Genomic DNA, 288358 nt, shown 5'->3' on the forward strand with positions numbered 1-288358 from the left:
ACTTATTTCATTAGGTGTTTAGTTCATAGCAGTAGATGACAGCTGCTCTGTTGACAGCTTACAGTGTTGCTTGCAACGTGCTCAATACTTGTGTACATTATGTCCTTTAATCCTCATAAAAGTGACATGGGGACGTTAAAAGATGTGCCCAAGTCCTCACTAAGAGTAGAGATTCAAATCAATTGAGAGTCAAATCTCACACTTTTTAATATTAATGCCAAATTATATTCTGAAAAATTTAGCATGGATGGGTGAAAATATAAATAATATATTAGATATTGAATAATACAGACATTTAATACTCCAGTAATTATGAATTAAAACACACCTGCAAATAAATGTGTTGTTGAAAAGAACTGGCTTAGCTCTTGGATTCTTACTCAAATGACTATGTATCTAATTCTCTTAATCGCAAAAACAAAAATCTCATAGTGTATTTCATGCTCAATCTCCATTTTGGGAACCAGGACACAAATCTTGTCTCTTACCAATTTGAGGAAACCATTAAGACCATGTGCCGACACTGGTATATCTGATCAATACAAATATGTGTTGTTCGGGCAGCTGTTAATGTGAGTGTGCCAAACAGTATTTTCTGTTGTTTGTTTATTTTGCTCCATCAAAGTACAGTCAGATATTAATGTGCAGGGATAATAAGGGTCATTGATTTGTACTGCGTGCTTGACACACTCTTCAGCAAGGAGCAAGTTCTGAACTATGGAAAGTCATTGTCCATCTGCTGTTGACTACGTCGAGTATTTTAAACAGCTCTAAAATATTTTAGAAGTGAAAATGACAGAATCCAGTTTTGAGGATTGTGTGATTTGAGAGTTGGGAGGAGAGTTCAAATATTTTCAGCATAATTTAATTAAGAGGTTGTGCCATGTTAAGAAGGCAATACTAGTGTGACCATTCCCCACTCCCAGCTTCGCAGGACATCAAACCTGATTGGCTGGGAGCTAGAGCAGGCTGACAGCAGGACAAACCCCTCAAGGCTGTTTGTGAAGGATAGATGATTACTTAGAAGAGCATGGGCTCCCTCATTAACCTTTCCTCTTCCCAGGCTGCTTTGTCCAGACTGTGCAATCCCAAGAAGTGAGACTGCTGACTTTATCAGGTACATCATAGAGAAGAGTCAACCCACAAAAATCTTTCTAAGCCTTGGATGGTATAGAATTATTTTTAATAGTTGCAGAGAAGATTGGCAAAAATATATAAATTTTTTTTGATCAAAATGTCAAAAACACTTTGTAAAGTAATTCCATTCCCAGATTTATTTATAATACAAAAATAAACACCACACACATTGCTAACACTTTGTAATAATTACCTGAGAATTGTTCATGCAACCTCTTCCTTGGGAGAATTCAGAATTGATTTTAAAATTAAACTTTGCTGTAAGAAATTGCTTACTGTATACAAGATTCATTAGATGTTTTTGCTGGTTCCTTTTTCCCTTCTTTTCTTTTTCTTTGCCAGAAATTTTATGCCCATGGAAATATAGGAATCTTTTTTTCTTTTTCTTTTCTTTTTCTTCTTTCTTTTTTTGCCATTTTTATTACCGAACTGATAGAAAAGTGAGTTGAGGAGAACATCAAGTACATGAATATATTACTGGGTACAAATATTTCTTGTCCCAATTTGATTCAGAGATAAAACACAGCATGCTTTACAATAGCTTACATTTTTAAAGAACCCCAAGGATAAACAAATGATTTTACTTTATTTCCAACTAGGGTGAAATTTTAATTTACTGAATTAAATTGCCTGGAGCATATAGTAAATGGACATCTTAGCTATGGAAACTACAGTTTCTTTCATATTGACCATCGTCATCAAGAGAGTTATTTATACTCTCCGTTTAAGTTACTTAAAAGCCACAGTAGTGACAACTCCATGCATTAATTTGGCACCTTCTGAATGTGTGTAATCATGTGTGGACTTTAAAATTCCAAAGTGTTTAAAATTGTTTTATTAATGTACCATAGATATTTACAAGATTTTCATAATATACATTTTTTCTTTCCTAACAAGTCAGTTTTAAGAATGTATCTTGTAACAGGGGCTGGAGAGCTTATTTACAGAATGATTTGCTATCAAAAAAACTCAAAGATTTATTGTTTTCTTCATCATATAAGAGCCTGAATAGCAAAACAGTAAAAAATCATGATGACAATTGACAGGAAATGGATGCTAGGTTCTATGACTGAAACTCCTCTGGAACTCAAACCTGCAAAATATAAAAGTGAAACAAAATGTCTTGAGAAAAAGTAAAATTACTTGTTAGATTAATTCTTCATGAACTAAAATGCATACTGTTATTTCTCTTTTAATAGCACATTTTAGTACACTTGTTTCACTTATATTGGATTTAATTTTAGGAAGTGTATTTAACCCTCTGTCCTAGGATATCTGTTTTAAATATAAAAATAAGAAAGAAAAATGCCTAAAATTGGCCAAGTCTGACTACAGGGCAGAGTAGTATTGGCTAACGTGGCGGCTGATGACTTATACTCAGTCACAGCTTCAGGTAGATACGTGAGTGATTCTTCTAAAGAAGAAATAATAAATTATTATTACATGCTAAATATGACCGATTGGTGATACCTGCTTAGGACATCATATTGAGAGGATTTGAAAGTGCTGACCCAGCTCAGTATGAATGTTGTAATCGATTAGTGATGTCCGCCATGAAAATGGGAAGAGAGGTGTTATGTACATGTGCTTCATATTTGCTATCCTTGCTCTCAGAAGCCTCCAAGTAAGTAGCCATGGAAAAACTTTCTCGTTTTTGTGCCAGTAGAATGAAACATATACCAATGACACACAGTTGTGAGGGTTTGTTTTTTTTTAGATTCAAAATGAGGAAATATAAAACTGTTTGTGATTTATAAGCATGTGTAAATCTGAGGGATTAAAGAAAGTTGACTCATCACCTCTTGCTCACAATTGAAAAGTGAAACCGTAGACCTTTTATTTTTCACCCAACATTTAAACAAGAATTGGAAAGATTCACAGAGCCCAGATTTCATGCTGGCATCTGTCTGGATTCAAAATCTACAACAGGAATGGTAATTCAACTTACTTGACATTTTTGGAATCCTAATTTCCTCACTGCTGCTTCCATCCCCACCATCACTAACTGTTCTTATTTCAATCAAGTAGTCCTCTTCAAATGGAACCAGAAGCTCAGCAGATGTGTTGTTTGTTTCCAAAATATGAGTTTTACTCTGTCTGTTTTGCCGGTACAGAATCTGAATAAAATGGTGAATCAAGTTAAATGATATCTAAGGTTCAGAAACTCTTATGGAACACTATAACACTGCGAGCATTATACATGCTGTAATCCTTGGATGGAAATATCTGGTCTGTGCCTTTTCTTTAAATTTAGTTGTTAAGAGAAAGATTTCCTTTTTGGCCAGTGCTTCTGAAATGAGAATAGATTTATCTCTATTAATTAAATAGCTTGAGGCCATTATCTTTGGAGCTTGCCGTGAAAAGTTACTGGTTAGTTTGGACCCATTTCAGTTGTCTGAATACTATATGCATTTGCCAGGAGAGGATGTTCATTACCACTGATGGAAATGGTTTGCTCTGGGTTTTTGACTATACTCTTGTTGGAGTCCTTTTATGTTGTTAAAAGATGATATCCTACTGTAGCCTAAGTTCTAGAAATTCTATTTGAATATACTTTTTGACCTCATACTCATCTCACAGTTACTATCTACATACACCATCATTTTTTGATGGCAAGGGGGGTCACTTGAAAAAAGAATGTTGCATACTATAGAGTTTTATTTCTTAATGCTCCATGACACATTCTGACCGCACAATATAAAATTTTCCATGAAGAATTTAAAAGCAGCAATGCCAAGTATTTTCAGAACATTGGAAAAAAAAGATTCCTATATTTCCATGGGCATAAAATTTGTTTCTTATTTGGTTCTGACATTTCTCGTTCCTTAGTAAGTTAATTGATATGGTTAAAAGAAAAACAGAATACTCACCTTGTAGCCCAATACTTCAGACTCATTTTCCATGGTTTTTACATGCTCCCAGTTTAGGCATAATTTAGAGTTTGTCAGCTTCCAGGCGATGTTAGCTGGTGGTTGGCTTGGAGCTTTAAAAAGATAATCAAAGATCCAAATGAATTTAAATTAGCTCATGGTTACTATATGACCCATTGACATGAAAAGGGAAAATAAATCGTGGATAATTAGCATAGAAGGAGCTAAAATGTTTTCAGTGTCTTTTGAAATATCATATTAATTCTAATCAGAGTAAGCAAATTCATTCAAATTCCGGTCATTTGGAAATATCTCTGTGACAAACTTATGAATTAATAATGGCGTGCTGGATGTCCAGTATTAATTTATTAATCACTGCTGTTGAATTTGTTTACTTTACTATATATGAATAGAGGGAGGGCTCCTTTATCTAGTGTTTAATTTGTCCATCAATCAATAAGCATCTCAGACAAACTCAGGCGGCAAACTTTTTACATATATCAACACAAAGGTATTAATTCCTAGTAGTCCTTTACTTAATAATCATGTACTAGTTAGGACTTTCACTGTAAGTAATACAACCAACTCAAGGTGTTTTAAAACAAAATATTAGGAATATACTGTAAAGGATATAGGGGACTCTCTTAGAATTCCTGGCAGAATGCAGCAGAGCCTTAGAAGGGACAAAAAATGTCCAAAAGCCAAGAAGTTCCTCTCTGTACCTCTCACAGTAGTTTTTGCTGCATGCTCATCTTGCCATAGACCATCTCTTTGTTCTTCTCAGTGAGTGTGGCAGAAATCATGACTGCTCACCTACACCTGAGGTTTGAAATTCCCTTGTTCAGAGATAGTCCAAGCTAGAATTTCCAAGTAAAAGCTGATGATTGGCTTAATTTGGCCATATTCTATCTTAGCCCAATCAATTGTGGCTAGACAGTGAGAAAGATACATGGCACTTAATATAGATAGAGCTGGTAGGAACCCTGAAGAGGAAAAATTACAAACTGGATGATCATCCCAAAAGGTGTCTACTCTAAATCCAAACTGTGCTTTTAGTTCCCTGAAATTAATGTTTTCTGGGAGAAACGTAGTGGGAAGTAAGGGAAGACATATTTAGAATCAGCCTTCTAAATGAATGGATCTTGTCCAACTGAAAAATTTTACATGCCAGCAAACTAGAGTCCAGGTTGGAAATCTACGTCTTTAAAAGCATGCAGCTAATGAGTGGCTGATCCCAGTCAGAATCCTGGTCTCTTGATTTTTAATCTAGTTTTTCTCCATGATAGCATACTGCTTCTCAAAGATTTGAGTCCACATGATTATTTTTGAGATTTAAGAAACTGGAGACATTAAAAATAATTCAGCTGGATAGCAGAGGCAAAGATAAAACTACCCAGCAAGATGTTTTTGGCATCTTATTTGAATTTGTGAGGTTGAATGAGCATAATATTTAACTCATTATAACACTGATGGAAATAGAAATGATTTCTTTTGGAGTTTTGACTCAATTGCTATTTAATGTCTTATGTGCTACTGGAAGAATCACAGGGTGTCCAACATTGCATTATGATACATCTACTTGCCTTCTCCAATCCCCTGGGATATCATTCACCCAGTCACTTACACCTCATTTGGGATGTAGTGGAGAGATAAATGTTTCCCCTATGCTCTCATGGGACTCAGTTCATATTTTATTATGAACTTATCACATTGAATTATAGCTCTTCATGCTCTGTGTTTATTTAAATTTACTGAGGACATATGCCTTGTTCAACTCTGTATTCCATCATCTAGCATGGTGCTTGGCATGTAGGAGGAGGCATATATTTCATATATGTTGAATAAATGACTGTGTAATAGATGACTAAAGAAAAACTACTTGGGGTCCTGTGTGATTTTCTTGGGTCATATTAATTATGTACTGGGCTGTGGGAAGACCCATAGGTGACACAGTGTGGCCAGTCCATTTATTATGCTGTCCTATAATCAAGGCCAATTGACATGGCCAAACCTATAACAATCCACGTGAATTTATAAGACGAACATGCCAATTGGATCAACCATGTCCTAGTACATTTCTTGGCAATGTAAACCCAATCATAATAAAAAGACTGAGAGTTTTGCGCTTGGTAAGAACTCAGTGAACGATTGTCAGTACGTTTATTTCTGAAGGACTGATGGCAATGATTATAGTTTTGTAACTGTTTTCCCTCAACTTATCCCAAAGTGCCTTTTCTAATCTTTTTCTCAGCTATAAAAGAGATAATATAAAAATTCTCACAAGATACCAGTTTTAATATCTAATATACTCCTGTGACTCATTTCTTTTACTTTGTTCTTTAAAACAAAGTGCTAACATTAACAACATCATACAATCAATACAGCAAAAATATAAATTCAGTCCTTTGATGTCACTGGCAGTGATGAATTCTGAAGGTTTCATCTATTGCTGTGCCCTTTCTGTTTGTTTGCATGTTTAGATAAAAAGTACTACTTTTAACACTATGAATCCATTGATGAAGTGCCAGACTGAGAGAGAGAAGAAGTGACTTCTACTAACTATATGGTAGTGATTGTGTCTCTGATACTGGAACATTTGCATTTATTTCCGCATCTACCAAAACAGAAGTAAGTCTTTCCATGGACATAAAATGAGAAACATTCTGTCAAGAATGAACTCACGGTATGAATGGCCAATTGTGTGGATTATTTGGAATGCTTTACCTCTCATGCTATCTGGGAGGTGTTGGGCTTTGAAGTCAGAGAGACCTGAATCTGTATCCAGTCTCTTCCAAGAGGCCTGGTTTTCCAATCTTTGGAATGAGACTAAAATATTTTAGTTATAAGAGTTTTAGCTTCCATGAAATAAAATAGGAAATATCCCTATCTTGGTTAGTGGTGCAAACTAAATAGCTCAGTAACTGTTAATTCTCTTCGTGGGAGTAGCAGTTCTTCACTGTGGCATTATGACATAATCAGTTTTTCCGTTGTGTTCAATGCAGTTTGCTACTAATAACAGAATTCTGAAGTTTGCAAAAGATTCACTTCTTAAATATAATTAGGGTATACTCAAGATTTTCCCTTAATAATTTTGCTCTTACTTGGGTTCTTTATGTGCTTTTTGAAAGGCAGATAAAGTGGTGAAGTCTCAGCTAATTATCTGGGAAGTTCTCATAGTCTATAGCTTTTCTTATTTTTGTCCATGAGTGTGACTCCAATGCCAATGCCTTGTGTCCAGTATTTTTTTTTTTAAGTTTCTAAAATGTGCTTCAAAAGGCCATCATCTTATTATGAACACCTTTAACAGCCCTGGTTTCATGAATTTGATGTATTTGCTTAAACTGGATTGCAAATATCTATGATGAAATTGAAATTTGTATTACCTAGGAAAAACAAAACACTGTCATGTGGGTAATGTAAAACAACATGCCATGGATGTTTGTACCTACTTGGTACAAGTACCAAGTACCTACTCAACAAACAAGCACTTTTCTGAAAGAATTTTGCAGGCAATTTCCAAAGACTAAATAATTTTCTATTAATCAAATGAGAGAGCAACATTAAACTAGCCCTCTGCAGCTCTAATGGCTTCCCTGTGATCAATTTTTCTGTAGATGGCATTTATATTCCACTGTAGTTCACACTGTGAATTCAATTCAAAAACAACTTCTTATGTTACACTTCTAAGTAACAGCATGGGGTTGACATTTGGGAAAGAGAGAAAGAACATAAGTGCAAGATGAAATAAAAGCTTAATGCTTCCTTTATGTCTAAATATGGATTGATTGCATTATTTACAGCAAGAAAAATCCAGTACAGAGTGCTAGTCAGTCGACATCAGGGGCCAAATTGAACCAAAATTTGCAAACACTTTCTGTTACTGGCTCTGAATACTTCTGTCTACATAAGCAGTGCTTTTTCCTCTTGTAGTTGATGTAAATATTTTTCTCCCTTTGGTTGTAAATCTAAATTCCATTTAAGCGAAGTCTGTGTGGACCACAATATACTTGTACTTGCAGTGCTTCTCAGTTTTCTTTTGGAAAGATATAATTTTTAGTAAGCTACAATACTTAATGTTAAACCACTGATACTTACTTTAAAAAAACCTGTAAGGCTATCAACATCACCAGCAACAATAATAACAAAGACTTCAGAAGCTTTGCATATGCTGTTCCTTCTGTTTGGAGGTCTCTTTGTCCACTAGCTCCTTTTTATCTTTTATGTCATATCAAAATATATAGCCTTCCCCATATAGGTGCTCCTTATGTATATCTCAGCCTCTTATTTTCTTCATATTAGTTTTCATAATTTTTGATTATTTCATTTCATTTTTTTTTCTTGTTTTAAGTTGCCTCCCCACTAAAATAGCAATAGCCTGAAGGCAGGTATTGTTCCTGTTTTAATCTCCATTAGGCACCTAACCCTGTGCATGGCTCATGGCAGGCACTGTTTTCTTGAGTGATTAACTAATTCATCATGTTTCAAAAAAAAAAAGGCTCTGTCTTCTATTTAGCGTACCCAATCAGAATAGGCAGAGATTTTGGTAAATGTGAGCTCTGCTTTCTCAGAATTTACAATGGATGATCAAATGTCAAATGGAAAATCTAGACAGTGACAGTATGAACGTGTGATGGATGCAGAATTTTTTGCTGTCACCACTATTCAGAGGTAATGTTGGTGTCATCTCAAGGACATGGAAAATCAAAGTTAGATCCAGGGATAGCACTTAGAATCAGAGCTATCTTCAATGTTTCATTAAAGCCATTTCTCATCTTTGCTTTGCCTGTCCTTCCATCACCCTTGAAGAAAATTTCTGCAACAAATTTATGAAAAGAAAGAAAGTAGAAAGTAGATGGGCTTTCCTACTTTAAGAAATGCAAAGAAAGTGAAATCACCTCTAAAGAAGAAATATAATAATATATGCTACTACACATTAAGCTCTCACTATATGGCTGCCTCTGGGTCACCTTGGTATATATTATATCCTTTAGTTCTCAGAGCAAACTCTAGAGGAAAGTACAGTCATCTCTGTTTTTCAGTTGAGAAAATGGGTTGAGTTATTAAGTAATTAGACTTACCACACAGTTCATGGCTGGGCTGGGATTCATACCCAACTTTATTTCACTCTGAAATTCTTTTCTAGCTATTTCCCATAATATTTCACAATGGTCCAAAGTTATAGAATCACCCAGTAAAATGCAAATATAGTAAAGGGGAAATTTATAGATCAGTAGCAAAGATATTTGTCTGTTTATAGGCACGGTGGGACCACTACAAACTGGGAGAATGCGTGAAATTAGATAAGTGAATGTTAAACTTTAGAAGATCAGTAAGTCTGGTGCTGCGAGGGCTAGATGAGGAATGGGATGAAAAGAAATTTGGGGACAGACTGTGAAAGATCTTGTACACCTTTCTCTACTCTTTGTTCTCTGGAATAGAGGAGACAGTGAAATTTTGGAATTAGAAGAGAGTATGATTCCATTTTAGGGATAAAAATCTCAAGCCAGTTTGAGGTCTGGACTGAAGATTTGAGAGTCTGGAGGGAGAGAGACTATTTAGATGGTTAGAGATGAAGATTGCAAACTAGTACAATGTCCATGGGATCCAGAGATTCAGAAAGTCCATGTTCATAGTATGCCAGTCCAAAAGATGCCACAGCAGAACCTTTTTAAGCATCTGTTTTCTTGTATCTAGGAATTAAAATAACATACTCCTTGATGTGTTGTAATAATTGAGATAAGTATGTAGAATATTAATGCTGGGCTTGGGACATGAGTGCTCAGTATTTTGTAACTGTCATAGGCAGAATAAGGGCCTCCCAAACATGTCCAGATTCTAATCCCCAAAACCTGTGGATATGTTACTTGTTGCACATGTGATTATGTTAAGGATCTTGACGTGGGTAAATAATCCTGGATTCTCCGGGTGGGTTCAATGTAATTACAAGGATGCTAATGAAGGAAAAAAGGAGGCAAGAGAGCCAGAGTCAGAGGATATGTGAAGATAGAAGAGGAAGTCAGAGTCAGAGGAAGACTTGAGGATACCATGAGGCTGGCATTGAAGATAGAGGCAGGGGCCACAAGCCAAGGAGAGAAGGCTCTCTAAAGGACAGAAAATGCACGGAAACAAATGCTCTTCTAGAGTTTCCAAAAGGAACACAGCCCTTACCCATATCTTGTTTTCCAGCCAGTGAAACTCATTTCTGACTTTTGACCTCTAGAAGTGTATGAAAACAAATTTATATTGTTTTCAACCACTAAGTTGGGCTAATTTGAATAGCAACAATAGGAGACTAAAGTAGTTTCTATTCTATTTTCATAATGTTAGTGATAAAAAATGTTGAAAGAATAAAATTAGAGGTTTTATTGGTATCCAAATACGAGATAGAGTCTTGTAGAACCTTATTCTCAAGTCCTTGTTGGATATTTTTATAAAAATGCTGATGCACACAGGCTGGTGAAAGCCAAATTTAAGAAATATTGAAACAAGGTTTTCATGAAAGAGATTAGGAATTACAAGGGTTTTTGTGTGTTTGATTGAGTCAAAAAAGAAGGCGGATGCTAAAGAAACACTAAACTTCACTTTATACTTTGAGTCTCATCTCGCTCTTCTCTCAGCAGATATATTCTAGCACTGTATCGTGATAAAATTACTCCCTGTTAATTAAAGTGTTTTCAAAGGATATGTCTCCTACTCTTTGATAAGGCTGATCTCACGTGAACACTCAGACAAACCACTAACAATGTTCTTGGCATTTAATCCAAATTTCAGTCAAGCCCATTTGTAGGACCAAGTGGGTCAACTGAGCAAACCTGTGTCTAAAACAAGTTTTCTGCCTAAACACATAGAGTAGGTTAGCACAAACTATCACATGGACAATTTAGGTTAATTTAATTTAGGTTGCATTTACAATCAAACAAATTCAAGTTAAAGGAAAAAAAATATTTTTAAGGTTATATGTATGTATGTATGTATGTATGTATGTTTTTACAGGTGGCCCTCTGTATCTGCGTATCTCTGGGTTCCACACTGGCAGATTCGACCAAGTTAGGATTGAAAATATTTGAAAGAAATTCCAGAAAGTTCCAAAAAGCAAAACTTGAATTTGCTAACAACTATTTACATAGTATTTACATTGTATTTGCAACTAGTTACATAACATTTATTGTTTTAGGTATAATAAGTAATCTAGAGATGATTTAAATTATACGGAGGATGTATGTAGGTTATATGCAAACCCTGTGCCATTTTACATAAGGGACTTGGGCATCTGTGGATGCTCCTGGAACCAATCCCCCTAGGCTACTGAAGGACAATTGTATATGTGTGTGTGTATATATAGATGTATAGACATGGTCTCCTATGTATATCATGTATATATCTATATCTCTATATCTTTTTGATAATTAAGTTTATTGTTCAGGTCTCAGCCCACCTTAAACTGGTTAATGGAATCGCATGTAATATGAGTCGGCTTGAGTGTTACGTCAACAACTACACTAAAATGTCTGTCAGTTTGTCACAGATCTGTCAGATCTGTGAGGTTTTTTTGATACTATCTTTACGCATTTCTAATCACCCTTGATTTTGCCTGAGATCGAAACTAAATTACACACAAGAGTTTCTGTGAGTTTGGCATCTCTCAATCAGCTAGAAGGAAATGTCTGGGCAAATTTAAAACCACTGATTGATTGGAGATTTCAATCAGATTTTCAGATTAACTGAAAGAGGCTGGACTCCAGAAGGACCGTGGAAGCAAATCGTTCATACAGGTATATGGCAATGACTTCATCAACGTGGTCAAAATGGAGTAAAACAGGAAGAGGAATAGAACCACATCTCTAGCTAGTCAGTTCTAGAAGATCACTCATAACGTCTTTATCAAACTAGGGGATTGAAGGAGAGCTGGTTTAAGAGTTGTTGATCCACACGTACTCTTCCCTTAAAATGGACTGGTACTAGAGAGTTTTTGTTTATCTGTTTGTTTCCTGCTTAGCAGTTCCACAGTACTTTGTATTTTCCAATGTGCTCCTATAATCAGAACCTCGTTTGTGCCTCATTGATAATTTGAGAAAATAGTGAGGGCAGAGAAAATTTCCATTTGACAGTTAAGAAAATTAAAGCAGAAAAATGGAATGTCTTATCCTGTGTCAGGTCATGAGTCACTGACGTACCCAGAATTAGAACACAAATCTCTGGCTACTGGCTGGTGATATGAACACAAGTGGATAATGCGGTCTGTAACCGAAGACCTATTAACTGAGATGATTCCCAAGTTCTTTTTGGACATGAAAAATATGTATATGGAAAAAAAAAACTTTGTATCACTTGATTTTGAAACTTTTTTAAACCACCTATTCTTTCCCAATACACAGGGAAAAACGAATTCAGTATTTAAAGGCAAGCTCTATTTTTTCCTGTCGGTTAGTAGCAGTGAATTCATTTCTTAGTCATTCTCAGAATTCAGCAACTATATTTGTTACTCTTTTTCATTGGGATTTAGAGACCGAAGAATGTGTTTTAAAAAGCCTGTTAACACAATTTATGTTCATCTACAATATACAAGAAATATGTAAATATTATGCAATTATAAAAAATTACAAATTGCAGCTCTTACTAAGTCACATCTGATCAGTTTGCTATTTACTACTTTGCTTCATATTATGGAATATTTATGCAATACCAGACTCACTCACAGGACAAATGCAGCAACAATCAACTCTTCATCCTTTATTTAGTAGGTCCTATCTGTGTGAAAGATATTTAGCTTATTGTTAAGGGAGATAAAAAGAAGCACAAGAGTTAATTCTTGGATTTCAGGGGCTACCAAGTAATTTGCAGTGATAAAATATCATAGAAGGAAAGATCTAGATATCTGACAGTGCAAGGATCACATCAAGGCTCAAATGGTAAACCAAACCAACAAAAACAAACAAACAAAATCATTGACTAAGCATTTACTAAAGTATGTACTGGACACTTTCTATTAATTATCTCTTTTAATCTTGAACAAAACCCAGTGAGAAAATAGGTACTATTTTTCCTTCATTTTACAGATGAGGATCTTGAGACTGAAAGATTAAGTAACCACTTAACAGTCCAAGGATGGGAGGTCAGGTTATGAACTCAAGTTGGAAGAGGGCATTGGAGCCATTATATTCTCTGTCTTTCATTTGTACTGAAAATATTTTCTCTTTTGCAATTCCAAAAAGATCAGAACAGTTCATTTTGATTTTGTTACCAGAAAGTTTCAACAGTTATCCAGATTTAAGGGACAAACCCACTTGACTAAATAAAGTGATCAGTAAAATGATGAGGTGGTAAGAATGAAATGGAAATTGAGCAAAGGAATGTTTCTAACTGTAGGTGAATCTTGGTCCCTGCAATGTGATATATACTTACGAGACTTCTTGGTGGTCCCATTGGCTGGGGGGCTTGAGGGCCCTGTCCCAGCAGTGTTGTAAGCTCTCACGGAAGCAAAGTAGACGGTGTTAGCTTTCAGCCCTGTGATGTTTTTGGTTGTGACATTTCCACTGACCCTAATTTTACCAATCACGGATTCTTTGGAGTCATCTGTCCAGTATAAGACCTGATCATTAAAAACAAAGAACAAAAAATTTTATTGTTCCCTAACAACTGTCAACCACAGTGGCATATGGGAAGAAGTCAGGCGCATAAATGAAAGAATATTTTCCAATTAAAATGGTTATACAATAATAACAAAATAATCAAGTCCAAAATTTATAGGGAAAAATAAAAAAAAAAGAATACAAATTCACAATGCAAATTAGAGAACCTAGGTTTTTTTAGATTACCACAACAAAATATTTCGTGAAATATCTAAAGGTTGACAGCTTTAACAAAGGGTATACAATAAGTCAGAAAAAAACAAGATTCATACTGTCAATCAAAGACTTACATTATGTTTTACTATTGACATTTCCTGGAGAGTTTTTTAAATCATAGATGAATTAATAATTCAACTTATCCTGAGGCCTTCCTGTGCATTAGCACTGTTTTAGGCATATTGGAAAAGACAAGAGAGATTAAAGCATAGTGCCTGCCTTTGAACCTCTTATAATCTAGTTAAGATATTAGAGTACATATGTAAAAAGAAAGCAGAGAATGCATCCCAAAAAAGTGATATGGAAATAAATGCTAAAAGAATTTGAAGAAACGTAGTATCAGGGAGTGATCAGAGAAGGGTTCAAAGAGCAGGGGAGACTAGAGATGAACTTTGAGAAATAAATAGAGTTCAGATAAGAGGTAAGGCATTCTAGGATTGGAGTGGCAGAGGCATCTATCTGTTACCGTATGAGTAGAACTTTCTGTTTGGACAAGAGGGTTCAGATAAAAAGAAAAAAATAAAAAGAACAGTACAAGGCAAAATCATAATTTTATTCTAACTCCAAAATAAAGTAAACCTTGTAACTCATTTTGTGAATCATTAGATTTACAAGTCAAAGGAACAATAAGTGATTAATAAGTCTCATCCCTTAACTTTGTGAGAATGAAGGCCCATAAATTCAAAGTGATTGGCCTCATTCTAGATAGACTATAAATGACAGATTAGGAGAATTTAGGCTTTTTCTTATCGCTTAACTGCCTTTTCCGAGATGACTAACTTTTTGCAAGTTATGCTCCAGTTCTTAGAGCAGGTTTCCCAGTGAGACTCTTCTATGGTTTAAGATCACTGAAGATTAAATGTTTACTTCTCCCCAAAAAACAAACATGACTGGGCTTCCCTGGTGGCGCAGTGGTTGAGAGTCCGCCTGCCGATGCAGGGGACAGGGGTTTGTGCCCCGGTCCGGGAGAATCCCACATGCCGCAGAGCGGCTGGGCCCATGAGCCATGGCCGCTGAGCCTGCGCGTCCGGAGTCTGTGCTCCGCAACGGGAGAGGCCACAACAGTGAGAGGCCCGCGTACCACAAAAAACAAAAAAACCATGACTGCAGTTTGGATAATTAAATAAGATAATCACCTGATTACTCTTTAAATGCTACCATTTGTTACTTTGCTTGCTTAAGATCACCCGGAAAGGTCCCCTCCATTAGTTCCTCTCTGTAGCTTTAGTCATATACTACCATATACTAAGAACTAGGTTAGTAGTACAGGACTGTTGAACAGAGCTATTGCTAGCTGGCATATTCATAGTAGAAAGTGAAATTAATGTGGATTACCTCATAGCCCAGAACTCTTCCAGTGTTTCTATTCCAGGCAATAGCATTCCATGAAACCTCCATTTCCGAAGCAGAAAAACTTTGAACAGAAGTTCCCCTTGGGGCCAATTGAGGTTCTACCATCCAGAGAAAGACACAACCATCTTCAGCAGAGTTGTTCATGAAAACAAATGCAAAATATACATACAGTCTCAAGGAGGAGCATTCCAGTGCTGACCACAACTTACCATCTTCCCCAGAGTAGACAATGGACGTGGTACTCAGAGCTCCTTCTCCTTTCTTATTATATACACCCACTTTGACTTCAAAGGGAGAGAGGGGGGTGATGCTTTCATTTCTGTAAACAAACCTTGACGATTCTACAAATGGTACTCTTTCCTTGGTCCATGTTGTTGAGCCAACTGGCCGCAGCATGATGATGTATCCAAATTCCTCTCCATTCTGTAGTTCTTCTGGAATTGACTTGGGCAGAAGTGATCAATCACTGAGTATTTAGAAAAATGTATTGTACCGCTATTGTTATGTTTATTGATTGTTTGGCATATCTTTTGTAGAGATAGCATGGATATTTACCCTGTTTAATGAAGTATTGAAAAAAAAATACTTCTATTTGGAATGCCAATTAGAAAAATGATCCCAACTTAAGATACTCAGATAAATAAATGAAAAATTTAAATGGAAATGTAAAACAGGTTTTACATGTTTATATATCCTTCCTGATTGTTCCTAAATTGTAATAATAAAATGGTTTATAAGATTGTAAGATTTTATAAGCTAAAACATAATTTTGATATAAAATTTTAAACTCAGCACAAAATTAACTTGTTAACTATTTCAAGGCTAGCCATGTTTTCCTTTCACATTTTCAACAAATTTTTATAAAATACAGGTGATATAATCAATGTGTAATAATATTTGCTTTAAAACATATAGACTATTACTCAAACACAAACATATAAGGGACCGTCTAATATATATATTTTTTTGAAACATACATCTTCATTAGTCGTAGTATCAGTGTGCACTTTTCTTAATATTAAAAAACAAACAACAAAAAGTTTGCTAAGTCCCAGAGACAAAATTCTTTGAGTCATTTAAAACTTAAATTTATTAAAATTACAAAACAAAAATAGATACAAGTTCCCCATTATAAATAATTATAACAGTATAATCACATAAAGAAGTGAAAATGAATTAGTCCTTGAATTTAGACAAATATTCCAGCTGTTTATAAGAAAGTTATATTAAAAATGATAGAAGTTATTTAGTTTTTGTAAAGGAAGATGCTTTTTATTTCTGAACATTTTCATGTAGACTAATAAAGGCATACCTGATAGGGCATAATGCTTGAGTCTCTCATGCACACAGCTTTATTCCTGAGGTTTTCCTTACCAAAGGTATCCATTTATTGTATCACATTATCCTGTGACTTAGACCACACATCTGGTTATCCAGCAGTGGGCACCAGAACAAAAGGCACCCTCTTGGTCAGAATCTTTGAGGTGTTCTGGTACAGAATCTCTGAATTCTTTTTTTTTTTTACACATATATACATTTCATTCTTTTTAAAATAATCTTTTCCATTGTGGTTTATGCCAGGAGATTGGATACAGTTCCCCATACACTAGGACCTTGTTGTTTATCCATTTTAAATGTAATAGTTTGCATCTGCCAACCCCGAATTCCCAATCCATCCTCCTCCCTACCCCCTTCCCCCAGACAACCACAAGCCTGATCTCTGTGTGTCTGTTTCTGTTTTGTAGATAGGTTCATTTGTGCCATATTTTAGATTCCACATATAAGTGATATCATGTGGTATTTGTCTTTTTCTTTCTGACTTACTTCACTTAGTATGATAATCTCATCCATGTTGCTGCAAATGGCATTATTTTATTCTTTTTTATGTTTGGGTAGTATTCCATTGTATATTTGTATCACAGCTTCTTTATCCATCAGAATCTCTGAATTCTATAGTGACTAGCAAACCCAATTAATTCCTCTCCCTTATGGAATTTGAATATGAAACATAGGTGTGTTGGGGTAATAATAGATAAACTTAGAGCAAGCAATAAGTAGAAAACATACAGTAGCAGGGACACTGAGGCAGTGGAAGCTAGGAGAAAATCTAAGCTGTAAATTATACAGAGAAGGGATAGAATTTAGCCATTAGTCAAGTAGAAAACTATAAACTATAAGTAAACTATAAGTAAAGTAAATAGGAAGAACTGAAGGAGGAGCAGGAGGGACTATTAGAACTGAGGCTGGGTTACCAGAACACATGACAGCAGGGTAGGGCTACGGTTCTCAGAACAGTGATGAATGATGTTCCGGTTCGTCTTTTGCCCTGTCTGCTTGGTTACTGAGACTCTTTCCCATCCTCATTACTTCCCATGTAGCTTTAAAATACATCCCCATTAACCAAGATGACCTGAGCTGCTCTCTGCTTCTTGCCATGTGGAACAACCTAAGGAATACGGACTGTGAAAAGCAGAAGAAAAATACATGTCCTGAAATCTTAGGAAAGAAAATGCTTCCTTGTGTTGACACTTCCCTTTCACAGGTAGATCAGAATTAAAATGGTTAACTTTGAGTGGTATGGAAGAGATTTATGAGAATTTAAGCTGCTTCCTAGAGAATTTGATTTCTTTTGGGTGCTTCTCTGATCTTAGATTTAATCAAGATGTTTATTAGTTCATCAGAGAAAGTGGAGGACTTTTGTTTTTGGTAGTGAAGTGCAATGAATGTTTCACATGGTGTTCCCTCAAGAAAGATCTGAGTCCAACATGCTCAGTTTAAAGGAGAAAAAAAGGCTTATTTAGGACCTTCCTTTCATTCTTTCATATGGGCTGAGAGCCAAATGATGGAGAAATATATATAGCTATTTAACGTGGCCAGAAAGAGAGTTTTCTCCTTTAAGCAGAGAAAGTATTCAGCAGAATACAGAAATTCAAAAATTCCTCTGGTAATGAAATCTCTTAAAGCTGATAAAGATTAACAGTATAATTCTCCGTCACCGTGTCTGTAAGAACTACATTTTTTGTATAGACCAAGAGTCAGCAAACTACGGCCTTTGAACCAAATCTGGCCTGTAGTCTGGTTTTGAAAATAAAGGTTTTTGGAAACACAGTCACACATGTTAATTTGTATAATGATATGTGGCTTTTGAATGACAATGGCAGGGATGAGAAGTTGTGAAAGAGGCCATGTAGCTTGCAAGGCTGAATAGTTTTACTGGCTGACCCTCTAGGTAAAAAGTGTATCAATGAGCAGTTTGGGTGTTTATTTCTTACTCTACAGTTTTTTATCCTATATGCCTAATTTTATAGTCATATTTTTTATGAGACATTTATCATAAGCACCTCAAACTTGCAGGTATTTTGGGTATAAACTAAAATAACATATGAGTAAAGATACCTTTAAAAAAGGTTAGCAGAAAAAAAAAAAAAAAAAAAGGTTAGCAGTTATTACATCCCTAAAGTTAGATATCATGTCTAGGTTAGTGGAAAGATAACAAACCAAAACAAATAACCATACACAAAATACACATTACTTTGGCACAGGAGAAAACACGGGTCAATTATACCACAGTGTACTTATAAACCATAATGGTGGAGTTAGACTGAGTTTAGAACAGTGGTTGGACCTGGGTTAGTGTTGAAAGCTCAATGGGTACTTCTTCATCCACAGTGCGGTGACTTTGGCCTGCAATGGTCTCTTTATGCCCGAGTTCTTTTTCACAGCATAGTTCAGATATGCTCTGATGGTACCTTTCCTGACCTCATTTCAGGCTGAGTTAAGACTGTCCTGTCAGTTTCTGAACATAAAGACTTTTTTTTTTAAGAAATTCATTTTTGTACCCCCACTGCACTACTTGTTAGTGTTCACTGAATTGAAAGTGTTACTGTGTGCCTTCTGGTGGCTCAAATTAATGTATGCATTTCCTTCTAAGTACACATAACTGATTCCTTAAAGAAGTTTGGGCACCAGAAGAATTTGGCTCAGTAACTGCATGTACATTATGGCAAATGTGAATGATAAATGGGAACTTGCATCCATTTATGTAATAGTTTCTGTTAGTATCCTCATATCTGATATCCCAAGAAGAAATACACAGCGGGAATGATTTTAACTTAATTTTTTAAAAATATAGGTCAGAAAAAGTTTTCTGTAGAGGGTCAGATGCTTAAATATTTTGAGCATTTGGGGATCTAGGGTCTCTTGCAACATCATGAAAGCAGTGATACATAACACATAAGAGAATGGGTATGGTCGTGGGTGAATTTGTTTAGGAAAACGGGGAGCAGGCCAGATTTGGCCTGTAGGTGATGGTCTCTGGAACCTGGCTTTAAAAAGAACATTATAAATCGTGGAAAGATTTTTTTTTTTTTGATAATTCACGTCATCTCTATTTAAGAATAGTATACATAGAATTTCCCATTCTCCTCACGTATAGACTGAGTAAAAGCTGTGATTTACCAACCTTTAGTAATTTCTGACCGTGGAGGAGAAAAAACAAGGGGTGAAGTTAGGCAGGTGATGAAATGCTTATATGGCCTTCAAAGAATATTGAAACCTAAATAACCTACTCACCATCCCACAAAACCAATCCTGTTTTAGACTACTTGAGAGTCAGTGTTTCTGTGGCAAACGTGTTTGGTAAACAAGAATAACTTGATTAACTTACTACTCAAGGCACATACAGGAAAACTCTTGGCCTCTCTAAACCATGACTTTGCATACGGACCATTGGAATTCTAATTTAGGACAAAGTAAAAAAGCATGGAGAGTCCTGTAGTCAGATGCTTATCTGCCCACCTATATTGCATTTCTAAGCCTATTTTCTTTTCTGAACGTGGCATTGCCACCGGCTAGCATTGTCATGAGGAGTAAATGACACAAAATGTCCAGCACAGCACTGAAAATCCTGTAAGTGCTCCACAAGTGAGCCACATCTCTCTCTGTGCACATCCATTCATCCAACAGGTACTTCAGGAGGTCGCACCACATAGCAGGCACTGTGCTAGGCCCATAATGCATATGTGAAACTAGACGTCCAGAAGAAAGGACAACTTTTATAGTAGCTGCACCTGGTTCCTGGCTCTGTTGTTTACAACCTTTAGAAAACATCTCTGTGTCTCAGTGTTCTCTCATATGAAGAGGGTTTAATAATACTACTTTTTCTCTATCTGTAATAGAATTTTGTTTGTTTCTTTTTAAAAATTTTTTATTGGAGTATAGTTGCTTTACAATGTTGTGTTAGTTTCTACTGTACAGCAAAGTGAATCAGCTGTATGTATACATACATCCCCTCTTTTTGGGATTTCCTTCCCATTTAGGTTACCACAGAGCATTGAGTAGAGTTTCCTGTGCTATACAGTAGGTTCTCATTAGTTATCTATTTCATACACAGCATCAGTAGTGTATATATGTCAATCCCAGTCTCCCAATTCATCCCGCCCCCCCTTCCCTCTTGGTATCCATACGTTTGTTGTCTACATCTGTGTCTCTATTTCTGCTTTGTAAATAAGACCGTCTATAGCAATTTTTTCAGATTCCACATATATGCGTTAACATACGATATTCATTTTTCTCTTTATGACTTACTTCACTCTGTATGATAGTCTCCAGGTCCATCCGTGTCTCTACAAATGACCCAATTTCGTTCCTTTTTATGGCTGAGTAATATTCCATTGTATGTATGTACCACATCTTCTTTATCCATTCCTCAGTTGATGGACATTTAGGTTGCTTCCATGTCCTGGCTATTGTAAATAGTGCTGCAGTGAACATTGGGGTGCATGTGTCTTTTGAATTATGGTTTTCTTTGGGTATATGCCCAGTAGTGGGATTGCTGGGTCACATGGTAGTTCTATTTTTAGTTTTATTAAGGAACCTCCATACTGTTCTCCATAGTGGCTGTATCAATTTACATTCCCACCAACAGTGCAAGAGGGTTACCTTTTTTCCACACCCTCTCTAACATTTATTGTTTGTAGATTTTGTGAGGAATAAAATGGACCATATTAGAAGGTCTTATACTACTGTAAAATCATTTACAGATGCAATGAATTCCTATTATTCTGCAACAGGGTTTCTAAACCTCAGCACTCTTTACATCTGGGGGCAGATAATTTCTTCTCATGGGGGTGGGGGTGCTGTCCTGGGCATTGTAGGATGTTTAGCTGCATCCTAGCCTCTATCCAGATGAACCTCTCGCCTTAGTTGTAACCAACCAGACATGCCCTCAGACATTGTAAATATCTCCTGAGGGATGAAACCACCCCTGCCTCCCAATGAGATCCCCTCTAACATATCAGACATCATGATTTTTAACTAAAACATCCATAGCCATCATGTTCTTAGGTGTGATATTAAAATGTCCACGGAAGTGGATATTTTGGCTATGAAAATTATCGCCACAGTGTCAGAAACATGTACACAGGCCAATGAAATAGGGCAAGGCTCTTTTATCAGTTATAGCTGGGGCTCAAAGCTGATAACAAAGGTATGAAGTGCCATGCATTCTAAAGAGAGACATCAAACCATTTATATATAAGTCTACCTGGCGAAACTTAGCCTATAACCCAAGAGAAATGTACAGAAAGGGAATGTTGGTTTGTTTAGGGAGAGATTAGTAGGAAGATATTTCTTTTGAGACGGTTGTAGAAAAAGCTGTGTATTCCTACCCCTCCACCCAGGGGAAAGCAAAGGGGCTACTTCTTACCCCTTGCCTAACCAAGTGAAGAGGCTTCAGAAAGAAACACATGATATGTATTCTCTGTAATTTAGGGGATGCAGGTTCTTTTAACTGACAAATGCCTGAGAAACTTCCAAAGGGGAGAGAGACCTGGACAGTGTATTGTGGCAGAGTGAAGAGAGGCTAAGTGGGGACACACTGCACTTCCATGGAACATAGAGCAAAGGTGCATGTTTGCTGAGGGCAAATGTGAAAACCATGTAGGGAGCTATCCATGAGCAACGTTACGGTTGCTCTGTCATCATAGGGTTGCAACCTTATGATGCTGTATCCACAAAGAGCATCTAGAGGAGAGAGAGAACCTCTATCAGAACAGTCTGGCCGTGGGCCACCAGATTCCAGGAACTGAGGAGACCTTCTGGCAGCTTGCACCAAGGAACGACGACGAAAAGTTTGGGCACTTCTTTGGACACTGCCCCCTTCGCCGCACCACCAAAAACCACCAAAAAACAAAGCAAAACAAAAAAACTGCTCTATGAAATGTCAACGTCTGGTCATTTACCATTCCTAGAGTATACCAAAGTCAAATTACAAATGTACCAGCAGTCAGGACTTTTTCTGTCCTTTTCCTCTCCTCCCAATCCCAGTTTACTACAACTCTGGAGGAACTAGTTTGGGAAAGGAGAAATCGAATAGCAGAGTGGAGAAAAGGTGGAGAACTGCCTATGCATTCCCTTTCACACTATAGCATTTCTCCGCTGAGGCAGGCCTGAGTGTCTAGAAACGAAAAACTTTAGATTGGTTGAAAGTCTAAAGTTTATGATAATAAACCAGGTTGAAAACAATTTTAAGTATAAAAATGAACCTACCTGTTGATACTTAATAATAATGACTACAAAAGCTATCCCATCTGCCTAAGCTTTCACCTAGATGCAGGGTAGAACAAAGGAAGGATTTAAGGAACAATGATAGGGAAATTATTTTCTACCTGTGCTCTGCTGAGTCTTACTCATGAATAGTTCTAGAGGTAATAAATAAATAATTTCTAGTTCATTAACTAATAACAAAAATGCTACTGACCCTCCTTCAATAGACATTGAACTTCTGTTTCTTATATTTGGAAGCAAATAGTGTTGAGTTAGTCACACTCTCTTAACTTTAGTAGAAATACAAAAAGTTTCCAATACCTCTTTTAAATAATGCATCATCAGGAGTCTCTCATACCACGTATTTTTATATACTCAATAGTGATCAAATAAATCTTCTTTTTTGTTTTTCAATATTCCTCTTTGCCAACTAAATCTTTTTCCTTCAAAGTAACTCAGTTGGATAGAAAATTACCTCCCACGTAATAACGAGTTCAGACCGACTTCCTCCACCTCCATTGATGTTTGTTGGTGCCATGACAGGGACTAAAGCAACCAAGAGAAACATAGGATGGCAATTACTAAAGTACCTCTTCATTGGGAAGAATTTTGTTTTTGGATTTCACCTTTCAAAATCTCACGCAGACACATTATGAGAGAGTCTTGCATTTTTAATGAACATAAATTATGTTTACACATATCCAAATTTCTAGGAGAGAGGACACACCAAGAGCACCCTGGTTCCAAAATTAATTAAAAATCGACTAACATCGTATATTTGACATTATTATGCATCATCTACTAATTGGCAAAATGATGTTCCATTCAGATGGTAACTGCGACATTGCTGATTTAGTGCCTAATTATACAGTTGTGCTGTAAACAAGTTACTTAGGCAGTCAATTAATTTTTTTTCCATAAATAAACTAAAATAATTTTTCTTTTTGTTAGCCATCAGGATATTTTAACATTTAAAAATGAATCCTTAAAGATATATAAATTTTTAAAATTCTTGTTTTATAACTCTTTGTTTGAATCTCAAATCTCTCAGTACAGAACAGGAGTTTTCCTCTAATTTTTCACAATCAAAGTAAAATGTTCTCTGATCAAGGATGTGATTGAGAGGATTCCCTGGGTTTAACTCTAGGACCCTAAGTCTCAGTGGTAGAATATTCCAGACACTGATCATTTTTACAAATTAGGAAAAAATATGTCCTTCAACTATACCCTTGTGAGGACTAGTGTAATGAAACATAAATAGTTCAAGGCAAATTGTAAAATCGATGCCAATTGTGAGCATGAGTAGGGTATCATAGTATATAATCAGAATGAAACTTTATACATGTTGCAGTGTTAAAAAGTATTCTTTTCCCTGCAATAATAGCAAAAGTATGCTAAATCTGTGATAATGGGTAAATCTGCAGGGTATACTTTATATATAGATAAAATTATCTATATCGATCATTTTTTAATTAAAATGTGTAATGTTTAATTACTCATTCCAAGATTTTCTCCCACCATTTATACCATTCAGATAAATCTAGACTACTTATTTTATTTATTCCCATTTCATACATATTTAACTCTATAAATGATACAGTGATATAATAATCTCATTGTTCTTTTAAGTAATAACACCAGATGTTATCTACTTTCATATTCAGATTGACCCTAACTTTGTCTGCTTTGATCTTCATAATTTATTTAAAAGATTGCCTTGAACCTATACCCTGTCTTCTAAGCCTTCCAATGCCTTTGGCCAAAAGCAGCATGAATTGGAATAGCTTCTACAGTTGCAGGGTTTCTCGTACTTGACAGCTTACAGTAACATATTTCAGGACAATTGAATAGTTTAGATACATAAGGAAATTATTTTAAATTATACTTTAACTCTTTGCAAAAGTTTCCAATATTCTGGGTAATAAAGCTCCCTCTTTTCTTCAGTTTTCAAATGAGCCATACGCATCCTAAAGCCATATTGAGAAGAACTGTCTTTGATGATAGCAGCAAACAAACAAACAAACAAAACCTCACAACCTCTCACTTCAGTATGATTTGGAGCCTCAGGGAAATCATTATGAATACCAAGTCTCATTATGCTACTGAAATGAGAGCGTCCATGGTTAACAGAAGGTGACATAAAAACTTTACTGTAAAAACTTTAGAATTAACATCAACCCTGCCCAAAACTATCATAATATAAATCAGCTGTAAACAAACAATCTGAAATTGAAGCTAATATCCAGAGTCATGGACCACGCTTCTAGATTCTTATCCAGTTGGTCTGTGGTAGGGCCTGGGAATTTCTATATTTAGACATTTCCTTATGTCAGTCTTTATCTCATTTAGGTTAAGGCCCACTGTTATGGTGAATGCTGGTGCCTAAGTCTGGATGTCTGGGTTCAAATCCTGACTTTGTCCAAAACAATCAGCTAACATCCTGGTCTTCCTTTTCTTCCTCTTATCAAAGTGAGGACCCTCCTCTCAGCTCTAAACTTTTAGAATGATTTAAGATATCACTACCAAATATGCTGTTTTCCAGCCATAATCCTATAATAAAATGATTAGCATTACCTTTAGTTTAAAAAAAAAGATTTATTGACATCTGACAGTTGCACACACTGTTGAAATAGTTTGTTCTTGTTAAACTAAGCCAGCAGCATCAGTGATCCTCCATAGGTGACTGGATAAGAATGTGAACTTTGTTGGCTACATGCATTGCTCAGATCAAATGTCACCTTGGATGTGAAAGTTTAAGAGTGGAACAAAGGATCCATTGAAAAGAGCTTAAAAAGGTGTGATTTCTGAGACAGGTTCCACTTGTATTCTGCTGTTCAGTGAACCAGTTGATGCTCAATTAGCACTTCTGTTAAATGAGTTTAAAATTTACCTCATTTGCCTGTGGAAAAATTTATACTATCACTCAATGAAGCTGCAGCTAGGTCAGAGTTGAGAAATAGATGGAAATGTGTGGCTGGCTGCACCATCAGAGTCTCAATTAATTCTTGGCTACAACATTTAATGAAACAAGCAGTAACTCATTTGCATTTACAAATCTACAGATTCTTGAATGGATTTTGGCTAGAAAATAGATGAGATGAGAGGACAGCTTTTGAAAAATTCTAATTTTTGACATGCCTGCTTAACTATAATCGTCTCTTTTTGAATTCACTTTTTGGGAGAAAATACACCTTGCTCTGTGCACATACAAATGGAAAATAAGAGCCACTGATTTACTGCCTCTGATTTTGGACCAAAAATACTACCCTTCTCACTTATTTTCTTTAGGAACTATACTTTAAAAGGTCTTCCACATCTTTAGAAGACATTGATTTCTTACCTGATGCTTTGGTTCTTAACACTTCTGATGGTTTACTTGGTTCTCCAATCCCAATGCTATTCCCGGCAACAACACGAAACTCATATTCCACCCAAGGACTCAAACCAACCACTGTTGCATTGTATGTCTTACCATTGAGAATTTCTGGAACTGAAAAGAAGGGGATGCTTCAGGCCCCTAAATTGGCACTAGTTAAAAACAATCAGTTATTCAATTAAACAAACACACCATCTGTTTTAGAAAATTATTCAAAACTACTTGTGTCACTTACCTGTAGAAACAGCCTGCCAACCCACAGAAAATGGTGTCCGAGCCTGAATACTAAATATTTGAATGGGACTGTTATTATCTGAGCCTGGTCTCCAGCTTAGTTGAGATGTAGTACTGGAAATGTGTTCCACTCTTACATCTTCTGGGGGACCTGGGGGACCTTGAAAAATATGTTTTATGATGAATATATTGGAAATTATTAAATTCATGGATTTGGGACAGGGATAGTCTAATCTGTTATGCTTAGAAAATAAAATATTGAACATAATATATTTTAGCACATTATTTGAGATAAGTCCCTATTAATTCAACTTACATGGTGAGAGATTAATTTAGAAATGCTTCCCTTGAAGATTAGAAAATGCCAGTCATGGGATGGTTGAATATCATCCGATAGGGAGTTAACCTCAAAAATTGAGAACCGTTCTTGTCCATTCTCTCTTGAAAGCTAACTCAAATAAATGCATCTGATATGGAGACCTTCAGGAACATGTGACTTTGACCCTGCTCTGACAAGAATGGTTTATTATGAATAGAAAGCATGTCTAAATTTTAGGGACCGACACTGCTTGCTAAGTCTGACCATTCCTTATAAAGAGACAAAACCCACTCATTTCAATATCCATATCTATACCCGTACCCTGGAGTCTTAGAGTTTAAAAAATAAAAAAATCTGTACTATTTATCTCACTTTTTTATCATAATGTGATTACTCAAAGATCTACCATGTATCAATACATATTAACATTTTTGATTGTGAATAAACTGTGTACTCATTCATTTTCACCATTTATGCTTACCCCTCACAATAATATCAGCTTCAGCAGATAAACTTTCGAGAGTTGTTTTTACTGTGCATAGATATTTTCCTGAATGATTTAACTGAATATTCCGTATCATCAAATCCCCAACAGATTCCTGCAGATAGATAGGGAAAAAGGTATAAAAACATAATCATACCCAGCAGGTCCCTTTTTTTTTTTTTTTTTTTTTAACAGCTGGATAAATACTAAATATAAGGCAGCTCTGAAATTAGGAGATATACTAGTATCATTATAGTTTCTCATATTTGATCCTTTTTATTATCCACTTTATTATAATTGCATCCAGAACACAAGCATTTCTATGAAAGACATAAAACAAAATAACACAAAACAAAAACAGATGCAACTTCATAAACAGACAGTGACTATCCATGCAAATCAATATGGGGAGAATAATTATGAAAGATGTTGATTCATGTAAAAGACTTGATTCATTTTATTAAGCACTTAAAAATTTCAGCAACTTACTCCTCCAATCCTCTCAAAATGAGCCACTCCTTTTTTTAAGTCTATGACATCTCCATTGAAAGACCATAGAAATACAACTTCAATGGAGGGGTCATGGGACACCTGGCAGGGTAGGACTATACTCTCGCCAACTGTAACATCCATTTTGGAAGGTGGCACGGTAATAACAGTCCTCTCTGTTGAGAAAAAATATTATTATTATAAAAGCTTATCAAATGCTAGCATATGACTATAAAATATATATTTTGAATGGTTTTGCCATTGTTTGAAATTATATAAATACAACATGAAGCTCTACTATACAATATGAAAAATTATATTCCCACTTTTCAAATATTTCTGCATTAATCAACGTAGCCTATTGTAAGAAAATTCAAGACATACTTTCATTTATACTTAATATAAAAATAAGTAGCTCATAGAAAACTGTGGACCTCAAAAGACAGCAGTCCCTACGTAGAGAATGCACCACACCATTTTTATTATTATTTTATTCTGAAATTCCAGCCACAATATTACAATCCACACAATGGTTACAGCTGTAAATATTCTATGTTAATTTCATATACTATGAGACAAATTGCATCCCTAAGATCATAACTACATTAGTTTATATTATATTGAGATTTATAATCATAAGCTTATATTTGAAAATGTGAATACAACATATTTATTCTATTTCTGACATAGCAGTGATAAAAACTTTCTATTTTAGATAAAGGTGCAGCATGAATAGGAAAGAGGTAACTTTTTTCATCGAGATTTTATTTTAGAATTACACATCCATCATAAAAAAATTTCTCTCTAGAAATATGAGTCACAATATCAGCCCCTGCTCTACAAGTCATATCATGTCATTGACCCATTTCAAAGGATAATTCCAAACAGTGTTCCAGCTGGACTTGTGAGTCCTATATTTCTGTGGTTAAAAGAGACTCATAGTGATATCATTTTTGACTACATTTTTTATAACAAAATACATAGTTTTGATTTTAGAGGACTAAGAATTGACTACGATGGCAACTCAGTAAGCACACACACAAAAAAAAACCCTGGACATACATTTGGATTTAGATATGCACTATCTTACCAAAATAAAGTATGTTTTAAGGGATTTACATTTAAGAATTAGGGATTTTGACAAATTATAGTGAAAGCAAGTATCATCCATAAAGAAGTTTCAAAACAAAATGAAATGAGGACCCTGGAAAATCTCTTTCTCTAAAGATCACTCATAAGATAAAGTTTTACCCTCTAGGACATAGGCTAAAAGCTTTACTTTCCTTCTGGCTTCTTTGTGCTGCTCAAGAAATCAAAGTAGCATTGAGGTTGAATTTATATGTTCATATGGATGAGTGTGCCACTGTATTTTATCAATAGAATGTTTAAGTATTATTCCAACATTTTAAAATTTGTGATTGTTTCCTTAATAAACAAAAAGTAGGAAGTAATAATCTTGGGCTTTAAGGTACATATTGATAAAAGAGTCATGGAAAAATAAAAGCACATATTTTATTTCTGAATATAATGAAGAAAATCTAAATCTACATCAGATTGTATCTATGTCTTCATATTTTCATATTTTAAAGATACTCTTTACCTTATTATATTAGACACGTGTACTTTTTATTCTAATTATTTCTGGGGAAAAGTTTAAAGAATGATTTTGTGGACTAAGTCCATTCTTAATTCCAAGCCGCCTTCAGACGTCTCCCACAAAGAAAGAATAAATACTAACCAGGGTTTCAATAACACATTTTAAGACTAGAGAATATTTTCCCTCTTGTAGTATCCTTGAAAAAAATATATCGCTAATATCTTATTTACACTTATGGGAGGATGAGTTGGCTAACTGGTTGTGCTGGTAGAGCAAAATTGCTGTGATTTAAAGTTTTGGATCATGCAGTTAAAATAATTTTCAGACATTAAAAATGAAAGCCTCTCCTTCCATTTATGGTACCACAAAGTGGCAACATTAGACAAATCATTCCCTATATACAGTTTATCAGTAGTATAGTAATAATGACTAAAACGTCATGAATAAGAAGCATTTATAATTCATTATAATGTTTACATGTTCTCACTAGTTCATTCATTCATTAATATTTATTGAGCAACTACCAAATTCCAGCTGTCTGCTAAGTATCGGAAATACAATGGAAGGAGAAGGAAAACAAAAAAAGCACCAAATAAAAATGATGTGGTGCTTGCCTTCACAGAGATTTAAGAATAAAATGAGAGGCTGATGTTAATCAAATCGTACTCAGAAATACATAGTTACAAATGTGATAAATGCCATGTATTAGAAGTAAATGATTCTATTAAAATAGTGAATCCTGAGGGATCAATTTATTGGGAAAGGGTTGCTATAGCTGACAGTAAAAGGCAAATAGGAGTTAGCTAAGTAAACATAATAGGCAGGGAGAAGTAACTTTATTCACTATGCAGGCAAGAGCATTTACAAAGAATCTGTGCAAAGAAGAAGAATGGTTTGTTGAGGCAAGGCAGCCATTTAGCTGGAAAGAAGTGTTGGAGAGTAAAACAGGAGTGGAACGTGGAGAATATGAAGCTTGGTGTTGGTGGTAGTCAGAATGTAAGCTTTAGATGTTTTTAGGGCCAGCTACATAGTTTTTGGGTCACAGTATGAAATAAAAATGCGGGGTGTTTTTCTTTGAAATTACTTTGCTTTAAAAATAATATATTACCGGGGCTTCCCTGGTGGCACAGTGGTTGAGAGTCTGTCTGCCGATGTAAGGGACAAAAAAAATAATAATAATATATTACCTACAAAATGTAACAGGGTAATAATGATACATGAGTAACAACATAAACATACAAATTGCAAAAATATATTTTTGATTCAATTTTATATATACATTAAATAATACTTTATTAAAGTTATATCTTGATTGATCATAAGATTTTTCTCACTTTTCTATAAATTTATTAGGTCATCAGAATTTATGTTTTAGCAATTTTATTTTTAAGTGATTGACATCGGTTGCACGTGGCAAATGTAAAATCGCAGATGCTTTTTGATATTTTTTTATTTTTGCAAAGATCTTTCTGTTGATGCAATTGTTATGGAACCATTGAGAGTATTTTATAGGCTGTGACAACATTGGAATAAATTTCTGATAAATTATTTTGAAATGTGAATCTTAGATCATCTAGAGCTGATGATTCTCAAGGAACAGTCTTTTCTAGAAAGATTTATCTCTTCATACAAATCCATTCTGTTTAAGTCTGAATTGAGATGTAAATTTAAACAATGGAACTGTTACATTCTTCGGACATATCCTGTAACTTGTGGAGGTTTCACGAGAAACTGAAAGTGGCTTAATGGTTTGTGTGTAATCCAAAACGCCTGTTTATGCATTCTACTGCTGTATCTTTTTTTTTTTTTTTTTTTTTGCGGTATGCGGGCCTCTCACTGTTGTGGCCTCTCTCGTTGCGGAGCACAGGCTCCAGTCGCGCAGGCTCAGCGGCCATGGCTCACGGGCCAAGCCGCTCAGCAGCATATGGGATCTTCCCGCACCAGGGCACGAACCCGTGTCCCCTGAATCGGCAGGCGGACTCTCAACCACTGCGCCACCAGGGAAGCCCCTGTTAATTTTCTTTAAGATAGGAAAACTGGTTTATTGTTATGTTGAAAAGATCCCCTTGTCATTTAAAAATACATTCTGAAATATTTATAGAAGAAATTATGATGTTTATGATTTGCCTCTAGATATTTGAGGTGGATGTTGGGGAAGTAGGTGAGGGTATAGATGAAACAAAGTTGGATATGAGTTGATGATTATCAACCCTGATTGATGAGTACATAGGTGTTCCTGGTACTGTTTTCTCTACTTTTCTGTGTGTTTCTAATTTTCAATAATAATAAAAGAAAGACATAAAGGAAATGATGGGGGTAGTGAATATTTATATACAGAATAGGGAGACATCTTTTCCATTCAGCTTCTAGTGTGAAGAGGACCGACCACTTTTTGAAGGTTATTCTAAGTTTGAATGACATGCGTTAATGGAGAGTTCATAAAATTACAGAATTTTAATATTTACTCTTTTCAGTCTGTTTCAGTGAGATTCAGATCATACGAAAACAGCTTGATCTAACAATCCTATCCTTAAGAAGTACAAGGAAAGGCTTAATAAAATCTATAATGCTTTTGATGAATAGCCTTACTCAGATTCACCTTGTCAGAATAGACAATGATATTTCCAGAACCCATCTTTAGTTAAGAGCACCTCAGGAGACATGAAAACTAGTAACAAAGTTTCTCTCAGAACTGTTAAGCATGATTTCTTTAAACATAAGTGTGCCTTGTTCCCTGTATCAATGGCCAAACACTCTATTACATATCATGATCCCCAGCTACATTTTTACAAGCCAGGGATGGCAATCCATCATGTAATTAGTCTTTCCTGAGCATCCAGAAAATATTACTTTTGGTCACTTTTTGTTTGTTTCTTTTGTACTTTTAACTCAGTTGAAATCTCCATCTGTGAGTGATAATCTTTCACGGTCATTGTTCAGAATAATAACTGCTCAGGTGGTTCTGAATTATCAACTCCTCTCAAAAGATTGACGAATGTTAAGAAAAATCATCAAATCTTTCTCCCTCTGTACAACATGTGATTCTGCCTTCATTTGTCTGTGACATTATTGGAAATGTTATTAAGATACTGATATAAAGGAAACTAGTGTATAAATAGCACTTAAAACAGGTGATGAAAGTCTCTGATATTTTCTCTCATTAGTTAACTTGTGGAGACTAGAAATAAAAACTTCTAAAATTTGGTCCTCTTCCTAATTCCTCAGAATCTCAAATTAGCCTCGTATCAACATATTAACTCTTCCCATTGCTTTTAATTTCTTCTTCAACCTGTGACCACATTACTTCTGTTTATAGGAGTTTCATTAGTATTTCTTTTAGTGCAGATTTGAGTGATAGGTTCTCTGAGGTTTTGTTTGGTGAAAGCATCTCTGTTTTGTCCTCATTTGAGAGGATATTTTGCTGGGAGTAGAATTTTATTGGTATTGTCTTTCAGACCATTAAAAATGTCATTCCACTGTCTTCTTGATTCCCTTAATTCTGTTGTTATGTCAACTGTCATTGTCATTGTTATTCTTTTGAAGATAATGTGTTGTTTTTTTTTAATTGGGATGATTTTTCTTTCCTTTGTTTTCACTACTATGTGCTTATTTAAACTTTCCTTTGTGTTTATCCTAATTAAGGCTCATATGATTTCCTGAATAGATGGTTGATGTCATTTTCAGTTTTTCTGAGCTCTCTGGAACATCTTTCTTCAAACTGGTCATCCCACATCCCTTCTCTGCCCCTTTGGGAACCACAATTTCATGTATGTTAGACCTATTCACCATCGACAATATATTCTTTGTGTTCTTTTTTGTCTTTCCTATTGCATTTCCTCTCCATATTGGATATCTTGTATTCACATATCTTCCTCTTTACTAATCTTCTTCTCTACCATATCTAATCTGCTGTTAAGTCAGTCTATTTTGTTCTTAATTTTAGCCTTTGTATTTTTCACTTCTAGAACTTCCAGCTGATGTTTAATACATGCCATATCTCTTCTGAAATTCTCCATCTTGTCATCTTTTAAAAAAACATACTAATCACAATTATTTTAAAACCCTTGTGTGATAGCTTCTATCAGCCGTGACTTGTTGCTGTTATCTGATATTTCCCTGGGTTTTGGTCATTTGGTCCTGGCTCCAGCTATTCTTGGTAACATTTTATGAAATGTCAGGCACTGTGGCTCAAAATGTAAATATTTTCATTTTGTTGTATTTTTCCCAAGAAGACTTAGTTTTTAAGCAGGCAATTGAAAAAGAGCAGAATCTAGTCAGGAATTGATACAAATTGAGTCTGAAGTCATTGATTTTAAGTCCTGGTCAATTTTGCTCTGCTTTTATTACTAAGGGCATAATCCCCGAGGTGTCTTGATTCCAGATTGAATTGTTTAGCTGGCCTCATTCTAATTGGTTGATTATGAGCCCCACTTTTTTCTTTCTGGCACTGTGAGAACACCAAAATTTCTGCTTGAGATTTTTATTTTTAAAATATTTTTACATTATTTGTGATTGATATTGGTACGATGTTTGTGTGATAAATTCTACTTCAACTAGTCAGGACAGAAGTTTCGCCAATATTATTAACTTTTTTAATAGATTATGTGTAGGGTTGGAAATATTTAGGCCATTTATCAGTAGCTTTTTAGATAATAGCTTGAACAGTATGATACTTAATGTCATTTGGAAAAAGAAGTGAGCACTACTTTGGACAGATGTAGAAACCCTTAACATAAAAATATACTAATTGTTTATTCAGTATTTTATTCAAAACCATTTCATTAGTATTGAACCCTTACTTTCTTCCAGGTGTACATCAGTGTGAATACTGAGCAAATAAAACAACACCAAACTGAGGAGCCTTTAGAGGATTTGCATAACAGAGGCAAAAAACTCATCTACAATTTAATAGGAACACTCAAGCTTCTAAAAGGGAGACAAAGATGGAATTGAGGCCCATACTTTTGAGGCTATGGGTGAGTCTCTTAATTTCAATATTGTTATCATTTTGGGCCGGATTATATTTTGTCGCATGTATGTGTAAGTGGATTCAGAGTGAGGTGGGGAGGCTGTTCTGTGCATTATAGGATATTTAGCAGCATCTTTGGCCTCTACCTACTAGATGTTAGTAGATCCTTCAGTTGTGACAGCGAGAAATATCCCTACACATTGCCCTATGTCCCCTAGGAGGCAAAATAAACTTAGTTGGGTATCTCTGTGCTAGAGACACACTTTGGGAAAGTGACAGTAATGGTTTAAACTAATGTTTGGTCATTGAAGTTATGGGACCTGGTTAGATTCTTTACATATCTTGATGCTGAGTCCATTTGTTGGACAATGGGATATGGGGTTTGAAAGAAGGAAAAGAGTGAAAATGACTACAAGGATTTGAGCAAGTGTCGGTGTAGGCTGTCATTAATATAGTGGGGATTTACTGTGGCAGAAGCAGGTTCTGGGAGTGAGAGTTAGGAGGTTAGTGTTATGATATAGTAAATTGGTAAGTGAAGATAAATTGGCAGTTGGATTTTGGATTAAGATAGATAATTAAGCTGGGTTATCATTTTGGGAATTAGCTTGTAGATTTTAATTCGAGGACAGTTCCCTGTGATATTCCAAATTTAGGAAATTGGTAAGATTCAGAGGAACTAGAAAAGGAAATTGAAAAGGAATGACTCAAGATGTTAAAGGAAAACCTGAAAAATACTATGTCCTGGTAGCCAAGTGAGAAATGTGTATCAAGAACTGTGTAATCAGTAGTCTGATACTTTAAGTAAGATGACTGAGAACTGACCGCTGGATAAAACAGTGTGGAGGCTACTAGTCACCTTGTTAAGAACAGTATTGATGAAATGGTAGGAAAATCGCCTGGTTGCATGGATTCAAAACAGAATTGACCAGAAAGATTGAAAAAAGCAAGCTCGTATAGACAACGTTTTAAAAGAGGTTTGATATAAAGGAGAAAAGTCAAATATGGCAGTAGCCGGAGGGGAAGTAAGGTCAGAAAATGACAGCTTTTTAATGATGGGAGTAACAGTATGCAAGTACAATGGTGGGAGTGATGCATTAGAGGGGATAATAGAGATGAAAAAGACAAGTGAGGGAGAGGGAGGGGGTAAGGAGAGAGAGAGAGAGAGAGAGAGAGAGAATGTCCCTGAATGTGAGAGGGAATCATATCTAGTGTACAAGTGGAAGATTTGAGTCCATGACCCATAATCTCGCAAACTGTGCTTTCTAGATTACTTGACAAATTTTGTTAAGCAAAAAATAGCTAAATCTTGACTTCTTCTAAATATTAGCAGAGAAAAATAGTATCACAATAAAAAATAGGATGTACAACATCCTGGCGATGATAATTGATTACATAGTATTTACTTCAAGTTCTTTATAAACATCTAAAAAATGATGCCAAAAGAATTTTTTTTTCTAAGACATTAATCCACCAAAACAGAGATGAAAAGGGGAGACAAAATTTGAGGAACTGGAATGAAGTTGAATGACTTCTAACTGACTTACTGTAAAGGTCAGTCATAGGCTGGCAGTGGGAAGGCTGAGGAGAAAACTTATTTAGCATGTCTTTATGAATTAATTCATTTTGGAATTTATGAATAGGATGCTATTTGGTCTCAAGAGTGTTTTCCCATCTCAGAAGAAGACCAGCAAATTACTTTCCTGAGAGGATATGCATCAGAGGGTCTCTGAACTTCTGGTCACCAAGCAGTTAAGGGTGGGGGGCTTCTACTGAAAATAGTGGAATCAAGGAAACATGTACAGGGTGAGGGCTGAGATCCATGTGTTGTAACCTTCTGAGGGTGCTGTCGGCTGGGCTTTTGCTCTCCAGGCAGGAAACCTGGGTGGGAGGTGAGGGACATTTTCCTAGGGATCTGATGAGCCTACAAGAAAAGATCCAAATATAGTGACCTTAGAGTTTTCCAAGGAAATATCTTGGCCAGATCATCTAAATGTGAAGTCCAGTCATTCAAAAATCCCCACACTAGATCAGAGCTTTCTGTAAGACTTTTAGTGACCCACTCTTAAATATGAGCAGACAACAGATGCACAAAGTATCTTTGTACACCTCTTAATAAAGGATAGGGATTAAAACAAAGAAAGAGAAGAAAGTAGTTCGGGACAACAGAGACCATGCATAAAAAATAAACTAGAAAAACTACAAGCAATATTTTCAGAGGAAGGGGGAGAAAAAGAGCAAGGCCAAAAAATAAAAGGACACTTAGAAATTCTTTCAAAATAGCAAAAACAAAAATACAATAGAAAGTCTGGAAGATAAAGTTGAGAAAATCTCCTAGAAGATAGAGCAACAAAGCTATAAAATGGATATGAGGAGAGAGAAACAAACAAAAGTATATATATGTGTGTGTGTGTGTGTGTGTGTGTGTGTGTGTGTATAAATCATGAGCATGTATATAAATTATATATATCTAAATATATATATAATTATATAAAATACAATATTATATACATAGATAGGTAAATAGTTACATACATACATACATACACGCATAAACTTGAATACCAGTTTAGGAAATCTTTTAAATAATAGGGATTTCAGAAAAAGAAATGGAGTAAATTATTAAATTATTTGGGAAGATATTCCAGGACCAAGAACTACGAGTTTCCAGGATGACAAAGTACACCAAATGCCCTGTAAAAAGGTTGAAAATAAATTTACACCATGGCACATCATCATGTAATTGTGGGACACTGGGAAAAACAGACTTCTAGAGAGAGAGAGAGAGAGAAAAGATGTCACAAACAATAGGTCAGAAATCAAAATGGCTTCAGCTTTTAGAGCAGAGTAAAATCTCCAAATTTATGAAGAATCCTGATTTCCAGTCCAGAATTCTGTTTCCAACTAAACCATCAATCAAATGTAATCATAGTGTAAAGACATTTTCAAACAAGAAAGATCTCAAAAACATTGCATTTTTCTTAAATTGGTTCTCAGAAATCCATAGGAAGATGCAGTTTACCCAAATGAGGAAGTATGTCAAGAGAAAGGTATGGTGCTTAGGAAACCAGGCTTCCCATAACAAAGGTAGATTGATATTAAAGGAAGAAAGTTGAGATAGAACTGAGGGATGAATTGTTGCCAAGTCCGTAGAAAACTAAGCAAACAAACAAGAAAATTACTAACTCTAGGAAAAGCAAGCACAGGAAAATCAAAGCTAGTACTCTGAAATAAACCCTGTAGAGAAAACAAACAAACAAGGAAATCAGTGTGATAGAGTCTTTAATTCCCCACCTCTGGCAAGCAAGAAATGGAGGAGTTCTTAATCTTTATTAATACATTTTTCCTCTTTGTACATATACTTGCAGTAGGCTAGGTTGTTGTATATCCACTAAAATCTACATGCAGTACTTGGTATTTATATTATATTCCACCATAGGCAGAGCATGATTTAATTCCAATTTACAAAGTAACCATGGTCAGTATATTACAGTTTCTCTGCAGTTACCATAACCCATTTATCTTCCACTTCAATATTTAAATGATTTAGAACAAATATTAAAAGACTACCCTGAGCCCCAGAGTAAAAGAAACAAATGAAGAATTGTCTGGAGAAAGTAATTGTCTAAAATTTGAGTTGTCTAAATGAGACAACAAGTCTAAGTATCAGGCAAGGTAACACTGAAAAATTCCCTAGCAAGTAATAATGTAAAATGTAAACACAGATCTTCTATATTAACAAGTAATCAAAACAGAGCCTGACATCTATTTAAAAAGCGCATGCACTGTAGATTCTGCTTAATGAATTAAATATGCCAACTACTCACTTTCAAAGCAGTAATACATAATAGGCAATGACTATTTATGGGATCATATTTATATTTCCTATAAATAGATAGCATTCGCTCAGTCCTCCAACTGTAACTTTATGCTGGGTTGTAGTAAAACATCAGGTTGAAGTGTTCTGTAGTTTTAAAAGGGATGGAATGAGGAAATTTTACTTTGCTTGCCTACAGGACCTAATAGAAAATGTTTTCTTCTGAACATTTATGTTGGGATAAGGGTAGATGAAACGAGAGAATCAAATCCAGAAGAGGAGAATCAGAGTCAATCAATTCATTTGATTATTTTTCCCCTCTACACCCCCTTGCCCCCCTCCTACCCCATTCCTTTTTTTGGGTTGAAAGAATTTGCTTATAACTGTTTCCTTGAGTGTTCAGGATCCACAGACCTAAAACAAAGCTTGCATCTGAGGGGTTTTTTTTCTTAATGTTGTAATGACACACATTTTTCCTAAAAAAATGTCACTAGAGCTTGAGTGACCACTGTGCTGGTTTAGAAATAGAATGCCTAAGTAACAGAGGAGTCTAATCACTTCTTTTAGCTTCAGACTGGAATCAAGAAAAAAATTACAGAACTTCCAATTCCTAACCCAATACTCAGGGTACAAGTGTGTACAAGTTTGAGAAGGAAACTGGAGACAAAGATATTTATAATTCAAGATTTTTTTTTTTTTTACTACACAGATTAAACCTACTGTTGGTCAAATTTTGTTTAGTTTTGTTCATTTTTAATAAAAACAGAAGGTTGACAGCTAGTGATTTAAGCTGAGTGAGAGAAACCAGATGCCAAAGAGTATATTCTGTATGATTGCATTTGTATGAAATCTACGGCAGAAAAAAATCATAACAGTACTTGCTTCTAGGACTGGGGTGGGGGTAGGGATTGATTAAGAAGGGGCATGAGGGAAATTCTATAGGATGATGGTAATGTATCTTGGTAGAGTTAGGGGTTACGCAGGTGTACGCCTTTGCCAATTTTCAGCAAATGTACACTTAAGACATGTATTTCATTATATATGTAAAGTTTACCTCAGATGATAAAGATGTAAACAAATATTGAACTCTATTTAACAAAGGAAAACTGAAGTATTTAGGGGGAAGTACTAATATCTGCAAGTTACTATAGTTTTATTTTCTTTGAACTTTAAACAATGTCATGTAGAAGTGTCTCATGTAAGTATTATTACATAAATTTACTAGAAGGGAAAAAAGAAGGGAAAAAAGAGTTCTGCCACTTAATAACAAGGGAACTTGGCAAGTACTTTCAGACTTCTATGCCTTAATTTCTAATGATCATCTGCTTCAAAGTGTTGTTCGGAGGGTTCAGTGAGATGATATACATAAAGCAGCTATAAGAGTGCCTGGAGCAGAGTATGTATATTTAATAGAGTGTAATTAATGATAATAATAAAGAATACAACATCAAACAGCAAAAACAAACTCTTTAGGATTTCATGCTAGTTAGTAATTGAACTAGTTAATCTAATTTCAAAGTTTCTGCTTTTCATCTCTTTAAGAAGTGGTATGTACTCATCTGTCTGGCCTCTTTATTTGGTATAAAGCACAAGCTATACACCCCCTATTTTTGTTAAGAATAAATAAAACAAAGCAAAATTTTAACCAATAATAGGTTCAGTGATAATTTTCTTGCATAATAAAAAAGTGCAGACTTATAATTCATTAATTATAATTAATATATAACATGCTTTACATTATATATTGTATAATATATATTTAAAAGAAAAAAGGCTGCTTATTAACATGCCTGGAAATTTCATCTGAGTGATATGTGCTACATTTTTAAAAGACTATGAATTAAATTGTTATGAAGATAAAATAATATTGATATTATTGTGTTTGCTTACATGAAAGCTTTTTGTTTGTTTTCTCCTTTATACTTGAAGAGATTATGGAATTCTGGTCTCAAGAACTCAGTGTTATTTTCAATACTGGAGGGGGGAAGAAAATTTCATTTCTAGACAGTATAAAAATTCACTATATATTTTTTCACCTTAAGAATACTTCCATTAATAATTTTTAAATCAATGCCTTCTTTCTATTAAATGTTTTAATTCATTCTTGTAGAAAATTGGAATGTAGAATTAAATATTTGAGGAAAGGTATTAGCAGTACTGGGAGACTTCAACCACTACAAAAAGATGGATGTATTCCATTGTGTCTTGTCATTTCTGTGAAATTGTATTTTTGGTTTACTCAGTGAAGCTGGGCTTCTGGATACAGCTGGGCTCAACACCTCAAATCTTTTAAACTGCAGTGTAAAGCCACAAAGCCTCCAATTATCTACCTATCTCGATATTTTTCTTAGTAAATGTAGAACCATATTAGTGAACACCCTCATTCTGCTGGAGAAAATGGATAGGCCACTCTCCATGCTGATAAAATAAAGACTTCTATCACAAAGAATAAACAACTAAATGAGCAGCAATAAACTTAATTTGCACATTAGATATGCTTTTCCAAGTTCCGACATTTCAGTTGAAAATAATGCTGAAGCAATGAGGCCTATAATTGGACATCCAAAACTTCTCCAGTGGGGAAACAAAAACAAATGTTGCCTGCAAACAAGATCATTTTTATAGCCTGCTGTTACTCTGCTTTTTAATAATTTTCCAAATGCCAGATCAAATAATTTCCCCTTTTATGTGATTTTCATACACCTCTTAGCGTATGTACACATTGTAATTTTACTAAGTCCCCACAAATGAAAACATTCAAACTCTCTTTCCTTTCCATTCTCTGTCTGTGCCTATGGAACATGTCCTCAAATTACACTGGGCATCTGCTGGGGCTCTGGTAAGGCTGGTGCTAATTGCACTCCCTGTGTTGAATAACAAATTGCTTTATCCTGTCGCATGGTGGAACAGAAATTTCCAACATACAGTGCAGATAACTTCAGAATCCTCTTGACACAGATAAGCCATATCAGCTAAAAACTAAGCTGGAAAATATCTTAGTTCTGTAACTATTATCTTTTTACATGTTATCTAACAACAACATTTTTTGCATGACTGAGGCAGATAAGTAAATTCAAAGAAAGATGATTGTTTTATCAGCTTTACTGAAATTTCTCATTTGCTCCTTACCACCCTATTACCAGAAAGGTCACTGTAAGATTTTGATTTGAGAAATAAAATTATATTTGACTGTATAATGACAATCAGATGAACATTATAGACAAGAAAATGCAAACATACACACACATACACAGGTGCACACACACATATACATACATACACAGAGAAGTATTAAATCGTCTTAACAAACAGCCAAATGGCTACACTCTTAATAGTCAAGAAAATATTTGAATCAATGCATAGTATTATGATTCCTTCTCACATTAAAGCTTCAAATTTGTAGGTTGTAAAATAATAATTTTGGCAGTGATATCTTCAACATTCCCACATGAAAGGGAATTAGAGATAGCAGTCTAGTTAAGAAGCTATGCTAATGATAGACTTATCTTAGAACTGTATTTGTGTAAAAATCCCACAGTTTGATAAAGATTATACATTACAGATCAGTAATAAAGCAAAGTTTCTAAAGATGCTTTTATCCATACTGTACACATTTTGTGTTTATATAATTTTTTTTAAATGTATGTGTTATTATGTATATGTTTATTTATATTGCATATGATGGTTACTGTCAATGGCAAAGAAGCAAGAAATCCCCAAATCCCTTTAAAATGGCACGTGGATATTTCATGAAGGTTAAAAATAACAAACACAATTTCCTTCCCATTATTAGATATAAATGAGTGAAAATAACTTGATATTCATGCATATTGACATAAGCCGTTTTTGCATATGTAAATCATCCTCTGGTATTATGCTGAAAATACCAGAACAGTGAGTTCTCTGCATGAAGTCTTTCAGATTTTCATGTATTTTCATATTTGTCTCCCCTTTCAGAGTGTGGGTTTCTCTATGTATTAGAATTATGTAACTACAAACCGTAAAATTGGGAAAGTGAAAGCATTTACAAGTTTGTTATTTGCCTTTGATGTTCTTTATTGTGAAGTATTCTAACAAGCGTAAACCCTGAAAAATTGAAAACTTTCAGATTTTAGAGCAAGGAAGTCAGGATGGAAATTATCTCTGAGAACTAAGGGGAATGAGGTGAGATCCTTTCACTCAATCAATAAATATTTATTGAACACATACAGTTCCCAGGACTGTACTAGAATTTGTGATGTTCCTGCCTTCTTTATGCTTCTTTTCTAGAGGAAGGGAAATATAGGGGAAAAAAATACATGTAAATAAGTGAATTATATCCTTTGTAAGAAGATGAAATGTACCACAGAAGAAGAAAGAGTAGGAAAGATAAAGTTGACCAGGAATGTAGATTGAGATAATTTTGTTTCAATAGCTCCAGCAAAAAAACACTAGAAATAAGCAAAAATATATCAGTTTTTTAACTGAGCATTCTTAGTTATTTTCTTACTCATAGACAGAGTGGAGTGCCTGAGGATTATGGTGTGTTTTATGGAATATCCCAAAATACATATCAACTTAATTCTATCTTAAGAATTAGGAACCTATTTAGTAAGAAACATGGCTATGTTTCACCTCTACAATATCCAAATTCCATAATTAGAGCTAAGTTAGTAGCTGCTCCTGAGTTTCTCACATTTATGTGAGTCTTCTCCTTTTACTTTTCTTCCATTAATTAGTAGTTGACAGCATTAAGACAGCATTTAGCTAAAGGCTAAAGAAACATTTGAGGAAAAGAAACTATCCATTTAGCTCAATCTATTAACTTTTTCTCTTAGTCTGTGGGGTGAAAGCATCCCCATCATTGTATTTTAGCAGGAAAATTATTGGTCCTACTCACCCATCACCAGTATTCTACCAAAACTTTCTTTGAGAAACTACGTTTCCACTACTAATGTCTTCATCCTTAAAATATCATATTTTAACTCCTCCTGGATTTCTCCATACCTGTAAGAATTAACTGCAATGCCTTTTTATCCTCTACCATATTTTAATCTTCTGCTGTAGTAAAAATGAGTGCATACCACCTGTAGTTTCTTAATTTGAAATAAGGTAATCTCCTCTGTTTTTCTTCCTTAATGGACATGTTAGTTCTTCAGACATAAAGCATTCACACTCCTCAGTACATGAGTATTGCCAAAACTTTGCTGGAGAAATTCCCTATTATTAAATATAGCTACAGTACATTCCTTGAAACATTAAGTCCATACCTGTCTTAAAAACCTGATGACAATACAATCTTAAAGAAGTGAAGTTTTTCAAATTATGCTACACTGGTTGAATTTTGATACAAGTTCTATCATTTACATTTCCCCTGAGTGTTTCAGACAATTGTTGGCATAATATAATAGGTTTGAGATAAAGTTGGAAGAAATATCTTCCAGGGATAAAGATGAGTGTTTATTTTCCTTGAGACATTTTAAAGGATAGGTGAAGTATAGCAGCTAACTACTTTTTATTGTATTTATTCATTTTTAATAGAAATGATGATAAAGTATCAATTGCTGAATTTAATCATTTGGGCTTAAGTAGCTGCTCAAACTTGTCTTTCAAGACAGTCATTTTTGTCATCCAGGAGGCAATAAAATGATAAAAGTGACCTGGCTCCCCCTAAACAGACTAGTTTTATGAGCTGAGGTTCAATAAAGTAGCAAAGATGGGGAGTAGATGGATCTAATGTTAATTATGTCCCTTGGTGATATATGTAGTTACATTCGGATTGATACTAGTTTAAAAGTCTCAAGACTAAGGTATGCACTTTTACCATCTGAAGTTGTGTGAGGGTATGTGTTTACTGTGATGGGAATCTAATAATAACTCAAATGGACACTAATGTTTTAATATTTTTTTCTTTGCAAAGAACTGCTTATTAAGGTGAATCTAAGAGAGTCTGCATTTCACTAATTATGTACTTAGAGTTATAGAAAGAAATGAACTGATTATGCACTGGGCAGCCTTACATCCAGGTAAAAATTTTACACAAAATGAGTTTCTGAAGGAAACTTCACAAAAAAAATATTACCCACTGACGTCAACAAAATGTCCATGGCTTCCCCACACTGAGGCATCTGTGGAAATCCAAAATTTTTAGTTCAAGTTTTAGTTTTGTCTAATTACCCGCTGGACAGCTTTTCAACTGCCAAGGTATTCACATCTACCATGTTATTCCACTGGCAAAGTGAGCATGCTATTAATGAATATGGGAACACAACTCTTAAATAAAATGTGAAATCAAACATTTCACATATACAATATGATAATACAGGGTTGACACTGTGATAGAGGTCATGATATGCATACATATCTCCAATGTTCATCAAGCACAAATGAAGACAGTAAAATACCTTTTACAACTAGGCTGCCAGTGTTCTTGGCAACACCAAACTGATTTGTAGCTATGCAAGTGTATGATCCGGCATCCAACCTGGTAACGTTATGTATCTTGAGGCTGCCATCCTTCAGGATAAACACTCTAAAAAGAAAATGTATAATTAGCATAAGTAAGGCTCGTTAAAACTGGTAAGTCTTAACCACCTATTTTCATTTTAAAGCATTACTGAAACCATGGGTGCATTTGTTAATATGAATGTATTCCTTTCCTATTATACTGCTTTTAATTGTGAGCAATCTGCGAATCCACATATTAGAATAAATGACATTTGCTTTTATTCTGACACAGTACTGATAATTATTTTGCTGTAACTTGAATTATCATTGCTGATTTCAATGCACATTAAAAATCAAATGAGTGCTTGGTGCTACAATGCCCATTTGCTTGATTAATAACAAACACAACTAGTTACTATGCATTTTGAAAAATCAACTCTGGTGAAAACCAAACTTGACGTTAGAGAAACGCAAGCCAATTTTCACATTGTTTACTCTGCAGCTTTATAGACCAGTTTTTACTCAGGACTTTCAGCTACCAAACAACAGGGTTTTCAACCATGACAATATTTGCTTGTGCTAGTGAGTTGAAGGAACCATCCATGGGGTTCCATAGCCAGAGGGCTCAGGCCATCTCGTTATGTGGCCTGTCCCGTTAAAAAGAGGAAGAGAGAAGTAAAAAGAATGAAGGCTTCAAGAATCAGACTGAATTTAAGAAGTTCCAATCTTTCAAAAACTGATTCGTATGAAATTTTCTCTGAAACTCAGAAATAGTCAAAAGCAAACATCAGAGCACTGTCATAAACAAGGGAACCCCTAAGATTGGTTTCTTGACAAAATCATCATCAAATGTTTTAGTAAGGAGACAAAAAATGAAAAACAAAACAAAACAAAACCATGTGCCCGATTTTACGTCTTATAAATTTAATTAACGACCTTTTAAAAACTCAGCTCTAAAAACACTAGTGGGTAGTCAGAGTTGCAGTAAAATAAGCAGTGAAAACTCATTTGTAATGACAATGGTTTTAAAGGAATGAAAGGAAAGAGAGTTGGCATGCATGTCACATCCATTAACAATAACAAAACAGTATTTCTTTCATTGCAAACATATCATTGTTTCTAATATGTGTATTACAGGAAATGTAGCTAATATAATTAATTACCCAATTTGAAACACAGAGAACATCAGCCAAGTACAATTTGTGTGAAACCAGCTTATGATGTTGGGTTTATTATCAGTGACAAGTTCCATATTCTGTTGTCAAGTGAGTGGAAGGGGCCACATCTGGGTTTAGAATGTTCCATGGCACATAATCAGATTTCTTTTAAGTCATTTTCTTGGAGTATTCCCGAACAGTGAACATTTGACATCTTATTTAATTTCTGAAATGTCTAGATTTCTTGATCCCTGTTTATACTAACAATCGAATCATACCGCTATTGACACAGTAACAAAGCTGTTCCAGTATGCAGCAAACTTCTGGCCAAAAACAATTCTTCACCTGATTCAGTTAGAAGAGGTCGATATGAGAAACATTTGGGTACATCACTTACCTCTAGAATTTAGGAATAATTAAGAATTTTAAGCAAGAGAGAAACATTAAATTTTGGCAAAAAAACATTTTAAATGTTAAAGAAATATGTATCTGCTGATAGCTAAAGGCCATCAGACAAACTTCCCAGCTAGTAATGCCAATGTTTATATGTCATAATTTTTCACTTAGCTTTCCGAAAAGGACAATTCATGTAAACTGTGGTTTAATATTACCCTAAGTCCACCACCCTTTTCAGGCTCATTGTGTATGTTCAGTAATGTTTGTTAAATTGAACTGAAATCATCATCATTGAAACTGATTATTTCTTTTGAAATCTTAGTCAATCAATTGACATTTCTCAAGCTTCAGATAATAAGAAGATAGACTAAGACTAGGAAAAGTTAAAATCTGCTCAAGATTAAGCAGCTAATAAGTATCAAAGAATGGATTGAAAATTATAACTATCTCTAGTGCTCATGCTCTTTCCAGAGCCATCACTTTGTGTCACTTGTAGTAAATAATTCTTCATGTTGACTATGACGTTCAAGAAATATCTGCTGAGTCATCATTAGAGGCCCATAAGATGGTCTTAGGTGTTTGCTTCTCAAAATGTGGTCTCATCCCAGACCTACTGAATCAAACTTTGCATTTTAACATGATTTTCAGTAATTAGTATGCACAATAAAGTTGGAGAACATTGCTCAGTTCATTATAAATCAAACTTTAGTCTATAGAGATTATGTCTAAGCAAGACTCCATTTTGTTTTCATAGATCAATATGCAAAAATGTGCAAAAGAATAAAATATCTTAGATTTAAATGTTTTATGAAAGTAACCAAACTAGTAACCAAGCCAATGTATCATTTATTAAAACTAGATGATTAAAAAAGTAATTCTCCCTAGTGCCCTAGGATATAGAAAGCCAGACATTTAACTATAATTAGAGATTTTATAACATAATAAATGGTATGAATATTTCAACTTACTATTTTTTCATTAATAAAAGATGTTAAAATATAAAAAGAAAACTTAATCTTTAACAGTGTAGATGGTCTCAGACTATCTAATCATAACACTAAATTTATGCAGAATAATTAAAAACTATTAAAGAAAAGTGAGAATTTCCAGTTCTCTCACATATCAAAACGCAGCTTAGTAGAAATTATTAAAAGAAAAAAAAGAAATAACACCCAATTAACATCAAACTGTATTAAGAAAACTGAGCAATTGACATTTTCAGATAGGGAAGGATGCACATGTAAAAACTTACTGGAACATTTTAATTGATAGTTTTGGTAACATTCATAGGGAAAGATAAAAACTGACTTTTTCTATCCTTCTTTTGAAATATTCTAAAAGATATTTTAAAATAGTACCTGGAGGGTTCGAAAGGATATATTAATAAAGTACATTAAAATGTTGTCTTTATTCATACAAGACTCTCTGGTATTTAAAAACAAATCACAGCCACAAGTATAGATATGCTCGGCTAACTGAAAAACTGAGAAAACACTCTGGTGATAAAAATGGAAATTTGCATAAATAATTAGCAAACAATATAAGTTACAGAGAAGAAAGCAAAAGACAGTGAAGTGATTGATTACATATAATACAGATATACATTTAAATTAGCACTTAATGCTGAGATTACACTGCTAATAGACAATAGATCATAAAAGCATATATGAAAATATCTGGTACCATGGAATATGGTAAGGCTTCTAAAAATTTAATAGCAATTTTAAGTCTGATTGCAAATAGAACAATGCTAAACTTTTTTTCCTTCTAAATTTATTCAGCAAATATTTATTAAATACCTATTGTGTTCCAGGGACTATGTTAGATATTACAATAGATATGTAAGAAATAGAGAATGTTAGTATCGAGGATATTCTTTTTCACGACTAAACTCATTGGTCAAAACACAAGCAGGTTGTGAACTATTATTGTAAACTGACTCTGCACAAGTCCTCTACTAAGTGTATAATAAATGTCAATTCATTGACTTATTAAGTAAACCTCTGGGCGTACTATTGTTATCATTCCCATTTTACAAGTTAGGAAAGGGAGGCATGGAAAGAAGTGGGTACCTTAAGGTACACACTCGGTAGTGTAGCACCAAGATTCCAACCATGGCTTTCTCTTTACACCAGGAAGCACTTATTTTAAGAAGGGCTCTTTCACTTCAAGTTTACAAAGTATAATTTACTAATAATATAGTTACTTAGAGCACAAATTTGGGCACATATAACATATATATATAATTGTATTTGCATAGAATGATCTTTAATATGGAGGTTTATAATCTGACCTTCAGGGAATCCAGTAACTCCCCAAAATGTTATGGAACATTTGTGTGTGTGCATATATGCACATTTCCTCAGAGTGCTAAACGTTTGTGAAATCTTAAAGGCGAGTTTGATCTACCCTACTATAGGAGAGTTTTAACCATAAACATGAGGTAATAATGATGGCAATATTAATACTAAGGATTATTTTTCTTCTTCTGTTATACTGTCCTATGCAATAATGTAGTACAGTTATTAGCAAAAGTGGAGTTTGGGGTCAACTGCTTGTGACTGAATCTGAGCCTTAATATTTAATATTTGTATTACTGGGTCCAAGTTACTCAACTGTGCAAAAGTCTTCAGCTTTCTCATCTGTAACATGGGGATATTAATATTACCTGTGTCACTGAGTCATGAGGAGTAAATGATATAAACTCTTTAAAATGCTCAGCCCTGTCTGTGCCCTACTCCTGGTTAGCCATCAATAAGTAGGTTTTTAATGAAACATTTTCTCATTCTGCCAAAGAATGTAAGCACTTCTGTAACTCCATGAGCAGTAACAACAGGGAAAGAAGGAAGTGTTTTGTCACAATTCAGTTTGAACAAAGGGACCTGAGAGGTATATGCCAGGCTTTTTGAAAGGAGCCGAATGCCAGAAGATTTTTCCCAGCGTTACGTTTCACTGCCTAAGACCCTTCGTTGAATTCATGCCACTTCGTGTCTGTACTTGTGGAGTCAATCTTTCCGATCCGCCTTGCTCTCATTTTTATTTTAGAAATGGAAATAGGGTTGTCATAAGAATTGAATTAATTAAATGCTAGCTATTAATCTTATTCTTATTCTTTGCTGATTCTGGTTTTTGGTCTTTGCTCTTCTCCATGACTTGGACCAGCATTTTCAATTCTCACTTTGATTCTTACTCCTGCCTGATGTCTTAAAAAACGCTTTCATCTGACTGGACTCAGCAGTATGTTTTGTGGCTTTAACTACAATATGGTTATCAGTCCTTGGTGTCACCAAGTTCTAACACTTGACTTACGGTGTATGTATGTTTGCACTTTAACTCTTCCTCTATAATCATTTCACAGTTCAGTGATAACACTGTTCCTCTCTGGTGTCTATTCTCAAATATCCACTTAATTAGAATATTTCACCTGTTCACACAATCAAATAGAAAAATTTCCCCCAAATTACCAAAGCTTAGTATTCTATTCAGATGATTAAATCACAAATTAAGGCATTGCATTTAAAATGTTACATAATAATTAGAATTTAAAGACATTTACATGTATAGATATATTATGACCATTCAACAATAGAAAAATTAGTAGTTAGCATTTGTAACGTATCACGCTATTCTTCTAATTGCATTTGGGCATTAAAATGGTGGAAATTCAGAACTACAAGCTGTGTCTGACAGTCAAGTGACATTGGGAGATTTTATAGTCACATTAGAAAACAGAAAATGTAGAAAACTGAGCCACCAACATATGTAAACATTTCAAGGTTAACTGATAAGTTGAAGGCAGACTGTAGTGTGATTGAACATCCAACATTTCAATCTTCCCACTGTCAGGGAACGTTAGTAGCATAAAGCAGAAACAAAAGTAATGGATGCCTTAACTAGTTGCCTTCTACTTTCATACCCTTTGCCTTCTACTTGATGAGCTATTGTGAATAAAACATCAGGAAGATAGACTACGACATCAAGTGAACTCATAGGAGTCTTTTACCTGGAACATGTGTGTCAAATTTTGTGTCATTCTAAGGAATTAGTCTCAAGACTAATGTCGAATATTTTTACCCTTGCTTTCCTAAGTTGGACATGATACCAATTCATTACAAGCTTCATAAATACAATAGATATTAGCATTCACATCTAGTTTATCACTACAACTAATCTAACGTATGTCCAAATTTTGATTTACCTACATAGAGAAAAAACAGATCTATATTACGTGGACCCCATATGAATAGCAAGTGAGGAAGACTCTGATTTTTTTTTGTTTAGTTATTAACCATAGCCTAACACAAAATTTGAGGACATAGAAGATTAGGAATAGCTAAATTTCTTAAACTCAGAGAAATTAGGACATTGGACAACTGCAATTTCATATTGCTGAAACTAGAGCAATACTTCTATTTTTATAGTTAGATTATTAACTGGAGTATTGCTTCCACTTCTGTCTAAAGATAATACTGTAGACCATGAAATTTTAATTGACAGTTTAATTTTACTGATATCTAGAAAATGTAAAATAGATTGGATTAAAATGAGTTAGATAAGAAGTAGGAAACTATGTATAAATTTTGGCTCTGCACAATTTAGGTTTTAGGTAAAATGTCCCACTGGAATCCATTTTATTTTTTATTTTATTATTTTATTTTTTATTTTTTTTAACAACTTTAGTGGAGTATAATTGCCTTACAATGGTGTGTTAGATTCTGCTTTATAACAAAGTGAATCAGTTATACATATACATATGTTCCCATATCTCTTCCCTCTTGCGTCTCCCTCCCTCCCACCCTCCCTATCCCACCCCTACAGGCGGTCACAAAGCACTGAGCTGATCTCCCTGTGCTATGTGGCTGCTTCCCACTAGCTATCTACCTCACGTTTGGTAGTGTATATATGTCCATGCCTCTCTCTCGCTTTGTCACAGCTCACCCTTCCCCCTCCCCATATCCTCTAGTCCATTCTCTAGTAGGTCTGTGTCTTTATTCCTGTCTTACCCCTCGGTTCTTCATGACCTTTTTTTTTTCTTAAATTCCATATATATGTGTTAGCATACGGTATTTGTCTTTCTCTTTCTGACTTACTTCACTTTGTATGACAGACTCTAGGTCCATCCACCTCACCACAAATAACTCAATTTCGTTTCTTTTTATGGCTGAGTAATATTCCATTGTATATATGTGCCACATCTTGTTTATCCATTCATCTTTTGATGGACACTTAGGTTGCTTCCATGTGCTAGCAATTGTAAACAGAGCTGCAATGAACATTTTGGTACATGACTCTTTTTGAATTATGGTTTTCTCAGGGTATATGCCCAGTAGTGGGATTGCTGGGTCGTATGGTAGTTCTATTTTTAGTTTTTTAAGGAACCTCCATACTGTTCTCCATAGTGGCTGTATCACTTTACCTTCCTGGAATCCATTTTAGATCAAATATTGACATTACATTTTAATAATTTTAGCACCTGATTGGCATAGTTAAGGTATAATATCTATGCTTATCTCACTGTAATTTAATAAGCTATCTTTTAAAAATTCCTTATTTTAACAAGCTACAAAAAGTGATCTACAAACAAGTAAATACGTAAGCTTCCTCATTTAAATCAAAGTAAAGGTTCTTTTTCTATCTTTTTATATCAATAATTGTAAACAGCTCTATGGCAGTTATATACAGAAAATATCTCACACCTCTGTACAGGGAACATTTAAAGGTTTAATCACTGGATTATTAAAATGTATTTTATTATTCCTTATAAAATCATCAGAGTAGTAAAAAACTCAACAGATAACCCAAAAAAAGAGATAACAAAAAAGATAAAAACATAGAGACAATAAAAATGAAGTGCTATCTCAAGACAGAGATGACTGAATGGGCACAGAAAATAAAATCTAGTCTCTCTACTAAATGGTGTAGATCATCTTCTGCAAAGAACAATACACTTTTTATCTTTAATCAGTTCTAAACAAGGGGAAACACATACCAGAAAATTCAACAAAATTTTTGGAAGGAATTCTTAAATATGTTATCTTTTATTTTGTCTGCCTGTTAGGAAAGAGCACAAATATTCTTTTCAGTAAAGAGTTGTGTAACTCCCAAAGAGAAAACAAATGTTCATAATTTGCAAATATTTGTTAGAGCACATCCTTCAGAGACTTGCCAGATGAAAGCCTAGAGTCTCTTCCCCAAGTATCTAGCAGAAGATTTACACTCCAATCCACTTGTCTGAATTCCATCCATCCTCCCAAGCCTACTTTGATTTTCACCGTTTCAGACACACCTTATGTGTCTCCTCAGCTTCTCTTTGTTCCATTGGCTGCCAAAGGTCCAGATAATACAACCCCGCTGGCAAAGGAGCAGCAAGCAGATAAATCCCATTTTCTTTCCTTCCAAAGTCTTTTTATTCCCAAGTAGTTTCTGTCTGGAGACAGTCTATATGACTAACTGATGCCAGCCTACCTGTTATGTGTCCCTTGGCTTAAAGTGAGTCAGTGGCTAGTGTAATAAGATATGATCCTGCATTGCTGCCTGTATTAACCTGCTTCACTCTTAGTTTTGTGTCCTAGGGAAACTGGAGTAAGATATGTAGCTTTCTCTATCACACCCGTCCTCTCAAACACTGCAGTTCACAGTACTCCCTCTGTCTCCCCAAATATTAAAAATTAACAGTTTTGTCCCACATCAGTAAACGTATATGGGGAATTCCTTGGTGATCCAGTGGTTAGGATTCTGCACTTCCACTGAAGGGGTCCATAGGTTCGATCCCTGGTCAGGGAACTAAGATATTTTATTTTAAAAAAATAAATAAACTCATATGCAGGGAGGTTTAATAACTTACTTAGCTACAGCAAGGATGCAGGTCTTCTGATCCTGATTTCTACTGAATCATTATCTGAATCATTATGTTGCCTTGTAGTTTGAACTTTCCTTTAAGACTTTTTTTTTACAGCAGTTTTAGGTTCACAGAAAAATTGAGAGAAAGGTAGATTTCCTATGTACCCGCACATATGCATAGCCTCCCTTGTTGCCAACATTCCCCACCTGAATGGTACATTTGTTACAACTGATGAACATACACTGACGAGTCATAGTCAAAGACCATAGTTTACCTTACAGTTCACCCTTGGTGTTGTGCATTCTTTGGGTTTGGGAACATATATAATAACATGTATCTATTATTATAATATCATACAAAATATTTCCACTGAACTAGAAATTCTCTGTGTTCCACCTGTTTATTCTTATCTCCTCCAGCCCTTGGCAACTACTGATCTTTTTACTGTCTCCAAAGTTTCGCCTTTTCCAGAATGTCATATAGTTGCAATCACCTTTCAGATTGGCTTCTTTTAGTTAGTAATATGTATTTAAGATTCTTCCATGTCTTTTCATGGCCTGTTAGCTCATTTCTTTTTAGCACCGAATAATATTCCATTGCCTGGATATACCAGTTTATCCATTTGCCTACTGAGGAATCTCTTGGTTGCTTCCAATTTGGGGCAATTATGAATAAAGATGCTATAAACTATATAGTGTGCAGGTTTTTGTGTGGACATAAGTTTTCAAGTCCATTGGGTGAACATTAAAGAGTACAATATCTGTATTGTATGATAAGAGTATGTTTAGTTTTTTTGTTTTTTTGTTTTTTTTTCGGTACGTGGGCCTCTCACTGTTGTGGCCTCTCCCATTGTGGAGCACAGGCTCCGGATGCGCAGGCTCAGCGGCCATGGCTCACAGGCCCAGCCGCTCCGCGGCATGTGGGATCTTCCCAGACCGGGGCATGAACCCGTGTCCCCTGCATGGGCAGGCGGACTGTCAACCACTGCGCCACCAGGGAAGCCCATATATTTAGTTTTGTAAGAAACTGCCAAACTGTCTTCCAAAGTGGCTGTACCATTTTGCATTCCCATCAGCAATGAATGAGAGTTCTCGTTGCTCCATATCCTTGTCAGCATTTGGTGTTAGTCTTCCAGATTTTGGCCATTCTAATAGGTGTGTAGTGGTATCTCGTTTTAATTTACATTTTCCTGATGACATATGCTGTGGAACATCTTTTCAAATGTGTATTTGCCATCTGTATATCTTACTTGGTGAGGTGTATGTTAAGGTCTTTTGCCCATTTTTTAATGGAGTTGTTGGTTTTCTTATTCTTGAGTTTAAAGAGTTCTTGGCATATTTTAGATAACAATCTTTTATCAGATGTGTATTTTGCACATATTCTTTCCCAGTCTGTGGCTTGACTTCTCGTTCTGTTGACATTGTCTTTCACAGAGCAGAAGTTTTTTGTTTTTTTTTATTTTAAGGAAGTCCAGGTTATTATGTCTTTCCTTCATGGATCGGACTTTGATATTGTATCTATAAAGTCATGGCCTTACCCAAGGTCATCTAGGAGTTATCTTATGTTATCTTCTAGGAGTTTTACAGTTTTTTGTTCTACATTTAGGTCTGTGATCCATTCTGAGTTTTGTTTTGTTTTGTTTTGGTGAAGGGTGTAAGGTCTGTGTCTAAATTCTTTTTTTTCTTTTTTTTTTGCATGTGGCTGTCCAGTTGCTTCAGCACCATTTGTTGAAAAGACTGTCTTTGCTTCGTTGTATTGCCTTTGCTCCTTTGTCATAATTTTCTTTTTAGACAAGTTTTCACTCTCTAAATAGACTGTAAAAGCTAAGGTTTTTTTGCTTAAGTGATATAGGTGTCAAGTGATATAGGGGTTTTAAGACCATGAACTCTGAAGTCAGCTTGCTTTTGCTTTGTGTTCTGGCGCTCTCTTGTTGGCTCTGTTCCTTTGGAAGCACTTGCTTGCTTTCTATAAAAATTTCTATGTAAATGGGAATAACAGTAGTAATAACATCAGTTTGTTTTGAGAATCAAATTTTTTAAATGTATTAAAAATGCTGAGATAAGCTTAGAGGATAATGAGTAATCCCAAATGGTAGCTGTTCTTCTTTATGTGTTTTGTATTTTTCACCAATACCTATAATTCATAGGTACTAAATAAATACGTGTTTTCTGTTTGTATATGCCACAAAACCTTTAGTCTTCTCTTTATAGGTGCAGATGTATATTTATTACCATTACCAATAAATTCAGTAAACTTACCGAAAATCACTCAGGCGAATAATTTCTTTGTTTAAAAGTAAAAGCTAGGGCTTCCCTGGTGGTGCAGTGGTTAAGAATCCTCCTGCCAGTGCAGGGGAAACAGGTTGTACCCCTGGTCCGGGAAGATCCCACATGCCACGGAGCAACTAAGCCCATGTGCCACAACTACTGAGCCTGCGCTCTAGAGCCCATGAGCTACAACTACTGAGCCTGTGTGCCACACCTGAAGCCCATGTGCCTAGAGCCCATGCTCTGCAACAAGAGAAGCCACCGCAATGAGAAGCCCGTGCACCGCAGAGTAGCCCCTGCTCGCTGCAACTAGAGAAAGCCCGTGCACAGCAACGAAGACCCAATGCAGCCAAAAATAAAATAAATAAAATAAATAAATTTATTTTTTAAAAAAGTAAAAGCTAGTTAAAAATATAAACATGATGCTTATTTAGCTAAGTGACTTTCAGTTCGTTTGCTGATGCCATATAAAGTAGGACAAGAATTGAGGTAAAGAAATACATTCAAATCAGTCTTAGCAAGGACAAGGCTTGCTTATCCTTGCTAAAAGGATATAGAGCAAATTTTAATCATTCTTTTATATAGTTCCAATCATGAAACTAAAGTTTTAATAAAGTACTTAATATTTTTTTTTAATTATTATGGTAATATGGACCCTGTTGGGGGGTTCCTAATTATTTAGTTAATTTACAGAAAATACAGTTATTAAATCCTTTGTATTTTCTTAGCCTCTTCCCTAGCTCCAAAGAAGTAACAGTGTTCCTTTGGTCTCTTGTATTGAGTAACATCAGGCACAGTGTGTTTAAATTTATATGTATAATGGGATGTGAGTGGAGTAGGAAAAGTAAACAAACTAAAAACCTACATGGTGTGGCATCACCAATCGGTAGCACAAATAAATTCAATTTTGCTATGTTTTGTCAGAAAATACGTTTTTCTCAGGTGCCTAGGGGAAAAACACAGCATGCATGGCTGCATGCCCTTTTTTCTTACTACTTGTAACGGACTAAAGGAATATTAATCAGATTAAATAGCTAAAGATATGTTTGTCATGAACTGATTAATCAAAAATGATTTGAGAGTCATTATACAGTTAAGTGAGAGGGTTTAACTAGCAAAGGATTGTTTAGAAGTATTACCTGGAGATTAAAAATGGACTCAAACACATTTTAATTTGCATAGAAATAAAAACATCACTGCTCCCAGTGTCTAATTTTTTAAAAATTCCTGGTTTCTATGGTTGCATTTTATGCCTAATGCATAATTACTGGTGTGAACAGCCAAATGTTTCAGAGTTAAGCCTTTGGTTCAACTGTTCTAAACTCCAAAGCAGAAATCAAGCATCAGTTATTCAGACCTTAGAATTCATCAAAATGTGACTCCTTCTTTAATATACACAAATAATTTAAGCAACGGCTTTGTAGTGGCTGACATACAATGCAAAAACAGTTTCAGGGCAACTGATTTGTGACATAAATTAGGAGATGCCAGATAAGAACCTTTGCTAAATAACATAATTATTTGGTGTCATGATGTGTCTTTATTTCGATGGCATGCCAAAGAGTGTGCTGCTAGGCTGATTCCCATAAAATGTGAAGGAAGTGTGATTTAACATTAACAAAACTGCATCAGATGGAGAGCTTAGCTAAATTAATCCAGTGAAAGATCCCTAAGAGGAATATTTAGCTGTTCAGTAGAAGAAGGGAAAGATAAAGAAAAGTATCTGCATTTGCTGCAGTATTTTAGGATGCCTGAGAAAACACAAAAGGGAATTAAAACAGATTCATATGCTAACATGCCTTACAGCCCAAGCAAATCAAAAGAAAAGATAGGAAATTATAAAGTTAGCAAATGTACAAAAAAGATGTGAAAATAGGACTTAAAAGAAATATCTTGAAAAGTATGCTCCCAAAATAACTGGAGGCAAACCGATTGAAAACACAATGGGAGAAAGAGTTGTGCAAAACAGAATGGAGAAGTTTGAACATTGCAAGGACATTTTGGCTACACTTTCATTATGTTTATGATGATGAGCCTATTGTGTGATTTTCCTCAAGGCTTTGAAATTTTGCAGATGTAAAGCTGTATCTGCAGCTTACTTTGAGATAGGTGAATGAGATTCAAACACAGCCAGGTGAACTTAAACTAGTAACTTTATCCTCGAGGTCTTTGTTTTCCCTCAGATATAAGAAGTGAGGGAATTGGGCTGGAACATTCATGATTATTACCCCTTTCACTCCAGCTTTGTAATTCAGTGATTTCAGAATATGTGTATCTCAGAAATGCCTCCCCTTGCTATCTTGAACGTGGGTAGTTTTGAAAGTGATGGATGCTAGTGGGATTTCCAATTCTAGATCCCCTTTGGCTACTGAATTATTGTACTCCTCAGAATCTTTACAAAACTAACAAACTGGCTGAGAATGGGAGGTCAACTTGGATGTGCCTCCTAGTCTGCTAATTCTTTCTTCTTAATTATAACACATAATTTCATATCAGATCAAGTCCTTTATGGAGCTTAGGGAGTTTATCCCTGTTTGTTGAATTTGCATATCTGTGTCTTATATGTCACCAAAAATTATATTGTATGTTACATTGAAAATCCAGTCATTTGAACGTTGTAGATGCAGGATGCTAAGCCACTAAGAGGACTGAATTATTTTATTTTATTGATGTGAATTGACTCCATCTTTCAGTACATTGACAACTTACGGACTTATCCTGTACCTTTTATTAATATAAAAATAGAATTTGAGTGTATATATCACAGTTTTCAGAAGAATTTTTGTCTAACTGGAAAAAATGAGGAACAAATAATGTGTACAGTATGACAGTCTGCATTTAGATCCACAGATGGACACTATACTACTTCAAAAGCTAATTAAAAACCTACAGTGTAGTGTTTAATATTACACATGGCTTTGAAATCAGAGCTTCCTGGAATTGAATGCCTTTCTATCATTTACTATCTGTGTGACTGTGGACATGATGCCTGACTTCTCTAAGCCTTAGTTTTAACCCATCTAAAAAGTATAAATAAATGATAACCTCCATAGGTATCTTGTAAAAATTAAGTGAATTGTTGTATCTAACATTTTAATATACTGCCCATTGTAGGTAGGATATTAGTGGATATTATTATTGTTATTATATATGATGAGGGTCAGGGTCAACTATGAGAAGGGTAGATTTCTGGCTATAGTGGTTAATTTGATCTGAGATAGAATGAAAACTGTATGTAATTAAGTATATCTAAGCATCCCTTGAGTACTCAAGGAGTCAACTTTTGGATTGCTCATAAAATAATTCGATTCTCTACTTAGAGAAATCATGGATGAAATATATCCTGTACTGAGGAAGGGAAGTCTAAATCTAAATCTTCGAAGTGGCATCAAGTATGAAGCTAACTATGGGTTAAAGCTGCCACACAGTAAACCTGCTCCTCCTACATTCCTCATGTAGGAAATTTTCCTACTTACCCTTCAAGCACCAGGTCAGTTACCTCCAACCTGCTGAGGCCTTTCTCTCCTCCTGTAAGCTGTCTTTGTGAGTCTCTACACCATCTTCTGTCTGTGGTGACACATGCCCCACTGCACTGGAGCTGTTGACCTGCCTGCTTCCCCCGCAAGATTCTGGGCTCATTCAAATTTATAAACCTAGAATCTTCTACACGGACTGTCAATTGGTTTGCAGTTGTGCTTATAAATAAGTGAATGGTTTGACAAGTTACACTTGAGTATCAGATTTGTCACTCGAACTCAGTAATTCTCCAGCTATGCTCTCAGGAGATCCAGGGGATTCTTAGGGCACTCCACGGGCTGCTTGTGGCTGAAAAGTGATGAGGGTTTAGAGAGGGGCTCTGATTCTCCCTCCAGGACATTAGCCAGATTAGTTCAGTTTTACTTGTTTTATGAAATGAGCTCTTGCATAAATTTCATTTGGAAATGCTTTTCAATTCTACTGTTGAAAAAAAGAAAAAAAAAGATATAGGGAAATAATAGCCAGTGGCTCTGACAGCCTCACTCTTCATTTTGAAAATGTTAACAAGACTCACTGTCACATAATTGGTCTGGCTTTTATTTCTTCAGCTGGATCATAATTTCTACCAAGACAAAAATTCTATTTCTATCTATTTCTATTTATTTACTTTCTGTATGCCCACCAGTATCTCTAAAAAAGGGTGGGTGTAACAAACACTTGTCAAGCAACCATTTTCTTTCCAAATGAGGAACATTATACTTTAAGCATATCAAGTGATCACTTTTTTCTGCCAAAGTCAAACCAAGAATGAAAGGTCATTTGTATAAATTGCACTGATAACTGACCTTTTCTGTCTATAAAATTATTGCTGTTGAATACTTACGTAAACTTTGGAAGATATAGATGTCACTCAGAAATTAGAAACAAGCACTTAAGTAAGTTGACACCATTCGAAGGCCAATTATATTCATACTTTCAAAAAGTAACTGAACTGTGGACTTACATCTCCTCAGCAATGAGATAAGATGAGGAGCTGAGCATGTTAGTACAGGAAGCAGAGTTCTTAGGGGAAAGAGGATGAAGCAAAGTTTCTATTTTTAAAATGATACATTTGCACCAAATCAGTGTTACTCTAGGTGGTATTGAACAGTCTCAGCTTTACTTGGGAGCAGAGAGAGTGAATTTGTAAAAGTGCAGATTTCTCAGCCCGTCTTACCCACTAACTCAAAATCTTGAATGCAGCTCTGGGATCTGCATTTTTCACAAGGTTCTTATGCATAATCATGCATGATCTTGAAATCTTATGCACGAAAATCTTATGCATGATAATGAAATCTACCAATGTAGCCAGTGAATTCATAGCAACTCTATGATGAAGCTTATGCATTTTCAGTGATAGCTTATAGTACAAGAATTTATAAGATGCTATTTATTTGTGGAACTTCTTTGCTTTGCCGTATTTGCCCTTGGCTTAAAACCACAGGATGTTATTGCCCATCATTAAAACATTTTAAATAGAGAACTAAAGCAATGATAGTCTAACTAAGGCAGCAGTGTAAAACAGCACACACCCAGCTGGGCAGGCTGGGTTTAAAGACAGGCTTTACATCTTTAATGAACTGGAGCTTTTTCAGACCATGTCAGGTAGGTGGCTCTGCAGGCATGTGCTAAAGGGTCAGTGCTTCAGGCCAGTGGAGGCCAATGGGGATAAAGAAAGGAAGATTGGATGGCAAGAGGAAAAAAATAGGGCAAGACTGACAGGGGCACACTTAGGATTTTAGCTTGTTACGTCTTTGCTTGACACAGGCAAGAGTTATCAGATGGCTCTTGACATCTTCAGCATGTGTTCCCTTGGAAAGGCTCACCTTAACAAGGCTTTCAGGAGTTGAGTATGAACGATTTAAAATTTTATTACAAAGAAGCAGCACAGAAGGGAGATTGTAATAAGCCTGGCATTATGCAGACTGTCATTCTTCCTTAAACATGGGAACATATGGTTCATTTGCCTATTTGATACTCATGCCACCTAATGTACTAAGCACTATTATATTAAGTAGTTGGTGATACAAAATAAAATTAGGTTTATTTGCTTGTTCCATTAGGAAGCTCTGCAAGGAGGAAGGGCTAGGAAATCCTGCTTACCAATTGTTACATTCTGGCTAAAGTTGCATTAAAAAAAAACATGTGGAGGGGATATTTTATTAAGATTGAGCGCTTGGGGGTAAAGGTTTAAAAAAAGAAGGAATAGTGGTGATTTAGAAAGCAGTTATTGAAAAATGCATAGAGAAGTGTCAAATAGGGAGGGAGCATCATATAATCAGCTTCCTTACAACCAGGCAGCCAGACTCCCATTAGCTGATGCCCCACAGGGTAAGATGGCTATGAAAAGGCTCCAAGGAGAAAGTGGAATGATAGCTAAGTGTTGGGCAACAGGCTCTGTAACTAAAGGAACTACTTTGTCCAGGTAGCTTAGCAAGGAGAAGAATGAAGACAGACTCTTTTTTTCTTATTCTGTTCCTTTTCTGTGTCACTGTGCTAAGGGCTTTCAAATAGGTTCTCCCAAGTGTTTTTTACCCATGAAGAAAAGAAAGATCAAGTGACTTGCTCAATAACGATCAATTATCTCTTGGCACAGAGAATGACATCTCATCCTTGTTTCTCCTCATCTCCTTCTCTCTCATTTCTGCTTCCTGTCTCTACTCTTCTTCCCCTGGCCTTTTCCCACAAGGTACTATTGTGTCTAAGAGGGAGGTCTTGGAAGTTGAAGTGCCATGCAGATGGAAATGGATTGGGCCCACTAAATTGGGGGATTGAAGGCAAAACTATTGAATAAGCATCACTACTAGATTCCATGCCATCTAATGGGTTCATTATGTTCCCACAGGGTACACCATTTTATGAAGTGCCCAGGGCCACGCAGGTTTTAATGGTGTCATTATTGTAGGGTAAGGCACAAAATCCAGGATTTGATAAGATCTATTTAGAAGTATATATATATATATATATATATATATATATATATATATGTATCTGGGTTGAAAGATGTAATGAAATTGGTTCCAAAAAATCCAACAGTCCTCTTATTTCAAGTCTGTGGAATATGATCACATCCTGAAACCAACTGCTCAGGGGTAGGGGTAGAATCTCTATGACTGAATGAGTTTGATTCTCTGTGAATTTCAAAGTGTAGTTTGTATTCAGCTCTTTGAGATTACCAGGGTAAAAGTGGTACAAACATAACCGTATGCTCTGTGGCAACTATGTCCTTCAGAAATGTATCTAAATATGAAAAAAGTGTGCTTTAGTTTTTTGAGATATATGAAAAGCCTGGTATACTGCCTGTCATATGGAGGTGCTTAAAATGGTTATTTTAATTATTAATGACAATTAGTCTAACATATAGCTGGATTTTATTTTACTTCATTTTATGAAATGACGGAGAAGTGTGGTGGATTTTTTTAGGGAAGTGAAGAAGCAATGTGATGGGTTACCTATTAATTCAATTATTATTCTTTCAATAATAGGAAAAAAAGTCTGTCCATCTCTTTGTTTTTGTTGTTCAGAGCTTGTGTTCCCACTCGGACAAGATCTCAGGTGATTTAGGCGTCTTACTGAATGCTGCCCTTCAGAGGACGTTTTGAGCTGTCTTCCCAGCAGGTTCACATTTCCTGCGTTTTCTATTAAATTCATGAGGTGACCCCTGAACAGGTAGCTAGCAGTCACTGGGTATAAGGAGATAAATCTAGGCCTTTGATTTCTGTCAGTTCACTTGCTAAGTGGATCCACAAGGCAAAAAAGAAGCGATTAATCAAATTTAGCAGATGTGGAATTGATTCCTTCAGTTGCCTCAGAATGCCTTGCACAGATAAGCTTAATCTGTATTCATCTTGACTTCCTGTGGTGAAGTCTGTGGTTTTTCCCTTGGCTGGTGGAGGTAAGAATGTGTAACTTGGATTTGCATAAAGGTTAGGATAACAGCAGTAAATGCACCCAATGGTAACAGAGTGTATACAGATCACCCATCATTTTCACACATGCTATGTCATTTGAGTCTCATACAACTCCAAGGGTGAGACAAGTATTATTTTCTCTATTTTTCAAACAAATCAACTGAGAACCATTGAAGTTAAAGGACTTGCCAGAAGTTATCAACTTAGTGAGAAGTAGAGTTCATACCAGAACTCAGATCTTTGACTCCAAATAACTTAAAAACAAAACACTTTCTTATGAAGGCATATTATGTATCATGTAGTTGGCTACTTAAAAATTACCTACAGAACCTAGTATAGTATTTGGGGTATAATTTTTGCTCATCAGATCTTTACAGAATGAATGAATGAACACATCATTGGTCTGTTAATTATTAAATATGTTTTTGGTTTAACTGCAAAATCTCTTAATTCAGGTAGACACAAAACAAAGTAAATTTTAACTTTCATTGATTTAGCAAAGTAGAAAATATTCATTGGACATCTGTTATGTTCCAGGTTTGTTCTGGGTGCTGGGCCCATAATGGTGAGTTAATGAGTGGTGCCTAGTACTCTCGGGATGCTTAAATCTAGATGCCAGGGCCCTCTGTAACCTCTGAATCCATGTAAACAGATCATTTTAGCTGTTTTGACAATTCACAGCAATCACCATGTTTGGCTCAATCACTTGGTCACCTGAACAAATCGCTAAAACATGTATAAAACTATGAGTATGAGTATGATAGAATCTGCAATTTCAACCTGCCAGGCTAATGTTTTGCATTGATTTCTAACATATAATCTCTGTTCTGGCAGTCATTGCATGGGTAGCATGCTTAGTATTTCTGAAAGTTGTTTTCATATTATTTCATCTTAAATAAGTCCAGGAAACAGTGACCTCAATGAAAAAAACAGTAGGCTAGTGATTTTACCCAAACTCAGGCCACTCGTCAATGACAGAACTGAGACTAGAATCCTGGTTTTCTGATTCCCAGCAAGGGACTCTATAATACATCCCAGTTTCTTCCACAGGAACATACCACCATTGCTTCTCTTCAGTTTAGGTGCTGTTTCTAAATGACTGGTAACTCCAAAAAGAAAGAGGTAGATGGAGTATGACTATAGATTCCTGGCAGGAAACCAGGCAGCCTTAGGGCTCTGTAATGCCATCTGCCTATTTTTAGTTGGAGTAAAACTTTTTCTCTTCTGACAGCCAGCCACAAATATAGACACTTGTAAAGATGTAACTCTTAAAATAGTCAAAACTTTGTGACACACAGGCCAATAAGAAACACCATATTCAGAAATGTTGCTTGATCTGAATTATCAACACATGAAATTTGGTAAAACCACGTGACAATAGCTTTCAGAAAATAAAGAGTTTGAGTATGTTCTGCATTATTTGCAGAGAGGAAAAGATCTGGAAACAGAGATGGCAGATTTGGCATCAATTCTAAGCTTTGCATTAGCTATGTGATATACGCTGTCTGATTCTTGTAAGACTGGAAGAAATTGTCAAAAAATATATATTGCCACCATTTTTATAAGTAGGGCATACAGTAAGATTACTTTGAATAGGCTTCTTTAGAGTCCTTTCAACCATCTCTAGATAGTTACACTTTATTGAAAGCAAGTGTAGCAACAATGAAATTTCAAAGTAGACAGGATGGTATAGAAGTTTTATAACAGACTAAAAACGTACATTTCCCCATGTAGATATTTCCAAGGTCAAGAACTAAAAACTGTTCCTACTTGGAATCATTTAAACTGTTTTCTGTACCTGATTCTTTTAATCTTCCTGTGTATACAGTTGTATCGTGGTTTAACAGAGTATGAAAGGATAGGAATTACATTTGTTTTGCTATTTAGATAAAATATTCAGGCTGATGTGGCATTAAAATCTGTGTACTAAGACTCAGTGTTCTGTGTTTGAGATTAGGATCTGGCTCTATAAAATTTGGACAATGGACTAGGCCTCTGTCTCCTAGGGTAATTAATTTCATTAGTTTCGGAAATTATGGCTTCCCCTATGGTACACACACACACACACACACACACACACACACACACACGTGCGTGTGTGTGCACATACAGTGTAAAAATGTATACACAAACTCTAAGTCAAATAACTTCTATTCATATATTGCAAATGTTAGAAGAACTATTTTGTGGCATTACGTACTCTTAATAATCTCCTCCCCAAAGTGTTCTTCCAGTGTGGTAGCTATTTGCAAGCTGAATGCAGTTACTTTGCTAGAATTTGGGATCTGTCCTGGCAACACTGACTTGAGAAGGAGAAAAGATCATGGAGAAAAGAGTCAGTTCCCTTCTAATCGCTCATATCAAAGCTATAGAAGAAATAATCAACCTTAGGCTTGAATGGGCTTGGAGAGACTACTTGGCTCTATGTTCTCTTTTAGGAAGATGAAATGCTTCTAATCCATCTTTGATATAGAAGCCTATCAAAGACATGGGACTTACTCTAAGTTATGGTGTAATTAGGATAGAATAGAGGCTGGGCTATGTCTTCATTGTACATACAACCTCCACAGTAAACCGTTATGCCCTTTCCCTCCTTCCCTCCTTCCCTTCCTCCCTTCCTCCATTCCTTCCTTCCTTTCTTCTTTCCTTCCTTCCTTCTTTCCTTTTTTTTTAATCACTGCTCTAATTTTTACCTTCAGCCTGTTTGTAAATCACCATGATAAGACTACAAAAAAGCCATCAAGTCAACACAAATAGAAGCATGGGTGCTGCATTTCCCAATAAGCTGCATGGAGTCAACTCTTAATGAAACCAGTTGTCTCAGAAAACAATAGAAGAGGGGGCAGGATAGGAAACATGCAGAAACACAAAGTCACAGAGCTGGCTATGTGTGACCTTTGCAAATTACTGCTTAAGGTCAGCTATACCTGGCAGAGATATACATCTGTAATTACTGTACTCTGCTGGGGCTCGACTTTTTTTCCCAACTTTTTAGGATGCATATTCAGGAGATAATTTTATTTGTTTTCTTTTGCTGAAACCTGTAATGGAATTCTAAAGCAATGAGTGAATGGAATTATGAAAGAAGAATCTGTAAATAAAAATCATGTGGGCCATTCCTTTAACCCCAGTGAGACGATGCTGAATCTGATATAACTATTAGTGACTGTTTGGAGGCTAAAAAGATCCCAAATTCATCCTATATGGAGCAAAACAAATAAAACAAAAATCTGAAAAGCTGTTTTAAAAAGCAGTTTCCCTTGTACCCTACAAAGCTTTTCTTTTCTCTCTCTCTCTCTCTCTCTCTCTCTCTCCCATTTTCTTACCTCCATCTAAATCTTTTTCCTTTTCTTTCTCTTCCCAACATGCCTTGCATTTGGGTCTTTAAAGGTTATAGAAGGTAAACAGTAGTCATTCTGGCTCTTTAGGTGAAAACTTACAGTCACTTTAGTAAATGAAGCAGAGCTAATCGATCTTTCCGAACCCTCAGTACAGAGCCTGTGTTTGAGCCTATGGGATCTCTGGAGTTTTCCTGTTCTACAGCAGTATATTTAAACCTTGATTAGGATTTAGGAATGAAAGAGAAAACATTTAAAGAAGATCCACATCCAGATCTGTTGGGAGTGCTTGCAGCAGTTTCCCAGGTAGTCTACCTGAGGAAGGAGCCCAGCTGGGGCAGGGCACCAGTTTTCCTTTCACCTTTCTTTTCACCTTAGTTTTGAATTATCTGTTCTTATGTCTTGAGGCATTTCCTCCCAGAATAGTCTTTCTCTAAAGCTGGTAATGCCTTACATATTCATCCTTTTGGACATGTTCATTCATTCTGCAGACATTTATTGAGTTTGGGTTCTGTGCCAAGGCACAGGACGTACAAGGATACATTTGACAGAATCCCTCTCCTGGGAAAAGCTTCAGTCCGGGGCTGTAGAGGCCCCTGGAGACAGAAAACAGTAAGAAAAGAAAGAGTGCCTTTGAAGGGGCTTTCTCTTATATATCTCGCCATGTCAGGAGAGGGTCTGCAAGGCAGCAGATATAACGGTGAGAACACTCTACACAATTAACACTGTTTATTTGCTTGTTTTAACTTCCTTTTCTCTCTTCCTGACCACATATGCAATCTGAGATCAGAAATGACAAAATGGTGTCCCTGCAACCCGCCTATGGACATTTTTTCTGGCTCAGAATTTTCAGTGCCAAAAATCAGATTTCTAGCTTTTCCTGAAACGTTAGAGGTTCTTCCCGTAAAACGACGTTTGACTGAATTCGGAGTTTATGACTGCCTGTTTTAGGTGTAGAACTCGCTCTCCAGTCCTTCACAGTCTTCCAAGATCGACAGATAGCCATTTTTTCATCACACTATAGTTGTCTTTTCTTTCACTTGGCCTGTTTCATTATTTATGTTACCTGCCTGGTATGTATATGAGTTTGTGACACGTATGATGCTGAAGAAGTGCCCATTGAACCATTTTCATATCTTCAGCACAACAGCTAATTCATAGTAGTAGCCCATTGTGTATTTGATCACATAGAAACACACATGGGTCACTAAATTAGAGCTACAACTGTAGTCAAGTCAACTCTGGGTATACAAGGTTCTACAGCACAGTGGACTGAAATGTATTATGAGTAGAGAAAAACACCTGTTTTGGGGCTGTCAAAACTCTCCCAGAAAACATGCCAGTGCCAATCAGGGATTTCTCAACCACATCCATAGTAGAAGGAAACCTCTCTTCTTTCTCTACAGGAACCTCTCTACATTTTTTTCATGTGGTGAATTCATTTTGTCCTGGGTTGAACACCTGTGTGACTATTTAAAAACCGCAATGCCAGGTGTGTGAGTATGAGTGCCTCCTTTGTATAATGCTCTTCTCAATGATTTCTTAGCAGGCTGGGTCAGGAAAAAGCCTTCAAACTGAATATAGAAAAAGGTGTTAAAGGATTTTTTAAAATATATCTGTTACAAGTGCATGCACTGAAAATATTGCAGTCAAATTATACAAACAGCTCGTAGCCTTGAAAGATCCTTTTGTTTTTACGATCATGTGAAAATGTTTAGTATCTCCGCATATGTAGTTGTAAGTTGGGAGGGAGTAATACGGGAGGGAATTTTGGAAGATCTAGTAAACCCTAAAAATCTGGAAGATATTATATTACAAAATATTTAAAATATTAAAACAAAAGAGATTTGTTTACCTTTTGCTTTGTCTCAGGATCTCCATTCCTCTTTTCCAGGAGATGGCGGCCCTAGGGAAAGCATTCGGTTTGCATTCGATCACAATATCCCCACCAACTTGAACAACTGAATTTTTTTTAATGGGATTTTTGGAGAAATCAGGAGCTGAGGCTAAAAACAAAATTACAAAATTGTTAAATTACTAATATCTATAAACAAAACTTTTTTCAAGCTACTTTGCTCAAGGTTTTTTTGGGCTAGTTATGGATTTGGCATTTTGGAGTCAGTTTCCATTTGTAAAATGAAGATGACAGTAGATATTACCTCAGAAAGTTAGTCTAGGTCTTGAATGAGATAACATTCAATAAAGAAGGATAAATAGTGCCTGGAACAAAGTATGGGTTCAGTAAATGTAATTTATTTTTGTTTTGATGCTGGTCATTGTAATAACAAAAGCAAGCTGGAGTGAGGGAGGAAGCAAGTTACAAAAAGTCACATTCTTAATAATATTTATAATGAAGAGGGTGAAGATGGTTCCATAAGAACAGAAGATGGAATTTTAACCCTGATTAGGGAAATTACTAAATCTGTTCTAGCCAAGATAATAATCCTAAATGTGAATATACATATATGACAATGAAATACCTTTGAAGTAAATCAGAAGTACATCATCATTATTTTAGATTTCTTCAGGCATGCCTTTAACTAGCAAAATGGAAATAAATAGTCTGCCTTCTGTTGAAGCAGGCAGGCTGAGTAGAAACTTAAAAAAAACCAAAAACTAATCTTTGTCAGTTTCAACAAATACCAGTTCATGAGGGTGATAAATAATTAGACTGTCTGGGTGCATCCAAGTCTTCCCAGCTCCATTCTTGTGGGAACCTATGTGTCCAATCCCCATTCTTAGCCTAAAGTCTACGTGAACTGAAGTTCTTTCAGATATGCCATGTTCTCTTGCTTCTGGGCGTTTTGAGTATGGCTTCTCTGTCCTTCCACTGACTTGTGCATGCTTTTTCTTCTGATCTCAGCTTAAAGAGAATGTTCTCAATTTAGGTTATGTTCAACTGATAACACCTATTCAATTCTTCACTGTAATAATCATGACATTTTAAAATTTAGCCTTTTTTCTCTGTGAAACTACAGGTTCTATGAAGGTAAAGATCACTTTAATTTTGATAATTATGTTTTAGGTGCTTAGTACACAACAAATATTCAATAAATGCTGACTGAATGAATAAGCAAATGAATCAATGTCCATCACCCATATGCTCCTGAAACTGTCTTTTTGCTTAATTCCTCCTCTCTTTCATCTCCTGTCTTTATACCACTAAGAAAGCCTTAGAATGAAAGATATCAATGAGTCATTTATCCTGACAGACACCACTGGTTGACTGTCCCAGAATATCATCTGCAAACCACTTCTATCTCAACATTTTCCACTATAAAGTCTTATTTTCCCAGCTTCTCTTGAGGTCTCAGTGGTCACGTGACCGGGTTCTAGCTAATGACATAAAAGGAGTCTGCTGTAAGGGCTCAGAAATTTTTCCTTTACTAATGAAAAAGACTGTCCACCTGTCTTCTTCTGCTTTGAGTGTGGACTTGATTTCTGTAGCTACAGCAGTCATCCTGGAACCAGGAGGCTACAAGCATGAGGAAAGAGTTTAAAGAATAACGTCATCAAGTCACAGTGCCATTGCTCAGCTACCACCCCTGAAGTTATTACTGAGATAAAATAAATTGTTGTTTAAGTCTCTATAAATTGAGGTTTCCATTTCTTATTTTCTTATTTGCAGCTGGAAACATTCCTAATAGATGCTTTTGGGGTTGTATTCAAAACCTCATGCTGGGATCAGCTTTGGAGGAGCCACTTCTGGTTTGGATGAACCCAGTAGTGGGCTCCTCCAAGCCCTAATATGTTGCCCTAGCAGAATAATAATTCTCACTTCACATTTTTTTAGAAGCTAATTTAGACATTTTTCATTATTTCAAGGAAAAGCAATTTCTAATTTACAGAAAAATTGGATTCATATTACATATAATCATAGCTTGCTAAAATGTCAGTTTGAATTTTTTGGCTATAAATGAATGACTTACCTAATACTCTCAATTCTGCATTTGCATAAATTATCTGATATTTGTTTTCTGCAGCACATTGGTAGATACCAGAATCTGACACATTCAGCATAGTTATGATAAGTGTCCCATTTTCTATTTGAATTCTTTCCTAATAAAAGAAAAGTCACATAAAGATGCTAGTGTGTTAACGTAGGTATTCTCTTATCATTTATGCATATCTATGAGCTATGATACTTTGGTGTATGAGAACTGTTGCTTATGAAAATGAGGTTAGTATACTTCAAGGTCCTGAGAAGCTTTCTGGAGTTTAAGAAAATGGAAGTGTTCTTAGTATAATTTTAGTGGTTAGTATATTTTATGTGACCTTATTTTTTTGAATATTGGCATTCTTTGCATTGAAGGTATGTTACCTTTCTGTTATACGGTATATAAAATAATTTGGAATACTCTACCATTCCAGTTTTCCAGAAAACATGGTTTGACAATAATGTTAGACATGGATAGAGTGATTAGCAAATTTCCTTGGATTTCCATCATAATGTCTCAAAAAGACTTAAAATATGATGACTTGATAATTTTCTAATTCAGTACATAAGTTGAAGGAGCTAAATTCTTCTTTTCTGCAGTTGACTGTAAAGTATGTTTAAATAGCCAAAATCTGTTACACAGTCCCATTTGGAGTATAGAAATATAATTTTGAGTGTATAGAATGAAATAGTTTAATAGTGCAAATATAACTTTAAATATTTCAGGGTACCTATTACCATCCTCTAAAGATAACAAAAGTAGGCCGGAGGAAACAGGGAATGTTACATGCAATAGGGATTCAGGAATTAAATTTCAGTAAAGCCGAAACAAAGAACAGTGTTCCATTCAGATTCTAAACAACAGATGTTCCTTTTATCTCTAACTGTGCCTATAAGTGCAAAGTAGAGTGGAGAATTAACACAATTATTTGGATAATTTGATGGGAAAAATAACCTTGTCTCATTTTCTGTATATTGTAGGATAAGGTGTGCTTTAGATTGAAAATTGTGGATAACTGCCTCAGCTCTCTACTTCCCTAAGTTTAGAGACGGCCATTAGCTTTCATAAAACCAAGATACTGGGTAATGATTAAGAGCTTGGGTTCTGGAATCAGATTATGCTTAGAATACTAATTCTAACATTTACTAGCTGTGGTGTGACCTTGGACAAATGGACTTAAGCCCTCTGACACCAATTTTTTTTCATTTATAGAAATAATAATCATATCTCTCTCATAAAATTGTCATGAGGATACGATAATATAATGCATGGAAAATACTTAACACAGGGCCTGGCTCATATGAGAGTTCAGTGGATGTTGTTGATGATGATGAGGAGGAGGAGGAGGAGGATGATGAGGATGAGGATGATGATATCATCTGAATACGGATCCATCACTGAGTAATGTGTGACCTTGTGCAAGTTGTGTTCTCTACCCTTAGTTTTCTCATTTGAAAAATGATGATAATATTAATAGCTATGTGAGGATTAAATAAATTTAAGGATTAAATAAATTAGGGTATATAAAGATTATACTGTATTTCCTGGCACCTACTAAACATTCCAGAAACATAGTTTCTGTTAGTAACAAAATTTCCCTAGCAGAGTAGGTGAATGTTTAATATCAGCACAGTTGCTTACCTCTGGATTGAGGCGTTCACCATTCTTTAACCATGTGTACCAAGGGTTTGGCTTTCCACTAGCTTTGCATTCCCAAAACAAGCTGTCATAGATGGACAGGTATGTATTTTGGATTTTTTGTTCCCATTCTGGAGGGGCTGTTTCGAAAAGAAACAACAGCAGCTATTTAGCAAGTCAGTTATCCAAGACATTATTTTACATTCCAAGGACTGTAGAAATCAGAAGGACAAGGCTAACTGGGTCTGGTAGTACTGTACACACATGATTTGAGGGAAGAGAAATGCCGGACCCCCAAAGTGGGATAAGAGAAACCCTGTTGTAAATATCAGTGGACGTTTTGCGTAAGATTTATGTTTGCCTTTTGTCATTTTGCTGCACCTGTATAACAACTTGAGAGTTGTGGGAACAAGGCTAGAGAATAATTCTATGTTAACTATTAGTATATAGGTCAAGTTAGAAAATGTATATCAAATCTGAACCCTCTGTGGGCAAAAGGCCATTGGTTACATTTGGATTAAGCTAAGTAAAATAATTGTATCTATACCCGATATAATTACAATTCAGTAGTTTGAAGTGTAAATCAAATATCAGCCTCATCACATTTTAGTACGGTTATAATCCAGTGTTTTTTTTCCCTACATAAAATTCTTGACAGGGAATGAGAACTTTTGGAGTTGTATATAGGTTAAGCATCTAACTTTGATCCTAGGCATGAATTTTCCAAACCTTATTTTCTAATCTGAGAACTAATCTACATAGTTCTGAAGCAAAAAGCAACTGGTATAATTGATGTTGAAATGTTATTTAAGTGTAAGGTAGTATTATCCTTTCTAACATTCATGGAAACAGGGGTGTATAAGTTAAATGCTTTAAAATTAATATTTCTTCTATAATGATGATAGGAAAATTTCTGGATTTGCAATTTAATCCCTCTCCTTTGTTTAGATCTATTCTAGATATGTTGGAGTGGAGGAGCCTTCCTTTGGAATCTCAATCTATTACCAGCTAGGTGTTTTACATGTGTTGTACTCAATTCTTCCTCCAAACTTTTATAGAGGATTTTGTTGTATGGGTGTTAGGTAACCTGCTCAAGAAGACATAGTTAGAAAAGAGAAACCTATCGTTTTACTCTGAGAGCAGAGCCAAAGTCAAGGGCTTGTGTTCAGTTTGTTTATTTGGAAGTGCTGGCCAAGGGTAAGGTGTCAGGAAAAGGAAGAGTCAACAGGGAAGGAAAGAGTTAATGCAAGGATGAGTTATTGAGTTGACCACCAGCACGGACTCTGTGAATGTATAAGGAATGTCTATAACTGCATACCCAGGAAAGGAGGAGGAAGCATTTATTCATTGGCTCTTTTTCACAGTTATTCAAGGGCAGTGCAGGTGTTAACTATTAGGACATCCAGGTTGTGTGTGCTTAAGTGCTGAGTAGGTTCTTGAAGGGGCCAAAGAAAACTGGAGCAGGGAACAAGATGGCCTTCTGTGGCACCTGCGGTAAGACTCTGTCAGGCTACACCTGCAAACCACGGTGCTGAGCTGGTCACTGCAGCAGTAGTTGGAGAAAGTGGAACTGAGAGTCTTTGAAATGATGCACAAGTATATCTGACTTTCAGGGTGTTTCCACTGTAACTTCCGCTTCCACAAAGATAGAACATCCTTCAGGGAGGAGAGGAAGAAATCATGATGTCCCACTGTGGTGAAAAGTAAGCCTAGATTACCTCCTGTGGAAATCAGGGCAACTTCCAGTTACACAACATGTTTTTCACAACCTTGAGGGATAAATGAAGGCAACCCTTAGAAGAACTGAGTGTATGGGTGAAATTGATTCATGTTTCTATTTATTATTTTTAAAATGTATAATCTGTAGGTAATTGTTCAGAAATTGCCCTAACATATGTTTGACCTGGAAGAAGAAATGCATGGTCATATAAAATCCACATAGCTTACAGGAGTTTGAGATATATATGGTTTGTTGCTTAGTGCAATAACTGTAACTTTAAACCATATTTATTTATTTAATGTGTACATTCTTTGGTTGCTTAGGATTCTGAAGAACAAAGTTTTAAATCTTCAACTAAGTAGGAACTACATAAAAAAACAAAGCTTAGGATTTCAAGTCTACCATATGGGCTTGGGTTTTAGATTTATTTTTTCCCCCATCAATGGTTATGTAACTCACTTAACTCCTCTAAATGTGTTCCGTTTTTTATAATGAAAATATTTTATAAACTTATTTTGGAGGTTATAAGGACACAATATAGATGGATATTTTTCCTCTGATTACTTTATTATTGATTATAAATGTGTCACATAGAAACATGTCACATAGAAGATGACTTTTGGCCATGTATAAATACAGTTTTTAAAAGTCCCCTAGTACAGATGTATTAAATTTAGCGAAGAAGTTAATAATATTTTAAAAGCAACAAACATTTTGATAATTATGAGGTATATTTTATGTTTTTTTCACATCAAAAAAAAAGAAAAAGTGAATTTCATGCAAGTGTGTATTTTGGCCTGGATGAAAGAAGACATAAAGGCAACTTTCAGAAAATATATGCTTTCACCATCTCTCTTAAGTCCATGAGAGATTCTGATAATTGAGGCAAATATATTTTTTAAATGAAGTAATGAGTTTTTTTTTCTATTACCTACATATGAGTAGACAATTATTGGAAATATAAACAAATACTGAAAACTACCATTAAGTATTATGTTTCTCCTGTCATTTTCTCCTTCTTTTGTTAAGTTCTACTTGGGATAATAATTAAGGTTTTCATAGGCTGTTGCTGAATGTTTTAAGGGAAATATATTGAATTCCATTCTACTTTGTGTTATAAACGTCTATGGCTTTTACATAACATTGCTGATATTTCCAAGGCAATTATAATAAACAATAGCATGCTATTATTTATTAGCATACTATGCTGAAATTAAAGCCATATTTTAAAAATGGTCATTCCCATCTGCTAATCATTGTATTAATAAGCATCCTTTCCTGGAAATGTGTCTTCTCTATTTCTCCTATGACACTTTTCCACAACATGCTAAAGACGTTCACTATTTACTATGAAGGATATGACCAATTATTTCATATACTTTTTGAAATTCATTAGCTCACCATAGAAAATGAGTTGACCTTTTGCAAGATTTCTTCCTCGAAGGTTACTTGCAATGCACTCATAGACGCCTTCATCTTCCTGTTGAAAATTTGGGATTTCAAGGATAGCTTGGGATTTGCTGTACTTGACTTTCCCAGGCAACGGGCTTCCATCCAACCTCCTCCAACTAATATCAGGGACTGGACTAAACAGTTATACCTCATTAGAATAGAAGATGGTTCAGTCTTTATGACAGCAGGATAAAATAAGAATTCCTTAAGGATAACTCTCAAGGAAAAAAATAAATCAATATATTATATTGTGACTAGTTTTCACATCATGCAGTCATTTGCCATTCACTCATCCAGCGATTTATAACACTTTATTAAGAGCCTGTCATGTGCAAGTCACAGTATTAGGATCAGGGAATAAACTGATGACTGAACTAAACATGTTTTCTGCCCTCATGTTGCTCACAGACCAGTGGGGAAACAGGCAATAAACAAATTATGAAAAACAAATATATTTGTAAATTGCAATAACTGAAACAAAGGAAATAAGGTGCAGAGATAATAGCAAGATTATATCACTTTAAATACGGTGGTCAGGAAATTCTTTGTGAGGATGTGACTTTTAAGAGGAGGCAAGCTCTCTCTATTTACAGATTCTAAGACAAAAATACAGATTCCTCTATAGCTAAACTGGTACTAATATGTAACTGAAGACATATGTGATGGGTGAGCTAAATTATCAAAGGGGATCAGTATTATATAACAGACCCAGATGAATTGGGAGCACAGAATCTATGATCCTCAAAAGAATGTACTTATTTACACTCAAACTTAAAATGACATAAAAGATAACTTTACATTGTACTCTGTCTCTTTTCAGAAAGAATTTGTAAAGAATTCCTGTATTTATAGGAATTTAGCTTAAGGTCTTAAATCTAATACGTTTAGTCTAATACAATTATCTTTTAAAACAGCAAAAATACCATGGTGAGGAAGGCCTCACTTGTACAGATAGAATATAAAGAAATGTAGCTTATAAAGTTATAACCAGAAAATCTTCCCTAAACCAATCATTTGTAAAATCAATCCCCAATCTATTCACACTATCATCTTTCCTTTCTTACTTTCAAGTAATTCTTCATTCCCTTATGGATTTTCAGGTGCTTTAAATATTTCTGTTCTAAACGTATTTCAAATAATAATAATAATAGTAAATCATTTTGCAAAGCTAAATTAGAAAACTTTGTAGACGATGCAGAATTTTTTTCAAGTCCATGAAACTGGTGTAGGAGAACCATTCAGTCACATACAAAGTGGTTGACAAATGAAGATCTACTGAGTCTGAGCAGTAACAACTGCAGAAAATTGGTGGTGATGACTGAGTAGAGACTTCAATTAAAGCAGGGAAACTGATGAAGGCTCAGGAATTTTTTATTGCAAACAATGATGATCCTGCTGTGCAAATCAAAGATATACATCATGCAGAAAGTCATACATGTGCTCACACATATTTCACAGGAAACATACTCCCCAATCAATGTTTGATTCATCTGTTTTTCTCAGAATTAGCATATAGTGACAGATACAACTTGAATTTTGTTAAACACAACATCATTATGTATTATGATAAGTTTTGTTTTTGTCTTTTTAAAAAGCTTTGCCACTTGCCACAACTTTAGGTTGATATTTTAGTAAAATGGCATATTCTTGCCAACAATTAACCCAGATAACTGGTTTTCTTATTCATTCATTTTATGAAATACCAAACTAAGGATAAAAATAAAGTTCTAGAAGAAAGTTTACTCACAGAGAAAGAGCTTCACCAAGTCTGGGGCAGTATTATCCAATTTTTAAAAATACATGTAACGTGTACGTGAACATGAAAAGTTAGTAGCTATAGGTGGTGAGAATATGAATGCCTTTTATTCTCCTTTTTTCTGCTTATCTCAATTTTTCCATTATCTTCCTACAATGAGCATGTATTACCCATGTAATAGAAAAATTCTAAGAAAATTAATTTACAAAGAGAAAAATATTATAAATAGAGGCTCTGATATTTATCTGAATTCATGATCCTTTGTTGTCTTTTTATGATAGTGTATCTCTGAGGTTTATGACAAATACATGCAAAATATTCAACTAAAAAACATTTTAACCTAAAACATTCAGACAAAAAAAAAATTCAGTAAAGACTATTTTCCCATTGTTATATAATTGTTCTTTATTTTAACTATGAAGACAGAAGTCCATTTTTAACCTAACTAAATATCTAAATCTCTGAACCAGAAATTTAATGGTTTGACATTTAATAATAATAACTATAATAATATCACAATGAAGAGCTACGGTTTATTAACCACAGACTGTGTGCCAAGCACTATGTGTATAATGTGTAAATATAATTTCATTTTCTCTTTCTGTAAGTGAAAGTGGCACAGCTGGGATTTATTTCCAGATTTCTTTGTCTCAGAATCTATGTGCTTACAAGACAAAACAGACATCACAGCTACTGTAAAATCATCCTCTGATAGCTTTCAATTTTTGTGGTTTTGTAAAAGTGAATCACCATCTTAAGTGGCCCAGTTAAGTGGGGGTAAAAAGAACAAGTCCCACCAATCCCAATTATTCTGACCTTTCCCTCCAAAAGAACTCAGTGAGGACATCAGTGAGGACACTGGAGTCTCTGGACAAGCATTTTTCCCTTGAAGGATAAAATGATGTATCCTATATAGACATACCTTTCCAACAGAAGTAGTGCAGCAGATAATGTCAGTGCTTCACCCGTTTTCTTTCTTATCCCTTAGCACCCCAAATCCTGATGTGCTTTCACCCTCAACAGTTAGTACATGCATCATTTTGCTGTCAACTACCCTTAAGCTGCTGTAGCTAACTTTTCCTTCACAAAAAAAGAGCTGAAAACAGTAAGGAATTTACCTACTCCCTGGGGCAACTCTCAACCAATAACTGACTAAATGAGGCGTAAATACTCCAGCTCCCCTGCCCCTGATGGTGGAATACCTCTAGGTGTGACCTGCACTCTTTCTAGAACCCCTGTACAAGACTGAGGCAAATATATCTTCTGTGGAACTTTGCATGATATTATACTCTGCCTGGCTACTCTTTTTTCCCAAGTGGGCTTGTCCATTCCCTGATGTGTTCTTCATAAAAACTCTTCTAAAAAGTCACTTTAAAAAAAATATCCTTTCAAGATCTACTTCTTGGCAAACCAGTTTATTAGAACCCCCAATATGCTCTAATCATTTTCCACTTTGATTATAATACCAACTGTAAGTACTTCTCAATATGGTACTTCTATATAGCCACTAGACATATAAAAATGATATTCTGTGGAAGTGAACATTAATGGCCTATAAGACCAAAAACTGAGCAGTAGAATCCTTGTGAAAAACCATGAGTGTGGTTTATATTTTCAGAACAATGCTCTATAGGGTCAAAATTACACTAGAAGGCAAGAAATGTGAAAGAAACATGAGGCTGAAGTGAGACATAAGTTTCTCACTTAAAGAACATCCTCTAGATCTTGTTTTTCATACCTCAATTATGTTTGGAGTGATATATCTTCTCTCATAAACCACTCAACTATTGAGAAGCTTATAAAATTCAGTGAACTGGCTTCTAACGTAACTTTCAATTTTGAAGAAAGGTATAAGAATTAGACCTCTGTATTCTCAGTCTGCAGTGGACATGTGTTGGTTTTTGTGTGTGCATTTTGATTTTCCTTAGAAAACCCAGTGCTTACTGTCTTTAGTCCATCTGATTTGAATTGGGAGGACTATACCTCTAGCTGCAGGACTGAGCACAAGATTCAGGTCTTGCCATTAGAAGCTAGTGTACCGTGGCCACCATAGTTGGTCAACTCTGGAAACTAAGACAACCCACTCAGAGACAACTAGACTCAGTTCTGGGACTGCTTTTGGAGGAGTTATTAAAGAGAGGATCTTTTGTTCCTAGGGTTTCCTCAGATAGTGGGATATAGCTTGGAGCTTCTAGGCAGCACTTTTCCACCACATGGAGAAAGTGTCTCTGAAAGTCAAAGTTGACACAAAAGAAGGAAACTTGGAATTCTTTACATGTCTAGATTAAGTCATGCTTGATGCACAAAAAAATTTTAAAAAAAATCTCCTTGAACATTTCCATTAGTCAATACAGTCTCTTTTTGTAATGCCTTTTTGAGTAATTTTCCTGCTGCTTTCGTCCAAAAAAAGACTTTACAAATAGTGTCTGAATGCCTGGGTTCAAATCCTAGCTATGTTATTTTCTATCTGTGTGATCAAATTGTATGATATGGTAGATTCCTTCAGGATATCATATTTTATACTCTAGATATTTTAGAATTCTCAGAGCAACTAAACTATCAAAAAACAGTCACTCAGACATTTAAACTTTTTAATCAAAAGTCTTATCAAGTGCATTTCGTGGCTATATTTCATGTTAACAAAATTTCTAATGGGAGAAAAATCAAGCAGTTTTATATGATTTCACAGTTACTAATTAAACGTTGAGATTTTGTTTTCAGATTTGTTATGTCAGTACAAAATATGAATGTCATGAACCTCTTGATTACCACTGGTAATGTGAGATATAGGATCATGGAGAATACATGTAAAACATGTGCATTTTAATGAAAAGTTCCCATTTAGTCTGGGCACTTTTTATGAAGACACTAAATGAATTGCTTTAGATTTCACACCGTCTCTCTTTTCTGAAGACATGCCAAATGGACAGTGGGTAGAAAGAACTAAAATCAACAAAAGATGAAATTATTTTAGTAATGAGCTTTAGTTTTAAATGCAAGTTAATTTTTCCAAGAGATAACATTCTGTATAAATGATAATACTAATACTAGTGCTAATATTAATAACAAAGCTATTATAATAGAATACTATTTATACAGTACAGAGCAGAGTGCAGTTTTTACACTTACCAGCTATATGTTATTGCACATTTATAACATAAATATTCTCATTTATAGGATAGGGCTTAACACTAGTATGTAAGTCACAGGACTAGAGTGAAGATTAAATGATATAATACATTTCATGTGTTTAACACACTGTCTAGAACACTTTAAACTATATTTTTTGTGTTAATGACAAGTTAAAAATAATTTAAGATTACTATGTTACTGTAATCATTTCAAAAGCCAGATTCCTAGCTTGTATTTATCTGTTTTCTATTCTCCTTTAAGAACTCCATATGACTAGGCATTTGACATAAATTGATTTATGAATCATACATAAACTAAAATCAAATCTCCATACTGTGAACGAAATGGGTACACAAGCATGAACATATGTCTCTAGAAGTAAATTTCCTGCTTCTTCCTGTTTAATACACTGGCTGGTAAGGAGATAATGCCTCTGATCATAGCAGTAATGTTCATTTCCTCCTCATGAGAGCAGGGATCTCTCAGGTGAGATATAACATGCTTTGCTGTAAAATACTTTTTTTTTTCAGCCTGGCTTATCATCTAGGGCCATTACGGTAGAGAGGAAAGGAATTAGACAACATTCTCCAAAGAGAAAAAAAATGCGTTGTAAGAAAGGTGAACGTTTATTTATGAATATTAATAACCATTAATTGAGTGCTTACTGTATACCAGGATTGTGACAGATGGTGTCCATATGTCCAGTTAAATACTCAGCTGGAAGTTGTTAACAATCCTAATTACCTTTTTGGAATGGTACTCATGTTTAGACAGGTAATTTCTACTAAATTATGATCTGCCAATTCTCTACCACTTAGAGTTCCAGTACAGGCTAATTTACTGTGATCCACCTTCCAGTTCTCTGAGTTGCCACCCATTCAGTTATTAGCACTAGTAGACTCCTTCTCCTTCTGTGGCTTTAGCATTCTATTTAGGATCTACCTAGTTTGTCCACGATGATGATATTAGTGATGTAATATTCTCTGGCAGTTCATTTTAATTTAAAATAAGTGATCTATTTAAAGTGCAAAGTTAATATATTAATATATGAAGAATGCCATGCAGCAAGGGAGATCTTTGAAGGGTCTTCAGAATGGAGATTATTATTAAATCCCTTGAAACTCTGTCGTTTAAAGGTTAAGTTAAAATACATGGTGCCATCATCATACTAACTACAGGTATCAGCCATTTCTGGCAACATTTCCCTTTCAGTCCCAGTTCCTCCCCACTTCTTTTTTTTTTAATCTTCACAAATATGGTGTCAAAATCCAGCTTGGATACAAATCTCAATAAAGAAAATCAATTTGAAGCAACTCTCTCATCCAGAGTTTCCTCAGACCATAGATGAGGCATTCATGAACCGTGTATTTCAAAAAACTTTGCAAAAGCCTTTTCTTATTTTGTTTCTATATTTTCCTGAAATGTGAGTCCTCACAGTTCTAAAATACTACTAGATCATAAAAGCAAAGTTTCTTTCTTCCTCCTTCCCTCCCTCCTGCTTTCTCTTTCCCTCTTTTTGTCTCTTTCTTTCTCTCCATATTTTCTCCCTTCCTTCCTTCCTCCCTCCCTCCTCCTTTCTTCCTTCCTCCCTCCCTCCCTTCCTTCCTTCCTTCCTTCCTCCTTCCCTCCCTCCCTCCCTCCCTCCTTCCCTCTTCCTTCCTTCCTTCCTTCCTTCCTTCCTTCCTTCCTTTTTCTCTCTCTCTCTCTTTCTGTCTTTCTTGCCCCTCCCTCTGGTATTGTGCTTCTTAAATAAGCATTGCCATAAATAAGGACTTTGATTCCTTACTCTCTTGTCATTATGCTTTTACAGAGTGAGCATCCCATTAATTTTATCTGGAGACAGAGAATACATTTGTTAACCCTCTGGCCTAGTTCAGCCTGAACTGGAAGTTAAATTAAAGCTATTCACACTCTTGTACGAACTCTGCTTCAGTTCTATACTTTTAGCCATAAATAGAATTTTCATTACTAGTGCTATTTGAGAAAGCTTATATTTCTTCCCTGGATTTCTTAAATCTCATTATCCACAGCTTAAATCCAGGCCATACCAAGTTTTTAACTAGAAACTGGTACAGAGAACCTGTTTCCTAAGATGCTTATATTTGGGATTATTCTTAACTTGAACCTCATTTCAGAAAATCCCATCAGTGGCCATTTTTAATCGAAGAGAGGGAAGCAGAATAACAAAACCAGCAAGGAGTGCCTTTGTTAAATTTTCAGACTTCAGCTAGCTGCTTTCATTTCCTCAACTTGAAATATTCATACAAAGAGCTTGGAATATAAGATTGTCCTATGGGGATACAATATAGATAAATTCATGAGTTCTGTAGAAAAGCAATCTTACTGTTATGGAAAAAGGAAAATCTTTTTTTTTTTTCTTTTTTTTTCTGAGTGATCTAAACATAGTCATGATCCTGTTCTACTGGTCAGTGTGTATACCAGGTTTCCCTTGGGGGAAAAATGTTATCATGTGCATGTATTTATCTGGTATTTGACACTTAACACTACAGTTGTTGCAGCCAATTGAAAAGCCACAGGCGGTTTGGATGTAAGAGCAGTGGTAGCAGAATAGTACTTACACGTAGAGTGAAAGGACATAGGTGAGTTTTGTGTAAATGAGTGCAAATTACCTAACATCTATGAGTGCAAATTACCTAACATCTCTGAGCCTCAGCTTTCTCTTTATAACTAGAGGTAACAATGGGTACGTAAAAGTCTTCTTGAAAGGATAAAATGAGGATAGACTATGAGAATACATTCTGAAATATAAAGTTTGAACCAATAATAAAGCTTACTAAGTCACCTTATTACCATGATCATCACATAGGGACAGGAAGGTTCTATCATCCAAAGAGTCCCTAAGACCTTATTGCTATTTTCTACTCCACAATGTGAGTAATAATTTGCACGTGAAACATAAAACTGGAGCCCATAATTCAAGGTGTGGTAGAGCCGAAAATGATACTGCACTTAGCAGTTAATTGACAGCTTCTCCATAATGTTTTATTAATACATAATATTAACCCTAAATAAATACTTCACCAATCATATGAGTGCTGTGTGGCACTACAGCAGAGAAAATGATAATTTGGTTGAGGTAGGTTCTCGAGGCACATGTTCCATCAGAATTATGTTCAGAATTATAACTCCTTAAGAATTATAGGGCTTGACCTTAGCTCTGCTCATAATCATAAACTTTCGTATAAAGGAGACATTGTATATGGTTTATTATATTTAATCATTCTATTATTAATAGATCTAACGTTTATTGAACACATTATATGCCAGGCACTGTGCTAAGTGCTTCATTGAAACCATATAATAATACCATGAGACACAGTACTATTGCTATTAACATTTTGTAGATGAGGAGATTGGGACTAGAATAGGTTGAGTAACATGCCCAATATCACACAGTAAGTTTTCAAAGAAAAGTTTTGAGCTAAAGTCTGTCTTTCCATAATGAGCTCTAAACCACCATGTTTTTCTGCTCCCGCATGAGCTAACCAGCTACAACATGAGAATCACCTTTTTAGTCTGTATAATGTGTGCTTAGAAATATATTCTTCACCTAATGAGTTAACATGTTTTATAATCAGTGGGTAGAGTTCCTTTTGTTCAAGGGCCAGAAGATGAAATCATAGAGTTTTTTTTTTTTAACGTATTGAGATGCCTCCAAATTCCAATAAAGGTTCTAGAGATGGGTTCCAAGGTCAGCTGGAGAAAAGGAAGTAACTTCTTTTCCTTCAGCTCAGTTCCAACTTGGATTTGAAATCTTTCTCTCCTGCAATTGCCAGTTACTTAAAAAGTAAGAATTGTAGGTCTCCTGAGAAAAGTGGTGATAGACTGGAATGGAAAGGATGAACAGTCACTTGCAGAAGTATATATATTCTTCTTGGATGATTTTTAGAACCTTTAAATTAATTTAGTTTTGGAAACAGCAGTGTAAAAATCCAATTTTGTTTTTTGAAATAGAAAAAGAATGAAAGGAATGTTTGCCATTGAATTCAGCATGTGTGTAAGATCAAAAGAGGCCCAACTTGTAACCTAGGGTCCTGGTCTTTGAAAGTGGATCCTCTGCAGTGGTTCTTCAGGAGAATTTGGCAACATGTATCAGAAACCTTAGCTTTTATATTCCTGTTATCCAAAAATTCTAATTTTTAAAAAATATACTGAGGAAGTTCACATGGAGATGGGCAAAATGTAGCCATAAGAATATGCATTACATCATTATTCATGACAATAAAAAATGAAAACAAAACGAAAGGAAACTAAATGTCCAGCAGTAGGAGACTGGTTGAAAACATACATCTGAATACCCTACTGTCATTACAATTGAGGGTACAGAAAACTGTTTAATGACCCAGAGATACATTCATATGTACATTTAAAAAAAAAAATTAAAGCATTTTACAGAAGAATATGCTGAAACAATTTGAGCAGCAAAATAAAGCAATATTGGATTATGACTGAAAGTATGAAATAAATATCTACTAATCAATACTGATATAAATAAAGGATTGGATAAATTAATAAATGAGGGAGAAGTGAAAAATCTCCAATGAGGATAAATTACATAGATTAGAGGAGGTGTAGCATGACTCCCTACTCATTAGGTGTGGACAGCACATATTAACCTCCTTCCAAAGACTCAAATGTAAAGAGAGAAAAATGAGTACGTTTATGGTGGAGAATCCTGACAAAACTGCTTCCGCCAGGTGATGAAGGGCAGCATCAGTAGCCATAGATCATTGTGACAGAGAGTAACCTTAATATGATGTGTGAAAATGGCACCTTACCTTTGTAGTCTTCTTACCCAAGACCCATAATCTCAGACTAATTATAAGAAAAATAGTAGGCAAATTCTAATAGAGGGCCATCCTACAATAAAACTGACCACCACTCCTCAAAACTGTCAGGGTCATCAAAAACAAGAAAAGTCTGAGTCACTGTTACAGCCAAGAAGAGCCTAGGGAGACAAGAAAACTCAATGTGGTATGTTGGATGGAATCTTGGAATAAAAAAAGGACATCAGGTAAAAAAAAAAAAACAACAAGGAAATTTGAGTAAATTATGGACTTCAGTTAATTAAAATGTATTCATGTTGGTTCATTAATTGTAACAAAGGTACCATCTTAGTGTAAGATGTTAATAATAGGGGAAACTGTGTGTGGCATTATATGGGATCTCACTATACCATCTGCTCAATTTTTCTGTTCTAAAACTGTTATTTCAAAAGTATTAATTTTGAAAAAAAAAGAAGTATTGATGAGATGGGAGAAAAGGAAGCAAGAATCTTCTATTTCTAAGAGATACGAAGGACCCCTTCAATAACAGTCTAACATTAGTTCTACCAAGTGAATTGAGAGTGACTGTCTCCAGTCTCAATTTAACAAGGAGTAACCTGGGGAAAAGATAATCCGGAAAGCTCCCAGAGTGACTATCCTTGAATCTTTCTTCATTGAAAGTTTGTAAGGAAAGAGCAGATCCCAGGAAAAATGTGTAATCACATATTGTTACACCAATCCTATTTTCAGTAGCCTGCAAACTCCCTGGGGCCTTTATATCATCTTTATTTCCCCAGGGCCTAGCCTAGCATCTGCTGCCAGGAGAATTCCTTTTGACTAAATGAAGGAATAAAGGAATTAATTATTGAATGAGGTATTTAATGCATATTTGCTAAGTTTATAGATACTGGAGCTTAATTTGCCAAATGAATAAATGAGGGAATGTCAATAATTCTTATAAAGATTAAACACATTATTTAGAAATGGTAAATCCATTGTTCTGAGCAAGTCCTTGAGGATTGTGTTAGCACAGAAATAGAATGCAGAAACCCCTTCTGTCCCTCCTGTGTATTCCTTTTTACCTCCTCAGCCAAAGCAGCACTGACAATGACCACAATTAATAAAATTGTTATAATTTATTGATTGCCTATTATAAGCCAGGACTCTGGTAGGAAAGTTTAATAGTATTTCCAGTCCTTACATCAATCCTATTCTCTCTGTCGTCTATCTATCTATCCATCTATCTATCTAGTTTTTACCCTTGTTTTACAGATAAGAAAACTGATCATAGCGGCCCAGCTATTGACAGGGAATCTGAGAATTTAAACCCTGATCTCTTTGAATTCAAAGTCTATACTCTTTCCAGAACACAATGTTGCCTTGAAATGTTAGTAAATCTGCTGATAAATCTTTCAGCCCCAGGGTGAGTGTGTGTGTGACTGTGTTTTTGTTGAGGGGTTACTATCTTTCAATTTTTCAAAGATTGGCTTGAACATTTGTCAGTTCTCAGATTTGCATGGACTTTACCATACTATTTTATGCCAAGCAATATAAGATCATGATAAAAAAGCAAAGCAGTTAGTGAGAACCTAATGAGTAGGCTTCAGTATACATTGTGGGGCAAACGGGACAAGCTATGTTAGGAAAATAGTCTGCCCTCTATCCATTCAACTCAATGAGGAAAATAAAAAAGCTGAACTGCTTATTAGACATTCAAATGGGACAATTTTAAGATATCTCTCTGACTTTTTTTTTAAACCAAGTGTTAAAAGTCTGAAAAATTTGAATGTACCTAGTTTGATTTTAAAATACTACTGTCATCTTGAGTGTCTTGAGCAACCTTTCTGTGGTGTGATCTGCAATGATGTCCATATGTGTAAAAAGAGAAGCGATGTTTCAAGCAAAATCAAATAGCTGCTCTGTCATCTGAAAGTTCTGGAATAGATCAAAACATCTTGGTGAGACTTCAGATTTATTGCTTGACATTAATAGTCAAGCTGAGTATCTTTTTCTTCATAAATTAGAAAAAAATAAATAAGATATACATATATAAAGGGCTTCCCTGGTGGTGCAGTGGTTGAGAGTCCGCCTGCCGATGCAGGGGACACGGGTTCGTGCCCCGGTCTGGGAAGATCCCACATGCCGCAGAGCGGCTAGGCCCTTGAGCCGTGGTCGCTGAGCCTGCGCGTCCGGAGCCTGCGCGTCTGGAGCCTGTGCTCCGCAACGGGAGAGGCCACAACAGTGAGAGGCCCGCGTATCGCAAAAAAAAAAAAAAAAAAGATATACATGTATACATAAATATAGTCCTTTGTGTGAAGGCTCCAGAACACATAGGAACATTTAGTGCAGCGACTAATTTCATTTACATTCCAGAGCATTGACAGCAAAGTCACTAAATTAAGATTCACACACAAAAAAGAAAAGAAAAGTAAATATGTTTGGTTGTTTACAAGAGTGGTAGGAGAGTTATGAGGGATATCAGTTTAACTTCTTTACTAAGAGCAAAGGCCTATATTTTCTTGAGAGGAGACACACAGATTTATAAGTCAGTCATATTACATTTGCATAGCACCTATCCAAGGAGTTTCTCGGGTGTTTCACAATACAATTAATTTGCAGCTTAGATAATTAAGAGTCTGCCATGTTAAACAAATGAGACAAAAGTGAGAGTTGAAAGCTGTGATCATGTCAGCTCTGAAACTCCAACATAGAAAGTGAGTTGCATGTCCCCAAAGTCATAGTAATTAAAGTTCAAGCAGGTATCTGAAGTTTTGTCTTAATTATTCTATACTCACATTAGCCTGTAGTGGTTTGAGATGGTTAAGGTCTATGAGTAAACACTCTAGCCAGCCTTCTATAGACCTCACTCTCTATACTCCCTGCCTGCATGATTGCAGCAGACTCCTAGGTTGATTGGCATGTTTTCTGTGCTCTCCCTAATCATGTACCCCAGATTTTTATAAATGGTAGATATTACCATCATCGCATACAAACCAGTGGGTTGTATGCTCCACAGTGGCCCTGATTGACTTTTAGAAACACTTTTTTCTTCTCATTCAAAAGCAACTTGAATTTTGAAAAGGTTATCTTTGAATCATTAAAAAAAAATTAATGTATAAAATTGAACTTACTTTTTTGCTGAATTATTAGTAATTACAGAGAATCTAAATGGGAAATATATCCATAATTTCATTCCCCAAATAACATCTTTTTACCATTTTGCTGAAATGTTTCAAGCCTTTTTTAAGGAAAACACTTACAGAACTGAGGGCTAACTACATCTGCACATGGGGAATTAATTCGTATATTAAAAGGATAATTTGATGTAAATATCAAACGGCTATGAGCATGAGTTTTGAAGTCAGAATCAGTGATATTTAGATTTGGATCCCAGATTTACAACTTATGTTTATCAAGTCATTTCATTTCTCTAAACTTCACCTTATTTACCTTCACAATTAGCCTTCAAAAATACCTGGGTTTTAGAGATGTGGGATTAACTGGAACTGTATTTACCCTGATGGGAACAATTAGAAAACTGGACAAATATAATGGGAAACAAACCTGATTCCAGAGATGTAACAATGGGTAGCACAAAACTGTGATCCCTAACGGAGGGGAAATGTATGAAGTAAACCATTGGAATCCCTGATTTTCGACCTGTAGGCACTTTCCAGAACACGGAATCAGGAAGCAAAAATAAATAGGACAAGACTGCATCCCCGAGTTGAGTAGACACAGGTGACTGAAGTGGCTGGGATTGCAAAGCAAACTATCAGAAAGGATGAGACTAGAAAAAGAAAGTGCTCCAAAAATCTACGTAAGAGTGTCACATGAGGCTGGGCAAAGAACAAATTTTAGAGCTCAAAGAGGGCTAGAAGATGTTAGAGTTCCACCAAGCCCGAGAAGAGAGACTTAGCAAACATTTAGAGCATTCAATTGGGAGATGCATCTTAGAAGTAAACAGGCCTTAGACTAACATCTACTCTATATCTACCCAAGGAAGCTTAATAATAAGCTATAGAAAGATGAGATTCATCATAACTTAACTTCTATCAATAAAATCCAATACTTGAAATAAATATACCACAATGCAGCATTCAATAACCCAACATTTATCATGTCTCTAATTCAATCTAAATTACTAGATAAACTAAAAAGCATAAAAAATAGGAATAATGATAAGAAGAAAAAACAGTCAACAGAAACACATTCGTAAATTACAGAGATTATAGAATTAGCTAACAAGGACGTTCATACCATCAATAGGGCTCCTGAGTGATAGCTGGGGGTTACAAGTAAAGAAACTGCAAATGTCAGTCTTTAATTAAGAAAGAGTCTCTAGGGAAACCCAAAGACAAGAGGAAAAACAAAAACAATGGAGGAAATTTTAGCCTCTGACACCACAACTACAGCAAACAGTAAACACAGCCTAACTCTGTGCCAAATAAACATAAAAATTTACACCAAAATCTAGTGTAAAATCACTTCTTTTTACCTGTTACATCATATCTAGGTTTCAGCAACAACAAAAAATATATAAAAGGCCCATTGACAAGTACAAATGCAGAGACAAAGCAAGCATTGGAACCAGACTCAAATATGGCAAATATTTTTTTTTTTTTTTTTTGGGTACGCGGGCCTCTCACGGTTGTGGCCTCTCCCGTTGCGGAGCACAGGCTCCGGACGCGCAGGCTCAGCGGCCATGGCTCACGGGCCCTGCCGCTCAGCGGCACGTGGGATCTTCCCGGACCGGGGCAGGAACCCGCGTCCCCTGCATCGGCAGGCGGACTCTCAACCACTGCGCCACCAGGGAAGACCTTGGCAAATATTTTTAAAGTATCAGACTGGGAATTTGAAATTTCTAAGATTAATATGTTAAGGGCTCTAATGGAAAAAGCAGACAACATGCAAGAACAGATGATTAATGTAGCAGAAAAAAAGGAGATTCTAAGAAAGGGTCTGGGGGATGGTGGTGTGATTAATTGGGAGATTGGGATTGACATATATACACTAATATGTATAAAATGGATAACTAATAAGAACCTGCTGTATAAAAAAATAAATAAAATTCTAAAATTCAAAAAAAAATTATAGACATAAAAACACTAATACAAATGAGAATGTCTTTGATAGGCTCACCAGTGGGCTGAATGCGATGAAGGAAAGAGTAAGTAAACTAGAAGAAATATCAATAGAAACTTCCCAAACTAAAATATGAAGAGAAAAACAAACAAACAAACAAACAACAGCAGCAAAAGAATGGAATATCCAAGAACTGGGGGCAATTACAAACGGTGCAACAGATGTCTAATGGAAATACCAGAAGGAGAACAAAGAGGGAAATGAACAGAATAAATATTTGAAATAACAATGACTGGAAATCTTCCAAAATTAATGACAGCCACCAAACGGTAGACCCAGGAAGCTCAGAGAACAACAAGCAAGATAAATTCCAAAATAATCTACCCATTCAAGAGAAAGAATGTTCCCAGGGATAAAGGGAATTATTTCCTAATTACTTAGAATGTATTTCCACAAATATTTAATGAAAACTAGTCAGTATTTCAGGAACTGTCGTAGGTCCTAAAAATAAAAAACTAAATAAGATGTGGCATTGACCTGTGTTATTTTTTCTTTTTTTGTTCCTCTTTCCTATTCACCTATCCACCTACTGATTTCCTTACTCCCTCCCTTCCTACTTTCCCTCCTTTCTCTTATTAACTAAAATATTTAAACCTTAGTTTCATGAATGTGTAGTTTATAGCATAAATAGTAGTCAGTAGTTAGCAAAAGTGTTTAGAAACATTGTTAATAAGAAAAATAACTTTGATTCTATTCTTCACTGAACCAATTAGCTTGTTTCAGTTTGGGGTTTATCGAACTTATTACAGAGAAGTGCAGTACCTCAGAAAGTGAACAAGTAGATTTAAAAGGATTTATACAAAGCAGTCCCAACATTTGGAAAAAAACAAAAACAAAATCAAGTGCTGAACAGCAATATTTTTATAAAGAGCTGTCAGAGAACATGATTATAATTATCATTCAATAGTTTGTAAAATGCTTGGCAATAAATCTGCAAATAGAGATTTATAATTTAAAAAGTGGTTTGATTTTGTTCTTTTCAGATTGTTATTAATTAATTGTTATGTAATTAATTGTCTAGGGAGTGCATTGTTTTTATGTTTGTTAATGTTGCAAATTTTAAAAAGTCAGTAAAGTATTTGGTAAATGTCAAATTTTTTAATGGACTAGAAAGCTTCTTCAGTATGTTTGCAATGTTTCAACTATAGTGCAACTTGTATTCTGAAAACTATTGGCGAGCATATATAAAAAGTCTTTTTGTAAGTAGCTAAAATTTGTATAATATTTTCCAAAGTATACAAAGCATTTTCATACACATTCTGTTCATTTGAAGAAATGAGAACTAGATCTGCACTTCAGTTACACAGAATATATGTTTCTTATACATGACATTTTAACACTATCTCTTTGACCCTGTGGATGCTTTGGACTTTCCATTTTAACCCCTAGGCATTTCAATTCCATATTAATAATTTAATAAATATAATTTCAACATTAATTTTGGTAGGTAAAGTGTTTTTAAGCATACTCCATTAAATCAATTATTTCCTTGACAATTTTCTATGAGGTGCAATTAAGTAATTCTCATCATTTTCCCATTCTTCCTTAATTTTATTTCATGTGCAGTAGTTCCTTTAGGTATAAACTTAACAATGAATGTATACTTTACCATTCAGGGGTTTTTTTGGTACATACACATCGGACTTGCCATGTTTTTACATGTATTATCCACTCTCATCTTCAAAACAAACACAGGAGACAGGTATCATTATAACATTTTTTGGGTGAGAATCTGGGAATTCATAAAGCTTAAGCAGCATGTTTGCTGATGGTCAGACAACTCTTGAGAAAATTGGGAATTCAATCTGCCTCCTCTGACTTGGAGAGCAGTTATCTTAACCATTTACTCCAAAGTTTTTAAGTTCAGAACTTCAAATCAGGTGGGACTAAATCTGAATCGCCCTCTCTTTCTTATCAGAAGCATAAAATTGAACAGGTTACTTGTACAATCTGAGCCTCATTTTACTCATATATAATAAAAATATTATGTACCCTGCATAATTATGAGGATTATGTATGTCATATAAATTCTTAGTTATAAATGATTAACAAATGAAATTTATTTACATGAGATTCTTGAGAACCAGCCTCAATCCTTTTCAGTTATTTATTATATGAGTATTTTTTAAGTTACAGGAATCCATATTTCCTGATGCCAAACATGATAGAATAAACTATTAATATTATTTTCAGATACTGTCTTTCATTGGTTTTCTTTTTAAATTAATCAACTAATTGTCAAAGTATTTTGCTGACATTTTGTGTTTTTTGTATACTTTATTTTCTGAGAAAGCTTGAAAATGGTGAAAGTTCATCATGTCTTAAAAGGCAGGCAAACAAAAATGGACAAAGCCTCAATTTGTCACTTTTTAAAGAATCATTTAATCAGTCAATTATTTATTGGACAATACTGTGGGACCAGTATTGTATAAAAATTAAATATGGTCTCTTAAATATATGAAAAATGGATAACCTGAGAAATTTAAAGAGCTACAAGATTTCATATATAGAAAGGAACCTAAAAGATGTAGTAACCAGCATTATTTGGATTACTCAGTATATTTACTTAATAACAAGATGAAGACTTTTAAGGATGTTTTCCATAGTTTGGAATGTAAGTCACTATTTCTGAATGTGAGGCCCACATTACAAATAGACTCTGGATTTATAAGTAAGCCCTGAAATGTGGTAGTGAGAGTCAAGTCCTTTACTCTTCAAAGTATGTTCTGTAGACAAGAAGAATCACTATTACCTCGGAGCCTGTTAGATATGGAGCAATCAGACATCACCCCAGATCTACAGAATTTCAACTTAACTGTGCCCCCAGATAATTCATATGTACATCAGTGTTTTAAAATGGCAAATCTGATCTGTCTATCACTTTGTTACTTCATTCTGGTGTTTATGGGCATAAAAATAAAATTTGAATATTGCCAAAAAGCAAAGAAATGTTCTCAATATTCCATGCACAAAAGCAGATATTTGGCTGGCTTCAAAGCTTTCCAAACCTACTGCTGATAAACACTTATCTGAGTAAAATAAAATGCCTCCACTGCCAGGACAGGTTTGGCTCAATTCTAATTATCCACTATGAACAATGGTTTTTAATTAGTCTTATTTTGGACACTAGCAGTGCAGGTTTTTCATTTACAAGAGTCGCTGATTAATTAAGCAAGGAGACACTCCAGGCAATATATTTCTGGATGTAGGATGAGATGGAGTGAAGGATACGTCGAAAGTTTAGTGACCTGCTCACCGTCTTATACAAGCTCACTTATTCCTTTGCAGTGTGCTGCCTAAACGGGTTTCATTGTGCTCAAACTCAAGTAAATATCGGCTTATTTGGGGAAATTGCCGCCCCAATCACTTTCAGAGTATTAGGCATGCTTATTTAAAGTCCAATCAGAGAGTTCCACTTTTGCCCAGCATTTAAAGTCTATTTGCTAATTTACCTTAGAGCAGCATTTGAATACCAAAATACTCATTTGTTTTAATTAAAACAACCAGGAAACAAAACAAAACAAAACAAAACCTTACTTTCCAAGGGCAAAGCATTCCAGTTTTATAGATGAATCCTTTGCAGCTTGAATAGTTTCAGGAAAATGCACTTCAATCTTTGGTTCATATTCCCCCATCACACCTGTTAAATACCAAAAGAGCTAGCAGCATTTCTAGAGAATAGAAGTTTCCTATGAAGCAAATGCTTTATTTACCAAAATCTGATTATTCTGTTGTTCAATTAACAATATTTTTCTATACTATAATGAGTGACAGAGGGCAAGGAAACCTCATGATGCTATTTAAGGAATTAGTTTGTTCCTCTCTCCCCTAAAAAATAAATATTTAAGGTATATCAAAGTATCAGAATAGAGGCATTCCAAATTTCCCTATATTCCACAACAGCATCTTAAAAAGAATTAGTATTTCCAATTAAGAACTGAATATGCCCAGCTTTAAAATGCTTCTGAGTTATCGAGCAAGTTTCTTCTCTAGAGATTTCTTGGATCTTTCACCCATTCACAGAACTCATGGGTCAGATCTGCTTAGGAATAAAGAAGTTTTTAGCTAACACTGTGTAATAGATCTGATACAGCACCTCAATCCAAAATATCAGTACTTTTGCAGCAAAACCTTTGAAGTAAGTAGTTGGGATAAATAAAGACATAAATATTCTTATGTCAGTTTATTAAGGTTTTGCCACTAAATGAGTTTACTGTACCCTTATAAAAATTTATTTTAATAATTTAAAAATTTTCAAAAGGAATTATGGATACGGGCTAAGATAAGACTAAGACAATAGTCTAAGGTATTGTAAATATGCTAGCTACCAGAAGAGTTGGAAAAAGTAGAAATGTATCTCCAGGCTATCCTCATTAACTTGATTAATTTAATCAACAACAAACTGTTGTTTAAAATGTTTAAATTTCTTTAAAACATCTTTAAAAATGTTGAATTTCTTTTATTTTTACTTATATACCAAACACCAGAATAATACATTCCTAACATAAATGATGTATTGGTGGCCAGTACAAGTACACAAAAAAGTGAAATTTACAAAATACATATAAAATGAAAATACCTCATTTTTAAGACCTTAATCATTCCAAACATTCAAAGAGGCTCTGGTTGAGGAGGTCAAGAGTATTACTTCATTCAACTAAACTGGTAAACTTTATGTTTTCTATTTCTTTGACATCTGATATTTCTTGAGTGACTACTTTTAGAAGAGTTTTTTTTTTTTTTATTATGTATGATGCTTCTGGTCATTTTTTACCATAAATGTGTTGAAAAGAATAGAGGAGATGGAAGAATGAAGAAATTAAGAAGAGATAAAGAGGAAACTAAGGGTAGATGGGGGAAGAAAGGAAAATATAGTGTTTCTATGCATATTAGTGGCTCATGAGCTCTTGCAATCATGAAGAGAGTACTCACTGAAGGGGAGAAATTGGACTTATGAATAAATCTAGTCGTTGCTGAATTCTGAATTAAGACCGTGAAAATATATTTGAATGGTTAGTGATTATAAAAGCTCTGTCATAAGTACTCCCTCTAAGGAGCTAGTTCCATGATTCTTTAGCCATCATTAACATTGTATTCCTGCTTTTCTTAAGCTCCTTAGAGAGGAGAAAAACTCTATGCAGTGTTACACTTCAAGTCCAGAATCTGATCACAAAATGCATCAACAGATTTTCCATCTTTACATTTCCCACTGTGAATATGTAATTAAAGAATCAACTAGAGGATTTTTCTACTTCAGTGACTTCCTTAGGTTTTCTAACTCTCTAAATCTTGTACCAGCTTGACTAAACTACAAAACTCATCAAAGACCAATCTGAATTATGTTCCTTGGAGGAATATAATTAGTATGAATCTTGTGTTTCATTTTTCTTTGGAATGCTCATAATTAATGTTGACTTGTTTTACTTTCCTTGGATCTGAATCGTTTACCTGCCTTGCCAACCAGGAAAATAAGGGGTGAACAAAAGATACAAATACGGAAAAGAAGGAGACATTAAAGAGAAGCTGTGTCATATGTCCATTGAAAATATATTAATTCAGTCAATAAGTTTGGCAGCACCCACACATGTCTACACACCTGCCTACTCTCCCAAACAAACATTGTTTTTTTAAACAAAATACTTCTTAAGCAAAGAAAAGATGATCTGTTCCAGTGCCAGAGAAGAAATGGCACAGTATACCCAGAATCATCTATACTGTGCTATGTGGATAAATTATATAGTTTTCTATTATTTTTTGTGATTTTCATCATATTGTGAATTAAACCTCACCTCATAGATGATATGGCTCCACTAAACCAGAGGGAAGCAGAAAGCTCTACAGATCTCCCCAGGCTTCAAGATCCACAGATAAAGTATATCCCTAAGATAACTCATCATCTTACCATCAGTACGCTGCACTAATGGAGTGGGTGGTCCTTGAACACTTCGCTGGGCTTCTTTGTTTGTTATGTAGCAAGTGTAGTTGCCAACATCTGATGGCTCCACTTTGGCAATGTACAGGTTTCCTGTCTCTTGTGAGACAAACCGCCTGTTGTCCTCTTGGACATATAAGGGGTTATCATTGAAAGTCCACGCATAAGATAAACCTAGAAAACAGAAAAAATAAGTATTATCCTTACTGTATTCATTCTTACCTGAAAGTTCTGTGCCCTACTTCTCCATAAGTAGAATACAATTTTACCCGTTTGTCCAGTTTATGCCTGTTGTCCTGCTGTAATTGTCATATTCCCTTATAGTTAAATATATCCCAATTTGGATGATATAGTCTCCCTATCCATCACTAGCTTTCTGTAATTAAGGATGTGGTGATAAGATGTCAAGGGAATAAGTGAATGAACTTATTCAAAATACTCAAAATACACACTGAATTTCTCCAGCAATGCTTGTGTTGAAGCAGTGTTTCTCAATTTGCAGTCAGAAGGATGCCCGCATTAATCATGTTTAGGTGTACTTGCTAAAAATTTAACTTCAGGGTGTAAGTTCAAGGACTCTACCACTGATCTTGGAATTCATTCATTCCATCATTCAATCATCACATAATTTCTGAACACCTATTTTGTGACCATTTTCGGACTTAGAATACAGCAAAGTAAAACCTATGCCGTATAAAGCTTAACCAGTTAAACTAGTTACAACTAGTGTGGATAATGTCAATGTGGGATGATATGTGCTTTGACAGAAGCATTGTAGGGAGCCCATAGAAGGACGCTAGAATGATCTGTGGTCAGAAAATTCTTCTGAAAAGAATTCCATGTTAGGGACTTCCCTGGCGGTCCAGTGGTTAGGACATTGCCTTCCAATGCAGAGGGTGCGGGTTCGATCCCTGGTCAGGAAGCTAAGATCCCACATGCCTTGCGGTCAAAGGACCAAAACATAAAAGCAGAAGCAATGTTGTAACAGGTTCAATATAGACTTTAAAAATGGTCCATTCATCTGTCGATGAATGGCACAAGGAGATCAGCTCAGTGTCCACCTAGAGGGGTGGGATAGGGAGGGCGGGAGGGAGACGCAAGAGGGAGGGGATATGGGGATAAATGTATATGTATAGCTGATTCACTTTGTTATACAGCAGAAACTAACACACCATTGTACAGCAATTATACTCCAATAAAGATGTTAAAAAAAATGGTGCACGTTAAAAATATCTTTTAAAAAAAAATTTCCGTGTTCAAACCAGAAGGATGATTGGGAGCTATCCAAGCAGCAGATGAGCAGCCAGACATTGCTCAGAGAATAAAAGCTTGAAGATGAAAAAGAACATATCAGTTTTGCTGAACATCAATCAATCTATCTCTGGAAATCTTATATATAAATATGAATATAAATATATAGAGACATATATAATTGATATAATGAACATACTATAAAATCCACAGATACTAAGTGTTCAGTCCAATTAGTTTTAACAATCTAAACCCTAGGAAACCACCAACCCCAAATAAAATATGGAACATTTCCATCTCTTCAGAAATTTTCTTATGTCCCTTCTGGTCAATCTCTACCATTGTAACAACTACCTGATTTCTATCATCATAGATTATTTCTGCCAGTATTGGAATTTCATAAAAATGTAATCAAAGAGAATGTACTTTTTTTTTTCAATTTTTATTTTATATTGGAGTATAGTTGATTAACAATGTCGTGTTAGTTTCAGGTGTGCAGCAAAGTGATTCAGTTATGCATATACATGTAGCTATTCTTTTCAAATTCTTTTCTCATTTAGGTTATTACAGAGTATTGAGCAGAGCTCCCTGTGCTATACAGTAGGTCCTTGTTGGTTATCAATTTTAAATATAGCAGTGTGTACATGTCAATCCCAAACTCCCAATATACTGTTTTGTGTCTGGTTTCTTGAACATATTTTAAGGTTCCCCTATGTAGTTGTGACTACCAATACTTCTTTCCTTTTTATTGCTGAGTGGGATTCCATTCTATGAATATACCAAAATGTGTTTGGCTGCTTTCTTCTTGAAAAACATATGAATTATTTCCATCTCGGGACCATTGTATATTAGGTTGAAATAAACGTTCTTTTCTAAAACTATCTGTGGACTTTTCATTTTTCTTCGTTAAGTTCTTAGGAGTGAGCCATAGGATAGATGCATGTTTTACTTTATAAAAAACTACAGAAGAACTTTCCAAAGTTGTATCGGTTGATATCTCCATCAGCAATATATGAAAGTTAGAGATGTTCTAAATTTTTGCAAAAAATACATGTTGTCATTTTTTATTTTAGCCAGATATCTTTGAGCAAAGGAAAATATTCTCATGGATTAAGGTTTTATAAGTGTGGTACTATATGAAGGTTAAAAAGTATACGTATTGTGGAAACTAGGTAGAACTGAACTTATGTCTAGGAAAGTGGAAGAATATAAATGGTTCAAAAATGACCCCTCCCCCCAATAAGTGGAAGGTATAGGTGCTGGGGGTGAAAAGGGGGATAGACTAGTTATGGTTAAAATATCTTCACCTGTAGATGAATTTGGACATCACACGCTTAGAAATCACAGCTCATAGGAGAGCACCTGAAGCAACTAGGGGCCTCTTGTCCAGACAGAAGTTGCAGGTCACATCTGTTATCTGCACTTATATTAAAACTGGTGCAGAAGCAAGACATGGTAGAGACCAAAAAAAAAGGCTAATTATTTCTGGTGTGATCTAGCAGTCTTTTCCAGATAGAAGCAGACCACCTGAAACATTCTTCACTAGTCGTACTGATTTAAAATTGTCTAAAGGATGAGGAAACAATACAGATTGACAGCTATTCTGACCTTAAATGTGATCCATATAGAAAAACTTTTGAGAAATTGGGAATATGGGAATTTTGCCATCTTTATCATCCCTTTCACCAAGAAAAAAAGACATAAAGCGTTAACAATACACTTAGGGAACCAGATTATTAAAAGAATATAAGAAAGGAGGATAGGAAGGAGAAAGAAGAAAAGAGTGGGTGTAACAAGAAAACAGACTAATAGTGAGGAGGAACTAAATCAAATCAAATCATCTATTATATGTTAAATTATATATATTCTATATAATAGTATATTAAATTCTGACAACAATTCATAAATGATTTCAACAAAAATAAATTCATCTATACAGCCAGAACTCTGATATCATTCTCAGGAGTGAAGAAGATATAAGGGAAATATATGACACAGGGGAAGAACAGCAACAAAAATGTCACTAAAGTATGAAATGTGCAAATGCACAAAGTGGCATTAAACCTATAAAAGTGGTGTGCAGGAAGAAAAAAATTCAAGACACATCATTATATGAAAAGCATGTTGTAAATCAAGATGTTTAGTATGATCCCATTAAGAGTTATGTATCTGTGTGTGAGAACTTGTGTGTATATGTATGTATGTGTGTGTTCACATAAATTATTAAATTAAGAAACCTAAGAATGTATATAGTGGTTTTCTCAGGGTAAGGAGAAGGAATACCATAGGTTTTCACTCTCTGCATAATGTGTTTTGCCATATTAGAGTTTTTAATTACTATGTAATATTTGTGTAAATGGGAAAAAGAAGCAACGGGATGAAAATAGTATCAGGAAAGCTAAACACTAGAATGAAGCAGTGTTTTTACAACTTATAAGTTTTTATGACTTATAAAAAATATGATGGATAATATTTTTTATTCTTACTCTGAACCGTTAAGACTGGAGTATTATGTTTTATTCAGAGCACATTAGGAAGCTTGTTAACATACAGATAGCTAATCCTCCTCCTAGCGATTTGATTTATTAATATCTGAGTAAAATACCATGGAATCTGTTTTCAACACCCTACAAATGTCTCGTGGTTGAACTGTAATATTATGTTCAGAGCACCCGCTATTGAGAGGGAATTAAAAATCTCAAGTATATCAAGAGAGAGAGAAGCAAAACATAGCAAAGGCCAGAAGTTAGGACACCAAAGAAAGTGATAATTGACCCTTGAGGGGGAAAATGGGAAGAATAATTGAACTGCCTTCATTGGTCGAATTGCTGTCGTGTTCATAAAGGGCGAAATGAAGCCCTCTCCATTGATATCCAGAAGGCAAAAGTAGAACTTGTGGCTGTTGAAGGTTACAGAATGCTGTTTGACTGTATTAAGATACAGTGAAGACCAGTCCAAACTTTAGAGCTATACCAGCAGAAGATACATGAGATAACAAGTTTTCTATCATGAGAGGTGACCAAGCAGAGAATGGATGAGCATTGCTTGAGGTATTGCAAAAAAGATTAATTTTTGCAGTGGATGGGAGGTTAAACCTGTGTTTCTATGAATGGTCTACTCCACCCTCAACATTGCTTCGACTTTTCTAATACTCTATGCTTTTAGAAAAACTATGCATAAATACAAGTCGCTTTTTATTTTTTAAAATATACTTTGACGTTCTTGTCCTGTTTCCGGGTATTGAATCTTTGTTTTCTTTTTCAAGTCCCTACTGGAGTCTTCTATCATTTCATATGGTCTCTTGCTTCTGAGTTTCTTTACTGATGTCATTTGCTGTCTCACTTCTGAGCCTGTTGCTTTGTCTTTACCAAAGAGATGCTCAAAGGGTTTTGTTTGAAACTGGAGAGCCATCTAGATAGCAAAATTTTCTTCGGTATAAAGAGGAGGAAAAAATGTAATTCAGATTTCCCTGTTGTCAGTGACTCCTCATCTTTCGAACCTTCTATGGAATAAAGACAAATCTTAAGCAAATTCCCAGGGCTGTGTTCAGCTTAGGGATCTTTCATCAATACCTCTGTGGGGAGAAAAATAAGCTCTAGCTCTCCGAAATCCAAGGTAACCCCTTTCACTTTGCAGAAATTACAGATTGCCGCTAGTGTCCAAGAAATCTTTGTATTCTTTACCCTGTAATCTTGGGGCCAGAGACTGTAATTTTCATCTCTCCCTTGCTGAATTCATTTTTACCTTGGCTGCTAAAACTTTTCGATCTGTTCCTACATGTGGTGTATCCTTCTTCAATTGTGGAATATTTAGAAGCTGCTCAAAGAATGTGGTTCAGAAATAAGGAGGATTACCTAAGGAATAATTTTTTTAAAAAGCTAAGAAGCACTTTTATTTCATACCTGTTTCATCATTCCCACAGTTTGTTTTGTGAGGCTAATTGGCTATTGCTAATATGCCTGTCATATATATAGGGGAGGGTACTGGAGCTAGGGGTATAAAAGTAATTTCCCAAAATCATACTGTTAACATGTAGAAAGGGGCAGAACTTGAACCTACATCCTTCTAATGTCAAACCCTTTGTTCGTTCCCTAATACCACCTTTCTTCTTTTCTGTTTATCTACAACTGATCCTCTTTTTCTATGTCAGTATGCTCTTCCTGGCTATTCTTCCTTGCCTTCAGACTTCCAAAACCCCAGCTCCCTGCATACCTGAACCTACTCACATCTAGGACAATTGTTCCTCACCACGCATTCCCTCCCATATCAGTACTGCCTGTCCTGGATTCAGTTTCCTCAGAATGTTGTAGAATAAATGATTAACCCGCTATTCTAAATTACTCCAGTGTACTTATAGCTACTATTAGCAGGGAATAGAACACATTTGCAAAACCTGTAATAAGTAATCCTTCTCTCCAAAAAGTCCTCTCTAGAGAAGAGATTTTAAAACTTCTGTGAGCATCAGAATCACCTGGAGGACTTGGTAAAATGCCAGCTGCTGGGCTCCACTCTCTGAGTTTCTCATTCAGTATGTCTGGGGTGGAGCCAGAGAATTTGCATTGCTAACAAATTCCCACGGGGTGCTGACACTGGGCAAAGTCTGCTTTGAAAATAACTGCTATTAATGGTAAATCTCAGTGTCCTCTGCGTGATCACACTAGGAAGGATTTGATAGAACAGTGGTCACCTTGTATATTTGCCTTTGGGTGGTGTGTAGGAGGATGGAGAAAAGGATGTACATCAGTTCATAGATTCATGGAATGTCTGGGATGGGAGGGACCTGAGATTTCTTCCAGCCCAACCTCCTCATTTTACAGGCGAATAAGCAGAAAGGAAGATTGCAGTAGCTCTGAGACTAGAATCCAGGTGTCTTTTGTGCCCCTCTGTGAACTGGTGAAGATGCAAGCCCTTCCTGTCACTGTTATTTTTCATCCCGCCCTGCTCCCTTCTCCCCTTAGGCTGACTCTTCCAGTTCATCCAAGCAGCCAGCCTGCAGTGGGGGCTTTTATCTATTTTGTTCCATTATCAGCCACTGCCATGCTTAATTTGTATATTTTTTTAATGGGGAAAGAAGAAAAATACCTTGCAAATTAGAAGCTTAAAATCGTTCCCATTTGGCTTTTCTTAATTAAATGTATAATTCATGAGCCACTTAAGTTGAAACCATTGAATTTTTAAATATTTTCTCCACCATCTATGGCATTTATCTGTTATTGATGATTGTGATGTAGTCTCCCTATGATGATTCAGCAGGAACACTAGAACTGAATGATAATAGGTCCTCCCTGAACCATTGTCTGTAGTTTCACATTGACACCATCCTCTACAATTATTATTAGAAATGGAAGATCTGCAGTAAGCAATTAAAGACTATCTGCTGCTCTGTCAAGCATACAACAAATCCTGTTTTCCCCAGAGCATGAATATGTTATAACATCTTTTACAGCCCTTTATCTTGTACTGTGATATGTAAAATACAAACACAAAAGTTATATGCAAGTATACCCATTATATGGGATGTAATTTTTATTAGAGGGGAAGCATCTCATGTGAAAGAGACCAGTAAAAATAAACACTGACACTGAGAACTTCTGTTGGCCCTGTAGAAAGGATCTCAAAATTGGTAGCATGTTTCTTGGGGCAGAAAATAAATGAGTAGAAAACAGAATTTGAAGCAGAGTGCTCAGATTTAGTGGCTAAATCCTTTTTTGGAATATTCCAGTATGCGTATAATTTACAGCAAACATTGTGTAGTGCTACAGGGTAAAATGTGACTGGCTCTTAGGTGGTTATGCCAGCCCAGTGGTAAAGACCTAATCCAAGAAGAATAATTCCTATTCTGGGTTGAGGTCACTGATATTGGTGCTGAGCAAGTTTATGATGCAAGCCAGAAAACTGCCCCAACACCTTTATAACCACTCCTATTTGAGCTCGCATTTGTTCCATAATTACTTGTTGACCACCTAGATTTTATTCAATACCTTTTGATCTACAGCACGTCCTGTTTGGAATCACGGAGATCGCTGCCTTTGTGGCCTACAGACAATCACTAAGTAAAGGCCCTCAGAGTTCCTATGATTCCTAGGTTCCAGTGAATTCTAGGACAGCATCTGTACTGGCAAATCCTTTCTGAAGAAGGAATTAAAACCTAGCCAGCTTCTGAATAAACTTCAGGGAATCCTCCAATTCTAAGGAAGCCTGGGCAAGTCATGGGGAATAATACACAAGGATTAGACTTCCTCTTTCCTCTTCAATTTCCATCCTCAAGGGTGAGCTTAATAGAGTGAATGTAAGAGATGGGCTAAACGAGTGCTTCTCAACCAAGGGTGATTTTGCCCACCTGGGGATATTTGTCAATGTCTAGAGCCATTTTTCATACTCACAATTGGGAGAGGGGGTGCTACTGGCATCAAGTGGGTACAGGCCAAAGGTGCTGCTAAACATGTTAACAATGCACAGGACAAACCCTATAACACAGAATTATCTCATCCTAAATTGTCAGTAGTACTGATATTGAAAAACCCTGGGCTATTCAGATGGTAACAGGCTGTAACATGAGTTCCGTTCAATGTGCTGAAAAGTAAGGAAAACATTCTTCCTGGGAATAAATGAGATTCTGAATGTGGAGAGAGGGGGTGTGCAGCAAGGGACCTAGAATAAACTGGATTTTTGGTCCTACATGCAGTGGGAGAGCCATAATCTTTCTGGTTCTCATACTCTACACTAATTTTAGGAAAATCAATCCACCTCTCTGGATGGTGTTTACATATTCTCCAATAGAGTTCAGAACACTTGCTATCTCTGTATACTTTATGCAGTAATTATTAAGTGTCTGCTGTGGCCAGGTTATGCCTGACAAAATTAAGCAGTAGAATAGATACAGTGGTATTTAGATAGGATCCCTTGAACTCCAGAGACATGATCTTGGCCAAGTTAACAGTAACCTCTTTAACACAGTTACTCAATTTGTAAATTGGAGAAATTTTTCTTGAAAGTGTTACCTGAGTCGAGGTATGCCAGATGCTGAGCTGAACGCCCAGTGTATAGTCGGCACTCATTATCTTTCCAATCATATGGTGTTAAATACTATTTACATATGATAACTTCCAAATTTGGTTCTTCAAACCTTTCTTCCTAGATACATCAATTCAGCTGTGTACTTGAAATTTTCGCTCTGAAGTTAGATATTTGAAAATTAACGTGTATTATAATAAATTCCTGATTTCCCCCATCCCAAAACCTGCTCCCCCTTTATTGGCCTCATCCCTGTACGTGGAACGGCATTCTTCCAGCTGCTCTGCCTAAAGACCTTGGAGTTATCTTTTACTCCCCTCTTTTTCTTACAATCTACATTTAATCTTTCAGGAAGTTATTTCAGCTATACCCTCTAAATATATCCTGAATATGGCAACTTATCCACCTGTCCACTGCTATCATCCTGGTTTAAGCCACCATTAACTCTAACCTGAATCACTGTAATCACCTTTTAACTGCTTATATTGTTACCCCTTGATGGTCTGTTCTCCAGAAAAAACTATTAAAACTGAAAGAGAAAGCATGTCTTTCTTCTGCTCACTATCATGCAATGCGTTCTAATCTCACTCACAGGAAACTCCAAAGGCTGTAAAATATCTTGAAAGTAGTGCTTCCACCCTCATCCACTCTCCTGTTTGCTCACCCTTCGTCATCCACACGGGCCTCACTACTGTTCTTCCAACATGCCAGACACAGTCCTACCACAGGTCCGTTGCACATGCTGCTCCTACTCCCCAAACTGCCTTTTCTCAGTGTCTCACTCACTCCTTTAGTTCTCTTCGCAAATGTCAATGAAGGCTTCTTTGACCTCTGAGTAGACAACAGCCACACCCATCATTCCATATCCCCTTTATTTTTCTCCCTAGCTTTTATCACCATCTGCCATACTTATATTTTTTATTATATTTGTTTACGGTTAAGATTCATGGAGTGAAGGACTTTGTTGCTTTGTTCTCCACCATATCCCTAAAACTCAGTAAAATGAGTGGCACTTAGTAAGTACACAATAAATATTTGCTGAGCGAATATATAATAGAAGGTCAATAATGATGGTTATCATCACTATTATTATTATTATGCTAACGAGCAGCTGTTGGGCCTATCTGCCTAAATATTTTACACATTCAAGCAACATTCAAAAGTAATATTGTCACTGCCAATTTGGCCTACCCACTAAGACAACACCAGTGTAATTTACTCCAGAAACAGGAAAAAAAAACAACAAACTAATTGGGAAGAAGGAGATATGAAAGTTTAGCACGTTTTCTCAATAGTTATCCTCTTTATTCTCTAACACAATTTTGAGTCTTGCTGGGAACGATTGTTAATTTAAGTTGAATTGTCAACATTTTTATTGACTCAAATACAAATGCTGGGCTCAAACAATAGTGCTATCTTTCTGCTACAGACATAGATTCTCCAAAGTACTGGCATAAATTCAATTGTTCTACAAACCTAAAAGTTGTATCTGAGGAGAGAATGGAACATTTCCTCTAAAATAAATTTTAAACCTACGATATTTATGAGCCCAGGATTGAGTTTTATATTCAGACAATAAAGGGAAAGAATGTGCTTTACTTTCAATATGGTGGAACTATTATTTCACAGTGAAGGTGATTTTAATTGTTTTAGACAACATGTATCATTTCTACACTGTCATTTTTAAACAAAATTTCACGTGAGGCCAGGCTCATTCACTGTACTCATGAAGATCTATTGACTGCTTATTTTCATATTCATCCAATAGCTTTGGCTTCAAGCGTTTTACGTTCATTTCAAAAATTTAGAGGAAACTCTGCTTTTAGTCCTTTTGCAGATGACTTATGCAAAATCATTGTTACAAGTGACTGAGGCTCTTAACAAAAGCTCACTCTTGAGGTGAGTGAGAACTCAAGGTGCAACGACCTCTCTGAATAACAGTTCAAAGTCCACCTCAAGGCTGTGACCCCTCCCCCACATGAATTAGTAAAATAAATATTCTGTTGGTTCTTTCCCTCACATGAACCTGTGTTTAGAGGAATGACCTTAGAACCCTCCAGAGACATAGTGGAGGAAAGAAAAGGGTTTTATTTAGCTGACTCTCCAAATTTTAGTTCTGCCAAGCACCAAGAAGCTAAGTAGGAGAATTGTATTTTTCTGAGACAGTTATACAAATTAAGGATAAGAACTATAATAGATAATGGAAGGAACTGTTAGATATTGTATCAAGATAAGGGAAGTCATGGACGACCAATAGAGGTTAGGAGAAGAAGTGAGGTCTAATGGGAAATGAAATGTTTCAGTCTGATGTGTTCTTTCCACCAAATCTTCAGTACAACTTACATTTCTCTGAAATATTTTGGAGTTATATATTTTTTAGGAGGATGGAAAGGAGGGATGAGTCTGCTTCTGCCAGCATGGATTCAGTCATATTCATGGAGCTTATCTCTAGTTAGGAAGTAGGATTAAGGAAGAAAATACACTTCTCTCCTCAGAGTATAGGGAATGGTTACTGTTTTGTTTCCAAATCTCACATTTCTAAGGGGTACAGCAGAATGTGCCAGTTTTGTGTTCTGGCATTATTGCCTAGGTTGCTTTTCTTTTCCACTGTGGGTACGTTTCTCCTAGAATAACCTTTATCTATAAATCGCCCCTTCCGAGATGAGTAGCACATCTGCAGTTGTGGTTGCCCTAAAAATTGTGTAGGAAGCATCCACAAGAATGCCTACTCTGGATTCAGATCTCCTTTGGTTTTTTGAAAGAAAGGATGTCCATATAACAGCACCTGTTCAGTTTGATTTATGCCAGTTACTTTATTTCATTGAGTTGTGACCAATCATTTCTGTGGGAAATCTGTTTACACACATTTTTTCTTTTGTTTTGTTCCTGGAGCTATTCTTTGCTGGGTAAATTTATAGGATTCAGCCTAGTTGATAATTTTTCCTAGTCTCCTGTAGGTGTTTTTTTTTTTTTTTTTTTTTAATATTATAAAACACACTGAAATGTATTTGATAGGCCTTGTTAAGAAAAGAATTTGCAAGTTTTTTGTGAATACACTAGAGAGAAAGCACAAAGAATTCAGGATGTTCTGATAATATAACGTTTAATATGATTTCTCCCTTGTTACTGAGCAACTTGAGGGATTCACTGCTGCTGACCAGGTACATAGAGAAAGGCAACATAACCAAATTGTCCAAAAAATGATGTAAAAATTTCAGCCCTAATGGTCTTCTATCGCTATGGAATCTGTAGCACTTTTCTTTATGAGAAGCTTTATTGATATCTACAGTGTATCTTTGCTTTTCACACACCGGATGTAAAAGTAATTTGGCCATGCCAACATTTGCTCTATCCTGCCCTGCTAACCTCATCTGCCCAAATTAGTATATTTCGAAGGCATGTTTTTGTGACTGCCAAGTGTGCAAGTAAATATGGAGCCTTTAGAGAGATGGAAATAAGTGAAGGCAAAATTTTTGGAACGTGTATTATGGTTGACAAAATTCTAAAATAACTGCCATTGACTCCTGCCCACCATCTGAGTATGATGGGATTAATGAATATGGTGAGATGTCACTTCCATGATTACGTTAGATTAGATGGCACAGTTGACTTGGAAAAAGTGACTTTATCTTTAGTGGAGCTGACCTGTTCAGGTGAGCCCTTACTGGGATGGGATGCTTCTTGGCTAGAGAGATTTGAAGTATTAGAGGGAACTGATGCAAAGGAGGTTCTGAAAACGGAGAGGCATGTGGCAAGCAGTGTGGGCAGCTTCTAGAAGATGAGAGTGCTCTTGACAGCTGGCTGAAAAGGAAACGGGGATCTCAGACCTACAACGTACGGAGCTGAATTCAGGCAATTGCCTGAATGAGCTTAGAAGTGGGTTCTTCCTCAGACTCTCCAGAAAAGAAGTCATCTGGTTATGACACTGATCATAGATACACACGAAATCTAAGGACAAATTACAAAGACAGACAAAGATAGACCATGTCTGTCTCTAGAGTCAGCCCACTTTAAACCAGCTGTCCATTAATCCAATTTAAAGGTTATCTGATGAATATATTTCTCTTCTTTCTTGAGGTCTTTCCTGGTACAATTCACCTTCACAAGAAGGTGAGGCAGGAAAAAGAAGAATAAAGAATTGTTTTAAGGAACCAGTTAAAGACACTCTCAGGGCTCTTAGCAGACCTGAAGGTGTAAGATTCTTGAAACTAATAAACAACTTGAGGTTTAAGAATTAACTATAGAGTCTTCTATCTGTAGGCATTTTTTGAAGTCAGAAAGTCCTGGGTTGGAATCTTGCCTTTATTTACTAACTGAAAACCGATTTACTTAGTCTGAGTCTCAATTTCCTCATTTTAAAATTATTATTATTAACGTATATGTATAGCTGATTCACTTTGGTATAAAGCAGAAACTAACACACCATTGTAAAGCAATTATACTCCAATAAAGATGTTAAATAGATAAATAAATAAAATAAAAATTAAAAAAATATTGGAATAGTGGGAATGAGAAAATAAATGGAAGGTCTTATAGTGCTTGCTGATGGTAACAACTCAACAACTGGTAGCTCTTATTACTGTTATTAATACTTTATTGAATTAATTTAATGAATTAATTACTTTATTAATACTTCAATGAATGAATGACTATTTGTATAATTGGAGCAAAAGGTATCTGTTAATATTCCCCTCAGTTTTGATCTGAGAGAGCAATAAACAACAAAAGAACAGTATTCCAGCATTCCTTCCTTTGTAGAGATGAGGAAGCCATGACTCTCAGGAAGGAAATTCTTGTAATACCTAGATGAAGTCAGTATTGACAAATACCTTTGGAATCCTGCTAAAATATTTCATATTACATAATCAAATTTGTTATCAGGCAAGTTTGTCATAATTTGCATGCAACAGGGATGCATTATTCAGTTATGACGATCTTAATTTAAGGCAGGTTTTGTATATCTGTTATTTAGTCTTATGGCATTAAGCAGAAAGACACTGTTATAATGAAGGACTTATACGCTTTAAAAGATCAACATATACTTCTTCATTGGTAGGTGGCAAGGTGACAAGGGAAAGCTTCTCCTAGTTGATGGCCTTTTTAAAATATATGACACTCATTTAGAAGTATTCTGCATGTCTGTTATTCTTATTTAGAGTAAACAAATGTAAAAATAATCTTCGATTCTGTCAAGTCTCTTTGACCAATCTCAGAGTATAAAATGACACAGACTGACAGCACAAACGAACATGATTTGCATGTCTTGTCATCTTAGATTATGGTACTGGAAAATAATTTTCCTATTATTAAAAAACAAACATCAAAAAAAAATCACATTTTTGTGTGCTTTTATTTTATCTCAGCATTGAAAGTTTTGTAACTCTTCCCTAATATTTCAGGTGAGCATAGTGACATACCAGTCTGTAATAATATTGAATAAAAGTATTGTTAACTTCCAGTTCATTTTTTTTCTTTCTTTTTATGTCAGCATTTCACAAGGTTGTATAAAAATGAAAGTAATGGTAAAAATATTTTCAACTTTTTAAAGGATCATAAAAAAGATTTGGTTTAATATTAGAAGAAAAGTTGCTTTCATTTTATTTTTAAATATTTGTCTGTGTGTTTCCAAAACTCCTCCCATTCCAAAGTGGAGATCAACTATAACAGAGGCAGTGGTGGTAAAGAGCTGCCCAGGGTCTGGGACCCAGTTTGCCTGGATTTGAAGCTTGGCTTCACTGCCTACCAGCTGCATGACATTGGACCAAGTACTTAACCTCTCTGTACCTTAGTGTTCTCATCTGTAAAATAATAATCATTATAGTATCTCCCTCGAGTAGTAGTTGTTGTACAGAGTTAAAAAGTTAATACATGTAAAGTATTTAGGTGTGTACTATGTAAGCACTTGCTATTGTTATTAAGCTAACTACAATATAGTCAGTATGGTATCGGATTATACTAAATGAAATGACTTTATGGATATTTTTACACTGAATCCTCGCAGGATCACAGTTGGTTGAGAATCTACCAAATTGTACCAAACCGTACAGAATTTGAGAAAATGCAGCCCCAAGGGCTTGCAGATCAGTGGGTGGTTTAGATCCCTGGCAACAGGTTAATTCACTGGCTAATCCAGATTCTTCCAAAGTAAAGAGTGGCATTTATTGCTTGATTTTCGCCATTGCTACGAGATATTCTGATTCAGAGCCATCCAACATTTGCTTCCAATTAGGGGGTAACTTTCCTCTTCCAATAATTAAGGTGAGGTCACCAGAATGAGTGTTGGCATTCACTTCTCCATAGAGCCCGATAATAAAAATAAAATTACAATCTTAGCTTTCTTTTTTAAATAAAACACTAGCCATTAAACTAATTGATTTACATTCATTTAACATTCACAACAGTACTATAATATAGGTATTAGTGTCTCCACTTTACAGGTGAGGAAACTAAGCCTAAAAAGGTTAAACAAATTGCCCTTTGTCATGCAGGATGACAGGCAGCAGATTAACAGCTGTGGTTGTTTCACTGCAAAGCCCCGTTTCTCACACGTGTGTACAGAGCCATCCTGAGTCTCCTTAAGGGCATACCTGTTGAGTGGCTGATTGAATAAATATCTTTAAAAGAAAAGATTTGGATTAGGACTGTTGGGATGCAGCAAGATGAGTCTGAACCTTCCTGGTCCCTTAAATTTGATGAAGGTCTACCATTGGCTCTAAGAACTGAAGTGCCTATTTTGTTCCCTGAGTGGCCGCCTGAATTGTGTGCCTCAAAATAGCCCCACCATACCTCCAAAGTGTGGCGGTGGACCACAGAGAAGCACCACACCTTGACCTTCTCGGACGGACACTGTGCTTCTTGTTTTGGTTTCAAAGTCTTCAATATCTTGAAAAACAAAGAAAAGCAAGTTTAGAACTCGTTATTTTGCCGAGAAAAATGTTTAGAAGAAAAACTTATTGTTAACAGTAATGAACACTCACACTTGTCTGACCAGAAGTTTTAGTGATGGTCAATTGCTGTGCTCTGGTTATATTTCTCAGAATTTTGTCTTTCCTTCTTTTATTTTAATTCAGTTAAACAGAGTATATGATAAAGACATTTGTTAACAAAACTCACTTTTTGTTTACTTTTATTCTCCCAGGCAACCTGTAGCCCGATAGGAAATCTTTTAAACCCAGCACGTATTTACTTTTCCTTGCCAAGGAAGGTGTGATTTAAAAAAGGTATGTGGCAAATGTTCTGCAGTCTTCTAGCATCTAAGCTTAATGGTAACCGTTTTGATGTGGGGATGAAGTCTGTGAGAAATTAGCATGGAATGTTGTGAGGGACAGAGTTTTATGTGATTGAACCAATGAGAAGAAAGGTATATTTTCTAATTTCTGTTGATTTACTCCTTCACAAAGTAGCTTCACGGTCTTTTATGAAGTGTTGTAATTTCCTACAACACCAAAGAATCATAGATATTCAGTGCTGGAAGACAGCTTACTAGCTATCTTGATAACCTATCCATCTGAGCTGGAAATCATTCAACATTCCTAGAAATGGTCACCCAGCCTTCAGGAAAGGCTAATGTCTGAACCTTAGTTTCTTCACCTGTAAAATCCCTTTTATTCATTCATTCATTCAATCAGTCATTCAGTGATTTAAAAATTTTGTATTAAACCCCTACTAAAAGATAGGAAGGGTATTTAAGGGCAGAAGATATATTGGTAAATAAAGCAGACTTGTACCTTGCCCTTATTGTGCTTACTAAAAGGAAAAGTAGAAGGCCAATTAAAAAACGTGTGTGTGTGTGTGTGTGTGTGTGTGTGTGTATAAAATATACACATTGCGATAAGTGTCATGAGGTACAGAATGCTAGTTGTCTACCAAAATCTACTCTCCCTTCTTCCATAGTAATAGATTTATAGAACAAATAACTACACTTTTCTAACCAAAAGATACATTTCCTAAACATCTTTGCAGCAAATAGAGTAAGCAGAAACTTCTCACATATTGTGAAACTTACACCTATTACGTTTGAGAGGAAATATCCAAAAAATTTAATGTTCTCCACCTACCCACCCAATATCACTACCATCTAGATGGCCAATGACATGAAAATATTGAAGGTAAAAGACCACTAGCCTGGGTGCTTGAGTGACTGCATGGAGCAGAAGCACAGCTGATCTTGACCACCTACTTTGCATTATTATATTAGATATTGGTAAATTTCTATCTTGTTTGAGGTATTTTGGGGGGCAGGAGTATTATAAGTTTAATAACTCTTATATATGCTCTACTTTTAATAATGAAAATATTTGCCCAAGATGGACTCGGCTTCTTCCCACCTAAATCTCTTCCCCTTCCTCTTCAGCAGTCATTAGCCTTACATCTGATTAGGATCTAGAGTGCCTTGTACATTACATTTCTTCTAGAGGATTTTTAAACAAATATTCCCTCTTTCTTCTTTGGCCATAGAAAGACTAAATCAGCCTACATATGTTGGTACCATTGATGTGAATTATTGCCCTGACTTGGGTTTGCATCATTTTACATGTGACTCATTAAGAATCAGGCTAACAAACTGAATTTAAAACCAAAAATCAATATATTGATTGTTTCTATTTCGAGCAGTAATAACAGGTGAGGATTTTAAGGGGGTTTTTTCCTTAATATTATCATTGAAAGTTCCCATTAAATTGTCATGACATTTTAATGGTCATGAAAACAAAAACTGTCACAAAGGAGTAGTGAGAAATTGAATGAGTGTATGAAATTAACAAGCTTTCGAATAAATTCCGTGTGTCACATTGTCAGTGTTCCACGCTCACAGTAACATCAATCATGTTTTCAGTTAATCGGAAGCCATTATAACACACTGTTGATAAGACTATGGGTACTTTAATATATTCTGTGTTCACTTCCACTTAAATAGTATCCACTTGTAACATAATTTCTCCATGCCTTATGATTACAATGGGGTTTCTATTAGCTGACATGAAAGGAAATCAACCTCTTTCAGAAGTCACCCAAGCTCTGTTAGCAATCAAAACACAGTCATTTGAAAATAATACTAGTTCACAGGTTTTAATTAATAATTCAGATTTTAAAACTGTTTAATAGCACACAGATCATAGACATGATCTAGTTTTGCTTTATCTAAATTAAGTGAATTTAAGTACCATTTCATGTGAATGTACTTTGAACAAGATCTGTTTTAAGTATCCAACCTGTATTTCAAGTACCTTTCTGCTAACCAGAAACATAATTCAGATTATTTTGAAGCAAGGTTCACTGAAGGTAGCCATACATGCATTCAGTGAAATTTTCTTTGCTCTGTAACACCTTTAAAAACTCCAGATTTATTCTTCTTTAAGGAGAGGCCAGAGAAAACCACCTTTTCCTATTTTTGTCCTATCCATTTTTTGCTTAAGAGAAAAATAGCTTAGTATGAGTCGTTCCCTGAGTCTCAAATTCTATAATATTTGGAAAAATTCCCATAAACCAGAAAGGTGACCTGCCCAGGATGTCCTTGTGCCCAAGGTACAAGTCCTGCCGTGCTGGTTGCTATTAAAGACCCCAGTTGTCGAGGTTGCTCTCATTAAGCCATTCTGATGACCAGGGCTTATTGGATCCTGTGGTTTTATTGCTGGTTTTGGAGGAAGCATTTGGCAGTAGCATAAGCAAAAATGCATTCACAAACAAGGCTCTGTTCCAAAGGCCAGCAGGAAGTGCCTGAGAATGGCTCAGAATGAGCTTTAAAGAATTACTGGGCCATTTGCTCTCTCCTGGAGCAACCAAGGTGCAGTGGAGGGAAAAGGGTCACCAAAATGTATTTAAAATTAAGTCCAAGCAATGCTAAGTATTGCAACGCCTAATTGTAAAGAGAATACATCTTTGCAGCCACCACTTGTAGGAATGAATCTCAGCCCAATTAAAGCGAGAAAACTGTGTATTTGCTGCCAAGGCCTGAGGATCACAATCAGAGGATGTGCTTGGCGGTGCCAGCCCCTGTCACAGAAGGAGGCTAGTGGTTTGCCAACAATCATAAACTCGGAGGAAGGCTGTGGGTGCCCAGAGTTTATTGATCCCGACCAAGAGAACAGCACCTGAAAAGATAGGGATAGGAAAAAATATTCACCAGGGAAAGGTCCATGCTTCAAGCAGGACATAGTGTAGTTGAGTTGGCCAAAGTAAAAATAATACTATTAATTGGATCTTTCTCTATTTGCTGTGCATGAATTATTTTGTTTTAGTGTTTTAAATCTTCTTTATTTTTCTTTCTTTCTTTCATATATCAAGAATAACTACTAAGTGCCAGACACTCAGTGAAGCAGTTTCATTGAATCTTCATGATGATCCTGGAATATAGGTACCAACGTCACATTCATTTCACAGAGGAGGATACTGAGGTTCAAATAGGATTAGTACCTTACTGAAGACCGCACGGTTTCTATTCATCAAGACAGAACTGAAAAGGAGATAGTCTGGTTCCAGGGCTCACATTCTCAAACACCAGGTTATTCTGCTTTCCAGATGTTGACTGAGGTCTCCCTGCCACTTACAGCATATAAAATGGCATAAACTGCCATTCCGTTTTCAAACAAACAAACACAAAAGCTCAATGCCTTTCCACAGGGTTCTGCAGATTGCTGGGTTGGGGTGGGGAGTGCTGTATTGCTAGGTGTTAGAAATAGCTCCCTTTCTAATATCCTTGCTCCTCTGAATCCTTGGTTTTTTTTCCCTTCAGATGTGGTTCTTGATTTACCTCCACTCTTGTGTCCCTGCAAACAAGGAACTTAGCCCCTTATCTTGACCTTCATACATAGATATACCCCCTCAACACACACACCCTCACACTTGAAGCACCACCATTATCATACTTTGTGCTGCTGTTGTCAAGCTTATTGATTTAGTAAGATGTGACCCAAACACCTTAAAATCAAATATTAGGTATTTGATTCTTAAAAGTTCTTTTGCTTACGTCTGTTCTCTCTCTCTCTTCTGCAATTTTCCCACTACAGCCCTCTCTTTGAAGAGCAAGGGAAATCAAAATCTTCCCATTTTCCTCTGCAAAAAAGTTCACCTCCCTCCAGCTCCTACTACCAACTCAGAAATTGATGCATCTGCCCTAGTTCACACTGCTTATAGGAAAAGGAAATAAAATTCAATTCCATATATCATCTCTCTAGAGGGCATTTGCTTAACCACCAGGCTTAACTGCCTCTCTAGCTAGAGCTTCACCCAAGGCTTAACTGCCTCTCTAACTAGAGTCTGACCCTAGACACAGGCCATATGATCTGCCCTCAGACCAGAGACAGTGCTCGTTTTCTCTCTTTCCACACCTCAAAAGCAACTTCCATTATGTGTTACTTTGAGGACATTAAATCTGATTTTCAGCTCTAAGATTTCTTTTACCCTGCTCCTGGCTTTCCACCAATCAAATTTTGTTTCCCCCCTTTGCAAATCCTTCTGAAGAAGTCTCAGCATTGAGATGTGGTGCTGGAGTAAACAAGACCGAGGAGCATGTGTGTGTGTTCACCTTTGTGATGCAGTTCTCACGTTGGAGGTACGTGTTTTGTTTTCACCTATGGCAAAAATATCTTGTTGGAGGAGGAGAAGCTGATACTCTTGCCCAGTGAAAGGGAAATGGTGAAAGATACCAAGAATAATTCTCTAGTTCTGCATTAGTCTTGCAGAATTCCCAGATATAGTATATGCAACTTTTGCAATCAAAGTACTCTTTTTGAATCTTAAGACAAGGTAAGGTAATTCTGATTTCATATCTCCATTAATTTTCCCCTTGGAAGAGGACCACTCATGGAGAATACCAAAATTGTTCATGTTACTATTTCCTGTTTCCTGGTGGTTTTGAATAAGCTGAAGTTCTTGGTACTGTAATTAATTTTCCCAGATCTTTATTAAGTGGCATACAAAAATATCTCTACTTAGACCAGTTTCATTTTCCACCATCATTTTCAAGATGCGATATACTCAGTTACAGAGTTTGTGATATTACTGTGTTTCCTAGCACAACTCAGTAACATAACATGACATAACCTAATAAAGCACAGTGATATTGTCAAATTCTGTAAAAGAGGCAATAGCTAAGTCTTGATACTGGACATAAATTTGGAATGGTAATATGCAAGCAGGAAGTAAAGAGATATTTTAAGAGATTCTGGTGTCAAATCCATTTACAATCCAAGTTGAAATTCCTCCTTTTGTGGTATAAAAGTATTTTTATAAAATTCATAAATAAATGGAGAGAAGTGAGTCGTTTCTTGGTTTCCTGAGAATAATGAATCCACTGAAAACCATTTTCTTATGGTGTTTAAGAAAAAATATATAGGATAATAGTCGGGGTGGGGGGATAGGTTTTTTCTATCAGCCCAGCATCAAGGTTTTCAGAGTGAAAAGCATTTAATAAACACAAGTAAACAAATATGAAATAATTGGTCTATTGTAATATACATGTAAGACTGGATTTGAAATTCTATAAATGGACTCATTTGTCTGATTAATGGTGGTAAGAACAGTGTCAGCTATGACTTAAAAAAAAGATACAAGTTTTAGGCATGACCTATCCTCTGTCTTGCTTATTAAGTTTGCATATTCCCTATAGTTAAAACTAAATGAGAGAAGCAGAAGTGAAGGATAGAGTGATGCAACTTTGATAGCATAGGATAGACTGGATGTGAGAGGACTGAAGAGTTCAGATCTTCAGTGTTTCTGGAAAGAAAAGAAGCAGTTTAAGTAGGCATGCAAAGATTAAACAACCCACTAACGAATTCCCGACGAGGTTATTAGTGATAGAACAGAATGATCAGACTGTGACCAATGATCAGAACGATTAAGAACACAGGTTTAGGATCAGACTGTGTAGATTCACATGTTAGCCTCACCGTGCTAGCTGTTGATACAGGGCAGATTAAATATTCTCTATCTCAGTTTTTGGCTCTTTAAAATTAAGCTACAGGGAATTCCCTGGTGGTCCAGTGGTTAGGACTCCACGCTTTCACTACCATAGGCTGGGTTCAATCCCTGGTCGGGGAACTAAGATCCCGCAAGCCTTGTGGCCTAATTAATTAAAATGAAGCTACCAAGAGCACCTGTCTTAGAGGAATAATCATATAATGTCTTTTAAATGTTTAGAAGATGTTAAGTACTAAATAATAATGTTGGGGACTTTGTATTATTAATGATCTACCTACATATCACCAAAAGGAGGTTGTTTAGAATTTTTTAAATAGGTTTAATTTTCTGTTTTCATCTCAGTCTGATGATGTAAAAAAACATATTTTCTTGAAGTCTGTTTATGGAACTCCCTTTTCTGCTCACCCAGTGGCCAGCCCAAATGCTCAGTGAATAAATGAAAAAAAAAAAGCCTAAAGTCAAATTTTATTCCAAGCACTGCCACATCACATTTCATTTTACTACAGAGAATGTTTCGCCAACTTGACAGGAGTTATTACATGGAGGGTCATTGAACCTCTCTGCCCAGAAAGCTACACAGCCCAGCTGGAGGCAGACATAACCTCTTGGCCTGGTGTGTGAGTAGCCAGAAAAATCCTAGGCTGCCCTGCTTCTTCTTGGTCTTGGATTGTGCCTTTTGGCACCTACTCATTTTCCCATCTCTTGTTCTACAGGGAGGATAGTGCCAGTACCTTTTTAGTCAATTATCTCTAAAGAGATTTCTTAGGGCTATTTGTGCTCCTTGAGATTAATGAATGATACAAATAGTGCTCAAGTGCAAAAAGAGGAGTATCTGGAGTAGGTCAAGTCCTCAGGTGAATAAAGGATGCACTGCAGCATGTGGGAAGATGTGGACTCAGCTGTGTGTGGGGGGGGCGGGGGGAGAGAGATCAAGGTAGTCTTTTCTCCAGAATAAACATTTGAGGATTTTGCTAAGGAGCCGTGAGTGACAGAGAAAATACATTCCATCGTGAACACCAAAGTAGTTAATCCAAAGGACACTGGGGTTTAAATAAATTTCAGTTAAACATTTGAATGCGTCAGTTAAGAGCTTGGAGGGTTGCAGTGAAAGGGGTTTCTAGTACAGGGGAAGGGAATTCTTATTTACTGACATACTTCCCAGTTACTGGAACTTTATAAACATAACATTTAATCTCCACAGTGACCCTGAGATGTAGCTACTATGACACTATTTTATAATAAATAAACATACCAAAGTTCAGAAAGGTTAAGTAACTTGCCCAAGGCTACACAACTAGAAGACGGCCAGAAAGGGACTCCTACCTAGCTCTGACTCTGGAAGCATTTTCAGCTCTTCAGGATACCACTCTGGTCATTCCATAGAGAGAGAGGGAAAAAGCAGAGGAAAGGGAGAAGGGGAAAAGAAGAAGGCAAAGCAGAATTTCTTTTTTATCCAACAGTCTTCCTGCCTTTTGGGGAAGAAAGTCCTAGCCTGGTACAAAAGTCTGCACGTTGTAGCAAAAAAGCCAAACTGACCGCTGGCCCCCCGCCCTGAGGTCTGAGGGAGTTTGTCCAGAGCCTCAGCTGTAATTACCTCCTGTCCCAGATCATCAGCAAAGGGGGCTGGAGTATTAGTTTTGGTGGAAATATGGTGAACCTGTATCCTTTCAGGAACAATCCCACTCTTAACTCCCTTTTGACCCACTTTTGTGATGCTCATTAGAGTAAAAGGGAATGATTTCCTTGAAGTAAGTCTCCAGGATCCTTGATAAGAGGGATTAATGTGAACATTTACAGCAACCAGAGTCCTTTCTGACAGAGCACATAATAAGCCCTTTTATTCATTGTGATGGTTTAATCAGAATGTTTGATTTCAAAATTTGCAACCTATGTAGAATATAAAAGGTGGAGTTTTCAAGGTAATGGAGCTGAGCCCCTGGCTAAATGTGTTACTACTCCTGTTTATACAAAGAGTGTGAAATGAGAGCACTTTTTCAAACACCTCGCACACACTTACGCTCTGAGTTTACCAGAGTTTTTATCCTACTGACTTCAATTTGCAAGAACTTGCACAACTGGAATTAAGGAGTTGACTTCATGATTGTTGCTAAATACTGTTTTTTTTTGTTGTTGTTGTTGTTTGTTTGTTTCTATCAAATTGTTTTACTCTGAGCAAGGTCTTTGGAGTCACAGCTACAATCTGCATTTTCTTTGCAGCTTTCACCAGCTCGGCCCTCAGGGAAATTGAGGGTCAGTGATAAGGACTTTTGCATGCATTGTCATTTAGAGACAGAGAGGGAGAAACAGAGAGAGAGAGAGAGAGAGAGAGAGAGAGAGAGAGAGCAGAAGCCAGAGCAAGAATGTGCACCTATTTTAAATAAAACCCCATTCTTTTCCCAAGCACTTTCACTTCTATCATCTTTGTAACTACTTATAGTAACCTTGACAGGTGAACAGGAAAGATACTACCAATGTACAGGATAGGTATACTTGGTTCTATGGGCAGTGCACTTAAGTGTTATACAAATAAATATTTTTAAATTTTAATTGCTGTGCATTGCATTTTAAATTTTCCTTCTATTTATGATGAATGACACCAATTTTCTAGATACAGTGGTGATAAGTATGTCCGTTTAAACAAATGTACTTAGTAAAAAGTCAAAGCAATTTGATTGGGAAAAATAAATAATAGTGTATGTGGTACGTGGATATTTCAGACCCCACAAAAATAATGTGTAGATGCCTGAAGTTTGGGGATGATTTAAGAAAATGGGCTGTTTGAGCTCCAAAGGATATGGTGGATCAGGAGACAGGACACTTTTGAGAGAACCAGAGTGGTCTTTGTTAGGAATGAGCAGGGATGTGGTTGGGTGGTAGGGGTGGGGGAAGAAATAGAAACAAAAGGAAAATCAACTTACAGAATGCTGAAGGACTTTCAGAAAAAAAACAATTCAACTTAAAATGGTTTGTGTTCTTGTGTCAATATACCTTTCCTCCCCCAAACCTCCACAAATGTTTTGATACAAACCAAAAACAATGTGAATATATTTAGCAGTGCTTTATGTGGGGGACAGAACTAAAAGTACCATCCACTCTTGGGTCAAAACCAGGGTGAAGAAAAGAGGGAAAACTGTAAGAGGTAGTGCAGAGACAAAGCTGGAGCTGGAAGCAATGGTCAGAATGAATATCTGTCTACTGGGATATGCAGGAATCTGGACACTGATTTTCCTACAGAACAGTGAGTAGATTTTATTTAGACTTTAAGAGGCAGAAAGTGCCAGCTGACAGGAGTTTTGTATAAATGAAATTGGTCTGAGTCATAGTACTTGTTTCTGACAAAGTTGAAATTGGTTCTTTCAGTCTCAGCCTCATTCTGCCGAATCTCTCAGGATCCCTTTAAATAGCTGCATCTCATAGACAGGTGCTCGAGAAGTATTGGTTGATTTAATACACTAAAATGATAAGTGATTTGCTTGCATTTCATTATAATTTATTGTAAGAATCTCTTAAATGTAGAGTTTGTTCATTAGTTCATGTATTCGTGAAATTATTTATTAACCCTACTCAACTGCAATTGCATGTATGACTTCCTTGTACAAAATGAGTATATAGGCTTGTTTTTGTATTCCCAGTACATAACACAGTGCTGGCACACAGTAGGTACTCAATAAATGTTTGATTAATGATTAATGAACTCAGAGAAATAAAAAACGACTTTAAATCACTTATTAAATTATTTAAGCCTCCGTATGATATGGTCCTTCTTACCACTTCTTTTCGTCTGTTGTTCAGGAAACTCCATACACAATGAACATTTTATTTTCATGTTTCTCAGAAAACAATAGGTTTCCTTCCCTTTATGGTCCTCGGCCTTTTCCTTTCTTCTGCTTGAAAAATTCCTCCCAGATCCCTGCATCGCTGGATTCTTTCTAACATTCAGATTTCCACCTACATGCTACCTTCTTAGGGAAGCCTCTCTTGGCCAAACAGTCTAAAGTAGCAGCTCCCCATCACTCTCTATTTTTCCCCCAAAGGTCTAATCACTGTCAGAAATGATGATTGGTTTAATTTATTTCAATTGTTGCGAAATAGACTATAAGCTTCAAGAGAAGAGGGACCTTGTCCTCCCTCAGTAACTAGGTCAGTGCTCACAAAAAGCAGGTATTGAACATGTTTAATGAATTAACAAATAATTGTAACTAAAGCAAATGTGTGAATGCAAAATACTACATATGGAGTCCAGCATATATTCTTCAGGAATTGAGAGGATAAGAACAATTTATCTTGGATCATAGAAGATTGCAGAGAGCAGAGGCTAGGATGTATTCTGAAAAATGATGTTGTAGCCAGACTCCAAAATGGCCCGCAGTGAACCTGCTCATGGTATCCACTTCCTCCTCTAGTCCCTTCCCACCACATTTTACTAGAATCGGTCTGTGTGACCAACAGTATGGCAGAAATCATGGCACATCACTTCTGAAGTTTGGTCATAAAAGATCATGGCCAAGGAGAGAGAGACAAACCCATGAGCAGAGGGGATGTTTATTTCTTTTATATAAAAGGAAAGAGTGTTCACATAGTTGAAAGATAATGTTTGGGCTTTGGATTTAAATAAGCCTGTGTTTGAATTCAGCTCTTGGTTTTATAAACTGTGAGACACTGAAAAGTTTACTTCTCAGCTCTTTTAAGTGTTACTTAATATACTTATTATCTGATACCTAAAGGATATTCAACAAACGTTTGCTGAAAAGAAGAATGGATGGGTGAATCTAATCTATAAATATATGTTATAATAGTTACGTTATTGGATTATTGTGAGAATCAAATGAAATGCTATAAGTAACCTGTTTAAATACTATGTCAAATAGTCCTCAATAAGTTATATGGTTACCTAATAAGTATGTACCATTATTATGCATATTTTGCACATGAAATGCTAAACTCCAAAAGCTTAAGAAAACTTGCCAAAAGGTCACTGAACTAGTAATTAATTGTTGGAGCTAAGCTTCAAATTCCAAGGAGCTACAGTTTTTACCACAATGCCATAATGCCTAAATGATGACCCAGTTGATCTAACACATTCTAATTTCTGCTACAGTCATAATCATGTTCATTGTTTGATCTGGGTCTCTTCGCATGGCAGGGACAGAAATTTACTTAAAGCATTCTAAACTAAAGGAGGGGGCAGGTATAAAGTTTTCAAGAGAAATCATGCAGACAAAGTACAGAAACGTGACTGAGAACAGGAAGGCCAAAGGACAGCTGTTCCCTCCCTCCATCTCCTTTTTATTTTTCCAGTCGTCATGGTCTTCGTCGTCTCTGCTTTTCTTTGAGCATCTGCTCCATTCTCTTCTCTGCAGATCAGTCTCCTTGTATTTACTTACAGTTCATGCACCCTTAAAATCTCAGACTGCATATTGTTTTGGCTTATCCTAACCGCTCTATACACTTCTCAGCTCTTGAACCTACCATGAAGTTTGCTTGTGTCTCTTATTTGAGATTTTTGAGATGTTTAATGCCAGACAACTGTGACTACAGAAAAGAGGTTATCCATCCAGCAACCTAGGTTTGCTCTTTTACAAGACAAGCAGAAACTGTAATTATCATCTTCAGCATAATGATTAATCAAGGAGATCACTGGCCAATTGCCTCAATTAGGTATTTCATTTATTTTAAGGGTAGAATAAGTACAGTCCAATCACTTACTCAGTAATCAGAAACAACTGAAAAATAACATATTTGCTCATAGAAATACTAGGGTCAAGTATATGGAAAACATAAAATTCCTGAACTGCTATCTTTGAACTTTTACATACCTTCTTACCTTATTAGATAAGTCTCTGTGACCTTTTTAATTAAAACTGTGTAATAGATGTAAATACCAACAGATTTCTTGAATTTTCTCACATTATGACTGTCACTTAGAAAACCAAAAGTAGTGTGATTCTTTCAAGGTATGATTGTAGCAGCCATTGTAGCTCAGCCCATCTAGGAAGTCACCTGACACTTTGGGGGACAGTTACAGTTAAGAATTTGCTACCTTCAGCACTTGGGTCTCTCTGCCTGAAACTGCTCTGTGGACTTCTTTATTCCATGAGCATAGTATGACTTACATCCCCTGTATGCCTGCTGGGGATTTCATGTCCTCAGGAGTGACCCTCAACCCAGGAGGTAAGGGAGTTGGTAGGTAACAACCCTAGCTTCCTTGCCCTGTGGTGGAGCAATCGTGTGGTGTGTTCTGTACAGCTTCTCAGCCCACTGTACTTAGCCATAGTTGCCCACTGTAATAACCTACTCCTGAGCTTCCTTTTTGTGGGTTTTCTGTCTTTCCTTTATACTTTCCTTGTCCTTCACCATGCTTCCTGAAATTACCTTCCAAATATACTACTTCATCCAAATCCTTGTCATGAAGTCTGGTTTTGAAGAAAGTCAAGCAAACAGAAAGAGTATACCACAGACATTTAAAACAAGTCTTATCTGCCAATTTATTAAGCAGCAACTCTTTGCCAAGCACTGCTCCAGAAGCTGAAAATGCAGCAATGAACTAAATAGCCAAAGAGATTCGTCTCCTGTGGGAATTCCATGTTTCTCTCATTTTTTTTTTTCTTTTTCATGGCACACATGGAGTTTTCTGAAGCTTCACATTAAGTTTGAACAGCCAGTTTCCTTATTTCTTCATAAAGCAGAGAATATGATGCCTTATAGAAACAAAATCAATTTTTGTTTTTCTTTCAGTGAATTATTGCCTAAAACACCAAATAATGGGACTGTATTGCTGTTGTTACCACTATTAAAATGTTGACGAGAGGTAGAGAAACTCATGATGGTATTCAACAGCCCAAACATGCTGCAACATCAAACATCTGCCCTGAATCCATCTTTGGTACTACATAGTTAATGGTATAAAATATTCAGACTCACCTCTGGACCGTAAGAGGTGCTGTGCTGCATAGTAAGTACAGATGGAGCCTCTGGATGCTTTGAGTCTGAACCCCCGTCTGGAAGCCACAGGCAGGCAAGGCAGTTGGCTCGCCAAAACAAAAAATGTTCTTGATATTCTGTTTTTGAAAAGTTCTCTTGCTTGTCATCACAGAGTCACTTACAATCAGGGAGTCAGTTTTGTATTCAAGAGGTTCTCTTTCTATCAGCAAAGGGTTTATAGGCACTTTCACTAAATTGCTTCTCTAAAAGAAGTAGTCAGGATCTCATATGCATTGGCTTAAGGATATCTCTGCCTAAAGACAGAGGAATGGCCTAGATGACCCGCTAACAGCTCTTTATGCCTCAGAATCTGTGAAAATTTCTTCTAAAATTTTGGTTCACATTCAAAGCATTTTTGGTTTAGATCATTGAAACTTAGACTCTCTTTACTCATCTAAAGAAGATATAACTTTTTAACATACACTTTCACATACATCATATACTTTCATGTGTGTGTATGTTTGCATATATATATTTAATTATATGCTATGTATTTTATATATTACGCTGTTCATGATTTTGTATATTAATATATCTGTACAAGCATGTCTCTATTTAGTAATTCAGTAGATCCTGAAAATAATGTAGCTATAGAGCCAGTGCTGCTCTAATTTTAAAAATGAGACAATTAGGACTCAAAATACAACTTGCCCAAACTCACACATCTTGTAAGTGATAGAGCCAGTTCATTTAACTCCAAATTTCTGACACTTTCCAACATTTCATGCTGACTTTACATATCTTGTATTTAGTCTTCTGTACTTTTCCCCTACCAGTAAATTCATAATTAATTTTCTCCAGATAAAAATGTAAACACTTAAATTTAAACAATAATAGCAAACTAGGATCCTGTGAATAATAAGCTAGAGCATTATGTCATACTTCATTTTTTTTTTTAATTAAAGGAAAAAAAACTTATTCACACACGGAAACATCTCACCGAAATGGATTTTTGTGGGATCTTCATTCCTATTGATTAATTAGAAAAGCATTATGGAATAAATGGTTAGAAAGCTTGGGTCCCAGGATGAGCCTGACCTCAAACATCCCTGTACCATGTCCTAGAAAATTACTTGATCTTTGTCAGCTTCTGCTTATTTATCTGTAAAATGGGTTTATAGTAGTTCCTGCCTCTTAGTTTTGCTAAATGATATGAGATTTTGAGTAGATGCTCAATAAATGTTAGCTATTCCCATTGGCAGAACGCATCTAAAAATATATTCTGTCTCTTCAAGGACTCAGGAAACTATGATGACCCACAAGCTAAATCCAGTCTACTGCTTGTTTTTGTAAATAAAGTTTTATTGGCACACAGCAACACACATTTGTTTATATATGGTTGCTTTCACGCTGTAACAGCAGAGAGCTTGGCCTGCAAATCAAAGGTATTTACTGTGTGGCTCTTTACACCCCTGGTCTACCCCTTCACCAACACTCCTTCAGACTAATATCTCTATTAAGCCTGTCTGATCTTTATGTGACACAGCCAGGAAGAGAATCTGAGAAAGGAAATTGAAAGTACCCCAGACAAAGGTAACTGCACCATGGAGCAGATAAAAGCCAAACCTAAGAGTGTCAATATGAACTGGAGATATAAATCCTCAGGCATCCAGCGATATTAGAAGAGTGGTACTAGGGGGAAAAGTTGAGAAAGTTGACTTTTAACAGCTATGATCCCAGGCACAAATTAAACTTCTTTTATTTGAAAAACTAAGCTGCTTCAACCCACAGTTTTTTATTAAAGGTATTTATGAGTACTCTTCCAGTCCCACACATATAAACCATGCACCACCTGAGCCAGGCCACTGCACGTTCAAGCTTTGTGACGCATATGAAGCAAGATTTACCTGCATTACAACAGTGAAAGGGAAATAAATTCGGTGATTTCATTACTCTCTGTTCAATGAAATCCTTATTTTATTGCTGAGCTTTGACACTTTTTCCAGAACCTCAACTATCTTTTCTCTCACCCACTAAGAAGTAGCAGCAGCACCAAAAAATAATCTGGACATCTGGATATTGCATTCAATAATTTATTGGAATCTCAGTTGTACTGCTACAATGAAAGTAGAGGAGATAAGAACTTTACCATACAACAAATAAAGGAATTGGAATAATAGTCTTTTTTTTTCTCTCTCTCTCTTCAAAATATTAAATTTTATCAATCAGAATCTAACAGCTCTGGGACCAAAACATGCTTTGTTGTTAACAATATCTCAATCACACGTATTGCTTTTCCAATACAACTTTCAGGGGACTGATTTGTGATAAAGCTGATATAGGAAATGCAGAGGGGGACAGACATATAGCCAAATAAATCAGGTTAAAATGAAATTGATGGAATGGACTCAAAGGCAACTCTTCACTCACTTTCTCCAGTTTCGATGCTGCGTTTGGTCTTAATGGCTGCCTTTGAAACCTTTGTATCTGACCTATTCATAGGAAGAATAAAGCACCGAAAACTACTAAGATCTAGGCAGTGCTGCCTTTTTAAAAGTTTGTCTTTAGTTGATAAACAGGCTTTCTCCAGAGGAGAAATAATGCCCTGTGGTACAGTCTTGAGCTTTGTAGAACAGTTTACTGTGTCACCTGCCAGTGTTACATTCTCTACCAGGAGGGGCAGGATGAGGGCAGAAGGGAATTATTCAGGGTAATTGGAGTCTTTACTCTTAATTACTACATTTTACTGCCTCCACAGCAAATAACTACTTGGATTTTAAGTGGAAAATGGGCTCTGTCAACACTGGACTATTTAATAAATGAAAATGAGAAAATGTCACAGGACAGAAATGAGAAAGCAAAGCTAGGTGTTTACCTCAAGCTCCTTACAAAAATAAATTCTAGATGAATCACAGATCTAGATGTAATAAGTGAAATTACAAGGATACTAAAAGGGAATAATTTTATAATCCTGGGCTTTAGAAATGTTTTTGCATGTGTCACAAAACAAAAAAATTTAAAGGAAATCAGAGATACTTTGAATTACAAAAGTATCAATTTTACATGCTAAAATTTCTATAAGATAAAAATACCACAAGCAAAATTAAAATAAAAGTTGAAATATGTTAAATAACTTGGAATAGAGAAATATTAATGCACTTAGAATAAATAATTTCTGGAAATTAATAAGAAAAATCTGAACCCCTCCATACAAAACTAGGCAAAGATCATGTGTAGGAAATTTGCAAAAGAATTTTGAATTTCTAATATGCACATGAAAAGTTCAATTTTATTAATAAACCAGGACATCCAAATTAAAGCCACAAAAATTTGTAACTTATCAGATGGTAAATGAAAAGCAATATATACACTTGAGAGGAACTGAGGAAACCACATACTCAGCGATGCTGCAAGTATAATTTGGTATAACTGTTTCTTAAGGGTTTTTAATCAAGATATATTCACATGTGAAATGTAAAACTTACATTCCCCAGCAATTCAACTTTCTAGTATCTACTCTAAGGATATAATTGGTCAAATGAGTAAAGGAATATATAATACATGGTCATTATATCACTGTCTAATGAAGTCTAACTAAGCCCGTTAACAGTGAGTTACTTAAAATAATATGGTAAAGTTCATATAATCAGATACTACGTAGCCATTTAAAAGTGTGTGTATATCTATCTATATTTCTTGATGCCTAATAATTGGAATTATTTTGGATTTATTTTGGGGACCTCTTCTTTCTTTAGAAAATTTCACTCTTGGTGACTTCAGCCACTCTTATGGCTTCAGGTAATATTTATATGCAATATAGACCTTCACATCTAACTATATGACATCCCTAAAATGGAACTCTTAATTCCTTCCTCAAAGTAGTTCTTCAGTCTTACTCATACAAAACACAACTATCCATTTGACCATCTCTGATATCATCTTCTCCCTCAAAATTGATATCCCTCCAGCAGCAAACATTATTAACATCACAAATTCCTCCACAGTATCTCCACTTTTCCTTCTCCTTTGCTACCCTCTCACCCATGGTTTCCTCATCTATTCAATAACATCTGAACAACTGTATAGCTTCCCAAACTGTTCCATCACTTGCATAATTACAGTCTTTTATATGTTATCACACATATTGGCCAAAGAAGTTTAATTAAAAATTAGATTATATAATCTATTAAATCATGAAAAGATTAAATTAGATAATAAAATCAATTAAAATGAGATCATGCAATCGATTTCTTAAAATTGTGTGGGGTCCTATTGTTCTTGGAACACAATTCAAAATCCAAAACATGGGCAGTGAGGCCAGCATGACCTGATCCCTGCCAACCACTTCAGCTTTCTCTCATACCATTCATTTTCTTCAAAAAACTCCACAATGTCCTTTTTTTTTCTAGGTTTGGAATGTCTTAGTTCCTTTCAGCCTCTAAGTCTTTAAATATGTTGTTCCCCCTACATGGAATTTTCTTCAGTGCCATCCCTTGTATCATTTATAGGAGAGTTTTTGCAAATTAGCCCCAATTCCTCACCTCTCACTATACCCACATTTTTTGCAATATGACTTTGGAGGACCTTTCATCACAAGCATAGTCTACTTTACCGCTGCTTAATCTGGCCTGGCCTTACAACCAAAATGCAGCAGAAGTGACAATCTGCCAATTCTGAGCCTCTGCTTCAAAATAGCTTTGTAATCTTTTGCTCACTCTCTTTCTCTTGGAACCCCACCCAGCCACTATGATAAAAGCTGAGACTAACCTGCTGGAGCATAAGAGACTCTGTGCAGAAGAACTGAGTCAGTCCAGTTGCCCCAGCCTGTACTGAAAGGACGCAGCAAAATCAGTAGAGCTGCTTATTCCATCCCCAATATATAAGTGAGCACAGATGAGACCAGAAAAACCACCTAGTAACCCAAAGACTTGTGACCAAAAATAAAGATTTACTGCTATATACCACAGGGGTTTTCTCCTTGTTTGTTTAACAGCATTATTATAGCATTAGGTATAAAAAACACAATGTATCACTGATATTGGATAAACTCTAGTTTTCATCCATCAGAGATTTCATCCATCTTGAGTCCTACTTTCCTGCACCACCAATAAATAACCCCTACATTTTAGTCTCTCAGAATTTCTTCAACTATTTATTAAGGTTTTTATGCTATGTATATATTTAGATGATCCCTTTCCCACTACATACACAGACTCATCATGGCCAAGGACATGTGTGTTTTGTCAAGCACTGTACCTTCAAAATATCAGAGTGCCTGACACATGATAGTAGCTCAGTAAAAACAAGTTAAATGAATTCATAAATATATGAATATATCTTTGTAATATATTGTTCCTGAAAAATAAGATTAAATTTTTATTTCCATCCTTGCATAGAAATAGAATAAACTTTATTTTATTCATGTGATGAAATACTATACAACAGTTAAAAGGAAAGAAGGAAACCAGCATGTAGAAATATGACTAAATTTTAAAACTTAGTGTAGAGGGGGGAAAAAATGTTGCAAAAGGAATTGCACTCTGATATCATTTATACCAAGATTTAAAACAAAAGGAATAAAACACAAAGCCACACTTCAAAATATAATAATTATGAGGAGAATATGAACATCAATAAGTCTATTTATATAAAGAAAAAGAGTGAAAACCTACTTCAGTATTTATTAAGATCTCAATTTTGTGCAGACCAACACTACTGAGTTAAGAGAATAAATAAAAATATAAACATTACTTTTCTTGCTTTCAAAAATATAAGAGTAAAGGGTATGGCATTACGATGCTGGGCTGGGTTAGGTGAGGTGGTGTGAGAACTGATGCTGAAGGGGTTTTGTCAGCTGACAAAAGAGAATGCTTGAAATAGATTAATTAGATTAGACCATCCACATTGTATCCATTCCTATACCTGTCTCTAAATAAAATTTAGCAGTCCAGTGGAGAAAATGCAGAAATTAAGCATCTGACTTCCCAGATTTATCCAAACAATGCCTTCTTCCAACAGGGAATCTTTGTTAAGGAGATGCCCTGGGAAGATTATTTAAGCCCTGGACTGAGCCAAACACCAATAGGATTTAGAATGGCCCAATTTGGAGGTTCTCACAGATGCATTTCACCAGTCTCTGTGAGTCTCCTCAAGTCATCTTGACAAGAAGGAGCCCTCTTTGCATGCAGTTTTACATGTAGTTTGGCATTTCCAAAATCTTATTCCCCAGAAGTAAAATGAGCATCTTAGTCAGGAAACTTGAATTTTAAAAGAAAGATCATTACTATTAAACTTTGAGAATTCTGAAATCCAGACACTTTAGAGAAAGAAAGTAGTTGGACCATTCTATTACTGATTACTACTGATGAGGGAAAAGGCACACAAAAAGAAAATCACACACCTGTATGCTTATCCTTGGAGGACAGCACACAGTCAGACTCAGGAAAAGTGAATTTCAGTACAGAAGGAGGGTGATGACATGTATTTAAAGAGAAAGGCAAGCTGGGTGATGTCTAAAAAGTGGGAATAGGTTGTGAGATTAAAAAAAAAAAAAAAGGCCAAGACTTTGAAGACTTTGTGGGGGAAGAGAAACCCAACACAGTAACATCTTTGAATTTCATGATTACTTCCCTTCCTAATCTTAATGTTAAGTGACAATAAGGTCCCACTTGATGTCAGTGTTTACGAATTAAAAATGAGACCAGTTGTCATGGTTGGACTTTTCTCTGGGTGAAAATTCTGTTTTGGATTTCACCATGGTTAGGTTTTCACCAGATGAATAAAATGAAGGAAGAAATGAGCAGTTGAGTCAGGGGTAACTGGAAAACAATGGTTTCAAAGGTAAATCAGGGAATATAGTCTGGTTAAAAACAGAATGATGACAAGGGGTGGGAGAGGGACAGAGGGTAGTTGTTAGGATTAATATATTATGGGATCCAATGAGTCGCAGTGTGGTTGGAGTCCATGGACTATAATAGGGGCAGTGAGCTAGATAGTTAAGAAGTGGTGTTCCAGAGTTGGGAAGGTTGAAAAATTAGATATGAGTGAAGCTTGGCATTTTAGATAGTGACAAGATTTTGGAGTCAACTTGACTGGGTGGCGTTTGGCTAAGGTAGAGAGATGAACAAGGTCAATGTAAGATAAAAAATCAAGGAACTGAGAAATCAGGTTATTGAATACTGAATGCTGAATACAGTGTAAGATGAAATGGCCAAGAGTATGACAAGAGTGTTTTGGTGAAATTAACAATAAGCTAGGAGGTAAAGTCTCCAAGGAATGATGGGATGATCTGGAATGAGAACATGAAGACAACATGGGTAGCATAGTCTAATGGCCATGATCCTAGTGACTGGGGCATTACATATGAGAGGAAGGTCATCTAGAAGTGGCATTGAGGAAAAAGGGGCACTCTATCCTCATTCACAGACTGGGTAGTAAGAGGACATGGTACACACTGCTATATTTAATATAGATAACCAACAAGGACCTACTATATAGCACATGGAACTCTGCTCAATACTCTGTAATAACCTAAATGGGAAAAGAATTTGAAAAAGAATAGTTACATGTATATGTATCACTGAATCACTTTGCTGTACATGTGAAACTAACACAACGTTGTTAATCAAGTATACTCCAATATAAAATAAAAATATTAAGAAAAAGAGGACCTGGGAGAAAATAGTCACAAGTTTGGCGGAATACAAGAGAAGCAGCATCCTCAGATGAAAGCCAAATTTCAGGTGATGCAACCCAGTGAGGAGGAAGTCAGCAAAGGTTAAGGGTATAAGGATTCGGCTGGTGACTGACTTCGCTTCATGAAGTCCAGGGAAGAACTTTAGCAGCTGGGGGAGGGTTGGCAAATGGGGTCAGAAGTGGGAACAAGCAGAGTTACGTGTAGATGAGGGTTTGGGCAGTAAGGGGTGACCTTGGAACTCTAGACTTATTACAGTGCCCTATGTACAGCGCAGTGGATCCCCAGCATATCAGAGATGGTAATGTCAAGGCAAATACGGAGGCAAGGATACGTGCTTGGGGATGCGTGGTGGAGGGTCTTGTCGAAACACCCTCTCCATTTCTGTTGGGAGAGCGTGGAGTTGAGGGGAAGGGACCTTATTTGGAGCATCACAGACTGACGTTTCCTTTTGTTAACTGCAGAAAGAGAGGTGGAGGGCAGAGATGAGATAACCGGGACCACAGGCCGTAAGATGCTTCTTTAGGACACCTGCCACTGGGGATGCTTGTGTTGAAAGCCTGACTTCTGCTGTCAGTCAGAGCCACGTTTAAAATCCTGGCTCTGCCGCACACTTGCTGTGGGAATTTTTTTTTTTTTTTTTTAACATCTTTATTGGGGTATAATTACTTTACAATGGTGTGTTAGTTTCTGATGCTGTGGGAATTTAAGCAAGCCCGGGAACTGCTTTTCCCAGGACTTGGCTTACTGGATACGTATTAACTTTTATAAATATTCATATTTATGTTAATAACCATAGTCAAGGCCCTAAACCTTCTAGACGTGCCAAAAAGAAATGTCATAAACTTTGATGTTTGACTCAGCCAGATTTTGTTCCTTTTTAAATGAAAACACTAGGATTACTTTCTAAATGAATCCTGAGAACAGTACAAAGACAAAAACAGAAATCTGAGAGGCAACTGGTGGGGGGAACAGCCCCGTAGCACAGTTGTTTACATTTGATTACTTTTGCTTAAAGCTGATGAAATAATTAAAATAAATCCTTTGTGCTCAAGGGATAGAACCCTAGTAAGATAAACTCTAGTAGCTCTTATGGATGGGATTTCTGGAAGAATTAAATGAGGGTTATATAATCCCCATTCATAAAATAGAATTAACTTATGCAAACAAACTCATTAATATGCATGTGAAAGTAGATCTGTCAACTTAAGTATTCTCAAATAGGTGGGGAAACACCCTGCAGTTGACTCCTTAAGTCATGCCTGCAGATCTAGACTTTCTCGTTTGCATTTTCTGATGTCATGAGTAGAAATTTCTGACAGGATTATAGTTTGAAAACCTATTGTTTTGGTTGATGCTCAAACACATTTTTTTCTTGTTCTATATTCCAAAGGCATTGATATATTTTTTTAAGTAAGCCTATAGTTATATTTGAGCAGGTGCACAAACACCGAAAATAGAGTTTACTTTGCTCACTGCTTCCACCTGTGTTTGTCACATAGTAGATGCTCAATAAATATGCATTATTTGAATGTGGAAATAAATATGTTAATGGCCGTCTTAGAGTTTGGAAATATAGATTAACATTTGCTTTTCCCCTGGATTTATGTAGACCATATCATAGCTGCCTTTTTATATCACCTTGGGTTAACCTCTATATGCTGCTATTAGATTGTCTTTAGGCACTAACATAAGTCTTATTTTGAGACTGTATTTCCTGCTCAGTATGGTATTGAGGCCAGCAACGTATGTGTCACCTGGAAGCTTGCTAGAAACTTAAACTATTGGCACCCCGCTTTGGCCTCTTGAAACAGAACTTACGTTTAATAAGGTCCCCAAGTGATTTGTATGCATATTAAATTAACATTTGACAAGCACTAGTTGAATGATTAGGAAAGTGGGTTATAACATCAAGAATCTCAGGCATTACATCTCACCTACACTATTTTCTAATGACCCTAGGCATGTTACTCCACTTCTCTGAAGTTAATTTTCCTTGTCTATAAAACTGGGTTTATAATGGTAGCTTCTGTGTTACATGGTAGTTTGAAGGATTAAAGTAAATTATCCTCTTTAGCTAGAAAGAACTGTTGAGAAGGTTGTGACCTCCTTTTAGGAACATATATGTAAGCATCCATCATAGAGGATGTACTCCGTATCTTAAAACTTGAAATGCTTATGTGCCTTATTTTTATAAATTCCCATCATTCCCTGGCTCCTACAAGAATGGAGAAGGGGGTAACATAAATGTAACACCACCAGTTCAGGAAGCAGAACAACTTTCTTCCCAAACCATCAATCTCGGAAGTATAGGAAAAGGCACAGGCTCATGGAAGCACACCAAGAAATGTCCAGGAAAAATATTCTAACCTAGTTTTCTGAAATAGGTAGGCAGGACCTCTGGACTGAGTTATGCTTTGTGAGCCTTCCACCAAGAAGAGCCACATAATATGTGAATAAAGCAAGCATTGGATTCACCTGAAGTTTGAAAAATTTAGCAACTCATTTCTATTGCCTGTGCAGAGGACCTGCTGTGGTGGTGTTACAGCTATAGCCAGAGGTTGGTGAGATTTGCAAATAGAGATAGTGACATTGGCTACAGTGATAGTAAACTAGGCACATAGTTCGGGAAGCCTCTTAACTAACGCTATGGAAGAGGCTTAAGGAGTATCTAATGAATGTGAGCTGTTATTTTTAAGATATGATATAAGAAGTCACCGTAAGAAACCCAATGTTGTAAGCATTTGAGCAGGTTTGTGAGGGGAATGTGATCCACTGAATCACCCACTTTGCTCTTGAGGATTCACAAGAGAAGCTTCTCTCAGGTTCTAGAGTCAGAGCGATTATGCTTATAGGAACAATTGGCATGTTTTTATCCCCTGGAAGATATGAACCCTTTTTTGCCTTGGCCACTGAAAAGCTCAAGTTTAGTAATTGGATATGACTTTATGATATGAATTTTTATTCCCTTTTTATTTTACTTGAGATATTTTTCCCCTTGATTTTAGCTGACAAATTGAGCCTCAGTTTTAATCCATATCATCTATTTTAATAACTCTCAGATATCAAGACTAATTATAAGACTGCTGTAATTGAGTGTGGCATTTGCACAAAGATAGACAAATATAACAATGGAAGAGAAAAGAGAGAGCCTAAATGCAGTCCCAAGCAGTGGGTGTGCATGCTTGATTACCTTCAGAGATGGCACTATAGAACTGTGAGGCAAGGGCTGCATTTTTAATATCTTGGTTGGCTCGATTGGATCCCTATGAAGATATATATATTGAACCTACCTTGCACCATGCCAATAAATAAATAAATAACTTCCAGGTGCATTGCAGTTTTAAATATGAAAGACAAGACAATAAACTGTAGAAGATAATATAGGAGAGTATCTTCATTTAATCAGGGCAGGATAACGTTTCTAAAACTTTTTATAAAAAAGCATCATTACATATAGGAAACAATCGATAAATTGGACTGTATTAAATTTGAAAATTTCTGTTTATCAGAGACATGATTAAGAGAGTATAAAAAGGCAAGCCACAAGGTAGAAAAAGCTATTTCCCTACATAAAACCAACACTGTGCTGATATTTAGAATCAGTCACTAAGAAAAAGAAAGATAGCTCAATAGAAAAATGATTTAAATTTTTTTTAAAGCGGGGGAGGCTTTGCATGTAGCCAATACACATGTAAAAGGTGCTCAAGTTCATTAGTTATCAGGAAATGCAAATTAAACCCAAATGAGATACCCTTACATATCCTCCCCAAAAGCTAAAATTTTAAAAAGACTGACAATACCAAGTGTTGTCAATAAAACATTGCTGGTAAAAAGATAAATTAATAAAACCACTGTAGACAATAGTTCGCATTATCTTTTAAAGTTGTAAATATACATACCCAAATGCCCTATAATTAATTCTACACTGTGGTATATACAACAGAGAAATGTATACACAAATGTACTGAAGATAGATACATGATTATTCGTAAAGAATTATTCATCTTTGCCTCTAGAAACAATCCACATTTCCATTAAGAGTAGAAGTCATTCATAAATTGTAGTATGTTCGTACAATAAAATATTATATATCAATGGAAATTAATGATCTACAGCTACCCACAACAACATGGATGAATCTCACAAATACTGTCAGCTACAAAGCCAGACTCAAAGGAATATATATTGTATGGTTTTATTCATATAAAATTCAAAAAGACAATATTTAATTATATATTTACAAGTCAAGATAGTGGAGAAGAGAGAGAGAGAGTAGTAACAGGAAGGGTAGACCAGGGGAGGGCCTTCTGGAGTGTTCCCAGTTTTCTGTTTCTGAATCTGGTTTAGTACTGCTTCACTGATCTATGTATGTTTTGCAATTTTCTTGTATGTGTTTTGCTTCTTGGAAAAGATTGTATATAAATTAATACGTTAAAACATGATGAACATTTCCAGAGGTTGCCACCAAATCCTCTTTATCATTTGAATTTATTTTTTAAACATTTAATTCTAGTCTGCTATTTTGGTAACACATTAATAATAAACCCCAGAAAATAGTTCATCTGATTCTTTAGTACAAATAAAAATTTTGCTGTGATTCCTGACCAAATTTATAAATCTCAAAAGCAAAATCTCTACAGGCTATGTTCAAAACTTCCTCAAAATAATTTGTCAGATAGCATAAGAGTAATAAATAAGCACTTCAGCTTTGGGTTTCTTTCTCAGTTTTACACATCAGAAAATCTCAGTTTTGATCGGATGAATACCTTACTTTCTAACGTTGTCTTCTCCCACCCCAACTCTTTGCCTGTGCACCTCGAATGTACAACTTTATTCAAATGGACCAAAGACTAGGTCCTGCTGAATATGAGTAGAGGTGAGGGATAAGAGAAGGCCTGCATTTTTAAAAAGTATCATTTCTGATAAGATACATAAATAGATGTCCAGCAGTGATGATGAAGAGAAAATGAGGCTAAAACATTGGATAATCCACTCTCCTGTTGATTGAAAAAAATAAAAATAACAGTGGCTTGCTGTAATTCAACCATGCAGCTGCTCTGAGTCCATTTGTTTAAGGCTTAGATTAGTTTTAAAAGCGAAGACAAACTCTTCTCCTTTTTATGATACCCACTGACGGTTATTACATTAAGATAAATTAAGAATATTAAATCCATTGCTACATTGTTTAGTGTTGTTTCCAAAATGATCATTAAAAATCAATACTAATTTATCAGATTTCTTTTATTTAATAAATTAAAGAAAAATATTTCTTTACCCACTTTGTTTAGATACTTTTCTGATGTACAAAAAAAAAAAAAGGTTAAAAACCATCTAGCATTTACATTTATAATTAGATACGCATTACCCACTTAACACACACTTCACAATTATCAGAGCCTTTACAGTTTCCAAATGCGTTTTTAAGTGTTATTTTTAAAACCGCTTCTCTTGAGTTTTAATTTGCTTTTCAGATATAAATGCACTTTGTCAGTATATCTTCAGGATCATGTATAACTGTTTTTATATTTCTTATATATGAAAAAATATTAAAGACATTCTGAATTCATCAGTACCCAATGAAGATTTTAAAATTTATTTCTAAGATGTGAGAGGGTTTTTGTTGTTGTTTTTCATGCTTGTACAGACCCTGGGCAAGAGACAGAAATAAAAATACACATCACCTACAAATATACAGATATCTTAGAAATCCTTCTCGAAAGAGCCAAAGGCCTTGATATCATTACTTTTACTTGGAGACCTTTTCTGTTGTTCTCTGACAATGGGTTTTGGATTCATGTGGATTCTGTTTTACTTCCTCTATCTACAAATAAATGTATATTTAAAAATTATTTTCAGATGGAGATGTGAGAAATTCTAAGTCTGTGGTAGGTTGGTGACCTTGGACGAGTAACATAATTGCCCCACTTTGAATTTCTTCATCTGTAAAACATGGTTTAGGAGAGCTTACAGGTATAGAATAAAGATGAACAGCATTGCAGATATAAAACCCTTGGCATTTCTCTGGAAAAAAAATTATGGTGATTGTAAATGCCTGCATGTTTATAACCCTTTAAAATGAAATATTATTGCATTTTAACCTTGAGCCACCTAAAATCAACCCTGTGACACGGAGCAAGAATCCCTTAACCCCGTCCTACAAGTGTTAGAAATGAGTTTTGGAACATCCCTAAATATGTGTACCGTGGTTTTAATAATATTAGTAATATCATTAATTTATCAGACTGATATTTTTAAGGGGAAAAGTATGTGGCGTTTTCAAGCAACGTTCTATAAATAACTTCAAAATTCTTAACATCAAAGTATTTCCATGGTTCATAGGATAAGTACTGAAGTCCCAAACTTGGGCTATTAATAGTTGCATGGGCAGACCTCTGCCAAGCTCTCCATCAACAACTCAACAACAATATATCAGGTGCCCTTACCCACTGCTCTACATGTAATCCTAAGTATTTGGGCCTTCAGTAAACCTACATAAAATGGGTACTACTGACACCTCCATTTTACACTTAAATTCACACCTGTGCACAATGTCACATAGAGTGGGGAATATTTTTCAAACATAGGCAGTTCATGCCTGGTACCTCTGCCTAAAAGCTTCATGATATGAGGGAGTTCTGCAGGTTTCTCTGTCATCTCCTAATATCACCCAATCATTCCATTATTTGTAGATTAAGCTTGGAAATAAAGGGTCTCCAAAATTTGGATATACCTGGCTCCAAATTATGTTTCAGCCTTGTCCTAGAAAACCAGTTATTTCTAAATCATGGCCTTTCACATTCCAGGCACCCTGGCCTTGGTTTTGCCATTGCCCTCTCATTTTCTCTAATGCTTGAGACTTGTTTGCATTTGCATTTCCTCTCACTCTCCTGTCAACCTGAAAGTTCTCCTCCACCTACTTTCTGTGTTTGGAACACAAACTAATATTCCAAGGCTCAGTTCAAGCCCAATTGCCTTTGGAAGGCTTCCTTTGCCCTTTGTCCAATCCAGACAAACTTTACTACTTCCTTCTCTGGTCTCCCTTATAGGTTACATCTCACATCATCTGATGCTTTTTTTGAGGAGGTACAGTGGGCAGTAAGAACTTGGACTCCAGGTTCTGATTGCCTGGGTTTGATTACTGACTCTGCTACTTATGTGTGTGATTTTGAGCAAGTTAGTTAATTCTTCTGTGGCCTCAATCTGCTCATCTGAAAATGGGATTATAGTAACTTCATAGGGTTGTTGTGTAAGGCTCACTGAAGTTAATTTACATAAAAAGCTCGGAACGGTGCCTGCTATATAATATGTACTATGCAAATGCTAGCAATTTCTTTCCTTTTTTTTCTTGCACTCAAGATTTCACCTGCCTGCTCTGTGAAGACAGGGAGCAGCTATTTCTTATCTATCATTTAATCTTTACTCCCTAGCACAGTGCTTGATGCATATAAATAAGGTGTTTTCTGGTTGCTTGGTGGATGAATAAATAAATAACCATTCATTTATTCAACTAGTCTAGCTTCGGTCTAGCTAGGCTAGGAGGCTCCAGCAATAATGGAACAAACTTATGTGAAATGGTATCTGTGATTAAATTTTAAATAGTGCAGGACCAAAAAAGCCCTATTCATAAGTAACGTTTATCCCAACGTTGATCTATTCATTGGTAGAGTTGTATATTATGAGTGTCTAAAAAAAATACAGCTCAGTGAAATCATGGATTTCTTTCAAAATGCCTATCTTTTTTACTCAAGGATGACATTTTAAACAGCAATGACAGATGCAATGTTCTCTGACACAAGTAAGGAGTAATTCATTAACATATGTATGAAAGGAAGGAGTCTACATTCAACCTTTACCACCAAAGTCCTTGAGAAATAAAAGAAATTCAAAGCAGCTACAAGTGTAGCTTGTAAAAAGTCAAACTGGTGTTATCATTCAAGAATACCAGGGTGATAACAGGACCTTTTGATGACTAGACACTTGCTGAATTTGATTTAGGGTTGAGGTTGGGTAGAGGAAGAAGAGAAGAGCTTAAATTAGAATCTATCTGAGAATTTGGAATGACAGAATCTTATGTGGAAGAACTGAAGGAGACTTTTGCAATTAAATAGTTCAAAACATACTTTTGATAAGTCCACAGAGATGACTGACTTGTCTGAGTAACATAGCTGGTTAAAGACAGATTTGATTTAGGAGGATTTTTCATAACAGAGTTTTTTTAATATTTGGGCTGCATTTCAAGATGGTTTCATGGTGGGATGATTCAAGGTGAGGCAGACTCTAACAGGCTGAGTCTAATATAAACTCCAAGGGTGCTTTTGAATTTCTGAACATCAGGACAGAAGTTGCAAACAAAAGTCATCAACTACCTAAATGTATTTACCTACAGAGTCTCTCCCATGGACAAGTTAGTTACTGAAAGGCTGTTCATAATTCATTTGTTCTGAAGGTCAAAGTGGCACTATACAGTTGACTGCCAACTGGTAGGAAGCAGAGTTGTTGACACAATTTTATTTTGATGTATAGCTTTGTTCTTACCTATGGAAATTTGTATTAGGGCTTCTGGACCCAATTTCTCTGTCAAGAAGAAGATCAAATATCTTATATTAAATGTTTAGTGTCTGTCTTACTTTGGGCTCCTTAGAAGCAGAGTCTGATGCAGAGATTCAGGGTGTTGATTTATTGAGGAAGCACTCCCAGGAGAAATGGAGGGATGGAAACTGGATAGAGCAAGGGAAGGGGCTAAGCAAGAAGGTGTCTCAGCTGTTGTCTAGCTCCATCCTGACCCCATGGGGAGTCTAGGGCATGCATTGAAGAACAGGGGCAGCTGTGGGCATTAACAGCTGGGCCCACTGCCCGTTAAAAGGGATCTGGACCCGGCACCAACAGCATCTACCACCAGGCTTATTGTGAAGGTTACTGTCCTACAGATATTGCTTATTATTTCAGCAATGATTATACCAATAGCAAATGAAATAAAGAAAAAAGGTCCACATAATTTGTGTGGGCAGTGTTTGAAAAGGACTGAATACCTTAACACAAAAGCCATAAGTTTTAGAATCTGAACTTTATACTCAAGTTACAACTGGTTTTCTAACAATATACTTTTAAAAAAATCCCAATCTCAGTGAGCCTCAGACTTCTAATCTGTAAAATGGGGACAACAATAGCATCTTCCTCTTATGGTTGTTCCACAGTTCAAGAAAGGTAATATATGTCAAATACCTAAAAGTCTTGAAAACAAGGGAACAGCTGGTCTGGAGAAAGTTTTAAAATGTAAACTAGATTTTTTTATGAGTAACTAGCAGTTTGAAATATGTAGATGTTTGGCCAACTTGAGAGAGGAAATGAAAATATAAAAAGAAGAATTAGAGTTACCGTTTCCTGAGTGCCTATAAGGGACCAGGGGTTTCACATTCATTACCTCAGTTAATCCATTTCACTGTCCTGTGGATGCCGTTGTAATCCTCATTGTATACATTTCATAAAAGAGGCTTAATATTGTTAAGAGGTGACCTAATATCATACCACTGGTTGTTTTACAAAGATAGAATTTGAACTCAGATCTGTTTGTATTGAAAATATTAGCACTTGACCACCATTGTTGCGATGTTCAGAAAGGTACAAAAGCCTTTCTAGCAAAATAAACAATGTTGAAAATTTATGAAAGTAGTGGTGAGAACTCAAATTAAGTTGAGGGTGCGGCTCTTGCGCTTTAGAAACTTTCCATTTGGTTGGAGACTTGCATTTGGATTCTACTTTTTCTGTGCAAAGAAACAGAACAGATACTTAATAAGGAAAACTTACTCTTTTTTTTTTTTGATAATCATGGGAGGAAAAAAAGCCAACTGAAATGATTACTTTTATTCCACTGAATTCTGATGATACCACTTTTTAAAAACTTGTGGTAAAATATGTATAACATAAACTTTACCATTCAAACCATTTTAAGTGTACAATTCTTTAGTATTAAGTACATTCGCATTGTTGTATAATCCTCATCCATCACCAGAATTTTGTAATCAATCCAAACTAAATCTCTGTACTCATTAAACAATAACTCCCCATTTTCCTTCACCTAGTCCATGGAAGCCACCATTCTACTTTCTGTCTAGGAATTTGCCTAGTTACTTACCTCATATAAATGGAATCCTACGATAAGTATCCTTTTGTGTGTGTCTTATTTCACTCAGCAAAATGTTTTCAAGGTTCATACATGGTGTAGCATGTAATAGAATTATAAAATTTCCTTTTTAAAGTGGAATAATATTCTGTTGTATGTTTATACCACATTTCGTTAATGCATTTATCTGTTGATGGGCATTTGGGTCCTTTCTACCTTTTACCTGTTATATGTAATGCCACTATTAACATGGGTATACAAACATCTGCCTGAGTCCCTTCCATCCTTTGGGGCATTTACCTAGAGGTGGAATTGCTGTGTCATGGTAATTCTATGTTCAAGTTTTTAAGGAACTGCCATGCTGGCTTCCACAGTAGCTGTACCATTTTACATTTGCACCAGTAATGCACAAGGATTCCAATGTTTTCACATCCTTGCCAATTCTTGTTATTTTCTGCGTGTGTGTGTGTGTGCGTGTGTGTGTGTGTGTGTGTGTGTGTGTGTTTAAAATAATAGCCATCCTCATGAGTGTGAAGCAGCATTTTCTGGCTCTGATTTGTATTTCTGTACTGATTAGTGATGTTCAGGATGTTTTCATAGAGAAACAAATTCCCAATTGGATATTTCTCTTCTATTATGTTCTCTCTTTTTCTTTCTGCCTCTCTTCTCTCTGTCTCTCTATTTCTCTGCCTCTCTCTTTCCCTTCCTCTCTTTTTGGAAGAGTAACCTTATTAATGAGATTATGCATATGCATAGATTTGCATGTGGATACAAATGTAATTTCTTTGAACGAAATTTCAGAAAACCTATTTTGCAAAATTAATATCCTGTATCTCTTAAAATGAGATTAGAAGAAAGAATTTGTAAGTGGAGTCTTCTGAGCTGTAAGTCATCAACACATTTTTTTTTTTAAATAGAAAGCTTTCTGCTTTTTTCCATGGTCTATGTCTTGACTTATGGTGGTTTTTTTTTTTCTTTTTTAAAGGATGTTTTTATTTATTTATTTATTTTTGGCTGCACTGGGTCTTCCTTGCTGCCTGTGGGCTTTCTCTAGTTGCAGTGAACTGGGACTACTCTTCATTGTGGTGCATGGGCTTCTCATTGCAGTGGCTTCTCTTGTTGCGGAGCATGGGCTCTAGGCATGTGGGCTTCAGTAGTTGTGGCACGTGGGCTCAGTAGTTGTGGCTCATGGGCTTAGTTGCTTCACGGCATGTGGGATCTTCCTGGATCAGGGCTCGAACCCATGTTCCCTGCATTGGCAGGCGGATTCTTAACCACTGTGCCACCAGGGAAGTCCCCATCAGCACTTTTCGATTCATCTTTAAGATCTTTGTGCTCATTTGTACAAAAAGTAAACCACTCAGAGTTGCATAATAGCAGTAGCAAAGCTAGACCTGGTATTTTCACCTTTTGAAAAGAAGTTATTTACTACTTGGAATGAACAACTTACTTAAGTAAGGTGGCGAGAGTACTTATGAAATACAGGAAATGAAGGGAGATACTTTATAGGTGATTAAAATATGTTGGTTATGTTTAGGGTTGATTCAAGAGAGAATTACACTCAACCAAATCTCTCCATGGACTTAGCAGGAAATGTTTCAGGCGTGGGACCACTACAGATACTGGACACGAAAGGCAGAATGATGTGGTTCTTTTTTTGTTTTTGTTCTTGTTTTCAAGTTTAAGACTTGGAACATAAGATCCTTTAAGTCTGCAGGAGAAAGATCAGCTAATGGATGTAGGCCATTCTTCTTTCTGCATGAATAGTAATAGAAACGATTTTAGGGATCAACAGTCACACACCTTCAACTCAGAAAAAGGAAAATTTTGTGAAGAGACAAGAAAGTCAGCAAGGACAGAAGAATTGATTTTCCCATTCATCCAAATGAAAGCATACAATTTCTTCTTAATTGAAACCTTTCCTCTTTTTTTAGCAAAGAGAAAATATGATTTAACTTTGAAAAACTTCTAGTTACACATATTTTTAAAAGCAGAAAAAAGGTGAGAAAAAATAATGTAGGGGAATAAAAATATATATTTTTTGTTTAAGAAGGGGAACAAAGAGGAGGAAATAGATGGCCATGTAAAGCATTAATTAATTTTGCATTAATTAATTTTGCATTAATTTTCATCGTAAGTATTCAGTTATTTTCAAGAATGGATAGAATCCATAGCTTTAGAGAAACTCCAGGGTATAGCAAATAAATGTGCTGTATGTGTTTTCCTTTGCCAGAAAGTCAAACTTATTCTTATGCAATCTGATCCAAATCATGTGTATCTTCTAGGGTTATCGCCTATCCAGGTAGGAGATATAATTCTTTTGGCAGGATCATTGACAGTCTATGGAGCAATTGTTTACTTCTGTAAAATAAGTTTCTTATTAGTATTTTGCTTGCTATTATTTTTCCAAGTGCTGGTCTTAGCTGAAATGCAGACATCAAGTATTGTGTTTATCTTTACCGTAAGGTTCAAGCAGCCATCAGCCTTTGTTCAGATTCCATTTAGCTCTATAAACTTTTGCATTATCCTTTGATTTCTGCAGATATAAATACATTCAGATACACTTAGTAATGTTTGTGTGTATGTATACATGTGTACGTGTGTATATATAGGACCACATACATATATGTACATATGTATAATGTGTGTATATTTATGACCGCATGCATATATATATACGTATGTGTGTGTGTACTTATTTCTGAATATGCTTATATACATATTCAGAAACAATGCCATCCCCAGAATGGTCAACATAGGGGAACTATGTGTAGAACAAGGCATATTTGGAACACAAGAACACATGTTTGGAACACAAGATTTGCAATGGGAAACAGACCCAATTGTTAATTTATATATCTAGTGATGACTAAAGTAGTTCTACAAGGTGGGCTTTGGACATATATTTTATTTTTTAAATTTCAAAATAATTACTTTTTCAAAGTAACAGAAGCATAGACCTTTTCATGAGGGCTGCAAAGAGTAGCTTCTCACGCTTTGGCCCCTGATATATCCTCTGAGGTGGACACAGGTAGGGATTGGGTCAGGGAGGGGGTACAAAAGGAGACATTTAAGGCTTCTACTTCATCATATCAACAGATGTAATTACTTTCAAACAAGGCTTTCCCTGGATCCAATATGAAACATTTCAGCCCCTGGAAACACTACAAAAAAACTATATAAGGAGCAGTATGTCTGTTGTTCATCTGCTAATGTCCCCAAATGTCACCAAGGTAATTATTTGGATGACGTTTTTGTGATGCAGCTGGACATTGTTACAGTTAATATAAAGTCTGCCTTTGGCAACTACTTTATTTCCACCTACATCAAACTGTGGATGCATGATCACTTTTCCTGGGAGAATACTTGCCTCCCCCAAAAGACATCTCTGCCCTCAGCTTTTGCTTCGTGTGCTCTGCATACTAATACCCAATGCAAAAGAAAAAGGAAAAAAGAGTAATATATATAATCTTTATCTTAATATGTATATCTGGAACTTTCAGAGATATTTCTAAATATAATTCACAAAATACAATAACACTGATATTTCCTTCCTTTTTTGAAATAGATTTCAGCTATCCTCAGGAGTCTGAATTCACAAAATGCACACTGTTAAAACTTTTTGCCTCTATAAATTCGTATTTGCTCTCAAAGAGCATGTGATTGGCAAACCTGGATTTTTTTCTACTATGATTATAATAAAAATATATTTTTAGAAACATAAAGATTATAGATTTTTCCCACAAACTCACATGCAAATTGGAGCTTCGCCTTCTGGCTCAGAATTGTTCCCAGAGGGTTGGTGGCCAGGCACTGGTACGTGCCAGTATCTTGATCTGTGTGGGGGCTACTGATTGCCAAACTGCCTCCGTCCAACCTGTAGTGATAGCTCATGGTAAAATCAATGTCTGTGCCATTTTGCTTCCACCTTCAAGGAAAAAAAAAATCAAATCATGTTTCTGATATACAGAGTTGACCACTCCTGTGTTAAACAACATGCACCTGTAATTCCTGAGACTGTTAAAATGAAACAAAACATGGTTTTATGTGGATATATCCCACCAGTTTCATCAAAGATAATTGTCTTCATGAGCTCTGTGATATCAATAACTATGTTATTTTGAAGATCTTCTACTCTTTACAGATTATGAACATTCACCCAAATGTGTACAAAGAGGCAATAGAACTCTTGAGAAATAAAAAGTAGACATTCAGTCAATAAACCTGACTGCCCTATTCCTATAGCAACTTTTCAAATAACACGTACCATACCTGAACACGCACAACTGATACTGCAAAATTGAATGTCAAAAATGATTTAGACAGGGCTTCCCTGGTGGCGCAGTGGTTGAGAGTCTGCCTGCCGATGCAGGGGACGCGGGTTCGTGCCCCGGTCCGGGGGGATCCCACATGCTGTGGAGCAGCTGGGCCCGTGAGCCATGCCCGCTGAGGCTGCGCGTCTGGAGCCTGTGCTCCGCAACGGGAGAGGCCACAACAGTGAGAGGCCCGTGTACCGCAAAAAGAAAAAAAAATGATTTAGACATAGAAATCCAAGAAAGATATATTAGAAATGGCACAAAGAAAGCCAGCAAAGATTTTACAATGCCAATTTGAGGCCGATAACAAAACAAAAATAACCAGAGTACTTTAGAACATGATTGTCTCTGTTAGTCTCTTACTAGGAAAATTAATTTCAACAGTATTTAGAAATACTGAATATTTTTCAGTATTTCTACAGTATTTAGAAATATTTCAACAGTATTTAGAAATGCCAAACTAAAATTATACCTTAACAAAAACAAATGCAGTTTGAGAAGTTTCTATTTTAGGCTGCAAAAAGTTTCTTGGCTTACCTATTAGTCAACAATCTTTTTGTACATGAATTAAGTATCAGAAAGGCCTAACAGTTATATTTATTTTCAAAGAAATATAAGATGTTTTAGAAATTGCATTTGGTCATTTTAAGATGAATGAATAGCCAGTAATTATCTTTAACTGGACTCACTTCCCCCACCTTGCAACCCCTAACTTCCATCAAAATATTCAGACATTTTGAAATAAGAATATTACATACTTAAACAGATACATTTCTAGGGCACAAGCTGTGTGTAGTCATATAAAGAATTTAAGAAAAGAGATATTTTAACCTCTTTTTTTTTTTTTTTTTGTGGTACGTGGGCCTCTCACTGTTGTGGCCTCTCCCATTGCGGAGCACAGGCTCTAGACGTGCAGACTCAGCGGCTATGGCTCACGGGCCCAGCCACTCCGTGGCATGTGGGATCCTCCCGGACCGGGGCACGAACCCGTGTCCCCTGCATCGACAGGCAGACTCTCAACCACTGCGCCACCAGGGAAGCCCGTTTTAAACTATTCAATTAAGATAATCAGTCAGAAAAACAAGTGAGAGGCCTCTTCCTATGTAATATAGCCAATTTCCAAATCATATTTTTGTAGGGTCTATGCCAGCTTTGCAGTTTCTTCCCTTATTTTGGTAGAGGTAGCTAACTGTAAGAAAGGAATGACATTTTATAGCATTATTCCAGATGTCATTGGCTTTTTTAGGAATATTCTGAAACATCCCGTGGAAAAAGTCTGGCAAATATCTACAACAGTAGAAAAGAAATACGGAGTTAGGTAATCTACCCTATTAAAGATGAGAAGTGATTGACCAGATATCAAATCATCCAGAGGTTTTGAACAAACTCTGTCACTTTTAAATTATTTAGCCAATTCTTGTGCACCTCAACGTCATTTTAATAAAGGAAGTTGAAAGACAGCAGTCAAAAATAGTATATTTCATTTGCCTGAGCTATCTGCCAAATTTTTTTCTAGAGAATTTGTTCGGCCTCTTGTTCTAATTTCAGAAGAAGAAAATGGCGAAAACTATTATTTTTTAGGCCTATCTGAAGCCTCGAATATTCTCCTTGCCAGCACTGTGATACTGTCTTACATGGTCTTTTAACCTTTGTGTTCCCTTTCATTTTCAATGCAAAGGCTATACAGCACTTAGTTGGCCAGCTCTCTTTAATTTTGGAATCAATCACTGAAATAACTGCTGTCATCATTATATGTTCCTAATTAAGCTCAGTAATTGTTTTTCAACACAAATTCAAAGTTGTTGGCTTAGCTGCAGCAAATGAATTTTTCACAGTATCCCCATAATCATTCTAATCACTATGGTACAATGATTATTAAACTGTGCATATAGATCAAGGGTTCAAGTCGTGGTGTGGGCTTTGTCCTAATTAATATGTTTAAATCAATGGAGAAATAGTATTAATGAATTCAAGTGATTGTCATACAAACGTTACGGATAGAATTGCATGCCCAGGAGAATTATCCCATGATACAAACTAGGAAATATGCTATAGATGATTATTTTAAGCATCTGCCTTAATATCATATTAATTCCATGAAACATATGGATTTGAACTAAAATCTTGAACTTTTTCTGGTGAACATCCTTCCCTATTGAGTAGTTAAGAATATAATGGCTGGGGGCTATATTTGTTTGCTGGCCTGTGATAATGCATGAGAGAGAGTGTGTGTGTGTGTGTGTGTGTGTGTGTGTGTGTGTGTGTGTGTGCACATGAGTGTTTTTCACAACTGAGCCTTGCTTTAGAATTACACGGAGCACTATTTCTGGGCCCATCCCTAGACCTTTGAAGAACTTCAAAAATGTAAATTTTTTAGTAGTCTCTCTGGGTGATCGTAATGTGCACTAAAGTTGGCTCCATTGACCCTGTGGAAAGAGTCCTAGGCCTAACTTTGACATTCCTTTGCTGTGTATGCTTGTGCAGGTAATGACTTCTCCAAAAATCATATCCATCAATTATAAAATTTGCACAATAAACATATCCTGCTTTATCACATGAGGTTGTTACGAAGATCAAGTGAGGAAATGAATAAAAAGAATAGAAGGGCAGAGTAACTACTTTTATGATTTTTACTCAGAGACCTAGAGCTTCTCCAGACTTAAGAATGTCTTTGTGACTGGAGTAGATTAAATTACAGAAAGGAACCTCCTCTTGTGACCAGGTCCAGAGAACATGTGTTAGAAATCCTCTATGACATTCAAAGATAGTGTATCTGATAGAGAGTGTATCCAACGTAAAAATGATTTATGTGTGTGTTCCTTCATTTTCCCAAATAAAAGATATATTCTGAGCTGGAACTAAGCTCATTACTATCTGATTTTCCTAAACTTTTTAAAGTCTAAGCAATCCTATCCAAGTACATTTTTGCATAACCCATTTTCCTTCCCTTAACAAAGCTTCCTGGTTAGATGTTAATTGCCATGTGTTGCCTGGTCTTTTAAAGAATAAAGAATGATCCTTTCGATGGGAAAACTTCTGTGCCGACTTGCCTGACATCTGTATCTTCTTGTTTTCTACTGAAATCCTGTCTGTGAAGGTGTTGACTCCAACTGTAAGTGACTTTAGGCAAGTTACTTTTAAACTGTTTCCAAAGTTCTGCTTTAAATATTGCTTATTTTCTCCTATGAGATTTCATTTGCTAAAGGAATTTACTAAAAGGAATAAAACACACCTTAAAGTCAACCACACCCTCACTTTGTGAATAAGGAATCCAATGCCAGGAGAAAGAAATGATTATTCCAAGGTCACATATGGAATGGATCTAAGTCAAAGGCTCTTTAATACGGCTTCACACTATATCGAAATAACCTCAAATAATGTTAGACTCTGAATCATAAAGATTGTCCCTCTATTTCATATACACACACACAATCTAAGATGAATACAGTTACGATGTTTTTTAAAAATTTAAGTTAGAAAGGATTATATTAAAACTAAATTTTGTATTTTGTTGCTAATGTGCATTGTCTGAAATACCTCTGCCCTTTGCTTTATTATCAAGAAAATTGGGTCTTAGTCTGACATTTAAGCATAAAAACTTGGTTTTGTTCTCACTCTTTTTTCAAAGCCTCTTGCCTATGAGTATTTTATACCATGATATTAGAGCCAAGCTAAACCTGGTTATGGGGATTGGAAATAAGAAGCTAAATTACCTGTCTTTAGCCTCCTAATTTTTACGTATGTTAGAAACAGAAGCCATTTCACAACACTGGAATTTGTAATCTCTTCTTTCAGTGTATTTCTTCATAGGTAATATTAGCAAATTGTTGTGAGAACCACTGTTTTATATCTTTCGGCCTGTTAATAAGCCAATAGACATTTTTTTATATAAGTACATGATTGATGATTTATCTTACTTATACTTAGCAAATGTTTCTTATTTTATAGGGATTCATACTTTTTTTTTCCTTTCTCTAACAAATTCTGTCAATCTTTAGGATCAATCAAATTGGCTTTCAAAAATAAAATTCCAACTTAAACTGCAAGGTGATCCTGAAAAATGTGTTAATCACATTTTTATATATTTAACCAAATTTTAAATTAAGTAAGATAATTCTGTATTTAAGGAAAACAAACCACCAACCATGAACTGGGTGAACCAATTTATAAGCTAAGTAATCTTCATCAACCAGATGGACTTTATTGGTTTGGGTGCCCTAAAGATAGGAAAGCTTTAATAAAGTGTAGTGAGACACAGTTTTTCAGCTCTTTTGTTGTAAAAAACAAATTCTGAAGTTCTTTTGACAAAATACAATGTAAAGGAGAGTTCTCTTTAACTTTGTGCGTTTAAGTCATTTAGCTAGTTAATCTAGACAATCTTAAGATCAAAGTAATTATACATAGAAATCTGGCATTTTTAATGGAACATAAAAATCACGCCAAGCCCGCTTATTTTGCCAAAATGGACTGAAATTGTTGCTTTCTGTGTGTGATGATTTAACTTAACTACTAAAAATTAAGACTTTAAAAAAATGCTTTTAAAATCCCAAAGCCAATAGTGATTTTAAAATCAATAGTGATTTTAATATTTATTCTACTTTTCCTATATTCACACTGCATACGCAGTTCTTACCAACAAAATATCTTTATGATTTATATAAGCATAATATATACATGCATATATTTTTTAATTTGTGAAGTCCACCCACAAGGTGGATCAGATTCTGCCTTTACTGCAATATTCTAAGAACTGAAACACTACAGAACTTTCTGCCTTATTATTTCAGAGGTAATATGTGAGGAGCAAATATATACTTTTCTACTTGCCCAGAATGAAAATTCCTTTTCTGCATTAGATGGTACATAGTTGTCTTCAACATGTTTTTCTAAAACCAGTGCTTTTTGGGTGATGGGACATGTCAGTGGAGCCACAAAAATTAGTCAGATAAAATAAAGTTTCCATCTGGATTAATTCCTTTTAGGGGAACATTTTCACAGGCGTTGTATATGGGGCAACTGAGGCAGTGGCTCCAAATTGTGGGGAAGGGAGTACAAAATGAACTTGTGCTTTATAGTCTTTCATATTGGGGAAACAAATCTTTTCCTGTCCTTTCCCTTTATTTTTTCTTCTTTTTTCCTGTATTCCTTCCCTCCTCCCTTCCTTCCTTCCTTTCTTCTTTCCTTCCGTTTTCTTTCTTTCTTTTCCTCTGTCAATTCTCTCCATAACATGGTGCTGCATGGCACCAATCTCAAGAATAACTGTTCTAAGCAGACCTAATCAATAAGTCATAATAGTGGTTGCTGCGGGTGGGGATGGGGTAGTCATCACTTGGCAAGTGGCATGAGGGAACAGTTTGCCGTACCAGAAATGTCCATATCTTCATTTGAGTGGTGGGCACGCAGCTGTATACCTATGTAAAAATTCTTTGAGCTGTATCCTTCAAATTAAGTCACTTTATTGTGTGTATATTTTACCCCGAAGACAAAGAAAAAAAACACGTGTGGTACTCAGAAGTAGAACTTTACCTATAATGGGGTGAAGGGTAACCATTAGCAGCACAATTCAGGATGATTTCAGATTTTGACAAATCCAAAGGAAAAATAACATCTTGTGGTTCCTGGGTAAAAATAGGACGGCTCAAACGACCATCACCTGGAAAAAGAAAAGAATTACACCACATGAAAAAACCTGACCCTGTTTTGAATGCAAGTCTGAATTAGACATCAAGTCAATACATAGTTTTAAAAACATTTTATCTTGAAATAATCGCAAACATATGGAAAATGTTTCAGAAATGGTACAAAAATTTTCTTTCCATGCCATTTAGAGTAATTTTGCAAATTTATGCCACATCATCCCAAATAAATTAGTTTATATTTCCTACAGAGCATACGATAAAATGATCAAAATCAAGGAATTAACATTGATTCAATAATAGCATCTAATCTTCAGATCCCATTTCTCCATTTTCCCTAATAAAATCCTTTATAGCAAAAAGATCCAGTAGAGAATCACAGATTTCATTTAGTTGTTTTCTCCTCTTAGTCTCCTTCAATGCAGAACAATTTCCCAGTCTTTCCTTGGTTTTCCTCACCTTGGTACCTTTGAAAATTACAAGGCACTGATCTGGTAAAGTTTCACTCAATTTGGGCTTATCTGAGTGTCGACAGGGTAGGGGTCCTGGTAGGAGCTGTGTGCTGAGGGTATGGGTAATAAAAAGGGTCTATAAAGATTTTAAAAAACAGTAATAAAACCAATGAGAAAACTGGCTCTTATTTTTAAAAATTATCACCATGAAAAAGACTGGTCCCCACCAGCCAGAGTATATTGATCACATTGTCTTGCCATCTTGTCCCTCCATTCCCCTCACCCACTGGGTGCACCACTTTGTCTGCTATTTCATTACAGTTAGATTCAGGAATGCTGTATGCTTCAGATTGTATCCTACCAGATAGTGCAGGACTTCTATTTGTCCCATTTCTGCTGAAGTTAACTTTGATCACTTGGTTAATGTGCTGCTGCCTGCTAGACTTCTCCACTATAAAATTGCTTTTTTCCCCCCCTGTATAATTGGTAAACATTTTGTGGTTAGGGACTTTGAGACAATGTAAATATACTGTTCCTTACTGAACATTTAAATTTTTTATTTATATATTTCTATCAGTATGATCTACTCTATCACTGTGAATCCATCGTTTCTTATTTTATTAAAGTTATAATCCATTACTATTTACTTTGTTGCCCAAATCATCACTGATTTGGCCAGCAGGAGCCATTCAAGCTGGTTTCTTCATCTTTTTGACATGTGCCTATCATTCTTTATACTATTCTTTACTTTCTGGTACAAGAAAGTTTTGCAGAATCACCTTGCATTTCTCCTGTTCCAGCCATCGAAGTAGTCTTTTTTTTCCCTAAGCAAACCTTGTTCCTTTTATTAGAGAATGGTATGTAGAAACCATGATCTGGAACTAAGTGTACTTATTGTTATTGAGGTGTTCTTGCTCTGAGGATTTTCAGTGTGTGCATGCGTGTGTGTGTGTGTGTGTGTGTGTGTGTGTGTGTGTAGGTTTTATAGATTATATGTGTGAATACATATAGATACTTATATGAATTTATAAACACATGAATATGTATAAGTATGCATATGTATAATTTTATATACAGACATATATTTATGTAAATATGTATATATGTGTGTGTGTGTATATATATTCTTATTCCATACTTCTATCTATCTATGGTGATTTATAGTGGGTTTATTATAGGTTTTTTTCTGTCTATATTTTTAATTTTATTTATTTTTGGCTGTGTTGCGTCTTCGTTGCTGCATTCCGGCTTTCTCTAGTTGTGGCGAGCGGGGGCTACTCTTCGTTGCAGTGCACGGGCTTCTCCTTGTGGTGGCTTCCCTTGTTGCAGAGCACAGGCTGTAGGCACGCTGGCTTCAGTAGTTGCAGCATGCAGGCTCAGTAGTTGTGGCTTGCGGGCTGTAGAGCACAGGCTCAGTAGTTGTGGCTCACAGACTTAGTTGCTCCACGACATGTGGGATCTTCCTGGACCAGGGATCGAACCCGTGTCCCCTGCATTGACAGGCGGATTCTTATCCACTGAGCCACCAGGGAAGTCCTCTGTCTATATTTTTAACTCCCTGTTCCAGCTGTGAGAACCCTGGTTTCCACTATTCTCAGTGTATTTATGAATTTGTTCAATCTCCTTGTATGTAACTAACCTCCAGTTACTGTCACCACCTTCTCCCCTATGTGAAGCTCCTCTTCACCCTGTACAGATTCTGATACCTGCTGCAAGTTTTACTCCCATACCTTCTTTGACACCACTTGTAAGCTGTCTCCTACCTCCTCACCTCACTCATGTTCTGACCCTGTGCAGGGTCTCCCTCCTATGAGGATGCTGTCTTTCCTCTTGACCTCTGACAATCTGTGCACGGTTATATTCCAAAGTGGATAACTTTCTCACATCCTTGAGGATCTAACACGTCACCCTGGAATGCCCTTTCCCTGTGGAGACTCTGTCCTCACTCGGTTAGCTTCCAGGTTTCTACCTTCACCACCCTCTCCTGGCAATGGAACCCTCCTCAGGCTTCTCAGACTCTGATAGCCTGTGCCAGGCCACCTCAGTAAGGGCATGCCCTTCTCACCTTCCTCGGGCTCTGCCACTCCACTGGGCCACCGCTGCCTTACCCCTTGTCCTGCATGCCTGACCTTCTCACCACTCTTAGGCTCCAACAACTCATGCTGGGCTACTGTGGTGCTCATCGTCCACATTCATGTGTATGCCTACCTTACAGAGCCCCACTTCATGGCATTTGCACTGAATAGTTAAGAAAGAAAGATTTGGAGGAAAGGAGGAGGAACAGTTCGGTACTTATGTTTTAGGTTAAATTCTGTGTTTTTAAAATGTGCAAATGAATACATAAAGCAAAAACCTCATCATGTTAGGATTTAATTTTAGGACACCCAGTCCAGAACTCTAGTAGTTGTACCTGAGGGTCATGTATGAGCATGGTCATTTCCTCTGATACCAACCACAGCTCTAGAGAATCTCAAAGTTGGTAGGTCTTTTGTAGACCATTCAGGCCAGACTTCTTGGTTTGGAAAGACAATAGAGCTAGTGGTCAATAGCATGTGCCCTTGAATCAAATGGGCTTCAGTGGATTTGTGAAATTTGCAGTCTTCATTGACAAAATAGACTCTGTATATCAGATGGTTATTTTGAGATTTAATGGCATATTACTTATAAAGTATATCACATTGTGCCTGGTACATGTAAATGTATAATCATCAAATTGTGAAAATTACCATCATTATTGTCATCACCATCATCATCCTTATTATTATTACACACAGGGAAAGGGAAACTAAAACCCAGGAAGTTGAATCATCTTTTCCAAATTCACCATCTGCGTTGAGAAATAGGAGGAAGTTGAACTTAGGCATCTTGATTCTCTCACTGTTTTCACCATCCACTCAGATCTATTTCTTTCTTACAGAATATTTGCACCCAGGTAAAATATTAATTTAGTAACTTTATCTTAAATTGTAATTTTAGTATACTCCATTATTTACCTAGAAGTGCAGACAGTTATTAGCTGTATAATGCTGGACAAGTTATAACTCTTAACTATAAAGTAGCAATACATCTTACATTTTTGTTTTTTTGTAAAGGCTGATTGAGAAAGAGTGAGTTAAACATGTAACACAGACTTTCCTTACTCTAGTACCTAATGAAATGCACAAGGAATTATAAATATAAATAAGCAACAAACAAATTAACAGTGTCTGAATAAGAAAAGGGACAAATTCCAATGCCATTGGCTTAAAAATAATCAAAATAAGCAAAGAAACAACAGAAAAAAACATTTGTGCATAAGAAGAGTTTGTCCAGGCTCAGAGGGGCAAAAGAGTTCTTGACGTCTTAATCTCATCCCTAACCTCTGTGAGATTTACTGGTGAAATGACAAAATTCTGAGAATTCTCATAACAATCTCCAGTTCTGGAGTTAAGCAGATTTGTATATACATGCATAGTGTGTTTTAATCTGTTTTCTCTTCTGGCTGAAGAGAGGAGTAGACAGGGCTCCTGGAGAAAAAAGAGTGAAGCAGAGACGCATGAATAGTAAAGCTGACTCTGTTTCACAAACTAATAGTTTCACACCTATATATTCACTTGGTAAAATCTCTAAAGCCCAACCAAAAAATGACGCATTTCCCCAATAAAGTATACCTATGACTCTTCCACCAATAATCTTGCTACAAACCACTAAAAAAAAAAAAAAGAAAAAAAAAAACCTTAAAATAGAAGTACCCAGATATTCTGCTAAAGGCTGAGCTTCCCACAATCCCAGTATTCCCTCAGGCTACAAAATGGGGGTACTCATGATATGTGGGTATTCAGCCTCCAAAATGGAGCTAAAAGGAAGAAAACAAACAGTTCCTTGATATGATGAGCAGAACATTTAAAAATATCCCTTTCTATAAAGGAATGACTGAGTTGTCTGCACACAGTGCCTCAAGTATGAGCAAATGAAAAGAAGTGGAATAGTAAGTATGGACATGTATTGCAACAATAAAAGTGAAAAACATAGCATGCCAAAGATAGACAAAATATCCAATCTAGAAGAAAATATAACTCAAGGAATCCTAGGAAATTTCTCAAAATTTTTCACACAGTAGAGTAAGAACCTGAATTCAAAAAATGTAACTCAATGGCAAGATGAAAAAGACAAACTATAGAATCAGATAAATTAGGATGTAACTTAAACATAAAAATTGCAACCAAAAGAACATCATTAAAGAATTAATAAATCAACTAAAATAAGCAAGAAACAAAACAGATACCTACTAAAAGTCAGATTACTGACATAAAGAGAAGATTAGAGATAATTGTGATGAATACAATAAAAAAAAAACACAGATAAGAGGGAAGAGAAGGTAATGGATAAGAAAGATAGATAAAAGATGATCCAACATAAAGATCCTTGATGTCACTGAGATAGACAAACAAATGTATTGAAAGATATTAGCAAGAAAACTTCCTGTGAATTGAATGAATACACCACATTCCAGAGTCATTTTAGAGAGAGGACTTAACACCAAAGCACGTGTTAGTTAAGTGACTGATGTTCAAACTTAAAGAAAGGCTTTGCAAGAAGACCAGGTTGAAACAGAAAATTACTTAAAAGAGTGAAAGATAAAATCAGATTAATTTCAGATTTTATAATAGTAGCATTAGCATTCTATACCAGAAGACAGTGAGGGAAAGTCTACAGTATTCTGAATAAAAGGGTAACATGACTGTTAGTACCCACTGATACAGCTTTCGACTCTAATGACATTCAACATTCTTTAACATCAAAAAACAAACAAAAAACCCTCAGGGAATATAACATAAATGAACACTCTTAAAGAAACGACTTAACAATGAAGTCTATCCAGGTAAAAATGAACCAATATACAGATCTCAAGAATGAAGGAGGGGGCTTCCCTGGTGGTGCAGTGGTTGAGAGTCTGCCTGCCAATGCAGGGGACGTGGGTTCGTGCCCCTGTCCGGGAAGATCCCACATGCCACAGAGCGGCTGGGCCCGTGAGCCATGGCCACTGAGCCTCGTGTCTGGAGCCTGTGCTCCGCAACGGGAGAGGCCACAACAGTGAGAGGCCCGCGTACCGCAAAAACAAAAAAAAAAGAATGAAGGAGGAATAGGATGCACAATGAATACATTTAAATATAAAACTACCACTTAAGAACCATGTTGGTTTTAGTTATAGAACAGAATATGAATGCCATAAACTTGGATAATATAACAGTATAAACAGAAAAATGAGGGATGGGTAAAAGAGTATAGTTTGAAATGTGTGAGTGCTAATATCATCTTCTTTCATAGCAAAAATTCAAGAGGAATATGAGCAGGGTTTTTTTGTTTGTTTTTTCATAGATCTTTATAATTTAAACATTTTCAACCATCTTCCTCTCCCCCTAAAAAGAAAACCTGGCTGAAATATTAAGCACCGTGCTATGCACAAAATAGGCAGACAACAAATGTTAATTTATCTTCCTTTACCTTCACTCAGAGAAAAGCTCTGTTCAATCTTCATATAATCTAAATTAAGGGTATAACTTGACTTAATAATATTTTATATTTGGGAGAGTAATTTGTAGTTTTCCAAGGAGTTTTACGTGCACCAAGTAACAAATTAAATTCCTGTGACACGTTTTTTGAGACATACATTTCCATTCCCATTTAACAGATGAAGAACTTGAGACGAATGGAATCACGCATTTTCTAACAAACTTTGGTTCATTTTGAAAGACAGAAAAGCTTGGTTTTGGTGAATTATCATCAGTCCATATCTTATTTAGTCATTTATATTTGTTGTTATCAAATTTTTAAGAGCTTGAATTCATACCAGTAAAATGTCTAGCTTTTGTCAACTAATTGTTTAGTCTCTTGTGGTAAATCTTTAGATTTTTTTCATATTGCAATGAAATGATTAAATAATAGCCGATTTTGTTGCTTTGCCTACAGTGTCAGAAAGCAAGGACAACATGAGCTTTCGGTACAAGAAAAGCTGAAACCATGTGACAATATAATATCAAAAGCAAGAAATCAAAAATGCTTTTTAAGTACCTTTTCTTTAAAAATGCACTAGACCTTAGGAAAAGTGTCGGTATTTTGATCAATAGTGATTAAATAGTTGTATTGACAACACCTGCTATAAAATCACCTACAATATAATGCTACACAATAAGAAATGTTTTACTTGGCAATAAAGGAAGAACTTTGCGATAGAGGAACATTGAAAAGTAAATAATTTTAAATGACAATTAAAAGCAAATTATACAATGTTATTGAAAATTCATGTAGGGTTCTGCCCCATTTTTCTTTCTCTTTATCTTCCATGGAGTTAAAAAAAAATTAGTCCTGTCATCTGACTCCAATACTGGATCAAACTACCAGAATCTAAAGTTCATTGTCATCCCCCTGAATGCCAAAAACTTTTGATTATATCGACGGCAGTTACATTTTGTCATTTCTGAACAGTTCATGAACAGCTTTATGGAGAATCATCTCTTAACTGATAGGAATAGGCCCTTAAATTTGTATTTTTTTAATTCACCCCATTCTTATGGCCATGAATGACTGGACAAAAGGTGAATATGTCCTGCTCGGCTGCTGTACTTCTCTCTCCTGGGAATTAGGAAATAAAATGAAGAGGTTCTTAGTTTCTGATTGTTACTTGAATAGAGAGGAGGTTCTTCAGGATTATTTGAGCCTCCGTCTTCCATAAAACTTGTTAAGAGTTAAGAGAATGCTAGTCTAGATGGACCCTCAAGATGCCAGAGGAATAAGACGTGGAGATCACTTTCCTCCCCACAGCTACTTAAAAAATACATCTACATGTGGAACAACTCCTACAGAACACCTCCTGAATGCTGGCAGAAGACCTCAGACTTCCCAAAAGGCAAGAAACTCTCCGTGTAACTGGGGAGGGCAAAAGAAAAAAGAGAGACAAAAGAGTAGGGACGGGACCTGCACCTAGGGGAGGGAACTGTGAAGGAGGAAAAGTTTCCACACACTAGGAAGCCCCTTCGCTTGCAGAGAAGGGGGGTGGGGGGGGAAGCCATGGAGGAGAGTGCAGCAACAGGGGTGCAGAGGGCAAAGCGGAGAGATTCCCACACAGAGGATCGGTGCTGACCAGCACTCACCAGCCTGAGAGGCTTGTCTGCTCACCCGCCGGTGTGGGTGGGTGCTGGGAGCTGAGTCTCTGGCTTCGGAGGTCAGATCCCAGGAAGAGGACTGGGGTTGGCTGCGTGAATACAGACTGAAGGGGGCTAGTGCACCACAGCTAGCTGGGAGGGAGTCCGGGAAAAAGTCTGGAGCTGCCTAAGAGGCAAGAGATGATTGTTTCAGGTTGCGCGAGGAGAGGGGATTCAGAGCACCACCTAATTGAGCTTCAGAGACGGGCTCGAGCCATGGCATTCAGCACAGACACAAGAGACAGGCATGAGACGCTAAGGCTGCTGCTGCAGCCACCAAGAAGCCTGAGTGCAAGCACAGGTCACTATCCACACCTCCCCTTCTGGGAGCCTGTGCAGCCCACCACTGCCAGGGTCCCGTGATCCAGGGACAACTTCCCTGGGAGGACACAGGGCACGGCTCAGGCTGTTGCAACATCATGCCGGCCTCTGCCGCTGCAGGCTCGTCCCGCATTCCGTACCCCTCCCTCTCCCCCGGCCTGAGTGAGCCAGAGCCCCCTAATCAGCCGCTCCTTTAACCCCCTCCTGTGTGGGCGAAGATCAGATGCCAGAGAGCGACCTACCTGCAGAGGCGGGGCCAAATCCAAAGCTGAACCCCAGGAGCTGTGCGAACAAAGAAGAAAAAGGGAAGTTGCTCCATGCAGCCTCAGAAGCAGCGGATTAAATTTCCACAATCAACTTGATGTACCCTGCATCTGTGGAATACCTGAATAGACAACAAATCATCCCAAAATTGAGGTGGTGGACTTTGGGAGAAACTGTACACTTGGGGTTTCCTGTACGCGACTGACGACTTTCTGATTTATATAGTTATCTTAGCTTAATTTTTAGTGCTTGTAATCATTGGTGGATTTCTTTATTGGTTTTGCTGCTCTCTTCTTTTTATTATTATTTATTTATTTATTTTTATTTTAATGATATTTAAATTTTTTTTTAATTTTAATAACTTTTATTTATTTATTTTTTTCTTTCTTTTTTTTCTCCCTTTTATTCTGAGCTGTATGGCTGACAGGGCATTGGTGCTCTGGCCTGGTGTCAGGCCTGAGCCTCTTAGGAGGGACAGCCAAGTTCAGGACATTGGACTACCAGAGAACTCCTGGCCCCACTTAATATCAATTGGCAAGAGCTCTCTCCGAGATCTCCATCTCAATGCTATGACCCAGCTCCACTCAACAACCAGCAAGCTCCACTGCAGGGCACCCCACACCAAACAACTAGCAAGAAAGGAACACAACCCCACCCGTCAGCAGAAGCTGCCTAAAATCACACTACATTCACAAGCACCCCAAAACACCACTGGACGCAGTCTTGCCCACCAGAAAACCAAGATCCAGCCTCATCCACCAGAACACAGGCACCAGTCCCCTCCACCAGGAAGCCTACACAGCCCATTGAACCAATCTTAGCCACTGGGGGCAGACATCAAAAACAACGGGAACTACGAACCTACAGCCTGTGAAAAGGAGACACCCCCAAACACAGTAGTTAAGCAAAATGAGAAGACAAAGTAATATGCAGCAGATGAAGGAGCAAGGTAAAAGCCCACCAGACCAAACAAATGAAGAGGAAATAGGCAGTCTATCTGAAGAGAATTCAGAGTAATGATAGTAAAGATGATCCAAAATCTTGGAAATAGAATAGAGAAAATACAAGAAACGTTTAACAAGGACCTTGAAGAACTAAAGAGCAAACAAACAATGATGAACAACACAATAAATGAAATGAAAATTTTTCTAGAAGGAATCAATAGCAGAATAACTGAGGCAGAAGAATGGATAAGTGACCTGGAAGATAAAATAGTGGAAAAAACTACCGCAGAGCAGAATAAAGAAAAAAAGAATGAAAAGAACTGAGGACTGTCTCAGAGACCTCTGTGACAACATTAAATGCACCAACATTTGAATTATAAGGGTTCCAGAAGAAGAACAGAAAAAGAAAGGGACTGAGAAAATATTTGAAGAGATTATAGTTGAAAACTTCCCTAATATGGGAAAGGAAATAAGTCATTGAAGTCCAGGAAGTGCAGAGAGTCCCATACAGAATAAATTCAAGGATAAACACATCAAGACACATATTATCAAACTATCAAAAATTAAATACAAAGAAAAAATATTGAAAGCAACAAGGGAAAAGCAACAAATAACATACAACGGAATCCCCATAAGGTTAACAGCTGATGTTTCAGCAGAAACTCTGCAAGCCAGAAGGGAGTGGCAGGACATATTTAAAGTGATAAAAGGGAAAAAGCCTATGACCAGGATTACTCTACCCAGCAAGGATCTCATTCAAATTCGATGGGGAAATTAAAGCCTTTACAGTCAAGCAAAAGCTAAGAGAATTCAGCACCATGAAACCAGGTTTACAACAAATGCTAAAGGAACTTCTCTAGACAGGAAATACAAGAGAAGGAAAAGACCTACAATAACAAACCCAAAGAATTAAGAAAATGGAAATAGGAACATACATATTGATAATTACCTTAAATGTAAATGGATTAAGTGCTCCAACCAAAAGACATACACTGGCCGAGTGGATACAAAAACAAGACCTGTACATATGCTGTCTACAAGAGACCCATTTCAGACCTAGGGACACATACAGACTGAAAATGAGGGGATGGAAAAAGATATTCCATGCAAATGGAAATCAGAAGAAAGCTGAAGTAGCAATGGAGATAGATGGAGTTAATTGATATTTATAGGACATTCCATTCAAAAAAACCCAGAATACACTTTCTTCTCAAGTGCTCATGGAACATCCTCCAGGATAGATCATATCTTGGGTCACAAATCAAGCCTAGGTAAATTTAAGAAAACTGAAATCGTATCAAGTGTCTTTTCTGACCATAACACTATGAGACTAGATATCAATTACAGGAAGAACACTATAAAAAATACAAACACATGGAGGCTAAACAGTATGCTACTAAATAACTAAGAGATCACTGAAGAAATCAAAGAGGAAATCAAAAAATACCTAGAAACAAATGACAATGAAAACATGATGACCCAAAACCTATGGGATGCAGCAAAAGCAGTTCTAAGAGAGAAGTTTATAGCAATACAATCCTACCTCAAGAAACAAGAAAAATCTCAAATAACCTAACCTTACACCTAAAGCAAGTAGAAAAGGAACAAAAAAAAAACCCAAAAGTTAGCAGAAGGAAAGAAATCGTAAAGTTCAGATCAGAAATAAATGAAAAAGAAATGAAGGAAACAATAGCAAAGATCAAAAAAAGTAAAAGCTGGTTCTTTGAGAAGATAAACAAAATTGATAAACCATTAGCCAGACTCATCAAGAAAAAAAGGGAGAAGACTCAAATCAACAGAATTATAAATGAAAAAGAAGTAATAGCTGACACTGCAGAAATACAAAGGATCATGAGAGATTACTTCAAGCAACTATATGCCTATCAAATGAACAACCAGGAAGAAATGGACAAATTCTTAGAAAAGCACAACCGTCTGAGACTGAACCAGGAAGAAATAGAAAATATAATCAGACCTAATCACAAGCACTGGAATGGAAACTGTGATTAAAAATCTCCCAACAAACAAAAGAACAGGACCAGATCGCTTCACAGGCAAATTCTATCAAACATTTAGAAAAGAGCTAACACCTATCCTTCTCAGACTCTTCCAAAATATAGCAGAGGGAGGAACACTCCCAAACTCATTCTGTGAGGCCACTATCACCATGATACCAAAACCAGGCAAAGATGACACAAAAAAAGAAAACTACAGGCCGATATCACTGATGAACATAGATGCAAAAATCCTCAACAAAATTCTAGCAAACAGAATCTAACAGCACCTTAAAAGGATCATACACCATGATCAAGTGGGGTTTACCCCAGGAATGCAAGGATTCTTCAATATACACAAATGAATCAATGTGATAAACCTTTTTAACAGATTGAAGGAGAAGAACCGTATGATCATCTCAATAGATGCAGAAAAAGCTTTCAACAAAATTCAACACCCATTTATGATAAAAACTCTCCTGAAAGGAGGCATAGAGGGAACTTACCTCAACATAATAAAGTCCATATATGACAAACCCACAGCCAACATCGTTCTCAGTGGTGAAAAACTGAAACCATTTCCACTAAGATCAGGAAAAAGACAAGGTTGCCCACTCTCACAACTATTATTCAACATAGTTTTGGAAGTTTTAGCCATAGCAATCAGAGAAGAATAAGAAATAAAAGGAATCCAAATCGGAAAAGAAGTAAAACTGTCACTGTTTGCAGATGATATGATACAGAGGACTTAGAGAATCCTAAAGATGCTACCAGAAAACCACTAGAGCTAATCAACGAATCTGGTAAAGTTGCAGGATACAGAATTAATGCACAGAAATCTCTTGCATTCCTATACACTAATGATAAAAAATCTGAAAGAGAAATTAAGGAAACACTCACATTTACCCTTGCAACAAAAAGAATAAAATACCTAGGAATAAACCTACATAAGGAGACAAAAGACCTGTATGTAGAAAACTATAAGACACTGATGAAAGAAATTAAAGATGATACAAACAGATGGAGAGATATACCATGTTCTTGGATTGGAAGAATCAACATTGTGAAAATGACTATACTACCCAAAGCAACCTACCGAAGCAGCCACATAGCACAGGGAGATCAGCTCGGTGCTTTGTGACCACCTAGAGGGGTGGGATAGGGAGGGAGGGAGGGAGGTGCAAGAGGGAGGGGATATGGTGATATATGTATACGTATAGGAGATTCACTTTGTTATACAGCAGCAACTAACACAACGTTGTAAAGCAATTATACTCCAATAAAGATGTTTAAAAAAGAAAAAAAGAACAGTGTTGGGTACACACAAATACAGTATATAAACCATGAAAAAAAATTCTGTACATGATGTAAATAAAATAAAATTGGGTAACTATAAAAATGAAAAAGAGAGAATGCTAGTCTATATAGAGACAAAGATTGAGACAGACAGACAGGCAGACAGTAGAATGATGGAGAGAAAGACTAAATAGTAAAGCGGGACTTCATTCCCTAAGCTTATTAATCCTTGGTTCCAGTTTCTAGTGAGACCTGCCTCTGGGTTCCATGAGCCATTGACTATACAGTTTCTTTTTTTCGCAGTGGACAGAATGTTGGGAAAGACTGATTCAAATAAACAGTATAGAATGACCAGTGTTCTTCTGCTTTTCTCCTCTCCAGAAATACCAAAGTGCAGATAACCTGGGCAGACAACAATTTGTTTTCAGGAGAAGTTATTAGGGTCAAAGTTAAGCACATGAGAAGACCTGCATCTAAAAGAGGACAGAACTGAAAGGCATATTATCCGTGGTTTTACTTGAATTTCATTGTTTGGGCTTAGGCAATTTCAGGTTTCACAGAGGGTTAAGACTTGAACTCTCCAAGGTCACACCCAGAGCGAAAATTGCTGGCATCTCTCTTTGTGCTACAGTCCTATCCCTCCCAATAAATTTCCCCACCCAGGCTCCTTGCCCCCCAAAAACATCTTCTGTTACAGAAGTTCAATTTTAAAATTATTTTCCAATTCATTAAAAACAGGGCAAAACAAAACAAGCAAAAAAAGTAAAAGAAAAGAAGATATCTGTGCTTGTTTTTACCAAAGGAGAAACTAAAACCAGGGTGTGTAACCAATGCGACCGCACAGGGCTAGGCGCTTAGAAGGGCCTAGCAATTCTAGTTTAATGCTCTGAAGTCACCATGTTAACATTCTTGATACTATTACCTGTAATTTTGTGCTTAAGTGAAGTCCAGTGAGTCTGATAAGTCCTGAGTGCTTGGAGCCTTGGCTAATGGGAGGTGCCTCCTCCAGCCACCTCCAGGCCTGCCCCCTTGGACAGGTTCTTCTCCTTTTGCTCCTCATCTCCTGATGCCTCAGGCCTCTCCTGCCTTCCCCTCATCCCCTCTGCCTAGCAACACCTCCAGCCCCAGCTCCAGGATGGGGCCCAGGTAGATCTCACACAGCGGCAGGGTCTGCTGTGAGTGTGCCGTTGTGTCTTAGAATAGGGCATGGAGGTGGTCATTCCTGCCCCCACCTGGCAGCACCATAGTACATTAGTACATAGTACATAGTGTTGGGCTGCTTGTTAAGGGTGAGGCTCTTGTCCGTTCCTGCTCTAGGTACCTGGGGTATCCTGGCACAGAGACTGCAATGCCTTGAGGGTTGTCCATTTGCTGTGAGTTGGGGGAATGGTCCAGGGCACAACATGTTGGTCAGGCAACTGGTGAGGGGCAGAATCCAGTGGCCAGCAGCAGCATCTGGGCCATGTTTGCACAAAGTAGTGGCGAGAGGCCCTCAGGGCCTCGAAGAGTCTACTTTACTCAACAAATATCCCTGTGCCCAAGGGAAAGTGACTTTAAATAACAAGTAAAAAACATCATACCAGATCAAGAGAGATAGCATGACTAAAGTTTACAGAATTTAAATGATTTGATTAAGGTCACATTGCTAGTGATATTCCAGAAGGGGTACTCAAACAGAGGTTTGACTCCAAGTCCAAGGTTGTACACCCTACAGTATATCCACCAGAGTTCTGTTTATTTCCAGGACTAAAAGAGCTCTATTCTGTCTGCTTTATTTATTTTCTCTTACTAAGCCTCTGCCTTAGTTTCCAAACCAATTTCTTTAGCCTGTCAAACCTACCCTAGACTAAGGTCAGTTGTGTCTTCCCTGAAATTAAGGTTCTATAAAGAGAAAATCTCTCTCTCTCTTTCTCTCATTCTCTCTCTCTCTCACCAATTTCCCTTGTTATTCTAAGCAAGTCACAGAATTTTAAAATAGAAAAGAATAAAAGGTGTATCAGAGAAATTCCACCTAATTTACAGGGGAGGAGAATTAACTCCAGGGAGGTCAAGTGCGTTATTTAAGAATTAGAGGCAGACATGAGTCTTAAATCTGACTATAGAGCTCTGCACTGGAATTCCCAGTATATCTTGATGCTTAGCTTGTGGTAGGTTTTATACAGGGAAGACGTGTTAGGATTATTTTTTAGTGGAGAAACGAGAGAAAAATCATCAGCTATATCAGAGAATAAAGAAGATAGATAGAGTTTAAAACATAGCTATGAGATTATTGCAATAGTCCAAGCGGAGAGATACATCCTAAAGTAATGCAGCGAGAGTAAGAATGGAAAGGAAAACTGAAAAGGTGATTTGTCAACTAATTGAATTTGGAGGATGCTTAAGTGGAAAGAAAACATTAAAAATTGCTCAGAGATTTACTGTTTTTCAAAATAGGGGAAAAATAAAAGAAATTAGTTCAGATTTGCAGATGTTGATTTTCACGGCTCCTTGGGGCTCATAGGTTTAGCTGTCCAAGGAATAGTTGTATATACTGATATGGCTTGGTAATGAGGGCTGGGATGGAGAGACTGATTTTTTGGACTCATTGGCCTTTAAATTTTAGTGAAAAGAGAATTTTATTCTACTGATGGTTTGATGGCAATACATTCTACAGGTATATTTGAAATTGTTTCAAAAAAGTAGGTGCCCCCCCCAAAAAAAAAGTAGGTCCCCATGTTTATTGCAGCATTTTTTACAATAGCCAAGACAGGAAACAACCTAAATATCCATCAGTGGATGAATAGATAAAGAAAATGTGGTATATACATATATGTGTATGTATATATGTGTGTATACATACACATATATGTGTATGTATATATGTGTGTGTGTGTGTGTGTATACACACACACATATATGGACTATTATTCAGTCATAAAGAAGAAGGAAGTACTGGTGTTTGTAACAACATGGATGAACTTTGAGGACATTATGTTGAGTGAAATAACTCATTCTCACTTATAAGTGGAATCTAGAGAACTGGAACTCATAGAAACAGAACAGATTGGTGGTTGCCAGGAGTAGGGGTGAGGAAGAATGGGGGAGGTGGGAATAGGTGAAGGTTGTCAAAGGTACAAACATCTAGTATAAGATGCGTAAGTTTGGGGTATATAAAGATGTACAGCATGGTGACTATAGTTAACAAGAGTGTATTGTATATCTGAAATTTGCTAAGAGGTAAGCTCTTAAAAGAAACACACAAAAAATTGTTACTACATGAGGTGATGAATGTATTAACTAACCTTATGGGGTAATCATTTCACAATAAATACATATAGTGCATCATTAGATTGTACACCTTAAACATACACAATGCTGTTATATCTCAATTGACTTACACAATGTCAATTATATCTCAGTAAAGTTGGGGAAAAAATATAGGGTCAAATTAGCGTTAACTTTAAGCATTAATTAGATTCAAGGTATATTTTGACTTTGGCATTTTTTTTACACCTGGATAATCAATGACTTCTTATTCAAGTAAACATCAAAAGTCTGTAGAGGAGGAGGTTAATAGTTACCTGAGAGTGGCCATGCTTGATATTTCTTTCATGCAACAGACATTTGAGAAGACAATTCTTAACTGAGAATCTACTCTGAACATGATGGAATCATTTTGGTTATTTTTTTATAAGTTACTCTAGCAGAATGAACTAATGATATACACATGGTATAACATTGGAGACCTGCAGTATTTCAGTCTACTCAGACAACTATGGTGACATACTGATTTGGAAGTTAAGCCTTAAACCTGCCTGGAAAGTATATGACATATTGGAAGTGGCACACAGATAATAAAGTAAATCATAGTAAGTGTGCCTTACCATATATTTCACATCTGTTGATCTCTTCAGTCTAAAGCCAAACCAAAATAAAATTCCCCATCGTTGCTTATTTTGATATTGCCAGCACACAGTGATAAAGGCCAACATAAGTAAATTCAACCACATTTAATTAGCTCTGATTATGTGTTAAACCTTCTTTATGCACTGACAATGCAAAGATAAATAAATGAATTGCACTCAAGATGCTTATAATCAAATAAGAGCAATTTTGGCATATGGTTAGAGCCAGGGACAAAGTTGAACTTTTATAGGAATTATTTTATCCTTATATAAACTCTGTCACATAGATTCCAATATTCCCATCATAAGAGTGAAGAAATTGATGTTTGAGGAACTTAAGTAACTTAGTCAATAACAAACAGCTAGAGAGTGTCGGAATCCAGTTTTGAATGTAGGCAGTCTGACTCCAGAATGCTCTACCTCACTCTACATCATGCTCTACATGCTCTACATCACTATGATGTATACTCCAGAAAGGGAGGCTGGCAAAAACAATTAACTAATTGCATTATTATAGGATAAGTGTTCTACCGAAAGCACAAATATGATTTTAAGGAAGTCCAGAGAAGGAAGTAATTAATTCTACTTAGAGGTTATGGACAAATGACAAAAGAGGCAATATTTGAACTAAGTGTAAAAGAATGAGAGTGAGAATGCCTTTGAAAGAAAAGGGAATAGTAAGTAAACTTTAAGAATAACGATATGAAAATACCTGTCATTCAAAAAATGTAACTGGTCTGGAACGAAGGAGAGTAATGAAATATAAGGATGGAATTATAGGTTTAGAAGAGTTTTGAAGGACTTTCAGTGATATGACACAGGTTTGAACCTGATGTGTAAAAGTTAGAAAACATGGGAGTGTTTTCAATTTTAAGCAGACATATGACAAACTTAGATCTATGACTAACTGGGGGAGGATAGGGGAAGAAAAGCCACAGATCAGGAAGATTATTTATCAAACATTTGAAAACACTGAGATAACCGGGGCATTGTCAGTAAGAATGAAAAGAATGAGGATGAAGTGAGCCATTTTGAAGTGTTTAGAGGCAATACCAACAGACTGGTATAACTGATTTGATGTGAAAGATGAAGGAACGAGAACATTTAAGATTACTCTGCGATAGCTATTGTGGATGAATGCAAGAATGCATGTATATTGAAGTCCTTAACTGTTAAAGGGAAAAGGAGAAGAAGAAAGACTAAGGGCAGTGAGGACGAAAGGAGATGAGAAAGTAGATATGTTTAATTCATTTTTCATTCATTTTTTAAACAAACATTCATTCAGACACAAACAATTTCCTTACGAGTTACTAGCCTACACACCCCATGTTTTCTGTAATCACGCAGATGTGAATGGAAGTTTGAATGATTAAATAAATGAAACATCCATTCACTGCAGAGAATCATTTTACAAGGCAAACTGGGTTTAGAGAATAAAACTATTCAAGAAATTCTGCAAGTATTTAGGTTCACGTTTTAGAATCTTACACCTTAAGCTGTTCCTCCTTGACAATTGAGTGATGCCCTTGGGGTGACAGAGGAGGGATCTAGTTCATTGTGTAGTAACTGGCCTTAGAAAGGTTCTTTCACAATAACAGGAAGGAAGGCAGAGTAGAGACAGATAGAAAACGTATTGATACAAGTGGGATTGAAAACCTGTTAAAATAATATTCAGATTTTTTTTTCCTTACTTTCTTAGGAAGGAGAAAGGAATATCATTAGCTGACACAGATGATGGGAGAGGAAGTATGGGAAGTTTGAGAAGAGATGATAATGTGTAAAATGATCATCAGGAGAATGAAAAAGTGAATAGACAAGAGATATGTGTTGTGACAGGACAAACCAGTAATATTTGTGAAAGATTTCAAAAGGGACATGAAAAGATTACTGAGTGTCCTGTTCAGTGCACTTTTTGGGGTTAATTTTGCCTTTCAGTGTCTTTTATCTATTTTACAGCAGTGAAAGGAGGTGGAAAACTATTAAGAAGGCAAATGATTCTAACCATTAAAATGCAAATGAATTGTGTCCAGTGGAATGCCATTGTTTTTTTTTTCCCTTTTTCCCTTATGGAGAAACCAGCCTTTTGTTTTGTTTTGTAACAGCTTTCTTGAAATATAATTCACATGCCATATGATTTAGCCATGATAAACCCATATTGCATCTATTTATGAATTAATTTCTTATCACCTGTATGGTTCTTTGCATTCTATTTTGAACAAGTTGCAACATTTTACTGGTTTCCACATTAATTGATTTGTTGAAGCAAAAATTTTCCCATGGGCTTATTTATATTTGTTTGAGATTCATGATTTTTGTCATTTAAAGAATATCATTAAGACATGTTAAATTTGAACATGCCAGAGGGACTCATGCCAGAGGGACTCAAGGTTGGAGGGGGCTGAGGACAGAGGCAGAGTTGGATGGCATTGCTTTGTAAAAGGTAGTAACAACATGGAATTTAAATAAAAAGGAAAACTGAAGATGGAAGACCAATGATCATCAACATCTATAGAATTGACAAAAGAGAGAAAACAGCCCAAAAATTCTGAGGAAGATCTATGTGAGAAGTTGAGACTATTTTACCAGGATCATTGTATGAGTTTTTTATGGCTACCATAACAAATTACCTGAAATTTAGTGGCAGAAACCTACACATATTTATGATCTTATAATTCTCTAGGTCGGTATTCCAAAATGGGTCTCACTGAGCTAAAATCAAGATTGGTAGAACTGTATCCCCTTCTCAAGGCTCCAGAGTAGAGTCCTTTTCTTTGCCTTTTCCAGCTTCTAGAAGCTGCCTGCATTCCTTGGTTTGTGGACACCCTTTCTCCAACTTCAAAGGCAGCAACAGCAAGCACATTGAATCTTTCTCATATCAAATTACTCTGGCTATTCTTCCATAGTCACATTTTTCCTGATTCACTTGTCTCTCTTCTAGTTTTAAGGACCCTTGTGATTACACTGGGCTCATCCAGATCATCCAAGATAATCTCCCTATTAAGATCAGCTGATTAGCAACCTTAATTTTATCTGCTACTTTAATTCCCCTTCACCATGTAATCTAACATATTCACACCATCCAGGGATTAGGGAATGGACATCTTTGGAGCCATTATTCTGCCCATCACACCCATCACATGGGAGACCAAGAAAGGAGAGCTTTTAATAAAGGACATATTTAACATTGTCACATGTTAGTAATAATGAAAAACAGAAACAACAGCAAAGCACTAGTGTTGGTCATCAGAAAGTCTCTTGTTTCTTCTTTAGGAGAAATTTCATTTTCAAAGTCAAGATGGATTGAGACATAAAGGCCAAAATTTAACTAAATTCAAGACAGACAAAACTATGGCGTTGTATATAAAGTACTCTACAAAGAAATCAGATGGCAGAGAGAAAGAGAGAGGTGAACAGAAATAACAGCAGGGCCTAGAGCTGTTGGTATATGTGAGTTTCAGTTCTGATTATTTATATTTTTAGGAAAAAAGGGACAAGCTTATTTGTAGGCTGAGGGGCTGACTGAGAGGCAAACTTAGATTCTGTCTTTTGAACTTCTGGGTCTTTGACCCTGTAACTTGCCCAATTTAGAGCATTTCAGCATTAACCTTTGAAAAATAACAGCATGATGTCAGGAACACAAAGCACCAAAAAGCACTTTGCTAAAATGTCCCAGAGTGAAGATGTTAGAAAACCATTGGAAACCTATTATTATCATTGAGATATTACAGGGTCCTCTTTGGTTGCTCTCTGAGATAAGATTGTGTCTGCCTGAAATGGCATTGATTCCATATATATACCAATAACAAACCGAAGAAAGAAAATTTGGAATAAAGAAAAATAAATAACTGAGAAAAGCACTCTAAAAATCTGTGAATGCCAGACATAGTACCCCAATGTATATTATTTGATGATGACACACTTAATTTTGGTTACACAGTGTCACAGCAAAGCATGCTGATCTGTCAGTCCTGCTTGTACTTATTGCCAGCATGAATATCTTAACGAAATCAGTGTTTTGGGGGTTAAATGTCAGCCAAGTGGCTTCCTTTGGAAAGTTAAAACAGTACCTCACTCCCATATATTTCATCTATGCCTTTCCACTTTCTCATGTACAATTCTATCACTCATTCTAGTCATGTACTTTTCCTGCCCTCTGTGCCAAGCAAAAATGCCACCAAATTTGTCAGAATAGGTTTGCCCTTTGTGCAGCTAGCCTGATTAAGTTTTATCAGCTCATCTCTCTCTGGATGTTTGGTAACCTCACTCCTTATTACCGTCTTAGAGATCTTGCCTACAGCCAAGGGCAGATCTGCTCATTTATAATTTTCTGGTTCTTTTTCAGCTCTTTTCTCACAGGCTGGGGTGAGGTATTTGTTATTTCATTTTGCCTCTATCTCCCTGTAACTTTGAAACATTTTTGTTAAGATTTCCTCATTTTAGTTAAAAAATTATTTATTTAGAAATAGATTTATATTGTTTCCAGTTTATCACAATGAAAATTTCTTATAAATGTAAAATTATTGGTTGATAAAAACCTCTCATGCATTTCCTGTACTTGTCAATGTGATCTTTCTTATCAAGAAATGCTCCTTAGAGTGGATGAACACTTATTCTGTTTATTTCTCTCTTGCTACCTCGGCTTAAACTTCATAAACACCATAATTACGCTAGACCGGACTTGAATGTGAAATAAGAAAATGAAATAGCATCCCCTGATTCATTATGCTGTATTGTCTTCTTCCCAATATAAAGATTAAATGACAGGGATAGTTTACAGAAATGAGAAGAACGAGTTCAGTTTTTTCGGACTCATAATCAACAAAAGATTTTTTCTTTTCTTTTATGAGTAGGGAAACTGGCTGATTCCCTATGTGAGAGAAGCACTTGACATTTTCTGTTTACTCTTTCAAGGTTCAGCTAGTTCTGAATTTTGCCTTTTTTTTTTTTCACTTCAGTGTTTGAACATAAACAGTTTATCCTGTGATGCTACATTGACTTTTGTAAACATTTTACAAAGATGAATATGCGTCAGGCTTTTTCTTCTTCTCTTTCCTATTGATTTTTTCCCCCTAACTCTCCCCCATTTTACACAGGGTAGAATTTTGACACTAGTATGTCTCACATCAGAAGCCATGATCTTAACAACTCATGAAGATACAGGAATTAGGACTAGAGAGATTATTTAGAAAGAAGAAAGAGTAAGTAAATGCAAATGCCCTGAGTTGAGAGAAATTAAGGAGAATTTGGAGAACTCACATAATCCTTGCTAAGGAAAGAGTTGACAAGAGATGAGGCTAGACAGATAGATATCCAAAGTAACATCAAGAAGGACATTTTAGCGACCTTAAAGAATAAGAAATTAATCCTGAGGTCTTTGGGGAGCCATAAACATGATTTAAGTTTGTGATTACATTTTTCAGTTGGAAAAACATGTCCAAATTCTCATGCAAATTTGCCAGGAAGCAGTAGCTGCCATGCTTTTATTTAAGGAGCTTAACAGAGAGCCCAGATATGAAGTGCTCTCCAGATAAGAAGGTCTACTGAAAAAAAATGCACAACCTAAAAGTTGAGAGTTATGTTTTATTCATCAGATTTTCTGAGGACTTCAAGTACAGGAGACAGATTCTCAGATCGCTCTGAGGGACTGCTCCAAAGAAGTAAGGGAAGAGCCAGGATACATAGGGGTGTTTGCAACAAAGACCAGGTAGTCAGAACATCAAAAGATTACCGTTAATGAATTAAGCACTTTTCTCTGTATGGGAACATGCAAAAGTTTGGACGCATTGAAACCATTCCTTTGATATGCACCTTAGCTACCTAGGGCCAGTATCCAGAGTCCCCTCAGGGTGCACTGCTGTGGGTGGCTGCAGTGGCTGAGGGCTTGGTGGGCAGCCCATTTGTCTCCATCCTGAGTTCCTTCAGGGCTCACCGTCAGGGTGGCTGTAGTGGCTTGATGGCTGCTGCAACATCCTTTGTTTACTGATATGGTAGGCAACATTTTTCATTTACAAGAAGGAACTAGACTTAGGGCAAATCTACTGTTTTCTTTATTTGCCTATCTGTCCACAAAGGGTCCAAATGTCTCTGGCTTCTTCTGATGCCATGGTCTTGGCTGTCTCTTTTGCTTCTTTGGAGGTATCTTTGCTGTCCGGTGACCGAGCAAGTGTCACATATACTGTTAGACTCAGTTCACATAGTAATCACTGGATGCTGCTCCAGAAAGGGCTGGATTAAAAATATGGGCTTTAGGGCTTCCCTGGTGGCGCAGTGGTTGAGAGTCCGCCTGCCGATGCAGGGGACACGGGTTCATGCCCCAGTCCAGGAAGATCCCACATGCTGCGGAGCAGCTAGGCCCGTGAGCCATGGCCACTGGGCCTGCGCGTCCAGAGCCTGTGCTCCGCAACGGGAGAGGCCCGCATACTGCAAACAAACAAACAAACAAACAAAATATGTGCTTTATTTTCTAGACAAAGAAATAAAAACAGAATTCTAGCAGAGAGAGTAACTGACATTTAGCAAACATTGCTATGGTATATTGGCTATTACCTATTTTATCCTTTCTTTTATTTGTTTCTTCTAGAGGTAGCATAGAAGAAGCTGACTGTTTTGTAAACTTTTCACAAACACCAATAATTCACAAATGCCAAGGACTTTTGTTGACAAGAGCACAAGTGATAACAGGAAAAATAATGGAGAGCTCACTTTTGAGTCATAATTTAACTCAATCACAATGTTTTGCAGTGTTTTCTCCACCCACTCTGTACAATTTGTCACCCCCCATCACCAAAAATTGGAACAAAAACAAATGGGAAGCAGAGAGAAAAAGCTTTTATTGAGCTATATTATTGCATTTTCCACATTTCAAATGGCCATTTTGTAATACCAGGTACGTGTTTCCAAGGGCCGCCATAACAAATTACCGATAACTGAGAGGCTCAAACCAACAAATGTGTTCTCTCACAGTTCCAAAAGGCTTAAAGTCTAAAATGAAACTGTCGTCAGGGTTGATTCTTTCTGGAGGGTCTGAGGCTTCTAGAAATCTTCCAATGCCTCCATCCTAGGGTCTAGTGGTTGTTGGCCATCCTTGGTTTTACTTGGCTCATAGACACATCACTTCAATCTCTGCATCCATCTTCACATCACCACCTTCTGTTTCTCTGTGTGTTTTCTTCTAAAAGGACTCCAGTCATTGGATTTAGGACCCAATCAAAATCTGTTTAGATTTTATCTTAATTAATTACATTTTCGAAGACCCTATTGCCAAATATAATCTCATTCTTAGTTTGTAGGTGGACATAAATGTTGTGGAGGACACTGTTGAACCCACAACACTTAGCTCAGCATGTTTTTGAATTATTTCTTTTATTAGAGCTGTTCCAGATTTCTCAGACACTTTCAACACTAAAATAAGAATTGTTACTCTTTAAGGTGCAAGAGGCAATCTAGGACTTCCCTGGTGACGTAGTGGTTAAGAATCCGCCTGCCAATGCAGGGGACATGGGTTCGAGCCCTGGCCCGGGAAGATTCCACGTGCCGCAGAGCAACTAAGGCTGTGTGCCACAACTACTGAGCTTGTACTCTAGAGCTCACGAGCCACAACTGCTGAAGCCCGTGCATGTAGAGCCCACACTCCTCAACAAGAGAAGCCACCGCAATGAGAAGCCCATGCACCACAACAAAGAGTAGCCCCCACTCGCCGCAACTAGAAAAGCCTGCGCGCAGCAATGAAGACCTAACGCAGCCAAAAATTAAAAATATAAATAAATAAATTTATTTTTTTTTAAAAAAATCCTCCTGCTAATGCAGGGGACATGGGTTCGAGCCCTGGTCTGGGAAGATCCCACATGCCGTGGAGCAGCTAAGCCTGTGCACCACAACTACTGAGCCTGCACTCTAGAGCCCGTGAGCCACAACTACTGAGCCTGCATGCCAGAACTGCTGAAGCCTGCGGGCCTAGAGCCGTGCTCCGCAGCAAGAGAAGCCACCGTAATGAGAAGCCAGCACATCATAACAAAGAGTAGCCCCTGCTCACTGCAACTAGAGGAAGCCCACACACAGCAACAGAGACCCAATGCAGCCAAAAATAAATAAATAAATTTATTAAAAAAAAGAGGCAATCTATATTCAATGTTTCCCAAACTTACTTGAAGGCAGATTTTTTCTTTTTAAATAGCAGCTTATGATATAAGTTTGTTTCTTTGTTTCTTTGTTTTTTATGGACAGTTTTTTGGAAATGTTGGGGAAGACGAGCTTCAAATACTTCATATAAAACTCATTTCTTTCTCTGCCTTTCAGTTTCTCTTTGTATTCTGGCCTACTCTGGGAGGATGGAATCATTTCCTAGAATAATAAAAACTAACATATAATCAGCACACATTACAGAGCAGACACTATATGAAATATTTTATAAAATAGTATTTAATGCATTTTAATCCTTATACAACCCTATAACAACCCTGTAGTTATTAATATTATGTCCATTTGACAGATAAGAAGGATGACATTCAGAGGACTGTGACTTGCCCATGTTCACACAGCTGATAATATAAGGAGCCTACACTCTTTGTCACTATGTGAGCTTCCTTTCCATGTAAGTACACATTTCTCTATTTTATCATGTTGTGCGTGTGTCCTGGGAGTGGGGGTGGGGAGGGTGCACCTGACTTGCATCACTAAGTGCTGTAGGTGCTGCTTTCTATTTATTTACTTATTTAACTTTATAAGCTCCTTAAGTTTCATTAAATGCATAATTGACTTGGAGATAAAAATGTCCACTTATGCATTACCTCTCATAACAATTTGGCTTTAACAATTCAAACAGTGGTACCACTAGCAAATCACAGATGCTGATTAGCAAGGTTTCAGGGCTGTGCTTGGAACTGCTGGCACCTCTATCACTATTACATTCAGAAAATAGATGAGGTTAGAGATAAAATGGTCTAATTAACCAGGAGCTGCTTCAGTATCCTCAGTGACCAGCCACAGATTAATCAGAAACAGACACCTTGCTTTTCAGAGGGCCCAGAGATGATGCTTAGATGTATATCAAGAACAATGGCACTAAAATAACTAATAGCCAATTATGTCTATAACCTGAAAGAACTAGTTGAGAAATTCTCTAGGGCAAACGTTGGCAGTAAAGAGGAGAGTCTCTGAATAATCTCTTGTCTCAGAGAAAATGCTTTTGTATCTCAAGAGTTTTAGAGAATCTGATGGATACAGAAATGCCAAAAGATTAATAATAAAGTTAATAATTTGAATACTCTGTTTTCATCACTGTCCTATAGGTTTCTTCTTCCTCAGGGATTGGTTATTGATAGACATATAGGAACTGCCCTGGGCTGGGCAGAATGTTTCATGGACGTGCTTTATTTTTGGCTATTTTTGTTTACCTCTGAGTCCTCAGGACCTGTAATAGTGCATATGATCATTGCTGGATACTTACTTGGTGAATAAATAAATAAATGGACAATAAAAATAGGAATCTAATATTATAATTAATTGATTTCCTATAAACCCATCACTGAACTCTTTATTAAGTATAAAGGATTTAATCTGTTTTTGTCTTAACTGTATGTTGTTTAAATGAATATCTACTGAGAGCTTACTATGTGCCAGGCCCTGGTCTAAGGGCTTTGCATACATGATAGCAGTTTACCCTCATCACAACCCTTTGTTCATTCAACAACACATATTTATTTTGTGCTTCCTCTGGGCCAGTCACTTTTAGAGGTACAGCAAACAGCAGAAAACAAAACAGATAAACCAAGAAACCCTTTTTTCTTTTGGATCTGAAAAGAAGAAAGTGATATTACTATTTGTCTGAAGTCAGAAGTAGACTTGTTCCAGGGTAAACCCAGGTACTTAACTAAAGAGCCCCTACTGCTAATAAAAGCCTCTACACCAACCACCATGCTAAAGGTTTTCTGTGCCATACTCCATGTACTATTTTTGCGGTGATCACTACACTAAAGAAAGAAAGAAGATACATGCTCTCTGGATGATTGTTCAGCCTGAGCAGATGCCAAATGCTGTTAAGCAATGCCTATCTCTAAAACAAATTCTTTCTCATTGAATCACCAAGGTTAAGGGAGATATTTCCATAAGCAGAAGCAAATTAATTTGGAGTTTTTCATTAACAATAATGAGATGGGGCAGTAAGAACCTAACCTTTCATTGTTTCTTTTTGCTTTATGGCAAAGAGAGCACCTTTTCAAGCTGCCTAAAAAGGAATTACTTGCTGCTGAGTTTTGTGTGAGCTTTTAGTGCTGCTCATGAAAAAAATCTTTGGCTGCTGAAATAGTGGGTATAGGTTCTTGTGTGGAATATAGGAAGTTAAAGTGATAAATCCCTAAGCAACATGGAAATAAGATTACACTAAAGGTGAGATTAGTAAGAGCCAATATATAATGAATGAGATCAACCATCAAAATAGCCCCATGGGTTGTCTATAAATATATACCTGAAAAGGTCTGGTAACACCCAGGTCATTCAAGTGGTAAAGTAACAAGACAAAACTAGGGTGGGTCTAACCAAAGCTATGAGTTTTAATCTGGTACATGTAACTATGAATAACTAAAAAGCCTCTTAACAACACAGAAGTGTCTGCTTAGACCCAGAAAAGAAGAACAAAAGGAGTAAGTATTTGGAAGTGTTTTTTTTTTTTTTGCAGTACACAGGCCTCTCACTGCTGCGGCCTCTTCCGTTGCGGAGCACAGGCTCCAGACGCGCAAGCTCAGCGGCCATGGCTCACGGGCTCAGCCGCTCCGCAGCATGTGGGATCTTCCCGGACCGGGGCACAAACCCGTGTCCCCTGCATCGGCAGGCGGACTCTCAACCACTGGAAGCCCCTGGAAGTGTTTTTATAGTACTCTTTCGGCAGGAGAGACTCTGGCATGGCCACTAAAACAATAAAATATTAATGGTTATGTGCATTTAATGAGTGTATCAACTTGTGTACGTTCAGTAAAGATTAGACTTGCCCAAAGGGATGTTCAGCTCTTTGCCCTAGAGGTAATCTCTAAGCCCTTGGGCTGTCAGACCTGGTAAGAATGTCTGTTTACTTAGGGCCTAGGCCATGCTGGATAGTCTAGGCTAACAATGTGATTGGTGGTGCGGAGGGTGGGAGGTAAAGCAAGACTGGGCCCTGCAGTATCAGCTTGACCTCTGGAAGGGCTTCAGCCTAAGGTAAGGCACACGGGCAGTGAACTAGTCTACATGACTGAGCCCCAGTAAAGACTCCACATCAAGACTGAGCGTGCTTCCCTGCATATGGTAATGCATCTTTCCTAGAAATAAGCACTCTGCACGGTTCCACTAGGAGAGCACACCTGAAGGCTGTGCACATGGAACTCTTCTGGACTCTGCCCTATGTGTCTCTTCCCTGGGCTAATTTGAATCAGTATGTTTTCATTGTAATAAACTGTACCAGTCAGTATAGTGGCTTTGCAGATTTCTGTGAGTCCTTTAAGGGAATTATCAAGCTTAAGAGTGATCTTGGATTGAGCTTTTACTTTTCTTTTTGGCTGCACCATGCAACTTGTGGGATGCTAGTTCCCCACCCAGGGATCGAAACTGGGCCCCTGCAGTGGAAGCATGGAGTCAGGATTCCTAACCACTGGACTGCCAGGGAATTCCCATGAGGTGATCTTGGGACCTCCTGAATTTGCAGTTAGTACCAGAAGTGAGGGTGATCTTGGCAACTCCAGAACTTTACAGACATATTATTTAATCCTCACAGCAAACTAATGAGGTTTAAGATCACATGGCTGAGAAGAGAACATAAACAAACTATTTTCTGACATAAATCATAACAGTATTTTCTTAGATCAGTTTCCAAAGGCAAAAGACATACCAGCGAAAATAAACAAATGAGACTTAATCAAACTTACGAGCTTTTGCACAGCAAAGAAAACTGTAACAAAATCAAAAGATGACCTATGGACTGGGAGAATATATTAGCAAATGATGTGACCGAGAAGGGCTTAATTTCCAAAATATACAAACAGCTCATACAACTCAATATCAAAAAAAACAATCAAAAAATTGGCAGAAGACCTAAATAGACATTTCTCCAAAGAAGACATCCAGATGGTTATCAGGCACATGAAAGATGCTCAGTGTCACTATTAGAGAAATGCAAATCGAAACTACAATGAGGTACCTCCTCACACCAGTCAGAATGGCTACCATCAAAAAGTCTACAAATAATAAATGCTGGAGAGAGTATGGAGAAAAAGGAACCCCCCTAAGCTGTTGGTGTGAATGTAAACTGGTGCAGCCACTATGAAAAACAGTATGGGGATTCTTTTAAAAAAGTAAAAATATTGTTACCATATGACCCAGCAATCCCACTCCTGAGCGTATATCTGGAAAAAATAAAAACTCTAACTCGAAAGTATAAGTGCACCCTTGGGCTTTCCTGGTGGAACAGTGGTTAAGAATCCGCCTGCCGATGCAGGGGTAACTGGTTCGATCCCTGGTCCGGGAAGATCCCACATGCCGTGGAGCAACAAAGCCCATGTGCCACAACTACTGAGCCTGTGCTCTAGACCCCACAAGCCACAGCTGCTGAGCCCATGTGCCACAACTACTGAAGCCCACATGCCTAGGGCCCATGCTCTGCAACAGGAGAAGCCACTGCAATGAGAAGCCCACACACTGCAATGAAGAGTAGCCCCTGCTCACCACAACTGGAGAAAGCTCATGTGCGTCAACGAAGACCCAACTCAGCCAAAAATAAAATAAATAAATAAATTTATATTAAAAAAAACAAAAGGATACATGCACCCTAATGTTCGTTGCAGCACTGTTTACAATAGCCAAGACATGGAAGCAACCTAAGTGTCCATCCACAGATGAATGGATAAAGAAGATGTGCTATATTTATATAAAATGGAATATAACTCAGGCATAAAAAAGAATGAAATATTGCCATTTGCAGCAATATGGATGGACCTAGAGATTATCATACTAAGTGAAGTACATCAGACAGAGAAAGACAAATATTATATAACATTATATGTGGAATTTAAAAAATAATACAAACAAAGCTATATACAAAATAGAGCCAGACTTACAGACTTAGAAAACAATATTATGGTTACCAAAGGGGAAAGGTGGGGGGAGGGATAAATCAGCAGTATGGGACTTGCAGGTATATACTACTATATATAAAATAGATAAACAATAAGGATTTACTGTATAGCATAAGGAACTATATTCAGTATCTTATAATAACCTATAATGGAAAATAATCTGAAAAAGAATGTATATACATATATATGTGTATATATGTGAAACACTTTGCTGTATACCTGAAGTTAATACAACATTGTAAATCAACTACACTTCAATTTAAAAAGAAAAAGAGAAAAAGATTGCATAGCTAAGAAGTGGCCAATTTAAGGTTTGAAACCCAAAAGCCTGACTGCTAAAGTCATACATTAATCACTTTTCAGTTCTCACACTAGTGTAGAAATCAGTAAGGATGGTACTCTGTAAGGGACAGGGAGGATTTATAAGACTTCACCATAACTCTAACACATAGTCTCAAGACTATCCATTTTTTATGCTGACCAACCAACTTCTTGATATCTAATTGTTTTAAAATGTAGGTTTTATTATTATGCAGGTATAGTAAGGACAACAGATTTAGGAGATGACTGCCATTAAAAAGATAGTTCAGTATTTGTTTTTCTCCTTCTGAATTACTTCACCCTGTATGACAGACTCTAGGTCCATCTACCGCAATACCGTACGCTAACACATATATATGGACTCTAAAAACAAAAATGGTTCTGAAGAACCTAGGGGCAGGACAGGAATAAAGACACAGATGTACAGAATGGACTTGAGGACACGGGGAGTGGGAAGGGTAAGCTGGGACGAAGTGAGAGAGTGGCATGGACATATATACACTACCAAATGTACAATAGGTAGTGGGAAGCAGCCACATAGCACAGGGAGATATGCTCAGTGCTTTGTGACCACCTAGAGGGGTGGGATAGGGAGGGTGGGAGGGAGGGAGATGCAAGAGGGAAGAGATAGGGGGACATATGTATATGTATAACTGATGCACTTTGTTATACAGCAGCAACTAACACACCATTGTAAAGCAATTATACTCCAATAAAGATGTTAAAAAAAAAAAAAAGTTCGTTACAGTTCCCCAAAGCAGGGGAGGTTCCATGCCATGCAAGGCTACACAGGGAAGCGCCAGTGTCAGTCAGGAGGCAGAGGAAGTGGAGGCGAGAGCTTGTATTGTGATTTCCATAGGAAGAAACAGGGAAGGCAGGCTAAGAAGGTTTAGGATTGACTAGTTTGAATACTTTCAGCAGCCTCTGGGGTCTAGGGTCTGTCTCTAGTTGTCTGATAACTGCCCCTGAGGTGATTAGGGCTGGGGAATAGTGGCCCAGAGTGTAAGATCCCAATAAAGGAGGTGGTTTGGGTATGGACTCTGATAGGTTGGTTTGCATATGAAAGACAGCTCAATGGTGTCTCTAGAAACTGGCTAGCCCTGGGAGGGGCAGACCCTCCAGGGTCAGCAAGGCCCCAGATGGCAAAGTAACAGAAATACAGAAAATGAGATGACATGATTATTCAATAATCCATACTGCCAGGTAGCAGGAAACAAGAACTAGGGTATACACCCACAATGAGTCAATATCACCCCCCAAGGAAGTGAAAATTAGTTCCAAGGAGTGGAGAGGATGGTGAAAAAAATGTTACTTTTTATGTATAAAGCACAGGACTACGTATGTGAATAAATATACAGAATATATATGGTATTAAAGCTTCATGGGTGGGGGACTGAGTGCACCCCTTTCTGGCAAAAGGAGAGTGAAAATAAAATAAAAGTTGAGAAAAACTGGAATAAAGTATCCTAGATAATGAATGTAAATATTCTGTTAAGTGAAAAACAATCCATTATAATAATATATTATTAATGTACTAATATTAATTAATATAAATTTTTTCCTGATTTATATATAAAATCATATAAATTTGCTCAGCAAGTGTTTGTCCATAAGACCTGATCAACTCTGTGCCAAGAAAACCTAATCTCCAACACCACAGAACTGAGAATCAGACTCTGAAGGGTGATGAGTGGAGTGAAACTCCACTATTCTCTGCTTGGGCACCACCATTTCTCTAAAAGATTTCCTATCTTCTCCCTCTAAAATATCATTAATGTTATAAAGACATCTTGTAAAACAGAGATTTGTGCTTTTAAGTGGCTGGGGGTGGAGGAGCAGCTCTATACTCACCAAGAGTTTGCTGATCTTAGATTGGCTCGAGTATTTCTGGGTTAATTGTTCTTTCTCTTTTTTATAATTTCTGCTGCATCTGAGAGAATAAGGGAGGTAATCAGAAATGCAATGGGTAGTGCCCACTTTGGCAAAATGAAGTAAAATTGGCCTGATACAAAGAAGATTAGCATAGGACTTGCATAAGGATGACACAAATGTTTTTGAGACATTCCATTTTTTCTTCTTTTTTTATTGAAAAAAAGACATGAGAAACTACCTGGGATAATGGAAATGTTTTATATCTTGTTTTGAGTGGCTACAACTATAAAAACTTATTAAACTGAACACAAGATCATTGTATTTTATTGAATATTAAACATGCTTTAATTTTTAAGATGAGTGCTGTGAGAAGACTGAAACAATGATTTAACTCTGGGGTTTGCAGGGTTGACTGCCTTATATATAACTAAGGTTGAACAAATAGAGCACTAAGCATAAGCTTATTGTACTTTATATAACAGATGAAACTGCATTGGAAAATCACATATTTATAAATTGAAGAGTTCATGAGAAAATGGAGGCCCACAGATAAAACTGACTTTACAAATATTGCAGCTGGAAGAAGAGCAGCACTAGAGGGAAAAGTATTCAGGAACATGCCCAGATTGCTTACCGCATGCTAGGTATTGTACTGGCATTTCAAATTCCTTATTTCATTGATTGTTTATACCAACCCTATGAAGAAGTCACTGCTAAAAATCCATTTTTACCTTTTGAACAATGACAGGTTAAGTGACCTACCCAAGGTTACAAAGCTAAAAATGGTAAAGCTAAATCTTGAGGCTCTATTTCTGATGTCAAAGTCTGTACTCTTGACAACCAAGGCATATTACTTCCATTCAGTCATTGAAGGTTAGCTTAGGCTAGTTTAATTATGCATGATGAGCCATTAAATGGCAACTTGAATCACATTGGCCACTCTACTTTTAAATATGTAAAAGTATAAATATGTGCTATAACAATAGCACAGCCAAACCTGATCATTTTAATCTCTTTAATTCAGTTAAATGGCAGAATTTTAATGTCTCAATATGGTCAGCAGCATTCCATTAAGTCAATACAGCAACTTCAGGCAAATTAATGTACATATAAAATACAGAGCTGCAAAAAAGACGGGAGGAGCTGATTGAGTTTACTGAGTCATTCTTGTGATCTTGACCCTAGATTTTTATGCACTTGGCTTGTCGGGTATACATAATTTGTGAGTAGTTTGCATACCTGTGCTAATTTTATTGCATTATAGGTGAGCTAAGCAGAGGAAGCAATAATGAACACATTGAAAAGAGAAGATTCCAATGAACACATTGAAAAGAGAAGGTTCCAAGCTGTCTAAGTGAGGGTAGAGAGAGGAAAAAAAAAAAAAATTATTATTTGAGGGAAGTTTTGAAGCTTCCTTTACACTGGTTGTGTGTGTGAATATTTGTGTGTGTGTGTATGTATATATATATATATATATATATATATAATCGATGTCATTGTTGTTACTGATGCACACATAAAACTCAACAGCATGTGTGGATCTGTGACAAAAAGGAATCCTTTTGGACTTAAGCCAAATCTTTCTACCTCCAGAAGAGTAAAACCTATTCTGAAACTAATATGCAGCAAACAAGGGACATTTGCCTCCAGTGTTGCAAATGACATGTATTATGATCCATATAGGCAACAGTTTCCTACAACCAGAATGCTGGACAGAGAAAAGCTTCCTGGGCAAAAAACATTTATTTTAGGTTTTGAAAGATAGTAGTAGTTTTCCAAGAAGACAAGATAAGTATAAATATTTTCGGAAGAGGCACTAGCAACTGAAACAGGTATAGAGAAATCAAAAAACACGGTGTCTTCTTAAAGCATAAATAGTTTGGTAAAAGTGGGAATTTGTAGTACCCTAGGGGAATGAATCACGGAAGGCTTTTTGGCCATGCACAGATTTTGGATATTATCCTATAAGGATCTTTTAGATGAGTTTGTCCATTATGAAAATATGAGATTAAAAAAAAAGGGTAATGGCCTAATGTGAACGTATCAAAAGGAGGTTGTAGATTGAAGAGTTATTTGGAGCGCAAATAAGACTATTCTAGACAGATAAGCAATCACACATGTACAGAAGAAAAAAAAAAGAAAAAACCCAAACCAAAAAACAACCTTGCCCTAAGTACCAGGGAATTGGGTCAGTACAGGAAAACTGAACTGGAAGATTTTTTTTTTTTTAATATAAATTTATTTATTTATTTATTTTTGGCTGTGTTGGGTCTTCGTTGCTTCACGCAGGCTTTCTATAGTTGCGGTGAGCGGGGGTTACTCTTCATTGCATTGTACGGGCTTCTCATTGCAGTGGCTTCTTTTGTTGTGAGGCACGGGCTCTAGGCACGTGGGCTTCAGTAGTTGTGGCACATGGGCTCAGTAGTTGTGGCTCGCGGTCTCTAGAGCACAGGCTCAGTAGTTGTGGCACACGGGCTTAGTTGCTCCGTGGCATGTGGGATCTTCCCACACTAGGGCTCGAACTCGTGTCCCCTGCATTGGCAGGAGGATTCTTAACCACTGTGCCACCACAGAAGTCCATTGGAAGATTTTTAATAGAAAAACAGTGGAAACAGTTTCACATAATATTTTTCAGTGGAGGCTTGGGAGGAAACCCACTGTTCTCCAGGAGGTAATTGAATGTTCCCATTTTCTATATTTCAATTGAGAATTTTTTCACTATATTTTGGGCTATTGTTTATCTTGGTCCTTGACAATATTCATTTTTGAGGTTATAGTGTATAGTCATTTCTCATTTTGTATTTTTGTTTTTTTGAAATAAAAATTTTAAAAACTTCTAATAGTTTGTTTTTTTAACCAAAATCAAGTCCTCAGAAACTATAGAAAAACTAAGTGTACAATGGGATGGCAAATTCTGTATATCTAGTACTGGCCTATGGATGTGTATGTAAACACACTATGCTTTCTATAAAAGATCAGGTGAAAACTGTGCCCATGGAGAAGGACTTTTGTGCAGCAGACCCACATTCTAATTATTTCATCCTCATTGGCTTCTATACAGCTCAAAGGAATGTAAGGAAGGGGGTGAAGGTGTAGGAAAGAAAAAAATTGGTATGTATAGATGGAACTGATGTTAGCAAAAAAGTGCTTTATTACACATCAGGCAGTTTTTTGAGCTTGCTTAGTTCCCGATGGAAGGTTTTCACTGTAGGGGGCAATTGACCATAGGAAATGATCAGTGGGAAGCCTATGAATTGTAAAAAAAAAAAAAAAAAAGGCTTTTGCAAGTCATTCTATGTGGATAAAATAGGTAAAAATCCTCACATTAGGGGCATTTATGAGGACCCACTGGCCTTACCTCTTTACCTCCTATTTCCCCTAATTGGCTTCACTCCTCAACTTCTTCTCTTTTCCTCTTAGGCAATGTGAAATAGACCTTTATACATGACAAGATTTCTTTTAAATTTCTATTTGGACAGGGAGAATGGGGAGAAATCATACTGAAAAGGGCAACTTATCATACCTCGTTTTTCCCCCTGTTTATTAAAAAAAATAAGAGTACAACTGAGGGACTTCTGCTGAGTGTGGCAGCCACTTCAGCACTGTAAAAGGGGCTCCAGCTGTAAAGGGTCTCCAGCCAACTAGATGGAGCAGCACTTCTCACCAAAGCCACGTTCAGGTTGTCTTTTCCAAACAGACAGCTAAATTAGGGGTTAAGAGATGCCCACGTAGGCTTTTATGCTGCAAATAAAAGATGAAAGAGCCCTAACTTACAGGAAATATTAAAGAAAGAAAAACACCTAGGCGGAAAGCAGAGTAGCTAAATGACTTGCATTTGGGTTTTACTTTGCTGGTCAGTCCACAGGACTCAATATTTTGTTCATTTTAAATTCATTCTAAATTAAACATATTTTTGTGAAAATTTCCCAAAATGGTTAAAATGAAACAGGTCTTTTTCTCTCCTAGGTAATTTTGGGAGACTGGTTGGAATTTGTTAACCCATGTGTGAAAATCGCGTTTACATTCGCATGAATATCTGCAGGTATGTGATGTTCTCATATATAAACATAGATCTACAAATCTCTTTTCAAAGGATAGGTAACCCTTTAGTAACATCAGCCATCTCTGTGGTTCAATGCTGATACCCTTCTGGGTACGGCTCAAAATGACGTCTTTCAAAAATTCATGGAAATAACTCTTTTATTTTGAGATTTTACTATCTTGTACTAGCTTTCATTTTCTTCAATATACTACTAACATACATGCAGAATCTTATCTTTTACATTACACAATTAACATTTCCATCACAAAAGTCACATCCTGTTTCCTTTTTTTTTTTTTTTTTTTTGCGGCACGTGGACCTCTCACTGTTGTGGCCTCTCCCGTTGTGGGGCACAGACTCCGGACGCGCAGGCCCAGTGGCCACGGCCCACGGGCCCAGCCACTCCGTGGCACGCGGGATCCTCTCGGACCGGGGCACGAACCTGTGTCCTTCGCACCGGCAGGCAGACTCTCAACCACTGTGCCACCAGGGAAGCCCCTGTTTCCTTTTTTAGTTCTCTTATTATTTGGGCAGTGCCTTGAAGTTGGTACGTGAATCAATGAATATTTATTAAATGAATGAAAGTAACAAAGCCCTAAAATTTATTGATAAGATTACATCTGTCTCTAGGAACTAAAAAATAGCAATAATTAAGAATAAACATTTCATAGTTCATAATCTGTACAAGACGCTGTTTTATTAATTTATATAATCCTCATAAAACTTCATGAGATGTCATTATTAATATCTCAGTGTTACAGATAAGAACAGTGAGATGCAGAGATGTAATGTATTCAAGTTGACAGTGGCAGAGCAAGGATTTGAACCAATGCAGCCTTCAGGCTGTGCTCTTAATTACTATGCTATATATAGCTTTCCTGACAGACTATATTTATTATGTCTGTTGCAAGTGCTTTACATGCACTAATTCATTTGTACCATGAATTCTATTTACAGAAGCTGGCTGTAAGCCATGATGGGTTATATTAGCACTTTCATTGGCCTTTAACAATACCAAACACAGGCTGAGGATTTCATACTTCTGTTGTTTTATGCTAATGCAGTGGTTATAAAAATGTGGATTGGAAAACCAGGGGTCCCCAGTATCCTTTTAGCTCATCCATTTGCATAGTCAAAGCTCTTCTAGATACCAAAGAAAGTGTTTCGTAATTTTTTTGTTCTTTTTCTCTTCACATATTTTATAAAATTTGTTAAAACACGCGGTATTCATTGTGAAAGAGATAAGAAACCCTGAGTGTAAAAACTACAGCAAATAAATGGAAAATTTTAAAAGAAACCATGGACTTGGGATTGGTTCACGTTGGCAGAGTAGAAGGACGTGTGCTCACTCCCTCTTGTGAGAGCACCGGAATCACAACTAACTGTCATTGACAGGAAGACACTGGAACTCACCAAAAAATTACCCCACATCCAAAGACAAAGGAGAAGCCACAATTAGACGGTAGAGGGGCGCAATCACAATAAACTCAAATCCGATAATGGCTGGGTGGGCGACTCACAAGCTAGAGAACAATTATAACACAGAAGTACACCCACTGGAGTAAGGGTTCTGAGCCGCACGTCAGGTTTCCCAACCTGGGGGCCCAGCATTGGGAGGAGGAATTCCCAAAGAATCAGACCTTGAAGCCTAGTGGAATTTGATTGCAGGATGTCTACAGGATTGGGGGAAACAGACTCCACTCTCGGAGGGCACACACAAAGTAGTGTGTGCAGCAGGAACCAGGAGGAAGCGGTGACCCCATAGGAGGCTGAACCAGACTTGCCTGCTAGTCTTGGAGGGTCTCCTGCAGAGGTGGGGCATGCCTGTGGCTCACTGCAGGGACAAGGACAGTGGCAGCAGAAGTTCTGGGAAGCACTCCTTGGCCTGAACCTCCCAGAGTCCACCGTAAGCCCCACCAAAGAGCCAGTAGTCTCCAGTTCTGGGTCGCCTCAGGCCAAACAACCAACAGGGAGGGAACTCTGCCCCACCCATCAGCAGACAAGCAGATTAAAGTTTTACTGAGCTCTGCCCACCAGAGCAACACCCAGCTCTACCCACCACCAATCCCTCCCATTAGGAAGTTTGCACAAGGCTCTGAGATAGCCTCATCCACGAGAGGGCAGACAGCAGAAGAAAAAAGAACTACAGTTCTGCAGCCTGTGGAATGAAAACCACATTCACAGAAAGATAGACAAAATGCAAAGTCAGAGGACTATGTACCAGATGAGGGAAAGAAGATAAAACCCCAGAAACACAACTAAATGAAGTGGAGATAGGCAACATGCCAGGAAAAGAATTCAGAATAATGATAGTGAAGATGATCCAGGACCTCAGAAAAAGAATGCATGCAAAGGTCGAGAAGATGCAAGAAATGTTTAACAAAGACCTAGAAAAATTAAAGAACAAGCACCTAGAAGAATTAAAGAACAAACCAACAGGGTGAACAATACAATAACTGAAGCGAAAAACACACGAGAAGGAATCAATAGAATAACTGAGGAAGAAGAACGGATAAGTGACCTGGAAGACAGAATGGTGGAATTCACTGCCACAGAACAGAATAAAGCAAGAAAAGAAATGAAGACAGCCTTAAAGACCTCTGGGACAACGTTAAACGCACCAACATCGTCATTATAGGGGTCCCAGAAAGAGAAGAGAGAGAGAAAGGACCTGAGAAAATATTTCAAGAGATTATATTTGAAAACTTCCCTAATATGGGAAAGGAAATGGCCACCCAAGTCCAGGAAGCACAGAGAGTCCCAGGCAGGGTAAACCCAAGGAGAAACACGCCAAGATACATAGTAATCAAATTGAGAAAAATTAAAGATAAAGAAAAATTATTGAAAGCAACAAGAGAAGAACAAATAACATACAAGGGAACTCCCATAAGGTTAACAGCTCATTTCTCAGCAGAAACTCTACAAGTCAGAAGGGAGTGGAACGATTATCATAAAGTGATGAGAGGGAAGAAACTACAACCAAGATTACTCTGCCAGCAAGGAACTCATTCAGATTCAATGGAGAAATCAAAAGCTTTACAGACAAGCAAAAGTTAAGAGAATTCAGTACCACCAAACCAGCTTTACAACAAATGCTAAAGGAACTTCTCTAAGTGGGAAACACAAGAGAAGAAAAGGACCTACAAAAACAAACCCAAAACAATTAAGAAATGGTAATAGGAGCATACATATTGATAATTACCTTAAATGTGAATGGATTAAATGCTCCAACCAAAAGACACAAGTTCGCAGAATGGATACAAAAACAAGACCCGTATATATGCTGTCTACAAGAGATCCACTTCAGACCTAGGGTAACATACAGACTGAAAGTGAGGGGATGGAAAATGATGTACCATGCAAGTGGAAATCAAAAGAAAGCTGGAGTAGCAATACTCAAATCAGATAAAATAGACTTTAAAATAAAGAATGTTACAAGAGACAAGGAAGGATACTACATAATGATCAAGGGATCAGTCCAAGAAGAAGGTATAACAATTATAAATATATATGTACCCAACGTAGGAACACCTCAATATATAAGGCAAATGTTAACACCTATAAAAGAGGAAATCGACAGTAACACAATAATAGAGGGGGACTGACACCTCACTTACACCAATGGACAGATCATCCAGACAGCAAATTAATAAGGAAACACAAGCTTTAAAGGACACAATAGACCAGATAGATTTAATTGATATTTATAGGACATTCCATCCAAAAAGAGCAGATTACACTTCCTTCTCAAATGCAAACAGAACATTCTCCAGGATACATCACATCTTGAGTCACAAATCAAGCCTCGGTAAATTGAAGAAAATTGAAATATCAAGCATCTTCTGACCACAATGCTATAACATTAGAAATCAATTACAGGGAAGAAAATATAAAAAAAACACAAACACATGGAGGCTAACAAAGAGATCACTGAAGAAATCGAAGAGGAAATAAAAAAATACCTAGAGACAAATGACAATGAAAACATGATGATCCAAAACCTATGGGATGCAGCAAAAGCAGTTCTAAGAGGGAAGTTTATAGCTATACAAGCCTACCTCAAGAAACAGGAAAAATCTCAAATAAACACTCTAACCTTAAATCTAAAGGAATTAGAGAAAGAAGAACAAGCAAAACCCAAATTTAGTAGAAGGAAAGAAATCGTAAAGATCAGGGCAGAAATAAATGAAATAGAAACAAAGAAGACAATAGCAAAGATCAATAAAACTAGAAGCTGGTTCTTTGAGAAGATAACAAAATTGATAAACCTTCAGCCAGCCACATCAAGAAAAAGAGGGCGAACACTTAAATCAATAAAATTAGAAATGAAAAACGAGAAGTTACAACAGACACTGCAGAAATAGAAAGCATGATAAGAAACTACTACAAGAAACTCTATGCCAATAAAATAGACAACCTGGAAGAAAAGACAAATTCTTAGAATGCTATAAGCTTCCAAGACTGAACCAGGAAGAAATAGAAAATATGAACAAACCAATCACAAGTAATGAAATTCAAACTGTGATTAAAAATCTTCCAACAAACAAAACTCTAGGCCCACATGGCTTCACAGGTGAATGTTATCAACATTTAGAGAAGAGGTAACAACCAGCCTTCTCTAACTCTTCCAAAAAATTGCAGAGGAAGTCATGCTCCCAAACTCATTCTACGAGACCCCCATCACCCTGATACCAAAACCAGACATAGATACTAGAAAAAAGAAAATTACATACCAATATCACTGATTAATATAGATGCAAAAATCCTCAACAAAATACTAGCAAACAGAATCCAACAACACATTAAAAGGATCATACACTATGATCAAGTGGGATTTATCCCAGGGATGTAAGGATTCTTCAATATACACAAATCAATCAGTGTGATACACTATATGAACAAATATGATCATCTCAGTAGATGCAGAAAAAGCGTTTGACAAAATTCAACACCATTTATGATAACAAAACTCTCCAGGAAATGGACATAGAGGGAAGCCACCTCAACATAAAAAAGGCCGTATACAACATACCCACAGCAAACATCATTCTCAATGGTGAAAAACTGAAAGCATTTCCTCTAAGATGAACAAGACAAGGATGTCCACTCTCGCCACAGCGATCAGAGAATAAAAAGAAATGAAAAGAAGAAGTAAAACTGCCACTGTTTGCAGATGACTTGATACTATACATAGATAATCTTAAAGATGCCACCAGAAAACTACTAGAGCTAATCAATGAATTTGGTAAAGCAGCAGGATACAAAATTAATGCATAGAAATCTCTTGCATTCCTATACACTAACAATGAAAGATCAGAAAGAGAAATTAAGGCAAGAGTCCCAATCACCATTGCAACAAAAAGAATAAAATACCTAGGAATAAACCTGCCTAAGGAGATAAAAGACCTGTACTCAGAAAACTAAAAGACACTGATGAAACAAATCAATGATGACACAAACCGATGGAGAGATATACAAGTTCTTGGATGGGAGGAATCAATATTGTGAAAATGACTCTACTACCCAAAGCAATCTACAGATTCAATGCAATCCCTATCAAATTACCAATGGCATTTTTTACAGAACTAGAACAAAAAATCTTAAAATTTGTATGGAGACACAAGAGATCCCGCATAGCCAAAGCAATCTTGAGGGAAAAGAATGGAGCTGGAGGAATCCAACTCCCTGACTTTAGACTATACTACAAAGCTACAGTAATCAAGACAATACGGTACTGGTACAAAAACAGAAATATAGATCAATGGAACAGGTTAGAAAGCCCAGAGATAAACCCATGCACCTATGGTCAAGTAATCTATGACAAAGGAGGCACGATATGGAATGGAGAAAAGACATCTCTTCAGTAAGTGGTGCTGGGCAAACTGGACAGCTACATGTTAAAGAATAAAATTAGAACACTCCCTAACACCACACAGAAAAATAAACTCAAAATGGATTAAAGACCTAAATGTAAGAACAGCCACTATAAAACTCTTAGAGGAAAACATAGGAAGAACATTCTTTGAAATAAATCACAGTAAGATCCTTTTGATCCACCTCCTAGAATAATGGAAATAAAAACAAAAATAAAGAAATGGGGCCTAATGAAACTTAAAAGCTTTTGCACAGCAAAGGAAACTGTAAACAAGATGAAAAGACAACCCTCAGAATGGGAGAAAATATTTGCAAATGAAGCAACTGACAAAGGATTAATCTCCAAAATGTCTAAACAGCTCATGCAGGTCAATATTAAAAAAAACAGTCAACCCAATCCAAAAATGGGCAGAAGACCTAAATAGACATTTCTCCAAAGAAGACATGCAGACGGCCAAGAGGCACATGAAAAGCTGCTCAACATCACTAATTATTAGAGAAATGCAAGTCAAAACTACATTGAGTTATCACCTCACACCAGTTAGAATGGGCATCATCAGAAAATCTACAAACAACAAATGCCGGAGAGGATGTGGAGAAAAGGGAACCCTCTTGCACTGTTGGTGGGAATGTAAATTGATACAGCCACTATGGAAAACAGTATGGAGGTTCCTTAAAAAACTAAAAATAGGATTATCATATGATCCAGCAATCCCACTACTGGACATATACCCAGAGAAAACCATAATTCAAAAAGACACATGCACCTCTATGTTCATTGCAGGACTATTTACAATAGCCAGGTCATGGAGGCAACCTAAATGCCCATTGATAGAGGAATGGATAAAGAAGAAGTGGTACATATATACAATGGAATATTACTCAGCCATAAAAAGGAACAAAATTGGGTCATTTGTAGAGATATGGATGGACTTAGGAACTGTCATACAGAGTGAAGTAAGTCAGAAAGAGAAAAAGAAATATCGTATACTAACACATATATGTGGAGTCTAGAAAAATGGTACAGGTAAAGTGGTTTGCAAGGCAGAAATAGAGACACAGATGTAGAGAACAAACATATGGATACCAAAGGAGGAAAGCGGTGGGTGGGGAGTGGTGGGATGAATTGGGAGATTGGGATTGACATCTATACACTAACATGTATATGTATCTATTTTACTAATATGTAAACTAGATAGCTAATTAAGAAAATAAATCATGCATCTGCTCCTTAAATCCATTAATTTTAAGGAGAAGGGGTTTTGAGGTCACCCATATCCCACCGAACTGGATCTATTAACTACTGAACCATCTTAAATTCCTTATTAAAGATGTAACAAGCAATGATTATTCCACAAATTTTAAGAATGATTCTTTACTCTCTAACTTCTGTTAATGGGATGCCAATCCTTTAGTGTATGTACATTTTATTTTTTACCATCTCCAGTAAAGCTGCTCTTTCCTCTAATCCATACCAAAGTTATGTTAAGGTAATGCTAAAATAAGCACTAGTTATTCCTAATTATATAAAGACAACCAACAAATTCTTATATATTAATTTTACATCCCCATGTGATTCCCTAATTGAACTTCTAGTGAGAAATACCAGGAATGAAAATGTTCTAATAAAAAATACATAATTCCATAAGCTTTGCCGTTCACACAAATGCTTAATTCCTAGACTATGTAAGTTTTTTTCAGTCTGCAGTTAGCTGTTTAATCGTTTCCTAGGACCAGTATAAAAGTCATTACTTATTTTAAGATATTCATACAGAGAGGCATCATTATGGTCCATTGCAATCAGTATATTAGTTATCTTATAACTAGTTCCAAATTTGGGCTCTGTTTTTTTATTTTTAACATGAATAAGTTTGTGTCCTTCAGATATGGTATTACTATTACATGTACTATATGTAACTATCCTACACATAAACATATATCCACCATTAAGTTAAAGGGTGGCATCTTTATGATATATACTAATCTCAAAGCATATTCTTCTCAATTAAACATAATTAGAATTTTTGATAACAAAGCAAATAATTAATAATAAAACTTTTTAATCTACTGTATAAGCATCACCTTCCTTGAAATTTCTGGGTTAGACCTAGATTCATTGACATATACTATCTCTTCTATTACACTTCTATAATATTCCTTAGGCAAAATTATCTGCCAATTACAGAATAGAAAAAGTGTGGTGGGAAGACTCTAAAAATGACCCCCAGTGACCCTGCCTCCTGGTTTTGGGCATCTTTGTGCAATCCCCTGCCCTTGAGTGTAGGTTTGACCTGTGACTTGCTTCTAACCAGTAGAACACAGCAGAGGGGATGAAATGTCATTTCCATGATTAGGTACATAAGATTATAACTTCCCTTTTGCTAGAAAATTGTCTCACTTGCATAGTCAATTTGCACAGTTTAACAAAGTAAGCAGCTGTGTGTAGATACCCATGTGATAATGAATTGAGGGCATCCTTTGGCCAATAGCCAGCAAGTGGCTGAAGCTCTCAGTCTAACACTATTCAATAAACTGAATTCTGTCAACAAGCATATGACTATGAAAGCAGATCCTTTCCCAGTTGTGTTTTCAGATAAAAACCCAGTCATGGCCGGCACCTTGTTTGCCACTTTCAGATGAGACCTCAAAGCAAAGAACCCAGATGAGCTGTAGCCAGACTACTGACCCACAGAAACTGTGACATAATAGATGGGTGCTGTTTTAAGCCTCTAATTTAATGGTATTATTGTACCATAATATTATTATACCAGTGTTATAATGCAGCATCAGAAAATTAATATAGTAACTCAGGTACCTGTTCTCTTTGAAGCCAGAAACAGAATTAGGGCTTTGATTCCTAGAGGTGCTCCTCTTCTTAAAAGTAAAAACAATAACTAAATTATATGAAAATATGGGAATGAACCTAGAATGCCGAGAAAATAAGTGGCACTGAGGATTACAAAAATATGAAATCCAGTTGTATACTGTACAATGAGTAGAATACTGGCCCTTGCAAAACAGTTTCATACTTAACTAATGTGGAAAAAATATTTATGATCATGACCAAGAGCCTGGTTATATCAGCCTCTTATGAACGCATTTCTTTTTTAATTTAAATCTTCACTTATATATTTTTCATACATTTAAAGTTTCCAATTGACCAATAAAAAATATTAATCCATGGTTCCTCTTTGAATAAGTGAAATTGTCTTAATAGAAGAATTTGTCACATTTTATCTTCAGATTCACAGCTACCTTTACTTTGTCTATGCTGATTTTTATTTCACTGTTGCTTTTTTTCTGATGATAATCTTGATGTTAGAATGGTTATATTTTTCTGAGAACTATAAGTTTCAGTGTGAAGTTAGCAGCATTATATGTTGCCTTTTAAATTCTATGCCTATGTATATAGAGGATTTCATCTTGGCCTTTTAAAAAATCACTACTTTAGCTCACACATGAAGGAAAAAGAGAGACCATGCCCATGAAAATTATACCAATGCTTTTCAGCACAATAAGTCAACAATAGAATTAAAATAAAATAAAATAATTATTTGAGACAATACATTTTATGCATTAAACTTGGACTTCTACAGAGCTGATCTTTAGGTGTATCTTGTGAAAAGCTATAGAATGAATTCCTCCAGGATTACTTTTAAAGGAAGAAATTAAATTTTCCATGCAACACCATTATGTATATAAGAAAAAAATATTCATAGATGCATGATAAACATTTTAATTGGATTACATTTTTATAGCTAGAACTGAAATATAATTTTATGTCACAAGCATTCAGGCACATTTTATCAATTTTATGTTCTTTTACCCATATGAAATGTGTGATATATGATATAAATATACACACACTTTGTATAGGAGTTACATTTTTGAAGGCTAAAAACAAAAAAAGCCAGAGAAAATGTCAATAGAAGATGCTTGCCTTTATCTTAATGCTGTGTTTTAAACTAAGAGAATATTCACTATAACTACATATTTGCCATCCTTGCTCAGGCTGATGATACTATTTTGAATTCGAAAAACATTATCAAGACTTGCTCAAAATGAACTACCAAGTAACTGTGGTTCTATAGTGACTTCAGAAAACAGAACACCCTGTCTTCCATGACTGACTGATCTAGGACTGTGGAAACAAACTATAGGGAAAGTCCATTAACTGAAGTACCTCTTTGAAAACTGGAGAAGGAAGATGGTCATTGTCAGACTCTAACCCTGATAGGTGAAATATAATTACTAAAATTTCATACATAGGAATGCTAAGTTAGTTTTGTCTCTCTGGGATATTGGGATAAAACAATGAGTTAATTCTTCTACCATTCCTGAACAAAGGTCTTAGAAGAGTAGCTGAAAATGGTTGATGAGATATTAGTAGAAAGGATGAATATTAAAATGTCTTGAAATAATACACTGTATACTGAGTGTGTCAAAAGTTTAAAGCTTTGAAAAGCAGAAGGGAAAGATCTTCTGGAGAGACAGCCTTGGTGATAGGAGTGTTGTTGGTAGGATTGTCAGGGTGACGGCTGATGGTGAGCAGAAAGGGTGTTTTGCTCTGGAGTGTTTGGAAGGGCACAAATGTGTGGAATACATACACATCAAATATTCTATTCAGTAGTCTTTTGTAAATGTTATTACTGTTTGGATTCTTTATACAGTACAAGCCTGACTGAGCAGAATAAAATGCTCTCAAATATCAATTTTCCACACCCATGAATAGCCTAGCTGTTTAAGTCATGAGGCATTAACATTGACACAAACAAATCACAAGGATAGAGCACCCTATGTGCAAGGCACACACCTAGCAAGAAATGTCATCTTGTAAACTCAAAACTGCATAAACATAGTACCTGGAGACACACATATACACAGATGCTTAAAACTGCATGTATAACTTTGTGTCTCAGAAAGATGTAGCCCAAAAGTTTAGATGTTTGTATTAACAGAGAACTTAAAAAAAAACACAAAACAAAAATAAACACTATATTGCTTGTCGTAAAAATTTTTTGTTTACATTGATTTTTTTCTTTTTTTGTAAAACAAGATGAAATCTCAAAAAAGCAAAGATTTGGAATGATTAATAAAGCAGCTTGCATGATTTGATGATGCACATAAAATCACAGTATTTGAGAAGTCAGTTCCTCTTAATATGACCTCCATATAGAAACAGCAACTCCAAGTTTTTCTCCCCTTTTGTAGGATATGGGTAAATGAGTGCGTGTGTTTTATTCATTGTGCATCTCTGGAGAAAATCAGGTCACCTTCAATGATCTTATCAGTCAAAGAAAATAGGACTGCTTCACAGAGCTATTAAAATGGAAGAGAATTAAAATGTATAAAAAGCTTTCAGATGCCAGGATCAAAGGGAAAAATGTCACAGACTAGTCAAGGATTGCTGCCTTTGCTGAAATTCATGATTTTGATTAACATGAAGTTGTATATGGCTATAACATTGTAAGCAGTTGTAATAAAATAAAGTAGGAAACAAAGGCCAAGGACATTACAGAAACATGGAGGAAAGCATCAAAAAAATACTTCTAACAAGTGGAAAAAATAAACAACTAGATGAGAATTATAATAATATGCTTTTTGGTAATTTATGTATGATTCACAAAATGCTTTAGCATATACCAGGGAATTTAACCCTCACAAGTGAGGAAAGAATTGTTACCAATACTTCACTGAGATGGAGATGAAGTTGAAGATAGTTATAAATTTGTGCAAGTTCAAAGAACTAGTAGGCAGCAGGCTACTGTTTTCTTCCATGTCTCTAAAAACAACCAATAGAACACTGTAAAATCTCCATAAATATTTGTTAAATGAATAAGCTTGCATTTAAGCCTATTTTTCCTAATTCCAAATCTAATGTTCTTTCCAGTCAGCTGACTTCCTTAATAAGTGATGAATTTATGCAAAACCATTTCTATTTTATTTGAAACATTGCTGAGAGAGAAGTAAATGAAATATTTATGAGGAGTCTGTTTTTAAAATAGAATAAACAGGAGTAGTATCTTAGGATGACAGTGTCAAACCAGGATGGAAAAAAATCGGTTCACCTATTTTTTTTGGTTTGTTTTTGTTTTTGTTTTGGCTGTGTTGGGTCTTCGTTGCTGTGCGCGGGCTTTCTCTAGTTGTGGCGAGCGGGGGCTACTCTTCGTGCGGTGCACAGGCTTCTTATTGCGGATTCACCTATTTTGACTGGGACTAGTAAGAATACCATAATGCTATCACTCAACAGATTATGTCTTAATTACATGTAAAAGATTTGAGCACTTCTTATGAGTTAACACAGAGAAATGGAAAGATAAGTATTATACATATCCATAGTCACTTCTCCTAGTTGTACCAACTATTAATGTTTTGCCACATTTGTGCTTTCTTGCTCTCTTTTTTGCATGTTCTCTCTGTGTCTTTCTTTCCTTTTTTTTTTTTTTTTTGCTAAACCATTTGAAATCAAGTTTGGGACCTCCAGTTTGTGCCCAGGATGTACAAAGCTGGAAAGTATGCCAACTCAATGAAAAATAACTAGACAAATTACAAATTCACAACTTTTCTTAACCAGAAAGCTGAGATTGCAGGAATACCACCTAGCCTAAAATCTAAAGAAAGATGTGCCTATAAGGAGATAGGATAAGCTAGCATTTGTTTGCTTGGTAACAGATTGGTAAGGAAGAACGTGGACCTGGCGGCTGCAGATAGAATAGAAATTCTCTCACTTTCAGGCCCTTGTTGTAGAAACTTGAGGCCAGAGGTACAAGGGAACAGCAGCCACCATAGCAAAGGCAAGAAATCTCACTCACACACTCACATTCCCTTCCCCTATCTCTCCTATAGAAGCAAAGCTTTAAACTGTAGGGAGAAGTGCCTTCAGGAAGGGATGAAAACCCATTGCAGCTGGGGATAGGAAACAAATAAAACCAAACCTCTATACCTTTCCCAGAGTTATAACTCGGAGGAGGGCAGGAAGACTGAGACAGCCACACCCCTGAAATCCAGGGACATAGTGTTTGCCTAAAACACTGATTAAGAGACTTAATCAGAACAGGAATGACCCTCCAACCACTGTATCCCAAAGCTGCAAGGAGTTCAGTGAAGTGGGATTCAACTTTGGGAGTTTCAAAAAACATGTGGGTATAGACTCTCTGAGGTACAGTGCAAAGAGAAGACCCCAAAGATGAGGATGGAACAGACATTGAGAAAAACCCACTGACAAACCAATCCTCACCCTAAACACAGTTATCCCCAAAAGGAGTTGAAGCCAGTGGTACACTGATGGTCATCACAGCAAATCTAAACCAGCACTACTCCTAACTAGATTGACTCAAATTCCCACACTAATGGCCTACCAGAAGTAAAAACATGCCGCTTCCAGATATAGATACTATATAGTTTCTGTTTTTCTACCTGAGATGTCCAGCTTTCAACAAAATAAATTATAAAGTATGTGAGAAGACACACAAAAAAACATAGGCTTCCCCCTCGATGCAGAAGAAGAGTGTTCTTATGAAACCTTTCATAAGCTAAAATGGTATAAAGTGAAGAAGCAATTACCTTAGAACACATCTTGCTAACACATGCATGAAATAAATTGATATAGAGCACAGATGTTCACCAACACAGTTCAACTCTGTGGTGGCTTGATGCTGAAATTCTGAGTATAGTCCCCAGGAGAGGAGGTTGATGGTGCCACTCTCACTGCTTGGGGTGCACCCTGCCTCTATAAAGCCGAACTCCGTTTTTGCTTTTCAGCTTTTTTTTTTTTTTTTTTTTGATAAAAGCAAAAATCCGGTTCTGATTTCTTTTAGTTAGCGAAAACAGGCACTAATGTAGGTTTTTTGTAAAATTCAGGCGGCATAAAGTGAACTTCCTAGAAGTGGGGGTTACCTGTACAACCAAGGGACAAGGCAGTCAACAGAACCAGGATCAGATATGACACAGATATTGAAACTATCACAAAGAGAACTTAAAATAACTATGATTAATATATTAAAACTCTAATGGAAAACATTATATGCAACATCAGCAGGGTGCTTTCTACAGATGGATGGAGAAAATCAATTGGATACGTTAGCCATGGAAAATACAGCAGCAGTGATGAAGAAAGCCTTCAACAGTCTCATTGGCAGACTCGACACACCTGAAGAAAGAAAGCTGAAAGAGCTGGGAACTACCATGGATGGGTTCCATCGTTCTTTTGAATACATTCAGGACTATGTCACCATTTACGGTCTGAAGATTTGGCAGGAAGAAGTATCTCGTATTATAAATTACAGTGTAGAACAAGAGTGTAAAAACTTCTTAAGAACAAAGATTCAAGACTGGCAAAGTATGTATCAGTCCATATGTACCAGTCCACTCATATTCCAATACCAAAGTTTACCCCTGTGGACGAGTCCATAACATTTATTGGTTGACTCTGCAGAGAAATCTTGCGGATCACGCACCCAAAGTAGGTGTATCTGAATTCCACTGAAGAGCTTATTTTTCTTTTTTTTTTGGATTTAAAAAATTTTAATAAACCAGAGAGTCCACAGACCCAAGTGAGTAAAATGTTAGCTGGAAAGCAAGAGAAGCATAGACTAAAATAAGAGGTGGCTGAATAGACCTTATAATTGTTTTCATCTATATGTGTTTGGACTGGGGTCTCCTCAGTCACACTGAGGAAAACATGCAACCACAGAGAAACTGAAGTTAATAAACCCATTAGAAAGGCTCCAATTGTGGCAGGAACAAGGGTGTGAGCTAAGTAGATGTGATATATGTTTAGAGACACTGTCCATGGCATTCAAAGTCCAGTGGAATTGAAGATAAGTCAATAGGAATCTTTAAACTAAAATACAAAGAGAAAAATGAGTGAACAAAGCAGAACAGAGGCTCCAGGAGCTGTCATACAATATCAAACTGTCTAACACATGTGTAATTGGAATTCCAGAAGAAGAACATGAGACCAGGGAAGAAGGAACATCAATCAAAATTAAAAATATGCAGGTAAGTTATAATCAAACAGAAAATCAAGACAAACAGAAAATCTGAAAGACAAACAAAGAGAAAGGACACAGGAAAACAAATACAAAAATTACAGAAACGTCCCTTCAGAAGTCATGCAGGTGAGAAGAAAATGCAGTGATATCTTTAAAGCACTGAAAAACAAAATCTGTCTGCCCATAATTGTATACCCAGTGAAAATATTTTTCACAAATGAAGGAGATGTTAAGATTTTCTTTAGACAAACAAAATACAGAGTATATTGTCAGCAGACCTGCAGTAAAAGATATATTAAAGAAAGCTCTTCAGGCAGAAGGAATGTGATGCTAGACAGAATCTAGACAGTAAAATTGTGTGCTAAAATAGAATAAACAAAGGTAAATGTACAATTCAATTTTTTAAAATTGCTTTGACAGTAAGTTGCAAAATATCACATTTCATCTCTAAATACCTCAGCATTTATTTCCGAAGAAAAGGATATTATCCTTCAATAATCATGATAATATTAGCACAATTGAGAAATTTAATATAGATACAACATTTCATTATAGCCTATATTAAAATTTATCCAACTGGCCAAAAACATATATCCTTTGTATCTGCTTTTGTTTCTCAGGATCAAAGCAAGACTGCGTTTTCAATATAATCTCTTTAGTTTTTTAATCTGGAACAGTTCTCCAAAGTTTACTTTTATCACACTGATGTTTTTGAAGACCCTGGGCTGTGGAGACAGTTGCCCAATCTAAACTGTATGGTGGTTTCCACAAGATTAGATTCAGGTAAAATATTGTTGGCAAGACTATCACATGTGTGATGTTCTCTACTTCCTATTGTATGAGGGAGCCTGTTATATCAGTTAGTCTTTTTATTAGTGACGCTGTTTGATCACTTGGCTAGAGTGAATTGTGCACATCTTGCCACTGTGGAAGTCTCTCCCTTTGTAATGAAGAAGTAATCTGTGTACTGATAATTTGAGATCATGCATAATACATTTTATTCCCTAATAAATTATAAACATTCTAACTCCCATCAAAGCTAAACATCTATAAATTTGCTTCTATACTCATTGCTTCTATTTCCATACTCTTCGTTCACTGAATTCAGTTTTACTCTTTATCTCATAAATAAACAGTTTAGCTCAATTAATGTATCACATGACATACTTGTCATCACATCTATAGATTTATATATTTTTTAATTATCCATTTACTTGACCACTCAATGGTCATATGTGGTTGTCTCCCCTGAAAACACTCTTTTTCTTTGCTTTTTGTGATAAAACACTCTCTAGTTTGCTTCATATCTTTGTGGTTACTACTTCTTCACCTTTGCATGGTAAATATTCTCTATCAGCCACTCTTTTGATAACCAGCTTGAATAAAGTTGTCTCTAGTTTGGTCATGGTGCCTCTGCTCTCATCTATGCTTACCATATTTTATTCATACTTATGGCATGATGATTGCCAAATTCACCCTGGCTGTAACTCATCCTTATTCTTTTTGTTCCATGGATATTTATTTTTGTACTGAACAGTTCTACAGGAATAATAAACATGCAAAGAAGAAGGAACTCATGGTCAAAACCCAGATCTGGTTATCTTCCCTCTTTACTTCAGAAATGGCATCATGATTGAACCAAATGTTCATTAGACACCTGGGAGTCCTCCTTAACATCTTCCTCTCACCTCTCTACATAACAAAATGCCAAGTCCAATTGTTAACCCTTCAATTCAGTCCTAATTCTACTTAAATAGTTCTACTGCTACACCCAGATCCTTACACCAAACCATTGTGTTTTTTAGCCTTGATTACGGTGATTGCCTTTTAACTGCCTTTTAACTCTCACTCTTTTTATTCTTTCAATATATTCACCATTGAGGAGCCAATGTAATCTTTTCAGTTTACAAATTTGATCATTTCTTTCTTGTTCCTCTTCCCTATCCTACCTCTTCCTTCCAGCTAGAAAATCTTAAATGACTACATTCTTTTGGGACAAAGGGAAAACCCTTAGTAATTTATAAAAAGACCTACAAATTCCTATTTGGTTTGGTCCTGCCTCTCCCTGTTGCCTCATCTGCTCTTCCCGTTTTTACTATCTGCTCTACCCTTCTATTGGCCTTGAACTACTTGTGTTTCCTCCCACCTAGTTTTCCTTGGAGTTTATTTTTGCTTATGTCACAACAAATGCCTCTTCTCCACTGTATATAACTAATGGTCAATTACTATTCATATTTTAGAAAGTCAGTTCCTCAAGGTAGTCTTCTTTGGAGTCAGATGTGCTACCATTACACCATGAGGTCCTGTGGGGACCCCTGAAGGTAGTCTTTTTTGAAATCCCCAAAGCAAGTGAGATTTCCTGTTACAGGCTCTTAAAGTCATTTGTCTTTTAGGGCACTAATCACAGATGTGTTTGTGTGTGTGTAGGTAAGAATAAACAATCATTGGACTACAAGCTTTATAAGGATTGGTCCATGTCAGTTTTGCTCAGTACTTTACCTACAGCACGGAGCTTGGTATCTTAACTCAATTTTATTCATTGGGTTCCTCCTATATGTTCCTCACTGATTTAGGCTTTGGGGATATAGAAGTGAAGAGTAGAAGACATGTTACTAATAGTTGTTAAATGGTTGACTGTGATTTTATGAGATTACTGTGGACTCCAAAATCAACACAGATAGTTTCTAATTATACTTCCTACCACAATTACAATCTGGAAAGAAAAAAGAGAGAAGGATTTAGTGGCTGTCATTACCATTGCTCAAACCACAGGTCACATTTATGACAGAAAACCTGACAGAAAAACGTTTGTGATGGGAAATCTGGAAAGTTCACGGGATACAGCTAAATAATTTAGTTTGGGGTAGAGTCCATTCTACTGCATATGAAAAGATTCAGTCTGAAAAATGTGTCCTCTATATCTTTGTATTTAAAGAAATAAAAAGTTGCAGGGTACAAAATTAATGCACAGAAATCTCTTGCATTCCTATACACTAAGGATGAAAGAACAGAAAGAGAAATTAAGGAAACAATCCCATTCAACATTGCAACAAAAAGAATAAAATACCTAGGAATAAACCTACCTAAAGAGGTAAAACACCTGTACTCAGAAAACTATAAGACAAAGTGAGGTTTACCCCAGGAATGCAAGGACTCTTCAATATACGCAAATCAATCAGTGTGACAAACCTTATTAAACTAAAGGAGAAAAACCATATGATCATCTCAGTAGATGCAGACAAAGCTTTTGACAAAATTCAACACCTAGTTATGATAAAAATCCTCCAGAAAGTAGGCATAGAGGGACCTTACCTCAACATAATAAAGGCCATATATGACAAAACCACAGCCAACATCATTCCTAATGGTGAAAAACTGAAACCATTTCCTCTAAGATCAGGAACAAGACAAGGTTGTCCACTCTCACCACTATTATTCAACATAGTCTCAGAATGTTTAGCCACAGCAATCAGAGAAGAAAAAGAAATAAAAGGAATCCAAATCAGAAAAGAACAAGTAAAACTCATTGTTTGCAGATGACATGATACTATACATAGAGAATCCTAAAGATGCAACCAGAAAACTACTAGAGCTAATCAATGAATTTGGTAAAGTACCAGGATACAAAATTAATGCACAGAAATCTCTTGCATACCTATATACTTATGATGAAAAATCTGAAAGAGAAATTAAGGAAACACTCCCATTTACCATTGCAACAAAAAGAATAAAATACCTAGGAATAAACCTACCTAAGGAGACAAAAGACCTGTATGCAGACAACTATAAGACATTGATGAAAGAAATTAAAGATGATACAAACAGATGGAGAGATATACCATGTTCTTGGATTGGAAGAATCAACATTGTGAAAATGTCTCTACTACCCAAAGCAACCTACAGATTCAATACAATCCCTATCAAACCACCAATGGCATTTTTCACAGAATTAAAACAAAAAATTGCACAATTTATATGGAAACACAAAAGACCCCGAATAGCAAAGGAAATCTTGAGAAAGAAAAATGGAGCTGGAGGAATCAGGCTCTCAGACTTCAGACTATACTACAAGCTACAGTAATCAAGACAATATGGTACTGGCCCAAAAACACAAATATAGATCAGTGGAACAGGATAGAAAGCCACAGATAAACCCACACACCTATGGTCAGCTAATGTATGACAAAGACTGTCTCTTCAATAAATGGTGCTGGGAAACTTGGACAGCTACTTGTAAAAGAATGAAATTAGAACACTCCATAACACCATATATAAAAATAAATTCAAAATGGATTAAAGACCTAAATGTAAGACCAGACACTATAAAACTCTTAGAGGAAAACATAGAACACTCTTTGACATAATAACAGCAAGATCTTTCTTGACCCACCTCCTAGAGTAATGGAAATAAAAACAAAAATTAACAAATGGGACCTAATGAAACTTAAAAGCTTTTTCACAGCAAAGGAAACTATAAAGGAGACGAAAAGACAACCCTCAGAATGGGAGAAAAATTTGCAAATGAATCAACGGACAAAGGATTAATATCCAAAATATATAAACAGCTCATGCAGCTTAATATAAAAAAACAAACAACCCAATCCAAAAATGGGCAGAAGACCTAAATAGACATTTCTCCAAAGAGGACATACAGATGGCCAAGAAGCACATGAACAGCTGCTCAGCATCACTAATCATTGGAGAAATGCAAATCAAAACTGCAATGAGGTGTCACCTCACACGAGTTAGAATGGGCATCATCAGAAAATCTACAAACAACAAATGCTGGAGAGGGTGTGGAGAAAAGGGAACCCTCTTGCACTGTTGGTGGGAATGTAAATTGATACAGCCACTATGGAGAACAGTATGGAGGTTCCTTAAAAAACTAAAAATAGAGCTACCATATGACCCAGCAATCCCACTGCTGGACATATACCCAGAGAAAACTATAATTCAAAAAGACACGTGCACCCCAATGTTCATTGCGGCACTATTTACAATAGCCAGGTCATGGAAGCAACCTAAATGCCCATTGACAGAGGAATGGATAAAGAAGAAGTGGTACATATATACAATGGAATATTACTCAGCCATAAAAAGGAGCAAAATTGGGTCATTTGTAGAGACGTGGATGGGCCTAGAGACTGTCATACAGAGTGAAGTAAGTCAGAAAGAGAAAAACAAATATTGTATATTAACGCATATATGTGGAATCTAGAAAAACGTTAGAGATGAACCGGTTTGCAAGGCAGAAATAGAGACCCAGATGTAGAGAACAAAAGTACGGACACCAAGGGAGGAAAGTGACAGGGGTGGTGGTGGTGGTAGTGGGATGAATTGGGAGATTGAGAATGACATATATACACTAATATGTATAAAATGGATAACTAATAAGAACCTGCTGTATAACAAATAAATAGGAAAAAAATAAAGAAATAATTCTTCTCATTGCCTCTCAGATGGTATTCTGCAGGCTCTCATGCCAATTAAGAGACATTTAGTAAATTGGGTGCTTCTGAAGAGATGTACAGATTTGTTAGTTTTACCTCTGGCTGTAGCTAAATGAACAGGAAATTCTTAGAGGAAAAAATAAAGCCTTTGCAAAAATGGATGTATTGTGTGGGTAACAGAGAAATGCCTCAAGCTGAGGTTTGCAGAGAAGACCCATTTTATACAGGACTATATTAAATTAAATAAGTATTTGGAATCTCTAGGGAGAGGCACTATGGAGATATTTGAATGAGCACAAAGTTAAGTAGCAGTGAATGTAGAATTTCCTATTACTGGTGTTTTCTCCAGTGAACTTTGTAAGCCCTTTGTGAGGCAGAAATATCCTATGCATCAGAAAATCATAGAATATCATAGACAGAAAGGAATTAATAATTCATCAGTCCAGTTCCATCAATTTATAAATAAAGAAACTGAAGTCTAGAGAAGTAACATGATTTTTCTGGTGTTGTCCATTAGTGGCATATCTGAGATTAGAATACTGATCGAATCTGTTATTCTAGGTTCCTTCTACAAGAAAAATACTAGGAAATTGGCACTTCTGGAGACTTTTTTGCTTGTAATCCAATTTCCATGTCTTTTCAGATTCTACAAATGCATTATTTTTGTCAACTACAAAGTAAAATGAAGGTGAAAATAACATTATAGGTCAAGCAATAAAAGATAATCTCAACAGAAACTCACATGAAGACAGTGTGATAAAATGAACAACCTTGGGTTTGGGGATTGGATAGATCTGTGTTCAAATCCCAACTCTGTCATATACTAGCTATGTGAAATTGGACAGTTATTTACCTTCTCTTCATTAGTTTCCTTTGTCTAAAATGGGGATAATAATACCTATTTCCCTTTAGAGTTTTCTGAGAATTAAATGAAATCATTCATGTAAAGCACTTAGCACAATATTGGGCACATGTTGGCAAGCTTAATAAAGGGAGTTATTTTTACTGGAGCATTCACACTAAAGTCTATGCAAACTGCCAGATGATTTAAGAGCATTTAGCATAAGGGATGGATTTCCAAAAGAAGAAGCCAGAAATGAGACAGTAATAAACAGAACTGGACTGATTAACTCCTACTGAAAAGAAGTAAGATGATAATATATATAACCACAGTCTGTAAGTATAGTTAGGATGTTAAACATCCTCTGTTTCCAGAATGAAAGAGAGTAATCCTTAAAAATGTCCTCTCTTTAAGGTTTGCCTGGGAGATGTCACAGCTGGCAGGAAGGCCAAAAGGAAAACAACATCTCCAGATAGGAAGACAAGTAGGTTAAATGAGCAATGGCACTGAGTCAGCTCAAGTGTGATATAAATAGTACTGAGTTCTGTCTCAGTTTTGTAAGCAGAGACCTTGGCCTGAACCCATCCGCTTCTGGAGAAAGATCTTCCAATAGGAAGACATGTACCTTATGTGAAATGGGCAGAGATTCCTGCCTCTGATGGTGAACAGCCAAGTAAGACACTAAGGGACTAGCAGACTGGAGGCCAGATGCCTCTAAATCATTTAAAAAAAGAGACAGCTTGCCTCATGAGAGCTCTGTAGATAGAAACTTGCCTTCTCTCCAACGTGTAAAGGTTGCTTTTCGAGAAATCTGACTGTTCTCTTCGATCCTCTGGGACATAGTTGATTCCGGGTTTTAGTGAGATGCTTAATATTTCAAAAATATGGGTTAAGTTGTGAGATACACATAGCACACACACACATATACACACATAAATATGAGCATCATGGGCTGTCCCTACTTTTCACAAGAATTCCTGGACACTGTTAGAAATGGTACACTAAAGTGGGCACAGGGTACTGAGTAAGGCAGAACAATCTGGAATGGCCATTTACTTACAGTACAATGTTGGAAACAACCTACCTAGGTCTCAGTTTCTTCATCTAAAACTTTTACTGTAAGGATTAAATGAGATACTAAGTAATCTAGAAGCTGACACATGGTGGCTTAATCATTGTTAGTTCCCTTCTTTCTTATCTTCTTCCTTCCTAACACATTGTTTTTATGTTAAAAGCCTCTTTTTGTTTTTAATTTTTTATAACCAGTAATATCTGCAGAAGCTAATATAGTCCTGCTGTTTTTGGAGACCCTCAGAAACTGATGGAAGAGTGAATGTGGGTTCAGAATAGTGAAAAATACTATCTTTTTAGGCACCTCTGAGAAAGTAGGTACATAGCTGGAAGAGAGAGAAGTATGAAGTTTGTGTAGTTACTCTTCACAGAGCACATGAGGGGAGTGGGTTTCATGAGAGGAACCCTGAAGCAGCTGTCAACCTCCATGGAGAGATGGTCCAGTAGGAGATGGTAAGAGTCTCCATGTCAGCAGACTCAACAGCTGTAGTAGGTTTGGTGTGAAATCAGAGGTTGACGCTTTGTTGGAAGGCAGAGTATAACTAATTGTTGCTTAACTTTAGGAGCATTCTTAAGAGTATATAGAAGTCATTCCCAATTGGGGGCACTTTTCCTCCCCAGTGGACTTTTTGAGTCTGGAGACATTTCTCGATTGTCATGACTTGGGTGGGTGTTGTTGCTGACATCTAGCGGGTAGAGGACAGGGATGCCAGTAAACATTCTGCATTGCACAGGACAGTTCTGTACAGCAAAGAATTATCTGGCCCCAAATCTGTAGGTTGAAGGTCAGTAGGTTGAAGATGAGAAACACTGGTTTGCAAAGTTCCCAAATAGGAAATTAAGTGATTTTGTAGCCAAAATTTTGAAGAAAAATTTTAGGTTATTTTATCTGTATTTTCACAGTTCCTCCCATGTCTTTCTGGCACCTATTCCTTCATTTAAATTCAGGGTTTAATCTGTGGCCATAATAACCCAGTTATTCACTTAGGGTAATTGAGATGGAGCATGACCCCCTGTTCATTTTCACTTTGAATATTTGATTCAGAGCAGTAGGAAGTAGCCATCCAAAGCACAGGGATCAAAGAAAGACAAAGTACATTTCCCAGGTGACTGAGTTTTGAAATCTGATCCTTAGAGTTACAAATACAATCTAGCAGCGAGTGGTGTTGGCTATTGATGCTACTTCAGCTGTTAGTATTAACCCAAATCTTAGCACTGTTCTTAGCATGATCCCACTAGCTATCATTTGTTGAGCACTGTGCTAGTCACTTTGCATTTCTGCATATCTATACAAATAAATAGTGAAATGTAAAACTCACTGTAAAGTGAAGAGAGAGCTGAGAAAAGTATGAAACTTGCCAGGAGTAACTCATCTACTTAAAGGGCAGAGATAGCGTTGGTACACAGGTATGTCCTTCTCCAAAGCCCATGTTGTTAGATGTTAAGAACACGGCAGTGTACCTGAGGAAGGACTAAGGTAAGGAGAAAAGCATTGGAAAAGTCCTAGGGTATGTAAGTTTTGACACTGTTTGATTCTCTGTGTTCCTTGAGCTAAGACTTGGATAACACAAGTAATACAGAAAGGAAATATTTTGAGTTTTATAAAAATGTTTTAAGTTTCACTTTGGTTATTATGATCTGTGCTAAGATCTCAATTTGTATCTTCCTGGGATATCAAATTCTTGAAATCAAAGGGCTCTAGAGACCAAGTGCTTCCACTCCCAAAGAAGTTTGCGATTTAAATAGACATTCTGGGTTTTAGAGGCAGTTTTGCTACTTTTGATATTTCTGGTGTTAAGACTGCTTTACCCTTTTTTTGTCTATATAATGGAGAGAATATCCATTCCTTTCTACCTCATAATTTTTTAATGATTAATTGTGATAGTAAAATTAAAGAACTTCGAACAGTATATGTGAATATTACAAGTACTTTTTCTACTAAAACTTACAATGACTATAACCTATGTCATATATGTAACCCAAGAGTTCTAAGAAAATACACCAAAGAGTTAAGTATTTGATTGTTTATCAAAGTCAAAATCCTTGGTGGTGTTTGGAAATTTAGAATGGTCAAGGTTTATCAAATAAAGTGGAAAGGTTGGGTCAATTGTCTGATTAGTTCAGTGGGGAAAATGCCTCAGCTTCTCAAGTCATCTATTTAACTAGCAAAACTTCTTAAATCTATTAATATTTTATTTCAAAAATAATACAAACCCACTTAAAAATTTAGAAAATTACAAACAGGAAATAAAATTCACTGAAATCCTACTACTCAGAATTACTTTTCCAATTCAGCTCTGAAACTTGACCATACAGTTTCTTTATATTATTTTTAGCCTCTTGTTAAATATGGTCAATGCTAAAGAAATATGAATAATTCTCATCATTATCTGCAGCATCCCTGAAGAGCTAAATATCCAGTCAAAATCTGGATCATCACATAAGCACTGAGGATTAATGCTGGACGTGGACAGAATACAGTGAGTTGAGAGTGTGATTTCTAAATTCAATCTATGCTAAAATATAACTTCTTTTATTTATCTGCCATGTTTCCTTGAGCAAGTCATTTAGCTTCTACAATTTTGATTTCCTCATCTCCAGAATGGGAATAATAATACATACCTTATTGTATGGGTTATAGGTAAAGAACTAATAGGATATTTGGCATCTTACAAATGCTCAATACAAATACCGTTTACAAATATTATTATTAGTGTGTCCTTGCAGAAGTGAGTGTTTGTGAGACTTGAGCTCAATTTGACCAGCACAAAGCATCCTTAAAGAAGAAAAGTAGGGAAAAAAGTTCTAAGAGGTTTACTGGGGTCTTGAAGAGGCTTCAATATGAAGTTAAGAAGAATCTACTTGGTTCTGCAGCAAAGGGACAGCACGTGAGGTCTGATCAGAGCAGATGGACTATTGGAACTCTATTTCAAAATGGAAAACATGAAACTATTGTGAAACATCTCTTATTGGCATACGAGGAGCAGGGTGTGGTTGACAGTGAAGACAGGGTGTTTGCAGAGACTCCTGCAGCAGCCAAGGTGAGAGGTAAAGAGAATGGAAAACAGAGTAATAAGAGTGGAAACGGGGGAACCAATGACCTCATCTCATTAGAGTAGCAGCATGTTTCAGTGCAACACTAGAGTATGAGTACCTGTTTGTGTTCAGTTCCTTCATGCCACAGATAATCATGGGCGAGCATGTACCTCTGCCCTTTCAATAACCTTAGGAGGAATCATGAGCAGTAAAGAAGATGATGTGTGAAAATATCCTATATTCTGCATAGCACTGTTTATGTTGCCATTAAAAAGTGACATCCCTGTAACCCAATTACAGCTTGATACCCTCCCACACTATTTTGCATTTTTCTTTCTTTGGGTGAAAGCACTAAAAATCATGGTCAAATCAACAGTAAGGCAACCCAGAGGCACAGTGATTTAAAATACTCTCAGCCCTTTGTTCCTGAGTGTGAAACAGCATGCTCTCTCATTCTAAAGCATGGAACTTGGGGAAATAGGGCCAAGGCTGGCTTCTGCGATAGGGAAAGGTTTAAAAGAGGTTAGGGCAGTTAAGTAGGGACTGCTACCTGAGAACTAAGTGGTATGGGAGCTTCTATACAAAGAAGCTGAGATAAAAATATCAGTACTCTGAGTATTATGCTTTCATACTATTTGCAAAGGATTTATTCACTATACCAGTCACACTGTACATGGAAAATTTAAGTTCCCTGAGAACCTCAACACTCATCAGACATCACAGGGGAAACCACGTTATAGTGATTTGGATATTGTTCCCCCATCAAGCATGACAAATTTGAACTGTATTAGTCCGGGGTTCAGTCAGGAAAGCAAACTCACTATGAATAATAGAGTATAGGGAATTTATTTCAGGATGAAGATCTTGTACAATTATAAGAGAAACTGGAGTACTAAGGGTCCAAAAGTGGAAGCTGAAGGATCGCAGTAATGTTATCAACAAGCCCTCTTGGGCACTGGAGCAGGTGGATAAGTCAGACCTTACAAGTGGATCTGGAAGGGTTGCAAGTCCAGCTGCCAGAGTGGACATGAGGAGACCTTGGTATAGACTGTCATCTCTGAAACTGGGAGTGGGCCTGGGGTCACTGTTGGTCATCAGTGCCAGCAGTTGGGACAAAAGCTGGTTATGAGGAAGGAGACAGGGACACACTCTTCAGCTTATCAACATCTCTCTCTCACCGCAGTAACTTACATGTGGCTTTCAGAGAAACTTGTCGTTTCCACCTTCCGAATTTCACTCAATTTCCTTTTTAATCAACTCCAACCCAGAACCATACAGGGAAAGGAAATTTGGGAAATTTAGTTTTAGCTAAGCCAAGTTTGTTGGTCCTTCTTATCTCTGGATTCAGATTTCCCCTGATCATCACTCAGTTTTCTAATGAAAATAAGCAAGAATTCAACGACTATATATTGGCAAAATGTTTACCTTCTTAACACATCAGCTGCTAAACATGTGTTTCACGCTATCTCTTTACATTAATAGTTTGTCTGGAGTGTCTGAGTGTCTCACTGAATTAACCAATTTGACCACACTGACAGACAGGCAGGCTAATCAATGAGCTTTCAAAGCTGGAACTTGGGTATAGCACAACCTTAGCCATGGAATTGTAGCATTCAACAACTTGACAACAACAGTAGAGTTTAAAAACCATTACCCATCTGTGACTAAATTCCATCAGTGATGCTCTTGAAAATAATTTTAAAATAAAAATCAGAAAATGTTTGATGAAAGAACAGCACAGAGCAATTCACTCTATAGCATAAGATGGATAAATACAATTCAGAGATGTGTTCCCAAGTGCCTTTTAGCTAAAAGAAGTGATGCTGTCGTTGTTTGATATGTCAAAAAATAGTAAAATTGTGTAATACTTTTCATCTTAAAATCATTGAATATCAGGGCTGGAAAGGTCTGCTGGTACAGAGATTATAAACTCTAATATTTTCAAGGGCCAAATCAGAAATAAGCTGAGAGGCTAGTCCCCAGGCATAGATTATTGTCCCTGGTCTCATTTTTCTTCAGCATCTCATTTCTTTTCTGTTCCTACACCCTCATTTGGAGTGATTTTGATGTAGTAAAAATATAGGCAATGGGCAGGTGCAAAGGGGCAGAATGTCCAGCCAGGAAGTAAACAGAAAAACCTGGCAGTTGAATAGAAGATGATTTTTCTGGAACCAGTTCTCTGAACAGCCCATCGGCATCATCAATCCTCACATGCTTTGGACTCTGGAAATGTGTTCTCAAACACAAAGCATGATCCAGCTTCCACAAATATTTTATCACACAACAACAAATCATTTGGCAAATTGTCAACTTCTACTTAAGAGAGACTCTGAGTCTGGGTAAGCAAGATAAGTGTATCGCCATGAATTTAGGTATACTAAATTATACCCGTGGCCTTCGATTCAGTTTAGCATTGCTACATAAAGAGTACAAAGTAAAAGGACAATTGACAGTTACTAAGAGATGCTGTGACCACCCAGTAGATTTTGATAATTTGCTCCCAGAAAACACTCTTCCTTCAATTATTGGTGATTTTGAATAAGACTTCTGTGTAGAGGATGAGCGGTTGCACCTCTCCCCTTTCCAGCTGTACTATTGTGGCTCTGTAAAGCTCTAATCACAAATGTAGCACTTCTGTGTTCTTTGATATAAGTGCTTTCTATTAATTTCCATGCATGCAAATACAGGTAAACCACACAAACTAAAATAAACAAAGCTTCCTGCTCTTTTTTGAAATAAATTGACATTGTTTCCAGGCTCAGGGTTGAAAACTGGTTATAAAGGTGGTCAGAGCATTCAGGGAGAGTTTGTTCTTTATTCAAATGTTGATTGAATTCTGTATATACCAGATTTCTTCGTTGTGAGTTTCTGGCAAAGTGAGCAGACAACACCTATTGTTAGCTGCAAGTTTTAGGAAATGCAAGTTTGATTTTTTTTAATTACAGGGAGGGAAAGAAACTCTCTTCATCTGTTTTTCTTGTAACCTAATAGGTATATTTTCAGATTGAGTTTTTTTTAACAGAGTCAAAATCTATTATCTTTGTTCCTGAAATTAGCACTAATTCTGTAGAGTAAACAAAATATCAAAATCTAAATTAATGCTAAAAGAAACAAAAACAATTATAATATCAACTCTCTCCCTCTCTGTAGAAAGTTGATATTTAATATATTGATTTATATATATATATATATATATGTTCTGGATATATTATATATATTCCTAAGGTCACCATGATCTGGGTCTCTAATAAATCTATAAACATGATATACTTCCACTAATAAAAAGGTTAAAAATTTTATAATGGTTAAATGAAGCAGCACACTAGCAGATGTTTAACAACCACCTCTCTGAAAAAAAGTTTGTGTACACATATATATGTGTTTGTATACCTATATATGTGTGCACATGTATGTATATATATGTTTATTATCAATAATATTAATACAATGAATGTTAGCAATTTAAATATAATAATAAAATGTACAATACTCTTTGTTATAAATTCCATAAAGTCAATTTATTCTCACAGAAGGCTTCTGTTAAGTTTTACTGAATGCATATACTCCTAGCTAATCACTTGTTTCAATTCAACAATGACTTGACAGTTGGAGTTGTGTTCCAATCCACTAAGTCTATTCCAGGTTATTGTCATTAAATCTGATATGTTATATAATCTTAAACAATTTCTCACCCTTTTACAAATTATTTCATTACTGAAAACTCTTTCAGCATCAGCACTCAATCAAGCCCTGATTTGTAGCATTTGCCACTTTCTATGGTATAAATACTCCTGTGGCTGATTTCAAGCTAACATGACATCACCATGAATGAGGATTTGGGAAGAGAGATACAGTAGTTCTTCATGATACAGTATTTCCACCATACAGGTACTATACATATAAACCACTTGAAGACCATAAATAATAATAAAATGTAGTAAAGCAATTAGGAAGTAGTGAGTTTTCAATATTTATTACTTTTTAATATAATTATTTTACTTTTAAGATGACATAATTTAACTTTGAATAATGGCTGTGTTTAATAACTTGCTTACAAAATTCCTGAAAGTAGCACTCAGCTCTCAAGAGCTGCCACAAGTCACTTTCTGCACATCCCTGGCTAAATAAGTTATTAATATACATATATGATATAGATGTTTTGTATTACATATAATTTACATATAAAGTGTAAACCTAATCTATGTGATTAGAAGTCAGATAGTGGTTATCCTTTTCTCAGTTGTGATTGGTGGGTCTTCTAGGATGACAGCCTAGGTCTGCATCCTGACTTGAGTACTGGTTACATTAGGTGGGTTCAATTTGTGAAAATTCATTGAGCTGATATTCATACTCAATCTCAATAACCAAACTGAGCATGATTAAATCTGAATTGCTAAGGGTGGGACTTTGGCATAGTATTCTGAAAGGTCCTTACGTGATTCCGGTGTGAAGTTTGAGAACCAGAATTTTTCCACATAGTTTAAGTGATCTGTCAACTCATAGTAGTTTAAAATATACTAATGTGTTCACTTAAAAAAAAGAAAAAGGTTATATAAAAGATAATAGAGTTGCAAAAAAATCATATAATTAGGAGGTATTTTGAACAAAATGTAGCTCCCTATCATGACTTAGGAGGCCCTGGGTAGTTTAGCCTCTCTCTCTCTCTCTCTCTCTCTCTCTCTCTCTCTGTCCAGCCTTCTAGTTTTCTCTGATTCGAATTCAGTGAAGCCACATAAGCCAAACAAAGTGAAACCAGCAGAGAAAATATCCAGACAACCTGCAGAATCACAACAAAAAAAATAGTGAATTGTTGTTTTAAAGCACTAATTTTGGGGTAGGTGTATAGACAGCTATAGGCAACTGATACATATACCTACAGTTTTAAACAATATCTGTAGGATTGCAAAGGTGTTCTTAAGGTTTGCATATATTTTAATGAAAGGAGGTACATTAAATCTATTTTTTTCCCAATTTTACCTGCTTTTGCATTAACAATGGTTTTAAAAATGTGACTGCATTTCTACTTCCAATTCCTCTTTTATTCTGGTGAGTTGAGGAGAATTTCTGTAAATACAGATAGTTTTCTCTTTCCCTGTCAACCTCTCCACTTAGGACACATCCTTTCTTATATTTAAAATACATAGTCTCCAAACTGAGGTGGTTTGCACCTACAGAGTGTACAAAATGAACCATTGATGGTGAGGGAAGAAAATGTTAGGCATTCTATACCTGTCTATTTTATCTAATACTTTCCTTAACTTTGATTTTTGTGTGTTTTATAATATAAATTTAGATTTGTTGGGTTTATGTGTTTATAACTACTACTTTATTTTCTGGTCATAGAATTTTGGTGACTATCTCTTTAAATCATATTATAGTTTGAACAGAAGCTAGCTTCTTTACACAATGAACACCAACCTGAAAAAGCCAACTGTTACATAAATTTGAATTTATGTTGAGAAGCAAAGTCTTGAATAAATACTGAACAAATTTTTCATCTGAGTATTGGATTCTTTTCATAAACTCTGCTATTTTCTAGTCCTATGGTCCTTGATGAGTCTTGTACCTCTGAATTTCAGTTTCTCCAGCTATAGAAGAAAGAATAATACTTCCTCTGCCTACTTTTAAGCATAGATGAAACACTGCATGTAAAACACTTTATAAACTATAAAACACTAGGTAAAAGATATAACTAATCAAATATCAAAGGTTAGTCTTTCTTTTCCCTTTAGAACTGGACATTCCATGATTATTAACTTATTTTTAACAAGAGCAAAATTTTATATATATATATATATATATATCTCAGAATGAGTATATATTTGAGAAAAATGACATCTTTTAAGCAAAGTGTGTGGAAATGATAAAATTCCTCTTAAGAGTTAAGGAGAAAGGGAAATTATTGGTTCCTTGGAGGATTATTCAGAGTGGAGGTCACATTTGAACTTGGCTGAGAAAGGTTGGATTTGCCTTCAGTTGGGGGGAAATCGATCTGAAGAAAGACAATGCAAGTGGAGACAATCATATGAGGAGAGACTTGGGAATAAAAAAAAAAAAACTGCAGAGATCGTACTAGTAGTACAGTCTGACTTAAATGAAGGATACATGAAGGAGAGTAAGGGAAGACATGGCTCATGACACAGGTGGAATTGAATTAACTGGAGAACTTTCAATATTTGTTGAAGGAAATTGCATTTAAATGCTTGATTAGACAGTTTGAACTTCATAGGAAATGGGATCTGTGAAGGTCTTGACACAGAGTAATGACAAAATCAGCTGGGCTTTGTGATTTGTCTGCACAAGAGTCTGTGTCAATAAGCTATGTCTTGGAAAGGATGTAGAGGATGTCTTGAAATAGGGAGAAGTCTTAGGAGACCACTATAAAAGTCTTGGGCAGAGTAATGGGGGGTTTGCTTGACTGATGACCCTCAAACTGGAAAAGGAATGAACAAATGTATCCTGAGGTAAAATACAGCACAAAGGTTTTAAACGTTTATATTATTTATGATACAATATCAATGGGCATCTGCTACACAATAATATTAAAATAGCATTGGCTGTGTGTTCAATATGCTACTTCCTGAACAAACAACACTAACATTATGCCTGAGTAGGTCAAGTGCGTCTGAGCAAACTGTATTAGCTTTACAAATTAGGGGTAGCTTTATGTGTTCATTGTATATCATGATTTGTTTTAAAAGCAAAAAAGTACCTATCTGAGACCAAATTATGTGTTGTGATTAAAACACTTATGCCTAAGAGTGGATTCTAATAATATCCAATAAAATTCTAAAAGTGTTTGGGAATATTGGATTCCACCTAAGTAGTCATAGGGGCTTACTTTGAGACGTCAGTCATTTATTCACTTATTTCAAAATATTTATTGATTGCTTACTCTGCGTCAGGCAGTGTTCTAGGCATGAAAGATGCAGTCATATATACGACTGGAAATAGTTTTATCTACGTAGAGCTTATATTCCACAAGATGTAGAAAGAAAATGGACAAGTAATAAATAAGCTAATTTCAGACAGTAAAAAGTGCACTGAAGACAGTAAAATAAGATTGATGAGAGTAGGGCCAGTGAGGGGACTAGGTGCTGACTTCCTCCACAGTGTTCTAAGGGAAGGTCGTTCTATGGAGGTGATTGATCTGAGGTGGGTGTAATGGAAAGAGAAGATTTGGAGAAAGATTTGGAGAACAGTGTTTTGGGCAACTGAAGAGCAACTGCAGAGACCCTAAGCAACAATTTTGAAATTTCTGGGAGCCTAAGAAAGAATAATGGCTCTAATATAATGGAAAAAGGGGAGTTTAGTATAAGTTGAGATGGAAGGGGTTGACAAAAGTCAGATTGTCTAGTGTCATGGTAAGAAGTTTGATTTTAAATCTCAGGAGAGATTTAAGTGGAAAAAAAAAAAAACTATCAATCCCCCATGTTATTTTCAATTTGTGGAATAACTATTTATGGTACCCCTAAAATTAAAAAAATTACCTGATGTTATCTCTTCCATAGAATCCTTGACCCTTTTCTTCAAAGACTTCAGGTTAAAAACGCAATTCCTCACATTCCTTTCTACTAAGGGGTCTACATTCCCTATACAATATCTTGTCTACATAACAGTCATTTCCTTCCAATGCGGAAAAAACATTTTTTTTTCTACATTTTGTTATCATTCTTAAAAAGCAATTTCATTTAGGGTTTAAGAATCAATTATTTTTGCAGGAGCTTCAGGATGGCTGAAGACTAAGAGGCACAGATCACCTTCCTCCCCACAAATACATCAGAAATACATCTACATGTGGAACAACTCCTACAGAACACCTACTGAATGCTGGCAGAAGACCTCAGACCTCCCAAAAGGCAAGAAACTCCCCATGTACCTCGGTAGGGAAAAAGAAAAAAGGAAAAACAGAGAGAGACAAAGAATAGGGACGGGACCTGCACCAGTGGGAGGGAGCTGTGAAGGAGGAAAGGTTTCCACACACTAGGAAGCCCCTTCACGGGTGGAGACTGCGGGTGGCGGAGGGGGGGGAGCTTCAGAGCCACGGAGGAGAGCGCAGCAACAGGGGTGCAGAGGGCAAAGCGGAGAGATTCCTGCACGGAGGATTGGGGCCAACCAGCACTCACCAGCCCGAGTGGCTTGTCTGCTCACCCGCTGGGACGGGCAGGGGCTGGGAACTGAGGCTTTGGCTTTGGAGGTCGGATCCCAGGGAGAGGACTGGGGTTGGCTGCGTGAACACAGCCTGAAGGGAGCTGGTGCGCCACAGCTGGCCGGGAGGGAGTTTGGGAAAAAGTCTGGACCGGACACTTTTTCTTGCCTCTTTGTTTCCTGGTGCGTGAGGAGAGGTGATTCAGAGCGCTGCTTAAAGGAGCTCCAGAGACGGGTGCGAGCCACGGCTATCAGCACAGACACCAGAGACGGGCATGAGACGCTAAGGCTGCTGCTGCCACCACCAAGAAGCCTGTGTGCGCGCACAGGTCACTATCCACACCTCCCCTCCCGGGAGCCTGTGCAGCCCGCGACGGCCAGGGTCTCGTGATCCAGGGACAACTTCCCCGGGAGAACGCACCGCGCGCCTCAGGCTGGTGCAACGTCATGCTGGCCTCTGCCGCCGCAGGCTTACCCCGCACTCTGTACCCCTCCCTCCCCCCAGCCTGAGTGAGCGAGAGCCCTCGAATCAGCTGCTCCTTTAACCCCATCCTGTTCGAGCAAAGAACAGATGCCCTCAGGCAACCTACACGCAGAGGTGGGGCCAAATCCAAAGCTGAACCCCAGGAGCTGTGTGAACAAAGAATAAAAGGGAAATCTCTCCCAGCAGCCTCAGGAGCAGCGGGTTAAATCTCCACAATCAACTTGATGTACCGTGCATCTGTGGGATACCTGAATAGACACCAAATCATCCCAAATTGAGGACGTGGACTTTGGGAGCAACGATATTTTTTTTTTTTCATTTTTTTTGCTTTTTGTGAGTGTGTATGTGTATGCTTCTTGTGTGATTTTGTAGGTATAGCTTTGCTTTTACCATTTGTCCTAGGGGTCTCTCTGTCTGGTTTTTGGGTTTTTTTGTATAGTTTTTAGCACCTTTTATCATTGGTGGATTAGTTTTTTGGTATGGTTGCTATCTTCTTCTTTTTTTTAATTAAATTTTTTAAAATTACTTTTTATTTTAATAACTTTATTTTATTTTACTTTATTTTATGTTATTTTATTTTATCTTCTTTTATTTTTTTCTTTTTTTATTCCCTCCCTTTTATTCTAAGCCATCTGGATGACAGGCTTTTGGTGCTCCAGCCAGGCATCAGGGCTGTGCCTCTCAGGTGGGAGAGCCAAGTTCAGGAAACTGGTCCACAAGAGACCTCCCAGCTCCACGAAATATTAAACGGCGAAAATCTCCCAGAGATCTCCATCTCAACGCCAAGACCCAGCTCCACTCAACGACCAGCAAGCTACACTCTTGGACACCCTATGCAAAACAACTAGCAAGACAGGAACACAACCCCTTCCATTAGCAGAGAGGCTGCCTAAAATCATAATAAGGCCACAGACATCCCAAAACACACCACCAGACGTGGACCTGCCCACCAGAAAGACAAGATCCAGCCTCATCCACCAGAACACAGGCACTAGTCCCCTCCACCAGGAAGCCTACACAACCCACTGAACCAACTTTAGCCACTGGGGACAGACACCAAAACCAACGGAAACTACGAACCTGCAGCCTGCGAAAAGGAGACCCCAAACACAGTAAGTTATGCAAAATGAGAAGACAGAGAAACAGCAGATGAAGAAGCAAGGAAAAACCCACCAGACCTAACAAATGAAGAGGAAATAGGCAGTCTACCTGAAAAAGAATTCAGAATAGTGATATTAAAAATGATCCAAAATCTTGGAAATAGAATGGAGAAAATACAAGAAACGTTTAACAAGGACCTAGGAGAACTAAAGAGCAAACAAACAGTGATGAAAACAAAATAAATGAAATTTAAAATTCTCTAGAAGGGATCAATAGCAGATTAACTGAGCCAGAAGAATGGGTAAGTGACCCGGAAGATAAAATAGTGGAAATAACTACTGCAGAGCAGAATAAAGAAAGAAGAATGAAAAGAATTGAGGACAGTCTCAGAGACCTCTGGGACAACATTAAATGCACCAACATTTGAATTATCGGGGTTCCAGAAAAAGAACAGAAAAAGAAAGGGACTGAGAAAATATTTGAAGAGATTATAGTTGAAAACTTCCCTAATACGGGAAAGGAAATAGTTGCTCAACTCCAGGAAGCACAAAGAGTCCCATACAGGATAAATCCAAGGAGAAACATGCCAAGACACATATTAATCAAACTATCAAAAATTAAATACAAAGAAAAAATATTAAAAGCAGCAAGGGAAAAACAACAAATAACAGACAAGGGAATCCCCATAAGGTTAATAGCTGATCTCTTAGCAGAAACTCTGCAAGCCAGAAGGGAGTGGCAGGACATATTTAAAGTGATGAAGGAGAAAAACCTACAACCAAGATTACATTACCCAGCAAGGATCTCGTTCAGATTCGACAGGAAAATTTAAATCTTTAAGACAACCAAAAGCTAAGAGAATTCAGCACCACCAAACCAGCTTTACAACAAATGCTAAAGGAACTTCTCTAGGCAGGAAACACAAGAGAAGGAAAAGACCTACAATAACAAACCCAAAACAATTAAGAAAATGGTAATAGGAACATACATATCAATAATTACCATAAATGTAGCTGGATTAAATGCTTCAACCAAAGACATAGACTGGCTGAATGGATACAGCAACAAGACCCGTATATATGCTGTCCACAAGAGACCCACTTCAGACCTAGGGACACATAGAGACTGAAAGTGAGGGGATTGAAAAAGATATTCCATGCAAATGGAAATCAAAAGAAATCTGGAGTAGCAATTCTCATAGCAGACAAAATAGATTTTAAAACAAAGACTATTACAAGAGACAAAGAAGGACACTACATAATGATGAAGGGATCAATCCAAGAAGAAGATATAGCGATTGTAAATATTTATGCACCCAACATAGGAGCTACTCAATACATAAGACAAATACTAACAGCCATAAAAGGGGAAATCGACAGTAACACAATCATACATAGTAGGGGACTTTAACACCCCACTTTCATCAATGGACAGATTATCCAACATGAAAATAAATTAGGAAGCACAAGCTTTAAATGATACATTAAACAAGATGGACTTAATTGATATTTATAGGACATTCCATCGAAAAACAACAGAATACACTTTCTTCTAAAGTGCTCATGGAACATTCTCCAGGATAGACCATATCTTGGGTCACAAATCAAGTCTTGGTAAATTTAAGAAAATTGAAATCGTATAAAGTATCTTTTGCGACCACAAGGCTATGAGACTAGATATAAATTACAGGAAAAAAATCTGTAAAAAATACAAACACATGGAGGCTAAATAATACCCTACTTAATAACCAAGAGATCACTGAAGAAATCAAAGAGGAATTTATAAAATACCTATAAACAAATGACAATAAGAACATGATGACCCAAAACCTATGGGATGCACCAAAAGCAGTTCTAAGAGTGAAGGTTTTAGCAATAAACCTTAAGAAACAAGAAACATCTCAAATAAACAACCTAACCTTGCACCTGAAGCAATTAGAGAAAGAGGAACAAAAAACCCCCAAAGTTAGCATAAGGAAAGAAATCATAAAGATCAGATCAGAAATAAATGAAAAAGAAATGAAGGAAACGATAGCAAAGATCAATAAAACTAATAGCTGGTTCTTTGAGAAGATAAACAAAATTGATAAACCATTAGCCAGACTCATCAAGAATAAAAGGGAGAAGACTCAAATCAATAGAATTAGAAATGAAAAAGCAGAAGTAACAACTGACACTGCAGAAATACAAAGGATCATGAGAGATTACTACAAGCAACTATATGCCAATAAAATGGACAACCTGGAAGAAATGGACAAATTCTTAGAAATGCACAGCCTTCTGAGACTGAACCACGAAGAAATAGAAAATATGAGGAGACCAATCAGAAGCACTGAAATTGAAACTGTGATTTAAAATCTTCCAAAAAAGAAAAGCCCAGGACCAGATGGCTTCACAGGCAAATTCTAACATTTAGAGGAGGGCTAACACCCTTCTCAAACTCTTCCAAAATGTAGCAGAGGGAGGAACACTCCCAAACTCATTCTACGAGGCCACCATCACCCTGATACCAAAACCAGACAAAGATGTAACAAAGAAAGAAAACTACAGGCCAATATACTGATGAACGTAGATGCAAAAATCCTCAACAATATACTAGCAAACAGAATCCAACAGCACATTAAAAGGATCATACAGTATGATCAAGTGGGGTTCATCCCAGGAATGCAAGGATTCTTCAATATATGCAAATCAATCAATGTGATACACCATATTAACAAATTGAAGGATAAAAACCATATGATCATCTCAATAGATGCAGAGAAAGCTTTTGACAAAATTCAACACCCATTTATGATAAAAACCCACCAGAAAGTACACATAGAGGGAACTTTCCTCAACCTAATAAAGGCCATATATGACAAACCCACAGCCAACATCGTCCTTAATTGTGAAATACTGAAACCATTTCCACTAAGATCAGGAACAAGATAAGGTTATCCACTCTCACCACTATTATTCAACATAGTCTTAGAATGTTTAGCCACAGCAGTCAGAGAAGAAAAATAAATAAAAGGAATCCAAATCGGAAAAGAAGAAGTAAAGCTGTCACTGTTTGCAGATGACATGATACTATACAAAGAGAATCCTAAAGATGCAACCAGAAAACTACTAGAGCTAATCAATGAATTTGGTAAAGTTGTAGGATACAAAAGTAATGCACAGAAGCCTCTTGCATTCCTGTACACTAATGATGAAAAATCTGAAAGTGAAATTAAGAAAACACTCCCATTTACCATTGCAACAAAAAGAATAAAATATCTAGGAATAAACCCACCTAAGGAGACAAAAGACCTGTATGCAGAAAATTATAAGACACTGATGAAAGAAATTAAAGATGATACAAATAAATGGAGAGATATACCATGTTCTTGGATTGGAAGAATCAACATAGTGAAAATGACTCTACCACCCCAGGCAATCTACAGATTCAATGCAATCCCTATCAAGCTACCACTGACATTTTTCACAGAACTAGAACAAAAAATTTCATAATTTGTATGGAAACACAAAAGACCCCGAATAGTCAAAGCATTCTTTTTTTTTTTTATTAAAAGGGCTTCAGATGCTTGGCTTATTTATTTATTTATTTATTTATGGCTGTGTTGGGTCTTCATTTCTGTACAAGGGCTTTCTCTAGTTGTGGCAAGCAGGGGCCTCTCACTATCATGGCCTCTGTTGTTGCAGAGCACAGGCTCCAGACATGCAGGCTCAGTAGTTTGGCTCACAGGCCTAGTTGCTCCGCGGCACGTGGGATCTTCCCAGACCAGGGCTTTAACCCGTGTCCCCTTCATTAGCAGGCAGATTCTCAACCACTGTGCCACCAGGGAAGCCCCAAAGCATTTTTGAGAAAGAAAAACGGACCTGGAGGAATCAGGTTCCCTGACTTCAGAGTATACTCCAAAGCTACAGTAATCAAGACAGTATGGTACTGGCAGAAAAACAGCAATATAGATCAATGGAACAGGATAGAAAGCCCCGAGATAAACTCACGCACATACGGCCAGCTTATCTTTGATAAAGGAGGCAAGAATCTATAGTGGATAAAAGACAGCCTCTTCAATAAGTGGTGCTGGAAGAACTGGACAGCTACATGTAAAAGAATGAAATTAGAATACTCCCTAACACCATACACAAAAATAAACTCAAAATGGATTAAAGAGCTAAATGTAAGGCCAGACACTATCAAACTCTTAGAAGAAAACATAGGCAGAACACTCTATGACATAAATCACAGCAAGATCCTTTTTGACCCACCTCCTAGAGAAATGGAAATAAAAACAAAAATAAACAAATGGGACCTAATGAAACTTAAAAGCTTTTGCACAGCAATGGAAACCATAAACAAGACAAAAAGACAACCCTCAGAGTGGGAGAAAATATTTGCAAATGAAGCAACCAACAAAGGATTAATCTCCAAAATATAGAAGCAGCTCACGCAGATCAATATCAAAAGGCAAACAACCCAATCCAAAAATGGGCAGAAGTGCTAAATAGACATTTCTCCAAAGAAGATATACAGATTGCCAACAAACATATGAAATAATGTCAACATCATTAATCATTAGAGAAATGCAAATCAAAACTACAATGAGATATCCTCTCACACCGGTCACAATGGCCGTCATCAAAAAATCTACAACAATAAGTGCTGGAGAGGGTGTGGGGAAAAGGGAACCCTCTTGCACTGTTAGTGGGAATGGTACAGCCACTATAGAGAACAGTATGGAGGTTCCTTAAAAAACTAAAAATAGCTCTACCATCCGACCCAGCAATCCCACTACTGGGCATATACCCTGAGAAAACCGTAATTCTAAAAGAGTCATGTACCAAAATGTTCATTGCAGCTCTATTTACAATAGCCAGCACATTGAAGCAACCTAAGTGTCCATCAACAGATGAATGGATAAGGAAGCTGTGGCACATATATACAATGGAATATTACTCAGCCATAAAAAGAAACAAAAATGAGTTATTTGTAGTGAGGTGGATGGACCTAAAGTCTGTCATACAGAGTGAAGTAAGTCAGAAATAGAAAAACAAATACTGTACGCTAACACATATATATGGAACCAAAAAAAAAAAAAAAAGAAAGGAAAAAAAAAGGTTGTGAAGAACCTAGCGGCAAGACGGGAATAAAGACGCAGACCTACTAGAGAATGGACTTGAGGATACGGGGAGGGGGAAGGAAATACTGGGAGAAAGTGAGAGAGTGGCATGGACATATATACACTACCAAACGTAAAATAGATAGCTAGTGAGAAGCAGCCGAATAGCTCAGGGAGATCAGCTCGGTGCTTTGAGACCACCTAGAGGGGTGGGATAAGGAGGGTGGGAGGGAAGGAGATGCCAGAGGGAAGAGATATGGGGATATATGTATATGTATAACTGTTTCACTTTGTTATAAAGCAGAAACTAACACACCATTGCAAAGCAATTATACTGCAATAAAGGTGTTTAAAAACATTTTTTTAAAGAATCAATTACTTTTGAAAAAGATTTGATTATCATACAGCTACCTTTATTAGTAGGCATTGCATAAAAATGGATTTTCAGCATTTTTTAATTGGACCGTCTCCAGTAGAAATTGCAAAGACGTCACTTGACTTAAGAATATAGCCTGGTGTTCCATTCCTAAAGGCGCTATTATGCTAACAATAAATCTGAACAAGACTGTAGGCAGAGTGTGGGTTGTGATGTACTCAATATTTATCACACTCTGACCCAAAGGAATATCCATTATGTGCTTCTGGGATCCTTAAGTAAAGCAGGTTTATTACACCTGCCAATTTTCATGGATTTGCTGTGTGAAACATCGTCTTCTTTGAAGAAATCTTGGTCACAGTACATATTTCCATTCTTGTGGCTTTCTTTGTCAGCTAGTTCAATTACTCTGGTTCTCAGTTCAATAGAAACTATGTTTGAAATAGAGTAAAATTCAAGCAGTCATACATACTTTTCAATGTTCCCTTATCACAGACCCCTGATTGTGAGTATTTAGAAGAAGGTACATTTTGTCCAGATTCACGTTAAGGCTACTCCATTTGTAAAATGGCATGCTCTGCAAAAACACTGACAAAACAGTTCTTTTTTTTTTCTTCATTGGTATAATCCCTAGAAACAAATTGATTCAAGTTTTAAGAATCATTTACTCTGGAGTAGTTTTGAAAATAATATAACTACATTTATCAGTAGATATTACATAAAAATAGTGGCAGGAACAACATCTTATAATTTTAGTCTCAGTTTTTTCCTCAAGAGTAATTAATACAGTGAGAGAAAGTGGCTCATTAGGCCCTGATGACATAATACAATAGTTACATGCCTACAGGAGGCCTTTAATCCTGCTTTGCCAATAAATGTGACTAGCTTCCTGTTCACGTCCTTGAATTATTCAGTTTCTCTCTGGAAAAACTGAGTCTCATACTGCATAAGCAGTACTTCTTCAGGACTAACCAAAGAGATGTTCAGTCGTAGTTTTACAAGATATGGACAAAAGTGTTTGGCCATAGGAAAAGAAATACAGATGGCACACAAATGAGCCACATATATTTATGAACCAAATGTGTTGTTTAAAAAACTACCATTTAAGCTGTAATATTTTCTTAAAGTAACAAAGTTAAAAGAGAATTTATTAGGCAGAAATTCTTAAGATGATATTATTAAATCCCTTATAACTAGTGATGTTTGCTATTTCCTATTAGGTTTGAGTCTAAAATACCAGCCATTTGACGTTCATTGACCCAACTCTTAAGGACAGCAGAGTTTTTATGAGGTTCTGGGTTTAAACTTGTGCCATCTCTAAGCCTGGATAACTCATAACATATATAGCACAAGATTTAGCTGATTATTACTTTTACCTTACTAATCAAGTATTTAGTATTTAAAAAAATATCAAATTTTTAAAGATTTGGACTTAAATTGTGAAATCTGTCTATAATTTATCAAATATTATATGAAAATCATAGTGAGATGAAAGACTTAAATGAATAATAACATATAGTACATTCTGAGCCTTTTTTTCACCATTGGAAAATTTAACACTTAACCACATCGGTAAACCTTGGGTTTCCTACGCATGTGACATTCTAACATCAACAAAATCTGATCCTACATGATTTTTTTAGCTTCTGCTATACCCTACAGATTTGTTCCAGCCACTTCATTTACTATTTATTTAAGCATAAAATATTTTTTCGTGAAAACTTCTCGTACTTCATGAAAACTTTCTTGGCTACAAGAAAAGAAAACAGAGTTGTCGGTTTTCCTCCATTGATCAATGTGGTCTCCAATTACCCCATTAATGTTATGTTTTTTCCAACCCTGAGACATAGATGGTTCAGTAATTTGGGGGCTGAAAATCAACCTTCTGAGTCTATATTAAGCCTCTTGATGCTTTTTATCCTTCCAGGAAATATTGTGCCTTTTCTCCATTCCTTTATTTTCTCTATTCCTCATTCCCAGCAGGGAGTAGATATCTATCTCAAGTGGAATTCTATTTCTAATCTAACTCCTTCACTAATGTTCACTAACGTACGTTAAAAACAATTTTTAACCTGTATTAGACAAGATTCTTTCCATCACAAGGGACAGAATTTCAATGGAAATTAGCCTAAAATAGGAAAAGGGCACCTTATTGGTTTATATTGCTTAAAGTTCAAAAGATAAAGTTAAGAAATTGTGCCTTTCTTCCCTTGGATTGTTCTGCCTCTGTGTGAATTTCATTTCCAGGCCAACTCTTCCTTCATAGCAGTCCTTGGTACATCTTTATACTAACTAGAACAGCACAGATGCAATGTCTTTCTGTCATTTTAATTTAGCAAAAGCCCAGGGATTTGTTTGGATATAATATATCCTGAACCAAATAGTATGGTGAGGGAGGATGGAATATGCCAATTGGCTGATCATGAGGTTATACCAATCTCATTCAAACTACAGAGACTGATAGGAAAGATTGGTTTCCCAATAAAAATCAAATATTCTTTATCAGAGGAAGCAGAAATGGATTGAGGGTTGACAAAAACACCAGATGTCCTCGTAGAACATTTCCATGTTATATGCTCCCTACTATGTTTTTCAAATAGCAAGTTGTACTTTCTCTATTGTAATTGTTGAATTACTTGCTTGTTTCCATTTTTAGGCTGAAGAGGACAGGGACCATAGCCCTCTTATTGGTGAAGGTCAATATCTAGCTCAGTGCCCGGCACATCTAAGGTACTAAAACTATCTGTTGAATTGAATGGAATTGCTTTATTTAATTAATTTGATAAATATCTACAAACCATATGCTAGGCAATGGAGAAACAGCAGAGAATAAAACAGATGGAAATCTCTGCTCTCCTGAAATTTACTTTCAAATAGCACATAGTTCGAAACTTTCAAATGTTACTAGCGTTTCATCTCTAAAATTCTATGATAATAACATAACATAGGGGCAGTCGTACAGGGATACACCGGAACAATTATTCCTCAGAGGAAATTATATGACTAAACCTTTTCTACTTGATGATAATCCAAATAGGACCAATGCATTGGATCTAATTCATTCATTCGTTCATTCAACAAGTATTTACGGAATCCCTACCAAGTGCCAGGAAGATAGAGTCCCAGCTCTCCTGGAACTTAAAGGTTAGCGAGGAAAAAACACGTTGCGTTAGTTTCCTATGGCTTCTCTAAAAATTACAACTTGGTGGCTTAGAACAACACGCATTTATTTTCTCACAGTTCTGGCAGTCCCAAGTCCAAAATGGGTTTCACAGGGTGGAAACCAACGTATCCACAGGGCCATACTCCCTCCAAAAGAGAAAACATCTGTTTCCTTGCCTTTTCCAGCTTCTAGAGCTTCATTTCTCTCATTTCTTGGCTTATGGTCCCTTCCTATGTACTTAAGGCCAGCAGCATAGCATCTTCAAATCTCTCTCTCCTCTTTTATCACATTGCCTTCTGCTCTGTGACAAATCACCCTTTGCCACCTTCTTACAAGGGCGTTTGTGATTTCCCACTCAGTTATTCCAGGATAAACTATCCATCTCAATATCTTTAACTTAGTCACATCTGCAAAATCCATTTTGCTACTTAATGTAAAAGTCACAAGATCCAGACATTAGGTCCTAGATATCCTTGGGGGCAGTTATTTAGCCTACCACACACATTAATGAAATAATTAAAAAGTATATAATTAGTGGGCTTCCCTGGTGGTGCAGTGGTTGAGAGTCCGCCTGCCGATGCAGGGAACACGGGTTCGTGCCCCGGTCCGGGAGGATCCCACATGCCGCGGAGCGGCTGGGCCCGTGAGCCATGGCTGCTGGGCCTGCGTGTCCGGAGCCTGTGCTCCACAACGGGAGAGGCCACAGCAGTTAGAGGCCCGCGTACCGCAAAAAAAAAAAAAAAAAAAAAAAAAAAAAAAAAAAGTATATAATTAGCAATCATGTTTCTTAATTAAATGGTTTTCTCATAATATTTTAAAAATATTAAAATAGAACAATAGAACTTTTAAATACCCATAACTTCAAAAATGTTTCAGAACCATAAAGTGTGTCTGGGTAGATTATGGTTCATGGTAAAAGCCTAAAGGCCAATGTTCATAGTAAAGGAGTTAGATGAAGTAAAGTTAATTTTTTTAAAAAAAAGAAGAACAGGAGAAGAGATTGGGGGCAAAATTTTAAATTTTAATTTAGAGTGTGGAGAGATTTAAAATGTTAACATTTTGAAAAGACTGTAACCGTAAAAATAAGAAGGAAAAAGCACATAATTACGAAAGATTTGCTGGCCTTTCAGAATGAATCAAAGGCAAGTTTTAGAAAAGCAAAGAAGATATTACATATACACATAGAAAGAGTAGTATATCATTAGAGAATCTAATTTTCTAAACTAGCATAGTATCTGCAAGTAGGGAGACACACCATGAAATCTCTAAAAAAACCAAGCAGATTTAAAGCAATACTCCCTTGTGTATATCATTATCAGCATCCTTACCTCTGGGGCAATGTTTAGCTCAGATTATCTTATTTAAATAGCTATGGCTTACAAAAAAAGATCCAATCTGTTCTTTCTCAAGAAAATTGTACACCAAGGATATATGATTATTTTTCCCTTTAGGATAAAGCAAAAAGACATGTTGAATCACATACGGTTTCAATAAATAAAAGTTAACAGAAGAACTGGAGGATTTTTCAGATCTGATATGTGCTCTGAAAATGATAATTTATTTTCTGTACCATAAAAGTTCTTCTAGAGATACTGTGTTGATTCAATATAGATATTTAAAGGTCAAAATGTTAATGTTAAATTTTGACAGGAAGCTGAAACTTGAGGGTAGAAATATAATTTTTATTCACATATGTACAATTTGGGGGCACCTTGATGCAGCTTTTTTTTTCATCTATTACAAAAAAAATATTGTTATTTAACTCTGATTCTTTGTTACAGAGAGTTAGAAGTGACATGAATCAAAATAATGTTATAACTTTGAATAAACATGATATGGCTGTAGCACTTCTAGCCACTAGATTCTCTAGTAGTAAAAATACTTTTATTTAAATGGTTTTCTGATTCTAATAGTTGTTTTCTGCATATTTTAGCCTTCTCATAGCTTTTAAGATTAGAAATCTTTCCACTTCTTAGAATTGTCATTAAATATTTGTCTCTTACAATTACTGTGTTTCTGGCTTGTAAGTTACTATGATTGTTCCTGTGTTTCTCCCAATATATTAGGGCTTTGTCATGAACATTGGAAACTTCAATAGTATCCACTACCACAGTTGATGGGAAGCAGTGTGTTGTAATAGAAGAGCTGCTCTGGCAATCAAATGACCCGGACAATATCCATGCTCTGTGGCAACTCACATAGGTAAGCTTGAAAATTCAGAACAGAATTCTGTGTTCTTAATAGACTATGGTTGATTATGTACAAATACAGCTACTAGTATCCCCTTTACTGTTTCCATGCCCCTTTACAGTGCAACTTTGTGGCTTTTCTATCAAGAGATGCAGGATATTTTCATATCTCTTGAATCTGGACTGATTATGTGACTTGGAATTGTTAAAAGAATGCAGCAGAAATGACATTGTGTTAGTTAACAAGCCTTGACATTAAAAAAACTTGCATACTTCTGATTTCTCTTGGAACTCTGAGCAGGCACTATGTGAAGGAGGCCAGACTCACAAAGGATGAAAGAACCTTTGGCCCAGGGCAGAGACAGCCCAGTGGTCTCAGCTGAGAATATCCTAGACTAGCCAGATCCCAGATGACCCAGTAGCTAACCACAGATGTAAAGTACTCAGGCAAAATCAAAAGAATAGCTCAGTTGATCCCATTTAAAATTGCCAACCTACAGACTTAACTAAATACATGGTAATTTGTTATTTTAATCCATTCAGATGTGGGATGGTTTATTACACGGCAAAAGCTAACTGATACACAGACTTAATATATTTTAGTTGAGTGAAAGGATATATCATTGAAATGCAAAGAAAAATATTTCTAAAGTTATTCTACTTCTGATGTGAAATTCTATATTACTTTTTCTTCTATACCAATATAGCTTTTTTTTTATCCATACCAAATTCTAAATTTGAGGGGAAATATACATTTCTATTTTAATTTTTAAAGACCACTCTAAAGGAAATAAAAAAGAAATATTCTTCATTGTTTATTGATAAGAAAATTACTTAATCACATTTTTTACTATAAAAATTTCATGTGACAATTTATAATTGAAATAATCTTAGTTCTGTTTAAAAATGGTACTTGATTTATTTTTTAAGGATTAAACTCTCTATATTAGCCATAGAGATTACCTTCAAAGTTTTATCATTTTAGTCATTTAAATAACATAAGTATTTTGTATTTGAAAATTGCTTCCCCTGCAGAAAAAAATAAAATGCCAATAGATTATCAAACAAAACTCATAATAATAGAACACTTTACCTGCATAAGTATTTATGAGTGTCAGCAGAATTACCAATTTCCAAAGCAACCTCATTTCCACTTTCTGAGGTCAAAATTTCTCCCATACAATCAGCCGGAAGGAAAATGTCTATCTTCCAGTCTGAAAGAAAAAAAAAAAAAGTCATGAAATGACAGATATACAAACATGCATATTGTAAAGTATGTATGAATTGTTGCATATTCATTCAAGTTGATATTAAAATATTAACCTAAATAAAGCAACCTAAAGGTCTACTTTATATATATATGTGTAGTTTGTAAATTTCCATAATTTCAGCTCATATTTCCATAATTTCAATTCATACCTTAGAAATACATGTCATTTGCTGTAGTAGTTTATGGGCTGGAGTACAATTCAATTGAATGTATTCTATGTGGATTAAAACTTTCATGAGTATAATTTTAAATTCAGTTCTTTTTGAAATGTTAGAGAGGTTTAAAAACATGTTAAATCAACTCCCACAATTCTGTTGGTGACTTTTATTTTTGATTTTACACCATTAGGAAAAAGGTAAAATATTACTCTATCTTATATATATTAACAGTGATTTTATACATTTCATGGATTTTTAAGTGTTTTTTTTTAATCAGTATTATTCTCAATATATTGAGAATATATTCATTGGGAAACATTATTTTCCTATTGTTACTAGAACTAAAATTAATATTGTGGTATAAAATTTCTGCTGGAACTCAATTTCTGGAAGTATTATCTTTCAAGTGTGAGACATACATTTCCTTTGTGATCACATCACAATTTTCTCTAATTTATTTTGACATTTAAGCTTTCCAGTGATAAATGAAATCAAGATAAAGTGTTTGTTCAGCCTTTACTCCAAAAGTGAAATCTAGTAAGCAGCTCGTAAAGCTTATAATCTCAAAAAAGTATAGAATAAACTCACGTAGGTCACATTTGATAAAATTATTTTATATCAAATGATAGGACCCTTTGGAAACTTTTAACTTAGTGTAAATATATTGTCTTGCAACTTCAAATATCTCTTGGAAGCATGTGGATTTTAAGTGTAAGTCTAGTAAAAAGAAGTTTTTTTGATCATTTCCTGATATATTTTTAAATTGTAAAAATCTTTAATTTCTTTCTGTTAATAGTTACTTCAACTTAAACCCCAGGGACCATATTCAACTTTAAGTCTTTATAAAATCCAAGTTAAATGCTTTCAAATTTAATCTAGGAATAAAAATCAAAAAGAAAATAAACAATATTCAGGTCAATATGCTATGCTGATTTGACAGTGTCCTACCAGAAATTCTGTCATATCTTACATCATCTTTGCATTCTCTTTGACACCACAGGTTCTAAGCTCTTAACCCCTTATATTTAAGTGAAATTATACACTATATCCATTCATTAATTTATATTTTTTCAAGAAATATTTATTTATTTATATTTATTCTCTGCCAGACATTAGGTACTTTGGTGTTAGTAGTGAATCTAAAACCCTTCATTTCTACCCTTGAGGTCTTGCCATCTTTTAAGAGACACAGACTTTTAAGAAAAACAGCAAAATCAAACACACACACACACACACACTGATAAAGTTAGGTGTGGTAAATATGGTAATACTTTGAAGAAAACAAGTGCAATCTATGAGATCTATGAGGTGGGGTTCAAGTAGTATTTTTGAACAGAGGCTTGAAAAATGAGTATGCTTTAGCCAGGCAAAGAGTACATGTACATGAGGTAGGGAGCATAGGAGAGCAGGGATTAAGATAGGTAAGATGTAGAAGGAGACTACCAGCTGTCTAAGCAAAAGGGAGAGAGCGTGACAAGGTCCTGAAGCAGGCCTGAGTTTGCATTTTCAAAGACCTGACAAAGATCCAGTTTGCTATTCAGAAGGATAGTGACATGAGACAAGGTTGGAGAAGGACAAAGAGGTTAAACTGTGGGCCATGTTGACGAGTATGGATGTTGTACTTCCACATTATAATGAGGATTTTTAAGCAGGACAGACTGAATTTAATATACATTGTACAAACATCACTGGCTGATGTGGAGAATGGAAGGGGTGGAGTAAAAAGTAAAAACTTATAATTACCAATTTATCTGATGGGCATTCATTATTTTTTCCGACCAAACAATTATTCCCCCTTCTTCTGATAAAAGCTCTGTGTTTTTTTGTTTTTGTCTTTGTTTTTGTATTTTTAGGAACCATCTCCCTACACACCCTCAGTCCATATAATGAGAGTGAGATTTCTTTCACCTCCTAGCTCCAGGGATGAGGATGTGACCAGGGCTATGTCAATCAGGAATTCATTCCCCTGGCTACAATGTTTTGTAAAAGGATGGGCATGTAGCCTAAGCCAAACCAGTGACAACAAAGCCAAGACATTTGTCAATAATATTAAGACAGTTAAGTTGTTAAGATATAATCTGTTGATCCAATGTAATACAAAATTTTGCAAGTCCTGTCTTGACCCAATTTTGAAAGCATGGCTAAAAACTCTCAATTCCCCTTAGCAGATAGTTTGCTGAGTCCCCACCCCAACTTCTTCCCTTATCAGGCCCTGACACTTCTGGGTTATAATGCACACAAAGCAATTTCCAGAGGCCTCCAGTTACCTAACAACCAGGAATGGCCCTTCTTCCTAGGGCTGACAATTATTCAAAATACTCAATCTCAAGGATGCCCTCGAAACTTAGCTAACACTACCTCACTTGCCATACATTAGCTGCTCTTATCCTGTCCATACATACTTGTCATACATAAGTCCCAGCTTGCTATTATCCTGTCCCTGGGTATACTTCTGTGAATACCCCTTCTCTCATTTGGATCTGTAGGAAACAAGAGTTTTGCTTCATATATCCCAGTTTCACATATCTGAGTGTTACTATGTTGTGTTCCTCCATCTAAAGAACCTGTAGTCATAGCTGATATCATGACATTATGAAATGCCATGCTTAAAATCTGGAATTCCCAGATGTGAATGAATAAGACAAAATCTTTGCCCGATCCAGTTTGGGTTGTAATTTTTTTTTGTCTCTTGCAAACAAAATCATCTGACTAGTGTATTCATTTTTCAGCCTGGATTTATATAAAGTTTTTCTTAAAGACTCCAGTGCAAACTGACATGATATATACCCCTTAAGCCTCGTATTTATCAAAGACTCCGTTATATTGCCAGCATTTTTGTACATTATCTTGAAGATAAAGCTGTATGTAATGCTTGCTCCTAATGCATGGTATGGTATGTGATGTAGAGCTCATAGGTATTCAGTAAGTAAGTGTCTGGTTTGTATTTGACAACCAACCAATCTAGTATTATCAAGAAAAAGACTAAACTGGGAATCTAGAGACTTTGCTTCTACTACTGTCTTTCTCTTAACCAGCTTATTAACATTGGGTGTTTCATTTATAATCACAATGATTGTCAGCTTCCTCCTATGAAAAAGGAAGGGTTTGACCTAGAGATCACCCTTAGATTTCTTCCAGCTCTGATAATCTAAGATTGTTTGATTCAACCAGGTATCTAACTTCATAGCACATTTTTCCCTTTATCATCTGATTGCTTATCAACATCCTCTAATGAGGGCCAAGTCCAAGAGATATTTTATTTTGCAGTGCTCTATAAAGATAGCCTAAATAGCTAATATTTATGCATCAGTTGCCATTTGTAAAAGTTCCATTTGTAAAAGTTTAAATTGCCTGAGGAAGGAGAATACACTGGCTCAATGAGAACAATCTAGATAAGAAGTGTCTGGTTATTTACTCACAGGAAAAAGGGATAGAAATATTCAGTAGCTAAAATTTATGCTGGGCACTGACACGCAAAATAGCCACAGGAATTATTTCTAGGTTCCTAGAATCCTAAAGATTGCTTGAGGCAAAATAAAGGAGGCCAGTATATAAACTTAACTTAAAAGAACTTCCCGAAGCTCTAAAAAAGTTTCAAAAATGCATCACCAGCACTTTGTTTTAGATGAGGTTTATAAACCATGCAATCTTTAAATATCATTTTGGCCTGAAGAAGTGGGTGTCTTGGTTCATAACCCAGCTGCTGAGGTTATTGTTCTATTATTACTGGACAAGCTTGTCCCCTCCAGACCATATGTGTTTCTTTTTCCTCTCATGGAATTTCTCAGTGCAAAAGTAACAATTTCAAACACTTCAACACAAGAATATGTGTAGGTACACAATCTCTTTCTTGTAATCCCCCCCCAATTTTTTTTAAATCTCTGAAAGTTGAAATACCCTTGTAAGTTGAGTGGCAAAATTAATTTGGTGGTAAAGTCTGTACCAAATTAATGTGAGGTTGTTTAGTCTGTTTCATCTAACTTAGCATGAATATTTAGGTTTTGCTGTTGAACAGAAAGTGTTGGTTGATGATAGAGCTGTTCAGCCCACTGAAGGTATTGTCTAAATACGTGTAAATTTGAACATTGCCTTTCTAAAGACCAAAGTAGGGATCAGCAAACTGAAGTCTTCTGACCAAATTCAGTCTCCTGCCTGTTTTTGTAAGTAAAGTTTCACTGGAACCCAGCATACCTATTTATTTATGTACTGTCTATGGTTGCCTTTGTGCTACAAACGCAGTTGAGTAGTTGTGCCAGAGACCATATGGCCCTCAAAAGTGAAAATATTTACTATCTGGCCCTTTATAACCTTAGGGCTTCTGGAAGTTCTGTTGCTGATCTCTGGTCTAATATATTCTAAAGTCTAAAAACATTTGGCTGTGAAGATTTCAGGTAAAGGAATGTGGAACTCTATTTCTCTAACCCCATGTATACATACATACTCAGCAAGAATTGCACGTTTAACAGAAAAAATAAATGGGTCTTGACTTTGAAGTAGCTTCGGACTGTATCGTACCTTAATAGGATATCTTCTTACCACGTGTCCCCAATCAGCATCTGACCCCCCAGATGGCACAGGAGAGAAGAGTTTAGAGATGATTGCTGTGACTGTGAGTTTGTACCTAAGACTGATTGTTCTTAACCCACACAACACAAACGTTTCCTTCATTTGGTTCAGAATAACCCATTTTGTTTTCAAATAGAAAGCCATCACTCAATCTGTTTCTTGGCCATAAAACCATTCGTCAGTCTATGAATGTGCTACAAATGCTTGTAAACCAGGAATGATTAGGAAGTTAAGTATTGGCTCAACTTTAGGTAATAGAGTATTTCTGGGAGGTTGTTGCCAGGTTAAATTGTGGTGTGCCCAGCAGACATGGGAGACAATGGGTGCTACCAAAAGAGAGATGGAATGCATCTGTGCTGTTTAGCTTTTACAAAAGTACCTTCCAACTTCTCTTTGCACTGAGAACTAGCAACATTTGCTTAAACAAAACGGTGGGTGGATGTGCACGTACAGTTTTGTAACAAGCCTTTGAAAGGGGCTCATGAAGGATTCTACTTGGTACTCAATAACTACACTTACAAGCTACAGAGAATGCCTAAGATAACCTAACACATCACATTGAATGACAGAAGAAAAACATGGGGAGCTATTCTTGTCTAACTGTCTCAACTTGATGCTCTTTAATGTCTGTAGATACATCTATGTGATACCAATTTGGGTGACAGACAACTTTGTTAATCGGTACATACAGTGTATAAAAATCCTCAGGTCGGGCTTCCCTGGTGGCGCAGTGGTTGAGAGTCCGCCTGCCGATGAAGGGGACGTGGGTTCGTGCCCCGGTCCGGGAGGATCCCGCATGCCGCGGAGCGGCTGGGCCCGTGAGCCATGGCCGCTGAGCCTGCGCGTCCAGAGCCTGTGCTCTGCAACGGGAGGGGCCACAGCAGTGAGAGGCCCGCGTACAGCAAAAAAAAAAAAAAAAAATCCTCAGGTCTATTACATATTGTACCTGTTTCTTGCCCTTTTTGCATTATCTGAAATGATTTTCTCACTTTGGTAGTAGGAAAAAAAAGCAACTACTCATTGGCTTTAATGGTCACTATAAATACAGGGTAATATAATGACCAATGGAGGAATATTACTTAAAATATTGCCAGCTTCTCTCTATGTGTATTAACTGTGCTGCTTTAACATGAAAGGAAATCATTGTTGTAAGTGCATTACTCCTAATGGGCTTATTCTTCCTCTACTTATAGCAACATTGCTTTGACATTGAAGAATTTCATAGCAGAGATTAAGATCCATTTTCAGATGGCATGTTCATCATCAGAACAAATGTGCTCAGCACTAATTGCCCTTTTGTTTTTAATTGACCACTTAATTAACTGCACTAGATAAATTAAAAATCTCAAATCCATTTTCTTCAGGTAGCCCCACTGTTTTATTTCAGTATGATAAAAATCTGTGGCCAGATAGAAGGGAAGATGCTTAATAATTTTACAACAGATTTCCAACCTCAGCATTCATGGAGTTATTTACTATCAAACTAAATCAATAATAAATTAAAAAATGAAATATTTATGATCTGAAAAATCTGATTTAGACTAGGAAACCCCAACTGCCTTTAAGTCAGGCAAAGTAGCAAGATAAATTATGCCATCACAGTCTTTGTTTTCAGAATATAATGCAATCACTTATGATAATTGTTATGCCAGCTCTCAAAATAGGCAGTCATAATAGATGATAGATTAGCAGAAAGATATAACACAGCGTGTTTAATGCAATCGTAGAAGAAACATTCCTTCTTTTCTTCGAGGAGACATGATTACATGTTAAGTTGTTAACAGCATGAAATAAATGCAAATATGTTTGTTATGAAAATAGTTAGAATCATTTCTACACATTTTCTTATTAGTGAAACCAAGCTGTACAACTTAACCTAGGCATCAATAGTCTATCTCATATGGCTTTTGCTTGAGGCAGTGGAGTCTTGCTGAAAGAGACCAATGTGAAGAAATTAGTTTTCTAAGTGATAAGAAATCATCCTTTCAATGAATTTCAGAATTGAAAGAAAGTACAGATCTTCCTCGATTTACAATGGGGTTATGCACCAATAACCCCAATATAAGTTGAAAATATCGTAATTCAACAATGCATTTAATACACCTAACCTACTGAGCAGCATAGCTTAATCTAGCCTACTTTAAACATGTTCAGAACATTTACATTAGCCTACAGCTGGGCAAAATCATCTAACCCAAAACCTCTTTTATAGTAAAGCGTTGAATATCTCTTGTAATATGTTGAATATTGTATTGAAAGTGAAAAACAGAATTGTTGTAAGTGTATCAGTTGTTTACCTATGTGATTGGGGGACTGACTGGGAGCCGTAGCTGCCCAGCATCATGAGATAGGAGCCTACAGCATATTGCTAACCTGGGAGAAGATCAGGGTTCAAAATTCAAAGTAAAGTTGAATTTGAAACATTGTACGTTGGGGTCCATCTGTGTAGAGATAATATTGCTTTTGTAGGGGAGGAAACTGAGGCCTCAAAGGAGTAAATAATTATCCCTATTCAGTTCATGACCTAGAGTGAGACCTGAGGGCAGATCCCTGATAGAGAGTCCTCCCTACTGCATGCCCTTTTTGATCTGTGACACTGGACCTGTCACCTAAGTATAGCTTCAGCCTCTGTGAGCCTATTTTCCCAACTGAAAAATGCAGGTAATTATATCTCATAGAAATGCTGTCGGTATCTCTGTTAATCAGACTAAGAGAATCAGGGTGGGTGATAATGTAGTTTGGAGGATTTGTAATGTCGACTCTCATCTCTGAAAACGGTGACAAGAAATATTTGCTGTTCAGGCAAACCTAACTTTATTAGACTTACTACAGAAAGAGAGACTATAAGTTGAAATAGTCTTAGTACTACCTCAGAAGGGGAAGTTATGGATTATATTTATAGGATTTTATGGCCTGAGCTGAGTGATTTTAAGGTTGATCTTGCAAGATGAAGAACTGACTAGAAATAGGCAGAGTTCATGGTGTAATAGCTTTAGATTGATGGGCGCCATGTCGTTAGACTCTTGATGTAGGTCTTGATGTTGTTCTTGAAATGAAAGTTTTATCCTATAGAAGTGAATACTTCCTAAAGCAAATAACTAAATTACTTTGCTTTTAGTATCATTTAACACAGGGATAGGGAATTATGCCAGTTTCAGTTCTCAGTAATGGGTTGAATAATAAGATGGACAGACTGCAAACCAAGCACCAAAGCAGAAAGGAGTTGGGAAATTTTTCTGTAAGAATCAGATAGGAAATAACTTTTGCTTTTACAGATCATTCGGCCTCTGTTGCCACTACTAAACAGGACTGTTGTAGCAAAAACGCAGCCATAGACAAGACATTAACAAATGGGAGTGGCTGTGTTCTAATAAAACTTTATTTACAAAAAAGTGATCAAGGGTAGCATTTAATCCAAGACCACAATTTGCCAACCCCTGTCTAAAGAATAGCATGGAGAGAAGTTTCTAGTGGGAAGTTATCAGCCCAAGCCTACTGAATATTTGAGTAACCTCTGGAATGACAAGAAGCTGGGAGGGAGAGTGAGTATATCAGATACAAGATATATTCAGAAATATAATTCAGAAATATATTGATTAAAACAAATGGAGTATAGTCATTTGCCCCATTCTTTTTAATCTAAATATTTCTGAATTTTGCTACTGATATCTATGTTACCTATATGATATATATTATAATGTATATGATATACATATATCATACATAGATAAGTTTAACAGTAAGAAGCAGATTAGTTTTCTTTTCACTCTTTTTGCTTCTTCATGTATTCCAAATTTAAAAAAGGACTAAAGAAAACAAGAATATTTATAGCAAGATGCTACTGAAACAACTATGCATACGAAGCATTTTGTTCGTTTGTTTTGTTTGGGGGAATATAAATAAGCTTATTTGGGAGCAGTATTAGAGCATCAGAGGAAGAAAAATTACTTCTTTATGTGCTTAAGAAAAAGCTGTCAGACTGGGGGAAATTTTTCTTTTTTTCTGCTTTACTAAATTTGTCAAATTAAAGAAAAACAAAGCAAAACAGATTGGTATAGGCCAAAACAATATCTAAATCTAATAAGATGGTATTTAATAAGAGTACATATTAAGTTTTAGGTTTAAAACATTGATCTACTTATTCAGCATAGGAGCAGCATGGGGAAAAGAGACTTTACATAATTTCAAGTTAGAAAAACAAACACAATATGGGGTGATTCTAGGCCAACATTCAATATTTGCTTATCTTTTGACATAGTTGCTGAAAATCAGATGTAACTGAGCTTGCATTAATAAAAGCATAGTGTCCAAAACAAGGGATGTGCTATTTCTACCTTAACGTGTGCTTATGTAACCACATAGGGAGATTGTATTCTCTTCTCAACATCAAGGCTTAAGAGAAATTTTGACAAATTGAAAGCCTCTCCTAGGGAGCAGGGTGAGGATGATGAAGTGGCTGGGAGCTTATGAGGGTCACTGGAAAAAAATGAGTATGCTTATCCTGGGGAAGAGAGGATTTAGCAGGCAGAGGAGAACCATCTTCAAATGTTTGAAGGGCTGTGTTGTGGAAGAAGGATTAGACTTATTATTTGTGTCTCAGGAGAGCAGAACTGGGACCAAAGAGTAGACATTTCAGGGCAGCAAATTTCAGCTTAATATCAGCCCAGAGCATTTTAACAAGTAGAATTGTCCAGCCAGTGGTTAAGTGCACTGGCTTTGAAACCTAGACTTTCTAGGTTTGTATCTCAAAACTTACAGTCACTTAATAGCTTTGTGACTTTAGAGGAAGTAAAATACCGTCTCTGAGCCTTAGTTTTATGATAATGACAATGGAAAAAGTACTATCTACTGCATGGGTTTATATAAGGATTCAGTGAGATTGTGCATACAAAGAGAAAAGTGGTTTCTCCATGAGATACCAAGTTCTTCATGACTAGGCATATAGAAGGAGCAGCTAGATGACAACTTCTCTGGAATATTATAAAGGGCATTTCTGCACCAAGTAGAAGGTTAAGCTAGATGACATCTTAAGCCCTCTAAACTTGTATCTTTTATTTCTATATAGGAGCAGGAAACTGAAAATCCTCTGTACCAGGGATCATTAGGTGGTGGTCCAAAAGCTGGATTCCCCTAGAAGAACACTTGAAAATTGGGAAACCAGAATAAAAAGGAACATTCTGGCTTCTCTTTAAGTATCTGAAGACTTGGTATCAATGGTTCACATTTCTACATGGTTAAGAAGCCAAATCTAGCCTCTGTACCCCAACACTGAATTAAATCTTGGAGACAGAGTTTTGGGTGAAGTAGAAAAGAATAGCTTTATTGCTTTGCCAGGCAAAAGGGGCCACAGCAGGCTAGTGCCAGCAAAGCTGTGTGTCCCCACTTGGAAAGGGTAGTGAGAAGTTCTATAGTAATGGTTCAAAGAGGGTGTGATCAGCTCATGGGCGTTCTTCTGACTGGTTGGTGGTGAGGTAAGTGGGAGTCAGCATCATCAACCTCCTGGTTCCAACTGGTCTGGGGTCTACATGCTTGTGGGCAGCATACCTTCGTTAACTGTTAACTTCACTCACCTGATGGGGTTTTCAGTATCTGCAAAACAGCTTAAAGATATTGTTGTGTGTATCCCTTGATGGGGAACAGGACCTTGCCCCAAGGTGACACTATTGTTTGTTTCTCTCCTGTCTCTGTCCCTTCCCTTCCCTAATAACAGCTGCTTGAACCTGCCCGTTGGAACTCAGGGAAGGTCATGGAGGCTGAATAAAGCCTATTTCTTATAATCAAAGAATTGGGGGACACAGAAAGCTTTTTGTACATAGGAGCCTCACAGGGCCCTGCTTGGTATCAGTAACAACACCTTTAAAAGGCATTAACAACAAGCATCAGCAGTGCTTGGCCCTTTAATATCATTTGCCTCAGTTTAGACAATAGATCCAGTTCGTCTAAGATGCAGCCCACCTTAGTCTCATATCACCTGCCTGATCTCTGAAGGCGGTGTATTGCCACTTCTGTCCTACATTAGCTAGGTGAGATAGCTGGAAGCAGTCCTTCTGGACTGCAGTCCTTTTGGACAGGATAGAAAAATAGGAGGAGGAAGAGAATGAATGGGATACCGGCAGACTGTCTGAAAGGGAAGATTAACAACAAAAGTATTAATAATATTAGTTTTTGAATACTGACCAGTTACCAGGCTCTATGTCAAGGACTGTATGTACATTGTCTCATTTAATCTTTACAGCAGTCCTATAAGGTGTGTAAAATGATTGCTTTCCTTTAATGGGTGAGGATACTAAAACTTGGAGGGGTAAATATTTGTGCAAAGGTGTGACCAGCTAATAAATGGCAGAAAAGTTTCTCATCTGACCAGTATCTGTTCCGATCCTGAACCTTTGCTTTCCTCCACAATGGCCAATCTTACAAACTTTACAATTTTGCCTAAGCCAGTCTTGGGAGATTCAGTTCTAATTTCTGAGCAAACATATTTCTGATAGGAAAGATCTCTTCCTATCAAGAGTTGCAAAGGGAAGATTCCTCCTTCATTGTGAATAACCTGAACTGTTATGAATCTATATGGCACAATATAAGGTTTCCCACAGTGTGCTTTTTGGACTTAAAAAAAAAAAGTAGCATGTAGTCAAATACTATGCAAAATGCAAGGTTAAATAAGGTGAACAAGTTATTTCCTGCAGGATTTCTCAGTGTCTCTACTCTTCTAATGCACATTATAGAATCTGAGGAGAAGGGTACGTACTGTTTCTTAGACTTCCGTGATCCTGAGACTCTGTTTTCTTCAGTGTTTACCCTAGAGTGAATGAATGCTCCATAGAACACAAACCTAATAGAGAGAAAAGAGCCCTGGACCAGAAATGCGATGGTATCAAAGTCCCAACTCTGCCAACAGCTAGCTATGTGATCTAAGTCTTGTAACCTCTGTTCTTATGTTGGGACAGTAATATCTGTCCTACTGACCGCTCCAAATTTTTATAAGGATCAACTAAAAGAGGATTTAAAAGAGCTCTCTAAATTGAAAAAAGCCCAAGATATGCATAAGGGATTAAATGACTAATGTTTCTGTCTCCTACATAACTGATCAGGGAAATGGGCTAGATTTTAATCACTTTCATGCCAATCAGCGATTTTCTGACCACACATAATGTTGTATCTTTTTAAAATGCATGAATGTGTGAATTTTCTGATCTACCTGGAAAGAATTATCAAAATATTATCTATATATTCATATTGTCATGAATACATTAAAGCTATGCAATTGTAAGCTCTCTGCTGAGAAAGAACACACGTTCTTCCAAGGCTATCTATTAAGGAAGGAAAGAGGAAAGAAATAGTGAGTACTCATAGCAGGATGTACACTGATTCCATTCTCTTCCCTTTGGCTAAGGTTCATGGTCCCCAGCCCCTGGACAATTGGACCTTTTGCCTTCTCTTCCATCAACCTGTCCCCTGATATGTGCTCCTGTTGGCAGTCCTGACCTCACAGAAATAGGAGTCATCTCCGGAGGAAAATGCAGTTGCCTGTCAACACTGTCGCTGTAAAACTGGGAAATTCCTCTGCTATTGAGAAGCTAGAACTTCTAAAATAAGAAAAATAAAAAGGAGAGAGAGAAAAAAATAACTCATTTGGCAACAGGGAATGGCATTGAACCTTGGTCTCTTAAGTGCCCCATTCCTTGGCTTTTTGAAGTTGCAGAAATGCGGATCAGGCTTTCTGTTGAGTGTGTTACTCTCGCTAAATACATGGTCCCCGAGAGGAAAGATGCTGTGGCCTGGGGCACGGGGGACAGACCTCATTCCCCAGCCCTTTGCTCATTCTTTCACCTTTAGAGATGGCTATTGTAGGTAAGGAAAAAAAAAGTCATCTGCTGACCTGACGATACACTTCCCCAAAGGCAGGGTATTAAGATGTTATCTCAGATTTCCCCCAGTTCATGCCTGCTTCCTGCCTTCTTACTAATAGGACCTAAACTGCCTTCCAATACCTGGATCTCATGTTTATATAAATAGTACCCCACTTTTGTAAATTGATATATAGTGTGAAAAGTGCTTTCTCAAATAAAATGTCTCATTTTGATTTTTTTTTTTTTAATTACCAAGAAAAACAAAAAGTGAGGCTCCGAGAGATTAATTAACTTTCCTGGAGTCAGCCAGGATAAAGTATGCATACTCTTTTAAAAGTATTGTTTTATATTTTCCACCCTCTAAATTTTGGTGACTTGGGACAAAACTGTATTCTAATTTATATCCAGATATAGATAAGGGTATTGTGAGCTGTGAACAGTAGGGAGGGAATAACAGGAGGATGTGAAAAGCATTCTTAGAGGAAAGGAGCAGTACCTTCTGCAGAGGTTCCCCATGGGCAGACTGGCCCAGTGAAAACATCACTGGACCAGGAATCCAAAGGGCTCAGAGACAGTCCACCACTGCCAGTAACCAGTTACATAATCTTAGTAAATCCAGCAACATTTCTGGTCTCAGAATTCTATGCTGAGATGGGAGAGCAGGCAATTCAACAGAAACAAGCAGGAGGCAGGCTTCCAAATAATGTAACGCTACTTCAAGTATTGGGCCAAAAGCATATAGGTAGTATGTGGCCGAGCTGGACCTTGGACCTAGGTCTTTTGATTTTAAGACTAAGGCCCTTTCCATATTATATATAGGAAGCACAGGATTGATGTCAGTGATCTGGACATATGTACTTGGAATTATTCTGAAAAAAGACATTAATTGGTTTCCAGAACAGTAGGCAACTTGAATGTAAAGGTAGTTTTAGGAAAATATCTAAAGTGGGACAGGCTATAGTGAGACTAAGGGCAGAGTGGTGCTCTTAAAACTGCCTTTTGTTCAGTCCCTATGGCTGCCTACTAGACTAAGCAGATCTGTGGAAGGAAAGAGAACACCAGACAGTAGTTTCTTTTCTCTGCATAATGTAAACAAAAGGCCATGATTCTGGGGAATAGCTCCCAACCCAATCCAGCAGTCCAGTTTGCATATAGGTAGATGCCCACTACTGCCCTGAACTCCTATGTGCAAGAGGGCATTGGTTCTGTTAGGCCGCCATGTCTGAAGGGACATGGAAAGGATGACAGAGTCATTGACTCAGTGGCTTTGAGCTTTTCAAGAGGAGACAGTGGTAGCTGAAGGTCTGTGCTCTGTAGCCAAGCTTCCTCCTTTCAATCCAGCCTCTGCCTCTCATTCAGTAAGGAATTTGGTAGGTTACCTAACTCTTCTGTGCCTTCGTTTCCTCATCAGTAAAATGGGAATAATAATAGTAGCTACTTCCCAAGTCTGAGGTGAGGATAAGTTAATTCATATAAACTGCTTTGAAGAGTATCTCATATGAAACCAGAGCACACTAAGTAATAGCTGCTATTATTATTGTCATCATTATTGTTATTATTATTAAGTACAAAACAACCAAATTTAAAAGATCAGGTCATTTTCAAGGATGCCTCTATCTTTGATTATGTTGGTCCATCTTCCTAGAATTCTCCAATTTTAGAATTCTGCCAAGATTCAATGACCTTTATCCCATGAAGATTTTATTATACCTTCATTTAGAAATGCTTTCACTTTCAACTTCTAATCAATTTATCTTTAATGAGGAATGAATAAAATATTTAAGGTATGACTACTTTTCCATAATATATTTTGCTGGTCTATTCTTCAGGGTTGTTTGTGTGAGTGTGTGTGTCCTTGTACACAGGAAGGATCAAGTTACACTAATTCATTGAGTGGGTGAATGGTTGCTACTTATGACTTAAATGTATTTCAGGGGTGTTATGGAAAAAGCATTCAGAAGCAATAATAATTTTGAGAGTTATCATTCTCTTTGTTACGTTATAGAATTCAGTACAGTCTCCTTGAAAGGTGATACACTAGACCTTTTAAATAAGGGTAATGAAGAGAAGTAAGTAGACTTACCCTTGCCTGTCTTCAAGTGACTATTACCCAAACAGTCTAGAATGAGGAAATAAGTGAAAGAAGAATTCTTTTTGCACTAAAGTGATTCCAGGCAAGGATGATATCACCTATCCTCCTCTTAACATCTTTTTCCAACCTATATGTCTGGTATGTCATCAATGGGACAGCCGGTCTTTAGGCTTCCAGAAGAGGTATATCTTCTGAAAGGGCAGTGACTTTGGATTCTGCATCTGAATCTCCAATGGCTTAAACTTGGCCTCCCAAGTGTAAAGTGGTACCTGGGTGCAACACATTTTTGGCTTATTGGTTGCAAACAGATTTTAAAACGATATGAGTTTGAAAACATATTGATCATGTTGCAAGATGTTATTTGGAGATTTTACAGTAAAAGAAATATAAGCACAGCTGCATATTTCAGAAATTTCAGTCCCAATTTGCTTGTCAGTTCCCAGAACATACTAGTTTTTCAGGGGATGTACATATATAAATAAACTAAATGCATATAGAAAAGCACATATATCTTTTCTTTCCAAATAGCTTTCCTTCACTCTACCTGACATAAACTCCCTCATGTCCCCAGCCAGAATGGTATTTTTGGCACAATATTGTTCCTGACTTCTCTATTGCCTCCTGGGGACCTGCCTTTCAAACATCTAATGTGAATTTTCTCATGAATGCCAATGATACACGGCTACATTTTTCCTTCGAACTTTTCATCCCCCAGGCACTCCAAGTACTCTGTAACTACTTCCAAGTTATCCATAATTAGATGGGTAGCAATTACTTGTAATAGAGGGTGGAAAAGGCAAAGGGCATTTTTATTGGTTCTGGGAAGATTTAACTACATTGATACAGCATTTACTGAAAATCCCCGTCACCCCAGAGCATCATGAATGGCCACTTCCATCTCAGCTCTGTCTCAGGAGGTTTCTGGGTACAAAGTGCCCTGAGGTCTCCTTTGCCACACAGAGAAGCTAGTCTCCATTCATGCTCTCATGTTAACTTCACTTGAGTTAAGTGCGCAGACAACAATTTATTCACTCCCAATTCAAATCAAAATAAAGGTTTAATTTGCTTCCCTGTCTTCTGGGGCTAATCTCCCTCATTGAACACTCATACTCCCATTAATTCAAGGAGAACGACCCCCTGAGCAGCCTTTGATTAGACTCGAAGGATTAATTGTTCCTTTGGAAGCTTACACACAGCATCCACCAGTATCAACAAGAACCTCCCTTTGTGTACCCCATACCCCAGGGCAGAATTGGGTATGAGACATGACCATCAGCAGCAGCAGATAATTCACACTCTACCTACTTCTGAGCTCAAGTGCTAAATTTCTAGGATACATATTATAGTGTTCCGTCTTCCCTGCAAACCTACCATTTGGAGGTAGAATACAAAGATGTCAACTCCTGCTAAATGTCAGGAACTTTTATCATATAAGAGATGTCAGAACAGACTTTAGCAGAAGTTAGCTTTATGGAATATCTCCAGGGTCTGCCTCTAATGTTAATGGATCAACCTTCCAGTTGAAAAAAAATAGAGTTCTCAGTTCTTTTGCTATTCTTTATATTCTATGACTTCAACTTTATTATTTACATTCAAAGAATCTCTTGAGATAAAGTAAAATAGTATGTTTCAATAATTAGTTTAATAATAAGTTAATTAAGAAAGGATTCACTCCCCCCAACTATAAGCTGAGTTCCATTTACAACAGCTCTTATAAACCAGCTTAGAGAAAGATGAGATGATTTATATGTTGACACAGAGAGGCAGAAGTTTTTCTGTGTATGTGTGTATATTTTCATAAGGGTGAACTAATTTATTTATCAAACAGTATTTTCTTTTTCTGAGCTCCCCCAAAAGTAGACTGTGAGTCAAGGAATTTTTAATGCAAAAAGGTTGGTTGGGAAGTTAGCCTAAGAAACATGGGAAGGGAAGTGGCTTACTCAGACACAGAATGGAGCCAGTAAAAGTTTATTATCAGGCCAGTTGTCAGTGTGGTCAACTGGATCTCAGTCTCTCTGGGGAGTACTGGATGCAGAACAATGTTCAGTTATCCCAAATGAGGGGCACAGAAGATGAGTATTTATCAATTTCTCATCCATAATTGATTGAGAGTTGGTTCTGGGAACATTAACTCTCAGGCAGTGCTAGTTTGGCCTGCATGGAGAAAAGCATGTTTCTCAGGCCGGAAACAGAGACAGTCAGGTTTTCACAGTCATCAGAGTTGTAGTTGTGAATCCTGATGATGGGTATGGGGGTGGGAGATTCATTGAGAGCATGGACAACATCTGCTATAATTAAAAAAATCTCTGCCATTTATTAGACATTGGGTTGTACATTAGCCTTGAAATAGAATCAGTGCCTTTTATAAAAATGGGACTTCAGCAAAGGTTTTTATTACTAGAACACCAGGATTATTGCTACACATCAATCTTCTTGCTTTGCAATTGGCTTTTTCATTAAGTAAAGAGGAGAGAAGACAGAACATTTTATAGGTAAGTCACACTAAAATTAAGGTTTGGCCTTTCAAACCAATTTCTAAACTCCATATTAAGGAAGCATGCTTTTTTTCAAAGGGATTTAATACTTAAAGTAACAATAAAAAAATTAAAGAAAGAAAACAAAATGTATTCTATGTAAATAAACACTGCCTGATGTAGATAGTTTTCAAAAGCATGACCTGGGAGTTTAAATCAGTAACTGTGGAAAATTACGTAGAAACTCATATCTAAAACCAATTCATGTACACTTAAATATTTAAGTTACAGTACATATACCTCAAACACTTGTCACTTAGAAAGTGTTTTGTGTTCCAGCATTGATCCTACAAACTTGCTGGAGTTAAGAAAAGCATCTTATATTTATATAGCATTTTGAATATTAAAATGCACCTCACATTCATATTTTTACTTAAACTTCATAAATATATGTGAGAAAAGTATTATTCACATTTTATAAAAATGGAAAGTGACGGTGCAGAAAGTCAGGTGATTTTCTATAGGTCACAAAACTAGGAAAAGTTGAACCCAAAAATCATCCCAAACCTTTTTACCAGCTAGTGCCTACATGCATGAAGACAATACAATTCCAGCTACTATTTCACTTGGAACTTTTGGTCAGACCAATAAGACCAAATTTCTTGAGTTGCCTGGGAATTGAAGGTTCCTGGGATGCAATATGTTGAGTTCTATTATCAGGGCCATCCCAGACAAACAGGGAAAATTGGACCTTCTGCCTGGCACTTAAAATATGCACATAGTTTTAGAAGCATATGCTGAAGTCTTTGGTGATTTTACTGCTCTGTAGTTGTTCTCGAAAGTTACAGTTCTTTAATAACATACAGCTGATCTCTTAATATTGATAATATTCTATAACTCGCTTTTTTAAATGAATCCACTTTTTCCTAAGTGGCTCCCAAGAATAGCATTAGCTACATTAGTATTCTAATACCCTTCCTGGAATATAGTTTACTCATTTTTCACTTATATTCATTTACATAAATCCTAAAAGGAAAACCATACAAATAAAAGAAGGCATATACCTAGTTGTTCCAATATTGAAATGAAGATTAGATGAGATAAGAAATGAAAAAATTGTCTACCTAAAATAGCTTTATGGAGCTTAATAGTACTCAGAAAGCTTGAATTATTAAAAGTCCAATATCTTTCAGCTTGTAAGTTTAATATATTTGGGCTGCTAAAGGGAAAATCAGAAGTTCTAATGTTGTCATTTGTTTGATCAAAAACTATAGAAACAAACAGCCCCCTCAAGCATGTTGTTCTGTAGAAATACATGTATCTGTAGGAGGCTGTTGAATTTTATAACTAAAACTAATTAGGTGAATAGCTAGTGACTTTATTTCCCTGAAACAAGCACAACTAAATTCCTCAATTCTCAACTCATTGATTCCATCCCTGCAGGGCAATCAATCATTAATCTATCTACATACCTGAGTTTTGGTATAGGCACTGTCTCTAATTTTCTGTGTGACGTCCGGAAAGTACTCTGCTTGTTTGAATGTCAGTTTTTTATCTGACAAATTGTGGAGTGGGGAGGCAGTTGGACCAGATGATTTCCAAATTATCCAGAGAATGAATTATAGAACTTGACCTGATGACAAGGAACATTACAGTTGATCCTAAATTAATGGAGATGCACAGGATTGGGGTGGTACCCACTCTGTATCTTGGCCTCACATGTCATTCTGGTCACTTTAGGGTGTCATCATATGGGAATGAATGCAACAAAGTAATCATTATGTAACAAAATGTCAAAAACATTTATTATGTACAAGTAATGTTGAAAGTTGTGGTCTGAAAAATTATATTCTGAGATAAAAGAAACATAATTTCAAAAGAATAAGCTGATTGATTCTGATAGGTTGTCTCTATAATTCAACCAATAAATAGGTTAAACCAACTCAAGGTAGACTCTAAAAGTAGCTAAAGAGAAGCCAATTATGTAAATCTGGTTGGTACGCACTTAACTTAGAATATTTCTTGTAGACAGCCATTCGCTGCTACAAAAGTTTTGAACCTCTGGGCCATGCAGTGGGTGCTCACTCAATTTCAGAGACATATACTTTGCTTTCTATTGCTCAGAATTTTTTTGTTTTTTTTTTAACAATCTATGTTTTATATATACATATACATATACATATATATATATATATATATATATACACACCCACACAAAATTGAATGGCTGCATCAAATATTGAAGTTTTACATATTGAGAATATCACTTTAACCATTGTTTTAGCCTAGCAGAAGACCCTAAAAAATTCTGGAAACGTAGAAAAGACCCCCTAGTTATATGTTAGACTGCCTTTTCCTAGTGGACAAGAATTCAATCAACAAAATATATTTAATGCTGAGAATACTTGATATCAAAGTAACAGATTAAAAAGTGAAAATTCAATCAACTTATTGTTTTTCTATACAAGATATCAAAGTAGTTCATTGACTTTACAGATTTCCTCTGGTTGTGTCAGCCAAATCATATTATTGGTTAGTGTTACTTAGCCATAGCCCTAATTAAATCTCATGGTTATAGGGGAATAAAATATAGTCATTTAGAGAGGTTTATGTGCTTACATATATATCTGACAGTAGATATTAATATGGATAAACGATGCATAATCTAAACTCAAAGATTTATGTAATCGAAAATGGATTTGGCTTACAAAACACAAAGTATCAGTCTTATGAAATTTTCCTTCTTGTGTTCATTATATAATAATATTATTAGAATATAATAGAAGCATTTATATAAAGTTGTAATATCAAGAGAAATTAATTTTCGTTTTTTCTGGTGGTTGTATAGTTATTTTAGAACTGTGCTAGGATTTGTCCTTTAAGCAAAAGTGTTTCCATATCACGTAGTAGACAAAAATAGGCATTTTTAACTTTTCCACTTTAATTGAAAACAAATAAATACTTTTACAAAAGTATGTGTAAACTATATATAATACATATAAAATACATGAAATGTATATACTTCTATAGAATTTATATATTACATATATATGTATGTATGTTTATATATATATATAATTTAAGGTACTTAGGACACCAGTGATGTAGTGATGACATATCAGATAATTAATAGATAAGAGGATCCAGAACTAATGGGAAAGGCGCTGACTCTCCAGATGACTTTCACTCTATCCTTCTTCTGGTTATGTGGGGAGTTCCTAGTTGGTGTTGGGAAGAAAGAGGCATGTGGAAGAGACACAAGAAGAAACTCTAAATATAAAGATTATGCATTCATTTTGAAAGCCTTTCTCATCTCTTCTGGCTTGACCCAGGACATTACTTTCATTCCATAAAATGTGGTGTCTGCAACCAAAAAAATCTTATTTAACAAACATTGATTGATGACCTACTAAGAGCTCTTTGTGTCAGTGATAAAAAGTTGAACAAGGCAAAAATGGTCTGTGCCCTCCTGGAGCTTTTATTCTAAAGGTGATGGGCCAGAGACAATAGGAAAATAGGCAGAGCCATAATAAATAAAGATTGTGATAAGTATGAAGAAATAAATAAATAGAATAATTAGTGACCTGAGGTATAATGAGATGGGGAGTCATTCTACTACTTTAGGTAAACTGATTAGGGAAGGTCACATCACTGAAAATCCTTCCAATTAAATGAACTCTCACCTTACTACATGATAAGCCAAAAGTGGGGAATGAGTCTTAACCAGCAGAATTAGATTTATCTAAAGAATCTATAATTAGCATACATTCATATGCACGTGCTTGTTTTTTTTTTTGTTTTTTTTTAATATCAAGTACTGATTTTAACTTTCTCTGCAGTTCTCCATATTGAAGATGAGGAAATGGAGGCTCAGAAGGCTGGCAAGCAAAATAAACTCATGAAATCTGAAACTTTTCCAAACAATTATCAATGTAACTATTTAGGAAAACATAGGAGGAAGACAAATATAAACTGAGGACATTGGTTTCGAAGATTGTTAGGCTCTCAAGAACTGCTATGATTCTAGAGGTTATGAAGAGTACCTAATGGTAAAAGGAGATATTAGAATTTAAAATGCTAATGAAATATAAAAGCAAAATGAAAACTACAATCCCCAACAGGCAGAACACATCTAGCTCATCGTAGCAATATGGTACTGGCTTTTGTCTTAAATTTTTCTCTTAAGATGACATCATCTCAGTGTATTGGGGCTTGTCAAATAAACATTAGGATGTATGTAGTATCAGTACCTTGATTAGATTAAGTGGAAAAGTAGGCTTTGATTTACAGAAATTCACATCACAGCCAAGTCTTACTTGAAACACTTCTAGTCCATAAAGCAACACTGAAACTTGAGGCATCTTGCTGACACTATGACTTATTTTTTAATATTTGTAAAGGGCAATAAGTAAGAATGAGTTCTTATATCATTTTACAAGCTGGGTGACTGGTTAGTAGTCATTTTTATTCTGACCTGGTTTGAACTTGCACAATACTCGCATTGCCTCTGGCATTTGACTGTGTGCAGACTACATTTTATTTCTTTCTCCAGAAATTGAACTCTGCCTGGGAAAGCCAGAATTTCCTAGAAAATTGTGCTCCAAGCCTATTGATTTAAAAGGCAGAAATAAACTGCTTTCTTTTGTCCCAGATTCTATTTTCAAATCTTGCTTGTGTATCTCAGAATTTATTCAAAACCAATTCTGAAAATGAGTGCTCTAAAACTCTGGGTTTGTCTCTCAGTCTTTGCACAGATAGCGAATCAATAATTTGGTAATTTAAAACAATCAGATATATTAACTGTCATTTATGGGTAAGGCACAGTATTAAAGATTTAGATAACTAGATTAAAAATATTTTAATTGGTTATTTTTGTTTCACAGAGATATCTTAAGTGTACACACACAAAACATTAACTTACATTTCTTAAGTGCTACATTTCCTGAATGTTACAGATAAAGAAAAAAAAAATGTAGGCTGATTCATTCAGTTATTCTTGTGCTCATTCTATAACTTAAAAACAAGCAAATAAACAAAGAAAAAACTACTGTATAAATTGCAAAGGCCCAGGTCTTGAAGATACTACATTGAGCAAACAGGATTGGGTATAAACCTTATAGAGATTAACTTGTTATTTTAAGAAACTGATAAATGCTATGATGTAAGCAGTGTGGGTATTGGGGGGAAATATTACAAAAGTACCTCTCTTAGTCTAAGGAGGATCAGAAAACCTTCCTGGAGGAAATAACTGAGAACTAAGGAATAAGTAGAAGTAAAACTCCATGGTGTTGGGGAGTGAGGAAGGGGAAAGGATATTCTGATCAGAGGGAAGTAAATGTGTGGAAGATGAGCACAAAAGACAACTTGACTGACAGAAGAAACTAAGTGAGGTTCAATGTGGCTAGAGCATAGAAAGAAGAGGGTAGGGTGATTTGAGGAGGCTGAGGGGAAAGAGACTAAATGACACATTAACGAAAGAATAATGTTACTAGGGTTGATGTAATTTAGAGTTTCTCAACTTGGGCAATATTGACACTTTGGGATGGCTAATGGTTTGTTGTAAGAGGAAAGGCAGCTGTTTTGTCTATTGTGGACTGTTTAGCAATATCCTGGCCTCCATACACCAGATGCTGCTACCACCCTCCTCCAATGTGATAATCAATACTACCTTGATATTTTCAAATGTCTATTTAGGGTGCAAAATCACTGCTGGCCCAGAAGCACATTAAATGGATTATGTGTCACTTATCAACTGAGAATTATCCCAGAGATGCAAGGATGGTTTGACATAAGAAAAATTAAGCAATGAAATACACCACAATAATAGAGTGAAGGGAGAAAAAAAGGAAGAAAAAATGCTTATCTTAATTGATGCACAAAAAAAGGATTTGACAAAATCCAGCACCCTTTCATAATAAAAACACTCAGAAAGCTAGGAATAGAATGAAACTTCCTCAAAATGATAAAGAACATTTCCTCCGAACCTGGTAATAAGACAACTCAGTTGAACTATTTCTCAGAACTTTTAGTAAACAGCATAAATATCTGGATATGTAAAAATAAATATTATGATCATGGACTTTTTTAAGTTGAAGCTGTTCTAAGAGTTGAGCTGGACCAAGGGAGCACTGTCCTTGGATTTTGCAATTTTTTTTTAATCACAGACACACACACACACACAGGTTTTCTAATGTTACTTTTTCTTTTTTCTCAAATGTGCCTAGACAGTAATGTTCTAAGGCCTAAAATCAGACCATCAACAAACAAATAAAATGATAGTCATATTATGATCTACATCTACTGACTTAAACAGGACTGAAATAATCACTTTACTAATAGTTCAGCTTCAAAATTCATATTACAGTTATTTGGAAGAGGGAACCTGAAAGAGCCTATGACACACTTGCCAACAGTTCCCTCCTCCACTTATGCCACATTGACTTCTTTTCAGAATTCTTCCAAAAGTGGGTGGAAATATTTGAGATGGCTCAGTGAATTAGACCCCTTATGTATGATTATATGAAAAGCTAGCCACACACCATTTCCACCTTCTTAATTTATGGATCAGAGATTACATTTGTAAATAAAAGGAAAAGGAGAGCGGAAAATGATAATTTCTATAGAGGGATTGGAAAGCAGTCATCTTAATAACACAAAGGTCATCAATCTGCAGAAACCATTAATGACACAAATGCTAAACTTAATTCTCAGATGTCTCTTGGACTTGCCAAAATCATTTCCATTAAATTATGAATTAGAGAGACATGAATGTATGAAAGGCCAGGTGACCAGTACTTGAATTGAGGAAAACAACATGAATTGGATTGGTGTGAGGAATAAATATTCATTCTTTCAGCAATTATGTTACCCATATTTACAACCTGTCCACAGACTATAACCTAAAGAAGAGAGGAGAATAATAAATGAGAATTAGAGTTCAAAAAAATTATGGAAAACACACATTATTAAGGACCTGAGGACTTTTGGATCAGTGAATTGTGAACGTATGGGCAAGTCACTTACTCAGAAGGTCTTACTTTTTACTTTTGTGAAAGCAGGACTTTAAAGTCCCTACTCTCTTGGTTTTGGAGTCAGTGTTCACCCTGACATCGAATTTTTGGCCAAATCTCACTTTTCTTCATTGAAACCTCTATCAGATAAAATATTTTAATATCTCAAGAATATTCTTCTCAGTACATTTCACACCTGGGATATTTTTGTGATAATATGTTTTATATTATTTTCCCCTTCTTTTTTCTTGTCTATGTTTTAGAAGTTCCCTAGGATATTATACTTTATAGATTAATTCTCTACCTTTCTTATTTTATTGCTACCACTATAAAATTATTTTTATTTCTTTCCTTTCTGGATAATTCCTTCAACTTCATCTTACAACTCTGTGCTGAATGTAATTTTTGTTATCAGTTTTGTTGTTTTGATTTTAGCTATCATAATGTAAGCTTCCAAAAACTATTTCTAATTCCTGTATTTTTTCTTCCTTTTATTTCTTTAATGTCTTTTTTGTGGATGAAAAAGTTTTTATTTGTAATTTTTTGTAAAATCATTTTTTAAAATTTTTATTTTATGTTGGAGTATAGTTGGTTAACAATCTTGTTTTAGTTTCAGGTGTACAGCACAGTGATTCAGTTATACACATAAATACATCTATTGAATGGGAAAATTCTTTTCCCATTGAGATTATTACAGAGTACTGAGAAGAATTCCCTGTGCTATACAGTAGGTCCTTGTTGGTTATCTATTTTAAATGTAGCAGTGTGTACTTGCCAATCCCAAACTCCCAAACTATCCTTCCCAGGTTTTTACAATCTTGATATGAAGAAATCAGTGATTTTTTAAAGTTTTCTTATTTGTTTCCCTATAATGCCATTTTAGTGGTTATTATTTAGTTGAAGCCCTTACTCTCGTATACTGAGGGCTTCCTCAAATGGTTCATAACCCTAGCTCTTCATTCATATATCTGTATTCATGGATGTAGTGTGTTGGCTGATGCTCTTCATTTTTAGGTTATTAAGGCTGACAGTTTTTTATTGGAAAATTCCTAAACATGGATATTTTTAAGTCTATGTTTTGGGTCTTTCAATTTCTGCACAGAAGGATCATCCAAAGTCGGTTTTCTGTCTCAGGCCTGATGCTATTTTCTTTTCTGTCTTAAGACTGAATGTCTGGAGATCCTGTAACTCAATTTCTCTGCACATATTCTCCAATCTCCCATAGGTTTTGTTTGTGTGTGAGTGAGAGGGAGAGAGAGAGGCAAACAGACAGACAGACAGAGGGGGACAGTCCACTGATTGGAGAAGGTGATGACCTGGGAGCCCAAGTGAAAGCCTTTCAAATAAGCCTTCTATTCCAGTTTTAGCATCCCTGCCACTACCTCCCAAGCTATAAGGTGACTCCAGTTCCTGGTCCTTTGAGGGGAATCCACAAGATGTTTCACTTACTTCTTGCAGTCATCTTCCTACTGAATTGAGAGTATTTTGGTATGACGCTTTCTCTTTCTGCATTTATCCTTCCACTTTGTGTTCTTGTAGTTTTTGAGATTATAACTTGTCTCTGTGTTTCATTGACAATGGAATTTTGATTTCTGTTTCTTGTTGTCCTAGTTATTTGTGAATAATTTTAGAGAGGGTACAGGTAAAGAAATGTCTTTTATGAACATCCTGAGACGAAAAACAGCACCTTTGTGAAGTCTTCTTCACAACATCATCAACAATTATCTTTTACCTCTTCTGAGCTACCAATTTACTTGGTCTATATTTATGTTCTCTTTTGGTTTACATTTATTGTGAGTCTTTACAGATCCCTATGTTCCTATAGACCTGTGAGACAGGAACTTTGTCTTTTAGTAATTACTATCTACATAATTTCAGATAGGACCTACCACATATGAGATGCTTAATAACCACTTGCTGAATTACATTAATAAAGGAGGAAGGAAGAGGATGTTATTCTGTGTCATTACTTCTATTCATATCTCTCCTCCTTCCTGCCACACACAGGAATTCAGCTTTCAACATTTCCAAGGCTTGATTCATTGGATGAATAAAGCTGCAACTAAAAAAACCTAAATTGAAGTTATACAATGGCTAAAGAGAAAAGATGCTCACACTGGTGAGTGAACACAAATAAAGAGCTCTTCAATTAATGCTACCAGTCATCTTGCCTTTACAATCATTCCTCTTTTCTCTCTCTCTCTCTCTCTCTCTCTCTCTCTCTCTCTCTCTTTACCTTCCTGTCCTGGAGAAGTCTGTGACTGGAATTGTAGATACTCATGGAACCATACATAACTGAAAAGTCTGTTCTCTAATACATGGATTGTATGCCACCACCTTCTTGAAGACATCCCTATTTTTCCAGCTGGAAATCATCTCTTTCTCTTTTGAATTCTGTAGTACTTTTGCTATCACAGTGACTAGCTGTAAACATGCAAATCTCTATCGAAATGACCAATAAATGAATAGTGACCATATGTGGGAACAGGATTGTTCTAGCTGTGTGCCCATACCAGAGTCATGGAGAGATATTTTAGAAAGATGATTCTCCTAACCCACTGGGTAGGTGAGGACTTTTAACTAATATGTTTTAGTAACATGATGCCATTCTGTGTAATTATACATGAATTTCTATGTGCAACCTGAGACAGTCTGCAGCTAAATAGAGGTCTCCAGTTAACACTAGAGTGGTATCTAGGATTAACTAGATGACACAGGAGAGTTATTACTGCATCTTAACCACCTGAGTCAATCCCCTAGGAAAGACAGGGCTATACAGATTGAATAGTCTCACTGTGACAGTGTCACTGAATTTGTTTACTGAATTTGAATACTACATCCTACAAATGTTTTATTTATCTCTTAATTTAATTCTTAATATTTTTTCATGTTATTATGTTTCTTCAGAAATCATTCCTTTTCCTAGAATTTATAATGAAGTTGTTCACATATTGAGCAATATACTTTATTGCATTAATTACTCCCAGCCTCACATTTTTCATATGATAATTTGTTATTTATCTTCTGAATCAATAATTAGACCATAAACTGAATAAGTCATGATTCTGGAAAAATATACACATGCCTCTCATTTATTCACCAGGAGGGTATAAAAATCCAGCATCTTTTTTCAGTAAAATGAAGCTGATTTGAATAATATCAATATTTGTGAACGCATTTGGCTACTAGTTAATCCAAAGTAATTAGACTGTGTATTTATTATTCTAAAAGTTCCTTGCCTCTTCAGGAGTTAAAGGCAATATAGTATTTCCACCCCTATCTTTCCCTTCTAATCTCATTTTCTACCACTCGCCTGAACTCAGTTTTCCTGTCAGGAACCCCATGAGATATCAGACAGTGAGGAAAGGCACTCTGAGGAAAGGCACTTCATCTTCACAACTCAGTGCCTATTGTATTGCCTAGTACCTAACAAGTATTTAATAAGTAATAATGTGATTAGTGAATGCTCAATATTACCATGCCCATTATTCTATAAGTGCTATACATTTTAACCTCTTTCGTTCATTCATCTCTTCTTGGAAATTGCTTATGATTGCTTTTCCACCCAATAAAATTCCCTTGCCTTTCTCAAGGTCATGGACTTTCTGAATCTTTATGTAACCTTCCTAGGAGGATCTGGTCCCTCCAACACTTAACATCGCACTCTCCTATGAATCTTTGGGTCTGTTTTCCCTATTTTGCTGTGAGCTCTTTGAGAAAGGAATTTCTAAGTACCTGAGAAATTATAGGTGCATTACGGTTTAATTAAACTGATAGGGTGTTCCCTGAGGGACTGAACAGTGAAGTGCAGAAAATCCACAACTTTTTCTGATCCTGTTGTTCTCGGTGTCTCAGTAATTTTCTCCTGGCATCCCTAGGCCAAAATAAACACCGAACAGTTGCATGTATAAAGCAGTTTGATTCAAACAACTTATGTTTTAACAACCTAGGGGCTGTTTGAAAGGTAATATGCATATCCAGGCATACCCTGTTTAATTGTGCTTTGCTTTATGGCACTTCAGATACTATGTCGTTTACAAACTGAAGTTTGTGGCAGCCCTGCCTCGAGCAAGTCTATCGGTGCACTTGCTCATTTCATGTCTCTGTGTCATGTTTTGGTAGTAATTCTTGCAATATTTCAAACTTTTAAATTATTACTACATTTGTCATGGTGATCTGTGATCGGTAATCTTTGATGTTACTACTGTGACTTGCTGAAGCCTCAGATGATGGTTAGCGCTTTTTAGCAACAAGATATTTTTAATTAAAGTATAGACATTTTTAGATATAATGCTATTGCACATTTAATAGACTACGGTATAGTATAAACATCACTTTTATATGCATTGGGAAACCAAAAAGTTTATGTGACTCGCTTTATTGCAGTTTTTGCTTTATTGTGTTCTGGACTCAAACCTACAGTATCTCTGAGGTATGCCTGCAATGATAGAAAAGATAATATTTTTATTTTCTTCTTAAATAACCACTTTTACTTATGGCACATATGCTCCTGTTAGGCAGAGCACAACTTCTCAACCCTTGAAATAAGAGTGCCCAGCCTTGTTTCCTATTCGACACTGATTTTCACGCAGCATTTGGTTTTTGTAAAGCACAACCACTGGAAGCCCAGCTCCAACAATGACACGATATTGAAAGCAAGTAGTGTGATAAAATGTTGGAGCAAAACGACCTCAAAGTAGTAGTCCATGCAGTAGCTGACAGGTGTCGAGCATCACTGTGTTGCTCTGGAACATTTAATTACATCCCGTGATGCCTCTGTGAATTCACTGTGGTGCTCTGGGGTGCCTTGATTTTCAGTTTGGGAATGGAGAGTATGGTGGTAGAACACATTGATTTTGGCAAAAGACTGCTTGGTTTTGAATTCTGGCTCCTTTATTGAATGGCTCTTTGACTTTGAGCAACTTACCTTTCTGGATCTCAATTTACTTATCTGTAATATGTGGAATGATATCACTTCTTCTTAGGGTTTTTATGAGAATTAACTGTGTTAGTCTAAGAAAAGAACTCAGGAAAGTGCTTAGGACTATATAAAGTGGGTAGCTATTCCTGTTGTGATTAATACTAATTTGAACTAAATATCTTGCTTTTGTAGTAGAGATCAGCCAAACACCATACAGGGTTGCTATATGTCCTCGGGGGGCTACCACTATTCCTATACCATCTACGTTATTTCTTTACTCATAGTGGATCTAATGATACTATATTACTTGAAATTCACTGAGTAATTACATCAGGCATTGTGCTAAGACTTTTAGATTCATTCATATCAATTAATTCTCCAAACAATCATGAGAGATGTTATTTCCAAGTTATACAAGTGAGAAAACTGAAGCTAGAGATATCAAAAAGTATATCTCAGTTCAACCAGCTAGTAAGTGTCTCAGCTGACCAGTATTCAAATCCAGATGTGCCTGACTCCCAACTTGAATTCTCCACTACTACCCCTTCTGATGGACCAAAAGGAAAGGCAGTTTCTGTCACTAGACTAAGAATCTTAGATCTTCTTAAAACTGAAGGACAAAGCAGAGGTTGTAAAACCAGGTACAGGTTGGGTCAGGACCCAGGAGGACTTGTATTTCACATCATTCACAATTGCAGCTTCATCTCAATCACAGTCCTGACAACACTGTCAATCTGTTCATCATTTTTTTCCTGAAGTACTGATTTAGAGTACAAGATAGAAATCTTCAGGGCTGCTGAATATTAAGTGGAAATCTTAATGGAGTCATTATAAAATATATCACCTTCCTGCAGGATTCATCTATAAAAGGAATTTATTTTTTCCAAATTTACCAACTTTGAGAGAGACTTTTAGAAATGTTTAGAGGCTAGAATATGTGTGGAGTCCACCATCTAAGGAATAATGGATAGTATTGATTTCTTTCAGCCACTCAAACCTCTACATGAGTCTAGGTGTCCTAAATCAAGAAGCAGTTTTTGGGTTTTGACAATGATATAGAAAGTATCTACTTTCCCCATGATGTTATACCTGCTTTATGTGGTTTCTTAAATTTAAAAAAAAGTTTCTTCTATGGTTTTTCTATTGTTTAGCAAAATTGGATCTGTTTTAAAGTCAATCTTTTAATGAGTGAATATTTACATAATCTAAATCAAAAAGCAATTCTGTTTCTCTGACACCAATATTTTAAATGATGATTCTTCTGTCTCTTTCATAAGACTTGGTTCACTGCTTTTTGAATGTCTGTGGTGTAAATATCAGATGTAGAAAACATAAAGCACTTTTCCTTAAGAAGGACACAGGTCTAGCACAATTTTGGCCATGGGAAATATTCAAATGTAACACAACAGCTGACAAGTAAGTGCTCCAACACTAGACAACAATTTGAAAACACCATCCATAGATAGGTTAAAATTGACCTACCCAGTGAAAACAGCTATAGGAGACATTTATAGAGAAGAAATATATAAAAATAACTAAACATTTAAAAATTACAATTAAAGAACAGGAGAAGGCACTGAAAAAACTGGAATCTGTTTGTAATTCCTTTTTCAAAAAACTGTATACAAATACAAAGCCTATATGTGCATATAAATAGAAATATGGGTCTATTTGCTTTCCATTTAGATTTACCTCAGAGGATCAGCATCAAAACTGGTAAAGAGAGGAGAATGAAAAAAAAATATCAGTTTTTAAAGTTATTACTCAAATCTTTTCAAGTCTGTTCAGAGGCAATAAATAATGTAAAATGAATTATTATGTATTCTAAATAAGAATACAGTGTGAATACAGGCTCAAAGTAACTATACCATTTTAGAAAGTCAACAGCAGCAGAACAACTGCTGGCTATTTAGAGTTAAAAATCATAGCCACAAAGATGAACTTATTTCTTAAACTGGGAAGAGAAAAATGACGGTAGATAATATCTTATTTACACTATTTTGACTATTTAAAAATGTACTGGGCTTCCCTGGTGGCATAGTGGTTGAGAGTCCACCTGCCGATGCAGGGGACATGGGTTCGTGCCCTGCTCCGGGAAGATCCCACATGCCGCGGTGCGGCTGGGCTCGTGAGCCATGGCCGCTGAGCCTGCGCATCCAGAGCCTGTTATCTGCAATGGGAGAGGCCACAACAGTGAGAGGCCCGCGTACCGCAAAAAAAAAAAAAAAAAGTACTGTATGTTCTATTTTTTTGGCTTTGGTAGGTTTTAAACCAGAAAATTAGCAATAAAAGATTACAGAGTATTTCAGAGCATTAGATTATTTTACTCGAAAATTTTGCACAAACCTACAAAAAGCTAACTTTTTCCTTTGAGAATGAATATAGAAACCACAGCCACTGGAGTTGCATGTTAAAATCTGAGTCTCAGTGTTTACTCAACAGTCTTGGGCAAGTCCCCTTATCTCCGTAGAATTCAGTCTCAGTGCTCATTGCAGATCATAAATTAACATCCAATTTATTAGAGTTTCAAATGTAAATGCTGTTTCTCTCTTAAAATCATAGGCTTAATTTATATTCTTTATATAATCTTAGTAAAATAAGAAAAATCTCTTTACTTTTGCCATTATTAATGTTCAGTTATTTCAAGTTGAGTAGACTAAACTTACTTAAACAATAAGGGCCATTGATAACTAGTTTATTATAATGTCCTCAAATATTTTAAATGGTAGTTATAAAATTTAAGTATTTTGTTCTCTTAAGGGTCTCAAAGGTCTAACCAATCAACATAAGGACCTTAACAAGGAAAATCCAAGTATTTAAATGTTTTATATTACCCTCATAAAATAGTAAGTCTTAACTTTCTTTTCAACATTTCAAAATGTTTTAAATTAGTTACTTTCTATATATTGTTCAACTTAAACTGATATGTTTAAAATCAGTTATTTGATTACAAACTTAAAAGTGTAAACATAAGTCTTAGTTGTGCAGGGGATCCTCAGAGTTTTAATTATTACAGGCCCTTTATACATCAATGCACAGAAGTGGTACTAATGAGCAAAAACTTACCCTAAACTGAAATCAAGAGTATTAATACCATGGGTTTGATTTATGTCATTATCTCTATATTTCATTCTAAAACATTTTTGTGTTAAAAGACATTTATCCTCTAAGGTGTTTACCAACCTCAAATCAGTTAAAACTTTTGGGCGGCATAAAATTGAGAACAGGTGCTAGGAGCTAACTATGCCTCGGATAATTTTCTGCATAACACACATGAGACACACTGAAAATTGTAATTATATTTACTATAATAACTGAAGACTCCAAGTTTAAACCCTTCAGATGGAGGTGGATTTTGCGGTTCTAGTTGCACTCTTAAATAGCCTTGTATGGCTCATTTTGCAACCCGTGACCCAGGTTACAGTTAACTTCTTTCAGTAAACTCCTTGCAGTTCATCTAATTCCTCGTGCATTTCATAATATTCCCATGTGGCTGGGCCACACCTCTTATAGATATTTATCTGTCTTTGGTGGGGGGGGGGTCCCAACTCCAGGTTTGAACCCTGCTAATTACACACATTAGCACCTAACATAAAAAGTGAAAGGTGATAGAACAGAGAAGCAAATCATCTTCAGAAATTCTCAAACACACCGGGAAGTATGGTCAAACATTGCTAACTTACTTAGCATTTATCACCCTGGAAAATTTAAAATTCTGAACCATTTCATTTTGATCTTTTGGAGTCTAACGCATGATTAATGACACATTTAAAAAGCAATCTAATTTTATTTATTTATTTATTATTTTTGTGTGTGTGTGTGTGGTACGCGGGCCTCTCACTGTTGTGACCTGTCCCGTTGCGGAGCACAGGCTCCGGACGCGCAGGCTCAGCGGCCCTGGCTCACGGGCCCAGCCGCTCCGCGGCATGTGGGATCTTCCCAGACCGGGGCACGAACCCGTGTCCCCTGCATTGGCAGGTAGACTCTCAACCACTGCGCCACCAGGGAAGCCCAAGCAATCTAATTTTAAGCAGGAGAGGTTATTTATTTTGCCCTCTCACAATATACACAACAAAAAGTGGCATTTTTGAGATCTCCATGAATGGCAACTGCAAATGAATGTACTTGAATTTGCTATGAATAAATATGCAGTCATCTCATAATTATAGAGAGAATTGAATCAATTTAACATTTAGTCCTCAAATGAACAACTGAACTTTTAGGGAAATAGATATGCAAAAATTATCATTTTAAACCATGTAATATATTTGATGGTCATTTCTCTGGCTTTTACATGAAAAGTATTTGTTTCTCAACCAGGTCAACTGAGTTTCTTTTATCTACTAATATTACAACACTTGAGAATTTCAATGTTGTTTTATTATTATTATCATTAGTGACCAGAAGGATGTATGTTAACAAAACAAAATTATTGTGCTACAAAAGAAAAATCCACATGGTGACACTCATTGTAACAATAAAGTTATGCTTAAAAAATATATAAATATCTTTGGTTACATATTCATCTCTGAATTGTTCTGGTTAACCATGAGCCCAGAGAAATGTATGACATCTATTGGATAGACTTCTAGCCAAAAATAATTATAACTTGATATTAAAATAGCGCTTAAGTCCACAGTATATTAAAAAAAAAATCACTTAAGAAATTTACAAAGGTTTCCAACAATGAAGAGAAGTCATATATATTCTTGACTCTAAGTATATGGGTACCTGTGAACCTGCTTTACTCTTTATCTTTTTCTTGTCAAAGGCCAAATCCAGCACATAAGTCTTATATTTTGGTCTTGGTTCAAATTCTAACCAACTCTGTGCATATAATACACACTGAAGTGAAAATGAATCTAACAGATTTTTTTTGTCTATTTTAAAAATTTTCTTAGTCTGATTTAGCAGTTTATAATTATAAGGATTTGGAAATCCAAAATTAAGCATACACAACTTTTAGAGACAGGCTTGTGCCATGTGAGCCTTGGTATATTTTTCATAGGGATGCATAAACAAGGGGTCTGCAGTGTGAAAAATGCAACTTTTAGGGGTCTGCTGCTGAAAAATGCAGCATTTTATTTTTCTTCTAAAAATTGAGCAAGTGATTGTGATTGTTTCATTTATTGAATGCTCCCTAACAAACCACCACAAAAATTGGTGGTTAAAACAACAATTTATTATTTCTCAACGTACTGTGGGTTCACTGGATAGTTCTTTGGATCTATGTAGTGTCTCCTGGGGTCACTCATATCAGAACTGGACTGGAAGATCCAAGAAACCCTCTTTCCTGCCTTGGCACAGACTCTTAGCTGGGGAGCCTGCGTTTCCCTCCAAGCAGCCTCTCTCTTTGTGTAGTGTGTCTATAGGGACTCTACGGACATCTTCCTTCAGCAGAAATGAGAACTTCCTTAATGCATGCTGTTTGGGTTCCAAGAAAATGAAAGTAGAAACAGCTTGGCCTCTTAGGGACCAAGAATTGCCATAGTTTCACTTCCACTTTTGGTCAAAACAAGTTATGAGTCCAGAACAGAATCAAGGGGAAAGAAACAGACATCACTTCTTGAAGAGAGGGTGGGTACATATGTACGGGGAGTGGAGGGCTTATTGGTGACTATCTTTGGAGATTATCTACCACAGTGAGAATCTTACATCTCTGTATATTTTTAATAAAATTTTAGCTTAAAGTGGAAATATTATAAGTTTTGTTATCCTTAAAACATAAAAGTTTAGGGAAATATTTAGGAGTAATTTTTGGAAGAACATATTATTTGTGATTTTATTTTTCTATATTATTATTTTATATACTTTCCAAACTTTCCATTTTGGACCTATATTTAAAAATTAGTAAACTATTCTTTTACTGTTTTTTTCAAATCTTTCAAATGACTATTGTGTGAAAAAGTCAACATAAGGAAAAAACAAAATTGCAGGATTTGTGAAATTCAAAACAGGTTTTGCTTTGTTATCAAATGAGAGGAAACTCTAAATAGGTGGTTATTTTCTCTGTTCCCTATGCCATTCCATCTTGATTTCCATATCATCCTGATGCTAAATATTTGAATAGTGAAAAATGAATTTTCCCACATTGTAGACAGGAGAATTACTTTAGTACCTAATTCTGGTGGTATTATTTCATTCCCAGTAGTCCTCAATAGCTCCTCTATTTTTGTAGGGTCTGTAAAACCCTTGGTCAAGTTCTCTTCTATTTCTCTAGCTTCCTCTGGGCACCTGGACCTCTGGTCCACGTGGAACTGAATCTTGCCTTCTTCAGTTTCTCATTACTGCTGTGCCCCCTCTGCTCATCTGCTCTTCCTTCTGTATGAACATCTCCCCTCACATCCAACTAGTCAGCAGCTAGTCAACACTCCCCCGTGGAAGTCTTCACTGGCTTTTCTTATGTCATATTGTCTTCTTATGGCACCGTGGAGCTGTTCTCCTGGGCACTTAGCACAGGTTCTACTTTATGTGGTAATTTAATTCAAATATATCTCCTCAAAATGCTGTAAGATTCATGAGTACAAGATATGTTTCTCTAAGCCCTAATACTCCAAACAGAGTCTTGGACATGTGGAATAGATAATAAATAGTTACTGAATGAATGAATCAATGAATGGAAATGCTATGAACGAGGTGACTGCTTAATGTATAGCAGACAAAAATGTTGATATGTATTATTCCTTAATAGGTACAAAGAGTGAAAATGCATCTCAGTAAAACAAAAGAGAGTGAGACTGCTTGACACAAATGAAGTAAATTTATTCATCGGCAAAAGGTACAAGTAAAATATTTTTTGTTACCAAACTCAAAGTGATAGATATTATTGTCACTTAGCAATATTTCTCATCCTCCTCTTATAAGGTACACAAGCAATTTCACTTCTTCACTCTCTTGAGTGATTTGCTTTAGCCAGTGAAGTGTGAATGCAAGTTTATGTATCACTTCTGAGTGGAAGCATTTAAACGCCACTGCAGTACACTAGAATTCTCTTTTCTGAAATTGTGGAAGCACATGTTCATATGAAATTGTAACATTGAGCTTTCTCATGGAGGATAGTTTCCTCAGAAATGCACCCAGAGAAATCTCCTGGTTCAAACTCCTAAGATTTAGAGGTTGTTTCCCTTGTGCACTGTTGGTGAGATTATATATTGTTACAATTACTATTGAGAGCAGTATGGAGGATTCTTAAAAAATTAAGAACTACTATATGATCCAGCCAGTTATTCCACTTCTGGGTATATATCTGAAAGAAATGAAATCAATGTCTTGAAGATATAGCTGCACTTATGACAACCTAAGTGTCCATCGACAGATAAATGGATAAAGAGAATATAACTATATACATATATATATATTAGAATATATATGTTAGAGTATTTTTTATCCATAAAAAAGAAAGAAATCCTGCCATTTATGACAACATGGATGAACTTTGAGGACATTATGCTAAGTGAACTAAGCCAGAGATAGAAAGATAAATACTGTATAATCTTACTTACATGGGGAATCTAAAAAAAACAAACTCATAGAAACAGAACACACTGGTGGTTGCCAGAGGTTGATGGATATGGGGGAAATGGGTGGATATGGGGGAAGTGGGTAAAGATGGTCCAAGAGTACAAACCTTCAGATATAAGATGAATAAGTGCTGGGGATGTAATGCATGCATAGTGGCTATAATTAACAATATTGTATAGTATATTTGAAAGTTTCTAAGAGAGTAGATCTCAAAAGTTCTCACCATAAAAAAAAAAAGATAACTGTGTGAGGTGATGGATGTGTTAACTAACCTTACTGTGGTAATCATTTCACAATGTACAGACCTTCATCAACTTCCAATGGGGTTACATCCTGATAAACCCATCATAAGTTGAAAATATTGTAAGTCAAAATACATTTAATACACCTAATTTATCAAACATCATAGCTTAGCTTAGCCTACCTTAAACATGCTCAGAACACTTAGATTAGGCTATAGTTGGGCACAATCATCCAACACAAAGCCTCTTTTTATAATAAAGTATTGACTCATGTAATTTACTGAATACTGTACTGAAAGTGAAAAAATGGAATGGATGTAAATGTATCACTTGTTTACTCTTGTGATTATCTGGCAGACAGGGAACTGCAGCTCATTGCTGTTGCCCAGCATCAAGAGAGATTATACCGCATATGTTAGCCCAGGAAAAGATCAAAATTCAAAATTACAAATACAATTTCTACTGAATGTATATCACTTTTGCACCATTGTAAAGTCAGAAAATTGTAAGCTGAACCATTGTACATTGAGGATTGTCACTATACACATATCAAATCCTTATGTTGTGTACCTTAAACTTACATAATGTTATATGTATATTATATCTTTTAAAAAGCTGAAAAAAAAAAAAAAACAAGTGAAGAGAGCACTCAGTAACATGCATACAATGATATTTGATTTCTTGTTTGTGTCTGTGTTGTCTCTGTTTAAAGTAGACATCTACTGTATATACATCATTGAATAAAATGAGCAAGACCTCTTGTCAAAAAAAAAAAAGATTTAGGGATTGTTTGTTATTGTGGCATAACCTGATTTATGAGTGTCGTGATTCTAAACTACAAGTAAAACATGTTTGTTTGATAGCGTTTATCTTTATCATTCAATATGCCAAACAAAGTGTGAATATATTTGGGTCTAAATCACACACAAAACTATTCCTAAAATGCTGTTTGGCCAAGCCAAATACTTCATTATTTTCCTCCAAATTAAGATAGGATCACATGCGAACATAACAACATTTCTTTCAAAAAAGAAATTCTACTGAGCATCTGGAGAAGAAATTTATGTATCTCATATAATTTTGAGATAAGAAATTATTACATACCTCATATATACTCTCTCTGTAATTTATAAATTGCTTATGAATCTAGAGATGTCTACAAGTTTTACCCTCAAATCTATTTCCTATTACCTCTATGCACTTCTGAGTCACCCTTTTATGCCAAATCCCTGTCAAGCCCACAATATACATCAGGTCCAAAGACAAGACAAATACAATTTTTAGTGATGTAATAAATAATGACTTAAATTTCCTGATTGCTTCATCATGGAGAGTATTACTGAGGTTGCCAAGGGCAGAGACATAAATTTAAGTTTAACATTAATTATCATTTTAATATGTGCTATTTTTTACACCATTAGATTTAGATGGCATTCTAATAGCATACTTGGAATGAACACAGATGTATTTGAATTTATGTTTCTCTAGTATATTTAGAATCTGTGTTCATTAAGCAAGCATTTATTGAGCACCCACCACATGCCAGACACTGTGCTAGGTACTAGACCTAAAAACTTGGAAATATAGTTCCTATCCTTAGTAGACTTCAAACTTATTAATTTAGACTTGTTTGTGATCTGATGAACAAGCTAGGTCAAACAGTGATTTAATTTTAATAAGACTGATAACAATAGTTATAAAAGTATATTTGGGAATACTAACTCATTTCAATTTCTCTAAATTTGTGGAATCCAGGCCAGGTATTATTGGCTCCACAGTGAACATATGGAAACGGAGGTTCAGATAGTATTTCATACATTTTACAAGGTTTTACACTTAAAATGCAATAAGGTAAATATATTATAAAATTTGAAAAAAGTTTGAGGTATGTATGTATGAAAATTAAGGGTTATCTCCTTATATGATGAATTTCTTGAGCATAAGAAAAAAGTCCGAATGGAAAAAACGGACAAAGAATATGGGCTGACCTTAACAAAAGGCAGAGATACAACTGGTTCAAACAGCCGTGGAATATTCAGCCTGTATTTTTGAAAAAATGTGAGTTAGAGAAATATTGAAATAGATTTTATTTGTGCATTTGTTTTTCCAATTCAATCAAAAAAGCATTTACACTAATAACATGTAGTGTTTACAAATATGCGGGCAATGGGAATTCATCTGCCTGGAAATACAAAGGGAATTGTCTTCCTAAAGCACAATTTACTAATAAACACATTGACATCTTCAAAATAATGTACTATAGTGTGTCATCTGACATTGAAATTGTAATACTAAAATTTATGTTTAAGGAATAATCAGAGACACGTGTAAAAGATCCAGGTACAAAGATATATATACATCATCATATTTTTATAAGTAGTAAATAGTTAGAAAAAGCTAAATATCTAATGATAGGTTATTGGTTTGAGTAAAATTATGGCATACACATCTGGTAGAATATCCTTCAAGTTTAGAAGAATATTTATGTTACTTAAAATGTTCACAATATGTTAATTAATGAAAACCAGTTACAAAACAGAACACATAGGATTGGTTCAAGATGGCAGAGTAGAAGGACTTGTGCTCACTCCCTCTTGCAAGAGCACCAGAATCACAACTAACTGCTGAACAATCATCAACAGGAGGACACTGGAACTCACCAAAAAGCTTACCCCACATCCAAAGACAAAGGAGAAGCTACAATGAGATAGTACGAGGAGCGCAATCACAATAAAACCAAATCCCATAACCACTGGGTGGGCGACTCACAAACTGGAGAACAATTATACCACAGAAGTCCACCCACAGGAGTGAAGGTTCTGAGCCCCACATCAGGCTTCCCAACCTGGGGGTTCTGCAATGGGACAAGGAATTCCCAGATAATCAGACTTTGAAGGCTAGAAGGATTTTGTTGCAGGACTTTGACAGGACTGGGGGAAACAGAGATTCCACTCTTGGAGCGCACACACAAAGTAATGTGTGCATCAGGACCCAGGGGGAAGGAGCAGGGACCCCATAGGAGACTGAACCAGACTTACCTGCTAGTGTTGGAGGGTCTCCTGCAGAGGTGGGGGGCAGCTGTGGCTCACCATGGGGACAAGGACACTGGCAATAGATGTTCAGGGAAGTACTCCTTGGTGTGAGCCCTCCTGGAGTGTACCATTAGCCCCACCAAAGAGCCTCTAGGCCTCAGTGCTGGGTCACCTCAGACCAAACAACCAACAAGGAGGGAACTTAGCCCCACCCATCATCAGACAAGCAGATTAAAGTTTTACTGAGCTCTGCCCACCAGAGCAACACCCAGCTCTGCCCATCACCAGCCCTTCCCACAAGCCTCTTAGATAGCCTCATCCACCACAGGGCAGACAGCAGAAGCAAGAAGAACTACAATCCTGCAGCCTGTGGAACGAAAACCACATTCACAGAAAGATAGACAAAATGAAAAGGCAGAGGACTATGTACCAGATGAAGGAACAAGATAACCCCCCCCCCAAAAAAAAACTAAATGAAGTGGAGATAGGCAACCTTCCAGAAAAAGAACTCAGAATAATGATAGTGAAGGTGATCCAGGACCTTGGAAAAAGAATGGTGGCAAAGATCAAGAAGATGCAAGAAATGTTTAACAAAGACCTGGAAGAATTAAAGAACAAGCACCTAGAAGAATTAAAGAACAAACAAACAGATGAACAATACAATAACTGAAATGAAAAATACACTAGAAGGAATCTATAGCGGAATAACTGAGGCAGAAGAACGGATAAGTGACCTGGAAGACAGAATGGTGGAATTCACTGTCATGGAACAGAATAAAGAAAAAAGAATGAAAAGAAATGAAGACAGCCTAAAACACCTCTGGGACAACATTAAACGCACCAACATTCACATTATAGGGGTCCCAGAAGGAGAAGAAAGAGAGAAAGGACCTGAGAAAATATTTGAAGAGATTATAGTCGAAAACTTCCCTAACAAGGGAAAGGAAATAGCCACCCAAGTGCAGGAAGTGCAGAAGTCCCAGGCAGGATAAATCCAAGGAGAAACACACCAAGACACATAGTGGTCAAATTGACAAAAATTAAAGACGAAGAAAAATTGTTAAAAGCAACAAGAGAAGAATGACAAGTAACATATAAGGGAACTCCTATAAGGTTAACAGCTAATTTCTCAGCAGAAACTCTACAAACCAGAAGAGAGTGGCATGTTATATTTAAAGTGATGAAAGGGAAGAACCTGCAGCCAAGATTACTCTGCAGGGCAAGGATCTTATTCAGATTCGACGGAGACATCAAAAGCTTTACAGACAAGCAAAAGCTAAGAGAATTCAGCACTACCAAACCAGCTCTACAACAAATGCTAAAGGAACTTCTCTAGGGAGGAAACACATGAGAAGAAAAGGACCTACAAAAACAAACCCAAAACAATCAAGAATATGGTAATAGGAACATACATATTGATAATTACCTTAAATGTGATTGGATTAAATGTGCCAATCAAAAGACACAGGCTCGCAGAATGGATACAAAAACAAGACCTGTATATATACTATCTACAAGAGACCCACTTCGGACCTAGGGACACATACAGACTGAAAGTGAGGGGATGGAAAAAGATACTCCATGCAAATGGAAATCAAAAGAAAGCTGGGGTAGCAATACCCATATCAGATAAAATAGACTTTAAAGTAAAGAATGTTACAAGAGACAAGGAAGGACACTACATAATGATCAAGGGATCAATCCAAGAAGAAGATATAGCAATTATAAATATATATGTACCCAACATAGGAACACCTCAATACATAAGGCAAATGCTAACACCTATAAAAGAGGAAATCGACAATAACACAATAGTAGTGAGGGACTTTAACATCTCACTTACACCAATGGACAGATCATCCAGACAGAAAATAAATAAGGAAACACAAGCTTTAAATGACACAATAGACCAGATAGATTTAATTGATATTTATAGGACATTCCATCCAAAAACAGCAGATTACACTTTCTTCTCAAGTGCACACAAAGCATTCTCCAGGATAGATCACATCTTGGGTTGCAAATCAATACTTGGTAAATGGAAGAAAATTGAAATCATATCAAGTATCTTTTCTGACCACCACACTATGAGATTAGAAATCAATACAGGGAAGAAAATGTAAAAAACACATGGAGGCTAAACAGTATGTTACTAAATAACCAAGAGATCACTGAAGTAATCAAAGAGGAAATCAAAAAATAACTAGAGACAAATGACAACAAAAACACGACAATCCAAAACCTATGGGATGCAGCAAAAGCAGTTCTAAGAGGGAAGTTTATAGCAATACAATCCTACCTCAAGAAACAAGAAAAATCTCAAATAAATAATCTAACCTTACACCTAAAGGAACTAGAGAAAGAAGAACAAACAAAACCCAAAGTTACTAGAAGGAAAGAAATTGTAAAGATTAGAGCAGAATAAATAAAATAGAATCAAAGAAAACAATAGCAAAGATCATTAAAACTAAAAGCTGGTTCTCTGAGAAGATGAACAAAATTGATAAACCTTTAGCCAGACTGATCAAGAAAAAGAGGGCGAACACTCAAATCAATAAAATTAGAAATGAAAAGTGAGAAGTTACAGCGGACATGGCAGATATACAAAGCATCATAAGGGACTACTACAAACAACTCTATGCCAATAAAATGGACAACCTGGAAGAAATGGACAAATACTTAGAAAGGTATAACCTTCCAAGACTGAATCAGTAAGAAATAAAAACTATGAACAGACCAATCACAAGTCATGAAATTGAAATGTGATTAAAAATCTTCCAGCAAACAGAAGTCCAGGCCCAGATGGCTTCACAGGTGAATTCTGTCAAACCTTTAGAGAAGAGCCAACACCCATCCTTCTCAAACTCTTCCAAAAAATTTCAGAGGAAAGCACACTCCCAAACTCATTCTGCAAGGCCACCATCACCCTGATACCAAAACCAGACAAAGATACTACAAATAAAATTAGAGACCAATATCACTGATAAATATAGATGCAAAAACCCTCAACAAATACTAGCAAACAGAATCCAACAACACATTAAAAGGATCATACACCATGATCAAGTGGGATTTATCCCAGGGATGCAAGGATTCTTCAATATACACAAATCAGTCAATGTGATACACCATATTAACAAACTGAAAAATAAAAACCGTATGATCACTTCAATAGATGCAGAAAAAGCTTTTGACAAAATTCAACATCCACTTCTGATAAAAAGTCTCCAGAAAGTGGGCATAGAGGGAAGCTGCTCAACATAATAAAGGCTATCTACGAAAAACCCACAGCCAACATCGTCCTCAATGGTGAAAAACTGAATGCATTTCCTCTAAGATCAGGAACAAGAAAAGGATGTCCACTCTTGCCACTATTATTGAACATAGTTTTGGAAGAGCTAGCCGTGGCAGTCAGAGAAGAAAAAGGAATACAAATTGGAAAAGAAGAAGTAAAAGTGCCTCTGTTTGCAGATGACATGATACTATACATAGATAATCCTAAAGATGCCACCAGAAAACTACTAGTGCTAATCAAAGAATTTGGTAAATATTCAGGATACAAAATCAATGCACAGAAATCTCTTACATTCCTATACACTAACAATGAAGGAGCAGAAAGAGAAATTAAGGCAACAATCCCATTCACCATTGCAAGAAAAAGAATAAAATACATAGGAATAAACCTACCTAAGGAGGTAAAAGACCTGTACTCAGAAAACTAAAAGACACTGATGAAAGAAATCAAAGATGACACAAACAGATGGAGAGATATACCATGTTCTTGGATGGGAAGAATCAATATTGTGAAAATGACTCTAGTACCCAAAGCAATCTACAGATTCAATGCAATCCTTATCAAATAACCAATGGCAGTTTTTACTGAACTAGAACAAAAAATCTTAAAATTTGTATGGAGACACAAAAGATCCTGAATTGCCAAAGAAATCTTGAGGGAAAAGAATGGAGCTGGAGGAATCAGACTCCCTGAGTTCAGACTATACTACAAAGCTACAGTAATCAAGACAATATGGTACTGGCACAAAAACAGAAATATAGATCAATGGAACAGGATAGAAAGCTCAGAGATAAACCCACGCACCTATGGTCAACTAATGTATGACAAAGGAAGCAAGGATGTACAATGGAGAAAAGACAGTCTCTTCAATAAATGGTGCTGGGCGAACTGGACAGCTACATGTAAAAGAATGAAATTAGAACACTCCCTAACACCATACACAAAAATAAACTCAAAATGGATTAAAACCCTAAATGTAAGAATGGACACTATAAAACTCTTAGAGGAAAAGATAGGAAGAACACTCTTAGACATAAATCACAGCAAGATCTTTCTTCACCCACCTCCTAGAGTAATGGAAATAAAAACAAAAATAAACAAATGAGACTTAATGAAACTTAAAAGTTTTGTACAGCAAAGGAAACTATAAACAAAATGAAAAGACATCCCTCAGAATTGGAGAAAATATCTGCAAAAACTTAACAGAGGATTAATTTTCAAACTATATAAACAGCTCATGCAGCTCAATGTTAAAAAAAAAAAAAAACAACCCAATTAAAAACTGGGCAGAATACCTAAACAGACATTTCTCCAAAGAAGACATACAGATGGCCAAGAGACATATGAAAAGCTGCTCAACATCATTAATTATTAAAGAAATGCAAATCAAAACTACAATGAGGTATCACCTCACACTGGTTAGAATGGGCATCTTCAGAAAATCTACAAACAACAAATTCTGGAGAGGGTGTGGAGAACCCTTTTGCACTGTTGGTGGGAATGTAAATTGATACAGCCCCTATGGAAAACAGTATGGAGGTTCCTTAAAAAACTAAAAATAGAGCTACCATATGACCCAGCAATCTCACTACTGGGCATATACCCAGAGAAAAACATAATTCAAAAAGACACATGCACCCCAATGTTCATTGCAGCACTATTTACAATAGCCAGGTCATGGAAGCAACCTAAATGCCCATCGACAGACGAATGGATAAAGAAGATGTGGTACATACATACAATGGAATATTACTCAGCCATTAAAAGGAACAAAATTGAGTCATTTATAGAGACGCGGTTGGACCTAGAGACTGTCATACAGAGTGAAGTAAGTCAGAAAAGCAAATATCCTATATTAACACATGTATGTGGAATTTAGGTAAATGGTATGGATGAAGCAGTTTGCAACACAGAAATAGAGACACAGATGTAGAGAACAACCTTAATGACACCAAGGGGAGAAACCGGGGGCAAGGGATGGTGGTGGGATGAATTGCGAGGTTGGGATTGACAAATATACACTAATATGTATAAAATAGATAACTGATAAGAACCTGCTATATAAAAAATAGTAATAAAATTAAAAAATCAACTATCAGAAAAAAACCAAAAAATTTAAAAAAGATAAACAAAGAGAGAAGCCAATATGTGGTCTTAATTGGATCTTGATCTGAGACATAATCAGGGAGATTTGAATGTTGTCTGAATTCTACATTATAATCCCTATATTAAGGGATGGTTGTTAATATTCTTTGGTTGTGATGTGGTTTTCTGGTTAGGTGTTTTTCAATGTCTTTATCTTTTAGAGATATATATGAAAATATTTATGGATGATAAGATATAATGTCTGAACTTGTTTCAAAATATGATCAGAGGACTAGAGGGATGGGTGGAAGAATTGAGATTTGCCAGTAGTTCTTTTTTGGAGCTCAGTGAGGGTTCCATAGGAATTCACTATGCTAGTCTCTGCTTTTTTGTATATATTTGGAAGTTTTCATAACAAAGAAAAGTGTTTTTAATGAATGGAAAGGACCCAAAGATGAAGAAGAGTCTAAGCTCTTTGCCAAAGTCTTACTGTCATTTCCAAGAAAGCCTGTTTACTTAAAGTAACACTTTCTATATAAATTTCCCCAAGTAATTATCTTGACAGAATACTTCCGGTTGACACATCTTCTTTCCAAATGTTGTTGAGAATTTCTGAAACACAGGACAAGTGCTCCTTCCACAGCGTTACAATAAGAAGTTTAATTCACAGAAAATACTGTATAAACTCATATGAAACATTAAATCGATGTTTGACCTGTGTATTGTATTTGTTGCTGCTTGTGCAGTCTGAGCCTTTATAAACTTATTCACCCTAATTTCTATAATCTTAGCAGGGAGAGACCTTTCTCATCCTGACACCAAAGACAGAAACCATAACGACAGATTAGTTACACAAAGATGTAAAATTTAGAAGACTGGAACCAGTGTCTTTTCATAATGAAAGGCATTTGCCAGCCATGACAGCAAAACAGATTAATATTCTTAGTATTGAAAAAAAAAAAAAAAAAAAAAAACCTCTTCCCAAGTCAGTCTGTGAGGTGAAAAATAAAACTACCACTCCTATTTTAAAAATCAGCAAAAATTTTGGACAGATGATTCCCGGAAGTAAAGGAACTAATGTACGACTGCCAGGTACAATATAGGATACCCAATTAAATTTGAATTTCAGATAAATAACAAATAATTTGGGCCATAATTATGCTAAAACATTATTTGTTGTTTATCTAAACTCCAATTTATGCAATTTACAATTTAGGCAATCCTACATTAGTATTTTCATTTGCCAACTCTGGCAACTCTAACTAATGGCCAATGAATTTGAGAAAATGATTAGCTTCAGCGCTAATTATCAAGGGAGAGCAAGTACAGCAAGAAGAGCAGAGGCCCCACCAGGCAGGAGTGGAAGAAAAACATTGTACCTGCACCCACCTGGCCCATCTGGAGCTCAGGGGAGGAGGCATGACCTCAGGGCCTCACAAGGGCAGGAGGGAGGTGGCCAGCACTGAGGCAATGGGGGTCACAAGTTTAGTTGAACAGCCCTGAGCATGGTCTTCAGGGGAAAGGAAAAATATGATCAGCAGCTTGGAGCAGAGGACCCTGTGCAGAAGCAACACTTTTATTATTTGCTCTTAAAACTTTGTTGTGATCTATCCAAATGCATTTTTATCTTTTATGGAAAATTTTATGATATACTATGTAATACATACAAAAAGGAATTTAAATATCCATGTACTCACCTTCCACTTTAAAAACATAAAACATTACCAACCAATGTTTCTCTCCCTCCTGCCCTCACAGCCTAGGTAACTACTATAACCTGAGCTTAAGAACCATCATTGCCTTTAATTTTCACATCTTTTACATAGGTTTGCACCCCTAAATAAAATACATAGTATAGTTTTCACATGCTTTCAACTTTCATGTAAATAGCAGCATAACGTATGTATTCTACAATTTGCCTTTTTTCACCCCACATTTTGATTTTGAAATTGATCCATAATAATGAGTGATGCTTTATATTAGTCAGTTTCAGCACTGTGTAATATTCCATTATTTGGATATACCAAAATTTCCATTTCTAGTCCCTGTTGATGGACAGCTGGTTTACAATTTTTGCTACTACCAAAAATTACTGCTGTGAACATCCTTAAACATGTCTCTTAGTATACATTTCAGCGCACTTCTCTAGGGTATATGCCAGAGTGGAATTACAAGCTCAAAGAGTGTGTACAGCTTCATCTGTAATTCTACAAAGTGATTGTACTAATTTATATTCCCGCCAGCATCAATAAATACATTTTTTACAGTTAAAAAAAAAAACACCACCACATAGATTCATCCTGATGTTGTATTTTACACACACACACACACACACACACACACACAGAGACACACACACACACAAAAGATGACTGAAAGGATGCCATTATCTTGAGTGTTAGGATAATGAGTAATATTTATTTTTCTGCATTTCCAAATTTTGTATAATAAATATATACAACTTGCATAATCAGTAAAAAGGGATTAAAATAAGTGATATTCTGTTTGTTTTCAATTTCCTTCACTGCTATGTGGAGTAATTTGCTGAAGTTACTTAAGAATTTGGTGTAGTTTGCAAATTTTGAACATATTTCATCATCTTAGTGAGTCCACAAGTACCATTTACTTGATGAAAATGAGTAACATTCAGGTAAAGAAGTTGGGACATGTGATTAGAAAATTATGTGAACATGTATATAATATGAGATGTTATTTTTTTTCAGGTAGTTTATGAATCCACTGGATAACCTAGACTATATCAACAACAATAGAGGGATAATTATTCCAAACAAATATGCATTCCTTTTTATGTAGTCCTTTCTGTGTTTCTCACTATATACAGTTTTTTCATTAAAAATTATTTTCGAATTAAATATTTTATTAAATTCTAATGCTCATTTCTCAAGTAAGATCTAAAATTTTAGCCCCCCAAATTGGTAGAGATGGGTATTTAATTGAATTCAAGAACACATATTAGAATTTTGATTTCACAGTAGCAGAACTCTTCTCTGTCTTGTTTATAGTTGCACTCCAGTACCTGAAGTAGCATCAATCACATAGTAAGTATTCAGTGAATATTTGTGGAATTAATGTATTAGTGAAAATCACCGTCTACAATGAACCAGGCACTGAACACACAAAGAGGAACAAGTCAGGGCCCAAGCCTTCAGGAACTCACTCTGGGGAAGAACAAAACTGGAATAAATAATTAAACAAATTAAAATATGGTCCAAACTTCCATGAAAACAAAGTGTTAAAAAAAATTTTAAACTGTGTTTATAAGACAATAATTATAAATGTATGCATCACATTTTTTCAATCATTTATAAAGATAATACTGAAAAATTTTAGTGTACTGAAATGTTATTTAATTAAACTTGAAAGTTCCTTTTACTACTGCTATCAGTACATTTTATTGAATTATATTATTAGTATTGTAATTAAGTATGTTAAATTATTGATCTGGATTAAACAGAATTTGTGAATAAATTCGGATAATTTCATATACAGATAAAAGCATGAAAGAAAATGTTACCCAGGGGCTAAAACTCTGAGAATTAAAAAAAAAAAAAACACTTTAGGACATCCAAAGATACATTTATAAGTCTTGAAACTTCAATGGTATAAAATGATTTTTTTGTTCTTCCAAATTTCTTTGTGGAAAATGACTTTTACCTTTTTATTTATTTATTTATTTATTTATTTATTTATTTATTTATTATTGGAGTATAGTTGATTGACAATGTTTTGTTAGTTTCTGCAGTACAGCAAAGTGAATCAGTTATACATATACATATATCCACTCTTTTTTAGATTCTTTTCCCATATAGGTCACTGCAGAGTATTGAGAAGAGTTCCCTGTGCTATACAGTAGGTCCTTATTAGTTATCTATTTTATATATAGTAGTGTGTATCTGGCAATTCCAATCTCCCCATTTACCCCCCGCCCCTTTCACCTCATGTAACCATAAATTTGTTTTCTACATCTGTGACTCTATCTAAAGATGTTTTTATTTTATTTTATTTTATTTTATTTTTTTAACATCTTTATTGGGGTATAATTGCTTTACAATGGTGTGTTAGCTTCTGCTTTATAACAAAGTGAATCAGCCATACATATACATATATCCCCATATCTCCTCCCTCTTGTGTCCCCCTCCCAGCCTCCGTATCCCACCCCTCTAGGTGGTCACAAAGCACTGAACTGATCTCCCTGTGCTATGTGGCTGCTTCCCACTAGCTATCTATTTTACATTTGGTAGTGTATATATACCAATGCCACTCTCTCACTTCGTCCCAGCTTACCCTTCCCCCTCCCCGTGTCATACAGAGTGAAGTAAGTCAGAAAGAGAAAAACAAATACTGTATGCTAACACATATATATGGAATCTAAAAAAACAACAAAAAACAAAATCAAATGGTTCTGAAGAATCTAGGAGCGGGACAGGAATAAAGACACAGATGTAGAGAATGGACTTGAGGACTTTTACCTTTTAAGTGAAGAAGTCACTAATGGTAAAAGAAATTGGCTCAAGTATTGTGCAGATGATGGACGTGTGTGTGTAAATGTATGAAAACTTCTATTTGGGTTTCTATGTTGAACCACACAGGGCAAATAGGTTATTTTTCTTTTAAATTCCATTCTCTCTTTTTCTATAAGAAAGCTGTTTCTGTCATTGCATAATCACTCTGACCATCTTACAACAATAGATGAAACTAGAGTGAAGTCAGCTAAGACAGTTTTCCCCACGAAAGTGCCCTATAGCTTGAAAGGAAGAAGCAGATAGAGGCCTCATTCTCTTGTCTACAAACCATATAAACACAGTTGGCACAAAATAACAATAATGTCGGCATCTCTGAAAAACACGTATATTATTTTAAGAAAACTTAATTTTAAGAGAACTCTTGAATACACACTTTTGTGTTAATTTAGGTATAGGAATGTAAGAATTAGCATACCTGTCAGCACCACAGATTCACAATTAAGCATGTTTAAGAATTTGCTGACTAACAATATTAAATGCCTAGAAAACATCTTAACGTTACATATTTGAAAAAACTTTCCTTCTTTCAAACCTTGAGTAACTATAAGCTTTTCATCTCAATAAAACTTTAAGGAATTTCTTTAATTTACTCATATCAGCCGATAGAAAATTAGCAGCATATCTGGTTTCTGACCTCTTTCATTTACTGCTCTTTACTATTGGAGAAATTTGATGGATGTCAGAGAGGAAAATTAGGTTCTTTGGCTAAGAGCTCTATTCCAACAAGTGTAATGCACTCCTGACATTTACAAAGACACCACAGAATTCTCTCTATATAGCTCCTTACACAGCCCTGTCAGTCATGCAAATGTAATAGAAGCCAAATAGATTAAACTTTGAAATAATAAAATAAAAGTATTGAAAGTAAAGTGTCCATATTGGCTTTTTTACACACAAGAGTGAGAAATTACTAGAAACTTTGCAAAATATCATATTTGAGTCTTTCCTTCCAGCCTTAAAAGGAGACTTTTAAAGAGCTTTTAAAACACATCCACCCCAATATTCTCACTTTAATCAGCAGAAGCCACCTAAAGGAAGAATGGTCTGTTTAGCAGTCAGCTTTACTGTGTCATTAGGAATTGCTGTGCTAAAAAATATTTTCAATAATTGCTGCTACATTTTAAGAATTTGCACATCGTTAAATTCAAAGAATTAATATAGCTACCACTCCCAAAGAATATATAAACATTCAGCTTTTCTAACTAAATTCTAGAGTATTACCTAGCATAGTTTCTTATTGAATGAACTGTCCTTTTGGACTGAATCAGACACTTTAGTAAGTTAATGTTTGTGGAACCAATGGAAACACAGATACAGCTGGCTTTAACCATTTCTTGTTAGATAATGTGAGGATCTAGCAAATTACTTAAAAATTAAGGAAAGTAACCATCTCTAATTTCTGTGAAAAATCTACTTTTAAAGCTCAGAATTGGGGCTTCCCTGGTGGCACAGTGGTTAAGAGTCCGCCTGCCAATGCAGGAGACACGGGTTCGAACCCTGGTCTGGGAGGATCCCACATGCCGTGGAGCAGCTAAGCCCGTGTGCCACAACTACTGAGCCTATACTCTAGAGCCTATGAGCCACAACTGCTGAAGCCCGCGCCTGGAGCCCATGCTACGAGACGGGAGAGGCCACCACAGTGAGAGGCTCGCACATCACAGCAAAGAGTTGCCCCCACTCACCGCAACTGGAGAAAGCAACCCCACACACAGCAATGAAGACTCAATGCAGCTAAAAATAAATAAAATTAAATTAAAAAAAAACCCTCAGAATTAACTTTCAGCTTAATATTTGGGAATGAGTGTATGCCTCCACCCCTAACGTACCATTGAATTGATCCAAAACATACCAAAAAAAATATATGAAATCATAAAGGGCCAGGAAGAAAAAAAACAGTAAGCCAGAAATTTGATGACTTTCTAAAAGATAGAAAACAGATGGGGAAAATTCGAGTCAACGTGGAAGTATATGATATTATGCAGTATAATGAGAAAGTTATCATTTCCACCACAGATGCATAAAATACTATCTAGGTACAATATGCTTTAAAACAAATATAAAAATGTATATAACCAAGGGTGTAAATGAAAACAAAAAATGCTCAGGGAACCAAAAATGAAGAGGACACTCAAATGTAGACTGGTGAGGAGGTGGTAAAGCTAAAATAATCCAAGGAGAAAAGGACCCTGCATGAAACAGGGGATCTTGAAGGATTCTGCTTATCTGGTGGAAAAAGAGTCTGTCATAGGTAGCCAGAACACCAAGTTTATCCCAGGCTTGGTTGTAGGGCTTAAATTTATTCCATCTGCATGGTGAGGTAATTTTAGGCCAAAAAGTTAACATAGAAAGTAGTCCAAAACGGGGAAATTATAGAGCCACCCTAGAGGCAAAAGTGGAGCAATGCTATAGAGAAGCATCTTCTACTCACATGATGCTGGTCTCTTATGGAAAGCGACATCTGCTGAAGATGAATTTGCCATAAAAGGAAATCATAAACACCAGAAAGAATGAGCCACCATGAGGGAAATCCAGCAGACACAAGTAATGGAATAATTTGTCTCTAAAAATGAAAACTAGTTGAACAATCAAAATTCAACTTTAAAATAAGCTTAGTTAAAAATATTGGAAGCAGTTTAAAAATAAAGTGAAAATAAAATGGTAGAAAGGCAGACACTGGGTAAAATATCTTGGAGAAAATTTAAACAAGTCATGGTCCTGTTTGTGAAGAGGATTTATATATTATCTCTAGCTTTTTTAGAAAATATAAAGTTATATTTTATGTTAGAATATTTATGTTCACTAAAATGTGATAGAGTATCCAATTTTTAAGCTAGTAAAAATATATAAATAATATATTTATCAATCCAATAAAAGGCAGTAAACAATAAATACAATAAAATAAACTGTTGAAATTATCTCTGGGAAGTGGGACTAGAAATGTGTAGGAAGGTATTTTTATTTTACTACCTTTGCCATAGTTTCAAATTTCATTACTGTTGTTTCGAGCTGCATGTATTAGTTTTTAGGACATTAAAATTTTAATTAAAAAAAAAAGCCCTTAGTAACAACAGGAAAGAAATGCATAAGCATTTTGTCATGGCTTTTCTTGGTGAAAGGAATTTTGGCTTTTTTAAAAATGTTTTTCTGTGCATTGAATTTATAATCAGAAAATTAAATAAATCCTTTTTCTTGATCAGGCCTGATTGGTCTATGCAGAAATATCACTTCTATTTTTAAGCTATATGGATCTTAGGGCCAGCATCTCTAAATCTCTCATAATGCTCCCTGAACTCCATTTTCATATCTTATTGTGATTTACACCTCCAAATTTAATTGTCTACTAAATACCCAATATAATTGAATAGATGATTGTAATATTCATTCTTTTCATTGTTTTCTATTATTTTTCCCACTTGATCCCAAAGCTTATAGACAAATGTTATAGTAGTGATACTAACATAAAAACAATTAAACAACTAATACAAAGAGTACTTATTAATTTCAAGGCTTTCTTCCAAGGTGTTTTCACATATTAACCTATTTAATCCTCTTGCTAGTACTTTGAAGTCAGTACTATTATTCTCTCCATGAGGGATGGGGAAACTGAGCTAAAGAGAGGCTAAGTAACTCACTTAAGGCAACAAAGCTATTCCGTACTGGATGTAGAGAAGAGCAGGTATATGGGTGGCACTTCAGCTCAAGTGGCCTGCCTTCAGAATCCTGCTTATCACTTTATAGCCATGCAGAGAATGGAACTTAATGGAACATGTTTTACCAGTAAGATCATTCATTTTTTACTTCATAGGATACATGATTCTTTTATTGCTTCTTTCAAAAATATCAATACCTAAGTAATTTCATTCGTTTATTCATTTAATTGAAAACCAATTATGTGTAAGTTTTATACCCGCTCTACCACCATAAAATATTTGAGAGTGCTAATTTTGATTCATGCTATTAGGACTCAAATTCACTGTAATTACCTTAGGATTCATTGCAGGATAGTTAAGTAAGCCATAGACTTCATCATGAAAGACTAATAGGAGATCAAAAGAATGCCCAATGACTCTGGGTTTTTTTCTTTTTTTCTTTTTTTCTCTAGTATGCCCTGTGTTATGCCTTTACTATAACAAGTATTTAATACTAGAATACATAGTGCACATGAAATCAATTTTAAGTAAAATAGCTCTTGTCAATATGAATGAGAATAATTTAGTTTCTAATTTTTTAATGAAATTTCCACTTAAAAGAATTTTCCCCAACTGAAAGATTTTTACTTAAAGTTCCTTAAAGAGATTTCTATTCCTCATTTATTCTGCAGAAACAAGGAAGAAAGAAAAACATGATGGTGGTGGGATACAAAAACAAAGCAAAAAACCCTCTGTTTTCAATGAAAAATGTGAGTAGGGGTTACCCCAAAACACAGACTCTGACGCACATTTCCATCACTGTCAAAGTCCAAAGAAACATGGACCTAAGGGGGGATGCATCAGGGAAAAGTGACAGTTACTTTCTCCTTCTCTTACTTTTAGGAGAATGCAGTT

The 288358-nt window shown here is 36.2% G+C and overlaps 1 protein-coding gene and 1 non-coding gene across 2 annotated transcripts; one reads left to right on the plus strand and one right to left on the minus strand.

Annotated features, from left to right (window-relative positions):
* Positions 1–1166: 1166 nt before the first annotated feature.
* On the minus strand, positions 1167–233971 carry CNTN6 (contactin 6). Its single transcript, XM_049715559.1, is given in 24 exon segments — positions 1167–2161; positions 2163–2230; positions 3086–3254; positions 4008–4120; positions 13410–13596; positions 15188–15303; positions 15415–15649; positions 23226–23296; positions 26091–26240; positions 26362–26520; positions 27161–27278; positions 27653–27828; positions 44416–44543; positions 67740–67890; positions 69814–69943; positions 71464–71600; positions 74582–74766; positions 92990–93092; positions 95355–95558; positions 110436–110531; positions 145054–145229; positions 151144–151270; positions 159450–159489; positions 233848–233971. Coding segments are annotated over 24 exon segments (3132 nt in total). The 5' UTR covers positions 233854–233971; the 3' UTR covers positions 1167–2074.
* LOC117203226 (U6 spliceosomal RNA) lies at positions 182977–183081 on the plus strand. Its single transcript, XR_004485916.1, has one exon. It is a non-coding gene; the product is annotated as a U6 spliceosomal RNA (small nuclear RNA).
* Positions 233972–288358: the final 54387 nt, after the last annotated feature.

The sequence above is a fragment of the Orcinus orca genome, chromosome 10 (assembly GCF_937001465.1).
Source record: "Orcinus orca chromosome 10, mOrcOrc1.1, whole genome shotgun sequence".
In the NCBI taxonomy this organism is placed as follows: Eukaryota; Metazoa; Chordata; class Mammalia; order Artiodactyla; family Delphinidae; genus Orcinus; species Orcinus orca.